The 277,237-nt window shown below is 59.4% G+C and overlaps 6 protein-coding genes across 26 annotated transcripts in view; 2 read left to right on the top strand and 4 right to left on the bottom strand.

Annotated features, from left to right (window-relative positions):
- Positions 1-10,762: 10,762 nt before the first annotated feature.
- On the bottom strand, positions 10,763-23,035 carry ZNF346 (zinc finger protein 346). 2 transcript variants are annotated; one of them, XM_073355155.1, is made up of 7 exons: positions 22,949-23,035; positions 22,370-22,473; positions 22,172-22,267; positions 20,794-20,938; positions 18,761-19,000; positions 15,845-15,938; positions 10,763-11,869 (listed from the first exon to the last, which is right to left on the bottom strand). In XM_073355155.1, exons 1-7 carry the CDS (start codon positions 23,007-23,009, stop codon positions 11,764-11,766), a joined length of 846 nt encoding a protein of 281 aa, XP_073211256.1. In that variant the 5' UTR covers positions 23,010-23,035; the 3' UTR covers positions 10,763-11,763. The 2 variants fall into 2 exon arrangements, with proteins under 2 accessions (XP_073211256.1, XP_073211258.1); XM_073355157.2 differs by lacking the exons at positions 10,763-11,869; positions 15,845-15,938 and adding an exon at positions 15,995-18,518.
- A 9,318-nt stretch (positions 23,036-32,353) lies between these two features.
- On the top strand, positions 32,354-128,580 carry LOC140915480 (hexokinase-2). Of its 14 annotated transcripts, XM_073355116.1 has the most exons (33): positions 32,354-32,526; positions 33,737-33,832; positions 46,052-46,203; positions 56,193-56,283; positions 61,219-61,343; positions 61,648-62,802; positions 62,877-62,912; positions 66,811-66,875; positions 69,816-69,907; positions 74,691-74,770; positions 77,652-77,820; positions 83,709-83,787; positions 85,059-85,179; positions 85,575-85,638; positions 86,709-86,751; positions 117,449-117,593; positions 117,686-117,848; positions 118,400-118,599; positions 118,800-118,919; positions 119,196-119,291; positions 119,965-120,064; positions 120,218-120,401; positions 121,158-121,313; positions 122,054-122,287; positions 122,703-123,007; positions 123,376-123,524; positions 123,795-123,914; positions 125,360-125,455; positions 125,914-126,013; positions 126,444-126,627; positions 127,040-127,195; positions 127,386-127,619; positions 127,743-128,580. In XM_073355116.1, the coding sequence occupies exons 3-33, from the start codon at positions 46,060-46,062 to the stop codon at positions 127,885-127,887; spliced, it is 5,151 nt and encodes a 1,716-aa protein (XP_073211217.1). In that variant the 5' UTR covers positions 32,354-32,526; positions 33,737-33,832; positions 46,052-46,059; the 3' UTR covers positions 127,888-128,580. The 14 variants fall into 14 exon arrangements, with proteins under 14 accessions (XP_073211217.1, XP_073211216.1, XP_073211221.1 ...); XM_073355115.1 differs by lacking the exon at positions 33,737-33,832; XM_073355120.1 differs by lacking the exon at positions 33,737-33,832 and having other exon boundaries at positions 118,400-118,548.
- Positions 128,581-128,970: 390 nt separating this feature from the next.
- UNC5A (unc-5 netrin receptor A) lies at positions 128,971-218,175 on the bottom strand. 5 transcript variants are annotated; one of them, XM_078853961.1, is made up of 15 exons: positions 202,164-202,257; positions 165,032-165,253; positions 152,913-153,056; positions 152,540-152,643; positions 150,780-150,960; positions 149,320-149,484; positions 141,977-142,165; positions 141,432-141,731; positions 141,148-141,235; positions 140,844-141,012; positions 139,949-140,182; positions 132,884-133,033; positions 132,396-132,560; positions 131,597-131,775; positions 128,971-129,815 (listed from the first exon to the last, which is right to left on the bottom strand). In XM_078853961.1, the coding sequence occupies exons 1-15, from the start codon at positions 202,231-202,233 to the stop codon at positions 129,650-129,652; spliced, it is 2,526 nt and encodes an 841-aa protein (XP_078710087.1). In that variant the 5' UTR covers positions 202,234-202,257; the 3' UTR covers positions 128,971-129,649. The 5 variants fall into 5 exon arrangements, with proteins under 5 accessions (XP_078710087.1, XP_073211234.2, XP_073211235.1 ...); XM_073355133.2 differs by lacking the exons at positions 128,971-129,815; positions 131,597-131,775; positions 132,396-132,560; positions 132,884-133,033; positions 202,164-202,257 and adding exons at positions 150,317-150,484; positions 218,103-218,175 and having other exon boundaries at positions 139,463-140,182; XM_073355134.2 differs by lacking the exons at positions 128,971-129,815; positions 131,597-131,775; positions 132,396-132,560; positions 132,884-133,033 and adding an exon at positions 150,317-150,484 and having other exon boundaries at positions 139,463-140,182.
- A 21,871-nt stretch (positions 218,176-240,046) lies between these two features.
- Positions 240,047-244,604, bottom strand: EIF4E1B (eukaryotic translation initiation factor 4E family member 1B). Of its 3 annotated transcripts, XM_073355154.2 has the most exons (7): positions 244,577-244,604; positions 243,580-243,686; positions 242,183-242,278; positions 241,624-241,687; positions 241,171-241,284; positions 240,569-240,708; positions 240,047-240,256 (listed from the first exon to the last, which is right to left on the bottom strand). In XM_073355154.2, the coding sequence occupies exons 1-7, from the start codon at positions 244,592-244,594 to the stop codon at positions 240,142-240,144; spliced, it is 654 nt and encodes a 217-aa protein (XP_073211255.1). In that variant the 5' UTR covers positions 244,595-244,604; the 3' UTR covers positions 240,047-240,141. The 3 variants fall into 3 exon arrangements, with proteins under 3 accessions (XP_073211255.1, XP_073211252.1, XP_073211253.1); XM_073355151.2 differs by lacking the exon at positions 244,577-244,604 and having other exon boundaries at positions 243,580-244,224; XM_073355152.2 differs by lacking the exons at positions 241,171-241,284; positions 244,577-244,604 and having other exon boundaries at positions 243,580-244,224.
- A 1,086-nt stretch (positions 244,605-245,690) lies between these two features.
- Positions 245,691-261,878, top strand: SNCB (synuclein beta). Its single transcript, XM_073355158.2, has 6 exons — positions 245,691-245,868; positions 246,281-246,411; positions 255,833-255,871; positions 256,284-256,402; positions 260,097-260,174; positions 261,227-261,878. The coding sequence occupies exons 2-6, from the start codon at positions 246,291-246,293 to the stop codon at positions 261,254-261,256; spliced, it is 387 nt and encodes a 128-aa protein (XP_073211259.1). The 5' UTR covers positions 245,691-245,868; positions 246,281-246,290; the 3' UTR covers positions 261,257-261,878.
- LOC140915484 (glutamate dehydrogenase, mitochondrial) overlaps positions 261,783-277,237 on the bottom strand; it is a 17,608-nt gene continuing 2,153 nt past the window's right edge. Inside the window, exons 3-12 of the mRNA XM_073355142.2 lie at positions 276,775-276,830; positions 276,163-276,226; positions 275,333-275,427; positions 274,863-275,042; positions 270,036-270,173; positions 269,637-269,774; positions 268,583-268,663; positions 266,915-267,130; positions 265,738-265,800; positions 261,783-264,725 (exon numbers count right to left, since the gene is read on the bottom strand). Coding sequence (XP_073211243.1) covers positions 264,609-264,725; positions 265,738-265,800; positions 266,915-267,130; positions 268,583-268,663; positions 269,637-269,774; positions 270,036-270,173; positions 274,863-275,042; positions 275,333-275,427; positions 276,163-276,226; positions 276,775-276,830 — 1,148 coding nt within the window. The 3' untranslated portion in view covers positions 261,783-264,608. The remainder of the gene's footprint in view (positions 264,726-265,737; positions 265,801-266,914; positions 267,131-268,582; positions 268,664-269,636; positions 269,775-270,035; positions 270,174-274,862; positions 275,043-275,332; positions 275,428-276,162; positions 276,227-276,774; positions 276,831-277,237) is intronic.

Genomic DNA, 277,237 nt, shown 5'->3' on the forward strand with positions numbered 1-277,237 from the left:
ACGCCCCACCTGGCATGGCTGCTCCTCAGCGACAGGCACGAGAGCCCCAGTCCCTCTGTCCCAGCAACTGGCCCTGGGCCTTGAGTGGGGCCTTCACCCCAGAGCCGCTGGCTGCGTGGGAGGGGCAGAGCCATGATCCATGCCTAGCCCTGCTGGGGGCCTGCCCTATGCCCTGGCCCACGAGCCAGCCAGACCAGGGAGCAGTTTGGGCCTGGGGGCCAGCCTGCTCTGCCAGGACGCATGCCCCACCTGTCAGCTTGGTCTAGCCTCGGACACCCTGGGGTGAGGGCTCGGGAGGGGTAGCCTTGGCCCCCCCTGGGCTGGGGGGCTGCCCTGGGGCAGGAACTAGGGCCAGGCCTACCACTAACAGCCATAATCACAAGCAGGCTCCATGCTCCCCCTCCCCCATCTGCATCTGATTTACACTCTGGGGATGGCAAAGCCACAAGGACTGGGAGCGTTTATGGAGCACGGGCCGTTGCAGTCCCCACCCCTCGCAGGCTGCCTGGAGCCGGAGAAACGGGCCCACGGCACAGCACCACTGCCTTGCAGGAGGCACAGCATGTGGGAGCTGGATGCCGAGACGGGCAGGCTCCAAAGAGCTGGGTGGGGGCACTTCCTCGTGGGATGTGGCTGCTCCGTGGCTCCGTGCCCTGGAAGCGGGAGACATCCCCGGGGGATCTGAGCTCCCCTCCTGGCCAGACCCCAGCACCTCCTGCAGGGCCAAGGGCAGGGAGATTCCCGGACTGGAGAGTCCAAGCCGCTGGACTGGGAGCTGGCTCTGGGCTGGGGGATTTACAGTGTTTGAAAGAGCAAGAGCCCCGCCTCCGCCTCCGTGGTCCCTGGCCCTGGCGTGGACTAAACAGACACTGGGTATGGAGCTCCCCCCAGCACAGTCCTGCCGGTGCCCCTCACTCCCGACCCGCAGCCCCTGCTAGCCCAGACCTGGGCCCCCCAGCCCTGCCGGTGCCCCTCACTCCCGACCCGCAGCCCCTGCTATCCCCGACCTGGGCCCCCCAGCCCTGCCGGTGCCCCTCACTCCCGACCCGCAGCCCCCGCTAGCTCAGACCTGGGCCCCCCAGCCCTGCCGGTGCCCCTCACTCCCGATTCACAGCCCCCGCTAGCCCAGACCTGGGCCCCCCAGCCCTGCCGGTGCCCCTCACTCCCGATTCACAGCCCCTGCTATCCCCGACCTGGGCCCCCCAGCCCTGCCGGTGCCCCTCACTCTCGACCCGCAGCCCCCGCTAGCTCAGACCTGGGCCCCCCAGCCCTGCCGGTGCCCCTCACTCCCGATTCACAGCCCCCGCTAGCCCAGACCTGGGCCCCCCAGCCCTGCCGGTGCCCCTCACTCCCGATTCACAGCCCCCGCTAGCCCAGACCTGGGCCCCCCAGCCCTGCCGGTGCCCCTCACTCCCGATTCACAGCCCCCGCTAGCCCAGCCCTGGGCCCCCCAGCCCTGCCGGTGCCCCTCACTCCTGACCCGCAGCCCCTGCTAGCCCAGACCTGGGCCCCCCAGCCCTGCCGGTGCCCCTCACTCCCGACCCGCAGCCCCCGCTATCCCCGACCTGGGCCCCCCAGCCCTGCCGGTGCCCCTCACTCCCGACCCGCAGCCCCCGCTAGCTCAGACCTGGGCCCCCCAGCCCTGCCGGTGCCCCTCACTCCCGATTCACAGCCCCCGCTAGCCCAGACCTGGGCCCCCCAGCCCTGCCGGTGCCCCCACCCCCGATTCACAGCCCCCGCTAGCCCAGCCCTGGGCCCCCCAGCCCTGCCGGTGCCCCTCACTCCCGACCCGCAGCCCCCGCTAGCCCAGACCTGGGCCCCCCAGCCCTGCCGGTGCCCCTCACTCCCGATTCACAGCCCCCGCTAGCCCAGACCTGGGCCCCCCAGCCCTGCCGGTGCCCCTCACTCCCGATTCACAGCCCCCGCTAGCCCAGCCCTGGGCCCCCCAGCCCTGCCGGTGCCCCTCACTCCCGATTCACAGCCCCCGCTAGCCCAGCCCTGGGCCCCCCAGCCCTGCCGGTGCCCCTCACTCCCGATTCACAGCCCCCGCTAGCCCAGCCCTGGGCCCCCCAGCCCTGCCGGTGCCCCTCACTCCCGATTCACAGCCCCCGCTAGCCCAGACCTGGGCCCCCCAGCCCTGCCGGTGCCCCTCACTCCCGACCCACAGCCCCTGCTAGCCCAGACCTGGGCCCCTCCACAGCTCTGCTGGTGCCCCTCACTCCCAACCCTCAGCCCCCTGGTATCCCAGGCCTGGGCTCCCCCTACATCCAAAGAGAAATGGCACCAACACAGGCTCCCCCCACCTGATTTCAGGATTGCTCTGATCCCTGAGGGGGGAGCAGCATTTTGGGGGGAAGGGCACCCCACAATCCCTCATTTCATCTTCGATACAGAGGCACTCAGCAAAACCTACACTTCACACCCCACGCCAGGGACCTCCTGGGGCAGCAGCACAAGGGATGGCTCCAGCTGAGTCACAGCCTGAGCACAGCTGCCCTGGGCCCCAGCTCAGACCCCCCCCCAGTCCCCAGCCCAACCCTGCCCAGACAGACAAGCTCTCCCGGAGTCGCCGGGGGATGCTCGGGAACTGCTCCCCATGAAGCCAGGCAGGACTCTGGGGCAGTCTCCTCTCTGGGCGCAGCCTGTCTGCAGGACACGCAGCTCACCCGGCTTCCACCTTCCCGGGCCTGACCTCGGAGCATTCAGCCTCCTCTGCCCCTCCCTGCGCTTCCCACAGCAAGTCCGCTCAAGTGGGGTCCTGGGGGAGCCAGAGGGTCCTGCCCCCCAACTCCGCAGTCAGACATGACTCTCAGCCAGCCAGTAAAACAGAAGGTTTATTAGATGACAGGAACATGGTCTAACACAGAGCTTGTAGGTGCAGAGAACAGGACCCCTCAGCTGGGTCCATTTGGGGGGGGGGGGGCGTGAGCCAGACAACCACGTCTGCCCTTCACTCCTCGTCCCCAGCCAGCCCCAAACTGAAACTCCCTCCAGCCCCTCCTCCTCTGGGCTTTGTCCCTTTCCTGGGCCAGGAGGTCACCGGATTCCTTTGTTCTCCAGGCCTTTAGCTCTCACCTTGCAGGGGGGAAGGGCCCAGGCCATCAGTGGCCAGGAAACAGGGTGTCGGCCATTCTCTGTGTCCAGACCCCTGCACACACCTGCCCTCTAGGACTCTGCAATGATCATACACCCTTACCCCACCCCCTAGAGACTTACAAACTGCCTAGGGGAAACTGAGGCACCCCCACACGATTCAGAGGAAACATAAAGAACAGTCCCACTTTGTCACATAAGCCCACGACCAATGGAGAAGCAGGCTGAGGTGAAAACAGAGAGGGTGGCAGGGGGCTAATGCTGGGGGCCTGAGCCCCCCCCCAGCCCCTCAACACCCCATAGCCCAGCCAGGATCAGCCAGCCCCAGCTGGCCGAGCCCTCACCAGGGGCAGCTCCAGCCTGCAACACCCCTTCTAGCAGGGATTAGCTCAGGAACCCGGGGCTCAGCAGGAGGAGGGGGACGGCGTATCTGTGTCCCTGCCCCCCCAGCACAAAAAAGGCCCCCACCTGTGAAGACTGGGGCAGCCCCCTCCCATAAGCTGCGACTGGCAGGCTGAATCCCAAATGGGGCCAATGCCCCAGGCTCATGCATGGTGCCTGGTCGTGGCAGTCGCCCCCCCCAGAGAGGGGCCCGAGGTCCTGCTCGCCCATGGGAGCTGAGTTCAGATGGGTCACAGCCCGCCCCCCGGACTGCCCATGCTCCCACCCCAAGGGCTAATGCAGCTGGGTTCCTCCAGTCCCAGCCACGGCTGGCAGGGTGGCCCTGGCAGACACCAGGCAGCTTGGGGATGCTCTGTGGGGAGCTGGGGGTGCCTGTCTCTGCCTGGGCCACAGCAGCTCCAGGCCACCCGGGCCAGAGCCTCAAGGGGGGGCTGCTGTGTTTGCCCCAGGGCTGAACCCCAGAGGACTAAGTTCTCTGCCCTGGTGTGCCCTCTGCCGCCCAGCCTTGCCCCCAGGAACGGGTTTTTCTGCCTGCTGTGCTGGGGGGAGATTCAAGCCAACAAGGATCTACTGCCCCGGGGACAGTTCTACCCTGCCCCAGCCCTGTTCCTGCTCCTGGGGGAAGCGCCCTGCCCGGCTCAGCCCCAGCCAGCCTGGCAGCACCGGGGCCCTGCATAGACACCTGGGCTGGGATTTCAGGAATGGAACTGAACAAAGCCTGGTGCCCCCACGGAGCCTTGCTCCTGGCCCGGGGGAACAGAGGCAGGGCTGGGGTACAGCCAGGAGAGCGAGCCTCTGGCCTGGGAGCGCCCATGGAGCGGTGATGGACTGGGCAGAGCCCACTCGCCCTCTGGATAGGGAGCTGGAGAAAGGCAGGCAGCTCAAACGGGCTGGGAGCCAGGCTGGGGGGGTGGCAGGTGCCTTTACTGGGGAGGGCCCCTGTGCAGAGGAGGCGTGAGGCGCTTGGGGGACAGGGATTTGATGGACTCGGGCCACCGTCCTGTGGACAGAGGAGGTAGAGCCCTGTCCTGATTGCGCCCCGTGAGCACCCAGCGCCAGGGTCCAAGCCAGGCGCTGCCCCCCGAGCGCAGGCAGAGCGTGGGCAGCAGTGTGCGCTCCTGGCCCGCAGCCCCTGTCCTTTGCTTGTCCCTCCAGCTAGTGGCCTGGCAGATCCCAGGGCCAGGATTGCACAGAGAATAGCAGACGCACAGTGGCTGTGGCCTAGTCCAGATTAGCCCCATGGCTTGTGAGCACACACAGCTGCGGGCAGCAGGCCCCACGGGGCAGCACTGCTCTCTGCCGAACACGTCACAGTCACACGCACAGCACCGACTCGAGCACTCAGCGGGAGACTTGAACATCCAGGAGACACACCATCACGCTGCTAGGCCGGGGCCCCGGCAGATCCACCCCCTCTTCCCTGGTTGCACTGGCCCCCACGCAGAGCAGAGGCAAATGTCGCTGCCTGGCTTTGGCAGGGGAAGATAGCAAGTCCAGTTAGCCCGCTATGCCATGGTTGCGAAGCCCCCCCACTCACGACTCGACCCAAAGCCCCAGCTGGCCAAGGGCCCTACAACTGGCTTGGGGAAGTTCCCAAGAGACAGGGCAGGGCAGGGCATTCCCAAGAGCAGGCCTTGGGCTCCAGGACTGATGCTGAGGAAACGAGTCAAAATGTGGACAGTTGCAGAGCATGATGCTGGCAGACCAGCTGCCAGCTCATGCCAAGGTCCCCGCGTCTCCCCTGAACACAAGCGGAGCAACCTGGCTCACCTGGCTGGTAGGACACAGCAGGGCAGGTTGAGTGTTTCAGCTCAGGTATGTGTGTGTTGCAGCCTGCGTTAATCTCACTTGTAACAGCTGCAGCTCATGGGCCAAGAGGATATTGGAGCGTTGGCGCAATGAAAATCACCAGACAGGAGAGGCCCTAACTGGTGGGAAGGGCTGGTTCCCCACAGGTGCCCAGTCCACCCCACAAGGAAGGCCCAGCAACACCCAAGAGACAAGAATGGAACAAGAGAGAACAAGACTTGGTTGTTTTCTCCCCCCCTCCCCGCCCTGAGTCTTGCAAGTGAATTCCTCCCATCAGCTGGGCTTGTAGCTCAAAGCAGGAGGGGGAAGTGCCTGAGGAAATGGGTCTCATTGCAACTTGGACTCTGGGGGCAAGGAGTACAAAGCCTTGACCAGAAAACCCTGGTGCGGACCCTGGGTCAGCCCGAAAGGACAGAGAGCTTGCTTGTGACAGGAGCTACTCCCTTCTGAAGCTTCACCTGGGAACTAACTGGTGAGAGTTGCCCTGCTTCAATCTTGTAAATAACTTGTTTCTTTTCCCTATAGAATAAATTAAATAATTACAGTCTTGGCTACAAACCTTGCCCTTGATACGAGATCTAGGGGGCAACGGCCCTGGGGTAAGCGACTGGCCCTCAGGGAGCGGGAGCAACCTGAACATTGTCTGACTCCAGAACAGAGCCAGGCTGGGGTAATGCTGGAGAAGTTTACGCTGCAGGGTTGGTTCCAGAGACTTCAGCAGAGAACTCTCAGCCCCTTTCGGGTTTATGCCCTGCCTCTGAGCAGTGCCCCGAGAGCTTCTCCTCAGGCACGCTTTCTGCTCCCTGCAGGCCCTTAGCTGGCTTAGTGACAGCAGATTGCTCCCTGGCCAGCACAGGCTGCTGGCTTTGGGGACAGCTGCTCTGCTTTCAGCTAGAGCCCTGCAGAGCAAGTGCAGGGACCTCAGCTGGCTGCAGCAAGAAAGGCTGATGGAAACCCAGCTGGCAGCAGCCCCCTGCAAGCCTTGGCTCTGAGGTCAGGCCGTTAATAAGCTCATCACAGGGGTGATGGTATGCCAGCCTCCTGCCCAGGATGGAGAGCAGTGTTTCCCCATGGAGCAGGCTTTCCTCCTCACAGGCAGCGTGGGGAGCCCCAGGGTGCCTGGCCCAGCAGCAGTGAAGTACGCGGTGGAAACGCTGGTACGCCCACCCTGCAGCTCTAGGAGAGAAAACACGCTAGCTAAAGGACACCCATTCCCAGTTCTGCACTGGGCCAGGAGGCAGCCTACCTGCGGCTGGCTCTAGGCAGCTGCCAGCGATAACCATCCACTGGGGAAGTTCTCGGATACTGAGCAGGGAAGCCCCACATGTTCCCTCATGCTGCCCAAGCTCCTGCCCCAGCAGCGATTTGCACAGACAGGTCAGCCTTGTATGGACTCTGCATCAGCACAATACACACCCATGAAGGCCCTGGCACAGGGCAGGGCCTAGCCACTGCTGCAGCTCTTAGCCATGAGCAGCTGGCCCATGCCCATCTAGGCTCCAACAGGTGATGTGGGGCACATGGGAGACTTCCCTCCCATGCTCCAGGCCAAGTGCAGTGGTCGGCTGGAGGCAGGGCAGCAGCAGGGCCCTGCTGCCCCACCTCAGGTACTAGGGTTACCAGCCATAAGAATGCCCCTGGCCCTAGGGGTGAAGGGGGCTGCCAGCTGGGGCAGACACTCCCTGCTCAGTAGTGTTCAGCTGCCCCTGCTGAAGGTGATTGTGTTCTGGAACGTACAGGAGCAAGACACCAGCTGCCCCTTCAGTGCAGCACAACACCTGGCTTTGTCATGGCCTCTGCACACCCGAATACCTGGGCTGTGCTGATCCCCAGCTGGAAGAGCTGCAGAACCAGGTCAGCACTAGGCCTGGGCTGAGGGAAAACACCAGCTCTCCTGCAGCCAGACATTCACAGGCAAGTGCCGTGGAGCAGCATGGTGATGCTGACTTGGGTCTGGAGGCTGCTGTTCCTCGAAATGGCCAGACTTCACATGGGATTTTGATGCTGACCTGGAGCCTGACTGCAGCAAACAGCAGCAGCACAAGGGCTAAAGCAATTCAGCCTTGTCCCCTTTCTCCTCCACCTGCCAGGGTAGCGCAACACACCAGTGAAGGCACCTGGGGGGAATGACTAGGGGGCCCAGTCTTTCCTTGGCTTCCAGGCGTCCCACATGATGGCGGCTGGTGATGGGACCAGGCCTGCTTTGAACAATGAACAGCTAGACAGTGCTGGGTTTGAGTCATGTTGAGCAAGGGCCTCACTCTGTGCCATGTACTCCGCAAGAGTTGAGACATGGACTCTGCTGTGCCAGCCTCATCGAACCGGTGTCCTCACAGCTTCCCAATGCACCTCTGGGACTGTTCGGCACGCTGGTTAAGACGTGCCGTTACTGCATGGTGATAGCTACTAAGGCAGGTTTCACCCTATAGACTTATACAGTGCTTGGGGATCCAGCTGGGGGAAGGGTGCTTGGGACCCTGCTAACCTGCTCTCCCTTTCACCAGGGGCCCTAGCTCAGACCCCCACTGTTTAAATAGGAGAGAGGAGGGCAGCTTTCCCATGGGAGGGGTCCAATGCCAACAGGAGGTAGATGTCAGGGGCTTGGCTTAGACTTGCGGGCACCCCTGCTGGTCTGTAGCATTCTGGAGTTGCATGGCTCCCTTTGCATGAGTCAGACCCTGAGCTGTAACAAGGATGCTGAGAAGATCCCGAGTTCCCCATACGTTGAGTGTCTGTACCATAGCAGGGCAAATGGCAGGCCAAGTCTACAGCATAGGCAGAGCAGTCACATTCCAATCCTGCAATAGGGAATACAGCAGCCAAGCTGGTCATTTCCACAGGGCAGAGGCCTTCCCACCCCTCAGAGCAGCTCCAGATGCCTGCAACCATGTCCATATCAGAACAAGCAACCTCTGACTTAGGGGATATCCCTGTGCTGTGTCTGCACTCACTACGCCTCAAGCCCTCCAGCATTCTCACCCCTCAGGTGGCACACAAAGCAAGCTGGGAACCAACTCGCTCTAGCCAGACTCCCAGGCAGCAGGTCCGGGCTGGGGAGACAATGGAACTGTGTTGTCACTGACAAGGAGAATCCTGCTTTACACTCTCAGACAAGGCACTGGCTGGGCAGGGTTTTCAAATGGGCATGAAGCAAATGGAAACACATGGAAGTTACAGCTCAGCCCTCTCCGCAGCTGAGCCAGTGTGAAGATCAAGTTTCAGAGTAGCAGCCTTGTTAGTCTGTATTCAAAAAAAGAAAAAAGGAGTACTTGTGGCACCTTAGAGACTAACCAATTTATTTGAGCATGAGCTTTCGTGAGCTACATCTGAATGCATCCGATGTAGCTCACAAAAGCTCATGCTCAAATAAATTGGTTAGTCTCCAAGGTGCCACAAGTACTCCTTTTCTTTTTGTGAAGATCAAGTTATCATAGTATTCTGTCCTTCGAGCTGTGAAACACTTTCTTTTCAAGACATAGCCTCTTAGCCACCACAAATAAAATGCAATTCGGAGCAGGATAATGCAGATTCTACTCTCAGAGCAAAGCAAGGAAGCCACCGCATTCCCCCTCTGCTCTCTCATACTGCACATGCCCATTGTGTGCCATGCTGTCGAGGTTAGAACATACACCTTGCATACAGGACAAGGCCTCAGCACAGTGCCAAGCCCTGAAGAATCGAGGCCAATTAAAGGAAGGCTTTACGCACCCAGAGGTTGGCATATCAGGAAACCTGTCGGCCCCATCAGTCATGGATAAACTAGCTGCCTTACACTGCAGAGCATATGCTGAGTGAATCTCTCAGCATTGCAGCAGCTCAGAGGAATGCCTCCTCAACACAGGGCCAATCTGTCATTTGATCAGCTGGTAAGCTCTACACCTGGACATACGGTGCAGAGCCCTGGGCATAACCAGGGAGGAATGAGGAGAAAGACTGGACTAGGCTAAGTCTGTTCCCTTGATGCATGAGAACATTGTCCCGCTGTGAGTGGGACGTATGCCTGCTGAACACCAGCAGAGCTGTGCTGTCTGTCCCACCACACCCCAGCTCAGGCCTGCGAGGAATAGGATATATTCTCTTACAACTGCCCAGGCCAACCCAGCTGGGAAACATGTTTGGCACAAGTTTTGGAACAGTGAAAGGGGAAGAAGCGTCCAGATTTGGACTCTCCCGTACTGACCCAGTGGTTGCCCTCGCTGGAAACCAGCTACCGGTCACCATCTCACAGCAGCAGCATGAGAAAACCCATCACTGATTGGGTTTCAGCCCCAATATGCCCTGGGCTGCCGCACCCCAGGCCGGCAGGCTGACAAAGATGCACTTTGGTCCACCAGTGCCGCTCACCCCACCCTGCTTTTCTGCCATGAGCATGAACAGGAACGGCAACAGCCAATACACACGCACAGTAACCCTCTATTCAGAGACCTTATCCTAGGGGAACAGCAGGTACACGGACACTGGGTAGCAGAGGAGGCAGCCTGGGCAGTGGAGCAGACCTGCGCACTGCTCCTGTGATGCTGGAAGTGGAGAGCTCCTGGTGTTAACACACAGCGCCTGCCACCAGGGACTCTGGAGACCGGCACACTGAGACTAGAGCTAGCTAGAAAGCAGCACAGTATGGGAGTGTGCAGAATGCACACGGTGTTCCCTTCAGTTTGTTAGAATTTACTGCTCATTAGTCAGTCTGATGTTGGGAAGGGCTCTTCAGCAGGGCAGAGTCAGCCTGTGGGTCTTGCCGTATGGCAAGACTGGAAAGCACTAGGCAGACCAGCAGCAGCCTCTTCTAGTGTGGTAATGCAGGACAGTCTGCAGAGGAGAGCTGCAGCCTGGACTGTGGAGGGGAAGGAGTTCACTCCATAGAGATGTTAGCTCAGAGATTAGCGTCCAACTTGGTCCCCTTGCTTTGTGTGTTCACTTCCCCCGTGCCTGTCATCTTGGTTACGCCTTGGAGCCCAGGCCAGCTCCCAGTCTTACTCCAACGTTAGCTGCTTCACACAGAGCTCAAGGAGAAAGTCAATGGCCTTGATTCGGAATCCCAGCCACAAAGCGGTAATGCCCAACCACCACTCTCCCCAGCCTTGGCAGACATGCAGCATCCACAGCTGTAACACTCCCTCCTATTGGCCCCAGGAGATCACTGTCCACATGTGTCGCAGAGTGGGCACGTCTCCCCCTTTCGAGGGATGGATGTCACTCCTGGGGGATAAAAGCAGCACAACAGACCTGCACAAGGTGTGGGAAACCCCAGGACCCAAGACAAGCCTCATGAGGGACGAGATAGGGAGGACAGCCAAATGGGGGCTTGCCAAGGCCTGGTACAGGGAAGGGGTGTCAGCCTGTCAGAAAGAACCCATGGACAGGCCAGCTGGAAGAGTGCAGCTCTGTGCAGAAGCTTAGTAGAGACTAAAAGGAAAATACCTTAACTGAAGGGAAAAAAAAATACCACACAAATGTGATCTGAGATTCAAAGCCATCTTAGCCCTTCCTTCGGGGGTCTCCTCTAACGAGTCTGGGAGCATTCTCCCAAGGAGCTCAGCCTTGCTAGCACCACATCAAGATTTGCTAACATCTTTAGGTTTTGCATGAAGGACACCTGATTCAACCATTTCCTCTAACAGACTGACACGAATGTTTGACATAAAAAGAAACCTTTGCAAGGAGGGTTTGAAAGTTTCCTTCCTTTCAAGTGAAAAGCGCCATAAGTGGAGGCCTATGGGGTCCTGAGAGTTCTCTGGAGACCCAGCAGCTTGTATTCTCTACTTCTGAGGGCCCTGTCTGCTCCCTGTTTTAGCAGCAGGTTTTGTATGCCATACACAGTAACTATGTAAAGAGACCACCCTAACAGATGCTCCAGAACCAACACGTGCAGAGCTACAGAAAAGCCCTAATGGCAGTCAGTGGACCAAGAAACTTTGTGCACAAACCCAACTGGGGGAGGGGGCAGGAAGAAACACAGCGCTAGGATTTCCCAGTCTAAGCCTGGGCAAGGCTAATTTGTTGGTGTAGCGAAGCGTCCAATCCACACCTCACCTCCTAGCCATTGCCCTATGAGAGCCAGGAGCCTTCCTTCGGTGACAGATACCCCTGGCACAGGGTGTTGGCTCATCAGATGCAGGAATTCCAGGCTGTTTGTTCTAGGTGAGGGAGGAGGTGGCCTTGAGACAGACCGTTTGCAGCGGCTGGACCCTGCCTGTACCAGACACATCCTCACCCCACCAGCCACACAGGAAGAAACTGCACAATGAGAACCGTTCTTGGGGAGCGAGGTCCTGCTGGCTAATGTCTGCTTCTGCTGGATCCTTCATCAAAGAGAGACATCCAGCCCTAGGGCTGATCTACAGGCGCACCTAGGAGGGAACGGCTTTGCTTATCCAGAGGGATAATGAAGCCACTGTGGGCTGGCAAAGAATGCTTGTTCTTGGGCCTCTGACAGCTCCAAGAAAAGGGCTGCAGATTGCTCTAGAAGTCCTGGCTGAAGTAACTGTAGCCCCCAGGGGCAGTTGACTCTTCCCGAACATACTGCTGCCTTGGGAACCGTCCTACGCTGGGCACTGCTCCTGGCATCCTGCACAGTGAATGGAGGGGGGAGGGGAAGAAAGGGAGAGTAGACATAGTCAGAACCACTCTGGAGTCTGTCAGTTATCATTGCAAAAACAAACACTGCTATCATCAGCAACAACCCTATTGCAGCTGGGCAGCACACTTACATCAAGGCAACGTGCTTTCAAGTGACCTATTTACAGAACTAAGCACAAAAGTCAGCACCCAGTGCTTGACAGCGCCACTCTAATGTCTGTCAAGTGTTTCCATTATAAACCAAGTTTCCTCAATTTCTTCTCAGTAAGGTTGTAGAATCCACCTTGGAGCTGGCAGCCAGCAAACAAGGGCTTAGACCAATCGCAGCTTAGAACAAACCAATTACAATGGTGCCAAAGACTGGCAACCCCGGAATTTGTGCTCCTGGGAGCTAAAAGCAGCTTCCTGCTGAAACTCCACTGTTGAGGGTTTTTTCTGTAATGGGGAGAATTATTGCTCTGCCTCACTAGAGGGAGATCGGAGTTTTTCTGGCCACGTTTCGTGACATTGTTCTTTGGACTAGCATTGAAGGACCCTGTGTGGTAGACAAGCGTCTTTGTGGGTGTTCTCAGCTACAGAAAGGTAGATGTGTGCAGTGTAAGGAGCTGGGGTAGGGTCCCACTTGTGTTTTCTGCGAAGAGCATAGCGGATTTGAAGGCTCTACAGAATGGCTAACAACACTTAAGAGGTCACTAAAAATGCCAGCAGGCGTTAGTCCTATTTCAGCACTAGAGGCTGAGGAGCTCATTCACTGTGCACATGCCACGCCTCTGCCTGGAGGTGCAATGCCCCAGTGCAAGAAGCCAGCTCACCAGGTACATATGGAACACAAGCACTAGTGAATGATGCGTGCGAGTCCACAAGCACCTACAATTGGAGGGGGACACTAACAGCCTCCTGCCACCCCGAAGTGTCCTGAGCTTGTACAAATGCAAACAAGGTCAGAACAAAGGCCAAAGTTCTGGGCAGGCGGAGCCCTCAGCACCTTGCGCTGCAAAGGCTAGGCACCTCCCCAGCGCAGTGTCCTGGCTTGGGACACTGTCAAACCCTTCTGACAGGGGAGTTTGCCTGTGCCGGAATAGTCCCACCGTTACAAAACCCAAGGAGGGGCTGCTATTCCCCATGGTACAGAAGGGTAGCGAAGCACCTTCCTTCTGCCTGTCCCCATTCCCAGATTTTTCTGAGCATCTCTGGAACATGTGGCTGGAAAGTAGGTTTTCACCACGGAGATTTCCTACTACTGAGCTCCCCTCCCTTTCTAAGGAACACTTCACCCTACCAGTTTGGCTTCGTTACGAGAACCCTCTAATTTAAAGCTCAGAATCAGGGCTCCCAACTGGAAGAGTCTAGTACAAATGTTTGTGGTATAATGGATCAGATCTTTGCCTAGCAGCCTACGCTTCTGGAACTAGTTCTCAGGCCAGTAATACACCAAGTAGAGCAGGTAATTTGGTGTGCATGGTTCTTAGGGGCACAGTGTCTCAGGTTACAGTACACTTAGGCCATGCCTACACTACCTGCCGGATCGGTGGGTAGTGATCGATTTATTGCGTCTAGTGTAGACGCGACAAATCAATCCCCAATCACTCTGCCGTCGACTCCGGAACTCCACCATGGAGAGAGGCGGAAGCGGAGTTGATGGAGTGGTGGCCGTCGATCCCACGCCGCAAGGACGCAAAGTAAGTGATTCTAAGTCAATCTAAGATACACAACTTCAGCTACGAGAATAGCGTAGCTGAAGTCGACGTATCTGAGCTTGATCCCCCCCAAGTGTAGACCAGGCCTGAGTGATACTGTCTATGATTGAGTGCGCCAACTTCAGACAGGGCAGCAGAAAATGCTGGAGCTGCAAACAGCTCTCCGGCTAGGCTATTTTCAGATCAAAAGCTTTATTGCTCCAGAAATGTTGCTTGGCAGAAGGAAGGCTAGACAACTTGACCTGAGATGTCCATGCATATGGGACATATGCCTGATGTTATATGGCTTATTTACTGCTTAGCAGCTGGTTGGTGTTTTTGGTTCACAACTAGCAAACAGCTCTTATATGTAGGGCCCTACTAAATTCATGGTCCATTTTGGTCAATTTCATGGTCATAGGATTTTAAATATAGTAAATATCATGATTTCAGCTATTTAAATCTGAAATTTCACGGTGTTGTAACTGTAGGGGTCCTGACCGAAAAAGGAGTTGTGGGGGGGATGTCGCAAGGTTACTGGGGGGGCGGGGGAAGAGGGTGGCCACTCTGCTACCTTTACGTTTGTGCTGCTGCTGGCACTGCCTTCAGAGCTGGGCAGCTAGAGAGCGGCAGCTGCTGGCTGGGAGCCCAGCTCTGAAGGCAGAGCCCCGCCAGCTGCAGCGGAGAAATAAGGGTGGCATGGTATGGGATTGCCACCCTTACTTCTGCACTGCTGTCTGCAGAGCTGGGCCCTCAGTCATCAGCTGCCACTCTCTGGGCACCCAGCTCTGAAGGCAGGAGCGCAGAATGGTGGTGTTGCCTGATATGGTGTTGCCACCCGTACTTCTGTGCTGCTGTTGGCAGGGTGCTGCCTTCAGAGCTGGGCGCCTGGGTTCCGACCACCCAGCTCTGAAGGCAGCGCAGAAGTTAGGGTGGCAATACCATGATCCCTCCTAAAATAACCTTGCGACCCCCCTGCCACTCACTTTTGAGTCAGGAGTCCCAAGTGGAGAAACGCTGGTCTCCCCTGTCATATCGGTATACGCACAGGATAAAACACACACGAGACCAGGTTTCACGGTCTATGATGCATTTTTCATGGCCAGGAATTTGGTAGGGCCCTAATAATATGCTAGTGTGGCACCATGGATCGGCCTGTAGAGGGAGCTGTCTAAGCAAAACTGACCAGAGTGTAAACTGCAGTGTAGTCATAGCTGTGTCAGTCCTGGATGAGAGACAAGGTGGGTAAGGTAATCTTTTATTAGATTAATTTCTGCTGGAGAGGGAGAGAGAGAGAGAGAGACAGACAGAGGGCTTGGCTACACTTACATTACATATTTCAGAGTAACAGCCGTGTTAGTCTGTATTCGCAAAAAGAAAAGGAGGACTTGTGGCACTTTGTGGCACTTGTGTTCACCTGTAGCTCACGAAAGCTCATGCTCAAATAAATTGGTTAGTCTCTAAGGTGCCACAAGTCCTCCTTTTCTTTTTACATTACATAGCGCTCTAACTTGCTGGCTCTGGGGGGGGTGAACCCCCCGCCCAAGCGCAGCGAGTCAGAGTGCTTTAAAATGCTAGTGCGAGCCACACTCCCAGCTAATCCCCCCTCCCATGGAGGTGGATACCAGGAGCGCTGGGAGAGCTCTCTCCCATCTCATGCGTGACCACACGCACACTTCAGTGCTTTGAAATTTCCAGTGTAGCCATGCCCAGAGAGACAGCCACAAGCCTTCAACCCACACCACTTTCCCTTGAATGGCCCCTTACAATAGGTGCTAACTACTGATGCTAAACAATCTGTTCCACCTTGCATTTAGCTGTGACCCTGGGAGTACCTTTTCCAGACCGGAAGAGCAGCTCTGGGTGGCTCAAAAACCTCTCTCACCAACAGAAATTAGTCCCATAAAAGAAGAAAAGGAGTACTTGTGGCACCTTAGAGACTAACCAATTTGCATCCGATGAAGTGAGCTGTAGCTCACGAAAGCTCATGCTCAAATAAATTGGTTAGTCTCTAAGGTGCCACAAGTACTCCTTTTCTTTTTGCGAATACAGACTAACGCAGCTGTTACTCTGAAACCTCCCATAAAAGAGATTACCTCCCTCACCACGTCTCTGTGTAAGCAGACACTAGTGGATCTCGGTCATAAAAGGAGGTGCACAAATTTTCGAAGTGCATCATTTTGATTGAGAGTCATACTGAAATAGTGCCCCCAATTCAATGGCATGAAACGGAACGATACACTTTAACTACTGCCATTGTAAATGCATTTAAACCAAAGGTCACTTACTGATTCTTGTGTTTGAAGCCGCTGATGTGAGCTTGGTACTGCTCTATGGAATTCAGTACTACATTACAAGTGTTGCAGGGGTACCCCTTCCCAGCTGAAACAGACATCAATGTTAACAAACAGCTATCCAATCACTTGGTGCCTGAGGTAGAAATAAGCAAGATAAATCAATCAACTGGACACACCAGTGAAACAGTTGCTAAACAGAAATAAATGGCATGTAAAATCCAGCATTTTGACTGGCTGAGGAGATAGCAAGCTCTCTATCTGCCCCCACCAATGGATTCTTAACAGAGGCCACAGCCACTTGGGGAACAGTGTGCCAAGCCAAAAACAACGTCTCCAATCAGAGTGCAGGTTTCTTCATTACAAAATGCACTGTAATGTTTCTGAGGTAGTTCACGCTCTTTCAGTGGCCTGGGGTAGGGTTTGAGAGTTTTCAGTCCAGACACAGCAATGCCTCTGCATCTCCACTTCCCTCTTGATCTGTGCATCTCAGTTTCAGACAGCGAACTTTCAAAGAGGGAATTTTTCAACTTGAAGTACAAGGGAAACAGCACCCCACAAGATTATATACACAACATCAAATTTTAAGATACAGCATGAGATTCTGTATGCCATCCCTCAGTCACACATTAAGCTCTGTCCTGATACACAAAACTGCAGAACTCTTTCCTGTTGGTTGCTGTCTCCGATATATCAGTGCTCTTGGGTACGATGTCAAACTCCAGCTGGAGTGAGATTTCTGGAACTTCTACTGGAGGTCAGAGATGCTGAGCACAAGGAAGTGGGATCAGGAGTGGAAAACATGCCACAGCGTAGGAGGCTAGTTCAGGGGACAACTACACAGAATTTTTTCTAAGATGAGAATTGCTGTGTACATTCCCAGCTCAGACCCTCAGGCTGCAAGCTCCTTGGGGCAGGGGCTCCGTCTGTTTGCTAACGTGCCATACACAAAAAAATACTAAAAACAGGCATCTTAAGAAACAACTAAGAGGCCAAGAACACACACTTCAGACAACATAACTTAGGGGGAAAAAACAGCAGTACAACAACTAACAGCGCGAAGGGCAATGCAGCAAACGCTCCTTACAATGCTGATGTATTGTCAAGATTTTGGACTGTTAGGCCATTTAACTTTGAGAACAGTGATCTAGAGTCAGATTTTAAGAGCCAGAAGGGACTTATGACCACCTAGTCTGCATTGCTGCATAACCCAGGCCAGAAAATTTAAGTCCACCATACTTCCTTATGGGAAGACACTCAAGTTAAAGCGATTTAAACTGCATCTCTGCCACCCTATGCTGGTTGTGTTTAAAAGGAGCTTTTTAAATTGTGAGGTACCTAAAGTTACTTATATAAAAGAGAAGAATTTAGATGCGACTGCGGGCTAATCAAGATAGGCACAGCCCCAAGATAGGCAGTCCAGGGAGATAACCGGAAGGACCATGCTAGAGAAGATGCCAGAGCCTCCAGGAAAGCACAGATTTGACTTGGACCCCAGGTTTCATGCAGGGGAGTGTGGGTGTATGACATCTGAAAGAGCTAGATAGCAACTGTACAAAGATCTGACAGCTGAAGGAGTTGGACAAAAATAGACAAGTAGTTCAGACCAATGCTCTTTGTGCTGCATATCAGAGTGGCTCCTGATTGCAGTCCAGACTCTGAAATCTTGTTTGTGATAGGTTAAATGTAACACGAGATGTGACAGGCATTCAGGTGCCTCAAACATCCCATGGAAGAGTACAGTTACTCTAGCAACAGTACAGTCTGTCTACTACAAAGATCCCAGGGGTCACAGCATCCACCTGCACCTGACAGGGTCAGAATTTAAATGACTTAGTGTTATCTTTATTTGAGTCACAACAGAAGACTGACACTAAACCAGGGCTCTACTGATTAGGGAAGGAGCAGATTTTTAGACCATCAGATCACTCCATTGCCTGACCATTTCTAGTCTAAAGCTGGATATTATGTGCCGTTGGCATCTTCAGTTTTACTGCTCAAGGGGCAGGGAAGACTGCTTAGTATCGATACCCATTACTTGTTAGTGCCATCAGCGCCTGAAAGGCGACATGCAAAGGGTTAAAATCTGGGCTTGTGCCCTTTTACGTCTCTTTAGACTAGCGAAACAGGGCCCGAAAGGGAGGTCTATTGAAAAGGATTTCCTTCTGGCTGTTATTTTTTATTTTCAAAATATCAGGAATGTGAAGTCTGGTTTCTCTGGTGCGAGGAGGTGCAGTGGGAGGTACAGAGGAGTTTATTGTGAGCTTTTAAAAACCTTCACTGCATCTTAACAGAGACTCTATACACAACACTGTTTATAAACAGCAGTTACCAAAAGAGAACATAATTTTAAACAGTCCACAAATCCCTCTCAATAGCTCAGCTTTCCCTCCAGTATGTGCTGGGATACAGCAAGCACACAACCTCATCAGATAGGACTGGAAAGACTGTCAAAACAGGCAGAACCCCTTGCAGTCCCTATGTATACATCATAGAGCAGTAAGATTGGTGCAAGCTCAGCATTTTCTCCCATGGCAGGGCACCCTGAAAGGTACCTTTGGCGCACTGATTGCCACCTCTGTAGCTCCAGTTTGGGAGCAATCCACTTGCTAGAAATTCAACTTGCTCCTAAGATCCCTCGGAATCTTTATGTCTTGAAACTTTACATCTAGACAGACAATATAATTACCAACAGCTAAGGTAATACCCCAAGCAATAACAGGGGTTTATAATGGAAACACTAACCAATCCTACCTTAAAAAACAAAAATTGTGCAATTTGTTGTAAGTCTCATTCTGTTCCCTTCAAAAGGGTATCAATCCCAAAGCTTTCACACCCCCCACTGCCGCCGTGAGACCCTCCCACCCCATCCGTCAGCTACTTTGGTAAGCTTGGCTGCCCAGGACTCACCCATGGAGGAGGAAGCAGGCGTGTCAGAGGTACGACCATAGTGTGCCATCAGCTTGAGTTTGGTCTCTTGCTTTCTGTGTTTCTTCCCTACATAATGCTGTTTTGCCATGAGCGGATTGTTGAAAGTGGCATGGCACAGGCTGCAGAACTTGTCAGGGTCAGAAGTGTTCTGGTTCTCCTCGTTGGAAGATACAGCAGAGGGAGGGAGGTCAGCCGGGGATTTCTGTGGAGGCATCGTTACTGTAAAACGAAACAGAACGCCAATTACCAATATTTAGAGATGTACAAACTAAGCAGCCAGAGTCAGTCTTTGGAATTTTCAGTTTGTTTCTACAGAGAAGGGCTTTTGACACAAGATTTGTTGGAGGCTTTTCATTTGGATCTGTACACATCTTTTCCTTTCATATCCCATAAACAAACATCAAATGGTAAGACAAGTCAGAGTTTCCAAGTTAAATCAGAACTGCAGATCCTCCTTGGCCATATCTTAGAGCACAGCAGGCCAACAGTGACATATTTAAAGAAACTGGAAACAAATCACCTCCCACCCACAAGGATGTCGCTCACTTCCAGCAAATGGAAAAAGGGAAAGAAAAGATAAAGAACAGAGCAAAACCCTCCCATAATGTTATCACGGAGCGTGGGGGAGTCTGGGGCCTGCACCCCTCTTACTGGGATTCACGGTGACTCTCAGCCAGCCAGTAAAACAGAAGGTTTATTGGACAATAGGAACACAGTCTAAAACAGAGCTTGTGGGTACAACCAGGACCCCTCAGTCAAGTCCTTCTGGGGGGCAAGGAGCTTAGATCCCAGCCCTTGGGTTCCCTGCATCCACCACCCAGCACCAAACTGAAACCGAAACCCCCCTAGCAGGCTCTCTCCTGCAGCCTTTGTCCAGTTTCCTGGGCAGAGGTGTTACCTCCCCCTCCCGGCTCAGGTTACAGGCTCTCAGGTCTCCCATCCCCAGTGACAGGTTTCAGAGTAACAGCCCTGTTAGTCTGTATTCGCAAAAAGGAGTACTTGTGGCACCTTAGAGACTAACCAATTTATTTGAGCATGAGCTTTCGTGAGCTACAGCTCAAGTGATCACTTTAGATAAGCTATTACCAGCAGGAGAGTGGGGTGGGAGGAGGTATTTTTTTCATGCTTTGTGTGTATATAATAAGAGCTTCTACACTTTCCACAGTATGCATCCGATGAAGCAAGCTGTAGCTCACGAAAGCTTATGCTCAAATAAATTGGTTAGTCTCTAAGGTGCCACAAGTACTCCTTTTCTTCATCCCCAGTGAAACTCCCCTGCCACATTCCAAGGACAAACACTCCCCCCGCCCTGCTGCGTCACAACTGTACTTTCAGAGTAATTTTCTTTCAATGGTATGATATTTAAATTGTGTGTGGAGGACCTGATCCTGCACCATTAGTCAATAGTAGCCTTGCCACCAACTTCATTGGAACAGGACTGAGCCTGATTAAGTTAATTGACAAATGCACACAGTTCCATTGCTGTATGATGAAAACACTTGCAATATACTCTTATGCCACAGTGATAGGCACCTTCAAAATATATGAGCACGCTCCCGCAGTGAGCAAGTGACCTGGTCTCCTCATGAGCACCTCTTTTTATAAAGTCTCCTTATCTGACCCAACGCAGAGGCTCCAAAGGATAAGAATGCCAGAAGGGATGCAGAAGTCTACTCTCTCTGCATGCACTGTACATGGAGAACTAGGCACTCCAGTCACTCCAAATTATAATTACTTTTCTTAAAGCAAGCTTCAGGGCAATGCAAGTCTACAAAACAGACTACCAAAAGGGGAAACAGAGTTGTTGGCATGTGTTTCACCAGGCTGCCACATGCTTCTGATTTCTAACAGCACTCATCTCACTGGGAAAGCATTAGCACCCTTATGCCAGAGCTGTAGCAAGGTACTCAGCCACACTAATCTAGAAATCATGATGTGACATGAGTGGGAAGATTACCTACTTGTGCTGCTCCCTCACAGGGCACCCGTACAAGTACTGCAGACGGCCATACCTTCCATTTTGGGGGACTGCTGCTTCAGCTTCAGGTTCTTGGCATGAGTCTTGCCTAAGTAGTGAGACATGGCCACAACGGGAGAGGAAAAGGTCATGTTACAGATGGGGCAGCATTTGTTCCGGTCTTCTCCACTGCTGCTCTCCTGTTCACAAGAAGGAACATTGATGTTTGAGAATCTGAAGCAACCAGACGTATTCAGCTGTCAAGGCCGAGGAATTTGGTACAGCTTCATTCCTTCCTTTGAAGAACCGTGTTCTCATTTCTGACTAGTCTCACTTTCATTAGGTAGTGGCACACTTTGGCAGGCTATTATGACCCAGAGGAGTTGAGGACAAAGTAGGTGGCTGAACTGGTGTAGGTTCCCAGCCTATTCACTACAAGATATGGACCACGCAATACAAAGCATTGCAGCCAACTCTGTCAGCTATAATTCAAAGCTACCTGACTAGGTTAACAGTGTCTATTTTATTCTGAACCTACCACCACACACACAGATCCTCCTTTTATACCATCCCTGAACTGTGTATTCCTTGTGGGCATATGCAAGAGGCTGGACTGGAGAAGATTTGGAATTAAAGCTGAAGTAGTGATAAAACTTGCATCTGTTACTCAAACTGCATAATCATCCTGCAGGCAGATGGCTGGAAATGCCTTAAAGGCACCACAACCACCAGCAATGGGAACTTTGAGTAACAAGAGATCATCCAAAAAAGTAAACTCCAGCAATATAATTAATTCCACAGGACATGCTCACTGACAGTAAGTTACCATAGCAATTACATTTGTGACTGCTCTTAATCACCTTTCACCCTCACCTGTCCTTCCAAATGTTGCTTCATAGCAGTACTTCTATCGGGGTGGGGTGGGGTGACACATTTATTTAGATTGCAGGTGTTGCCACACACTGGCTAAGAGGTGTGCTCACTGCAGCAATGTGTAGCAACTCAAGGGCTCAGCTGTCCTCACTAACGGCTGGTCTACACTACTGCGCGGGGTTGATCTAAGATACGGAACGTCAGCTATGTGACTAGCGTAGGTGAAGTCGACGTACTCAGACCTGATGCTCTCCCATCAACTCCGCTTGCGCTCCTCTGTCTGGTGGAGTACTGGAGTCGAGGGGAGAGCGCTCAGTGGTCGATTTATTGAGTGGAGACTAGACATGATAAATCGATCCCCAATGGATTGATCGCTGCTCACCGACCAAGCAGGTAGTGTAGACAAGCCCTAAGTTACCCAATTTCAACAATCCTCTCTCTGATGTATTATTCCATATTCCACTGCACCGGCTAAGTCCCTGTCAACGAAGCACTCCTCAGTGCTTACAGGATGCTAGTCCTCTTCTAGAGCTCTGAGGCCCTGTAGTTTTCTACATCACCTGCTTGGTCTCCAGCTTTATCTTCTTCCCCTGACTGAACTCCTCCTCGCCGTGAATCGACATGTACCGCCGCACTTTGTTTGCGTGCTTTTTGCTCTAGCAGGGAGTGAGGAAGAAAATCGGGTTAATGGTCAACAACTATTCTATTCAATTACATCCAAAATAAGAAACCCAGCAACATCTTGCTGCCTGCAGTACCTGGTAATGAGCAAGCTTCTGGGACTCTGAGATGAGCACTGCGCTGCACACTTTACACTGAGCGTCTGTGAAAATGTGGCCGTTCTCTCGGATCATACGATCAACTGTGAAGAACAAGACGCGGAGACGTGTTGCAGTTTACTCTCAAACAAGGTAGCGCCTAGTAAGAGACTCTGGACCCTGAAAGAACACTGGGCCACGGCTACCGTCTTCCAAGAGCTCTCACGTGAATGTAGTTAGGGGGCCTCGTGTCTTGGATTTTAAATCTTTAGGAGTAAGTAATAAGTCTCAGCACACCCGAACCCGCATCTCCCGTGCTGCGGAAGCGGAGTAACCCCCCCGGGGCCAGGCGGGGCCCGGGCGCTCACGAATCGAGGAGGAAAGGCCGCCCCGAACGCCCTGCCCGCTCCCGGGACGAGCGGAGGCCCCCGGCCCGTCCACACGGGCCACGCTCGGGCCGCGGGCGGGCGGGCGGGCGCTGGTCCGGGGACAGCCCCTCGGCGGGCGCGGGGGGGGCCCCGCTGCTGCCCCCCCCGGCTCTGGGAGAGGCCTGGGAGCTCCCGCGGGGCCCGGACCCACCTGCCTCCTTCCCCACCGGCAAGGCCGCGGCGTCCCCGTTGCTACCCGCCCCGTCCGCCATCTTCTACTGGCGCCCCGGCCGGCCCCGCCCCCAGCACGGAGCTATCGCGAGAGCTCCTTCCTCGCGGGGCGGGGGCCGCTGTTGCCGCGAGCTCCGCTCGGCTCTCCGGCGCCGGCGCAGGGCACGTGACACAGGAGGCAGGCCGGGGCCTCCATGTTGGTTGCGGGCAGAGGCGGCCCGGGCGGGGTTCCCATGGCGACGGGGCGGCCTGTCCGAGGGCCCAGCTCGAGCCGGCGAAGGGCGGCGGCGTCCGCTGGCCCCAGCAGGGAGCCGAGGCTCAGCCCGGCCGCCAGGCCCCGGCCCACGGTACCCAGGCCCGTGTGCCCAACCCATCCCGCAGGCCTGGGCCTGGGCCTGGCCCGCCGGCACCCCGGAGCTGGGCTCCGCTTGGCTGGAACCGCGCGGGGCGGGAATCCCACCGCCCAGGGCTAATGACCCCCCACCCCCAGGGCTGGCATCCTCCAGCGTTCGCAGGCCGCCCGTCGGCCCCCAAATCACCCCCCGGGCTTCAAAACGGAATGTGAGGGCCCGGATGCATTGCAGGGGGGCCTTTGTGTGGGTCCTGAACCTCTGGGCCGCATCCACTTCTCTCTGCAAGCAGGAGGGACCGAAGATTACCTGGATAGAGCTGGGAGTCACTGGCAGCCTGCCTCCAGGAGCTGGAGCTTTGAGACAGATGTCAAATATCACAGGACTTGTGATAAAACTCTGAAAGTTGGCAACCCTGAAATTCCCCAGCACAAGGGGTAATGTCAAATAAAACTCACACAGAATCCTCAAGAGAGAATCGGTCACCCAGCGGGAAAGGCTATAACATAAAGAAAGAGAAGGCAAGAGAAAGGCTATGATACAAACTTCCATAAACTAAAGAAAAAGTTACTTATACCACAGCAACCTAGGGGAGATGAGGCTTGTGTAGATCGTGCAGCCCTTTATATGACTGTCCCTCTTTTTCTAATCTGCTTTGATCAACAGTGGAAAAGTTAACTGTTGAAATTTAGAGCATCATTAGGCTTCAGAGTTAACACTAGATTGGGATTAGGAGTTGTAATTCACACCTCAGAGCTATTACTTCAGGCTGGCTGTAGCCTCAGGCAGACCTTACTGCATTAGTTTTTGTTTGGGTCACATTTTCAAAATTGAAAAGGAGTACTTGTGGCACCTTAGAGACAAACCAATTCATTTGAGCATAAGCTTTCGTGAGCTACAGCTCACTTCATCGGATGCATACTGTGAAAACTGCAGAAGACATTATATACAGAGAGACCATGAAACAATACCTCCTCCCATCCCACTCTCCTGCTGGTAATAGCTTATCTAAAGTGAAAAGAAAAGGAGGACTTGTGGCACCTTAGAGACTAACCAATTTATTAGAGCATAAGCTAAAAAACACACACACAAACTCACTCTCCTGCAGGTTTTTGGGAAAAAAGGGGGGGGGGGTGAGAAAACCTGGATTTGTGCTGGAAATGGCCCACCTTGATTATCATACACATTGTAAAGAGAGTGGTCACTTTGGATGGGCTATTACCAGCAGGAGAGTGAGTTTGTGTGGGGGAGGGCGGAGGGTGAGAGGGCCTGGATTTGTGCTGGAAATGGCCCACCTTGATTATCATACACATTGTAAAGAGAGGTTTCAGAGTAACAGCCGTGTTAGTCTGTATTCGCAAAAAGAAAAGGAGTACTTGTGGCACCTTAGAGACTAACCAATTTATTAGAGCATAAGCTTTCGTGAGCTACAGCTCACTTCCTCAAATGCAAGCTTATGCTCTAATAAATTGGTTAGTCTCTAAGGTGCCACAAGTACTCCTTTTCTTATTGTAAAGAGAGTGGTCACTTTGGATGGGCTATTACCAGCAGGAGAGTGAGTTTGTGTGGGGGAGGGCGGAGGGTGAGAGGGCCTGGATTTGTGCTGAAAATGGCCCAACTTGATTATCATACACATTGTAAGGAGAGTTATCACTTTAGATAAGCTATTACCAGCAGGAGAGTGGGGTGGGAGGAGGTATTGTTTCATGGTCTCTGTGTATATAATGTCTTCTGCAGTTTCCACAGTATGCATCCAATTAAGTGAGCTGTAGCTCACGAAAGCTTATGCTCAAATAAATTGGTTAGTCTCTAAGGTGCCACAAGTACTCCTTTTCTTTTTGCGAATACAAGACTAACACGGCTGTTACTCTGAAACCTGTCATTTTGAAAATTAGCTTTACTACTAGACAGTCTACTGCCTTTTTTTTAAATTAAAATTTGGATTGTGGTCTGCAGGAATCATCCAACAGGAGAAAGTGATGATCTCCCATACGCCAGCCCACAGTAGACTCCAGTTCCTTCTGCTGTACCAGGAATTAATTTAAATCCACAAAAAGAAAGAACATTCAGCAATCCAAGATGGTAAAATCTGGACAGAACTCTTCCAAGACCCATACAAAGGACCTCATCCAGAAAAATTCACTCTGACAAAAACATTTGTATGACCAAAATCTACGAAGGAGGAGATGCCATTAAAATCTGTCAGACCCCACAGACTCTCCCACTACAATATAAACACAAAACTCTAGAGGAAGAAATCTTGAGGCCTGGATAATATTTCATGTATGTTTGGTTGTTTTGCAAAGCTTTAGTTTTAAACTCTTGTGCCTAGTGGAACATAAGGGAACCTATTTCTCTCACTGTTGTCTGTCCAGAGCAAGATGTTTGACTCCATCGTAAGTTGTCTCCATGATGGTTGCATCTGTTGATTGTACTGAGATAGGTTAGTCTTTGTCCTCCACGTGTTCTCCCTGCAAGTGATATCCAATCTCACATGTACCTTGTGCTTCTGTGCAGTTTGAACATTCACAATGCCACAACAGTTCAAGAATTGTAATATCGTTTGTTTAGATACTAGAATAACCTTTTTAGAATCCCTTCTCTTGTACACCTCCTCAGCATCTCTTGCTTTATTTTCCATCTAGTGCAGTGGTTCCCAAACTGGGGTTCGAGAACCCCTGGGGGTTCACAAAATGTTACAGGGGGTTCTCGGGAAAAAAATCCCTAATGGAGGACAGAGCTCTCCATAGGGACCCTGGGCAGCATGGGGCCCGGAGCCTGGGGGACTTCCAAGAGCTAAGCAGATCAAAGCAAGCATATCTATCACGCTGAGGAGATTTAAACTTCAAGACTCCTTATATGAAATAGACAGGGAGGTGGATATTTTTTGCTGTTTTTAAAATTAAATAGGCAGCTAGTATTGTTTTTAAATTATTATGAAGAACAAGTTTAAGCTTTGTTGTAACGTGCGCTGTTTGCCTGGACTGCTCAAGACCTGAATGCTTGTGTAGGAGGAACTCGAGTTGGCTTCTTAAATACCTTCCTGCTGTTTCACATCTGATACTCCCTGATGAAACATAGAAGCCAGAGGCGCCAATACCAGGGGGCAACGAGGGTCACGTGTTGCCCCCCGTGTTGGCATGCCCCACCGTGGGTCACTCCCCTTTTTTTAAGGCAGCCCCGATGCCCCCCCCCCACTTTTCTGGAGGTGCCCACCCCAGCCCCCAGGGTGCGCAGGGGCTTTGCCCCCACACCCTTTTTTTCTACTGGTGCCACTGATAGGAGCCTTGTCTTATAACAGGCTTAATCAAAAGTGAGATCTTGGAAGAATGTTGCTGTTTTCGTAATGTAATAAAAATACTGTAATGATAAATAATAATTAATAAATAGTGTGTAATAAGCATCTCATAAAAACAAATTTTATTTTTCCAAGATCACTGCTTTTATAATTTATGCTGAGGTAAGGGAGAAAATCCCTGGAAATATTCATTTTTAGGAAGGGGTTCACAAGACTTCACATTTGAGTGAAAGGGGTTCGTGGCTTGTTAAAGTTTGGGAACCACTGATCTAGTGCCACAGGAGAACAGAAACAGAAGGAAAACAGCCTCAAAGGTTGCAGGATCTTAACGATATGCCACTCTTCAATGCCCCAGAGAACTTCAGCTTTGAGAAACCTTCACAGTGGACAGCCTGGAAGCAGGATTTTGCAAGATTTCAACTGGCAAACAAGCTTTACAAAGACACCTGAGATATACAGGTATCATCCTTAATTTATGCTATGGGGAAGCAGGCAGAGGATATCTTTAAATTCTTTGACTTTTCTGAAGACAGTCACAAAGAGGACTATGAAAGGGCTCTGGCTATGTTTGATGCCTACTTTATACCCCAGAGAAATGTGGTTTATGAAAGGAGCATGTTTTCAGCAGAGAATCCAAGAATGAGGGGAAAATGTTGAATGTTTTATAAGAGCTTTGCTTACATTGGCTGAAAACTACGATTTTGGAAATTGTGAAACACAAAAATCTTTCACAGCAGCTACAGTTGAAGACAACCTTAAGTCTAGCAACACCGATAAAGACAGCTTCAGCTGTGCTATTGTCATGCTTTAATGCAGACACTACCTATGCCATTGAGAGGGGTACTCCCATCAGTGTAGGTAATCCGTCTCCCTGAGAGGCAGTAACTAGTAACTGTCTGTGACCATTTCCACAGTATGTGTCCGATTAAGTGAGCTGTAGCTCACGAAAGCTTATGCTCAAATAAATTGGTTAGTCACTAAGGTGCCACAAGTCCTCCTTTTCTTTTTGTCTGTGACCATGTGACTCAGCAGGGAGAGGGGAGTGTTGACCTGGGAATGTGCACTGGGGATGGGAGACCTGAGAGCCTGTCACCTGAGCCGGGAGGGGGAGGTAACACCTCTGCCCAGGAATGTGAACAGAGGCTACAGGAGAGAGACTGCTGGGGGGGTTTATTTTCAGTTTGGGGCTGGGTGGAGGAACGCAGGGAACCCCAGGGCTGGGGTCTAAGCTCCCTGCTCCCCCAGAAGGACTTGACTGAGGGGTCCTGGGTGTACCCACAAGCTCTGTTTTGAACTGTGTTCCTGTTGTCCAATAAACCTTCTGTTTTACTGGCTGGCTGAGAGTCTCAGTGAATCCCAGGAAGAGGGGTGCAGGGCCTGGACTCCCCCACACTCTGTGACACTGTCTACAGTCGGGGTTAGGTCAGCTTAACTACAATGCTCAGGCTGTGGACTTTTCACAACCCTAAGTGACGTAACTAAGCCCACCTAATTTTTTAGTGTAGACTAGGCCTAGCTTAGAAGCTGTTATTAGAGGCAGCATGAGTGCTAAAAGTCATTGTCATAAAACCCCTGAGGCAAGGTGTAACATTATGGACATGAACTGGGACGATATAGATCATTGGTGCAACCAAGGTCCTGTAGTGGCACTAAATCTTGTATAAAGGGGGTCAAATAAGGTGTCTAAGACAAGGTGATGGTTGGCTGGTTATGATGATGCTGTCTGTGTGCATGTATCATTTTTGTATTTAAAGTTATAAGTGTTGGCTCTATTCTGTCTGTTTTCAAACTTGTGCTATGCTTCTGGGTGACACCCCAGACAATTTGGCGTCAGCACTGCCTAGCCTGCTTGATGGCCCATTAAGGACCATCAGCTATACAACTGACCCACTGAGAGAAGGCAGACACACCTTGCAACTCAGCAAGGTATGCAAGGACATGCCTATGGACAGAACTCTAAGGTTCTTTTATGCCATGTGCTGGAATGCTTGTTCTTTGGAACAAAGAAAGAAAGACCACACGGCAAGAGACTATAAAAGGCTGCTGCGGCTTCTCCATCTTGTCTTCAATCCTGCTTCTTGCCTCTGGAGGGACTTTGCTACAATCTGAAGCTCTGAACAAAGGTCTGAGTGACCCATCCCAGCTGTGGATGTTCTCCAGAGACTTGATTTGAACCTGCAGTTTATTCCATCTCTGATACAAGCCTGAACCAAGAACTTTGCCATCCCTGTATGTAATTGATTCCATGTAACCAATTCTAGCTCTCATCTGTCTCTTTTTCCTTTTATAAATGAACCTTTAGATTTTAGATTCTAAAGGATTGGCAACAGCGTGATTGGTAGGTAAGATCTAACTTGTACATTGACCTGGGTCTGGGGCTTGGTCCTTTGGGATCTAGAGAACCTTTTTTCTTTTACTGGGGTATTAGTTTTCATAACCAGTCATCCCCATTCGTCCCCATAATGAGTGGCACTGGTGGTAATAATGGGAAACTGGAGTGTCTAAGGGAATTGCTTGTGTGACTTGTGGTTAGCCAGTGGGGGGAGACCGAAGTCCTCTCTGTCTCTCTGGTTGGGTTTGCCTTGGTATGGAAAGGAACCCCAGCCTTGGGCTATAACTGCCCTGCTTGAAGCAATTCGTCCTGAATTGGCACTCTACGTTGGGTCCCACAAAGCCAGCCTCCTTACAGCAGCATTAACAGAACACCGAACAGAAAACAAAAAGTAGAATGTCATTTTAAATTGCTCAGACTTTCATACATGGAAGTCATACAGTTTTGCTAATCATTGTCCTATACCTAGCTGGGTACTTTGGGAAGTGCTTGGTTCTGATTATCCTGATAGTTTATTGATTGCTGGGTAAATGTTTTATTTGCCCTCAAAAGTCTTTTTTTTTTAAATGGGTAAGTAAAAATCTAACCCCATTGTGCCACTTTGGCACAGGAAAAAAGTGAGAAAGCACATAGATCTTCCTAGCTGATTCCCTTACTGTCATTTATAAGGCTTTACATCACTCTGGCAATGTGGAGGCCTTAAAACTTTTATAGGTTTTTATGCTCCTGGGGGAATTAATTGACTGAGAATGGGAACAGTTAACTAACAATAGAATAATTAACAATGTTACTATGCAGACAGGTTGCTACATTTCTGCCTCAGAGAATGAGATCAATTAACCATCAACAGCAACATTAACAAAATGTGTCTGGTTTTTTTTACAAATGCTATTTTCTTTAACTTAAAAACAAACAATTTTCAGTCACATGATACCAATATTTAATTAACTCTTTTTTCAGTTTTCAAGAAGTTACAGTTTACTAGGCAGGAAGTCTGCTACACTTCTGCCTCAGGGACAGAGCCTTCCTCCTGCATAACAAAAAGACCTACCCTCCTCCACTCCCCTGCAACCGCAGTATCAAGAGAGAGGGACAGAGGCTGTGTCTACATTGCCACTTTCAGCACTAAAACTGTAGTTGTTCCGGGGTGTGAAAAAACACCACCCAAGCGACAAAAGTTTGAGCGTTAAAAAGCACCAGTATAGCGCGCTCCCAGTAAATCCCTTTACCTGTAAAAGGTAAAGAAGCTCAGATAACCTGGTTGGCACCTGACCAAAAGGACCAATAAGGGGAGAAGATACTTTCAAATCTGTGGGGGGGGGAAGGTTTTTGCTTTGTCTCTTTGTGTGTGTTCTCTCTGAGACAAAGAGGAGGAGGGATAGCTCAGTGGTTTGAGCATTAGCCTGCTAAACCCAGGGTTGGTAAGTTCAGTCCTTGAGGGGGCCATTGGAGATTGGTCCTGCTTTGAGCAGGGGGTTGGACCAGATGACCTCCTGAGGTCCCTTCCAACCCTGATATTCTGTGAACAAATAAAGCTACCACCTCTTGTTTGGGGTGGGTTTTTTTATTGCCAGGAGAGCTCTCCCCATGCGATAACGTGTGTCTACACTGCCCACCTCACAGGGCTGCTGCGGCCGTGCTGTAACGTGGGCAGTGTAGACATACCTGGAGTCTCTCTCGCTTGTTGGTCAGCCGCGACCCCCTGACGGCGATCAACATCTCCCCCACAAGCATGCACGCTGAGCCCCTCTCCCCCGGCAGTGATTTGCGTCTCTGAAGCTGCTCCAAGCACACTGGAACAGACACACTGCCTGGGCTGCCGGAGAAGAGACGCGTGGCCCCCTGCAGATTTCTTTTGCGTTTTTCTGTGTGGGGGGCACAGAAATATTTGGTCCATATGACTTCTGTGCCTCCGCATGGGCGCAGAATTCTGTCAGGAGGAAAACAGGCATACATGGTGAGGCATACAAACAGCCAGACGGAGACAGTTAGTTCATATGCTACCCTTTGGTGAACTTTTATGTAGATATCTGACCCAGTGGATCCCTGTAAACCCCCAGGCACCCCTCTGTGCCCCCTGCCAATGGGCACTAAGGGATCTCTGTGTCACACAACTCATTAACAACACTACCTGACAATGTAATTCAACTTACTGTACTAGACGGGAGTAGTCTGGGGCCAACCATAATGGCAGGTTATACCAACTGGGGTAAAACCCACCAGAAATTCAGAACCTGGCATTCTGCAAATGAGTCCTGTTTATATGCAGGAACTTACCCAGCAATGCCTGCAAAACAGAACTTGGGCAGTTTTCTCTGTTAATTATTGTACAACAAAAAGCCACTCACTTTCTAGAATCATCTCAATTAAAGCAACACACTCTATCTGTTATAAAGCACTAGCTGCACTCCCAGCCCTCAGTAATATGGACTGCAAGAGCCAGACAAACTAGTTTACTCAGAACCAAATTGATCTCTCTTTGTATGGACGCATTAAGAGACTGGGGGTGTTCCGTGTGCAGTTCTCATCACTCCATCTCAAAAAAGATATATTGGCATTGGAGAAAGTACAGAGAAGGGCAACAAAAATGAGCAGGAGTCTGGAATAGCATCCATACAAGGAAAGTTTGAAAACACTGGGACTGTTCAATATGTAAAAAAAGAGATGACTAAGGGGGGATATGATGACAGAGGTCTACAATATCATGGCTGGTGTGGAGAAAGTGACTAGGGAAGTGTTATTTACCTCTTCACATAACAGGAGAACCAGGGATCATCCTAGGATATTAAGAGGCAGCAGGTTTAAAACAAACCTAAGGAAGCATTGCTTCACCCAACACACAGTGAACCTGTGGAACTCCTTGCCACAGGATGCTGTGACAGCCAAAAGTATAACTGGGTTCAAAAAAGAACCAGACAAGTTCCTGGAGGACAGGTCCACCAATGGTGCTCGCCCCGATGGTCAGGGAGGCCCCCTGCTCTGGGTGTCCCGAGCCTCGGGCGGCCAGAAGCTGGGACTGGACGACCAGGGATGGATCACGCCATAAATCGCCCTGTCCTGCTCATCCCCTCACCCGCACCTGGCAGCGGCCCCGGGCTAGACGGGCCCTGGGCCTGACCCACGGTGCCCCTCGTAGGGCTTGCCCCGGGCCGCAGCGCTGCCAAGGTGTCCCCATAGCCACGGTGGGTCCGGACAGTGGGCGCGGCCATCTCCCAGGACCCTGTCTGGGGGCGAGGGGCGGTGCTGGGAAACCAACCCACCAACCGGGGAGGAGGGAAAGGGCCAACTCCTGGCAAACGGCTCCTCTCTGCCCGGAGGCAAGATGGCGGCACAGGCCTCACCCGGGGTCACATGGGAAAGGGCCACCGCGTGATCCCAACGGGAGGACGCCACCGCCATGTTGAAGGAGGGCAGAGGGCAGTGAGGCCGCCGCCGCCAGCTTGAGTGTGGGCAGCGGGCCCGCTGATCGCGGCGGGCGAGTCGCTTCGGGCCGCGGGAGGGAGAGGAGACGCCGCCCTCGCGCTGCCAAGCGGGCCGGGAGTGGGAGGGGCTCCGGCCTGCGGGAGCCACTGGGCCCGGTGAGTAACGTGCCCCCGCCCCGCTGGGTGCCCCTCCCCGCCTGACCCCCCCCGCCCCGCTGGGTGCCCCTGCCCCTCCCCCTCCCCGCCTGACCTCCCCCCCGCCCCTGGGTGCCCCTCCTCGCCTGACCCCTCCCCCTCCCGGTCTGGCCCCCGCCCGCCCCGCTGGGTGCCCCTGCCCCTCCCCCTCCCCGCCTGACCCCCCCCGCCCCTGGGTGCCCCTCCTCGCCTGACCCCTCCCCCTCCCGGTCTGGCCCCCGCCCGCCCCGCTGGGTGCCCCTGCCCCTCCCCCTACCCGCCTGACCCCCCCCCCCGCCCCGCTGGGTGCCCCTGCCCCTCCCCCTCCCCGCCTGGCCTCCCCCCCGCCCCTGGGTGCCCCTCCTCGCCTGACCCCTCCCCCTCCCGGTCTGGCCCCCGCCCGCCCTGCTGGGTGCCCCTGCCCCTCCCCGCCTGACCCCCCCACTCCGCTGGGTGCCCCTGCCCCTCCCCCTCCCCGCCTGACCTCCCCCCCGCCCCTGGGTGCCTCTCCTCGCCTGACCCCTCCCCCTCCCGGTCTGGCCCCCGCCCGCCCTGCTGGGTGCCCCTGCCCCTCCCCGCCTGACCCCCCCACTCCGCTGGGTGCCCCTGCCCCTTCCCCTCCCCGCCTGACCCCCCCCCCGCTCCTGGGTGCCCCTCCTCGCCTGACCCCTCCCCCTCCCGGCCTGACCACCCCCGCCCCTCTGGGTGCCCCTGATCCCCCCCACTCCGCTGAGTGCCCCTCCCCTCCGCTCCCCGCCTGACCCCCCCACACTCTGCTGGGTGCCTCTCCCCTCCCCCTCCAGGCCTGACTGCCCCCACCCCGCTGGGTGCCCCTCCCCGCCTGACCCCCCCATACTCTGCTGGGTGCCCCTGCCCCTCCAAGCCTGACCGCCCCTCCCCGCTGGGTGCCACTGCCCTTCCCCCTCCCCGCCTGACCGCCCCTGCCCCGCTGGGTGCCCCTCCCCCTCCTAGCCTGCGTGCCCCCCCAGCCTGCCCCGGAGGGTGCCCCAAACCACTCCCCCCACGTTACCAGGGGGAGGAAGGGTCATAGTAAGAGACTGTAAGACCCTGTTCGGGGATGGAGCTCTTCGGGGTTAGCTGGGTCTCCGGGCCAGCCTTGTCCGATACCCCTAGCCCAGCCCTCTGGGAACCTGGTTGGTTTTATGTGAACACTTAGGCCCCTGTCCTGCAGGAGAGCCTGGGCCAGCGAGTCTCTACCAGAGCACAGGGTCCTCCCCACAGAGAGCTCCTGGCAGGATCAGGGCCTTAAAGAAGTGCTGTCTAGTGGGTAAGTGTATGGGGGTGGGGGGGATGTGAGAAAACCTGGATTTGTGCAGGAAATGGCCCAACTTGATTGTCATGCACATTGTGTAAAGAGTTGTCACTTTGGATGGGCTATCACCAGCAGGAGAGTGAATTTGTGTGGGGGGGTGGAGGGTGAGAAAACCTGGATTTGTGCTGGAAATGGCCCACCTGATGATCACTTTAGATAAGGTATTACCAGCAGGACAGTGGGGTGGGAGGAGGTATTGTTTCATATTCTCTGTGTATATATAAAGCCTGCTGCAGTTTCCACGATATGCATCTGAGGAAGTGAGCTGTAGCTCACGAAAGCTCATGCTCAAATAAATTGGTTAGTCTCTAAGGTGCCACAAGTACTCCTTTTCTTTTTGCGAATACAGACTAACACGGCTGTTACTCTGAAACCTAGTGGGTAAGTGACAGGCCTGGGACTCCGGGCTCCTGGGTTCTAGTCCTGCCTCTGTGACTGACCTGCTGCGGGCGATGCTGGCCTTCTTGGCCCCATCTCCCGAGATGCCGTGGGCAGCTCCCACTGGCTTCAGTGGAACCGCTGTGTGCTCAGCACTGCAGGAAATCAGGCCTCTCTCTGGGACTCATCAAGCGGTGGAATTAAATAATGGCTGCAAAGAGCCCCAAGACCTCTAGGCAGAAGAGGCTAGAGAAGGGCTTCATGTGGAATTAGCCCGTGTGGTGGTTAGTCCATGGTGCTGATTGTGAGCAACGTATATCATTCCTGAAGGAAGGGAGCGTTTATAAAGCAGCAGCCCGTGTCTCAGACCTCTCAGAAACTTATCTGTGGATGGGAGTCATCCATTTTTGGCCTCATTTTTCAAGCATTTTTAAGCTGTCACAACTTGGCAGGTCTGTAGCTGCAGTATCAAGATTTAGAATTATCCTGTCATTAATTGTTTTCTGATTCATCAAAATGATAGATGGGGAGAGAGAGAGTGACAAATAGTCACCAGTTGAGGATCTTCAAGGGTTCCCCTAAAAATGTTATGGATGGAAAGAAGCATGTGTGAGTTATCTCATTACTGGGTCACCTTTGCTGTTGGAACATTTAGAAGAAGATGTTCTTAGCATCCAAAGATAAACAAGTGGGTGACTGGAAAGCTAGATGCGAGCCACTTTGCACAAGTCCTAGTAAGTAATTCATTCAAGCAAATAGCAGTACCTCAGTTACCAGCAGTTGTCCCCTCTGAGAGATCACTGATACACGCTTCCTTTTTTGCCTTGTTCACTTAGTGTGTTTTGTACAGACGCTCTCTCTGCCCCCTCAGCCCCTTTATTTTCAGCCCTGTGGTGGGAGTTGTGTGGGTAAAGCTCTGTGCATCTATTTTGGCGAATGTCAGGGATAAGTAAATTGTCGGACCGCCAGCTGATGCTTCTAAGTGATCCCTTATCTAATGTGGTGCAGCATGCAGAAGGTGCCTTACACAATCGGAAGGGAGTTAGGGACCAGTGTGGACGTTTGCCTTGTTTCCCTGGTAAATCTAGGTTTACAATCAGATTCCCCAAATACACAGTTGAAAGGATTCAGACAACAGTGACCAAAGGTCTGTTTGGTGCTGCTTCTGTCCATCATCCCAAAGGGCTTGCTCTGTGCATATCTTTCCTCTGATAAGGCTCCTCCCCCACTATAATGGAATCTCAGAAGTTCTGTATGAGGGTAGTTGCCTGCATTCACGAGGTGTGTGTCTGGTGCAGGGGAGGGAACAGGAGAGCAGAAAGAAGGGAAAGGATAAGAAGGAATCTCCAGCCATGCCCACATGTAGCTCAGATGGAGCAGGACAGCTTTGTCTTTCAAGAGCTAACACCCTTCCACATGCTGCAGGATCTTGTTGGGAGCCCTGTTTTATTTCTCAGTAGCAGACAAACAGGAATTTATTGATTGTGCCTTGACAGTTGCAGTCACTTTTAAAATCAATGCATAGAATCAATACGGCACTTTTCATCTTCGAAGGGCCTCCCAAACCTTATTCCTAGATTGGAAGGCCAGGAGGGACCATTGCGATCATTTCATAGAACTGTAGAATCGAAGGACTGGAAGGGACCTCAAGAGGCCATCGGGTCCAGTCCCCTGTACTCATGGCAGGACCAAGTATTGTCTACCAGTGTTTCTCAAATGCAGCCACTAGGCCATTTTCTTGCAGCCACAGCCTCCTGGGCGGGGGGCGCAAAGCAGTGTCCCCTCTCCCAGGGCCGCCAGCAGCGGTTGGACCCTGCCCCCCTCCAGAGACACAAACACTGGCGGTGCAGACAGCTGGTGGATTCCCCACTTTCCCAGGGGCAGGGGAGACAGGCTTTAGCTACAGGGCTTCGGGCTCCATCCACACAGTGGCAGGCTCTGGTTCCAGGCTCCAGCCTCAGGCTCGCCACCCCTGCCATTTTCCCTGTGTCCCGCTGCCTCCCTGCCCACCTCCCCATCCAGGGCTTAATTTGTCCCAGTGCTTGCAAGGGCTGAGTAAATCTGCTGTGAAAAGTGATATTAGCAAACATACAGATATCACTTTTCACAGCAGAAGACTTACCAGCTAGCAAGTTTTAGAAGGAAAAAAGTGCAACCAGAAAAGCAAAAGAAACAACAAAAAGACAAGAACATGCAAAGCGCCTTATTTCTGTTTCTGTTCTGTTTTGGTTCAGTAAAGAATAGAGTCAACTGTAAATTATTTTTACTACTGAGTCTAAAAAAACCCTACATAAATAAATTACAGTGGTTTGGACATGTTTTTGTGCATATTTATTTGTTTTTCTTAAAGTTAATCAAGTATTTTAGGAAAAATTGTCAGCACGGCCATCAGCAACAGTTGGTGGCCACAGTCTGAGGCCACCAAAAATTTTGTTGTAAGAACCCCTAGTCTAGAGCAGTGGTTTTCAAACTTTTTTCTGGGGACCCAGTTGGAGAAAATTGTTGATGCCCGCAACCCAACCGTGGGGTTGGGGGTTCAGGAAAGGGTTCCGGGTTGGCGGGGGCCCAGGGCTGGGGCAGGGGATTGTGGTGTGGGGTTGGGGCGCGGGCATACCTCCCGTGGCTCCTGGTCAGTGGCACAGCTGAGATGCAGAGACAGGCTTCCCACCTGTCCTGGCACCATGGACCATGCTGCGCCCCAGAAGCATCCAGCAGCAGGTCCGGCTCCCAGGCGGAGGCGCGCAATTGGCTCCACATGGCTCTTGCCCGCAGGCACCGCCCCCCCCAGTTCCCATTGGCTGGTTCCCAGCCAATGGGAGTGTGGAGCCGGTGCTCGGGGTGGGGGCAGCGTGCAGAGCCCCGTGGCTCCTCTGCCTAGAAGCTGGCCCAGTCGGTGGTGCTGACCAGAGCTGCTAGGGTCCCTGGGAGCTGAGCAAGGCAACCCAATGCCTTTCATGCCGCGACCCAGTACTGGGTCATGATCCGAACTTTGAAAAACACTGGTCTAGACCATCCCTGACAGGTGTTTGTCTGAACTGCTCTCAAAAATCTCCAAAGATGGAGATTCCACAACCTCCCTAGGCAATTTATTCCAGTGCGTAACCACCCTGACAGTTAGGAAGTTTTTCCTAATATCCAATCTAAACTGCCCTTGCTGCAATTGAAGCCCATTGCTGCTTGTCCTGTCCTCAGAGGTTAACAAAAACAATTTTTCTCCCTCCTCCTTGTAACAACTTTTTATGCACTTGAAAACTGTTAACACTCATGTTCCCCCCTCAGTCTTCTCTTCTTTAGTGTGACCTCCTCCTGTATAATAGAGGCTCTAGAACTGCCCCAAATAATTCTAGAGCAAATCTTGTGGGAAAACATCCAATCTTGATTTAAAAATTGTTAGTGATGAAGAATCCACCATGACCCTGTGTAAACTGTTCCAATGGTTAATTACCCTCCCTGTTAAAAACGTACACTTTATTTCTAATATGAATTTATGTAGTTTCCCCCTCCAGCCATTGGGTCACGTTATAGCTTTCAGTGCCAATTTGAAGAGCCCATTGTCAAATACTGTAGGGCAGGTTTTCTAACCCTTTAATCACGCTCATGGCACTTCTCTAAACCTTCTGCAATGTGTCAGCATCCTTCTTGAACTCTAGGCACCAGAACTGGGCACTGGACTGCAGCAGCTGTATGTAGCACCAGTGCCAGATACAGAGGGAAAATCACCCTCTGCTCCTGCTCGAGATCCCCTGTTGGTGCATCCAAGGGTCGCATTAGCCTTTTCAGCCACAGGGTTGCACAGGTACCGCACGGTCAGCTGATTACACACCACAGTCCCCCAATCTGTTTCAGAGTCACTGCTTCCCAGGGTGGAGCCCTCCGTCATGTCACAATGGCTGATGTTCTTTGGTCCTAGATGTACACGTTTACATTTAGCATTATTAAAACATATTTTTTGCTTGTACCCAGCTTACCCAGGGATCCAGAGCACTCTGTACCAGTGACCTGTCTTCTTAATTATTTCCCACTCCCTCAATTTGTGTGTCATGTGCAAACTTTATCAGAAATGATTTTATGTTTTCTTGCGGGTCCTTGATAAAAATGTTAAATTGGAACAGGTCCCTGCAAGACCCCATTAGAAACACACTGCTTGCTAATGTTTCCCAATTTCTAGTTACATTCTGAGACCCCTCAGTTAGCCAGCTTTCAATCCATGTACTGTGGGCCATGTTGATTTATATTGTTCCAATTTTTTAATCAAAATGTCACGTGGTACCAAGTCAAATGCCATTCAGAAGTCTGAGTCTATTACATCAACAATGTTAACTTTATCATCCAAACTTGCAATCTCATAAAAAAATATATCTAGTTAGTTAGACAGGATCTCTTTTCCATAAACCCATGTTGATTGACATTAATTATACTACCCTCCTTTAATTCTTTACTAATCGAGTGCCATATCAGCTGCTCCATTATCTTGCCCCAGATCAATCTCAGACTGACAAGCCGGGTCCTCCCATTTACCCTTTTTAAATATTGGTACAACATTAGCTTCCAGGCTTCTGGAATTGCCCCAGTATTCCAAGACTTATTGAAAATCAACATTAATGGTCCACCAGCTCCTCAGCCAGCACTTTTGGAACTCTTGGGTGCAAGTTATCTGGACCTGCTGTTTTTAAAATGTCTGATTTTTATAGTTCCTGTTTAACATCCTCCCGAGATACTATTGGAATGGACAGTATTTCATCATCCTCATACGGTATTACCACATCATCTGTCTTGTCCCCAAACACAGAACAGAAACGTTTATTGAATGCTCTGCCTTTTCTGCATTATTATTGATAATTCCACTTTTTCCATCTAGTCATGGACCAACATCCCTGTTAGAATTGTTTTTCTTCCTAATATACTTTAAAACTCCTCCTTATTGCCCTTCATTATCAATTGACCCACACAACAAGGATGGTCATCCCAGATTTACAGATGAGGGTAAGCGAGGGAAATCTACTAAGTGACTTGCACAAGGCTGCAGAAGGAGGGGATGGGAAGTTGTTTATTCCTGCCTCCCAGTCTTCTGTCACTGTATCTAAGGCCATGTCTACGCTACAAAGTTTGGTCGATGCAAATTACGTCAGTATCCAGTTGGCGACTTTTGTACATTGCTGGCGTGTGCGCCTGCATCGTTGCTTGCTTCGGCGTGGTGCACGCACACTGCGAGTGGTTGCGTCAGTGTAAACTGCAGTGCACTCTGGGTAGGTATCCCAGCGTGGCGCGTGCCACTGTCTGACCCAGTGCCTTGTGGGACATGTCTGAGTGCTTTGTGGGATACTAACGATTTTCCCAAGGATTTCTGAGAACTGAGAGTCAAGTTCCCACCATGCAACTTTCTCTATTCCATGGTGCTTGCTCCATCCGATAATTTTCACGCCATTTTTAAAATCTCCCCCAGTCCCACTCGTCAGTTTTCAGCGTGCACCGTATTTGCAGAAGCATGCAGCCTGCAGAGCTCAGGGTCATTCTAATGACTATTGCTGATATAGGGTGCAAGATTCTCCTGTATTTGCAGAAGTCAGTAGTACGACTATAATTGACCATGCAGTGAGGAAGCTGCAGAGGTATTCCCGTGTAATAACTGTGTGCCGATGGACACAACAAACAGAAATTCCAAGTTGTTTCTGACATTCATGGAGCAGCTCCACCCAGTGCATGTTGGCTTCTGGGCCGGAGAAACAAGCACTGATTGGTGGGATTGCATTGAAATGCAGGTTTGGGATGACAAATAGAGCTTGCAGAACATTTGGATGCGAATGGCCACATTCCTGGATCTGTGTGCCGAGCTCGCCTCAGATCTCCAGTGCAGGGAGGTCAAAATCAGCTGCAATGACTGTGGTGAAGCGAATGGCTATCATGCTCTGGAAGCTTGCAACGCTGGATTGCTATTCGTCAGTGGCCAATCAGTTTAAAGTTAGAAAATCTACAGTGGGGTCCATTTTTTTCCAAGCATACAAGGCCAGTAAGTATATCCTGCGACACAGGACTGTTAGTCTTGGTAATATGCAGGAAGTAGTGCATAGATTTGCAGCCATAGCGTTCCTGAACTACAGTGAGGTGATAGATGGCACGCACATCCTATTCTGGGACTGTCCCACCTTGCCACTAGGTGCATAAACAGAAAGAGATACTTTCCATGGTTATACAAGCATTTGTGGATCACTGGTGGTGCATCACTGATATCAGTGTGGGCTGGTCAGGGAAGCATCTTTAAGAACACAGGACTTTTCAAAAAGCTGCAAGCAGGGACATTTTTCCTTGACTGACACATTACCATTGACAATGTGAAATGCCAGTTGTGATTCTGGGGAACCTAGCCTGCTCCTGGCTCATGAAGACATACACTGGCCACCTCAACATCGCCAAAGAAAGATTCAGCTATCAGCAAATAGCAAAATGACTGTTTAATGTGCTTTTGGTAGATTGAAGAGTCGCTGGCATTCTTTACTCACTAGACTGGATTTCAAGGAGGCAAACATCTCCATTGTTATACTGCACGTTCTGTACTGCATAATATCTACGGGGCAAGGGGGACAGGCTACTGCCAGGGCGGAGAGGTGAGGTGGACCATCTGTCTGCTGAATTTGAACAACCAGACACAAGGGCTGTTAGAAGAGCCAACTGTGGACCTATATAGCTGAAGGAGGCTTTAAAAGACCATTTTTATAGTCAGCCCACAGTAGTGTTGTGAGATGCTTTTATGAAATAGTGTGTCTCGTGTGTATGAATTAAGAATTCTTTAATGCAGCTATAATGTTGGTGTAAACTGATAAATATACTCTGTCTCCAAAAATAAAACGTCATCGTGAGCAAAGAAGCAGGAAACAAAATTAAAGTGCAAACACACAAGGTAAAACATTTTAGCACCACTAACTTGGTGAGCCATACTTTAAAATCCCACCTCAGAACGCAAGCAAACAGTGATAGTTTACGTTCAGGTATGTAAATCTTTTGTGGTGTAGTGCATTGTGGCTGATGTGTGGTTTTGACAGGGCCGTGGATGTGTCACTGGTTCTCCGTGCTGTCTGGAATGGAGTGATAGGTTTGCGGGTGCACACCAAGTTGCCTCCCTACACCTACAGAGGAGAGTCGGAAGCACTGGAGCTCTCTAAGCCCTGGAAAGGCTGCTGAGTCCAGTGTCTTTGGGCATGTAGGTCAGAAATACTCTGCAACGTCAGAGTTTGTTGCTTGAGCAAACCCATGATGTCCTGGTGCATTTCCTGATGCACTTCTCAGTCCCTTTCCCTCTCCTGCAGCAACCACTGTCTCCATTCTCAGTCCTTCTCTATGGTCATGGTCATATGGCCCTTCCAAGGCCAGCGTTCACAGCAAGTCTAGGGGGAAGCACCAGTTGTTGGCCTCCATCGCCTTCTGGTATGCCTAGCAAAGTTCCTTTGCTTTGCCATGGCACTGCTGCTCATCTCTGTCAGGCCCCATAGATGTCTATATTTCTGTGGCAGAGCATCTTTCCCTACAGGCCAAGAAGACCTAAGACTTCTAGCCTGCTCAAGACAGGAGTAGGTCTAGTACAGAGGTGGGCAAACTATGGCCCACGGGCCACATGTGGCCCGTGGGACTGTCCTGCCCAGCCCCTGAGCTCCTGGCCCAGGAGGCTCGCCCCTGGCCCCTCCCCTGCTGTTCTCCCCCTCCCCTGCAGCCTCAGCTCACTGCATCACGGGCGCGATGCTCTGGGCAGGGGGCTGTGAGCTCCTGGGCAGCCCAGCTGCAGAGCCCGGCCTGGCCCGGTGCTTGGTGCTGTGCGGTGCGTGGCTGGCTCCAGCCGGGAGGCGCGGGTGTAGCGCTGCCAGCCATGGGTGCTCCAGGCAGCGCGGTAAGGGGGCAGGAAGCAGGGGGGTTGAATAGAGGGCAGGAGAGTTCCAGGGGGTGGTCAGGGGGTGGGGGTGTGGATAGGGGGCGGGTCAGTTAGAGGGCAGGGCACAGGGGGGTTGAATGGGGGCAGGAGTCCTGAGGGGCAGTCAGGAAGGGGGGGGGGTTGGATGGGGCAGCGGGAGGCAGTCAGGGGCAGGAATTCTGTGGACAGTCAGGGGACAGGGAGAATGGGTGGTTGGATGGGGCAGGGGTCCTGGGGGAGGGGGGGCAGTCAGGAATGAGAGGAGGGGTTGGATGGGGCGGCAGGGGGCAGTCAGGGGCGGGGAGTCAGGGGATAGTCAGGGAGCGGGGGGGTTGGATGGGGCAGGAGTCCTGGGGGGCCATCAGGGGACAGGGAACGGGAGGGGGCGTTGGATGGGGTAGGAGTCCCGGGGGGGGCCATCAGAGGGCGAGAAGCAGGGGGGGTTGGATAGGGGCCGGGGGCTGGACCACAACTGGCTGTTTGGGGAGGCACAGCCTCCCCTAACAGGCCCTCCATACAATTTTGGAAACCCGATATGGCCCTCAGGCCAAAAAGTTTGCCCGCCCCTGGTCTAGTACTTGTCTTTATGCGTGGAGCCGGCATGGTTGGCTCCACACAACAAAGGGGAGGTGGTAGCTGTGCTCGTCAAGGTGGGCAACCAGGAGACTGCATTTAAAAAGCATGCGGAGGTTTGTAAGGGAGAAGGTGAGCTTCCAGTCTCTGTGACGCCTGAGCAGTGGAATTCAAAACCATGATGAGAATGGCCACTGTTGTGGGGACAGGGGCACTGTGGGACAGCTGCTGGAGGACTGTTACGGTTGACACAACTCATGCAGTGTCTGTACTCACACATTGTCGACCTAAATAGGTCAGTTGTGGCTCTGCATTGCTCAGAAATGTGGTGTTATTGTGTCGCGGTAACAGGGTGCTTATGTCGGCAGGAGATAAATTTTGGTATAGACACATGCACAACAAGGTTGACACAATTTGACTTGGGTCAACGTAACTTTGTAGCAGAGACCAGGCCTGCATGCAGCTGGAGCAATGTGCTACACTCTTGTTCTTCAGCCAGCACGAGTTCTGAGCATGTTCCTGTCCTTCACGTCTGTTGAAGCCACTGCATGCTTGGACTCCTCTGGTGTTTGAGAGGGAATGCGCTGTTCTGTACTGGGTAATGGGGGAAACAGCCAAGGGTCACTGTCGTATATTTTCTTGTGTTTCCATATTAGGCCGAAGCCAGTAGATTCAAGAGATTTCAACCATTTTAATGGAGGAAGTATGGACCGGTGGATAAGGCCCTGGGCTAGGAGTCAAGGAACCTGGGGGCTCTATCCCAGCTCAACTGCTTTCTGGCAGGGTGACTGTGGGCGCACAGTGTGACCCGTGTGTGCGTCCGTGGCCCCATCTAGGAAAAGGAGTTGAGCCTATTTTCATAGACTCACAGGGACTGGAAGGGACTTCGAGGGGTCACCTAGTCCAGCCCCCTGCACTGCTGGCCATTCCTAACAGTGTGTCCAACCTGGTCGTAAACATCCCCAGTGATGGAGATTCCACCATCTCCCTGGGCAATTTATTCCAGTGTTTAACCACCCTGACAGGAAGCTTTTCCCAATGTCCAGTCTAAACCTCCTTTGCTGCAATTGAAGCCCGTAGCGTCTTGTCCTGTCCTCAGAGGTTAAGGAGAACAATTCTTCTCCCTCCTCCTTGTAACAACCTTTTACATGCTTGAAAACTGTTATCACACCCCCTCTCAGTCTTCTCTTCTCCAGAGAAAACAAACGCAGTTTTTTCAATCTTCCCTCATAGGTCATGTTTTCTAGACCTTTCATCATTTTTGTTGCTCTTCTCTGGACGTTCTCCAATTTGTCCACATCTTTCCTGAAATGTGGCACCTGGAACTTGACACAATAGTCCAGCTGAGGCCTAATCAGTGTTGAGTAGAGCAAAAGAATTACTTCTCCTGTCTTGCTTACAACACTCCTGCTAATACATCCCAGAATGAAATTTGCTTTTTTTTGCAACAGTATTACATTGTTGACTCATATTAAGGTTGTGATCTACTATGACCCCCAGATCCCTTTCTGCAGTACTCCTTCCTAGGCAGTCATTTCCCATTCTCAAAAAGAAAAGGAGTACTTGTGGCACCTTAGAGACTAACAAATTTATTTGAGCATAAGCTTTCGTGAGCTACAGCTCACTTCATCAGATGCAATTTCCCATTCTGTATGTGTGCAACTGATTGTTCCTTCCTAAATGAAGTACTTTGCATTTGTCCTTATTTAATTTCATCCTATTTACTTCAGACCTTTTCTCCAGTCTGTCCAGATCATTTTGAATTTTAATCCTAACTTCCAAAGCACTTGCAACCCCTCCCAGCTTGGTATGGTCCACAAACTTTATAAGTGTACTCTCTGTACCATTACCTAACTCACTGATGAAGATATTGAACAGAACCGGACCCAGAACTGATCCCTGAATGGGAGGAGGGCTCCAGGGCCACACAGGGATGGGGCAGATGTGCCTGACTGAATGGGAGGGGCTAGGGATCAACCAGGGTGTGTAAGGGGGAGTCCCCAACTCCCTAACAATTACTCTTTCCCCCTTCCCCCCAAAGAAACCATTCCATACTTCTCCCATCCACACCCAGTAGCCTTCCAGGTTTGCTCCCAGGCTCCTTCCTTCTCCCTCGGCTCCTCTGTTACCCCTGACTCCCCCAAGCCTCTGCACTGCTTCTGACGGGTGCGGGGAATATGTTTCTGTATTGTAGTTTAAATGAATTAGTCAAAGTTATTGTATTAATATGTCTAGGAAGAAACCTATCCATCCAAAAAAAAAATTCCTGAATCTTTTTTTTGTCTGTATTGTTACAGACATACTTACTGACAGGTATTTTGAAATAACTTACCAAAATAATTGAAACTGGTGTGATTATTTTGTCTTATTTTGACAAATAAAATATACAGAATTTTGCAGAATTTTAAAATATTGTGCGCAGAATTTTTAATTTGTTGGCACCGAATTTTAAACTTTTTGGTGCAGAATTCCCCCAGGAATAACACATGCACCTGCCCTCTCTGGTGTTGCACATAACCCTCACAAGGTTGCAGTGATAATGCTCTGCTCTCCCAACATCTCGAGTGCCCTTGCTTGTACTAAAGGCTTGAGATGACCCTTTAGGGAGAGTATTTCAGCAGAGGACAGCTTGAATTCGCAGTTCATTGGGAAGGCAGGTCATGTGATGTGCACTGTACACGACTTCTTGCTTTCGATCTCTTTTCCACTCTTCTACCTTGCAGAGCTTGTGCAGATTTTCTTGGCGCTACTGTTCTGTGACCAGAACTATATTATTGGAAAACTATGGCTTTTGCCCCACATCTAATTGAATATGAAAGCTGACAACTGGTTTTGCTGCTGTGGTTTCCTATTCTGGAGTGCCAAGGCCACCAGGTTGTCAGCATGATACACCGCAACATCTTGGTTTGTTCTGCAGCAGTGGTAGTGAAGGGTGGTGCTAATAGGGGACGGCAAGGGTCCTTGATGGAGGGCTGGTGATTTCCTGCTGTAAAATTAATAATTGGACACATTTGCAGATGAGCGTTAACAAGAGGAGTTGGGTGGGAATTTACTCATTGCATTGGAGAACAAGAATGGAGGGCAGTTCTTGTGGGTGCTGCTGCTCCTCCGAAGCCCCTTCTGAGCAAATCCGCTGTGAAGTATTCATGACTTGATGAGTGGGGACTTATGCATGTGGCTCCCAACAGCACTAAATCCACCCTGCTTTGCAATAAGATCTAATTCCTGGAGTATTTTGCTTAAAATAGTAAAACTGGATGGCTGTTAAGGGAAAACTGAACCAGATGGAAGCAAATGGCTGCTTTTAACCTCTTTATTTTTTTCAGAGTGCAGGATGCCGAGGAAGAAGAAGCATGCAGAAAGCCCTGACTTTCAGGGCCCAGACGGGGAGGAGGAAGAGCCGAGGGGCCTGGTCGACGCCAAGAAGAAGCGTAGTTTTGTGGATGCCTTTATTGTTATATCTGACAGCGATGGAGAGGTCAGTGGTTAAAAAAAACGGAACCCAAAATCCTGACTGGGTCATGTTTACCTACCAGTGCGTTCCTGCCAAGAGACTGTCCTGAGTGGTACCTACTATGCATCTTGGGGCAGCCTGCTGCACTTTGCCATTAGTGTTTTGCTCTGTTTCTTTTTAAGGTGTATTTCAGATTAATCATGTCCCATTTGGCTAGGAAATGAGCCGTCTGATTGGCTGGTGCTGAGTCCTGTCTCTGAGATTTGATAACCAAAACCTGTCCAAACACAATCTGAAATCTAATTTAAATCATGTTTCCTCAATCGCCTTGCAAATCTTTATCAAACTTTTTATTTTATTGCTGTTTAACTAAATCACAGAAACGTGGTTATGTTACATGCAAGTAACTGTTCAAAGTATAGCTAGTGTCAGATCATGAGACTGAATTATGGAGGTTTGAGTGTAATCCACTCTCATCCTTAACCACTAAGCCGTCAGAGGTAACTGCATTGCTTATGGTAGTCTGGAGGTGACTGATAGTGTCATTGGTTCAGGGGAGCTCCAGAGCCTGGAGGCCTGAACTCACAACACGGAAGGTATGTGAGACAGGACCGGATTTGAAACAATATTTTCATTTGTAATTGTTAAGTCTTGGCTTTGCTTTGCTCTGTCAGTGATTTGGGAGCCTAAGACGCTTTTAGAATAATACAATTTTAACAAGCATTTCTGTTCACTTGCAAGCTATGGGTCTTAAATCAAGTGCCCTTAGTGCCCACACCTAGAGCATCAGTCTTGACAATAAGGCAATTAACATATGAGGAGTGGAAAAGCACTAGCAGGAAGCAGGAAAAACAAGCTGCAGGGCACATGCTATTGGCTGTTATTTTTGCACATTATCTGAGCTCTTCCCCATTGGGAAATTCCGTTAACTAGACAGATCTAGATTGTCTGGCAGTAATAGGTCACTGGGGCTAAACCCTCAAGCTCTGCAATAAGCTAAGTTAACTTCAGATGTCTGCTGTATCACTGGCCTTTACTGTGAAACTGATAAGGAAAGAAGAAACCAACAGCTGTAAGAGATGTTGATGTACATGAAAGATCAGGACCTCTCATTGTCCACAATTATTCCTCTTAACATGCATGTGATTTGTCTCCTCATTTTCAATCATCTTTTAAAACATGACTAGGAAAAGATTAGTCTCCCTGACTATACTGTATGATCAAGTCTATAAGCAAAAAAGGGAAATCATGCCTCACCAGTCTATTAGAATTCTTTGAGAGGGGGTCAACATACATGTGGACAAAGGGGATCCAGTGGATATATTGTACTTGGACATTCAGAAAGCTTTGACAAGGTCTCTCACCAAAGACTCTTAAGCATAGTAGTCATGGGATAAGGAGGAAGGTTCTCTCATAGATCAGTAACTGGTTGAAAGGCAGAAAACAAAGGATAGGAATAAATGGTCAGTTTTCACAGTGGAGGGAGGTAAATAGGGGGGTGCCCCAAGGGTCTCTACTGGGACTAGTGCTGTTCAAAATATTCATAAATGATCTGGAAAAATGGGTAAACAGTGAGGTGGCGAAATTTGCAGATGATACAAAGTTATTCAAGATAGTGAAGTCCAAAACTAACTGTGAAGAGTTACGAAGGAATTTCACAAAATTGGGTGACTGGACAAGAAAATGGCAGATGAAATTCAATGTTGATAAGTGCAAAGAAATGCACATTGAAAAATACAATCCCAACTATACCTATTGTGACAAAGTTCCTGCTCTACCTTGGTGGGTCTTGCGCTTATTGGCGGATTTGCTCGCCTTGGAGCTTCACGGCAGCCCTTAGCTTGGCCGTTTTTCTGAGCCCACAGTCCAGGTCAACTCCTCCTGTGTCTGACCAGGAGTTGGGAGGATTTGGGGGGAACCCAGGCCCGCCCTCTACTCCGGATTCCAGCCCAGGGCCCTGTGGAATGCAGCTGTCTAGAGTGCCTCCTGGAACAGCTGGGCGACAGCTACAACTCCCTGGGCTACTTCCCCATGGCCTCCTCCCAACACCTTCTTTATCCTCTCCACAGGACCTTCCGCCTGGTGTCTGATAATGCTTGTACTCCTCAGTCCTCCAACAGTTCGCGTTCTCACTCTCAGCTCCTAGTGCCTCTTGCTCCCAGCTCCTCACACTCACACCACAAACTGAAGTGAGCTCCTTTTTAAAACCCAGGTGCCCTGATTAGCCTGCCTTAATTGATTCTAGCAGCTTCTTGATTGGCTGCAGGTATTCTAATCAGCCTGTCTTAATTGTCTCCAGAAGGTTCCTGATTGTTCTGAAACCTTCCCTGTTACCTTACCCAGGGAAATGGGACCTACTTAACCTGGGGCTAATATATCTGCCTTCTACCACTCTCCTGTAGCCATCTGGCCCAACCCTGTCACAGTATGTAGTCCTTGCATGTTGTATATAGTTAGTAAACATAGTTATTTGGAAAAAACAAAAACAAAAAAAACCTTCCCTGTTACCTTACCCAGGGAAAAGGGACCTACTTAGCCTGGGGCTAATATATCTATCTTCTATTACTCTCCTGTAGCCATCTGGCCCGACCCTGTCACACTATAAAATGATGAGGTCTAAATGATCAGTTAGCACACAAGAAAGAGACCTTGGAGTCATTGTGGATGGTTCTCTGAAAACATCCACTCAATGTGCAGCGAACAGCATGTTCGGAACCATAAGGAAAGGGATAGATAATAAGACAGAAAATATCTTGAGGCCACTATATAAATCCACAGTATGCCCACGTCTTCTATATAGAATGTAGTTCTTGTTGCCCTATCTCAAAAAAGATACATTAGAATTGGAAAAAGTACAGAGAAGGGCAACAGAAATGATGAGGGGTGTGGAATAGCTTCCGTGTGAGGAGAGCTTAAAGTGACTGGGACTGTGCAGTTTAGAGAAGAGACAAGGGGGAGATGATCGAGGTCTAGAAAATCGTGACTGATGCGGAGAAAGAGACTTGGGACGTGTTATTTACCGCTTCCCATAGCACAAGAGCTGGGGTCATCGGATGAAATTAATAAGCAGCAGGTTTAAAACAAACACAAGGAAGGACTTCTTTATGGAACGCACAGTCAGCCTGTGGAACTGGTCAGGAAATGTTGTGAAGGCGAAAAGTATAACTAGGTTCAAAAAAGAACTAGATCAGTTCCTGGAGGATAGGTCCATCAATGGCTATTAGCCAAGATGGGCAGATTCACAAACTCTTGCTCTGGGTGTCCCTAAACCTCTGACTGTCAGAAGCTGGGACTGGACGACAGGGGACGGACCACTTGATAATTGTCCTGTTCTGTTCATCTCCTCTGGGACACCTGGCACTGGCCACTGTTGGAAGACAGAATACTGGGCTAGATGGGCCATTGGGATGACCCAATATGATCATTCTTATGTTTTTAATAAATTCTGATGGCATAACTGGCCATATGACAGAAAGGGATGCCCAGAGAAGCCATTAATGAGCCAGTTAGGTTCTGTTTAAGTGACAGCACCTCACAGTCAGCTGGATAAGTGGGTTTATTCAGTCTGGTCTGTTTCTACCTCTCAATCCTTGGCTTCCAGATCTGGAGTCATAGCAGTGCCCTCCAGTTTTGTCTCCTGGGAAGGATCTCTGCTTCCTATGGGTTCTGAATAATAAATGCCCGGCTTCTGTAACTTACCCTCAGCCTTGCAATGTACATCAAGTTGAATTTTAGTCCTGAGCCCTGTAACTGTTGATTTTGCTCCAGCAAGACCTTGTTACCTGTCTATAAAAGGTGTGTAATACTCCAGATAAATAGCTATTTTAAAGAACAATAAATTCTCAGTTCATCTTGCAGTTGTTAGGACATGGTTCAGGATTCAAAGACAACAAGGAGAGTCTTGGACAGCATAGTGTCAGTGGCCTTTTTCCTTGGCAATCTCCTGGAAGATATCTGTAGTCCCCAAGTCTCCTCCTAGACCAGCAGATCTTGTAGCAGAAGCACCTGGAAAGCCTCTGGCTTCTTACTGTTGATGATCTCTGGTGAACTGACTCTCAGGAATTTCTCAGTCATGCTATATTGCCAAGCTCATCACTGCTATTTTGCCAAGTTTCCTCTATTTGCTCAGGGCTTTTCAGTGGCATTTGAAAAGTCTTATCTGCAGGAACTTTTCTGGATAGTGGGTTGTGTAATCCACACTGACTGCCTGTGTCTTATCCTGGAGCCAAGGAGCTCTGGTCCTCCTTCTTGGAAAGAGTCAAGCAAATTTGAAACTCTTTTCCCAACTCTGGAAACAGGGGGAGATGACCATACAGCATTCCCTGCACAAACAGGAAATGCTGTGGGAAGTCTGTGTCACCACATACAAAATGGTTCTGATCCTTTCTGGTTGGTGAAAGTCTCTGGGAAACACCAGGCCATCTGTCGACAGAGATTGTTGGTGCTTCCTTGAAGGACAATCTTCTGTCTATCCTCAGATCTGCACTATTTCAGCCGGCGCGTGAGAAACCAGCTGACACTAGCATCCTCGCCAGTTACTGCTCTGTCTCCTGAGAAAAAACATGCTGTACAATTTGGCTTGATGCTGATAGACCCTTGTCAGCTGGAGGTGAAATCTCGCTGTAATATGGCCGCGTTGCCAGCCAAGCCGATGAGCTATGGGCAGAGCCCAGGTAGCTATGCTAATACTGGTAACAGATCAGCAGCCTTATAAAGTGATTGTAAAGTGCTGCTGGTTTGCCAGTGAGACCTTTCAAGGGGAGGATGGAGTCACTTGAAAGTGGTTTCACTCAGTCATCCTGGATAGAGCCCACAGGGCCCTAGTGGGTAGCTGCTTCTATTCACAGAGCTTGTGTGAAGTCCCACAGAGACTCAACATCTACACCAAGCCCCTGGGAGAGGTTGCAAGATGCAATGGGTTGCAATGCCATCTCTGTTCTGATGGTACCCAGCTCCACATCTCCTCATCTGCCACAAACACCACTGTTACCCCAGTGTCCCTCATTTGAAGGTACCTGGCACCTGGATAAATAGAAGCAGGTTTATTTTCAATCCATTGACCAAGATGATCTTGGTAGAAGGAGAGGGAAGGGTTTGAGGGACTGGCAGGAACAATAAGCTCAACCTCTAATAAATACCTGGCTTCTGTAACTTACCCTCTGGTAGTCAAGGTAGCATGTAGTTCATCTTGGGTTAGGGAGTGGTCTTGTGGCTTTCTTCTTGGATGCAGGCCTAGCCATGGTGAGAGATGGCTTTTTGACACTTCCACAGTGGGCTACTACAGGGCCCTCTACCTGGGGCTAACTGTGAAGGCCACGCAGTAGCTTCAGGTAGTTCATCACGTAGTGGCCAACATTCTGGGTCAGACAGAGCCATGAGAGCACATTTCCATAGTGTTCCATGGTCTGCTGGCCCCCTGTCCACTTCCAGATCCATTCCAAAGTCCTGGTCCATCTCTCCAATGGGCAAGGCCTTGCCATTTCTAAGATTGGCTGTGCCAACAGCGAAGTTGAGGCCTGAGGTCCACAGGTGAAACGTGAGGAGGAGAAGGACATTCTCAGGGAGGACCCTTGGCTCCGGAACTTGCTATCACTGGCAATAAAAGCGAGCCTAGATCTGGTGCCAGGGACAGCCCCTTCTCTTTGCACAGGGCTCTCTCTCACCTATTGGAAGCTGCAAGTCTGGCACGAGCCCAGTTGCATCTTGTTGTTGAAGTCTCTGCTTTCAGCAGGTTTATGCTGGTGAACTGAAAGTGGGAGCAGAGCGGCAATGGCATGTGAACTGAAGTCTGAGACTAACAGAGCAGAGTGTGACTTTGATTTCAACAGCAGCCTTGGCTAGTGGCAGGAGTGGCACTTCCAACATCAAATTGACTTTTAACCGTTAAATTACGCAGGGCTCCTGTGATTTTGGCTCTGCCCTCTTGTTGCATGCTTGGTAGCACAGTTGTGCTGTGCTGTTGGCCTGCCCTTTCCCTTTGGTGATCTCTTCTGGCTTCCAGTGGCCATTTCTTTTCATGAAGATGCTTGAAGCAAGCTCCCTGTCAGGCGTGAGGGCACTCGCTGTGTCCAGGGGAGGAGGAGGGGGAGTCAAACAAGCAGACTCTTTAGAGGCAGGTGGAGTTGCACCTGCCTGCATTATGGCTGGATTTGCTCCTCTGAGTCTGTGCAAAGTGAGTTTGAGAAAGGTCGTTTATTTTTCTATTGCCTGTTTGAGCCTATCATGAAAAACAGATGTTAAACACGCAGAGAGCTTTGGAAGCCAACTGGTTTCTCACTTTTTGGACAATGCTTATAGTGAAATTGCTCATGAGGGTGAACCATAAATTAAAGAGCAGATTCCTACAAACGGGTGCTGGAACAATTTGTATCGGGGGGGGGGCTGAGAGTCATGGAAGTAAACTGTGAACCCTGCATATGATGCAAAGCACTTCAAGCCAGCACCTCTGGTTCCAGTACCGACGCCTACAAGGCGGAGGAAGTTTGGATTCCTTCAGGTTGTTGCATTTGAAAGCTGTAGCCTGGAGAAGAGGCTTTACCCCAGGCTGTCACTGAGAGCAGAAGTGTGCACTGGGCGCATCGCACCCGCCGTAGCTATTCGTTTCTCCTTGTACACTGCCTATGAGAGATGACCTTGTAACAAAAAGCGCGGGCTGCAGCTGGGAGATATTTAATTGATTAAGGGTTTTTTGGACTTGTGATCTTATTAAAGAAGCATGTGGTTGAGTGGCCCCTTGAGTTTGTACCACCCTTGTCGGCAGATGAGCATGAGAAGGATGTGGATAAATTGGAGAGAGTCCAGCGAAGGGCAACAAAAATGATTAGGGGACTGGAACACATGAGTTATGAGGAGAGGCTGAGGGAGCTGGGATTGTTTAGCCTGCAGAAGAGAAGAATGAGGGGGGATTTGATAGCTGCTTTCAACTACCTGAATGGGGGTTCCAAAGAGGATGGCTCTAGACTGTTCTCAATGGTAGCAGATGACAGAACGAGGAGTAATGGTCTCAAGCTGCAGTGGGGGAGGTTTAGATTGGATATTAGGAAAAACTTTTTCACTAAGAGGGTGATGAAACACTGGAATGCGTTACCTAGGGAGGTGGTAGAATCTCCTTCCTTAGAGGTTTTTAAGGTCAGGCTTGACAAAGCCCTGGCTGGGATGATTTAACTGGGAATTGGTCCTGCTTTGAGCAGGGGGTTGGACTAGATGACCTTCTGGGGTCCCTTCCAACCCTGATATTCTATGATTCTATGATTCATTGTTAAAAGGTTGAGCCAGCCTAGAGCGGGCCCCTCTGTCCACTGCAGGGATCTCAAAGCTGTCATTGCCTACATGCAGAGTGCTTCTGGGCAAAGGGTTTCTCTCTCCCTGGAGGTGCAGCCTCCCACCCGCAGAAGTAAAGCCTAATTAAATGGTGCGTGCCGGTTCTTTGGTTCAGTCAATAAGGAAGATTTAAGACTTTCTGGAGCGGAGATGCTCTGTGTGTGTTTGGGCCCATCAGGCTTAGCTGGATTCACTCCAGCAATTCTTTGGTGGAACATTGTGAAGCAAATTAAACATTTCTCTGCATATAATTTTAGTCCTGAAATTGTTAAATGTCTAGACCTTGTGTACCCACAAATGGTAACACAGAGGGGCCTACTGCACTAGGTGACTGAGCATATGAGACTAGAGACACCTCAAAGGATTCTGATGTCCCGGCATGTTGAGCTGGATCCCTTTCCAGTCATTTTGGGTCCATTTCCCTGTAGCAGGTTTTATAAGTGTTTGTTCCATGCAAGGGAACAAACAGCGTCAGCAAAGGGAAGTCTGGTACGTTCCTAAATCACATCAGGGATCTGGGATGAGCACTGAAGACAGGAGTATTGCGAGTGGTCTTGGAGATCATTTTGGCAATTGCAAGAAGGAAGGAGAAGACTGATGCAGCCCAGTGCATCGAGAGGTGGGCTGAGGATTTACAGAGCCTGCCTGGATTAGACAGGAGGGGGATAGACCCTCTGAGGTCTGGAACTGGCAGACCTTTAAACTAGGGATGGAGGGGGAAACGAGAGCTTTCACGTCACTCCATCAAGGTGTGTGCTTCTCACATACAAAGGAAAGGCCAGATTGCCACATGGCTTTATGGACTTCACTCCCAGCTCCTAAGCACAAGGGCCTGTCCGAACGTTAGCACAGGGCTACTCTTCCCAGGTGATTGCAGAGGCGCATGTCACCTCAATGGTGGGGTATGGCAAACAGCATAGGGCGAGTCGGTGTGGGTAGAGCCAGGGGGAAGGAAATAGAGAATCAGTGAAGGGGCCTAAGGAGGTTGAGGGGAGGGTGACATGGGCAGGGGACTGGGAGTGGAATATTAGTTGAACTGCTGAACCTTGGGTAGGCTGAGGAGTGGGTAGATGGGGAGCTGGACAGGGGAAAGTTACTGTAATCCCAGCTAGAGCAAATCACGGTATGAAACAAAGTTTTCGCTTTGGGGGCAGAGCAAAAGGGGCAGATCTTAGAAATGATACTGAGAGCAAAGTCAGAGCCTGGGTGTGATTGGAGAAGGGAAAGGAATAGTCAGAACTAACCCTCTGGTGGGAGCAGGAGTATGGAGATATTGCATGCTTGCTCGTTTTGATCCAGTTCTGCAATCCGTGGAGGAAGGGACTGCATAGGCATAATGTATTAGGGTTCCAAGAAACCACTTAATACCGTGTCTTGCAAAATCTTACTTGGCTAAATAATTCAGCTTGCTTTGGGTCGGGACATTCCTGGACTGAAAACCTGCTACAAGGGTATCAGCAAAGGGTAATGATAAATAGCCATGACTCTAATTCTGGGGAGGTGTGGAGCAGAGGCCACAGAGGCTGGTGTTAGGATGCTTGAAAAATCCACTGATGATACTAAATTGGGAGGAGGTCCTGACACACATCAGTACAGAGACACAATCCAGAGGGACCTTGCAGGATAAGAACTATGGGCAGGAAACATGTAGATTCAGTTTGGAAGGATGTAGCGTATCTATCCAGGGTAAAATAACCTGAAGTGTGCACACCATATGGGAAGGAGCAGTCTGGGACAGGAACAGCGGCACGAGATGGAGGGTGAGAGCAGACAGCAAATTCCGAATGTGGCTGACACTAAATGCCTTCTGGGGGCTGCAAAGTAAGAGGCCTAGTGTCAGGGAGCAGGGAGATGTTAGTGCCTCTCCAGACAACATTGGGATCTCTCCCTGGAGAACTGTGTTCATTGCTGGGCCCTGCTTTACTAAATGATGCAGACTGGAAGGAATTCAGTGGCAAGCAATGTAAATAACCAGGGATCTTCAGCAACTGACTGATTTATGTGGAAACGTGTGTGGCTTGACTAAGGCCTAATAGGGCAATGTATGTACGCACACGTGTCGTTTTAACGTGTGAATAGTCCCATTGAGTCAATGAGCTTGAAGTGACACAGGTGCTTATGCAGTTTGCTGAATAGAGGCCTGTTGCAGGAAGCCACAAAACTACAAGTGTTTGAAGGTTTGACAATCGAAAAGGAATGGCTGACTGGAACATGTGGAGGTCTAAAGTACGAGGATGGAATTAGGGGCCAAGTAGGCTGGCTGTGCTGACTGGGAGGGGTATGAGGCTGAAAGGTTGAAAGCCCTGCCTCTTGGGGGACTTAGAACTGTCCAGGACGGAACGCTAGAAGCTGTGCTGAAGGGAACAGTCCTCACTTGCCAGGGTGCTGGATGTTAGGAATTTGCTTATGAATATCAAGATTTTACCAAGGCCAGACAGGTACAACAGGTGCACTGCATTGCAGTGGCTGGCATGAAGTCGATTGTCTCTGTCTGCTCCTGTTTGCATGTCAGTCCGTATCTTTGGTTGCTCTTGTAATGGTTACAGAACGTTCTTCAATTAACGTTTGCAATTCAAGTGTCACACAAATGGAGGATGGTTCCTTAGAGCCAGTGTTTTGTCTGCGTGCCTTGGGGAAGGGGGAGAGGGCACCTCTACTTGCGTCGTTTATGTGCTTTGTTTTTTTCTTTGCAGCAGGAGTCAAAGGAGGAGAATGGATTACAGAAGAAAAGAACCAAGCAGCAGCTGGACAGAGTGAAGTTTGCTGCTAAAAGAAAAATTGCACGTAGGTCTCACATGAGCTGGGTAGAGGGCAACTGAACCGTGGTCAGTATTTTTTGGGGGTGGGGGTGGTGAGTTAAAGGATGTGTGGGATTTCAGGCTGACTCCCTGCACAATGATGAATGTCACCCTTCCTGAATAGACTGTCACTTGTGCATTCCCCAGGATGAGAGTGACGCACTAGTGCACTTCCTAGGTGTGTGCCCGAGCAAGCGCATATCGCATCCAATATCTAGGTTAGGTGTGGAGCTGACATGGAAATAAATGTGTCCAGCAGCGCAGGGGTCAGGCTACGTCCCCACTAGAGCCGCTGGTTGGGATTATGTCTTTGCAGCCTTGGGGCTCCGGAAGGCAGCCCTCCAAACAGTGTATCCAGTTCAAAACAACACAAGGAGTGAAATGCAGCAGGTGCAGTGTGGGTGCATCTCTGACACGGCTGGGAGCGCTGCTTTCAGTGAACTGTGCTCTCTGTTTGCATGGTGCCATCGTCTGTCACTGCCTGGCGCTTTGCAGGGGTAGACGCCCTGGCACTTGCCCCAGGGCAGAAAACAAAGGAGATAACAGAATAGGGCGGTGGGGGGAGGGGAGAGGGAGGAGATTTTTTGAAACGGCCGGCGTAGGAATTGCATTAAAATGTGGCTGACTCATAGACTGTGTCCCTCGTGCCTGTGGCTCAGGAAGCTGTGCTCCGCGTGTAACAAGAAGGACTGACCCTTCTGGCTCTCCAGCTACTCTATAATGGGTCGGGACCTCTGCAGTTTTGCTGGATTTCTGTACACCGAGAATCTGGGCCAAATGGGGCAAATTCTGCTCCTTTGTCTGTGGAGGCAGAGGGTCAAGCCCTCTGTGTGAAGTAGCTGGAATGGGGAACCTGCACAAAGGGGGGAGTGCTAACCCGCACTGTGAGTTCAGCTCCCTGGGGCCTTTGTGCCTTGCTGTCCCGCTGGATTTGGAGCTAGGAGTGGGGCAGGCTGAGCTGCCATTTGACATATCCATTGGCCATTCCTTAGCATAGGGGTGGCCCAGCTGGCACAGAGGTGTCTCCAGTCCCGAGTCTTGACTGGGATGACTCCTCTGCCACTCCACAGCTGGTGTGTGTGCAGGGGGATAGGTGTCCTGTCCATTCAGCTCCCCGCACACAGCCAGCTGCTCAGACAGAGGCCTGCTGCAGGACTTGGGCCATCACGCCTTGTGTGAGCAGTTCCGTCCTGACCTCGGGGGAGGAAGGTTTCCATGTGATTTGGATGCAGGTCTTGTATTCTCTAGGGGAAAGGGGTCAGCTAACAATAATTAATTAGGCACTTTCACTTTCAGGGCTGCTTTTTTATTTATTATAAACTAGAATTAGGTTTTTGGTGTTTATTTTTAGGCAAATTAAGCTTTGAAGTAACAATCTTTTTTCTCTGTGTATTTAAACTTGTTCCTTGAATTGGTTCCGTAAAGGCACTCTGTTTACGGGCAGCGTGGGAGCTTCCTCCCCAATCCATTCCCCGTGCTGGGAAGTCTCCACTCTCTCCAGGCTCTGGTTTATAAAACGTAGCCTGCCGTTTTTGCTTTGTTGCCATGTTCCTCATTTTAGCCTAAGCCATAAATATAGTAGATCTGTGATGTTTGATTCAGAGAGGATAAATGGGAAGAGCAAACCCCACAGAAATTGCCCTCTGTCTTTTCTGGCTGAAGTTGGTGCTTTAAAGCCATTGGAACATCTTTATTGTAATTGCACTCTGGATATGTAGAAATCATGCAATCCTGCATTTCCATTTGTAAGTGTTAGAACTAGAATTAGTGGGGTTGGCATCTAATTTGCTTTGGAAATGTTAAAAGGAAACATAACTTGCGTAGTAAATTGCCATATTAGCATTTTAAAAGACTCTGAAATGTTTTAATTTGTTTAGGGCTGTGATGTCTTAAAAACTGTCTGTCTGTCTCTCTGTCTCTCTCTCTCCCCTGCCACCATGTTTCTTGGTGAGGCTTGGTCCTAGTGGGTATGGGCTATTGGATTTCATGCCTTGTCATGATGAACATCTTCAGTGTCTCTTGGAGTGTGGTATGTAGGAAGCTCAGCTTTGGAATAATGGAGCTACTACTCCTTAAAAAATACAAAGCAGAGGCATTCTTGTGGGAAGATTCAGGGTGGGCGTGGGCATAGGCTCACATGTGCCCCTTACTTGCTGGATGGTGGTTTATTTCTCTGAGACCCTGAGAATCTGCTGTCTCATTTGGGACACCCTTGAGATGCATCTTGCCTCCTAAAGCACGGCATCTATTTTCGTGCCTCAGAGTTCTGAAATAGTCTGTTTGCACACATCAGTAGGAGGCTAACACAATACTTAGAATTTCTAATCACCATAAATTATGGCCAGTATAATCAACATCAAGCGCACACACTTTGTGAGTGTCTGCCTGCAGTGCTCTGATACGATCAGATGTACTATTCTGGGTCTTGCAGACTAGTCAGTGTACAGACAGCTCAGCTGAAACAGATCAGCCCCTTTGGATTTTATGTGATCTGAGCAGCTCCATCCACTCTCCCAGCAGTTGCGTATTTCCTGGTGGATCTAGGCCTGGGACTGCCCCACTCCTCAGAGCACCTACACATCTGGGAGGGAAACAAACACATTTCCCTTTTTTCTTGTTGGCTTGCCAGAGGCAGCACTCATCTACTTGTGTGAAACTGGCAACAAAGGTACGAGAGGAATTTACTGAGAAATTGGTTCATTCACTGAACTGTCTGTATGTCGATAGTCACGTTCTGCAAATACTTGTGCACCTGGGTAACTTTAAGCACATGGGGAGCCTCAGTGACTGCAGTGGGGGTTATTTATATGCATAAATGTACTTGCATGTGTAAATGTTTGCAGAGGTGGGTCATAGTCTTGTCTGTCTTACAGGGCTTGGGGTTTGAACAGGAAAGGTGCTGACTGAGTGCAGAGTATTGGTGTGTTTGGTGACAGGACCCTTCTCTGATATATGGAGAATTGTCCAGTGTTTACACCGACGAGAAAATTCTCTTTTCATGGTTCCTTCTAGCTGGAAAATTACAGCATAACTTTGTCCAAGGACAAAGATTCCCCTGGGTCCTGAGGACACTGCAGTCTGCCTTCACTTCACCCTGTTGCGCTTTCTTTTTTCTTGATTAATTTGTAAAGAAAAATACAGAAACAAAGCAGTACACTGCACTGAGATGGCACACAAGTGAATGCAGCAGTTGTAGTCAGAATAGTTGAAAGAATGGTCCATCCTCACTTCAGTGGAGTAAATCACTTTATGTCAGCACAGAATGGGAGAACGTCACCAAAATGTGAGGTCCTGTGGCTGGCTGAATGCAGTTGTGCTGTAACGTGGTGTCATTACGAAAGCCAACACATTCCTCCGTTTTTTCTCAACTGAAACAGTGCTGCTGGATCCCACTTGCAGCTGGGGGGAAGCGGATGGTTTTGAAAGCAGAGGCCAGGAATCCCTGGGTGTGGCTTTACTGGGGGACATTTCTCCTGTAAAGTGGGCTGTGTTTGAGATGATATAGTTGTGGCTGAGGGGGCCCTTCTGTTCAAAACCCCAATGTTTAGTTGCTTCTCAGCTTTCCGAAAGTGCCCTTTTGGGCTAAGAGGGCTCAGGCTTTGTTTTACCCGCAGGGGCATGTGTGCACACGCCTGAGGGGTTGAAGGACATCTGCCGGTTGTGTTTGCGTTCTGAATGTGACAATGTGTTTTTCAGCTCCTAAAAGAGCTGCTGAGTGGCTTTTCCACATTCTCCATTCTGCAGGTGTGGTGTATTTTAAGCATAGTGAAGTGTAGGGTCAAAATCTGAATGAATAGGTCTTTTCCCAAGTACCTGCTTTGGCTGAAAAAGGCAGCCTTGCTTCTCGGTCGCGGTGACTGAAGAATCCTTTTGGAAAGAAATGTGCAGCTGAACCAGCAGTTCTGAATGTGTCAGACCTGGCACAGTGATCCCTCAAAGCAGTGATGGGAGTGGGGCAAGGGGTCATTTGCACATGGCAGATCTTTCTGGACACTGTCCAGCAGATACAGCTTTCACCTGCTTCATGGGGTGAGCCCGGCTCAGCACCTTTGCCCTGATCTTCAGTAGGGCCTCCCAGGATATCACGCCACAGGGCAATGTGACGTGCTATGTGGCCAGTAATAAAGTATAATACAAAGGAACTGCTTCTCTGCCATGCCGCTCTGCCAGTGAGACTGAACCTTATAAATACATTCATTCGTGTAGAGCTCTGTGATCAAAGTCGCGCTTCCCCCTGTGTCCTTAGGTGCACGTACAGTCCGCAGCAATGCCAAATGCTACCTCAGTTGCACGCTGAGGTGATGAAAAGTCCTTCTGTAGTGAATACACCAAAGGAGTCAGAGCTAAGATTGCTATGGAAACCTTAACTGAATTTCCAGACTTCGGGTCAGTGATTCAGCATTGCACAAGTGTATTCTTTTGCATTTAGTACTATCTGTGCCCGTATCAAAAGAACCTCTTAAGGAAAGCTGAGATTTAACAGCTTTGGTCTGGTGTAAGTTTTTGTCCTAGGAATGTGAGAGTCCCTGGATACCTTCCTCCAGGTGCCACATACGTGCTGGGTGTTCACATGGGCTGGTCTATGTCGGGACATCCAGGAATGTTAATCTGAATTAATTAAAGTGTATATTTGAAGTGGATTAGTTAAATCACATTAAATCCTTGTTTGAACCTCCCGTCTCACAATTGAAGTGGGTTAATTCAGATTAGTTTGTTTAACTTCTGAAGTGAATTAAGATACTGAATTAAGGCCACTTTAATTCTGAATTAACAGCATCCACACAGTGGTTAATGTGGGTTAACTAATCCACTTCAAATTTGCTCCTTTAGTTAATTTGGATCAATGTTCCTGAATGTCCTCATATTCACAGGCCTGTAGCTTTATACCACCAGGTGGTGTTATCCTGTCTCCTTTCTGTAGAAATGACTGAAGATGAGCAGTTTGAATTGGCTCTGAAAATGAGTGAGCAGGAAGCCAGACAAGTGAACTGCCGGGAAGAGGAAGAAGAGGAGCTTGTGAGGAAGGCCATCGCCGAGAGCCTTAATGTAGGTGTGCCTTTGTGCAGAGGCTTACAGAAATATTGCTTCACATATTCCCTTAGTTCTCCATGCAGAAAAGGAGTCTTTACGGGGGCTATTTCGTGTGGACTGACGGGAGGACTGTAGCGGTATGGGTGACTTGTCAGGCACGTGGGGACTAACCTCGGTTGTTCCTTGTGTTGTTGTGCAGTACTTGCGTGTGTCCTGCGCTCTGGGTGACGGCAGAGCACGCATGGCCAAGCATATCCTTGGCGTTTGTTTTTTGTACCAAAGAATTTATCTCTTGGAAAGCAAATCTTTTGTTTTTCAGAGCTACCAGCCTTTAGATTCCCCTGCTGAGACCTCTGCACCACCTCCTGCACAGACAACGTGCGTGCGAGCGCAGAGCCACCCGACTGAGCGAGGAAAGGCTGAGATCCATGGAGCTGTGCCACCTGGCCCCGACTCCCCACGGTCGGACTGCAGCTCCCACTCCCAGAGCACAAAAGCTGATGGGAATGGACAGGCAGATGTTGCCAAGAGCCCCCTCGTAGTGCTGACGAGGTTAAGCCAGGAAATAGTTGAAAGCTCACTACTATCCAGCATAATCGTACCTCCAGGGAAGAGCCAGCCTTTAACAAAGTCAAATGAAAAGCCTTCCTCACCAGCAAGAAACAATTCCAGGGACACGTTACCCAGCCCTTCTGGGGAGAAGCTGATCTCCCTGAGTCCCACCTTTGCCCGGTTTACTCCGGGCACTTGGCAGCTGACGCCTCGGAGATTGTTTTCAGGCTCGTGCAGCACTTCAAAAGCAATGGGAGGGGAACAAGACAAGCAGCCTCCTGCTGGTACTGGAAGTTCTGCAGGGGAGCCTACTGCTGGCAGCTCAGCAGTGCTCCGGAAGAGCCGGGCCCTGGAGCTGGGCAGCATTCCAAGGAAGAACTGTGGAGCAGGAGGCCCCGAGTGTGCACCACAACGTGGGCACAGCGGGCAAGGCTCTGTTTGTGCTGAGCACGTGGAACGTACGGCGGGACCCGACAAGGCACCTGAGCTTTGTACACTGAGCATGGCCGATGAAAAGTGCAAGCAGGAAGATGCTAGAGACACAGTGCACTATTATTGGGGTATTCCATTCTGCCCCAAAGGGGTGGACCCAAACCAGTATACCCAAGTCATCTTGTGCCAGCTGGAGGTGTATCAGAAGAGCCTGAAGCAGGCTCAGAGGCAGCTTTTGCAGAAGAAGGAGTTTGGTGATCCAGTTGTGCCCTGCTCTTCTCCCCTGAGCCAGAATGAGCATGGGAAAGGGGAGCGAATAAACAGGGAAAATGGTGTTCCTGACGACACAGAAGATGGCAGGAAGGAGCCAGAGAGTACTGCCTGGCTTCTCTCCACAAAGAACAGGGAGCCCGAGCAGAATCCAGGGCAGAACTTGGAAGAGGAAAAGAACTCTATGTCCGAGGATGAACCAACCACCAGCTATTGCCAGGTAACGGAGTCGGCTTGTACGTATTGTACGTATTCTACAAGCAGTGGGTGCTAATGCTCTTGACTTCTGCCTAGGGGCCAACCTGTGCAACACACCAGCTGCCAGCAAAGGTCAGTGCCTTTTGTTTCTATGTTTGTGCCCCTGTGGCTCCCTTCCCCAATCACCCAGCTCAGCCTCAGGAGAGGAGAGGGCCCCTTTGCTGCTGCAGGCAGCTCCCAGGCTATGCCGAGCACCACAGGGTACTCCCACATGTACAGCCCCATGCCTGGCAGAGCTCGAGAACAGCACCCGCTCTTTCAAGAGCTTCCTCCCTCGGGACACAGAGCTGCTGAGAGAGCAGAGCCTTAGAGGCTGGCAAAGCGCATGTGAGCGGGGCCCAGTGACCTGTGGCACCAAAGCTTAATAGCTGCACAAGCTTTCCCGGCAGAAGCCTGCCCTTCTCCTCTCGCAGTGACAGGCCGGTTTGTGGGTGGGGCGCTTATACAGTTGTACTTAACTTTTTCTCTTGCGTCCTTTCTGCTGCAGACCAGAGTGAGCTGCTCCATAGTTATGTGCGCTTGTGGCACCTTAGAGACTAACCCATTTATCTGAGCAGAAGCTTTCGTGAGCTACAGCTCACTGCATCGGATGCCTTCACTGCATGCAACGGATGAAGTGAGCTGTAGCTCACGAAAGCTTCTGCTCAAATAAATGGGTTAGTCTCTAAGTGCCACAAGTCCTCCTCGTTCTTTTTGCGGATACAGACTAACACGGCTGCTACCCTGAAACCTGTAGTTAGGTGTGTGAGTGCGGGTTGCCCAAGGGGTTTCTGTGGTAGCAGGTGCTGTCCTGGATGGGGGAGTTTGCAGCGTTAGCCTGCCTGGCCTGAGTTGTTCTGCCTGATGCACACTAGGGGTCAGTGTTTGTCTCTGTTCAGGGCTCTGTTGGCCGTGCTGAAGACAGCTTTCCGTCACTGCTACGTTTAAACAGATTGCACGTCAGATGGAGTATTTATTAGTGCTGTATGTTAGGGTTGTGTCAGCCTTTTCCAACCCTCATTTTTCATAATGACGTACTCCCAGATCGTTGTACAATTGTAGCTTCTCTGTGACGGAAGCCTCCACTCTGTTGTTCCTATTTCCAAGTGTATTTGTTCATTGACCCCAGTTGATAGAAAGATGCTTACCTTGTTCTGTGATATTTATATTCTGTCTGGTAACGCTGGACGCTCTCAGGGAAAGCGTCACGTCTGCATTTTGTAGAAAGTAGAAGTGCCGTGCAGTCCGTGCTCAGCCTTTCTTTCTTTCTTTCTTGGGCTTGGATTTGGAGGCTACATTTAAACAAGCCTTAAAGGTAACCTGCACAGGGGAGACATTGGCCTTGTGCCCTTTTTTGGCTTCTTTATGTTGGATACAACAGACCCAAGAGATTTGTGTCACAAGCATTTTTTTCTCCTCATCTTTTCCATTAGAAATTCAGGTCTTGTTTAACTTGGAAGGCTCTGTGGTGACTGGAGAACTAATGAAATTATGGGATCAAAAGACACTGGAAACTGCAGCAGTTGAGAGAGGAAGCAGGGACTTTTAATCCGATTGTTTAAAACTTTGGGGGAGGGTTGTAACGATGCTGGTTCTGGTGGGACCCAACTGAGAGTGCCAATTCAGGACAGAACAAATGGCTTCAAGCAGGGCAGTTACAGCCCAAGGCTGGGGTTCCTTTGCACACCAAGGCAAACCCAACCAGACAGACAGAGAAGACTTTGGTTTTACCCCACTGGCTAACCATGAGTCACACAGCAATTCCCTTAGACACTCCAGTTTCCCAGGATCACCACCAGTGCCACTCGTTATGGAGGGGAAATGGTTATGAAAACCAAAACCGCAGTAAAAGAACAAAGGTTCCCTCAATCCCAAAGGACCAAGCCCCAGACCCAGGTCAATGTACAAATCAGATCTTACCCACCAATCACGCTGTTGCCAATCCTTTAGAATCTAAAATCTAAAGGTTTATTCGTAAAAGGAAAAAGATAGAGATGAGAGCAAGAATTGGTTAAATGGAATCAATGACATACAGGGATGGCAAAGTTCTTAGTTCAGGCTTGTAGCAGTGATAGAATAAACTGCAGGTTCAAATCCAGTCTCTGGAGAACATCCCCAGCTGGGATGGGTCATTCGGTCCTTTGTTTAGAGCTTCTGTTTGTAGCCAAGTCCCTCCAGAGGCAAGAAGCAGGACTGAAGACAAGATGGAGAAGCCGCAGCAGCTTTGTATAGTCTCTTGCCATGTGGTCTGTCTTTCTTTATTCCAAAGACAAGAATTCTATCACTTGGCCTGGAAAAACCTCAGAGTCCTGTCCATAGGCAGGTCCCTGCATACTTGCTGAGTCCCAAGGCGTGTCTGCCTTCTCTCAGTGGGTCAGTTGTGTAGCTGATGGTCCTTAATGGGCCGTCCAGCAGGCTAGGCAGTGCTGACACTAACTTGTCTGGGGTGTCACCCAGAAGCAGAGCGTAAGTTTAAAATACAGACAGGATAGAGCCAATACTTATAACTTCAAATACAAAAATGATACATGCACACAGACAGCATCATCATAACCAGCCAACCATAACCGTGTCTTAGACACCTTGTTTGACCCCCTTTATACAAGATTTGGTGCCACTGCAGGACCTTGGTTGCACCAATGATCTATATGGCCTCAGCTTATGTCAGTAACATCACAGGGGTTGTTAATACATATTTAACCCTAGTGCCTAATGAACTCTTGGAAGACAAGATGTCTTAGAGATGCAAGCCAGGAGCTCACAGTGCATGTCTTCTGAACCACCAAGGGCCTCCTGCAAAGCCAGGGAAGAGCAGATTTGACCTTGCTGATATTTCTAAGGGGGCAAAGCCTGAAAACTTTTCTATGAAACCCAGAGCACAAAACCCTGCAGGTCTTTATCTGCCACAAAGACGCCAAAAGAAAAAAAAAGCACGTGCAGTTCATTTTACACTGTGCTTTCTGGTCCCCTTTCCCTATGCTAACCGAAGAGTCGATCTCCCCTCCCATTCACCTCCTGTTGCGTAGCAGCACCTCGAGCCACTGTCGGTGATCTGCTGCCAGGTTCAGTAGATTTACGGCTCACCTGAGCCTTCTCTACACCAGTTTTCCTGTCAAATTTCCCACTGCTGCTGCCACAGATTTTACTTCACTGCCGGTGATGGTGATGGGAACCCCAGGCCAGTGGAGTTCTTAACCTGGTTAGAGTCGGCTGCCGGTGCCTTCCCACGGTAGTAACCGGGGTGGAGCTGACAGCAGTGGTGGGAAATTCTAGGCCAAAACTCCTGGTGTCATCACAGCCCGGAGGGGCGGTGTGTATGTGACAGATGTCCCGATATTAGGGGCTTTGTCTTATATAGGTAACAATCCCTCCCTCCCCCGGAAAAAAAAGTGGCCTGATTTTTCACACTTGCTGTGTGGTCACCCCACCTGGAGGTTCTCCACCCCCAGGTCAGGCTGCTCATTGTGGTCGGTTTGTGTCATGGGGGGAGCTGCTGGGTCGTCCCACCACACCCACTTAGAGTGTAACTGCTTTTCTGCCAGTTCCTCCGTGATCAACCCCTCTCCCCGGTGCTGTGCCAATGAACAGAGTGAGAGTAACAGTGTATGGTAGCCCTTCTGTACACTGCCCTGTGACCCAAACCAGGTGAGAGACCTCCCATGTCGGTTCATTTCATTACAGTTCCCTTGATTGTCCACTAATTGCCAGTGAGCCCCGTTACATTTGACTAATCAGTGTTGTCATAAAAACTCACCATTTTCAGGCTCTTGTGAACAAATTTCAGAGTGAATTGAATAGATTCCATCCTATTTTTCAAAGTCTTTCACACAGGCAGGCAGATTTCTGGTCTCTGAAAGGTTTACACAGAGAGCTCCCTCTGTAAGTGAACGGTGGGAAGGTAGCTTGAAAAATCTCAGCCACGTCTGGAGAATGAGGAACTGGCTGCTGCTGGCCTGTGTTTTATTTGGGATCCACATTATTTCCTTTCCAGGCCTCCCAGGCGCTATTTGCAGAGGACATGCCTGAAGATGGGGAACCAATGCAGATTACACAGAGGTGAGGAGGAGGGGTCATTTCAGAGCACTGGTTCCTGGACACACAGCCCTCCCCCCGGCCTGGCGTCCCGGGCAGGAGAGTGCTCTGGGCGTGCTGCAGCTAGCTACATGGCTGCTGTGAGGTGTCGCTGTGGTGTTCAGCTCAGGGACAATGGGGGGAGGAGAACGCTCACCCCGACATGTGCGAGGGGCACTGCACTGCAGCTGAGAGGACATGATCCGTGCCTTGCGGAGCAGCAGTCTGATCTGACAGATGTAACCGCAATAGGATGGGGCTGGGGCGGGAAGGGTAAGACCTGGCGGTAGGATCGCATGGTCTCTCCAGGAAGGCAAGTTTTCAGCAGGTCTGTTGAAAGGAGAGGCCTTTGAAGAGGCAAGAACAGGGGGAAAGCAAAGAAAATGTGTCATGCCAGAGACAGTGCCCCTGTGTGCCCCAGACGGAAACAGCCAGTCTGGTCCTCAGCCGGTGGCAGGAATGGGCCATGGCAGCACGATTCTCCTCTGATTTTACCTCTGCCCCTTTGTCTGGTAAAACCAGGTTCTGAATGGGACCCTAGGAGAGTTGGCTTCTGGCTGCCATCTCTCACTGCAGGGCTAGGAGACATTGACTGGGGTGGTTTGCAATTGTTCTTGCAGACTAGATAAGCTCTGAGTGGCAGGCATATGGGGAGCACTTGGGGAGCAATTTACTAGGGAGGTTTCAATATTTGCAGGTGTTGCAAGCCCAGCTGTGGGAAACTGCTTGATTCTCATGGTACTTTAAACTACTTTTATAGTTCAAAATGCTTTTGGCATAAAGCTGCTGCCTTTTCCCTGCCTGCTCTCCACTCTCTTCTCCCCCTCGCTGATATGGCAGTATTCGGGCTGAACACCTGAGATTAGGGACAGGGCTTGAAATGCCAGCTGATTGCTTACCTCAGGCCAGTGGGAAGCTCGCCCTGCGGAGCAAGGGGACCTATGCTGCCTGGCTTCGGCAGAACTTTAGCAGTCTTTAAAAAACTCAGAAAGTGTCTAGCCCTGTGGCAGTGAAGAAACTCTTCAGGTGTGAACTGATGCAATGCTGGCCTCTGTTGCCAGGCTCAGCTTTCCCAGGCAGCAGAGACCGTGAAATAAACCAGACTCTGGTAAGTTTCATGGCTGCTGAAATGTGCAGGGGAGTATGCCCTGTTAGGCTACTACCAGTCCTGTCAGTTTCGATCTGTTGCTGCTTGATGCTGACAATGGTCCCCTGAAAGAGGCTGAGCCTTCTCTCCCTTCGGAGCAGCAGGAGGCCCTGTGGTTGGGACATGAAGGAAGAGGCAGCTCCTATCCCCCAGTTGTGAAGGGGGACAGGAGGGTGTAATGTTTCAGGTACCCAGTAGCCAGAGCCTGTTTCAGAAGGTGGGGCTCCCTAGCAGGGTCCAGGGCAGCACCCTGGTAAGAGCAGCTGGGCTGGATGCTGGCTTCCCAACATCAGGGGTTCCAGAGGGCTCGTGCGTCACCCTTTGTGTCCAGGTAGCAGGTTTAATCCTCTGTTCAATCTGACCCAGGGGCAGCTGACGTGCCAAAATGTGGCCCTGTGAGTGCTACAGTGCAGCCAATGGCTGCCCTCTTTGGGATCAAGCTTCACCATTGCCTGCTGTGACTTCTCATTTCAGCAGACAGCCCCGGTGTGTGCGGATAACGGTGGCAGCCGTCTTCTTAGTTGTGTGCACATCAAGCGAGCTCTCTGGCTGCTGGCAATGTGCCAGCGCAGCCCTCCATTGGACAATGTCTGGGCATGCTGGTCAGCCAGCTGCTGGGGCAGCTACAGGAGAAACCCTGCTCAGATGTGGGGCGCTCGTAGAAGCAGCAGTAGCAGAAGTCACACAGCAGTTTGTGCCCCCATGCTTGGTGCAGAGTGCAGCAGATCAGAATGTGAAGAAATGGTTCTGTGCTTTGGTACTGAGGGACAGGTGATGTAGCCAGCACCGTGGTTTGACTGTAAATTGATTAGCCCATTTTATAACTGTCACAGTAAGTTGTTTTGTGAGAGTCTTTTGGAAGTGACCCCAGTGTTACACACACAGTAAAACGTGCTCAGCTTGGACTCATACACACGCTTTGAGATGGGTTCTTTAGAAAGAGAAGTCACTTGCGGTTTCCTCTCAGAATTAGATTATTTGTCATAAATAGATGGTGTCTGTTTCCTCCTCTCTAGCTAGGCGTGTGGTTAAATGAAATAAATCTTGGATCTGCTGGGGTAGGGATTCATGCTTTTAAAGTGTGTTCTTGCATACTCGCTCAGATTAATCAGAAAGCCACACCGAGGGCTGAGGTGATCAGCATGAGGAACACACTTACTCAGCAACAGCTTCTTGTTTCATAAAGAGATTGCACTCCAGTGAGAAAATGGAGGAACTGGAAGGTCAAACAGAGGAGCCAGACATGGTTAAACACTACACAAAAGTGCCACTAAGCTAGCGTTGGCAGGACTTTGCTGTAGGGAAGCTTTGAGTAGTATCACATTCCCGCTGGGTTAGAAAGCCGCATACAGGGATAGAAAGAAGAATTTGCGGTAAGGATGAGGAGAAAGAGGAGTACAGTGTCCAACAAACCTCCTCCTCTTTTGTCTCCAACGAGTTCCTTGATATAGGTAAGGAAACACTGCTACCCACAGAACTCCTAGAACTGAGAACAGAAAGGATCAAAGGCATCTTTTAGTTCTGAGCCGATATTTTTACTCCTCTTGCATGACACAATGACCTTCCAGATCTTTTTATCATGGGCTTCTAGGAGCGGGAAGTTCCTTTCAGCTATGTGGCGTTGCATGGCATTTTAAACCTGTATGTTTGTTAGTTCTCCGGGTCCTTTCTGGCGGTCAGACAGTAATTAGCTGAAGATCCTTGAGTGTGTGTCTGACCCAGCGGCATGCTGTCACACTGATTGATTTGATGTGACGTGTATGTGTTTGCTTTGATAGCATTTCTGCCTTGACCCCATTTGGCAGTAAGAGGAGCCCAGAGGTGGCTGTGGAGAGCCCTGCTACTGAAGAAGAGATCCCTGTTTGCCCTGGTAAGAGCCGTATTGAAATGTGCTGAACTGGGCTCTGGAAAGGACACGCCATCCGTGCTCTAAATCCCGCCCCGCCCCCCCCGCCCTCCCCTCCAAAAAAAGGGAGTCCAGCATTTTTCTCTCTGGTTTTATTCCTTGAGAGGCCCAAGAGTTCTCCTCCCGCTGTGTCTTCACAGCGCTGAAATTCATGTGGCTGGTTGGTTTCCTTCCTTGGTTGTGCAAACTGTGTTTGCCTCTTGATTTAAAGCAGAGAAACTTTCCAATCTATAAAAAGAAAAGGAGTACTTGTGGCACCTTAGAGACTAACCAATTTGTTTGAGCATAAGCTTTCGTGAGCTACAGCTCACTTCATTGGATGCATCCGATGAAGTGAGCTGTAGCTCACGAAAGCTTATGCTCAAATTTGTTAGTCTCTAAGGTGCCACAAGTACTCCTTTTCTTTTTGCGAATACAGACTAACACAGCTGTAACTCTGAAACCTTTCCAATCTATCTGTCTGAACCCTAGGGTGAACTAGCTGAAGCAATCTCAGAACTGCTAACGAATATCTTTAACAGCTCATGGAGGAGGGGTGAGGTCCCAGAGGACCAGAGAAGGTCAGACGGGGGAAGGGGAACAAAGGGGACCCAGGGAATTACAGACCAGTCAGCCCAACTTCAATACCTGGAAAGATACTGGAACAAACTATGACACAATCCATTTGTGAGCACCTAGAGGATAACGGGTTATAAGGAACAGCCAGTGTGGATTTGTCAAGAACAAAATCATGCCAAACCAATCTAATTTCCTCCTTTGACAGGGTAATTGGCCTAGCAGATATGGGGAAGCAATAGATGGGATATATCTTGATTTTTAGTAAGGCTTTTGAACACAGTCCCACGTGATATTCTCATAAGAAAACTGGGGAAATGTGGGCTAGATGAAATTGCTGTAAGATGCGTGCAAAACTGGTTGAAAGACTGTACGCAGAGTAGTTATTAATGGTTTCCTGTCAAACTGGGAGGTGCATCTAGTGGGAATCCTAGGATTATAACAGGGTTTTAAAAGAGAACTGGATAAATTCATGGAGGTTAAGTCCATTAATGGCTATGAGCCAGGATGGGTAAGGAATGGTGTCCCTAGCCTCTGTTTTTCAGGGGGTGGAGATGGATGGCAGGAGAGAGAGGCCTGTCCTGGGTCCTGTACTATTCAGTATTTTCATTAATTACTTGGACAGTGGAGTGGAGATTATGTTTGTAAACTTTGCAGCTGACACCAAGCTGGGAGGGGTTATGAGCACTTTGGAGGACAGGATTAGAATTCAAAACAACTTTGACAAATTGGAAAATTGGTCTGAAATCAACAAGATGAAAATTCAGTAAAGACAAGTGCAGAGTACTTGGCTTAGGATGGAAAAATCAAATGCCAAGCTACACAGTACAGAATAAGTGGGCAGGTGGCAGTACTGGTGAAGAGGATCTGGGGTACAGTTGGTCACAAACTGAGTGAGAATCAGCAATGTGATTGTGACAAAGTAGGAGATGTGTTTTTTAATGTTTTGCATGAATACTGTGTGTGCCTCAGTTTCCCCTGTGTATTAAACAAATACCTAGGTGGTGGGACAAGGGTGTGTGATTTTTACTGAGACTCGAATGGGCAGGTGGGGCTGCCCTCTCCCTAGGAGCCCACCAGCTGCAACAAGTTGGAACCAGGCAAGAGGTGGCAACGAGGTGACCCTTTTGCCCAGAAACAAGACAAAGGATGGAGGAGGGGCAGTGGGTGTGTCTGAGGCTGGGCCCCTGGAAGCAAGACAGTCTCCTGGTTTGGGACTCGGGGAGGGCCAGGACCCCAAGGTCTGGATTCCTCCCCCAGATGGACTTTGCTGAAAGTTGCTGATTTCTGTGCTAACAAGCTCTGTTTTACGCTGTGTTCCTGTTGACTAATAAATCTTCTGTGTCACACACTGGCTGAGACTCGCTGCTAACTATGGAGTGGGGGCAGGGCCGCTTTGGAGCAGTGTGAGGCTCCCCCAGGGGTCCCGTCCAGGGGGATTCGCTGCAGGGAGCTCACGGGGTAAACAGGGGGCTGGATGCTCCAAGGTCAGACCCAGGAAGCACTGAAGCTGAGCAGGCTCCTTGCCCTTGTGAGAGTGGCCCTGCGGGGCAGAGACTGTGCTAGAGGAGAGATGCCAACTTTCTAATCACACAAAACCGAACACCCCTGCCCTGCCCCATCTCTGAGGCCCCACCCCCACTCACTCCATCCCCCCTCCCTCTGTCACTGGCTCTCCCCCACTCTCTCTCACTTGCTCATTTTCACCGGACTGGGGCAGGGTTTTGGGTTGCAGGAGGGGGTGAGGGCTTCAGGGTGGGGCCAGAAATGAGGCTTTCAGGGTGTGGGAAGGGGCTCCAGGCCGGGACAGGGGGTTGGGGTGCAGGAGGGAGTAAGGGCTCTGGCTGGGGGTGCAGGTTCTGGGGTGGGGCCAGAAATGAGGGTTTCAGGGTACGGGAGGGGGCTCTGGGCTGGGACAGGGGGTTAGGGTGCAGGGGGGTTGGGTGGGGCTAGGGATGAGGGCTTGGGGTGCAGAAGGGGGCTCCAGGCTGGGGGGTGGAGCCGAGGGGTTCAGAGTGTGGGAGGGGCTCCGGGCTGAGGCAGGGGGTTGGGGTGCAGGAGGGGTGTGGGCTCCAGTAGGGAGTTTGGGTGTGGGAGGGAGCTCAGGGCTGGAGCAGGGGTGCGGGAGAGGATGTGGGCTCTAGAGTGGGACCAGGGATGAGGAGTTTGGGGTTCAAGAGGGGGCTTGGGCCTGGGGCAAGGAGTTGGGGTACAGTAGGGGGTGTGGGCTCCGAGAGGGAGTTTTGGTGTGGGAGGGGGCTCCAGGCTGGGGCAGGGGATTGGGGTGCGGGAGGGGGTGCGGACTCTGCCTGGGGATGCAGGCTCTGGGATGGGACCAGGGATGAGGGGCTTAGGGTTCAGGAGGGGGCTCAGGCAGGGGGTTGGCATGCAGGAGGGGGCATGGGCTCCAGGTGGTGCTTACCTCAGGGGGCTTCTTGGAGGCGGCGACATGTCTCTCCAGCTCTTAGGCGGGGGCACAGCCTGGCGGCTCTCCACAGTGCGCCCTCACTGCCTCCACCTGCAGGTGCCACCCCCGCAGCTCCCATTGGCTGCAGTTCCTTGTCAGTGGAAGCTGCGGAGCTGGTGCTTGGAGCTCCTGGGCCGTCCCTCCACCTAGGAGCCGAGGGACATGTCTCTGCTTCCGGGGAGCCACGCAGAGCCAGGTAGGGAGCCAACCAGACTTTTACCGGCCCAGTCACCGGTGCGAACCAGAGCTGCCAGGGTCCCTTTTCAACAGGGCGTCAGGTCGAAAACTGGACATCTGGCGACCCTATGCTAGAGTCTTGCCTGACGTCACTCAGAGCAGTTCCAGAGCACCGAGCGTGTGACTCCATGACAGTGACTGCGGTTGTGAAACACACGAATATCATTCTGAGGTGTGGTATGTCAGACATGAGAGGTAACCGTCCCCCTCCACTCAGCACTGGGGATGCCCCAGCTGAGGTGCTGGATCCACCCTTCACGAAAGATGTGGATCAACTGGAGAGAGTCCAGTGGAGAGCAACAAAAGCGATAAAAAGTTTTAAAACCCTGGCCTATGAGGAAAGGTTAAAAAAAGTGGCCAAGTTTAGTCCTGGAAAATAAGAGGGGACCTGATAAGTCTTCAAATAGATTAAGGGCTCGTATAAAGGGCACTGGTGAGTTGTTCTCCATGTCACTGAAGGCAGGACAAGAAGCAATGGGCTTCGTCTGCAGCCAGGGAAATTGAGGTTAGATATTAGGAAAATCTTTCTAACTCTCAGGGTGGTTCAGCTCTGGAACAGGCTCCCACGGGGGGCTGTGGAATCTCCGTCCTTGGAGGTTTTTCAGAACCAGTTGGGCAAATCCCTGTCAGGGCTGGTCTAGGGTTACTTGGTCCTGCCTCAGTGCAGAGGGCGGGTTAGGTGACGTCTGGAGCTCCCTCCCAGCCCTGCATCTCTATGGCTATGTCTGCACTACCGTGGTAAGTCGACCTACACTACGCAGCTCCAGTTCGTCAATAACGTAGCTGGAGTCGACGCGCCTTAGGTCGAGTTACTGCGGGGTCGACTTACCTTACTCTTCTCGTCGGGGGTAGAGTACAGAGGTCGACTGGAGAGCGATTTGCTGTCGATATGGCGGATCTTCACTAGACCCGCTAAATCGACCGCCAGTGGATCGAGGTAAAAGGAATTTTCATCTCACATTTCATTAGCAAACTTGATTGGAACCGAATCGTTTGCTTTCTCCAGGACTGTCTCTCCTCGTTGGTCCTGCCACTGATGTCCTGATTCTGGCTTTTCACTCTGAAATCTGTGGTAGGAGCAGTTCTCATTCCCTGGGGAGGTCGAGAGGTTCCTTGCAGCTGGCTGGATGTGACTTTTGATGATATTGAAACCATGGGATGGCAGATGAGACTGAGGAGAGGAGGGAATTCTGGGACTCTCTCTGCTGGGTTGGAGAACTCCATTCTCGCACTGCACAGTTCACCAGCAGACGCCCTGCACGTGCTCTGTGCGTCCCGTGAAGCTGTAAAGCTGCGGCAGCTTCGGCCTTCCACCCTGTGCTTTGACTTGTAACCTCTCATCCAGCTGTGGTGTTACACATCTGCCAGCATCTGTGAGACATGGTTGGAAACGGTGAAAACCCTGTCAAGAGAATGGGCTAAGCTCCCAGAGATAGCAAAGGCTCTAGGGGCTGCAGCCTGCGCTGACATGGCAGACTTCTGTTTCAGAGACCCAGCCAAATCCATCGGAAGCCATTGAGCCGGAGAGAGAAGAGCTCCATTCAGCCAGCAAAGACGCACCTATGCAGGTAAGAGAGTCCCCGAAGGGGAAAAGCCAGAGACGTGTCCCCGCTCCAGACCACGTTTACGCTAGTGGGAGCTATAGCAATGCAGCTCCGGGGCCGTGGCTAGGCCGCTGTAAGCCCCTAGCGCACATGCAGACGGCAGAGACAGAGGGTTTTCTCCACCTCCGTGAGCAACACTAGCTAAGTCCATGGAAGCTTTCTTCCATCCACCGAGCTGTGTCTAGACCAAAGGTTAGGTCGGCATAGTTACAACACTCGGGGGGTGGGGTGGGGTGGCACTTTTCACCCCCTTGAGCGCTGTCCTATGTTGACTTCAGTTTAAGTGTAGACCAGGCTCCAGGCCTCTATCAAACTGGAAATCCTCATGCTCCACCAGGAAACTCTAGTGGGTTCCCCAAGAGCAGAGGAGGGTGTACATCTCTGACACTAGGGCCCTAACACCCCGCCCTGATTCCCCAATCCCAGCCACTGGTCCCATGCCTTTGGAGCACCAGGATCAGTTGAAGTGGTTGCTGCTAATCCCCATTGTTGGGCTGCAGGATGTCAACCAGCTGTTGGGCAGAGCCAATTGCTAGCCCTGAGGGAAGAGGCCAAGGGGTATCAGTGCTGCAGGAAAAGTCCTGCTGGCTATCTGTGACTCCCTGCTATGACCGAACTTGCACTTTGGTAATCTCAGGGGTGCTGTGCATGGGACACCAGAGCTCATGGAGCCTTTGGCAGAGTCAGGGGATCATGGCGAGGACGCTGGGCTCGTCCCTTACAACGTTTAGATGGTGCCCAGGGAGTCTCCTGCTTCTGTGTCGACAGCTAGTGGCTCAGATGTCAGTGACAGAGCACCGAGTGCTAGAGCGGGGTCCTCCCTGGGCATGGGCACTGCTCTGCCGTAGGCCCACGCCAGGGGAGGCTTTGAGCTTTCCGCCTTCTAGGCCAGAGGCAGAAATGCCTGTCGCTTGGCTCAGGGGTTAGCATATGAGCTGTGGAACAGCCAGACCCTACTCCCAGCTGGTGTCCTGGCCTGGGCCTGCCCTGGAACTTGAGACCTCCATGTGGGGCTGCTTGGCGCTGGGCGCTCTCCTACCCGAGAGCAGGCCAGGCCTGGCTCAGCCGGCGTGCAGTTACGGGTTCCAAAAGCCATTCTCGTAAGGTGCGGCACAAGCTGTTTCGGGAGCCGGCTGACAGGTTTTGTTCTACGCTGTTGTATTTACATTTAAAATGAGTTATTTACAGCGAGAGTGTAAGTGGTGTGTTTGGACACCTGGTATTTGCAAAAGATGTGATCTTTACGATTGCTTTTCAAGTGGAAATGAGAAGGAGCAGTGCCTGCTGCTGTCTCCTCACATCTGCATGTGTTGTCTGATTAGGGTAACACCGATCTGATCGGAGTGTTCATATTTGGCATGTCTGATTTTGTATTGGCATGTCCTCATGACACACTAAAGTGTAACGGAGCTTAACAGGATGCAGGGAGCCAGAGAATGGAAAATGGCGTGGAAGTGGTGGTGCAGTAACTGTGAAGTTGCTGAACTTCCCACAGTAGAACTGAGACACGCTCACTCCAGCTCTCCCGCTTGGGAGTCAGGTTCCTTGGAAAGATGCTTTGTGTGGAGTTTGCCTGCGAGGGTTGACTGCCCTAGCGTTCTCTGCTGAGAGCCTGTCAGCCAGCAATCCCAGGGTGTTTCCTGAGGTGCCTTGTGAGATACAGCCCAGTCCTGCAGACTTGCACGCACACGGCGGCTCCGCTGATGTGGGTGGGCTCATGCAGTAAGCACAGGAAGGGAGTCCAGGATGGGGCTCGCTCCTGGCAGTGCAGATTCTTACTCAGCGACAGACTGAGTCATAAGACAGAACGAGCAGCAGGGGTTGAGCAGCCAGCCTGACCCTAATTACGGTTTTCCTGGAATTGTGCCCTTAGAAGGAAGTAACATCGGTTCCTCAGCTGACTGTGTGGGTCACTGGCTGGCCTGCTAGAGCCACTTCTGTTCCTGCAAGTTCCTTCTAGCTAGTTAATATTTACACACACTGGTCCTGGCTGGGGAAAACAGGTTCTGTCCTTTTCTCAAAGGTTCAGGAGGCCGCCTGTGGGTAGAGCTTTCGTAGGCAGCACGGGCGCCTCTGCCAAGCTCTGCTCGGTTACGGCTCGGTGTGCATTCCCGACAGTTGCTAGCACTGAGCTGAGAGGCTGGGGCTAGGTGAGGCCAGACGCGCAGACGGCCTGATGGTTTTAGATCACACAGTACCAGAGAAAAGCCACAATTGGTAACTTCTAGTAACAGATTGTCAATCATATCGCCTTTATCTTTCCCCCTTTGCCTCTGTCCCTGCCCCCCATGACCCGGACTGGAGGAACCTGGCCATTGCTCTGAGCTCACCCACTAAGAGGGTGGGAGCCCCCCTTCATCAGGGTCCCAGACGTGCGGCTTGTGCTGTGCTGGGCCATGGCTGGGGACTGATGAGTCCACGTTTCGTGGTGAACTCTTGCTTTGCTACATGAGTGTTTCATGCATCTCGCTGGGTTTGCTTCCGGCACTCTCGGGGTCTCTGGCAGGGAGGCTTTACATGTTACCCAGCGATGCGTGGCAGCAGCACCGGTGATCCTTGCCCTAAATGGACTGGCCGGCGATCCGGGGACGCCTCGTGGTGACTCGGCAGGACGTGCTGCCTTTGGAACAAGTGTTTGATAGCTGTGCTGTGGTGTTGGCTCAGGCAGGGCGCTAGTCAGTGCAGTTACTAGATCTGACTTGGTGGGGGTCGTGAGATGAATATGCCCGAGAAATGCAGTGGCTGTGGGAGGGTAAGTAGCGGCAAGACAGCAAGGCGCTTTCGGGTAGGCGTGAAGAATGGAACAGCAAGAGCTGTTTGGCTGATTTCTTGTCCCCTTCCTCAGGCTGCTGGAGATGAAGAAGCTGGGAACACGGCATCTGAATGCAGCCCGTCCGCTGATGACAGTGTGTCATGCCCGCTGTGTGATCGAGGCTTTCCAGCCACTGAGATTGAGCTGCACGCCATGTACTGTAACGGCATCGTGGCGCAGGATGCAAATGAAGATGTTCCAGGTCTGCTAAGCACTTGGTCTCATACCTTGGTCCTGTGAGTGTGTGCGAGTTCCCTTTCCTGCCCCCGCAGCCATGTGTGCTGAGAGTCTCAGCAAGCCTCAGACTCTTGGGTACAGGGAGTGTAGCAAACAAACGCTTCTCCAACTCTCTTGCTGAGGCCCACTGAGAGGTGTGTGAGAGAGGCCTCCTCCCCTCTGCCTGGTCCCGCCTGCCCCGGAGGGCACTCTGAACCCTGGTGGCTTTGCAGCACTCATTGCACTGCCAAGTCTTAGAATTTCCTTGTAATCAGTATGTTACTTAGCAGTCCACTGTGAACATGGCTCCAGAGGCCAGCCCTGGCTGTCTCCTGCAATCCCACAGTGCAGGACCCCTCTAGGACGATACCATGCACCTCAGCTAGGAAAATCCCAGGCCCACGGAGCAGGGAGAAGGAGGGAGCCAGGATTGTGTGTGTGCGGCACAGCACGGAGCACACAGCCTGCACTGAGCACATGACAAGTCCAACACGAAGTGAGCTGCTGAGCCAAGTGCTGTGCAGAAAGGATTGACTCAGCGAGAGGGACTATTCATAGATCCCAAGGCCAGGCAAGACCATTGTCATCATCGAGTCTGACCTCCTGCGTAACACAGGCTAGAGACCTGCCCAACAATAATCCCTAGGGCAGAGCTGTTAGACAAACAGCCCGTCTGGAGTTAAGAATTGCCAGGGATGGAGAATCCACCACCACCCTGGTAAGTTGTTCCAGTGGTTAGTTTCCCTCACTATCAAATTTTTTTGTCTTATTTCCAGTCTGAATTCATCTGGCTTCAGCTTCCAGCCACTGGGTCGGGTCAGACCTTTCTCTGTGGGATGGAAGGGCCCATTAGAAGTTTTTAAGGTCAGGCTTGACAAAGCCCTGGCTGGGATGATTTAATTGGGGATCGGTCCTGCTTTGAGCAGGGGGTGGGACTAGATGACCTCCTGGGGTCCCTTCCAACCCTGATATTCTATGATTCTATGATTATTAAGTATTTGTTCCCCATGTAGCTATGGATAGACTGGGATCAACTCACCCCGCAACTTTCTCTCTAAGTTAAATAGATGGAGCTCCTCAAGGTTGTCACTATCAGGCAGGTTTTCTAATCCTTCTGTCATTTTTGTGGCTCTTCTCTGACCTCTCCCCACTTTGCCAATATCCTTCTTGAACTGTGGGCACCAGAACTGGGCACTGGATTCCAGAAGCGGGTGCGTCAGTGCTGAATGCAGAGGGAAAATCACCTCTCTGTGCCTACTTGCGATCCCAACATCGCATTAGGTCTTTTGGCTACCGTGTCACACTGGGAGCTCATGCCCGTCTGATTAGCCACCATGACTTCCAATTCTTTGCCAGAGTCGCTGCTTCCCAGTGTAGACATTCGGGCTCAGGCTAGAGCCCAGGCTCTGAGACCCTGAACATCTGTCCGTCCATTTTTAGCCCTGCAGCCCAAGCCCTGTGAGCTCCAGTCAGCTGACTTGGGCCAGCTGTGGCCGGGACGCAGGGCTTTTACTCCAGTGTAGACTCACCCTTAGTGTAAGCCTAACCCGCCGTCCATCTCCACACAAGTCGCACTAGCCCAGGGTTCAGACCCAGGGTCCCAGAAACCCATGGGTGTGGAGGGTCCAAGCCTGAATCAAGCTGGGACCTGCGTTCAAGCCCTATTGCTTTGCGGTGGAGATGCAGCCACACTGGCCTTGTGCCCTGTGAGTTGGCCAAAAGTATCCTACAATCCCACAGGCTAACTTCTTTTGTCTTGTGGACAGTCAGGCTAGGTGGACTGTCACGTTCTCCCACACTGCACCTCAAACTAAGGGCTAGAGTGGCCACATTTTGGAAGGGCGCAAGGAAGTCTGGTGGTTGGACTTGGGCTCACATCATGCAATGTAGATGCTGGAGTCCCAGGTTGGGACCCAGGGTTCAACAATTCCTGACCTGAGGTTACAAATGAGTGTAGATGCTCAAGCCCTCGGTTAACAAACCCAGCATCTGCTAACTCAGGTTCTACAAACCCTGGGCTTACACTGCAGTGTAGACAGCCCGTTAGAGCTTGTCTACATGGGGCAGTTGACTGAAACAGTTCCCTGTGTGGACTCTGTTCCAGACGAAAGGAGACTGTATTCCAGAATGCCGACTCTGCTCCCAAAGTCCTGCTTCTGCTTTCCTGGGGGCTTGTTTCTGAGTAAATTCAGTAGGGCTTGAAGAGTTTGTTCTAAGCCCTAGACATTGTGCCAGGATGGGGAGAGGTGGGCTCCTCGCTGCTGATGTGATGAACGTTCCTGACCCCCGTGGGGTGGCTGCTCATCCCTAGTGAATGTCTGTGCCCTCCACCCCCAGGCACAAGCTCTAAAGGGCCCGTGAGTCTGGAATGAGAACTGAAGGACTCGAAAGCAGTTCCCATGTTCTGCCTTGGGTCTCTGCCCTCTGCTGTGCTTTGCTGCTCTTACCACAAACACCCAGCTCAGTATTCAGGAAGAAAGCCTTGTATTTTACCAAATACCCTGGCTGTTGACTAACCGCCCATTCCATTCTGTCCACACTGTCCCAGCCTTCCTGTTCCACAGTGAGTGACAGGAAACGCCATTCCCCCTCCCTCACTTCACGTGCAACTGACACCCTGCCATCAGTTTCCAGAGCACCCGCCGGAGCGCTGATGCTGCGCAAAGCTCCCAACGCCAAGAGAAGTGGCACTGATGCAGCAAAAAGAGGAACACAACTGGGGCAGGGAAGAGCTTCATCACTTCCCAGAGGGGCCAACGTGCTAGAGAATCTTTCCATTAATAGGATCTGCACAAAACCAGCCTGCTAGTAATGGGACTAGACAGCTCGGAGTGGGGAGACGCAGCCTGAACAGACACGTGCGAAAGGCAGGCAGCGTCGTAATGCACGGATGGCACTTTGCACCTGCCGAGTGTCCGGCATACGGTTATTGAGCCTCTCTACGCTATGGTGAGATAGACCCTCAGGCAAACATGCAAGGGACCTGCCCCAAGCCACTCAGCAAGTCCTGGCTCCCATTCCCGTGCACTGACTGCAAGACCTGCCTTGGCTGGTGGGCCAACAGCCATGCCAGTGGGGATGGGGACAAAGGACAAATGTGGAATCGTTTCCCAGGGGAGCACTGGAGCCTCGTGCAGGCAGGAGGTACCCGTACCCGGCTGTCCTGACACGGAGCTGATAGAGACAAGTCCATTCTCAGACGTGCTCTGCATTGCAGAACATTTCGGATTTCACAAGAGAGTGGCATGGCCTGGGAGAGATTACGAGGCTCCTAGTGTGCTGGGGCAGGGCTCCGTCTTTGGGGTGAGCCCAGTTCCCCAGAGGTGCTCTCTTTCTTGAGGGTCTCTTCTGAAAGGCCTCTCTAGGGATCGAGATGGAGGGGGTGAGCAATGGCGCTCTTGTTCAGCGTTTGAAACCGTAGCTAGCAAGCGGGCTCGTGTGCGTGTGATGGAGTCGATCAGCAATGCTGGCCATGTTTCTCCATTACTCCTGCTGCTCTCGGCAGCACAGCTGGGTCTTCCCGTGTGAGCCCAAAGATTTCTAACAGGCCTGTCGCGCCAGATGGGCTCTCTGCTTTTGGAAAAAATAGAACTGATTAACACCTGAGCAAGTGCACACGGCGTCCTGAGACGGCGTTAAAGGAATATTAACAGCACCACCCCCATGGAGAGAGCGGCTCTCGCCATGCTGCAAACACCCCTGAGTCAGGAGGTCTCTGGGAGGCCTCAGGAATCGGTGCCAGGACACGGCTAGGCCACTGGTTCACACCCAGTCCAGGCTAAGGGTGAACAAAGGAGTCCCTGCTGGGGGCTGCTCGTGGGCTGTTGCCCAGTGGTTCATTTCTCCACCACTCCCAGGAGGCTGCCGGGCTGCATGTTGTGTGATGCGAAAGGCAGTGGCTAGCTCTAGTCACTGACTGGCCTCCTGGGCCAGCCACCAATTCTGCGGGTTCTCTCCATTCTGCACAAGCACGGAGCTCTGTGATAACAGACATTAGCAAACAGTAACAGGTGGACGGTACCTGTATCCTGGAGTCAGGCCTTTCTCCTCAGGAGCCTCGCTAATCCCAGAAGCTCCGATGCCAGGCTGTTAAACAGCTCTCATGCACTTTGTCCTGTAGCCAGGTTGCCCGGGTGTACTTACAGCAACATCTGTTTGTGAGCTGGAAACTCAAACATCCCTACCGGAGCCAGATGAGATATCGAAACACTCCCTGAGGAGCTTAGCGGGTGGCATGTCAGCAGGAATCTGCTGAGAGCAATTCAACCAATAGAGACAAACCTGTCGAAATTCTTCCTACAGATGCCTGGAGAGCAGGTCTGCGGCGCTGCTTGTTGGCTCCACTCATCAGAACGCTAGTCTGGAATGACTGCAGCAGCTACTGGCAATCTGGTGGGGGAAGCCCTTTCCTTTGCCAGCGCCTACAGAGTGCTTTCCCCTGAGATCTCACAGCATATGACAGTGGGGGTCGGTACCCCTCCCACATTTCACACATGGGGAAACCGAGGCACAGAGCGAGGCAGTGACTTGAGATTTACTGTGTGTGTCAGGGAGTCTGACCCAGCCATCCCAGCTCTTACCCAGGGGAGGGAACTGGAACTTTCTTGGAAGCGAGTCACAGCCCTGGTGGGAGGGGCTCACCGGACCCACCCTCTGACCAGTCAGCTCTTCTGTCTACCCGGTCCTTGATGTGGGTAAACAGGGGAGCAGTGCAGCAGCTGGCTTTATCAGGTCGTAGGCCGTTGTTCCATTTCACCGGAACTTCAGTTAAACCACAAACTTGACCCGAAGCCCCTTCCCAGGGGGCTGGTGGAAGCCTCCTGACAGGGCCACTGGTTGGCTTCAGGAAGGGTAGCAAACTCCCAGTTAACTCCTATCCAGCTTCTCATCCACTGTAATCCCCATGTCCTTTTCTGCAGAACTGCCGCTTAGCCAGTCGGTCCCCAGCCTGTAGCGGTGCATGGGATTCTTCCGTCCTAAGTGCAGGACTCTGCACTTGTCCTTGTTGAACCTCATTAGATTACTTTTGGCCCAATCCTCCAATTTGTCTAGGTCACTCTGGACCCTATCCCTACCCTCCAGCATATCTACCTTTCCCCCCAGTTTAGTGTCATCTGCAAACTTGCTGAGGGTGCAATCCATCCCATCATCCAGATCTTTAATGTCGTTCATACTTGGCCATTCGCCTAACCATTCTGAAATATTGGGTACAGTCCCAGCCATCTTCCGTCACCATGCCCAAATCCTGTTCATACTTCTGAGCACAGGCTCACCATGAGGGCAGCCACAAACCACAAGCTCCATGTTTGCTCAAAAAGCAGTAAAGAGGCCCACTTACTTCCATGCCACTTAGCCCTGCTGCTCCCACTTCTCCAGGTGGCCCACGAGAACCCTGAATTCATTGGGGGAGAAAAACACAACTGACATTAGCTTCAGGTGAATCAGAGGAAAGATAGTCTGATGGAGCTAAGCTGTTCTCAGTGGTGGAAGATGGCAGAACAAGGAGCAATGGTCTCAAGTTGCAGTGGGGGAGGTCTAGGTTGGATATTAGGAAACACTATTTTACTAGGAGGGTGGTGAAGCCCTGGAATGGGTTACCTAGGGAGGTGGTGGAATCTCCATCCTTAAAGGTTTTTAAGGCCCGACTTGACCCTGGCAGGACCAGTCTGAGTTGTCCAGTTGCCGATTTTGCAGAAGGGAAGACTCTGCCCATTGGCATCCCAGTGCCCCTTTTGTCTTTCCCATTCCGCTGCTGCCGGGCGGCACCGGAGTTTGAAACACGTCCCACCCCAGGTGCTTTCCAAGCCCTCGAATGCTGTCAGGGAGGGAGAAGCCACCCAGCAACTGGGTAACTCTTTCTGTTTGTGTCTTAAGCGCTCACTCAGCGACAGAGAGAAACAAGAAGTAGAGCTGGCAGAGGCAGAGATGTCCCGACCCCCATAGACTTTGACAAGTAAGTTGGTATGCTGACTTCTTAGAGCTTGTTTCTGTGCAGCCCGTCCCCCAGCCCATGTCTCTATTCCTGCCTGTTTCCTTGCAGCAACTTCCCCATAATCTGTGTTCTTCCCTTGGGGCTCATCACTGTGGTATCTAAGCCCCTTGATGGTATCTGGGTGTCCTCAGACAAGCACAAAAGAAATCTGTTTCTTTTCATACTCTCAATTCCATTCAGTTGATTTCAGCCAGCTCGCTGTGCCGTTTGGAAGCGTGGAGGGGTATCAGGTGGGCCAGTGCAGGCAGTGTGCTGAGTGCAGGAGCCCCGTGGAAGGGAGAGGGTAGATGGGAAGGCTGACAGGATGGCACCTGGACTGATGAGCTTAATTCACTTAGACTTCCAGAGTTGCAGTGGTTTTGCTGAATCTCTCCCTGTGCAGCTCCACTTCCTCCCTCCCACACAGAGACTCCGAAGAGAGGGTCTGACAGTGCCGTCCCTGCCGGGGAAGCCATTCCGCCGTTACAAACAGTGGATGGCAACATCACGAATGGAATTAGGCTAATTACAGAGAGGACAGCTTCTGTTTAGACACATCATCTGGTAATCAGCACTGCCTGGAAAGAAAGCATCAGAGAAGAACCCACTGCGTAGAGTGTGCTGGGGGCTCTCCTTGCACATACTGGAGAGCGTGGGGCCCCTCACTTCCCTCGGGTAACCGAGACACCTCTGCTGAACAGCGATTGCTGTTTCCACTGCTCTGTCCCCAGTTATCGCCGGCCAGCCCAGATGGGCACGGCCGCTGACTGGCACAGGCCTCCAGAGTACTACCTGTGCTCAGTCCTGCGGACTGTGAAGTAGGGAGAGGGAAGAGAGACTTGGGCTGCTAATCGGACAAGATCAGCCAGCCCGAGGAACATGGCTCTCTGCTTTAACACGCTGGGTTTGCTTCTCCAGCAACATGTAACTCCCTTGTGCATGCCCTGAACTCTTCATTTCTACAGTTTGACAGGGTGTTTTATGGCTGAGCCATCAGCTGAGCTGATTTCATTACCATCCCACTGCTGCAGCCGCAGGGGACAGAGAAACAGACAGGGGAAACGGCTGATCACTCTGTTGTTTTGACTGGCATCGGGCTGGCTTTATGGGCGATCCCACTGAGCCAATGCTGCTCCACAGACGTGCCTCATCAGTGGAATGGCCTGGAGAAGTAAAACGCCACGGTGGGCGTAAGTGACAGCCCAGCTGCAGAGTGAATCGTAATGCACTGCTCTGCTTCCCTTGCCCGGCAGGTGTGAGAAGTGCTACCTTTGTAAGGCCCGGGTGCCGCTGGCAGAGTATCCAAGGCATGTGGACAGCTGCCTGCAGACTGCGAGGGACGCTCAGGGAAACCGGAGGCTGCGCAGTGCCAAGGTGAGGGTGGAGTCCAGCCTCATTCCAAGGCCCGGGGGGATTTGTTCTGCATCGGCTTTGCTGCTTGGCCTCCAGCGTGAGCGAGCATGTGATTGGCTGGGTGGATCTGGCTCTGCCCATGGCGGGGTCACCTATTGCCTTGTTACAAGAGCATCAGCGCACTCCAAGTGTGGGGGGAGGGCTGGGCCCGTCCTGCTGCACCCCAATCAGGCCAGTTCCTGGGTGACCACAGGTGGAATTGCTGGGAGGGAGGCACAGGCAGGGGGACAGGACTGTGAAAGGGAGCCCAGGCCATCTGCCACGGTCCCTGGGAGAGGCTGGGCAGGGCAGGCTGGGAACGGAGGGGGGCCCTCCCTGGCAGCCCCATGATGGCTCTGTGTTCTTCTTTGTCACAGGACGTTGGGCGGAGTGAAGGCAGACTCCTCAGCATGCTGGAGATGTCCGAGTGCAAGTCTGCAGGTGGGGCCATCACATCTCCAAAGCACACGCACCCTCACCCCCACTCACACTGTGGGGCCCGGGCTGTTCGACACAGCGTTGCTAGCCACGGGGGAGTAACCCGGCGCTGCCCCAGTATCAGCTGGCTCTGATCCCCCCCAAGGGGAGCTGGCTGTTGGCAAGCCATGGGGGAAAGGCCTGGGCCTGTATCTCTCCCCATATGCTCTGGGAACCCCACTGATCTCAGGGCAAGTGCTCCTGCAGGGGGCTCCCCTCTGCTAGGCAGTTGCTGACCCCTACAGCCCATCACCTCTCTTAGCACGGACAGAGCCTGGGGCCACGGACCAGAGCAGGCGGGGCAGAGGGACCCCAACCCAAGTGCTTACTGGAGCTCTGAGCCCATTGGTAACAAGGGGTCTCGGCCCCTCAGCCTGACCCAGTGGGCAGTGGCTGATTTCACCTGCTGCGCAGGCTCCCAGGGACCCGTGTGCAGGCTCTGTTGGAGCTGGCTGTGCCCTGCAGTACGCCCATGCCCCATGTCACCCGAAACGTGCTCCTGGCCTGGAGTGGAAGAGAGCTGGCAGCTGGAGGTGGGGGCAGGCTGTCTAGCCAGCCTAGGGTCTGTGGGGTGCAGTGGCCAGGCTCATCCCTAAGCAGATGGAGCGCTTGGGGTGGGAAAAGCCTCCCCAGCCCTGCTGCTGATGTGAAGCGGGGGCTCCATGCTCCTGGCTTGTCCCCATGTTGGGCTCTGGGGCCGATCCCCAGAACAGACGTGGCCCAGTCCCTAGGCATGCTAGTGAGCATTGTGCTCCGAGAGTCAGCCCCGCTGCAACCCGGCATCGCTGCTCAGTGCGGGGGACGGCGCAACCAGGCGTCTGGAAGTGAGATTCATTAGGGCTGTGTGTCTCCCAAGCATGCCCTGGGATGCAGCCTGCCTGCAGCCCGGGCTGCTCCTGCTAGCGAAGTGCAGTCGGCTGGTGTCACGGTCCCCTGCCCCACATGCAGGCATGTTGCCGCGGTCAGCAGTGCTGCTGGCCCCCAGAGACAGAGCTGCTGCGTCTATGTGAGGCTCTGCTGTGTTCTCATTGCAGATGCTGATGCTGGGGCCATGCTGGCAGCAGGAGGAGACCCGAGGTCAGCCGGGGCTTTGTGAACTGCAGGTTTTCTTCTCCCTGCTCTGCCCCGCCCTGGCAGCGTGGTGTCGCTGGCCGTTCTGGGCAGCGGTGCCCGGCACTGGCTGTGACTGTGTGCTGTTAATGCAGAGCCCACGGAATGAGCAGGGCAGAGAGAGCAGAGCTGGGGCCCTGAGCCCCCTTCTCGCGGCTCCTCTTGGTGCCCTGCTTCCACCAGCCCCTCAGCCACTGGGACAGGCCACTTTGCCTCTGGCTCAGCCTCAGTGCCAGCTTCCCACTTCATTCCCCAGACCTTGTCCCTTCCTTCCTGGATGCCAGGCTGCTGTGGGAGCCGGGGTCTTTGCTTCTCTCCCTTGAGAGCTCCTTGCCCAGGCTTGTCATCTCCTGCTGTCAGCAGTTTAGCCAGGGCTCCTGGGGAGTCATGCTCAGGGCTCCTTGCAGCTGGCCAGGCTCGGTGCTGGCCGAGGACAAGCTGGCTGGAGCCTGTGGCCAGCTGACCTGTTTGGAGGCTTTGCTGCAGAGCAGCTGCTCCCTGGCCCCTTTGAGGGCAGGGCGGCCCAGCTGGCAGAGTGGGGCTGGGGATGGGGTGTAGCAGGCAGGAGTCTGGGCAGGCAAATCCTGCAAGGAAGAGGGGTCGTTCTCCACTTGGGGAAGGGCAGGTGGAGGCTGGTTCAGGGATAGGGGAGCTTGGTTTGGGGATATCCTGGGCTGCTAGACTAGAGGACTGCCCAGCCCACTTCTGGGGCTCATCCCGGGCCCTTCAGCGAGCACCCAGGCCAACTGTGCAGGGGCGCATCGGGCAGCTCCTCCTTTCCAGCTGCTGACAGGAGCAACACCAGCCAGTGTTCGGGCCTGGAAAGGAGGCGGGCAGAGCAGCTTGCGGCGTGAATGGGAGGCTTGGCGGCCGGGCCTAGATGCAGCTCAGTGGTGGTGGCTTCTTGCCTGGTTTGGCATTTATCTCTTCATTCCCTCCTCATCTCCATCAGGCACACCCCGTCGGGGGCTGAGGAGGAAGCTGGGTGCAGCCTGGCCCGGGAGAGCCCCCTTCCACACCTGGCTTTCAGTGACTTGCCCATTCCACCCTATGTGTCCGCTCCCGAAGCCGCAGGCTACGCGGGGGGCTTCCAGCAGCAGGTGGCCTGCAGCCAGCAGCAGAACAAGGGCAGCCGGAGGAGGAGGAGGAAATTCTGAGGCTTGAGCCATGGAGAAGGGACCTCGGGAGACCCACAGCGAAGGGGCAGCAGGGCCGTAGCCTCTGCTGGCCTTGTGCAGTGAGAGCCCCGGGCAGAGCCCCTGCCTGCGGCCAGGCAGTGTGACGTGCTTGTGGGCCAGACTGGGAGCCGTGGGGCGGAGACTTGCTGTGGGGCGCTCTCCAGCCAGACACTGACACACATTTATGGGTGTGTTTATGGAATGGCAGCGACCCGGAGGAGCATTCGGTGTCTTTCTTTGGGGCCAGGGCAGGGAAGAGCAGCGTGGGATGCCCCAGTGACTAGAAATCTTGGTGCCCAGCGCTGGCCTGGGGCCACCCCAAAGGCTCTTGTACACAGCAGCCCTGCAGGACACAGTGCTGTCCCTACCCTGGCCGAGCGTGGGGCTGGGCTGTGCACGGGGCCAGCAGAGGATCCCAGCCATGGCTTTGGGTTCTCCTGAAAGCAGGAGGGTTTCCAGAGGCGGGGGTGGGGGTGCCGGGGCGCTGGCATTAGCTGTGCACCCAGTTGCTTGTTACATGAGGCTCTGGTGCCCTTTGATCCTCTCCTGCTCCAAAGCCCAGCGTGCTTCCTGGAGGCCCTGCAGGCTCCGTGGGGACTGCGGGGAGCTGGGAGAGCCCCTCCAAGCCCAGGAAATGCCAGAGCTTCAGAAATGCAGGGTGTGTGATGTGGCTGGCCCAGCCCTCCCGAGTCCCATGGCATCTGCTCAGGCATCCTGTACGGAGGCAGTAAGCCAGGGAGCTGGGTGCTGGTTGGGACAGGCATGGTCCCAGGAGTGGCTGCTGTCTGGGAATCAGGTGTGTGCTGAGAACTCTGCTGGTTTACAGACACTGACTGGCATGGCAGCCGATGGGCACAGACTGGCACAGCAGCCAGCAGGCACACCTCTGCTCCCCGCCCTACATTCAGCGGAGACTGCCAAGCTCAGAGGTGTGGGCTGGGCCAATGAACTGCTGCCCCAGCCCCTGGGGCTCCTCGCCCCGAGGCCCAGCTGTGCTCAGGAAGTGACCCGGAGGAAGGTGTGGCCCATGCTGGCCTTACCAAGGGCTAAAGGGAATGAACTGCTGGGCAGAGGGCAGGAGCCGCCCGGCTGCATGACCAGTGGGCAAGGGAGAGGGAGCGATTCGGGGCCCTCTGTAGGGGAGAATCCAACTGAAGTGAGCTGGGTTTGTCCTGCCCCAAAAGCTGGAGCTGGGGTTTGCCCTGAATGGCTGGCCCGAGGGATGCTGCCCATTCCCCAGGGTGTGTGCTCTTCCCGAGGTGCCTGAGCTTTCTGCTGTACCCCAGGCCAGCTGCCCTGCCCTCCTTGCAGAGCCAATGCAGGCAGCCAGCCCAGCCCAGCCCTGCCCATCACCTGGCTGGCCAGGTTGAGCATGTGGCTTTGGGCCCAGTGCTGGGGAGCAGCTGGTCCCCTGGTGCCCTTGACAGATGCCACCTTCTGACTCTGCTGTTGGTTTCCCCCACAACTCCCCTCTGCCATGCCCACATCTCCACCCCCAGCCTCTCCCCAGACTGTGGGGAAGCCACTGCCATGTCTTGCCTGCCCTCTGAGTGGCACAAGGCCCATGCCCCAGGGGAGGCACCATCAGGCTGGGCAGGGAGCTCGAGCTCCAGGCTCCATTGCAATGTGTGGAAGGGGGCTGGCTGGGGGGAATGGGACTGACTGGAAGGCAGGGCCCCTGGGCCATGCACCCACCCCATCCCGGCAGCCCCTCAAGGCCGGGGAGCAAAAGCCAGACTGCCGTGACAGCCACTGGGAAACGTGGCTGGGAGCCTGGGCAAAGCTGGTGCTTTCTCTCCCCTGTTCAATTGCTTGCAGCAAGCACAGAGGGGGGCGGGCTGGGGGAAGTCCCAATCCCCCTCCGCCCCCCCCCCCCCCCGGCAGGCACTCTGCGCAGTGGCAGCAAGGCTGGGGCGTGGAGCAGAACGTGGTCCCTGTGAGGCTGTTGTCAGCTCTTGGCCGTGCTGGCTTCTGCCCCAGGACGGCTGCTGCCCCTCACCCGGGCTTTCAGGTTTCTGGCAAGAGCCCCAGCTGCTGGCACGGGTGGCCCCAGGCAGTGTACGCATGGTAGCCAGGGCCCAGCTTTGGCCTGGGGCCATGCCAGAGCCCCCCCAAGCCCGGGCCAGAGCTCTTCCTCAGGGTTCTCCACCCGCGGCAGCCCAGCCCCCCACTGTTGCTGGCTGAGGCCCCTGAGTTGCTGGAGCAGGGGTGGGGGTTCTGTGTCCCTGCCCCGTGCCCCCTGGTTCCGTCAGCTCCAGCAGAAATTCTGGGAAGGGGGTGACACCACATCTAGTCCCTGGGCCCCGGCTAATGGGGACCCTGGCAGTGGCTCTGGAGTCCTGGACCCGGGAGCACGCTGCGGGAGGATGGAGCATGTGCGACCTGGAGGCAGCCAGTGTCCCTGCCCCTGGCACCAATCCCATGGATCTGGTGTCCCAGTCCTAGCACATGGTCTCTCCCTGCCCCCCCAGGCAGTGTCGGGGGCCGGTGGCGCCGCTCCCCGGTGCCTGGGCAATGGAAAAGGGCAGATTATAGCGTGTTAAGCCCGGGGTGGGTCACCCCCCACACCAGCTGCTGCAGTTGGCTCTGGAGTAGGGGCAGCCTCGGGCTGGCTCTCCGCGTCTCAGCTGGCCAAGGAGGGGAGCTCAGCCTCCTGGTCTCGTCCATCCTCTGCTGTGACCAGAAGCCGATTAGGGGTTTGTGGGGCCCTAGGCAGAGCAAGTGGGGGTCCCACCCCACCCCTTCCACTTATGGTTCTCCCTGTCCTCCTCCTGCCCCCCATCCCAGCCCTCCTGCCAGGGGGCTGGGCCGGGGCGTGGGGGCACCCAATTGTCTGGGGCCCCTGGGCATGGGCCCTGATGGCCCAGTGGCTAATCCGTCACTGGCTGCGATGGCTGCCAAGGGCCAGGGATACACCCCCTTCCCTGACTCACCCCACACACCCCCAGGGGGCAGGCCCACAGATTCCGCTTGGCAGGCTCTGGCTTCGTGTGCCAGCTCCCCCCAGCGGCAAGTGCTGGCAGAGCCAGGGCAGGCCCACATGGCTGGGTAGTGCCCCCAGCTCATTAATCCCACCGGGCCTGGGCCACTGCCCAGCCAATCCCTGGCCAGGCCAGGAACCAGAGCCATGCCCAGGGCCTGGAGGGGCTCGGCGTCTGAAAGGCCAGCACGGGCCTTTCCCCCGGGCTGTCACCTCCTGGAGCCGGCTCTTGGGGATGCTGTGGGTCCCAGCTGGGGCCAGCTCTGCTTCAGCCTCAGCAGCGACCATCCCCAGCCCTGCTCCCACTGCCGGGGGAGGCAGCTGGTTCCCAGGGTTTGTTCCCAGCGGCAGTCTGGCTTCCCTCCCTGCTCGGCTGGCCTGGGGCAGACCTGAGCCAATGTCTCCCAGTGGGACAATCCCCTTCCGCTCTGTGGGGCACAGCCAGTGACCCCTTGTCTGTGGAGTGACTGCAGGGCCCCAGCCCAGCGGGGGCCAGGCTCAGCCCTTGCAGTGGGGGGGTGCAGCTATGTGAGGTCCTGTGACACAGCAGGGAGTGGGGCAGATTGACCTGGGGATGTTGCAGGGGAGTTTCATTGGGGAGGGGAGCCTTCCGTTGGGGGAAGACACCTGAGCCAGGAGGGGGGTTGGGGCCAGGTGACACCTGCCCAGGAAACTGGACAAAGGCAGGAGGAGAAGCTGGGGGGAGGCTGGGGGAGATGACTGGAGGGGTTTCCAGTTTTGGGGAGTTGGCTGGGGAAGAGGAGGGAGTCCCAAGGCTGGGGTCTAATCTCCCTGCCCCCCAGAAGGGCCTGACTAAGGGATCCTGTTTATGCCTGCAAGCTCTGGGTTGGATTGTGTTCCTGTCGTCTCTAATAAACCTTCTGTTCTCCTGGCTGGCTGAGAGTCACGGTGAATCGCAGGAAGTGGGGGTGCAGGGCCCTGACTCCCCCTCACACCATGACAACTGGTGGTAGCGGTGGGATCTACGGCACTGCCTGCAGTAAGTGACTGGGGAGCAGTAAACGAAGGGGGATTGACAGGGACCAGGCATGCTGAAGCTTCAGAGGGAAGCGGTTTCGGGGGGTGGAGGAGCTATGGTTAACCCCAGGGAGTGGTGACCTGGAGAAGGGCTGGCACACTGGGGGGTCCTGGAAGCCGTGGGGAGCTGAGAGCACCCAGGCCTGCGAGTGGCCAGCAGGGAGATGTACGCTAAGTGCCTTATGAGCCACCTGGTGGAGGGGGCTGCGCACTGGGAGGCTCACCAAAGAGCAGCTGGTTGCCCAGCTGGAGGAGGAGGATCACTCGGATGACCCGATCCCTGTCTCTGAGGGAAGCCGCCCAGCAGAGGCAGCGTGGGCCCCACTGCCTGACCTGGCTGGGAGGGGTCAGACGGCTGCCGAGGGCATCCCGAGACCCCTCCTAACTATGCCTGGGGAGGAGCCCACTGAATACCGAGGGTACCCTGATCCTGGCAGCCAGCCAGGGATCCTCCCAGCAGAGCTCCCCATCCTTGGAGCAGAGGGGGCTGGAATGGGAGAGGGAGATAAAACTGAGAGAGCTAGAGGATCACGAAAGCAGCAACAGCATGAGCTGGAGCTGGCCAGGCTGAGGAGCAGCGAGCCTCCGGCTGCAGTGAGTGAGGGGGGACCAAGACTGCACCGAGCTTTGATAAGTGCGTCCTGGCCCAGCGTAAGGAGGGGGAGGACACAGATCAGTGCTTCTCAAGCTATCTGTTGTGGGGGCTGGCATTTTTCCCCAATGTGCGCACAGACTGGCAGCCGATGGCTCGCAGACCGGCACCGGTCCGCAGACCACCACTTTGAGTAGTGCTGACATAGATGACTTCCTGACGGCCTTTGAGAACGCCTGCAAGCCGCACAGGTTGCCCCTGCTGACAGGCTCTGGTTTCTCACCCCCCTACTGCACCCCAAGCAATGTCGATGTACAGCCAAATGGAAGGGGCAGAGAAAAGGGACTATGAACTATTCAAAAAGACCCTGCTACACGAGTTTGGGCTGACTCCCGAGATGTACCGGGAAAGGTTCCAGAGTCAGTATAAAACACCTGAGGTCACGTATCTGCAACTGGCCACCCGCATGGAGGGATATGCCCTCAAGTGAGCAGATGGGGCCCAGACGAAGGAGGACCTGCTTGACCTAATCATACTGGAGCAACTGTATGAACAGTGCCCATCCGACCTGAGGCTGTGGTTGGTGGACAAAAAGCTCAAGAACCCCCAGCACACAGGGCAGCTGGCCGACGAGTTTGTGAACAGCCGGTCAAGGGGTGGAAGGGAGGCGTCCCAAAGGAACAGGCCCCCCACAATGCAGAGAGAGAGTCACCATGGGGCCTCCCAAAGGGGGAATATGGAGAACCCCCTCCCAAGGGGAACATCTGGCATCAGGACCAACCGATCCGCTCGAGGGGACCAAAGTGACCTGAGCTGCTATCACTGTGGCCAGAGAGACCACGTACGGACCCAGTGCCCCAGGCTCAGGGACAGACTGAGCAGACTGAACCTGCACAGGGTTAACTGGGTAGGGACCAGTCCAGATGAGGGGCAGGCTTCCCAGACAAGGGGGGCTGGCAGCTTATCCCCTGCTCAGGAGGGAGGAGCGCCCCAGACCAGCTCCTCTGGAGGGCTGGATGCTCCAGACTCAGGGTGCTCGGTTTACAGGGTGGGCATGGGGCTGTTCCTCCGGAGAGAGTGCCTTGTTCCCCTGGAGGTGGATGGGAGGAAGGTCCAGGGACACTGGGACACGGGCACTGAGGTGACACTGGCCCGGCCTGAGGTGGTGGCCCAGATCGGGTGGTGCCCGACACCTACCTGACCCTGATGGCAGAACCCGTGGTGAGGGTACATCTGAAATGGGGGGGCCAAGGAGGGCCCCAAGGACATGGGGGTGCACCACCATTTGTCCACTGAGTTGTTGATGGGGAGTGACCCTGGAGAACTGGCCAAGCAACCTCCAGGGTGCCCTGGTTGTGACCCGTAGCCAGAGCTGCCAAGGGGTACTGCGCCCTGACCTCGGGAAGGATACCTTACCAGAGGTGCAGGACCCCACCTCAGTGGGGAGGGAGCGCCCAGGGACAAGGCTCAGAGAGGCTGCGGCCTCAGACCCGGCCAGCGAGAAGGAGCAGGCCCCCATCCCTTCCCCAGCTGCTGAGTTCCAGAAATCATAGAATATCAGGGTTGGAAGGGACCTAAGGAGATAATCTAGTCCAACCCCTTGCTCAAAGCAGGACCAAACCCCAATTTTTGCCCCAGATCCCTAAATGGCCCCCTCAAGGATTGAACTCACAACCCTGCATTTAGCAGGCCAATGCTCAAACCACTGAGCTATCCCTCCCCCCGATCCCTCCTTGCGGAAGCTCAGGGACCTGGCCGACCTCAGTGTGGGACGGACCATGAGGAGAGGCTGCCAGGAGAGGTTCCTGTGGGAGAAGGGGTTCCTGTACCGAGAATGGGCTCCCACAAGGGAAGTAGAGTCCTGTGGGATCAGGAGGCAGCTGGGGGTCCCCCAGAAGTATCGCTGCAAGCTCCTGTCCCTGGCCCATGACATCCCCCTCGCAGGGCACCAGGGAATCCGGCGCACCCGGCAGAGGTTGCTACAGAACTTTTACTGGCCCGGGGTCTTTACCAAGGTCCGGCAGTATTGCCGATCCTGTGACCCCTGTCAGAGGGTGGGGAAGGTCCGGGACAAGGGGAAAGCGGCTTTGAGACCTTTGCCCATCATAGAGGAGCCTTTCCAGAAGGTGGCCCTGGACATCGTGGGGCCTCTCAGCAGGACGACCCGGTCGGGGAAGAAATACATTCTGGGGGTGGTAGATTTCACCACCCGCTACCCCGAGGCAGTGCCCTTAGCTTCCATTGAAGCCGACACCGTGGCCGACGCGCTCCTGACCATTTTCAGCCGAGTGGGGTTCCCCAAGGAAGTCTTGACAGACCAAGGCTCCAACTTCATGTCGGCCCTGCTCCGGTGCTTGTGGGAGAAATGTGGGGTCCGGCACGACTGGGCCTCAGCTTATCACCCCCAGGCCAATGGGCTGGTGGAGAGGTTCAATGGGACGCTAAAGATGATGCTGAAAACCTTTATGGACCAGCACCCGCAGGATTGGGACAAGTACTTGCCTCACCTGCTGTTCGCGTACAGGGAGGTGCCCCAGGAGTCTACCGGATTTTCACCTTTCGAACTGTTATATGGAAGGAGGATAAGGGGCCCCCTGGACCTGATGAGAGACAAATAGGAGGGGAAGGCCACTCCCGATGGGGAGTCAATGGTGGAGTATGTTCTCATAGACTTTAAGGTCAGAAAGGACCATTATGGTCATCTAGTCTGACCTCCTGCACAATGCAGGCCACAGAATCTCACCCACCCACTCCTGCGAAAAACCTCTCACCTATGTCTGAGCTATTGAAGTCCACAAATCATGGTTTAAAGACTTCAAGGTGCAGAGACTCCTCCAGCAAGTGACCCATGCCCCACGCGGCAGGGAAAGGCGAAAAACCCCGAGGGCCTCTGCCAATCTTCCCTGGAGATAAATTCCTTCCCGACCCCAAATATGGTGATCAGCTGAACCCTGAGCATGTGGGCAAGACTCAATAGCCAGACACCCAGGAAAGAATTCTCTGTAGTAACTCAGATCCCACCCCATCTAACATCCCATCACAGGCCATTGGGCCTATTTACCACTAATAGTCCAAGATCAATTAATTGCCAAAATCATGTTATCCCATCATACCATCTCCTCCATGAATTTATCAAGCGTAATCTTGAAGCCAGATAGGTCTTTTGCCCCCACTGCTTCCCTTGGAAGGCTGCTCCAGAACTTCACTCCTCTGAGGGTTAGAAACCTTCGTCTAATTTCAAGTCTAAACTTCCCGATGGCCAATTTATATCCATTTGTTCTTGTGTCCACATTGGTATTGAGCTTAAATAATTCTTCTCCCTCTGTGGTATTTATCCCTCTGATATATTTATAGAGAGCAATTCTATCTCCCCGCAGCCTTCTTTTGGTTAGGCTAAACAAGCCAAGCTCCTTGAGTCTCCTTTCATGAGACAGGTTTTCCATTCCTCGGATCATCCTAGTAGCCCTTCTCTGTACCTGTTCTAGTTTGAATTCATTCTTCTTAAACATGGGAGACCAGAACTGCACACAGTGTTCCAGGTGAGGTCTCACCAGTGCCTTGTATAACGGCACTAACACCTCCTTATCTCTACCGGAAATACCTCGCCTGATGCATCCCAAGACCGCATTAACTTTTTTCACGGCCATTTCACATTGACGGCTCATAGTCATCCCATGATCAACCAATACTCCAAGGTCCTTCTCCTCCTCCATTACTTCTAATTGATGCGTCCCCTGCTTATAGCTAAAATTCTTGTTATTAATCCCTAAATGCATAACCTTACACTTCTCACTGTTAAATTTCATCCTATTGCTATTACTCCAGTTTACAAGGTCATCCAGATCTTCCTGTATGATATCCCGGTCCTTCTCTAAATTGGCAATACCTCCCAGCTTTGTATCATCCGCAAACTCCCACTTTTTGTGCCGAGGTCAATAATAAAAAGATTAAATAAGATTGGTCCCAAAACTGATCCCTGGGGAACTCCACTGGTAACCTCCCTCCAGCCTGACAGTTCACCTTTCAGTGTGACCCACTGTAGTCTCCCCTTTAACCAGTTCCTTATCCACCTTTCAATTTTCATATTGAGCCCCATCTTTTCCAATTTAGCTAATTCCCCATGTGGCACCGTATCAAATGCCTTACTGAAATCGAGGTAAATTAGATCCACTGTGTTTCCTTTGTCTAAAAAATCTGTTACTTTCTTGAAGAAGGAGATCAAGTTGGTTTGGCATGATCTACCTTTTGTAAAACCATGTTGTATTTTGTGCCATTTACCATTGACCTCAATGTCCTTAACTACTTTCTCCTTCAAAATTTTTTCCAAGACCTTGCATACTACAGATGTTGAACTAACAGGCCTGTAGTTACCTGGATCACTTTTTTCCCCTTAGAATCATAGAATCATAGAATATCAGGGTTGGAAGGGACCTCAGTAGGTCATCTAGTCCAACCCCCTGCTCAAAAGCAGGACCCATCCCCAACTAAATCATCCCAGCCAGGGCTTTGTCAAGCCTGACCTTAAAAACTTCTAAGGAAGGAGATTCCACCACCTCCCTAGGCAACGCATTCCAGTGTTTCACCACCCTCCTAGTGAAAAAGTTTTTCCTAATATCCAACCTAAACCTCCCCCACTGCAACTTGAGACCATTACTCCTTGTCCTGTCCTCTTCCACCACTGAGAATAGTCTAGAACCATCCTCTCTGGAACCACCCCTCAGGTAGTTGAAAGCAGCTATCAAATCCCCCCTCATTCTTCTCTTCCGCAGACTAAACAATCCCAGTTCCCTCAGCCTCTCCTCATAAGTCATGTGTTCCAGACCCCTAATCATTTTTGTTGCCCTCCGCTGGACTCTTTCCAATTTATCCACATCCTTCTTGTAGTGTGGGGCCCAAAACTGGACACAGTACTCCAGATGAGGCCTCACCAATGTCGAATAGAGGGGAACGATCACGTCCCTTGATCTGCTGGCAATGCCCCTACTTATACATCCCAAAATGCCATTGGCCTTCTTGGCAACAAGGGCACACTGCTGGCTCATATCCAGCTTCTCGTCCACTGTCACCCCTAGGTCCTTTTCTGCAGAACTGCTGCCTAGCCATTCGGTCCCTAGTTTTTGCTGTGCATTGGGTTCTTCCGTCCTAAGTGCAGGACCCTGCACTTATCCTTATTGAACCTCATCAGATTTCTTTTGGCCCAATCCTCCAATTTGTCTAGGTCCCTCTGTATCCTATCCCTGCCCTCCAGCATATCTACCACTCCTCCCAGTTTAGTATCATCCGCAAATTTGCTGAGAGTGCAATCCACACCATCCTCCAGATCATTTATGAAGATATTAAACAAAACCGGCCCCAGGACCGACCCCTGGGGCACTCCACTTGACACCGGCTGCCAACTAGACATGGAGCCATTGATCACTACCCGTTGAGCCCGACAATCTAGCCAACTTTCTACCCACCTTATAGTGCATGCATCCAGCCCATACTTCTTTAACTTGCTGACAAGAATACTGTGGGAGACCGTGTCAAAAGCTTTGCTAAAGTCAAGATACAATACATCCACTGCTTTCCCTTCATCCACAGAACCAGTAATCTCATCATAGAAGGCGATTAGATTAGTCAGGCATGACCTTCCCTTGGTGAATCCATGCTGACTCTTCCTGATCACTTTCCTCTCATGTAAGTGCTTCAGGATTGATTCTTTGAGGACCTGCTCCATGATTTTTCCGGGGACTGAGGTGAGCTGACTGGCCTGCAGTTCCCAGGATCCTCCTTCTTCCCTTTTTTAAAGATTGGCACTACATTAGCCTTTTTCCAGTCATCTGGGACTTCCCCCGTTCGCCACGAGTTTTCAAAGATAATGGCCAATGGCTCTGCAATCACAGCCGCCAGTTCCTTCAGCACTCTCGGATGCAACGCATCCGGCCCCATGGACCTGTGCACGTCCAGCTTTTCTAAATAGTCCCTAACCACCTTTCTTAAAAATAGGAACTATGTCAGCAATTCTCCAATCATACGGTACAACCCCTAAGTTTACAGATTCATTAAAAATTCTTGCTCATGGGCTTGCAATTTCATGTGCCAATTCCTTTAATATTCTTGGATGAAGATGATCTGGGCCCCCTGATTTAGTCCCATTAAGCTGTTCGAGTTTGGCTTCCACCTCAGATATGGTAATATCTACCTCCAGATCCTCATTCCCATTTGTCATGCTACCATTATCCCTAAGATCCTCATTAGCCTCATTAAAGACTGAGGCAAAGTATTTGTTTAGATATTGGGCCATGCCTAGATTATCCTTGACCTCCACTCCATCCTCAGTGTTTAGCGGTCCCACTTCTTCTTTCCTTTTTTTCTTATTTATATGGCTATAGAAGCTTTTACTATTGGTTTTAATTCCCTTTGCAAGGTCCAACTCTACATGACTTTTAGCCTGTCTCACTTTATCCCTACATGTTCTGACCTCCATAAGGCAGCTTTCCTTGCTGATCCCTCCCATCTTCCACTCCCTGTATGCTTTCTGCTTTTTCTTAATCACCTCTCTGAGATGCTTGCTCCTCCAGCTTGGTCTACAACTCCTGCCTATGAATTTTTCCCCTTTCTTGGGATGCAGGCTTCTGATAGCTTCTGCAGCTTTGATTTAAAGTAATCCCAGGCCTCCTCTACCTTTAGATCCATAAATTCTTCAGTCCAATCCACTTCCCTAACTAATGTCCTTAATTTTTGAAAGTCAGCCTTTTTGAAATCAAAAACCCTAGTCCCAGATTTATTTTTGTTTATCCTTCTGTTCAGTTTGAACTAAATTAGCTCATGATCGCTCAAACCAAGGTTGTCCCCTACAGCCATTTCTTTTAGGAGGTCCTCACTACTCACCAAAACCAAATCTAAAATGTCATCCCCTCTAGTCAGTTCAGTAACTACTTGATGAAGGAATCCATCAGCTATCGCATCCAGGAACATCTGAGCCCTATTGTTATTCCTAGCACTCGTCCTCCAGTCTATATCTGGGAAGTTAAAGTCTCCCATGATCACGCAGTTTCCATTAGTATTTACTTTATTAAAAACATTGAAGAGGGCTCGATCCATATCCACATCGGACCCCGGCGGTCTCTAGCTCACCCCAAGCACTATCCCAGGGCAGGCTCGAGTCGTTTTCTTCCCCAATGTGATTTTTGCCCAGACAGACTCTGTCTGATCCATTCCATCGCTTCTTATTTCTTTACAGTCGACCTCCTCCTTGATAGACAATGCAACTCCACCACCTTTGCCTTTATTTCTGTCTTTCCTAAACAGCACGTCCCCCTCAATACCCGTACGCCAGTCGTGACGACTGTTCCACCCTGTTCCTGGTCTCCCTAGAATACCCGGGTTCACGTCCTGCACCGGTAGCTCTGGTTCCTCCATTTTCTCACCCAGGCTCCTCGCACTGGTGTAGAAACAGCTTCATTTTTGCTGTTTGGCCTCGCTCGCGTTCTGTACCTGATTCGGCACGGCCATTCTCCAGCCCGTATCACCTATTTGACTGGTACCCTCACTGCCCTTCCTCCTTATGGCCATTCTCCTACCTACGGCTGTCTCCTTTCTTATTTCGTTTTCTTTCCTCTCAATGTTAAAATCTAACAAGGAGATTACCTGGACATCTCCCAGCCATCTCCCCCAGGTTCCTAGTTTAAAGCTCTTTTAATCAGTTGTGCCAGCCTCCATCCTAGAAGTCTATTTCCCTCCTCACTCAGGTGAAGTCCGTCCGGAGAGAACTGTCCTCTGTCCATGAAGGCCTCCCAGTGGCCATACATCCCAAAGCCCTCCTTATAGCACCACTGCTTGAGCCATCCGTTGAGCATCATAATCTTGTCACACCTTTGTTGCCCTCCTCTAGGAACAGGCAAAATCCATTGAAGGTCACCTGAGCCTCGACTTCCTTAAGCATCTTCCCCAGCCTGGCATAGTCGCCCTTGATACGTTCCAGTGAGAATCTAGCCGTATCATTTGTTCCCACATGAAGGATAATCAATGGATTCTTTCCTGCTCCCCTTAGGATCTTATTCAGCCTCAGGTCCACATCCTGCATCTTAGCACCCGGCATACAGCACACCGTTCTGTTCTCTGGATGTTACAGGCCTGTCTATTCTTCTCAGTGAGGAGTCCCCGGATCACATAGCCCTGCCTTTCCCTGGTGATGATGCTATTCTCCAGTCTATCCCCTGTTCCCTCTGGCTGCAAGTCCTCTCGATTCCTATTATCTCTTGTAATCCTCTTCAACCCATCCTGTATCCTCCTGGGGCTCATATTTGGTGTTGTCTCCATTGACTCTTCCCCTTTTCCTATAGGACTAGCCACTCTTCTCTTCTTCCTTGCCCTTCTCACCTTCAGTGTCCACCTGCCGTACCCCTTCTTCATTTTCCAACTCTGCAAACCTGTTCTTGAGCTCTGTTTCTCCTTCACTAGCCTGTCTTTTCCTCTGCCTGGTGTGACGTAGCAGGGAGTGGGGAGTGTTGACCTGGGAATGTGGCAGGGGAGTTTCACTGGGGAGGGGAGACCTGAGAGCCTGTCACCTGAGCCAGGAGGGGGAGGGGGAGGTAACACCTCTGCCTGGGAAACTGGACAAAGGCTGCAGGAGGGGGCCTGCTGGGGGGGGTTTGGTTTCAGTTTGGTGCTGGGTGGAGGAACGCAGGGAACCTCAAGGCTGGGGTCTAAGCTCCCTGCTCCCCCAGAAGGACTTGACTGAGGAGTTCTGGTTGTACCCACAAGCTCTGTTTTAGACTGTGTTCCTATTGTCCAATAAACCTTCTGTTTTACTGACTGGCTGAGAGTCACTGTGAATCCCAGGAAGAGGGGTGCAGGCCCCAGACTCCCCCGCACTCTGTGACAACTGGTGGTAGCAGTGGGATCTACTGCACCCTGTAGACGGTGCTTCTAGCAGTAAGTGATTGGGGAGCAGTAAAACAAAGGGGGATTGACAGGGACCAGGCGTGCTGAAGATTCAGAGAGAGACGGTTTCGGGGGGCGGTTAACCCCTGGGAGTGTATGACCAGAGAGAAGGACGTTTGCAGTAACAGGGTCCCCCGGGGGATTGCAGCGAGCGGTCCCAGGGGTGGAGGAGTCTGCAGCTCAACCCTGGCAAAGAGGTGGCGACCTCGGGAAGGGCTGGCACACTAGGGGTTTTTCCTGGAAACCGTGGGAAGCTGCCCGGCCTGCGAGTGGCCAGCATGGAGATGTACGCTAAACGCCTGAAGAGCGACCTGGTGGAGCTGTGCAGGCAGAGGGGGCTGCGCATCGGGAGGTCCACCAAGGAACAGCTGATTGCCCACTTGGAGGAGAGGGATCGCTTGGATGACCCGATCCCTGTCCCTGAGGGAAGCCGCCCGGCAGACGCAGCATGGGCCCTGGGGCCTGACCGGGCTGGGAGGGGTCAGACTGCTGCCGAGGACATCCCAAGACCCTTCCTACCTGTGCCTGAGGAAGGGGTAGGGGGAAGCCCAGCGAATACTGAGGACACCCTGACCCCGGCAGCCAGCAGGGGATCCTCCCGGCGGAGCTCCCCATCCTTGGAGCGGAGGCAGCTGGAATGGGAGAGGGAGATGAAATGAGGGAGCTGGAGGATCACAAAAAGCAATGTCAGCATGAGGAGAAGCAACATAAGCATGAGCTGGAGGAGAAGGAGAAACAGAGGCAGCATGAACTGGAGCTGGCCAGGCTGAGGAGCAGTGGGGCCCCAGCTGCGGGGAGTGAGGGGGGACCCAAGGCTGCAAGGAGCTTTGATAAGTGCTTCCTGGCCCAGCGGAAGGAGGGGGAGGACATAGATAGCTTCCTGACGGCCTTTGAGAATGCCTGCGAGCTGCACAGGGTTGACCCTGCAGACAGGCTCCAGTTCCTCACCCCCTTACTGGACCCCAAAGCCGTGGAGGTGTACAGCCGAATGACAGGGCCGGAGGCAGGGGACTATGAACTGTTCAAACAGGCCCTGCTCCGTGAGTTTGGGCTGACCCCCGAGATGTACCGGAGAAGGTTCCGGAGTCAGCGTAAAACGCCTGAGGTCACCTACCTACAACTGGCCAACCGGATGCAGGGGTATGCCCGCAAGTGGACAGCTGGGGCCCGAGCTAAAGAGGACCTGCTTGACCTAATCGTACTGGAGCAACTGTATGATCAGTGCCCTTCCGACCGGAGGCTGTGGCTGGTGGACAAAAAGCTCGAGAACCCCCAGCACGCAGGGCAGATGGCCGACGAGTTTGTGAACAGTCGGTCAGGGGGTAGCCGGGAGGAGTCCCAAAAGAACAGGCCCCCCCCCGATGCAGAGAGAGAGTCACCATGGGACCTCCCAGCGGGGAAATAGGGAGAACCCCCTCCCAAGGGGAACGCCTGGCGTCGGGCCCCTCCGACCCGCTCGAGGGGACCAACGTGACCTGAGCTGCTATCACTGTGGCCAGAGAGGCCACGTACGGTCCCAGTGCCCCAGGCTCAGGGACAGACTGAGCAGACTGAACCTGCACAGGGTTAACTGGGTAGGGACCCATCCAGATGAGGGGCAGGCTTCCCAGACAAGGGGGGCTGGCAGCTTATCCCCTGCTCAGGAGGGAGGAGTACCCCCGGCCAGCCCCGCCAGAGGGCTGGAGGCTCTGGACTCAGGGTGCTCAGTTTACAGGGTGGGCGCGGGGCTGTCCCTCCGGAGAGAGTGCCTTGTTCCCCTGGAGGTGGATGGGAGGAAGGTCAATGGATACTGGGATACGGGCGCGGAGGTGACGCTGGCCTGGCCGGAGGTGGTGGCCCCAGATCGGGTGGTGCCCAACACCTATCTGACCCTGACAGGGGTGGGCGGGACCCCATTTAAGGTGCCCGTGGCAAGGGTACACCGGAAATGGGGGGCCAAGGAGGGCTCCAAAGATGTGGGGGTACACCACCATTTGCCCACTGAGGTTTTGATGGGGGGAGACCTAGAGGACTGGCCAAGCAAGCCCCAGACCGCCCTGGTTGTGACGCGTAGCCAGAGCCGGCGAGGGGCACTGCACCCTGACCTTGGGGAGGATACCACACCGGAGGCGCAGGACCCTACCCTGGTGGGGAGGGAGCGCCGAGGGGCACGGCTCAGAGAGGCTGAGGCCTCAGCCCTGGTCACTGAGGGGGAACGGGGCCCCGTCCCTGCCCCAGCCGCTGAGTTCCAGGCCGAGTTGAGGAAAGATCCCTCCTTGCGGAAGCTCAGGGACCTGGCCGACCTCAGGGTGGTACGGACCATGAGGAGAGGCTGCCAGGAGAGGTTCCTGTGGGAGAAGGGGTTCCTGTACTGAGAATGGGCTCCCACAAGGGAAGTAGAGTCCTGTGGGATCAGGAGGCAGCTGGGGGTCCCCCAGAAGTATCGCCGCAGGCTCCTGTACCTGGCCCATGACATCCCCCTCGCAGGGCACCAGGGAATCCGGTGCACCCGGCAGAGGTTGCTACAGAACTTTTACTGGCCCGGGGTCTTTACCAAGGTCCGGCAGTATTGCCGATCCTGTGACCCCTGTCAGAGGGTGGGGAAGGCCCGGGACAAGGGGAAAGCGGCTTTGAGACCTTTGCCCATCATAGAGGAGCCTTTCCAGAAGGTGGCCATGGACATCGTGGGGCCTCTCAGCAGGACGACCCGGTCGGGGAAGAAATACATTCTGGTGGTGGTAGATTTTGCCACCCGCTACCCCGAGGCAGTGCCCTTAGCTTCCATTGAAGCAGACACCGTGGCCGATGCGCTCCTGACCATTTTCAGCCGAGTGGGGTTCCCCAAGGAAGTCTTGACAGACCAAGGATCCAACTTCATGTCGGCCCTGCTCCGGTGCTTGTGGGAGAAATGTGGGGTCCGGCACGACTGGGCCTCAGCTTATCACCCCCAGTCCAACGGGCTGGTGCAGAGGTTTAACGGGACGCTAAAGATGATGCTGAGAACCTTTATGGACCAGCACCCGCAGGACTGGGACAAGTACTTACCGCACCTGCTGTTCGCGTACAGGGAGGTGCCCCAGGAGTCGACCGGATTTTCGCCTTTCGAACTGTTATATGGCAGGAGGGTGAGGGGCCCCCTGGACCTGATGAGAGACGAGTGGGAGGGGAAGGCCACTCCCGATGGAGAGTCAGTGGTGGAGTATGTCCTGATCTTCCGAGAGAGACTTGCTGAGCAGGGAGATGACCCTTTAGTAGATCTAGTCCCTGGGACCAGAGCTGGTTCCCCGCTGGAAACAATTCCCCTCTCGGATCAGCTAACCCCTGCCCAGCAAGCTGAGGTCAGGGGGGTGCTGCATCCGTACCGACAGCTGTTTTCCAACCAGCCTGGACGCACTAATCTGACTGTCCACCGGGTGCAGACAGGGTCGCTCCCGCCGATAAGATGCTCCCCCTTCCGAGTCACAGGGAAAACTGCTCAGGACCTGGAAAGAGAGGTCCGGGACATGCTGGCTTTGGGGGTGATCCAGCCATCTGCCAGCCCTTGGGCCTCGCCGGTGGTGCTGGTCCCCAAAAAGGACGGGTCGGTCCGGTTCTGTGTGGACTATCGGAAGCTCAATGCCATCACTGAATCTGATGCCTACCCCATGCCCAGGCCGGATGAGCTCCTAGACAAGCTGGGAGGAGCTCGGTACCTTACCACCATGGACCTTACAAAGGGCTACTGGCAAGTGCCGCTGGATGCAGATGCCCGACTGAAATCGGCCTTTATCACCCCTCTGGGGCTCTATGAGCTCCTGACCCTGCCTTTCGGCCTCAAGGGAGCGCCGGCCACCTTCCAGCGCCTGGTGGACCAGCTCCTGAGGGGGATGGAGAGTTTTGCCGTGGCGTATATTGATGACATCTGTGCATGTGCGGGGCTGGGCATGGCTGTCTCTCGTGGATTCAGTGAGCCAAGGGGTGATGCCCCTACCCCAGGAAGCGAAGTGTGTGGCTGGGAGGGCGAGACCCGCGCTGTCCACGGGGGCTGCGTGGAGCAGCAGGCAGACGAAAGGGTGGAGTACGTGCAGGAAGGGAGTACATGTGGTAAAACTTTATAGCTTGTCACAGGCTACTTTCACTTTTGATATTAGGCAACAGCTGGGAGAGAGAGTGGAGCGAGCACACGCAGCAGTGCCAGGAGCGCCCGCAGCCCCGAGCGCCCACCCCAGCCCCGGTGAGTCCAGGCTGGGCACCAAGCAAGGTGCCAGCACGTTATGGCAGGGCTGGTGATTGTCACCTGGGCAGGCTGCAGCCGTAGGGGGAGTGGGGAGGGAGATGCTGGGCTCTGGCGTCGGCTTGGTCGGGGGGCCGCTTTCACGTCTGACCTTAATGGTCCCAGCTGCTGCTCTGGCCTGTGGGGAGGTGCCGGCTCAGACACGAATTCATGAGGGCACCCTCCCACAGGCCCCACGAGGGCACCCTCCCACAGGGCCCACGAGGACACCCTCCCACAGGCCTCACGAGGACACCCTCCCACAGGGCCCACGAGGACACCCTCCCACAGGGCCCACGAGGACACCCTCCCACAGGCCCCACGAGGGCACCCTCCCCCAGGCCCCACGAGGGCACCCTCCCACAGGCCCGGTGTGAGGAGCTGTCGGGCCGTGTTGCAGGCCGGTGAGCAGGGGTGCAAGTGCCAGGTTCCTCAGGGCGGGGCCGGGATGCTCCGAGCCTGTAGAGCCGGATCAGCACCCACCGATTTACCCGGCAGCTCCTCACAAAGGGGTGATCTGGGGCAGCCCCGCTGGCTCCCCGAGCCCCTGGGCAGGGCTTTGCCGGGCTGGCACTGAGCCCTGGTACGTGACTACGCTCAGGTCCCAAAGCCCAGGCCCTGGGTTCAAACCCTGCTCCCCCTGCCGAGCCGCCCGCTGCTACCAACTGCAAGTTGGGAGGGGGAGGGCTCATTAATGAGCCTGCCTAATTAATGACACAAATAATCGCTGAGCTAATTAAAACATTGGGCTCAAATCTACAAGTGCTAATTGGAAGTGAAGGTAAATGCAAATTGGCCTGGAAATAGTCTGTCCCGGCTCGGCAGGGGGCAGCCCCACACTCCGCCTCCTCCCCCGCAGTCTGAGCTGGCCCCGTGTGCCAGACGCCCCGCCAAGGAGCCATGGTTCTGCCGCCCTCTCCTCTGCCGGGGCACTGGGAGAGCAGCGCCAGGACCGGGTGCTCGGGCTGCCTGCGGGCGCCTGGCCCCCTCAGTGACCACGGCCCTCTCGCCCCGTGGCCCCCAGCCACTGCTTCGGGACAGGCCTGGCTCCACGGCTGCAGCGCCCGAGGAGTGGCTGGGGCTGGTGTCCCGGAGTCCCTGGGCGATGCTCTGGAACTGCTCCCCACGAAGCCAGGCAGGACTCTGGGGCAGTCTCCTTTCTGGGAGCAGCCTGTCTGCAGGACACACAGCTCACCCGGCTTCCACCTTCCTGGGTCTGACGTCGGAGCATTCAGCCTCCTCTGCCCCTCCATGCACTTCCCACAGCGAGTCTGCCCAGGTGGGGTCCTGGGGGAACCAGAGGGTCCTGCCCCCCAACTCCGCAGTCAGACGTGACGCTCAGCCAGCCAGTAAAACAGAAGGTTTATTAGATGACAGGGACATGGTCTAACACAGAGCTTGTAGGTGCAGAGAACAGGACCCCTCAGCCGGGTCCATTTTGGGGGGCAGTGAGCCAGACAACCCCGTCTGCCCTTCACTCCATGTCCCAGCCAAGCCCCAAACTGAAACTCCCTCCAGCCCCTCCTCCTCTGGGCTTTGTCCCTTTCCTGGGCCAGGAGGTCACCGGATTCCTTTGTTCTCCAACCCTTCAGCTTTCACCTTGCAGGGGGGAAGGGCCCAGGCCACCAGTGGCCAGGAAACAGGGTGTCGGCCATTCTCTGTGTCCAGACCCCTGCACACACCTGCCCTCTAGGGCTCTGCAACGATCATACACCCTTATCCCACCCCCTAGAGACTTAAGAACTGCCTAGGGGAAACTGAGGCACCCCCACAATATTCAGAGGAAACATTAAGAACAGTCCCACTTCGTCACAGAGCCTCAGCCTGCAAACTGGCTCCCAGGCTGCCCCCACTTGCTCTGCCTGGCCACACAGTCCTGCAGCCCCCTGGGCCATGGCAGTGTGAGGGCTGGTGCTGGTGTGGCCTCGGCCCTGGGCCGCATGGCAGAACCAGGAGGGGAGGGCTCTGGCAACCCCAGTCAGGGCATGTCTCTCCCTGGTGCCCTGCGCTGGGGTGGGACTGGAGCCTGCTGTCAGAGCTGGCGAGAGACCCAGGGCCAGGTAGGCACATGCCCACCTGGGCTTTGCCCCTCCTGCCTGCTGGTGCACGTGGGGCTCTGGCTGGGGCTGGGCCCCCTGCAGGGACCCTGGGGAGGGGGGATGGCAGCTGCTTTCAGGGGCCGGGGAGGGGGTGCAAGGCAGACAGTGGCCAGGCGAGGACTGACCCCTGGCTGCCCCCAGGTTAGGGCTGAAATCAGGCCTGGGCGAGGGTGGGGGGAAGGGGCACGGCGAGGTGGGGAGGGGCAGGGCGAGGCAACGGGCTGTTACACAAGAACACAGTGACAAGCAGTTTCCTGTTCCCTGCCAGCTCGTCCTGTTCCCAGAAAGGGCTGGGCCTGACCCTTCCTGGGCCGCGTGGGTAGGGGAGGAAGCTGTGGGGTGAGCCTAGTGCCATCCCCACAGCCAAGCCCTGGAGTGCAGCTGCTGCGCCGTGGCAGGGGAGCTGGTTGTGACGATGTGACTCAGCAGGGAGGGGGGAGTGTTGACCTGGGGACAGGTTTCAGAGTAACAGCCGTGTTAGTCTGTATTCGCAAAAAGAAAAGGAGGACTTGTGGCACCTTAGAGACTAACCAATTTATTAGAGCATAAGCTTTCGTGAGCTACAGCTCACTTGGGAATGTGCCCTGGGGATGGGAGACCTGAGAGCCTGTCACCTGAGCCAGGAGGGGGAGGGGGAGGTGACACCTCTGCCCAGGAATGTGGACGGAGGCTACAGGAGGGAGCCTGCTGGGGGGGTTTAGTTCAGTTTGGGGCTGGGGAGAGGAACACAGGGAACCCCAGGGCTGGGGTCTAAGCTCCCTGCTCCCCCAGAAGGACGTGATTGAGGGGTCCTGGTTGTACCCACAAGCTCTGTTTTTGGACTGTGTTCCTGTTGTCCAATAAACCTTCTGTTTTACTGGCTGGCTGAGAGTCTCAGTGGATCCCAGGAAGAGGGGTGCAGGGCCTGGACTCCCCCACACTCCGTGACAACTGGTGGCAGCGGTGGGATGTACTGCACCCCGTGAACGGCGCTTCCTGCAGTAAGTGACTGGGGAACAGTAAAAGGAAGGGGAATTGACGGGGACCAGGCGTGCTGAAGATTCAGAGAGAGACGGTTTCGGGGGGCGGTTAACCCCTGGGAATGTGTGACCAGAGAGAAAGACTTTTGCAGTAACAGGGTCCCCCGGGGGATTGCAGCGAGCGGTCCCAGGGGCGGAGGAGTCTGCAGCTCGACCCTGCCAAAGAGGTGGTGACCTCGAGAAGGACGGGCACACGAGGGGCTTTTCCTGGAAACCGTGAGAAGCTGCCCGGCCTGCGAGTGGCCAGCAGGGAGATGTACGCTAAACGCCTGAAGAGCGACCTGGTGGAGCTGTGCAGGCAGAGGGGGCTGCGCATCGGGAGGTCCACCAAGGAACAGCTGATTACCCAGCTGGAGGAGAGGGATCGCTTGGATGACCCGATCCCTGTCACTGAGGGAAGCCGCCCGGCAGACGCAGCATGGGCCCTGGGGCCTGACCGGGCTGGGAGGGGTCAGACTGCTGCCGAGGACATCCCAAGACCCTTCCTACCTATGCCTGGGGAAGGGGTTGGGGGAAGCCCAGTGAATACCGAGGGCACCCTGACCCCGGCACCCAGCAGGGGATCCTCCCGGCGGAGCTCCCCATCCCTGGAGCAGAGGCGGCTGGAATGGGAGAGGGAGATGAAAATGAGGGAGCTGGAGGATCATGAAAAACAACATCAACATGAGGAGAAACAATGTCAACATGAGCAGGAGGAAAAGGAGAGGGAGCGTCAGGAGAAGGAGAAACAAAGACAGCATGAACTGGAGCTGGCCAGGCTGAGGAGCAGTGGGGCCCCAGCTGCGGGGAGTGAGGGGGGACCCAAGGCTGCAAGGAACTTTGATAAGTGCTTCCTGGCCCAGCGTAAGGAGGGGGAGGACACAGATAGCTTCCTGACGGCCTTTGAGAATGCCTGTGAGCTGCACAGGGTTGACCCTGCAGACAGGCTCCAGTTCCTCACCCCCTTACTGGACCCCAAAGCCGTGGAGGTGTACAGCCGGATGACAGGGCCGGAGGCAGGGGACTATGAACTGTTCAAACAGGCCCTGCTCCGTGAGTTTGGGCTGACCCCCGAGATGTACCGGAGAAGGTTCCGGAGTCAGCGTAAAACGCCTGAGGTCACCTACCTACAACGGGTCAACCGGATGCAGGGGTATGCCCGCAAGTGGACAGCTGGGGCCCGAGCTAAAGAGGACCTGCTTGACCTAATCGTACTGGAGCAACTGTATGATCAGTGCCTTTCCGACCTGAGGCTGTGGCTGGTGGACAAAAAGCTCGAGAACCCCCAGCACACAGGGCAGCTGGCCGACGAGTTTGTGAACAGTCGGTCAGGGGGTAGCCGGGGGGAGCCCCAAAAGAACAGGCCCCCCCCGAGGCAGAGAGAGAGTCACCGGGGGCCTCCCAGGGGGGAAATAGGGAGAACCCCCTCCCAAGGGGAACGCCTGGTGTCGGGCCCCTCCGACCCGCTCGAGGGGACCAACGTGACCTGAGCTGCTATCACTGTGGCCAGAGAGGCCACGTACGGACCCAGTGCCCCGGGCTCAGGGACAGACTGAGCAGACCCAACCTACCCAGGGTTAACTGGGTAGGGACCCATCCAGATGAGGGGCAGGCTTCCCAGACAAGGGGGGCTGGCAGCTTATCCCTTGCTCAGGAGGGAGGAGTACCCCCGGCCAGCCCCGCCAGAGGGCTGGAGGCTCTGGACTCAGGGTGCTCAGTTTACAGGGTGGGCGCGGGGCTGTCCCTCCGGAGAGAGTGCCTTGTTCCCCTGGAGGTGGATGGGAGGAAGGTCAATGGATACTGGGATACGGGCGCGGAGGTGACGCTGGCCTGGCCGGAGGTGGTGGCCCCAGATCGGGTGGTGCCCAACACCTACCTGACCCTGACAGGGGTGGGCGGGACCCCATTTAAGGTGCCCGTGGCAAGGGTACACCGGAAATGGGGGGCCAAGGAGGGCCCCAAGGATGTGGGGGTACACCACCATTTGCCCACTGAGGTTTTGATGGGGGGAGACCTAGAGGACTGGCCAAGCAAGCCCCAGACCGCCCTGGTTGTGACGCGTAGCCAGAGCCGGCGAGGGGCACTGCACCCTGACCTTGGGGAGGGTACCACACCGGAGGCGCAGGACCCTACCCTGGTGGGGGGGAGCGCCGAGGGGCACGGCTCAGAGAGGCTGAGGCCTCAGCCCTGGTCACTGAGGGGGAACGGGGCCCCGTCCCTGCCCCAGCCGCTGAGTTCCAGGCCGAGTTGAGGAAAGATCCCTCCTTGCGGAAGCTCAGGGACCTGGCCGACCTCAGTGTGGTACGGACCATGAGGAGAGGTTGCCAGGAGAGGTTCCTGTGGGAGAAGGGGTTCCTGTACCGAGAATGGGCTCCCACAAGGGAAGTAGAGTCCTGTGGGATCAGGAGGCAGCTGGTGGTCCCCCAGAAGTATCGCTGCAGGCTCCTGTACCTGGCCCATGACATCCCCCTCGCAGGGCACCAGGGAATCCGGTGCACCCGGCAGAGGTTGCTACAGAACTTTTACTGGCCCGGGGTCTTTACCAAGGTCCGGCAGTATTGCCGATCCTGTGACCCCTGTCAGAGGGTGGGGAAGGCCCGGGACAAGGGGAAAGCGGCTTTGAGACCTTTGCCCATCATAGAGGAGCCTTTCCAGAAGGTGGCCATGGACATCGTGGGGCCTCTCAGCAGGACGACCCGGTCGGGGAAGAAATACATTCTGGTGGTGGTAGATTTTGCCACCCGCTACCCCGAGGCAGTGCCCTTAGCTTCCATTGAAGCAGACACCGTGGCCGATGCGCTCCTGACCATTTTCAGCCGAGTGGGGTTCCCCAAGGAAGTCTTGACAGACCAAGGCTCCAACTTCATGTCGGCCCTGCTCCGGTGCTTGTGGGAGAAATGTGGGGTCCGGCATGACTGGGCCTCAGCTTATCACCCCCAGTCCAATGGGCTGGTGGAGAGGTTTAACGGGACGCTAAAGATGATGCTGAAAACCTTTATGGACCAGCACCCGCAGGATTGGGACAAGTACTTACCGCACCTGCTGTTCGCGTACAGGGAGGTGCCCCAGGAGTCGACCGGATTTTCGCCTTTCTAACTGTTATATGGCAGGAGGGTGAGGGGCCCCCTGGACCTGATGAGAGACGAGTGGGAGGGGAAGGCCACTCCCGATGGAGAGACAGTGGTGGAGTATGTCCTGATCTTCCGAGAGAGACTGGCTGAACTCATGGGCCTGGCCAGGGAGAATCTGGCCAGAGCCCAGAGGAAGCAGAAGGTCTGGTATGACCGCACGGCACGGGCCCGTGCCTACGCCACCGGGGATCAGGTGATGGTTCTCATCCCAGTGAGAAAGAACAAACTACAGGCCGCCTGGGAGGGCCCTTTCAAGGTCGTCAAGCAGCTCAATGAGGTAAACTATGTGGTGGAGCTGTCGAACCGGGCGCACCACCGCCGGGTGTACCATGTGAATATGATGAAGCCATATTATGCCAGGGGGAATGTGGTGTTGGCCGTGTGTGGACAGTGGGAAGAGCAGGGAAATGACCCTTTAGTAGATCTATTCCCTGGGACCAGAGCTGGTTTCCCCCTGGAAACAATTCCCCTCTCTGATCAGCTAACCCCTGCCCAGCAAGCTGAGGTCAGGGGGGTGCTGCATCCGTACCGACAGCTGTTTTCCAACCAGCCTGGACGCACTAATCTGACTGTCCACCGGGTGCAGACAGGGTCGCACCCACGGATAAGATGCTCCCCCTTCCGAGTCACAGGGAAAACTGCTCAGGACCTGGAAAGAGAGGTCCGGGACATGCTGGCTTTGGGGGTGATACAGCCATCGGCCAGCCCTTGGGCCTCGCCGGTGGTGCTGGTCCCCAAAAAGGACGGGTCGGTCCGGTTCTGTGTGGACTATCAGAAGCTCAATGCCATCACTGAATCTGATGCCTACCCCATGCCCAGGCTGGACGAGCTCCTAGACAAGCTGGGAGGAGCTCGATACCTTATCACCATGGACCTTACAAAGGGCTACTGGCAAGTGCCGCTGAATGCAGATGCCCGACTGAAATCGGCCTTTATCACCCCTCTGGGGCTCTATGAGTTCCTGACCCTGCCTTTCGGCCTCAAGGGAGCGCCGGCCACCTTCCAGCGCCTGGTGGACCAGCTACTGAGGGGGATGGAGAGTTTTGCCGTGGCGTATATGGATGACATCTGTGTCTTTAGCCAGACCTGGGAGGACCACGTGTCCCAGGTTAGACAAGTGCTGGACCGACTCCAGGGGGCTGGGCTGACTGTAAAAGCGGAGAAGTGCAAGGTGGGGATGGCGGAAGTATCTTACCTGGGCCATCGGGTGGGGAGCGGCCGCCTAAAGCCGGAACCAGCCAAGGTGGAGGCGATCAGAGACTGGCCCGCTCCCCACACCAAAAAGCAGGTCCAAGCCTTTATTGGGATGGCAGGATACTACCGAAGATTTGTGCCCCACTTTAGCGCCATAGCCACCCCCATCACTGAGCTATGCAAGAAGGGGAAGCCAGACAAGGTGGTCTGGACCGAGCAGTGCCAGGTGGCTTTCCGGGCGCTGAAGGAGGCTCTGGTCAGTGGCCCAGTTCTGGCAAACCCAGACTTTGACAAGCCCTTTGTGGTGTTCACCGACGCCTCAGACACGGGACTGGGGGCGGTGTTAATGCAGGAGGATGAAAAGGGGGAGAGACACCCCATCGTGTACCTGAGCAAGAAGTTGCTACCCCGGGAGCAACACTACGCGGCCATCGAGAAGGAGTGCCTGGCCATGGTGTGGGCCCTCAAGAAACTAGAGCCCTATCTCTTCGGGCGACACTTCACCGTCTACACCGACCACTCTCCCCTGACCTGGCTGCGCCAGATGAAAGGAGCCAACGCCAAGCTCCTGAGATGGAGCCTGCTCCTGCAGGATTACGACATGGACGTGGTCCACGTGAAGGGAAGTGCCAACCTGATAGCGGATGCGCTGTCCCGGAGAGGGGGCCCCGAACTTCCCCAGGTCACTGGTCAGTGTGACCCCGCTCAGTTCAGTCTCGAAGGGGGGAGAGATGTGACGATGTGACTCAGCAGGGAGGGGGGAGTGTTGACCTGGGAATGTGCCCTGGGGATGGGAGACCTGAGAGCCTGTCACCTGAGCCAGGAGGGGGAGGGGGAGGTGACACCTCTGCCCAGGAATGTGAACAGGGGCTGCAGAAGGGAACCTGCTGGGGGGGTTTAGTTTCAGTTTGGGGCTGGGGAGAGGAACGCAGGGAACCCCAGGGCTGGGGTCTAAGCTCCCTGCCCCCCAGAAGGACTTGACTGAGGGATCCTGGTTGTACCCACAAGCTCTGTTTTGGACTGTGTTCCTGTTGTCCAATAAACCTTCTGTTTTACTGGCTGGCTGAGAGTCTCAGTGGATCCCAGGAAGAGGGGTGCAGGGCCTGGACTCCCCCACACTCCGTGACACTGGTCTCCTAGCGTTGGGCACTGCCAGCGGCCGGCAGCTTGCGCTGTTCACACATCAGCAGGGCCAGGTCCATGCTGGGCACCAGTGGGTGGCCTGGGGGTGGCGCTGGCCGGGGGTGCTGTGTGCCCCCAGGCTGTGAGTGGGTCTATCGCTTGGTGCAGGTGGTGCAGCGTCATCAAGCCTTAGCTCCCCAAAGCCGCAGCCCCGGGCTGGGTTATCGCTTGGGGGCAGCCAGGAGGTGACAGCACCAGGCAGGGTTCAGGGGTTTGCCTCGGCTCGCCAGGCTCACCTCTGGGCTCCTGCCACTGGGGCGGATTGTCACCAGCTCCGGGTTGAGTTCCCGCGGCCCGGAGGGCAGTGCCTGGGGTGAGTTGTCCTATAGGACCCAAATTCCCCCGGCCCATGTCCTGTGGCCTTCCTCAGTGGTACTGGGGGGGTTGCCGAGGCAAAGCTCCGGCTGGTGTGCCCGTCAAGCGGCCATTCTGGGTCAGGCACCTGCTTTCCTCAGGTGGCTGTTGGTGCCCAGGTGGGCACACAGTGCCACGGGGGCTGCGTTTCTGTGGGTGGCTCTGGGACAGCCAGGCAGCATGTGCCTGTCTCATGGCCTCCCAGGCCCCAGGCTCTCGGCTCCGTACGGCCCGTTGGGAGGAACCCCCTTCAGAGTGACAGCCCTTCTCGGGGGTCCGCTCTCTCTCGGGGGTTAACCTGTAGGCCCCTCCGGCTCCCAGCACTGCACCCCTCTGAGCCTGCAGCATGCCTGGGCTCTGACATGGGCCCCCTCAGGGAGTCCACTCGCTCTGGGGCCCCGGGGCCTCCACCCCCAGAGGGAATAATGCCTACGCCAATCTCCAGCCTGCAGTGACTCTCAGCCAGCATCAAACAGGAGGTTTTTGAACATCTGAACCCAGCCCAGGCCGCTCTGAGGGCCCTGGGGCCTGGCCAGTCTCCGCACCATCCACCTGGGCATGTGCTGGGCTGGGCGTGTGCCAGGCTTTATGCTCTCGGGTTAATCAGTGCTCAGGGATCTGTCGCCCTCTGCACTCACAGGGGTGAAGCTGAGGATTCGCACCCTGCCGGGGCTGAGGCACTGGGGTGAGGTGTGGGGGCTCATGCTGGGGCCGCTCCACATGAATTATTGCAGCTGCTGAGCTCTGGGGGTGCTGGCAGGGGCTGGCAGCTGGGGAGCCCCCGTGGCCCCCTGATTGCGGAGGGGCTCTGGGCTCTAGGGCAGGGCACTTAGAATCATAGAATCATAGAATATCAGGGTTGGAAGGGACCCCAGAAGGTCATCTAGTCCAACCCCCTGCTTGAAGCAGGACCAGTTCCCAGTTAAATCATAGAATCATAGAATATCAGGGTTGGAAGGGACCCCAGAAGGTCATCTAGTCCAACCCCCTGCTCAAAGCAGGACCAATTCCCAGTTAAATCATCCCAGCCAGGGCTTTGTCAAGCCTGACCTTAAAAACCTCTAAGGAAGGAGATTCTACCACCTCCCTAGGTAACGCATTCCAGTGTTTCATCACCCTCTTAGTGAAAAAGTTTTTCCTAATATCCAATCTAAACCTCCCCCACTGCAACTTGAGACCATTACTCCTCGTTCTGTCATCTGCTACCATTGAGAACAGTCTAGAGCCATCCTCTTTGGAACCCCCTTTCAGGTAGTTGAAAGCAGCTATCAAATCCCCCCTCATTCTTCTCTTCTGCAGGCTAAACAATCCCAGCTCCCTCAGCCTCTCCTCATAACTCATGTGTTCCAGTCCCCTAATCATTTTTGTTGCCCTTCGCTGGACTCTCTCCAATTTATCCACATCCTTCTTGTAGTGTGGGGCCCAAAACTGGACACAGTACTCCAGATGAGGCCGCACCAATGTCGAATAGAGGGGAACGATCACGTCCCTCGATCTGCTCGCTATGCCCCTACTTATACATCCCAAAATGCCATTGGCCTTCTTGGCAACAAGGGCACACTGCTGACTCATATCCAGCTTCTCGTCCACTGTCACCCCTAGGTCCTTTTCTGCAGAACTGCTGCCTAGCCATTCGGCCCCTAGTCTGTAGCTGTGCATTGGGTTCTTCCGTCCTAAGTGCAGGACCCTGCACTTATCCTTATTGAACCTCATCAGATTCCTTTTGGCCCAATCTTCCAATTGGTCTAGGTCCTTCTGTATCCTATCCCTCCCCTCCAGCGTATCTACCACTCCTCCCAGTTTAGTATCATCCGCAAATTTGCTGAGAGTGCAATCCACACCATCCTCCAGATCATTTATGAAGATATTGAATAAAACCGGCCCCAGGACCGACCCTTGGGGCACTCCACTTGATACCGGCTGCCAACTAGACATGGAGCCATTGATCACTACCCATTGAGCCCGACAATTTAGCCAGCTTTCTACCCACCTTATAGTGCATTCATCCAGCCCATACTTCCTTAACTTGCTGACAAGAATACTATGGGAGACCGTGTCAAAAGCTTTGCTAAAGTCAAGAAACAATACATCCACTGCTTTCCCTTCATCCACAGAACCAGTAATCTCATCATAAAAGGCGATTAGATTAGTCAGGCATGACCTTCCCTTGGTGAATCCATGCTGGCTGTTCCTGATCACTTTCCTCTCATGCAAGTGCTTCAGGATTGATTCTTTGAGGACCTGCTCCATGATTTTTCCAGGGACTGGAATTTTCCAGGGACTGAGGTGAGGCTGACTGGCCTGTAGTTCCCAGGATCTTCCTTCTTCCCTTTTTTAAAGATTGGCACTACATTAGCCTTTTTCCAGTCATCCGGGACTTCCCCGGTTCGCCACGAGTTTTCAAAGATAATGGCCAGTGGCTCTGCAATCACAGCCGCCAATTCCTTCAGCACTCTCGGATGCAACTCGTCCGGCCCCATGGACTTGTGCACGTCCAGCTTTTCTAAATAGTCCCTAACCGCCTCTATCTCCACAGAGGGCTGGCCATCTCTTCCGCATTTTGTGATGCCCAGCGCAGCAGTCTGGGAGCTGACCTTGTTAGTGAAAACAGAGGCAAAAAAAGCATTGAGTACTTGCAGGGGCCTGATCTTCCCAGAGCATGCCGGGTGCCTGGCCTGCAGGGTGGGGGCTGGGGGCCATAGGCTGGCTCTGCAGCTGCCCCTTGGCACAGGGAGCTCACCCTGCTCTCTGCCCCTCAGGCCCCAGATGAGTTCCGGCCAGGAGAAGCCCTTGGTGGGGAAGCCCCCCGGGAACCAGCTGAGCCCCACGTGCCCTGGCCATGGGCTGGCTGGTGTCAGCGAGAGCAGCAGCCCCCAGGCCCAGAGCTGGCACCTCACCACAAAGGTAAACCCCCACTCGCTGCCCCCCACTCGCTGCCCTGCTGCCCGCGGGCTCTGGTGGGGGCGCTCCCTGACCAGCCCTGCCTCCCCTCCCAGATGCAGAGCTCCCTGCAGCCCCTGTGCCTGTCCCTGGAGAAGCTCCATCGGGTCAAGGACAGCATGCTGGAGGCCATGGACCGGGGGCTGAGCCGCCGGACACACGCCCAAGCCACAGTGCGCATGCTGCCCACCTTCATCCGCTCCACCCCAGACGGCACCGGTAAGGGACCGGCTGTGGGGGCCCTCCTGGTACCAGCCCCAGGCTCCCCGTCCAGGGCCAGTGCTCTGGGGTGCTCCAGAGCTTGGGTGTCAGCACCTGCCCCCCCATTCCAGCTGGGCTGTGGCTGGGGGAGGGGAGCCATGCTGGGCCCCACACTAAGAACAGGGGCTTAGTGCTGCAGCCCAGAGGCAGGGCCCATCCCATCGTGCGCAGCTGCTGGGGGCCTGCACTCCTGCCCGCTTGCATGCCCATGGGCACCTTTGTCCCCGTTGCTGAGCACGCCGCCCCTGGCATCAGGCCTGCCCTGGGGACCTGCAAGCCCAGCGCTGCAGCCTGGTCAGTGAGCTGCGCCCAAGAGACCCCGGCGGCACAAGCCGGTGATTGGAGCCCATCAGGGATGGTAGCGCTGAGCGACTGGGTCCCTGGATCTGCCGGGCTGAGCAGCTCCTGCAGAAGCCAGGCAGGGCGCAGAGCACCAGCGACCTGGGGGTGCCCCCTGTATGCCGGGCTGGGGCGCCCGGGCCCTGACACCACGTCTGCTTGTCGGGCAGAGAGAGGCGAATTCCTGGTGCTGGAGCTGGGAGACATCGATTTGCGGGTGCTGCTGGTGGAGCTGTCGGGGGACACGCGCCAGACGGTGACGGTGAAGGACCGGCGCTTTCCTGTGTCAGACGCAATCGCCCAGGGCCCTGGCGAGAAGGTGCGGGGGCAGGGCCCCCTCACGCCTCCTGGACACGGGGTGACCCACCTGGCAAGTGGGGGAGCAGGAGGTGGGACTGCGGCTGGCTCCATGCCAGCCAGGTCTCCGGGCCCCACCCAGAGGGTGGGCCAGGACTGGGCAGCCTGGGGCTGGTGGGAGCTGGGAGCAGAGCCGGGAGCCGGCAGAGGGGCAGGCCTGGCCACGGGCGCGGGGCGGCCTCTGCTCTGCTAATTCCCAGCCTTGCTCCCCAGCTCTTTGCCTTCATGGCGACATGCCTGTGTGAGTTCCTGGACGGGCTCCGCTTGCCCCAGAGGGCCTTCCAGCTGGGCTTCTCCTTCCCCTTCTCCTGCAGGCAGACGCGGCTGGACCAGGTGAGCCCATCGCTCCGGGCCTGCGGCGAGCGCGGTGGGGGGTTGGCCGGGAGCGCTGGGGGCTCCCAGCAGGGGGCGCTGAAGGGGGGGTGTCTGGGAGCGTCGGTTGGTGGGTCCCAGCAGGGGGCGCTGAAGGGAGAGTTGGCTGGGGGCTCCCAGCAGGGGGCGCTGAAGGGGGGGTTGGCCAGGAGCGTCGGCTGGGGGCTCCCAGCAGGGGGCGCTGCGGGGCGTGGGGCAGGGCTGCCTGACCGCAGTGCCTGGGCTCTTTCCCTGCAGAGCTACCTGTTCTCCTGGGCCAAACGCTTCAAGTGCCCTGGTGTGGAGGGGAGAGACGTGGTGGAGTTACTGCAAAATGCCATCAACAAGCAAGATGTAAGGGGGAGTCCCAGGGCGAGGGGGAGTACAGGGTGGGGACCCCCTGGGTGGGGTGGGGCAGTGTGGGGTGGGGCCTCCTGGGTGGGGCGCCCCCTGGGTGGGGCAGTGTGGGGTGGGGCAGGGTGGAGGTCTCATGAGCGGGGCAATGTGGGGCGGGGTGGGGACCCCCTGGGTGGGGCGGGGCCCCCTGGGTGGGGCAGTGTGGGGTGGGGCAGGGTGGAGGTCCCATGAGCGGGGCAGTGTGGGGCGGGGTGGGGGCCCCCTGGGTGGGGTGGGGCAGGGTGGAGGTCCCATGAGCGGGGCAATGTGGGGACCCCCTGGGTGGGGTGGGGCAGTGTGGGGTGGGGGGCTCCCTGGGTGGGGGTGAGGCAGTGTGGGGCAGGGTGGGGGTCCCCTGAGTGGGGCAGTGTGGGGTGGGGCAGGGTGGAGGTCCCATGAGTGGGGCAGTGTGGGGCGGGGTGGGGGTCCCCTGAGTGGGGCAGTGTGGGGCAGGGCCCCCTGGGTGGGGCAGTGTGGGGTGGGGCAGGGTGGAGGTCCCATGAGCGGGGCAATGTGGGGCGGGGTGGGGGCCCCCTGGGTGGGGGCCCCCTGGGTGGGGCAGGGTGGGGCGGGGGCTCCGTGGACGATTACAGGGGGGCTGCTGATCGTGCCCCCTCTCTCTGCCGGCCAGCGCTACTGCATCAAGGTCATCGCTGTGGTGAACGACACCACTGGTACCATGATGGGCTGCGAGGCCAGTGCAGAGCCGTGCGAGGTCGGCCTGATTGTCGGTGAGTGGCCCCGTCCCGGTCGGGACGCCCCGGGAGCCTGGCGGGGCCTGGCGGAGCCAGACGGGGCCAGACGGGGCCGGGGCTGGCTCCGGCATTGCCTGGCACAGGCTGGCCGTGCACCCCAGCCCCTCACTGCTCCCCTGTACCCGGCAGACGCTGGCACCAACAGCTGCTTCATGGAGGAGGCGCGGTGCGTGGAGGTGGTGGAGGAGAACCTGGGCCGGATGGGCGTGGTCACCGAGTGGGGCTCCTTCGGGGACGACGGCACCTTGAACGACATGCTGAGCCCCTACGACCGGCTGGTGGACGAGACCTCCCTGAACCCAGGGAAGCAGAGGTGGGGTCAGGGGCCGGGGGCATCCCTGGCAGGGGAAGGGCACAGAGCATTGGCTTCCTCTGGTTCCCCATCGGTGGCATCTGCTCCCCAGTGCCTGAGCCAGGCTGCCCATGCCCCGGGCTCTCCGGGTGTGCCGGGCCCAGCCCTACGGCCGCCCATGCCCCGGGCTCTCCGGGCCTGCCGGGCCCAGCCCCACGGCCGCCCATGCCCCGGGCTCTCCGGGCCTGCCGGGCCCAGCCCTACGGCCGCCCATGCCCCGGGCTCTCCGGGCCTGCCGGGCCCAGCCCCACGGCCGCCCATGCCCCGGGCTCTCCGGGCCTGCCGGGCCCAGCCCCACGGCCGCCCATGCCCCGGGCTCTCCGGGCCTGCCGGGCCCAGCCCCACGGCCGCCCATGCCCCGGGCTCTCCGGGCCTGCCGGGCCCAGCCCCATGGCCGCCCATGCCCCGGGCTCTCCGGGCCTGCCGGGCCGAGCCCCACGGCCGCCCATGCCCCGGGCTCTCCGGGCCTGCCGGGCCCAGCCCCACGGCCGCCCATGCCCCGGGCTCTCCGGGCCTGCCGGGCCCAGCCCCACGGCCGCCCATGCCCCGGGCTCTCCGGGCCTGCCGGGCCCAGCCCCATGGCCGCCCATGCCCCGGGCTGTGCTGTGCTGGGTTGTGGCCATGCCCAGGGAGCAGTGGCCCTGTGGCCATGCTGAGTGGCTGGCGCATGGCCCTGCCTGCCCAGCGCGCTGCTCACGCCCCTTCGCCCCCGCTCAGGTTCGAGAAGATGATCAGTGGCTTGTACTTGGGCGAGATCGTCCGGCACATTCTGGCCGAGCTGGCCACTCAGGGCGGGCTCTTCAGCGGGCGCACGACCCCTGCCCTCCTGACCAAGGGGTCGGTCCAGATCCAGGACATCCTGGAGATCACAGAGTAAGTGGGTCCCCGAGGCGTGGGATACACCAGCAGCACCCCCTGCTGGCCAGACCTGGCCTGCCCTGTGCACAGAGCCTGGCAGCCAATAACTGCTGAGACCTGCAACCTCATTCCACTTGTGACCGAGTGACACATGAGCCCACCTGTGCAAGTGGAGAGCAAGTGCCCCCGTCCCCACACCCCAATGTCAGGGCTCTGCCCCTGCGCCCTCCCTGCACCCTAGGGGTGCTAGGCACACAGCCAGATGGAAGTCTCTGTGACCGCTGTGCCCTCCCCTGCCGCAGGGGCACCAGGCCTGGAGGCTGATGGCAGGGCTCTGCCCCGTGCCCTCCCCGTGCCCCAAGGGCCCCAGGCCTGGAGGCTGATGGCAGGGCTCTGCCCCGTGCCCTCCCCTGCCCCAGGGGCCCCAGGCCTGGAGGCTGATGGCAGGGCTCTGCCCCGTGCCCTCCCCTGCCCCAGGGGCCCCAGGCCTGGAGGCTGATGGCAGAGCTCTGCCCCGTGCCCTCCCCTGCCCCAGGGGCCCCAGGCCTGGAGGCTGATGGCAGGGCTCTGCCCCGTGCCCTCCCCTGCCCCAGGGGCACCAGGCCTGGAGGCTGATGGCAGAGCTCTGCCCCGTGCCCTCCCCGTGCCCCAAGGGCCCCAGGCCTGGAGGCTGATGGCAGAGCTCTGCCCCGTGCCCCAGGGGCACCAGGCCTGGAGGCTGATGGCAGGGCTCTGCCCCGTGCTCTCCTTCGCAGCGAGCAGGTGGGAGTGGCCAGGGCGCAGTGTGTCCTGTGGCGTCTGGGACTGGAGGCGAGCGACCAGGACTGCTTCAGCATGCAGCAGGTGTGCAGCGCCGTCTACATTCGTGCCGCCAGCCTGTGTGCCGCCGGCCTGGCCGCCATCCTCAGCCACATGCGCAGGAACCGGGAGCTGACCCGCCTGAAGACCAGCGTGGCCGTGGATGGAGCCATGTTCCGGGACCACGCCAAGTAAGGGCCCCAGGGAACACGGAGCCTGCTCCCAGCCGTGCCGGCCGCTCCTCCGAGGGGCGGAGCTGTGGGGTCTCGGGTAGTGGGGCTGGTGCCGTGCCCTGGGCTCCGTGGCCCCAGCTGGGCCCCATGGCGACAGGAGGGAGCTGTGGGCCCAGCACCCTGGTGGGGGCTACGCTCCAGCTGGCTGGAGGCCTGGCTCCCCGACTCTCCCCCGCTGCTGCCCCCTGCTCTAGGCCTGGCCCCTCGCCTGGCCTGGCCCCTTAGCCCCTCCAGACACTCCTGCGAGGCTGGGCCTGGCTCCTCGCCCCTCTCCCTGCCCCTCGGCCGCCGGTGCTCAGGGCGAGCCCTGTGGGCAGCTGGCTGCTCAGCCAGTCCTGCCAGCCCTGTGCCAGGCTCTCCCTCGGCTCCCCAGGTTTGGCCAGACCCTGCAGCAGCTGGTGAAGAAGCTGGCCCCCGAGTGCGACATCACCTTGGTGCAGGCGGAGGATGGCAGCGGCAAGGGGACTGCCATGGTGACCGCAGTGGCATCTAGGCTGGCAGCCCAGCGCTTCCAGGTGAACCAAACCCTGGCGCTGCTGAAGCTCTCGCCCGATGCCCTGGGCGAGGTGCAGGCCTTGCTGAGACGGGAGATGGAGCTGGGGCTGAAGAAGGAGACGCAGACCACGTCCTCCGTCCGCATGCTGCCCACCTACATCTGTGCCACGCCCGACGGCTCGGGTGAGGGGCCGGCGGGCTGGGGATCTGCGGGGGGCACTGGCAGGGGGAGGTTGCGGGGGGCGTTCCTGCCTTGGTGTGGCTGGGGCCTGGACTGGCAGCCCAAGGGTGGGCACAGCCTGGGCAGCCGCAGCACCAGCTCCCCCCAGTGCTTCATCCCAGCCTGGGGTCCCTGCGGGCAGATGGGGGCACCTGGGCCTGGCCAGTCTGTGGCCTCCGCGGGGCGAAGGGTGGGGGCCTGCAGGGCTAGGCACGGGGCCGGGGGTGCGCCGGGCCGGCAGGCTCTGGGTGCCGGGAGCAGGGAGCTGGTGCCGTGGCCCAGCCCAGCGCCTGCCTGGCTCTGACCCCCCCCCCCCCCGTGCCCGTTGCAGAGAGAGGCGACTTCTTGGCTCTGGACCTGGGCGGGACCAACTTCCGGGTGCTGCTGGTGCAGGTGGGCGCCCGGGAGCAGGGCGGCGTGCGGATCGTCAGCGAGCTGTACTCCATCCCGCCCCAGGTGGCCCAGGGCCCGGGCAGCCAGGTACTGCGGGTACACGGGTCCTGGGGTGCGGGCGCCAGCTGGGGGGCTTCCTTCCCGCTCTGGGGGGGCTGGAAATGCTGCCCCTGCTGCTGGGTGGGCTGGGGCTGCCTGGGGTGAGCGCCACCCTGCTCCCAGAGAAATGAGTCTCCCCCTCTCACTTCCCAGCCCCTAGGCAGGGCCTGAGCCCCCAGCGTCCAGTGCCCCCAGGTGGGTGCCAGTGTCCTGGGCAGGCTGCCCCCCACTGACCCCGCCCCCGCCAAATCTCTGCAGCTCTTTGACCACATCGTGGAGTGCATCGCGGACTTCCAGACCAAGCAGGGCATGATGGGCCAGACGCTGCCGCTCGGCTTCACCTTCTCCTTCCCCTGCCAGCAGACCAGCCTGGACCAGGTGAGGGGCCGGGGCATCCGGCGCTGCACTGGCTGAGGGGACGTTGCACAGACACCCTGCCGGGGGCAGTTCAGCCGCTGCCCCGAGCTTCCCCCTTGTGGGGCTAGGCAGGGGAAACGTTCGGGCCGCAGCCCCAGGAGGAGGCCGGGACGTGCCGGGGGGGAGGCTGGGTGGGGCCTGTGGCCCCAGGAGGAGGCCGGGATGTGCCGGGGGGGGAGGCTGGGTGGGGGCTGTGGCCCCAGGAGGAGGCCGGGACGTGCCAGGGGGTGGCTGGGGGGGCTGTGGCCCCAGGAGGAGGCCGGGACGTGCCCGGGGGGAAGGCTGGGTGGGGGCTGTGGCCCCAGGAGGAGGCCGGGACGTGCCGGGGGGTGGCTGCGGGGGCTGTGGCCCCAGGAGGAGGCCGGGACGTGCCGGGGGGTGGCTGCGGGGGCTGTGGCCCCAGGAGGAGGCCGGGATGTGCCGGGGGGCGAGGCTGGGTGGGGCTGTGGCCCCAGGAGGAGGCCGGGACGTGCCAGGGGGTGGCTGGGGGGGCTGTGGCCCCAGGAGGAGGCCGGGACGTGCCAGGGGGTGGCTGGGGGGGCTGTGGCCCCAGGAGGAGGCCGGGACGTGTCAGGGGGTGGCTGGGGGGGGCTGTGGCCCCAGGAGGAGGCCGGAACGTGCCGGGGGGGGAGGCTGGGGGGGGCTGTGGCCCCAGGAGGAGGCCGGGACGTGCCGGGGGGAAGGCTGGGGGGGGCTGTGGCCCCAGGAGGAGGCCGGGACGTGCCAGGGGGTGGCTGGGGGGGCTGTGGCCCCAGGAGGAGGCCGGGACGTGTCAGGGGGTGGCTGGGGGGGGGCTGTGGCCCCAGGAGGAGGCCGGAACGTGCCGGGGGGGGAGGCTGGGGGGGGCTGTGGCCCCAGGAGGAGGCTGGGACGTGCCCGGGGGGAAGGCTGGGTGGGGGCTGTGGCCCCAGGAGGAGGCCGTGACGTGCCGGGGGGTGGCTGCGGGGGCTGTGGCCCCAGGAGGAGGCCGGGATGTGCCGGGTGGGGGAGGCTGGGTGGGGGCTGTGGCCCCAGGAGGAGGCCGGGACGTGCCAGGGGGTGGCTGGGGGGGCTGTGGCCCCAGGAGGAGGCCGGGACGTGCCAGGGGGTGGCTGGGGGGGCTGTGGCCCCAGGAGGAGGCCGGGACGTGTCAGGGGGGGGCTGGGGGGGGGCTGTGGCCCCAGGAGGAGGCCGGAACGTGCCGGGGGGGGAGGCTGGGGGGGGGGCTGTGGCCCCAGGAGGAGGCCGGGACGTGCCCGGGGGAAGCTGCGGGGGCTGCGGCCAGGGAAGGCAGCGTTTCTGTCCCTGCCTGTCTTCCCAGCGCCGCTGCTGGGGGGTGCCCGGCAGACAGGTGGGACTAGCCAGGTTGCTTCTAAGTGGAGTGTTCTGTCGCTTGTTAACTCTGACCACTAATGACTGGTCCCCAGGGCATCCTGCTGAGCTGGACCAAAGGATTCAACGCCTCGGGCTGTGTGGGGCAGGACGTGGTGAAGCTGCTCCGGGAGGCGGTGAAGCGCAAAAATGTATGGCACGGGGGCCTGGGCAGGGGGCCCGTGAGCCGGGCGGGGCGGGGCGTTGTACTGGGCAGGTGGGCAGGGTGGGTGGAAGCCTCGTAGCGCCCGGCCGGGCGTCGGGCCAGGCAGGGCGTTAGGTTCCCGGGTGGGGGGGTCAATGGGGGCGTTGTGCGAGGCCGGGCATCGCGCCAGGAGCATCGGGCAGGGGGTTAGGTTGCCGGCGGGGCTCAGGGCTGTGTGATGCTCTGTCTCAGCCTGACGGTGCCTGGCGATGGCCTCGCACAGGACGCTGGCGTGACGGGGGCAGGGCCGGAGCCCTGTGGCCCTCGCCCCAGTCAGCAGGTGGGGAGCAGGTGGGGAGCAGAGGGAGGGGCCGTTTCCCAGGAGACGGGGAGGGCAGCGTGCCCGTGCCGTTGCCCTGGTGATGGGGAATTGTGTTACCGAGTAACGGGTCTCATTCTTCCTAGCATTTTGCGCTGGACGTGGTTGCCATAGTGAACGACACCGTGGGAACCATGATGTCGTGCGGCTACGACGACCCCAGCTGTGAGGTCGGCCTCATTGTGGGTAAGGGGCAGCCCCCCCCAGTGCCCAGCGGGCAGTCACACCCCCCCCAGTGCCCAGCGGGCAGGCGCACCCCCCCCAGTGCCCAGCGGGCAGGCGCACCCCCCCATGCCCAGCGGGCAGGCGCACCCCCCCCAGTGCCCAGCGGGCAGTCACACCCCCCCAGTGCCCAGCGAGCAGTCACCCCCCCCAGTGCCCAGCGGGCAGTTACACCCCCCCAGTGCCCAGCAGCCGGGGTGTGTGTGTGTTCAGAAGCTAGGACAGTGTTCAGCCCGCCCCACACCTGCCCCCCCAGCAGTGCTGGCCCCTTGGCATTGCCCCACTCCAGGGGCTAGTGCAGCAGGGGAGGGGTCTCAGCCCTGGGGTGGGGCTGCCCCAGCCGCATCAGCATGGCCAGGAAGGGGCCTGAGCTGATGCCCCGCCCCCCCCCCAGGCACGGGCACCAATGCCTGCTACATGGAGGAGCTGCGGAACGTGGGCACCCTGGCGGGGGGGGAAGGGCGGATGTGCGTCAACATGGAGTGGGGGGCGTTCGGCGACAACGGCTGCCTGGACGCGTTCTTCACCCCCTTCGACAGACAGGTGGACGAGGCCTCGCTGAACCCCGGCAGGCAGAGGTGGGCAGGGCCGGGGCCACACCAGGGCTGGGCTGGGTGGCAGGGGTGGGGCACTGGGGGCAGAGGGACAAAGCAGGGGCTGCGCTGGGGCCATACTGGGGTGGGGGGAACAATGGCCATGCCACGCCGGGCAGGGGCCCATGCCAGGCCTGGGCAGAGGCCGCACCGGGGCAGGCCTGGGCAGGGAGCTGGACTGGGGTGGGGAAGGGGCTGGCTGGGGCCATCGTGGGGCAGGGCAGAGCTGGCCAGGGGGTATACCAGGGCAGGCCTGGGGTGGGGGCTGTACCAGGGCAGGGCTGGCCAGGGGCTGTACCGGGGCAGGCCTGGGGAGGGGGCTGGGCAGGGGGCTGTACCAGGGCAGGGCTGGTCGGGGCCCCTGCAGCTGTGCTGACGGCCTCTCCTTCTGGGGCAGGTTCGAGAAGCTCATCAGTGGCATGTATCTGGGCGAGATCGTCCGGTACATCCTGCTGGAGCTCACGGCCAAGGGGCTCCTGTTCCGGGGCCGCCCGTCCCCCAAGCTTCAGACCCGGGACATCTTCCAGACCAAGTTCCTGTCGTCCATCGAGAGGTGAGCGCGGGGCGGGCGCAGGGGGGGGAGCGGGGCAGGCGCTGTGGGTGCTGATGGCTCCTGGGACGCCGACTGCCAGGCAGGGCAAAGGGCTCCAGCCCTAGCTGCGGAGGTGTTCCTGGGATGGCAGCATGGGGGGTGGGGGCGAGGGCCCGAGGCCGCGCTGACCGTGCCCCTGGTGTCCCCGCAGCGACGGCCTGGCCCTGCGGCAGGTGTGCGCCATCCTGGAGCAGCTGGGGCTGCACGTCACCTGCGAGGACAGCGTGCTGGTACGGGAGGTGTGCCAGGTGGTGGCCCGACGCGCGGCCCAGCTCTGCGGGGCAGGCGTGGCTGCTGTGGCGGAGAAGATCCGGGAGAACCGGGGCCTGGAACAGCTTTCGGTGACGGTGGGCGTGGACGGGACACTCTACAAGCTGCACCCACAGTGAGTGGGGGCGGGAGGGGCAGCTGGGCCTTGCTGGCACACGGGGGATCACAGAGGGTAGGGCGGGCAGTGAAGGGGGGCGGGTTGCAGGGCTTATGGCCTCACTCCCCCCTCTCTCTGCAGCTTCGCACAGGAGGTGCAGGGGACTGTGCAGCGCCTCGCCCCACGCTGCAGCATCACCTTCCTGCAGTCAGAAGACGGCTCGGGGAAAGGGGCCGCGCTCATCGCAGCTGTTGCCTGTCGTGTCGCCCACCACCAACGGGCCTGAGCCTGCCCGGTGTAGGGAGGAGCTCGGGGTCTCTGCAGGCCATTTGCACACACACCCTCCTCCACCCCCCGCCGAGGCTGCTGGGTGGGCAGGGACCGGAACCCCCCCCCCCATGGGGCAGTATCCTGTGACGAAGTGGGACTGTTCTTAATGTTTCCTCTGAATAGTGTGGGGGTGCCTCAGTTTCCCCTATACAGTTCTTGAGTGTCTGGGTGGTGGGGTAAGGGTGTATGATCACTGCAGAGCCCTAGAGAGCAGGTGTGTGCAGGGGTCTGGACACAGAGAATGGCCGACACCCTGTTTCCTGGCCACTAATGGCCTGGGCCCTTCCCCACTGCAAGGTGAGAGCTAAAGGGCTGGAGAACAAAGGAATCCAGTGACCTCCTGGCCCGGGAAAGGGACAAAGCCCAGAGGAGGGGGGGCTGGAGGGAGTTTCAGTTTGGGGCTGGCTGGGGACGAGGAGTGAAGTGCAGACGGGGTGTCTGGCTCACTGCCCCCCAAAATGGACCCGGCTGAGGGGTCCTGTTCTCTGCACCTACAAGCTATTACCAGCAGGACAGTGGGGTGGGAGGAGGTATTGTTTCATATTCTCTGTGCGTATATAAAGTCTGCTACAGTTTCCTCGGTATGCATCCGATGAAGTGAGCTGTAGCTCACGAAAGCTCATGCTCAAATAAATTGGTTAGTCTCTAAGGTGCCACAAGTCCTCCTTTTCTTTTTACAAGCTCTGTGTTAGACGATGTTCATGTCGTCTAATAAACCTTCTGTGTTACTGGCTGGCTGAGAGTCCCGTCTGACTGCGGAGTTGGGGGGCAGGACCCTCTGGCTTCCCCAGGACCCCGCCTGGGTGGACTCGCTGTGGGAAGTGCACGGAGGGGCAGAGGAGGCTGAATGCTCCGAGGTCAGACCCGGGAAGGTGGAAGCCGGGTGAGCTGTGTGTCCTGAAGACAGGCTGCTCCCAGAAAGGCAACTGCCCCAGAGTCCTGCCTGGCTTCATGGGGAGCAGATCCAGAGCATCGCCCGGGGACTCCGGGACACACCCCTCCCCGTCCCCTGTGCCTGGCGGCCGGCGCGAGCCCCAGCTAGCAATATAGATCCGATTTATTTACATGGTGCCCGCTAGCCCCCCGCCACGCGGTGCCCGCTATGTACATAAGGCCAAGTGTAAATACGCGAATGCACTTGAATACAGAATTAAAAACCGATCTTTACACAACATGGGACGGGGCCTGGCACCGCCTGGCCCCACACGGTTACAGCACGCACGACGCACAATGCCCGCTGCACACACAGCACCCGGATGGGCTGGGCTGGAGCCACGCTGCCCATCCCAGCACCCGCCAGAGCCTCCCACCCGCAGCCCCTGCCATGGCCTGTTCTTTGGCTCCAAGACGCCCCCCCTGGGGACTGGCTCTGGTGTCGGGCAGCCCCTTGGCATGCGGGGGGCGGAGGGGGCGGCAGGGGAGTCCTCAAGGGGCCCTGGGGCAGCAAGGGGCACAGCCCCCCACACTCAGTCAGTGCCAGCACTGGGGAGCTGGTGCCCACCCAGAGGTGGGGGCTGCAGCTGAGGGGCAGCCAGCTCCCTGCCCCCTGCACGGGCAGCAGGGGCACCAGAGACCCGGGCGGAGCAGCAGGGGCAGGAGCCCAGCACAGGCCCCCGGGGGTCGGAGCTGGCACCTCTGGGGCAGCAACACCCACACTGCTGCCCCGTGGCCTGTGCTCCCCGCTCCGCAGGGCCCCAGCCCCACCCCGCCCTGGCCCCTCAGCACTCGGCCTCCGAGACGGCGAAGAGGGCACTGTCCTGTTTGCCCACCTCAGCCACGGCTGCGGCCAGCTGTGCCAGGTTCCCGCTGGGGAAGTGCCGCGCCTCCCACAGGTTCAGGATCATGGCGGTCGGGCTGGCCTTCGAGGCAAAGAAGCTGAGATGGCTGCAGAGGAGAGGGGAGGGGGCGTTAGCCGGGCGCTCCATCCCCGCCCCCGCCCAGGGCACCCTCTGCTCTCACGGGCTGGTCGGCCGGGGGGGTTGGGTCCACAGGCCCAGGTGGGGCCCACTTCACCGAGTGGGGTATGCTGCCTGGGTCTCCTCCCAGGTGGGCCACTGCCCGCCCGCCCGTTCCAGGAGCCCTACCAGCTTCAGGGGGTGCAGAAAGTGGCCAAGCAGCCCTGCTCCCCGCCACCGCTCCCTGTGCTCTGCGCTGGCTCCTGGGGGCCGCGGCGGCTGGGTGAGAGGTCTGGCGCTGGGATCACTCCCTGCCCCCAGTGCTCTGCCCCCGGGATTGCTCCCTGCCTCCAGTGCCCTGCCTCCGGGATTGCTCCCTGCCTCCAGTGCCCTGCCCCCAGGATTGCTCCCTGCACCTGGTGCCCTGGCTGGAGGACGCTCCCTGCCCCTGGTGCCCTTACACCGGGATCACTCCCTGTCCCCAGTGCCCTGGCGGGGGGATGCTCCCTGCCCCCAGGATCACTCCCTGCTCCCAGTGCCCTATGTGACAAAGTGGGACTGTTCTTAATGTTTCCTCTGAATAGTGTGGGGGTGCCTCAGTTTCCCCTATGCAGTTCTTAAGTCTCTAGGGGGTGGGATGAGGGTGTATGATCGTTGCAGAGCCCTAGGGGGCAGGTGTGTGCAGGAGTCTGGACACAGAGAATGGCCGATACCCTGTTTCCTGGCCACTGATGGCCTGGGCCCTTCCCCCCTGCAAGGTGAGAGCTAAAGGGCTGGAGAACAAAGGAATCCGGTGACCTCCTGGCCCGGGAAAGGGACAAAGCCCAGAGGAGGGGGGGCTGGAGGGAGTTTCAGTTTGGGGCTGGCTGGGGACGAGGAGTGAAGGGCAGACGGGGTTGTCTGGCTCACTGCCCCCCAAAATGGACCCGGCTGAGGGGTCCTGTTCTCTGCACCTACAAGCTCTGTGTTAGACCATGTTCCTGTCGTCTAATAAACCTTCTGTTTTACTGGCTGGCTGAGAGTCACGTCTGACTGCGGAGTTGGGGGGCAGGACCCTCTGGCTCCCCCAGGACCCCATCTGGGCAGACTGGCTGTGGGAAGCATACGGAGGGGCAGAGGAGGCTGAATGCTCCGAGGTCAGACCCAGGAAGGTGGAAGCTGTGTGAGCTGTGTGTCCTGAAGACAGGCTGCCCCCTGGGATCACCCCCTGCCTCCCAGTGCCCTGGCAGGCGGGATGCTCTCTGCCCCCAATGCCCTGCCCCTGGGATCGCTCCCTGCCCTCAGTGCCCTGTCCCTGGGATCGCTCCCTGTGTCCTGCCCTGGGATCGCACCCTGCCCCCAGTGTCCTGGCGGGGGGATGCTCCCTGCCCTCAGTCCCCTGCCCCTGGGATCACTCCCTGCCCCCAGTGCCCTGTCCCTGGGATCACTCCCTGCCCCCAGTGCCCTGCTCCCAGGATTGCTCCCTGCCCCCGGTGCCCTGCCTACGGGATCGCACCCTGCCCCCAGTGTCCTGGCGGGGGGATGCTCCCTGCCCTCAGTCCCCTGCCCCTGGGATCGCTCCCTGCCCTCAGTCCCCTGCCCCTGGGATCACTCCCTGCCCCCAGTGCCCTGCCCCTGGGATCACTCCCTGCCCCCAGTGCCCTGCTCCCAGGATTGCTCCCTGCCCCCGGTGCCCTGCCCACGGGATCGCTCCCTGCCCCCAGTGTCCTGCCCCTGGGATCGCTCCCTGCCCCTGGTGCCCTGGCGGGGAGACGCTGTCTGCCCCTGTACCTGTCCAGGTGGAGTTTCTGGGCCAGCGTTCTCCAGTCAGCCCCACGGGCGCAGGGCGTGTCCAGGCTGCTGATGATCTTCTGGCGGATGAGGAAGGGGATCTTGAAGGCACTGGGGCCCACCAGGGCTGGGCAGCCGGCCTCGCTGTCGGGCACCAGCCAGTCCGAGAAGCTCGTGTCCTAGGTGTCCAGCAGGGAGAGGGGTGAGCAGGGAGGGGACCCACAGCCCCGAGCGGCAGGGCCCCAGGCCTGGAGGTGAGGCTGGGCGGCAGCACCCCCTGTAGATCTCACCTCTGCTGCCAGCTCCTGCGGGGGGGCTGGCACCCGCCTGCATCGTGGCAGCCTGGCCCTTGGGGCGCTGCTGCCCTCTCTCATCCGCTGTGCCCCGTGACCGGCGAGGGGCCATCCAGTGCCATGGCGATGGTCCGGGATCCCTGCTTCCCTGGCACTGGGGCCTGGCGCGTGCCCGCAGGCAGCCCCCCACCCCCGCACTGGCTACGGGGCAGCCCCCCCGCCCCCACACTGGGGCCTGGCACAAGCCCGCAGGCAGCCCCCTGCCCCCACACTGGCTCTGGGGCCTGGCACATGCCCGCAGGCAGCCCCCCGCCCCCACACTGGGGCCTGGAGCACGCCCTCTGGCAGTCCCCTGCCCCCACACTGGCTCTGGGGCCTGGCACATGCCCGCAGGCAGCCCTCCGCCCCCACACTGGGGCCTGGCACATGCCCGCAGGCAGCCCTCCGCCCCCACACTGGGGCCTGGAGCACGCCCACAGGCAGCCCCCCAATCCTGGCCCGCTCACCTTGGCGATATTGAGGTTGATGCTGAAGCTCTGCCCGTCGCCCTCCACCTGCCAGACCCAGACCTTGCAGGCCAGCTGGCAGGTGCTGGGGCTGAGACGCTCCAGCGTGAAGGTGCAGTGCAGGAAGGGCTGCAGCCCGCTCCACAGGTGGTAGAAGGGGATCTCCTGCGGCAGAGGGAAGCCGAGGGTCACTCCCGCCTGCCCTGGGTCTGCTACAGGGCTCTCGGGCTTCAGGGGAGGGGCAGGAATCCCCCCAGCCTCCCCAGGAAGCACCAGAGACCGGCCCCCACCCTGGCCGAGAGCAGGAGCTCGGGGCAGGATGGGGGGCAGGGAAGAGCAGGGCGTCCCTGCCAGCCCCTGGGGCTCCGTGCCTGCTTGGCCATGGCGCTGCTGCAGGACTCGCCTGTCCTGGCGTGGGCAGAGCTGGGCCTTGCCCTGGAGGCTGGCGGGGGCAGAGTGGGTGCCGTAGGCACAGCTGGCTCGCCCACCTGGTAGCTGGCGAGGAGTTTGCTCTTCCACAGCGAGCTGGGCATGTCGTGGATGGAGAGGCGCAGGTTGTGGTAACTGTCCTTGAAGTGCAGGACACGGGGGGCTCCGATCAGCTGCCCCCCCAGCTGCTTCTCCAGCTGCATCACCTCCTGTTGGGAGACGGACGCTCAGCCAGGGAGCGAGCCCCAGCCTGGGCCAGCCCCCAGCCCCAGCCGGGCAGCCAGCCCGGGCCAGCCCCTAGCCCCAGCCAGGCAGCCAGCCCGGGCCAGTGCCCTCTCAGCATAGGTCCTGGATCCGGCTGTGCCCAGCAGCTAGTGGGGGGAACAGAGTACCCCTCACCCCTCAGGTGCCTCCTGGCTGACCACCCCCCCCCCGCCCTAGGGTCCACAGCCTGTCCCCGGGCAGCCCTGGCCCAGTGACAGGGGTGGGCTGAGCAATGCAGCTCTGGGGGCCTCATGGCATGGGGGGAGCCCGTTGCCTTTCTCTGCAGGGCTCAACTCAACCCATCTAGGGCCCAGCCCTGCCAGGTCAGGGGGCAGCTGGGCACTGACCAGCACGGCCCTGCTGCCATAACGGTGCCAGGAGGGAGGGGAGATTGGCAGAACTGCAGGGTCTCAATGCGTGGATGAGAAGATGGGGTAGATTTATATACACAGAGAACATGAAATGATGGGTGTTACCATACACACTGTAAGGAGAGTGATCAGGTAAGGTGAGCTATTACCAGCAGGAGGGGGGGGGGAGGACCTTTTGTAGTGATAGGTTCCCCCCTCACACCCCACCCCGCTTACCTGATCACTCTCCTTACAGTGTGTATGGTAACACCCATTGTTTCATGTTCTCTATGTATATAAATCTCCTCACTGTATTTTCCACTGAATGCATCCGATGAAGTGAGCTGTAGCTCACAAAAGTTTATGCTCAAAGAAATCAGTTAGTCTCTAAGGTGCCACAAGTCCTCCTTTTCTTTTTGCAATTCTTACATTATGTAACAAAATTCTCTAACCAATTATATCCCACCACCTAAATTAATTTACACCTAGAAAAATTAATTACATAGCAGACAGAAACAATTAAAGAACCAGACAGAGATCATACAGACAAACAATAGGGAAGTGGGGACCATAAAAACAAAACAATAAAGAAATGAGGATTTCACAATCCCAACTATTGAGAAGTGATTTCTTGCCAGGCAGGTGCCATCAAACTAAGTTTTCTTTAATCATCTTAAGATCTGTTTCTTTATCTGGTGATGGGGGTACTATTAGGCCAGGATCTCCCTTTTAACAGCCTGATATGACATTGCTTTAATGTAATTTAGATAGAAAGTGAGGATGTGACTCCTGCTTCTTAGCTAATGGCTGCCGCTTGGCTGCTCTTTTAATCTGGCTGCAAACGAAGGCCTTAAGCCAGGCGTTCTCAAATTGGGGGTCGGGACCCCTCAGGGGGCTGTGAGGTTATTACATGGGGGGTCACAAGTTATCAGCCTGCACAAACCCTGCTTTTCATCCAGCAGTTATAATGGTGTCAAATATATAAAGAAGTGTTTTTAATTTATAAGGGGGGGTCTTGTCACGGAGTCCCCGGGCGATGCTCTGGAACTGCTACCTAGTAAAGGGGAGAGGATAGACGTTGATAAAGTGCAGGTAGGAACTGAGGAGAAACAGTCAAATGAAAGAGTCCCATTCAGTTACCTCACATGAAGCAGACAACTCAATACTGACAACTATAGACATGCTAGAAATGAGGTAAATACTAAGATGCGTGAACTCGAGTGCTTGGTATTAAATGAGGACATTGACATAGTCGGCATCACAGAAACTTGGTGGAATGCCGATAATCAGTGGGGCACGGTAATACCAGGGTACGAACTATATAGGAATGACAGAGTAGATCGCACTGGTGGGGGAAGCGGCTCTGTCTGTGAAAGAAAGCGTGGAGTCAAATATAGAACAACTCTTAAATGAATCAAACTGTCCCATAGAATCTCTCTGGATAGAAATTCCAGGCTTGACTGACGAGTATAGCAGCAAGGATATACTACTGACCAGGGTGGTGACGATGATTGTGAAATGCGCCGGGAGAGTAGAGAGACGATAAAAACAGAAAACAGAATAATAACGGGGGATTTAAACTGTCCCCACATTGACTGCGTCCATGTCCCCTCAGGACGGGATGCAGAGATCACATTTTCACACACGATCCATGACTGGAACCCACCAGAGGGGAGGCAATTCTTGATTTAGTCCTAAGTGGAGCACGGGATCTGGTCCAAGAGGTGACTAGAGCTGGACCGCTCGGTGATAGCGACCATAATGTAACTACATTTAACATCTGGGGGGGAGGGAGGGGACACCAAAGGAACCCACCGCAGCAGCATTTAACTTCACAAGGGGGAACGTCACAAGAATGCGGCGGCCAGGGAAACGGAAATTGAAAGGAGCCCAAGAGTGAAATGCCTCAAGCTGCACGCAGGAACCCGTAACAGAGGCTCAAACTACCTGCACACCCTAAATAAAAAACCAGTAAGAAGTCCAAAAAAATGTCAGCGTGGCAAACAGCAGAGTCTCAGAGGTTGTTAGAAGCAAAGAGGCACCCTTTAAAAATTGGAAGTCAACTTCTGCTGAGGAAAATAGCAAGGAGCATAAACTCTGGCGAGTCAGGTGTAAAAGGACTCGCTGGATGCCAGGGTACGAATCACTCGCCCTTGCCCTTGCCCTGTTCTGTTCACTCCCTCTGAAGCACCTGGCAGTAGCAGCTGGCAGCAGACAGGACATGGGGCTGGACGGGCCATTGGGCTGACCCCGTGTGGCCGTTCTCACGTAGATGGGAAGGGAACTGGCTGGGGGGCTAGGAACATGACTAAGGGCCAGAACCCTGCCAGGACTGGAGTAGCAGGGAGCTCCCCCCATGACAGCACTCCCACCCTGCTCCCTACAGCACCCCCTGGTGGGAGAGGCTGGGGCTGGAGTGGCCGGGAGTGCCCCCAGTGCCAGAGCTCCCCCCGCTCTCCATGTGCCCCCCGGATCTGGCACAGACCTCTCTCAGCTGGGCTGGGGGCACCGGCTCCTCTTTGGCAAAAGTGAGTCGGGGACAGGGCTGGGGGCAGGGCTGGGGTCAGAGCAGGGGTCAGGGCAGGGCTGACAGGCAGGGCTGGGGTCAGGCCGGGGGTCAGGCTGTGGGGCAGGGAAGGGTGGGGGTCAGGCTGGGGGGCAGCGCAGGAGGCAGGGCAGTGGGCCAGGCTATGGGGCAGGCCGTGGGGCAGACTGGGGGCGGTACCTGCAGCACGTCGGGGGTGTCGCGCAGGCAGTACATGCGGACGCTGTGCTCCAGGGAGCTGCAGGAGGCCGGGCGGGGGGCAGGCCGGGGGCAGGCTATGGGGCAGGCCGTGGGGCAGGCCGTGGGGCAGGCGGGGGGCGGTACCTGCAGCACGTCGGGGGTGTCGCGCAGGCAGTACACGCGGACGCTGTACTCCAGGGAGCTGCAGGAGGCCGGGCGGGGGGCAGGCCGGGGGCAGGCTATGGGGCAGGCTGTGGGGCAGGCCGTGGGGCAGGCCGTGGGGCAGGCGGGGGGCAGTACCTGCAGCACGTCGGGGGTGTCGCACAGGCAGTACACGCGGACGCTGTACTCCAGGGAGCTGCAGGAGGCCGGGCAGGGGGCAGGCTATGGGGCAGGCTGTGGGGCTGGCCGTGGGGCAGGCCGTGGGGAGGCGGGGGGCGGTACCTGCAGCACGTCGGGGGTGTCGCGCAGGCAGTACACGCGGACGCTGTACTCCAGGGAGCTGCAGGAGGCCGGGCGGGGGGCAGGCCGGGGGCAGGCTGTGGGGCAGGCCGTGGGGCAGGCCGTGGGGCAGGCGGGGGGCGGTACCTGCAGCACGTCGGGGGTGTCGCGCAGGCAGTACACGCAGACGCTGTACTCCAGGGAGCTGCAAGAGGCCGGGCGGGGGGCAGGCCGGGGGCAGGCCGTGGGGCTGGCCGTGGGGCAGGCCGTGGGGCAGGCGGGGGGCGGTACCTGCAGCACGTCGGGGGTGTCGCGCAGGCAGTACACGCGGACGCTGTACTCCAGGGAGCTGCAGGAGGCCGGGCGGGGGGCAGGCCGGGGGCAGGCTGTGGGGCAGGCTGTGGGGCAGGCTGTGGGGCAGGCGGGGGGCGGTACCTGCAGCACGTCGGGGGTGTCGCGCAGGCAGTACACGCGGACGCTGTGCTCCAGGGAGCTGCAGGAGGCCGGGCGGGGGGCAGGCCGGGGGGCAGGCCGTGGGGCAGGCGGGGGGCGGTACCTGCAGCACGTCGGGGGTGTCGCGCAGGCAGTACACGCGGACTCTGTGCTCCAGGGAGATGCAGGAGGCCGGGCGGGGGGCAGGCCAGGGGCAGGCCGTGGGGCTGGCCGTGGGGCAGGCCGTGGGGCGGTACCTGCAGCACATCGGGGGTATCGTGCAGGCAGTACACGCGGACGCTGTGCTCCAGGGAGCTGTAGGAGGCCGGGCGGGGGGCAGGCTATGGGGCAGGCTATGGGGCAGGCCGTGGGGCAGGCCGTGGGGCAGGCGGGGGGCGGTACCTGCAGCACGTCGGGGGTGTCGCGCAGGCAGTACACGCGGACGCTGTGCTCCAGGGAGCTGCAGGAGGCCGGGCGGGGGGCAGGCTATGGGGCAGGCCGTGGGGCAGGCCGTGGGGCAGGCGGGGGGCGGTACCTGCAGCACGTCGGGGGTGTCGCGCAGGCAGTACACGCGGACGCTGTACTCCAGGGAGCTGCAGGAGGCCGGGCGGGGGGCAGGCTGTGGGGCAGGCTGTGGGGCAGGCTATGGGGCAGGCCGTGGGGCAGGCGGGGGGCGGTACCTGCAGCACGTCGGGGGTGTCGCGCAGGCAGTACACGCGGACGCTGTACTCCAGGGAGCTGCAGGAGGCCGGGCGGGGGGCAGGCCGGGGGCAGGCTGTGGGGCAGGCCGTGGGCAGGCCGTGGGGCTGGCCGTGGGGCAGGCCGTGGGGCAGGCCGGGGGCGGTACCTGCAGCACGTCGGGGGTGTCGCGCAGGCAGTACACGCGGACGCTGTGCTCCAGGGAGCTGCAGGAGGCCGGGCGGGGGGCAGGCCGGGGGCAGGCTATGGGGCAGGCCGTGGGGCAGGCCGTGGGGCAGGCGGGGGGCGGTACCTGCAGCACGTCGGGGGTGTCGCGCAGGCAGTACACGCGGACGCTGTACTCCAGGGAGCTGCAGGAGGCCGGGCGGGGGGCAGGCCGGGGGCAGGCTATGGGGCAGGCTGTGGGGCAGGCCGTGGGGCAGGCCGTGGGGCAGGCGGGGGGCGGTACCTGCAGCACGTCGGGGGTGTCGCGCAGGCAGTACACGCGGACGCTGTACTCCAGGGAGCTGCAGGAGGCCGGGCGGGGGGCAGGCTATGGGGCAGGCTGTGGGGCTGGCCGTGGGGCAGGCCGTGGGGCAGGCGGGGGGGCGGTACCTGCAGCACGTCGGGGGTGTCGCGCAGGCAGTACACGCGGACGCTGTACTCCAGGGAGCTGCAGGAGGCCGGGCGGGGGGCAGGCCGGGGGCAGGCTGTGGGGCAGGCCGTGGGGCAGGCCGTGGGGCAGGCGGGGGGCGGTACCTGCAGCACGTCGGGGGTGTCGCGCAGGCAGTACACGCAGACGCTGTACTCCAGGGAGCTGCAAGAGGCCTGGCGGGGGGCAGGCCGGGGGCAGGCCGTGGGGCTGGCCGTGGGGCAGGCCGTGGGGCAGGCCGTGGGGCGGTACCTGCAGCACGTCGGGGGTGTCACGCAGGCAGTACACGCGGATGCTGTACTCCAGGGAGCTGCAGGAGGCCGGGCGGGGGGCAGGCCGGGGGCAGGCTGTGGGGCAGGCTGTGGGGCAGGCCGTGGGGCAGGCGGGGGGCGGTACCTGCAGCACGTCGGGGGTGTCGCGCAGGCAGTACACGCGGATGCTGTGCTCCAGGGAGCTGCAGGAGGCCGGGCGGGGGGCAGGCCGGGGGCAGGCCGGGGGCAGGCCGTGGGGCAGGCCGTGGGGCAGGCGGGGGGCGGTACCTGCAGCACGTCGGGGGTGTCGCGCAGGCAGTACACGCGGACGCTGTACTCCAGGGAGCTGCAGGAGGCCGGGCGGGGGGCAGGCCGGGGGCAGGCTGTGGGGCAGGCCGTGGGCAGGCCGTGGGGCTGGCCGTGGGGCAGGCCGTGGGGCAGGCCGGGGGCGGTACCTGCAGCACGTCGGGGGTGTCGCGCAGGCAGTACACGCGGACGCTGTGCTCCAGGGAGCTGCAGGAGGCCGGGCGGGGGGCAGGCCGGGGGCAGGCTATGGGGCAGGCCGTGGGGCAGGCCATGGGGCAGGCGGGGGGCGGTACCTGCAGCACGTCGGGGGTGTCGCGCAGGCAGTACACGCGGACGCTGTACTCCAGGGAGCTGCAGGAGGCCGGGCGGGGGGCAGGCCGGGGGCAGGCCGGGGGCAGGCTATGGGGCAGGCTGTGGGGCAGGCCGTGGGGCAGGCGGGGGGCGGTACCTGCAGCACGTCGGGGGTGTCGCGCAGGCAGTACACGCGGACGCTGTACTCCAGGGAGCTGCAGGAGGCCGGGTGGGGGGCAGGCCGGGGGCAGGCCGGGGGCAGGCTATGGGGCAGGCCGTGGGGCAGGCCGGGGGCGGTACCTGCAGCACGTCGGGGGTGTCGCGCAGGCAGTACACGCGGACGCTGTACTCCAGGGAGCTGCAAGAGGCCAGGCGGGGGGCAGGCTATGGGGCAGGCTGTGGGGCAGGCCGTGGGGCAGGCCGTGGGGCAGGCGGGGGGCAGTACCTGCAGCACATCGGGGGTATCGTGCAGGCAGTACACGCGGACGCTGTACTCCAGGGAGCTGCAAGAGCCCGGGCGGGGGGCAGGCCGGGGGCAGGCTGTGGGGCAGGCCGTGGGGCAGGCCGTGGGGCAGGCGGGGGGCGGTACCTGCAGCACGTCGGGGGTGTCGCGCAGGCAGTACACGCGGACGCTGTGCTCCAGGGAGCTGCAAGAGGCCGGGCGGGGGGCAGGCCGGGGGCAGGCTGTGGGGCAGGCCGTGGGGCAGGCCGTGGGGCAGGCCGTGGGGCGGTACCTGCAGCACGTCGGGGGTGTCGCGCAGGCAGTACACGCGGACGCTGTACTCCAGGGAGCTGCAGGAGGCCGGCGCGAAGAGTAGGAGCTTGAGGCGCTTGGCGGCCGCCATGCTGAGCGACTCCCCGACCAGGGCGAAGCGCCCCAGCTGCTCCGTGAAGACGTAGGCGGCCTGGCCCTCCAGCTGGCAGAAGTAGAGCCCCGAGGCCGGCTGCTCCCCGACCTGCAGCACGTCCTGCGGCAGAGACCCACCGCTGGGCACGTGCCCGCCCGGCCCCTCAGCCCTGCTGGGGGGCTCCGAGCGGGGACCCTCCCGCTCCCCCTGCCTGGGGGGCTCTGACCAGGGACCTGCCCCTTCCCGGGGGGCTCCGAGAAGGTACCCTCCCCCTGCCTTGGGGGGCTCCGAGCAGGGACCCTCCCCCACCCCCTGCCCCAGGGGGCTCCGAGTGGGGACCCTCCCCCTGCCCTGGGGGGGCTCCGAGCGGGGACCCTCCCCCTGCCCCTGCCCAGGGGGCTCCGAGCGGGGACCCTCCCCCTGCCCCGGGGGGCTCCGAGGGGGGACCTGCCCCTGCCCTGGGGGGTCTCCAAGCAGGGACCTGCCCCGAGCTGGGCTCACCCACCCCCTGCCCTGGGGAGCTCCAAGTGGGGACCTGCCCCTGCCCTGGGGGGCTCCAAGCAGGGCTTGCCCTGGGGGGCTCAGTCAGGACCCTCCCCCAGCCGGGCTCACCTTTCCAGTGCCCTGGGAGGCTCTGAGCAGGGACCCCGGGCCTGGCTGGTTTCTTTCCCAGACTGTGTCGGGGGAGGGGAGGGCATGTTCACCCCTGTGAGTGCCTTCGGGGTCCCTTCGGCACCACCAATGTCAGCCCCCCCTTGTGGGCCCCGTCCTGGGCACTCACCTCCCAGGTGCCCTCACACGACTGCTTCTTCAGGCGGATGCTCCAGTCGGCGGCGTTGGCCTCCACGCAGTGCCCCAGGGCCAGGATGGCGGGGCGCGTGAGCAGCACCCCCGGGGGCCCGCAGCTGACGATGGGGCTCAGCAGGGTCTGGCAGCCGGCGAGGGGCAACCTCCACAGGGAGAGGAGAGAGGATGGGAGAGGGGTGAGACGGGGGCACTGCCAGGGCACGGGGCTGGCGCCAGCTGCAGGGAGCTCCATGCCCGTGGCGCAGGGGCTGGCAGAGCTGCAGGTTTAAAACGCCTACCTCGCGTCCTCCTGCTTGTGCAGCGTCAGGTAGACCTCGTAGATCTTCCCCCGCGGGATGGCGTCAGGCGGGATGAGCAGGCTGATCCCTGCAGCAGGGCAGATGGTGCGGGTCAGCGGGTGCTGCCCTGATCCCAGCACCACCCATGGGGCCCGCCAGTCTTTCTGGCTCCAGCCCTGCCCCGTGCCACCCATGGCTAGCCCCGACACCCCACAGCACCCACTGCCTGGTGGGCAGGGGGACGGACTCCCCAGGGTGCCGCCCCACCCCCGCGCCAGCCGCACCTGTGTTGGGGATCAGGAGCCGCCCCCCCAGGAAATTGAAGGTGCCGTAGGCCATGTTGGCAGCGCCCCGGGGCAGGGAGCGGAAGCAGCTCTGGGCGGCGAAGCGCGAGACGAAATCCACGCCCTCAGCGGCGGGCGAGCTGTGGTGCAGGGTGTGGCGTCCGGTGCCCAGGGGGCTCAGCAGGTGCCCGTTGCTGAGCTGGAACTTGCTGTGCCTGTCCTGGCGTGAGCACAGGGAGCCCTGGTAGGTCATGGTGGTGGTGCTGAGGTCGGGCTGGATGGTGAGCAGGTGGGATGTCCCTGTGAGCGGGCAGAGGGTGAGCAGGTCAGAGCTGCCCCCACATGGTCAGGGGGCTCCCGAGGGGCAGAGAGCCCCACCCCCAGGGCAGGGAGGTCCTGCCCCTTGCCCAGGCCAATGGGAAGGGTTCTGGGCCCGGCTCTGTGCCAGCAGGCTGGCAGGGACGAGCCCTCCGGGACCGTGCTGCCCATTCCCGTGGCAGCTGCACCCCGCCCAGCGCTGCCCACGCCCCCCATGCCGCACGCACCTGCCTTGGCTGGCTTGCTGCTGACGGGCTGGAAGCCGGCGGTGAGGATGGATGAGTCGGCCACGTCAGGGTCCAGGCCCCCCTTCTTGCGGCAGCAGACCAGGACCACCACGAGAAGCAGGAGCACCAGGCAGACGGCCACGGCCACGAGCCCCACGTACAGCGCCACGTCCTCGGGGCCAGAGGCAGCTGGGGGGAGAACTGCACTGAGCCAGGCTTTGCTCCGGCCGGAGCTGCGGGGGCCTGTACTGCAGCGCCCCCCACAGGAGGGGACAGGCAGGTGCCCAAGGAGGCTGGGGCTCGGCGTGAGGGTGTATCCTTGCGCAAGTGCCCGATCAAGGCTCAGGCCTTCTGTGGGGCTTGTGCCAGGGCCAGGCTCCCTACTGGGCCCCTGTGACTTTATGAGTGTAATATAATATCTCACTGAGAGGTGACAGGGCCAAAAAGAGTTAATTACCTCCCAGACTGCCCTGACCCAGGGCTGAGCTTTAAAGACTGATTAGGGAGAGATGGAAATGAACAGAGCTGTGAAATGCAGCCAGCATGGTGAGAGAGAGAAGGGGAGACGCTGGCTCAGGGCTTGTGATGTCAGCAAACGAGTCTTGTCTATGGCTGTGGCTTTGATTCGAAGATCAAAAGAAAAAAGGAGGAATATTAACATTTAGGAAGACACTGGAGGGCCATAGTATTATTGTAAATATGTCTCTTTGAAGGTTGTGGTAACTGGTGTCTGAACTGCTCAATGGATGAATGACCCTGTGCTAATTGCCAGGATGTTTGGGAGAAGGAAGCTTGAGCCGATTGTTTTCTCAGGCCAAAAGGCTGCTCAAAATGTATAAAAACCCTGGGACACGAACCTTCTTCATCTCCGATCGGCTTTGGGTTTCAAGAGGGGGAAACCTTAAGCCACAAGAATTGAGATCCCCAGTCACTGACTGAAGCCACCCTGAAGATCGACATTGGACTGTAACCTCTGGACTATTTCTAAAAGGACTTTTGGCAACTACAAGCTCATCTCTGCTCTGTATCTGGACCTCAAGAATTGAACTCAAGTCTGTCTGTATATTGCTCTTTCAACTAACTCTCTCTCTTTTCTTTTTTAATAAATGTTAGTTTAGTTAATAGGAATTGACTGTAAGCGTGTATTCGGGGTAAGATCGAAGTTATAGCTGGACCTGCGTGTGGGGCTGATCCTTTGGGGCTGGAAGAACCTTTTCTTTTATATGACGAGAAAAGATTTTCAGTGATCATCATCACATCTGACAGGTGTGTCTGGATGGAGGCCTGAGGCTGGGCACATTAAGGGAACTGCATTATTTGGACGTCTGAGTAACCAGGGAGTACTATAGAAGCTGTTTTGGGCTGGCTGGGTAAATCTAAGTGTTGGACTATCCACCAGCCTTTGGGGTTTGTCTGCCCCGTTCTGTTTGCAGTTCACCCTAACTGAGTGACCTCAGCTGGCTCCCACAGGCACCATTGTCACAGCCCCACCCCTGGGACCTGCGTTCGCAGAGCGGCTCTGTCCACATGGGAAGCGCAGCTGAGGCCGTGTGAGCATTGGCCTGACATAGAATCACAGGACTGGAATGGACCTCGCGAGGACATCTAGTCCAGACCCCTGCACTTTTGGCAGGACTCAGTATTATCTAGACCATCCCTGACAGGTGTTTGTCCAACCTGCTCTTAAACATCTCCAGTGATGGAGATTCCACCACCTCCCTGGGCAATTTATTCCAGTGCTTAACCACCCTCACAGGAAGCTTTTCCTAACGTCCAACCTAAACCACCCTTGCTGCAATTGAAGCCCATTGCTTCTTGTCCTGTCCTCAGAGGTTAAGGAGAACAATTCTTCTCCCTCTTCCTTGTAACAAACTTTTATGTACTTGAAAACTGTTACCATGTCCCCTCTCAGTCTTCTCTTCTCCAGAGAAAACAAACCCAGATTTTTTAATCTTCCCTCATAGGTCCTGTTTTCTGGACCTTTCATCATTTGTGTTGCTCTTCTCTGGACTTTCTCCAATTTCTCCACATCTTTCTTGAAATGTGGCGCCCAGACCTGGACACAATATTCCAGTGGAGGCCTAATCAGCACAGAGTAGAGCGAAAGAATTACTTCTCGAACTCAAATGTGAAATTGCAGAACTACTAACTGTAGTCTGTAACCTATCATTTAAATCCGCTTTTGTGCCAGATGACTGAAGGTTAGCTAATGTGATGCCAATTTTTAAAAAGGTATCCAGAGGTGACCCTGGCAATTACAGGCCAGTAAGCCTGACTTCAGTACTGGGCAAACTGGTTGAAACTATAGTAAAGAACAAAATTGTCAGACACAGAGATGAACATTGTCAGGCATGCAGATAAACATAACGTGTTGGGGAAGAGTCAACATGGTGTTTGTAAAGGGAAATCATGCCTCACCAATCTACTAGAACGCTTTGAGGGGGTCAACAAGCATGTGAACAAGGGTGATCCAGTGGACATAGTGTACTTAGATTTTCAGAAAGCCGTTGATAAGGTCCCTCACCAAAGTCTCTTAAGCAAAGTAAGCAGTCATGGAATAGGAGGGAAGGTCCTCTCATGGATTGGTAACTGGTTAAAAGACAGGAAACGAAGGGTAGGAATAAATGGTCAGTTTTGAGAATGGAGAGAGGTAAAGAGTGGTGTCCCCCATGGGTCTGTACTGGGCCCAGTCCGATTCAACATATTCATAAATGATCTGGAAAAAGGGGTAAACAGTGAGGTGGCAAAATTTGCAGATGATACAAAACTACTCAAGACAGTTAAGTCCTGGCAGACTGCGAAGACCTACAAAAGGATCTGTTAGAACTGGGTGACTGGGCTACAAAATGGCTGATGAAATTCAACGTTGATAAATGCAAAGTAATGCACATTGGAAAACATCATCCTAACTATACCTATAAAATGATGGGGTCTAAATTAGCTGTTACCACTCAAGAAAGAGAGCTTGGGAGTCATTGTGGAGAGTTCTCTGAAAACATCCACTCAGTGTGCACCGGCCATCAAAAAAACAACATTGGGAATCATTAAGAAAGAGAGAGATAATAAGACAGAAAATACCATGTTGCATCTACATAAATCCCTGGTACACCCACATCTTGAATACTGCGTGCAGATGTGGTCGCCCCATCTCAAAAAAGATCTATTGGAATTGGAAAAGGTTCAGAAAAGGGCAACAAAAATTATTAGGGGGATGGAGCGTCTGCCATATGAGGAGAGATTAATAAGACTGGGACTTTTCAGCTTGGAAAAAAGACAACTACGGGGGGATATGATAGAGGTCTATAAAATCAAGACTGGTGTGGAGACATAAATAAGGAAGTGTTATTTATTCCTTCTCATAACACAAGAACTAGGGGCCACCCAATGAAGGCAGCAGATTTAAAACAAACCAAAGGAAGTATTTCTTCACACAAAGCACAGTTAACCTGTGGAACTCTTTGCCAGAGGATGTTGTGAAGGCCAAGACGATAACAGGGTTCAAAAAAGAACTAGATAAATTCATGGAGGATAGGTCCATCAATGGCTACTAGCCAGGATGGGCAGGGAGGGTGTCCCTAGCCTCTGTTTGCCAGAAGCTGGGAATGGGTGACAGGGGATGGATCACTTGATGATTCCCTGTTCTGTTCATTCCCTCTGGGCACCTGGCATTGGCCACTGTTGGCAGACAGGATACTGGGCTAGATGGACTCTTGGTCTGACGCAGTATGTTCTTATGTTCTTATGTTCTCGTGTCTTGCTTACAACAGCATTACACTGTTGACTTATATTTAGCTTGTGGTCCACTATGACCCCCAGATCCCTTTCCGCAGGACTCCTTCCTAGGCAGTCATTTCCCATTGTGTGTGTGCAACGGATTGTTCCTTCCTAAGTAGAGTACTTTGCGTTTGTCCTTATTGAATTTCACCCTATTTACTTCAGACCATTTCTGCAGTTTGTCCAGATGATTTTGAATTTTAATCCTATCCTCCAAAGCACTTGCAACCCCTCCCAGCTTGGTATCGTCCGCAAACTTTAGAAGTGTTCTCTCTCTGCCATTATTGAAATCATTGATGAAGATATTGAACAGGCCCAGACCCAGAACTGATCCCTGCAGGACCCCACTCGTTACGCCCTTCCAGCATGACTGTGAACCACTGATAACTACTCGCCAGGAACGATTTTCCAACCACTTTTGCACCCACCTTGTAGTAGCTCCATCTAGGTTGTATTTCCCTAGTTTGTTTATGAGAAAGTCATGCAAGACTGCATCAAAGCCTTACTAAAGTCAAGATCGACCACGTCTACCGCTTCCCCCCATCCGCAAAACCTGTTACCCTGTCAAAGAAAGCTATTAGGTTGGTCTGACAGGATTTGTTCTTGACAAATCCACACTGACTGTTACTTATCACCTTAGTATCTTCTAGATGTTTGCAAACTGATTGCTTAATTATTTGCTCCATTATCTTTCGCCTTGTTCCCCTTTTTATAGATGGGCACTAGATTTGCCCTTTTCCAGTCTTCTAGAATCTCTCCTGTCTTCCATGACTTTTCAAAGAGAATTGCTAATGGCTCAGATATCTCCTCAGTCAGCTCCTTGAGTATTCTAGGATGTGTTTCATCAGACCCTGGTGACTGGAAAACATCTAACTCGTCTAAGTAATTTTAATTTGTTCTTTCCCTATTTTAGCCTCTTCTGATCCTACATCATTCACTATGTTAGATGTCCAATCACCACCAACCTTCTTGGAGAAAACCAAAGCAAAGAAGTCATTAAGCACATCTGCCATTTCCACATTTTCTGTTATCGTCTTTCCTGCCTCATTGAGTAAGGGGCCTGTCACGGAGTCCCCGGCCGATGCTCTAGAACTGCTCCCTACAAAGCCAGTCAGGACTCTGGGGAAGTCTCCTTTCTGTGAGCAGCCTGTGTGCAGGACACACAGCTCACCCGGCTTCCACCTTCCCGGGTCTGACCTCGGAGCATTCAGCTTCCTCTGCCCCTCCGTGCGCTTCCCCCAGCGAGTCCGCCCAGGCGGGGTCCTGGGGAAGCCAGAGGGTCCTGCCCCCCAACTCCACAGTCAGACATGACTCTCAGCCAGCCAGTAAAACAGAAGGTTTATCAGATGACAGGAACATGGTCTAACACAGAGCTTGTAGGTGCAGAGAACAGGACCCCTCAGCTGGGTCCATTTTGGGGGGCAGTGAGCCAGACAACCACGTCTGCCCTTCACTTCATGTCCTAGCCAGCCCCAAACTGAAACTCTCTCCAGCCCCTCTTCCTCTGGGTTTTGTCCCTTTCCCGGGCCAGGAGGTCACCGGATTCCTTTGTTCTCCAACCCTTTAGCTCTCACCTTGCAGGGGGGAAGGGCCCAGGCCACCAGTGGCCTTGAAACAGGGTGTCGGCCATTCTCTGTGTCCAGACCCCTGCACACACCTCCCCTGTAGGGCTCTGCAACGATCACACACCCTTACCCTACCACCTAGAAACTTAAGAACTGCATAGGTGAAACTGAGGCACCCCCATAGTATTCAGAGGAAACATTAAGAACAGTCCCGCTTTGTCACAGGGCCTACTCTGTCCTTGGTCTTCCTCTTGCTTCTAATGTATTTCTAGAATGTTTTCTTGTTTCCTTTTATGTGTCTAGCTAGTTTGATCTCATTTTGTGCCTTGGCTTTTCCAATTTTGTCCCTACATACTTCTGTTATTTATTTATACTCATCCTTTGTCATTTGACCAAGTTTTCACTTTTTGCAGGACTCTTTTTTGATTTTTAGATCATTGATGATCTCCTGGTTAAACCAGTCTGGTCTCTTGCCAGACTTCCCATCTTTCCTACGCAGCGGGATAGTTTGCTCTGCTGCCCTTAATAACGTCTCTTTGAAAAACTGCCAACTGTCTTCACTTGCTTTTCCCCTTAGACTTGCTTCCCATGGGGTGGGGACCAGGGGAGCGTGCCCCTGAGAGTGGGGTGTGCGTGCCCACGGGCCTGGTGATCGCACGCCAGGCTGCCAGTTCACGTGTATGTGTGCATTTGCAGCCCAACTCCTGGCACTCCCTAGTCCCCCACCCACCCACCAGCTGGTTCCGGGGGATGGGACGGCGCTGGGAGAATTTGTGATTTGATGTAAATGGCAAAGCTAACGAGCTGAGCACTGATGGGCCCTGCTGCTCCCTCTCAGGCCCCAGGCTACACCTGGCGGGGGGTCCCCTCTGTCAGACATGGGCCAGGGGTGCAGAGGATGCAGGGAATGGGGTGGGGTGGCCAAGGGGTCAGCTAGGGGCTCCTACTGGGCGCAGACGCTGGCAATCCTGCTAACTGATGAGCCAGGACTGACAGACCCAGCCCCACTCGCTGGCCTGGCAGCTGGCACATGCCACCCCCCAGGGCCATGGCACCAGGCAGCTGTGACTAAGGGGGAATTTTCTTAATGTTTTGCATGAACACGGTGTGTGCCTCAGTTTCCCCCACATGTTGCACAAGTATCTCGGTGCTGGGACAAGGGTGCATGACCCTTGCAGAAACCCCAGAGGGCAGGGGTCAGGCTGCCTGGGCCCAGACAATGGCCGATCCTCTGTATCCTGGCAACTGAGGGCTGGGGCCCATCCTCTGCAAGGAGCCTGCCAGAGGAGCTGGAGAACAAAGCGAGGGGTGGCGGCCAGGTGACCGGCTGGCCCCGGAACGAGCCAGAGGATGGGGGGGCGCCCGGGAGCGGCTTAGGCTGGGCTGCTGGAGGCTGCTCAGTCTCCTGGGCGGGACTTGGGGGGCGGGGGAGACTTTGCTGAATCTCCCTGTGCTCACATGGCCTGTCCTAGCCCTGCTGCAGGCGACTAGTAACCCGTCTGTGCCACACGCCGGCTGGGAGTCACAGCCGGCTGCAGAGCTGGGGGCAGGGCCCTTTGGGGGCGTGAGGCTCCCCCACGTGCCCATCAGGTGGCCCCCCGGTGGGGAGCTCTCGGTGGGAACAGGGGGCCGATTGCTCCGAGAGGCGCCCCAGTGAGCGGGTGCCCTGGGGGTGTTGGAACCTCATTCCCAGCGGCTCCAGGGCACGGAGCCTGAGCACTGTGGGGCAGCCCGGGCCGGCTCTGCCCAGCCACCCCCAGCTCCGGGAGCTGCAGCTTTTCCGTCCCCATGGCGGGTGGCTGAGCCCTGCTCAGCAGGGGCGGCCCCTGCCAGGAACCCTGCTCGCCACAGAGCACACCCCCCCCCCCGGGCTGTGTGTGTGCGGAGGGGGGTCCAGCCCTGGGGCTCTGTGCCGGGGGGGGGGGAGGGATTCAGCCCCTGGGGCTCTGTGACTGGGGGGGCCAGGGCGTGGGACAGGCAGGGCCCCAGGGAGGAGACACTCACGGTGGCTGCAGAGCTCGGTGGTGCAGTTGCGGGTCTCCAGCTCGGCTCCTTGGCACTCCTGGCCCCCGTTGCGAGGCGCCGGCTCCGAACACTCGCGGCTCCGCCAGTGCGTGCAGTCCAGAGCACACAGCGACCACCGGCTCCAGCCCGACCAGCCGCCGTCCACTGCACACAGCAGCCAGTGAGCGTGCGGGGACCTCGGCCAGACCTCTGCCCCACTGCCCCCCACCCACTGCCCTGCCCCACTGCCCCACCCCACTGCCCCCCACCTCCCCTCCCTACTGCCCCCCTGCCCATTGCACCCCATCCCTCTCCACCCCAGTGCCTCCATGCCCACTGCACTCCTTCTCCTCATGACCTCCCAATAACACCCCCTCTGTCCCATGCTCTCCCCCCATTCACGCTCCATCTGCACTTCTCCTATCTTTTAGTGAACCCCAACAACATCCCCATGGCCCCAGCCCTGCCCCATGTGCCAGCCTGAGTGGGCACCTCTCCTCTGCATGCACAGACCCGCTTCCTGTCCCCAGCATGGCGCAGAAAAGGCCCCACCGTGGGGCAGGCCAGGGGGCACCCATGTGGAAGGAGGCCCTGAGCTTGCGAGCGGGAATCCCACCCTCCATGGCTCTGCCCAGCGGGGCAAGCACCAGCCCTTGGCTCCTTGCCCGGGTTTCTAGCGGGGCCGGGACCACTGACAAGGGACGGAACACGGACACGTGGGGGTGGAGATGACACAGCCGGGAGGGGAGGGGCTGGGCACAGAGTGGGGGGGACTCACAAAGGAAAGGAAGCTGCTGCTCTCAGCCTGCCACCCTCCCTCCAGTCACCACACCCCGCAGCACGCCTGGGACAGCAGGGGCTGCGGGTCGGGACTGAGGGGCACCAGCAGAGCTGGCGGGGAGCTTGCCCCGTCCCCCATTCATTTCGGAGCATGGCTCTCCCTGGTGTGAGCTGCAGAGCCATGGGCGCGGGGGCATGGCGGTGGCCGAGGGGGTACCTGGGCACAGGGTGGTGCAGGCGTTTTTCTGCACGTTCTGGCCCTCACAGAACGTCCCCCCGTTGAGGGGCGCGGGGTTGGTGCAGCTCCGACTCCGCTTCTGCCAGCCCCGTCCACAGCCGGCGCTGCAGGCCGACCAACCTGCCCAAGTCGACCAGCCGCCGTTCACTGGGGTGGGAAAGGGACAGAGTCAGCGCGAGCCCCGGGTGCCCTGGGACGGCGGGCTGCGCTCCCGGCCGGGGCTGCCCTCACTGGGGAAGGCGGCGCCCGGGGGTGCCCTGTTCCAGGGAGATTCGCTGGCTCCAGGGGAAGCTTCGGGGCTGCAGGGAGGTGCCTGGCTGTGGGGAGATAGACAGGGAGACACGGGGGGGAGACACAGCTGGGGGGTCCTGCTTTGCTGGGGTTTCCCTGCGTCACAGCTGGCTGCAGCCCCCGCCCCACGCTGCCCCCCGCGGCTCCTCACCGTACACGGTGACGGGGGCAGAGGAGCTACGGCGACGGGCCACCATGTTCTTGGCCACGCAGGTGTAGTTGGCCGTGTCGGCCAGGCGCGCCCGCGGCACCACCAGGCTGTGCTCCGGCGTCACGTACACGCTGGCGTCCAGCGCCGGGTCCACCGGCTCCTCGTTGCGTAGCCACTCCACCTGCGGGCAGCGGGCGTCAGGCCGGGGCGGACACGGGGTGCTGGGGCCCACGGGGGAGGGGAGGACACGGGGGCACTGGGGCCCATGGGGGAGGGGAGGACACGGGGGCGCTGCAGCAGGGGGGAGGGGAGGACACGGGGCGCTGCGGCAGGGGGGAGGGGAGGACACGGGGGTCCTGCAGCAGGGGGGAGGGGAGGACACGGGGGCGCTGCAGCGGACGGGGGAGGGGAGGACACGGGGCTGCTGCAGCAGGGGGGAGGGGAGGACACGGGGGCGCTGCAGTAGAGGGGGAGGGGAGGACACGGGGGCGCTGCAGTAGAGGGGGAGGGGAGGACACGGGGGCGCTGCAGTAGAGGGGGAGGGGAGGACACGAGGGCGCTGCAGTAGAGGGGGAGGGGAGGACACGGGGGCGCTGCAGCAGGGGGGAGGGGAGGACACGGGGGCGCTGCAGCAGGGGGGAGGGGAGGACACGGGGGTGCTGCAGCAGATGGGGGAGGGGAGGACACAGGGGTCCTGCAGCAGGGGGGAGGGGAAGACACGGGGGCTGCTGCAGTAGAGGGGGAGGGAAGGACACGGGGGCTGCTGCAAGAGATGGGGGAGAGGAGGACACGGGGGCGCTGCAGCAGGGGGGAGGGGAGGACACGGGGTTCCTGCAGCAGGGGGGAGGGGAGGACACGGGGGCACTGCAGTAGAGGGGGAGGGGAGGACACGGGGGCGCTGCAGCAGGGGGGAGGGGAGGACACGGGGTCCTACAGCAGGGGGGAGGGGAGGATACGGGGGTGCTGCAGCAGGGGGGAGGGGAGGACACGGGGTGCTGCAGCAGACAGAGGAGGGGAGGACACAGGGGCGCTGCAGTAGAGGGGGAGGGGAGGACACGGGGCCACTGCAGTAGAGGGGGAGGGGAGGACATGGGGGCGCTGCAAGAGATGGGGGAGAGGAGGACACAGGGGCGCTGCAGCAGGGGGGAGGGGAGGACACGGGGTGCTGCAGCGGACAGAGGAGGGGAGGACACAGGGGCGCTGCAGTAGAGGGGGAGGGGAGGACACGGGGGCACTGCAGTAGAGGGGGAGGGGAGGACATGGGGGCGCTGCAAGAGATGAGGGAGAGGAGGACACGGGGGCGCTGCAGTAGAGGGGGAGGGGAGGACACGGGGGTGCTGCAGCAGACGGGGGAGGGGAGGACACGGGGGTCCTGCAGCAGGGGGGAGGGGAAGACACGGGGGCGTTGCAGTAGAGGGACTTCCCAGGCCAGTCCCCACCCTGTCCGCCCAGCCTGCATTCCCTCGGCCCAGCCCAGAGCGCTCCATGCAGACAGTTTCCAATGCCTGCTTGTGCCCGGCTTTCCCAGTGACCCAGGTCGCCCCAGGTCAGGACCTGGCTCCCCGCTGGTCCCCACTCCCACCACCTTTGTGTCACCTGCCAGCTGGATCCGGGAGGATTCAGTGTCCTTGCAGGTGACGTGGTTATGGAGCACGGGGCCCAGGACCCCGCTGGCGGCCCCGGCCGCGGCTTGTTCCCATTGAGTTTCAGAGTGAGGCCTGGCCCTTGCCAGCCATGGGAGGTGTGGACCCTGCACTCACCTCGGCCGGTGGGATCCCTTCCGGGGGCCGGCATGCCAGCACGATCTCCTGCTCGATGGAGACCTCCCTGCCCATCGGCTCCTCCTCAAAGTTCTTCCTCAGGTCTGGAGAACAGGGCGAGAGAGCCGAGGTGGCTGACATGAGACGCGCCCCCAGGCCAGGTGGCTCTGCCCACCGGCCGGGAACACCCGGACCCCCCGCTGCTGGCACAGAGCCCAGTAACCCTGTGCAGCCCGGGACGGCTGCCCGGGTGCGGGGATGCCAGACAGGTGCTGGCAGGGCTCCTCAGGAGGGCTCAGCCCGCTCGGGATCTGGAGCCAGGGAACGCCATGCCCCATGCCCAGGGGGAGGAGGGGCGGGCCGGGGCACTCACAGGCAATGCGCACGTAGGCCTTCTGGCTCTTGGTGGTCCCCGAGGAGCTCCAGGCAACGCACTGGCACCAGTATTCCTCCAGCCCAAAGATCTGCTCCACTTGCTGCCTGGAGATATCGATCCGGACGTCCAGGAGGGGCAGCCCTGGGTGCAGGCCGAGGAGAGAGCAGCGTGTCAGGGATCCGCCGCGGCAGGGCAGGAGGGTGACACGCTGGGGTGGCACTGCCCCTGCCCCCCAGACCTCACAGGGGCCAGCCCATTACCGAGCACATGCCCAGACGGGCCCCCTGAGGTCCCACGGCAGCTCGGCCCAGGGGCTCCCCCGGATCCACGGCGTTCATGGCGAGGTGGGTGCAGAGCTGTCATCCCATCTCCAAGCTGGGCCCCCGAGACCAGGGAGAACTGTCTGTCATGTTTTATGAATCCTGTGTGTGCCTCAGTTTCCCCTATATTGTGCATGGCTACGGGGTTGTGGGGAGGAGGGGGATAAGAGCTGGCTGGTGGGAGGAGCTAGGTTCTGGGCTGGCCAGGCTGGGCCGTGCTCTCACCTGCCTCTCTCTGGGCTCCCCTAAGGACTCCCTGTGCTGTGCCCGCTGCCTGCCCAACCGTAGCGCTGGGTGAGTGTCGCTGCAAACGCTGGGCGAGGGGCATTGCCCCCGCGGAGGGGACATGTCTCTCCCGGCAGCGTCTGGCTCAGCTGGACTCGCTGGGCAGAGCTCCCGGGGGGAGCCGGGGGGCTGGAGGCGGTGGAGTCTGAGGAGGCGGTGAGGCCGCGGGGCCCACCCTGGAGGAAGTGCCAGCAGGAGGCAGCGCGACACTTTGGTGCGGAAAGGCCGATTTCCCGGTTCCCAGGCCCAGCCCCGGTTGTGCAGGGGCTGATGGCACCTCAGATCGTGGGCACTGAAAGATGCCATGGCTGGGGCGGGGCTTTTTTCCTCAGGGGGTCTGGCTCCCTGGGAATCATCGAATATCAGGGTTGGAAGGGACCTCAGGAGGTCATCTAGTCCCACCCCCTGCTCAAAGCAGGACCCATCCCCAATTAAATCATCCCAGCCAGGGCTTTATCAAGCCTGACCTTAAAAACCTCTAAGGAAGGAGATTCCACCACCTCCCTAGGTAACGCATTCCAGTGTTTCACCACCCTCCTAGGGAAAAAGTTTTTCCTAATATCCAACCTAAACCTCCCCCACTGCAACTTGAGACCATTACTCCTCGTTCTGTCATCTGCTACCATTGAGAACAGTCTAGAGCCATCCTCTTTGGAACCCCCTTTCAGGTAGTTGAAAGCAGCTATCAAATCCCCCCTCATTCTTCTCTTCTGCAGACTAAACAATCCCAGTTCCCTCAGCCTCTCCTCATAACTCATGTGTTCCAGTCCCCTAATCATTTTTGTTGCCCTCCGCTGGACACTTTCCAATTTATCCACATCCTTCTTGAAGTGTGGGGCCCAAAACTGGACACAGTACTCCAGATGAGGCCTCACCAATGTTGAATAGAGGGGAACGATCACGTCCCTCGATCTGCTCGCTATGCCCCTACTTATACAGCCCAAAATGCCATTAGCCTTCTTGGCAACAAGGGCACACTGCTGACTCATATCCAGCTTCTCGTCCACTGTAACGCCCAGGTACTTTTCTGCAGAACTGCTGCCGAGCCATTCGGTCCCTAGTCTGTAGCTGTGCATTGGATTCTTCCGTCCTAAGTGCAGGACTCTGCACTTGTCCTTGTTGAACCTCATCAGGTTTCTTTTGGGCCGATATTGAACAAAACCGGCCCCAGAATGGACCCTTGGTGCACTCCGCTTGATACCGGCTGCCAACTAGACATGGAGCCATTGATCACTACCCGTTGAGCCCGACAATCTAGCCAACTTTCTACCCACCTTATAGTGCATTCATCCAGCCCATACTTCTTTAACTTGCTGACAAGAATACTGTGGGAGACCATGTCAAAAGCTTTGCTAAAGTCAAGAAACAATACATCCACTGCTTTCCCTTCATCCACAGAACCAGTTTTCTCGTCATAGAAGGCAATTAGATTAGTCAGTGTGATACAGCATGGCCAGAAGGCAGCAGGAGAGTGATCTAGGAGAGAGACGTAAATCCCAGGATGAGGAGAAGCCTCATTCCCTGTAGAGGGAAGAAAGATTTCTATAGATTAATTAAAAGCACCTGAAGCCAATTAGAGCACCTGAACCTAGTCACCTAATAAAATCCCCCTGCTTCAATCAGCCAGGGGAAGGAGCAGGAGCAGTTTGAGCAGAGGAGAGTTTGGAGAAGTGCTGTGGCTGGCTAGAAGACCAAGACCCTAGGTAAAGAGACACCTGGCTTGTGCAGAGAGAGGGGGCAGGAAGCCCCACAAGCTGAAGAGGGAAGTAGCCCAGGGGAAGGAAGCACTAGTTCAAGTGGTTCACCACTATCCTTAGGGCCCCTGGGCTGGGACTGGAGTAGAGGGCAGGTCCCTCCCTCCCCTTCTCTGGGTTACTAGTGGGACAGTAGATACCCTAATTCAGGGGCAGGAAACTGCACCCTGAACCCCCCCCCCCAAGAAGAGGAAGCGCGGGGACCCATCACAATTGTACTGGCAATTTGCCACATCAGGCATGACTTGCCCTTGGTGAATCCATGCTGACTGTTCCTGATCACTTTCCTCTCCTCTAAGTGCTTCAGAATTGATTCCTTGAGGACCTGCTCCATGATTTTTCCAGGGACTGAGGTGAGGCTGACTGGCCTGTAGTTCCCAGGATCCTCCTCCTTCCCTTTTTTAAAGATGGGCACTACATTAGCCTTTTTCCAGTCGTCCGGGACTTCCCCCGATCACCAAGAGTTTTCAAAGATAATGGCCAATGGCTCTGCAATCACATCCGCCAACTCCTTTAGCACTCTCGGATGCAGCGCATCCGGCCCCATGGACTTGTGCTCGTCCAGCTTTTCTAAATAGTCCCAAACCACTTCTTTCTCCACAGAGGGCTGGTCACCTCCTCCCCATGCTGTGCTGCCCAGTGCAGCAGTCTGGGAGCTGACCTTGTTCGTGAAGACAGAGGCAAAGAAAGCATTGAGTACATTAGCTTTTTCCACATCCTCTGTCACTAGGTTGCCTCCCTCACTCAGTAAGGGGCCCACACTTTCCTTGACTTTCTTCTTGTTGCTAACATACCCGAAGAAACCCTTCTTGTTACTCTTAACATCTCTTGCTAGCTGCAACTCCAGGTGTGATTTGGCCTTCCTGATTTCACTCCTGCATGCCCGAGCAATATTTTTATACTCTGGTCATTCGTCCAATCTTCCACTTCTTGTAAGCTTCCTTTTTGTGTTGAAGATCAGCAAGAATTTCACTGTTAAGCCAAGCTGGTCGCCTGCCATATTTACTGTTCTTTCTACACATCGGGATGGTTTGTTCCTGCAACCTCAATAAGGATTCTTTAAAATACAGCCAGCTCTCCTGGACTCCTTTCCCTCTCATGTTGTTCTCCCAGGAGATCCTGCCCATCCATTCCCTGAGGGAGTCAAAGTCTGCTTTTCTGAAGTCTAGGGTCCATATTCTGCGGCTCTCCTTTCTTCCTTGTGTCAGGATCCTGAACTCAACCATCTCATGGTCACTGCCTCCCAGGTTCCCATCCACTTTAGCTTCCCCTACAAATTCTTCCCAGTTTGTGAGCAGCAGGTCAAGAAGAGCTCTGCCCCTAGTTGGTTCCTCCAGCACTTGCGCCAGGAAATTGTCCCCTACACTTTCCAAAAACTTCCTGGATTGTCTGTGCACCGCTGTATTGCTCTCCCAGCAGATATCAGGGTGATTGAAGTCTCCCATGAGAACCAGGGCCTGCGATCTAGTCACTTCTGTAAGTTGCCAGAAGAAAGCCTCATCCCCCTAGTCCAGTGGTCTATAGCAGACTCCCACCACGACATCACCCTTGTTGCTCGCATTTCTAAACTTAATCCAGAGACTCTCAGGTTTTGCTGCAGTTTCATACTTGAGCTCTGAGCAGTCTTATTGCTCCCTTACATACAATGCAACTCCCCCACCTTTTCTGCCCTTCCTGCCCTTCCTGAACAGTTTATATCCATCCATGACAGTACTCCAGTCATGTGAGTTATCCCCCAAGTCTCTGTTATTCCAATCACATCATAATTCCTTGACTGTGCCAGGACTTCCAGTTCTCTCTGCTTGTTTCCCAGGCTTCTTGCCTTTGTGTATAGGCACTTGAGAGAACTCACTGATCTTCTGGCTTTCTCAGTATGAGGCAGGAGCCCTCCCCTCTTGCGTTCTCCTGCTCGTACTTCCTCCCGGTACCCCACTTCCCCACTTACCTCAGGGCTTTGGTCTCCTTCCCCCGGTGAACCTAGGGGTCCTCCAGAGGCTGTTCCAAAGCTGGGACGTAGCACCATCCAGTGGACCCCTGGCACCTCCCCCCAGCTCTGTCAGTGCCCCTCAGGTCCGACCTGCAGCCCCCGCTACCCCAGGCCTGGGCACAGCTGGCCAGCTATGTTGCTGCATCTCAGTGACTGAGGGGAGCTCAGACCTCTCCCCCTTGTTCCCCGGCTCCTCTCCCCCCGCGCAGAGTGCTGCATACACAACCCACTCCCCGGTGTCACGGAGTGTGGGGGAGTCCAGGCCCTGCACCCCTCTTCCTGGGATTCACTGAGACTCTCAGCCAGCCAGTAAAACAGAAGGTTTATTGGACAACAGGAACACAGTCCAAAACAGAGCTTGTGGGTACCCCCAGGACCCCTCAGTCAAGTCCTTCTGGGGGAGCAGGGAGCTTAGACCCCAGCCCTGGGGTTCCCTGTGTTCCTCCACCCAGCCCCAAACTGAAACTAAACCCCCCCAGCAGGCTCTCTCCTGCAGCCTGTCTTCACATTCCTGGGCAGAGGTGTCACCTCCCCCTCCCGGCTCAGGTGACAGGCTCTCAGGTCTCCCATCCCCAGGGCACATTCCCAGGTCAACACTCCCCCCTCCCTGCTGAGTCACATCGTCACATCTCTCCCCCCTTTGAGACTGAACTGAGCGGGGTCACGCTGACCAGTGACCTGGGGAAGTTCGGGGCCCCCTCTCCGGGACAGCGCATCCGCTATCAGGTTGGCCCTTCCCTTCACGTGGACCACGTCCATGTCGTAATCCTGCAGGAGCAGGCTCCATCTCAGGAGCTTGGCGTTGGCTCCTTTCATCTGGTGCAGCCAGGTCAGGGGAGAGTGGTCGGTGTAGACGGTGAAGTGTCGCCCGAAGAGATAGGGCTCTAGTTTCTGGAGGGCCCACACCATGGCCAGGCACTCCTTCTCGATGGCCGCGTAGTGTTGCTCCCGGGGTAGCAACTTCTTGCTCAGGTACACGATGGGGTGTCTCTCCCCCTTTTCATCCTCCTGCATTAACACCGCCCCCAGTCCTGTGTCGGAGGCGTCGGTGAACACCACAAAGGGCTTGTCAAAGTCTGGGTTTGCCAGAACTGGGCCACTGACCAGAGCCTCCTTCAGCGCCCGGAAAGCCTCCTGGCACTGCTCGGTCCAGACCACCTTGTCTGGCTTCCCCTTCTTGCATAGCTCAGTGATGGGGGTGGCTATGGCGCTAAAGTGGGGCACAAACCTTAGGTAGTATCCTGCCATCCCAATAAAGGCTTGGACCTGCTTTTTGGTGTGGGGAGCGGGCCAGTCTCTGATCACCTCCACCTTGGCTGGTTCCGGCTTTAGGCGGCCGCTCCCCACCCGATGGCCCAGGTAAGATACTTCCGCCATCCCCACCTTGCACTTCTCCGCTTTTACAGTCAGCCCAGCCCCCTGGAGTCGGTCCAGCACTTGTCTAACCCGGGACACATTGTCCCCCCAGGTCTGGCTAAAGACACAGATGTCATTAATATACGCCATGGCAAAACTCTCCATCCCCCTCAGTAGCTGGTCCACCAGGCGCTGGAAGGTGGCCGGCGCTCCCTTGAGGCCGAAAGGCAGGGTCAGGAACTCATAGAGCCCCAGAGGGGTGATAAAGGCCGATTTCAGTCGGGCATCTGCATCCAGCAGCACTTGCCAGTAGCCCTTTGTAAGGTCCCTGGTGATAAGGTATCGAGCTCCTCCCAGCTTGTCTAGGAGCTCGTCCGGCCTGGGCATGGGGTAGGCATCCGATACAGTGATGGCATTGAGCTTCCGATAGTCCACACAGAACCGGACCGACCTGTCCTTTTTGGGGACCAGCACCACCGGCGAGGCCCAAGGGCTGGCCGATGGCTGGATCACCCCCAAAGCCAGCATGTCCCGGACCTCTCTTTCCAGGTCCTGAGCAGTTTTCCCTGTGACTCGGAAGGGGGAGCATCTTATCGGCGGGTGTGACCCTGTCTGCACCCGGTGGACAGTCAGATTAGTGCGTCCAGGCTGGTTGGAAAACAGCTGTCGGTACGGATGCAGCACCTCCCTGACCTCAGCTTGCTGGGCAGGGGTTAGCTGATCCGAGAGGGGAATTGTTTCCAGGGGGGAACCAGCTCTGGTCCCAGGGAATAGATCTACTAAAGGGTCATCTCCCTGCTCTTCCCACTGTCCACACACGGCCAACACCACATTCCCCCTGGCATAATATGGCTTCATCATATTCACATGGTACACCCGGCGGTGGTGCGCCCGGTTCGACAGCTCCACCACATAGTTTACCTCATTGAGCTGCTTGACGACCTTGAAAGGGCCCTCCCAGGCGGCCTGTAGTTTGTTCTTTCTCACGGGGATGAGAACCATCACCTGATCCCCGGTGGCGTAGGCACGGGCCCGTGCCGTGCGGTCATACCAGACCTTCTGCTTCCTCTGGGCTCTGGCCAGATTCTCCCTGGCCAGGCCCATGAGTTCAGCCAGTCTCTCTCGGAAGATCAGGACATACTCCACCACTGACTCTCCATCGGGAGTGGCCTTCCCCTCCCACTCGTCTCTCATCAGGTCCAGGGGGCCCCTCACCCTCCTGCCATATAACAGTTCGAAAGGCGAAAATCCGGCAGACTCCTGGGGCACCTCCCTGTACGCGAACAGCAGGTGAGGTAAGTACTTGTCCCAGTCCTGCGGGTGCTGGTCCATAAAGGTTTTCAGCATCATCTTTAGCGTCCCGTTAAACCTCTCCACCAGCCCGTTGGACTGGGGGTGATAAGCTGAGGCCCAGTCGTGCCGGACCCCACATTTCTCCCACAAGCACCGGAGCAGGGCCGACATGAAGTTGGAGCCTTGGTCTGTCAAGACTTCCTTGGGGAACCCCACTCGGCTGAAAATGGTCAGGAGCGCATCGGCCACGGTGTCGGCTTCGATAGAAGCTAAGGGCACTGCCTCGGGGTAGCGGGTGGCAAAATCTACCACCACCAGAATGTATTTCTTCCCCGACCGGGTCGTCCTGCTGAGAGGCCCCACGATGTCCATGGCCACCTTCTGGAAAGGCTCCTCTATGATGGGCAAAGGTCTCAAAGCCGCTTTCCCCTTGTCCCGGGCCTTCCCCACCCTCTGACAGGGGTCACAGGATCGGCAATACTGCCGGACCTTGGTAAAGACCCCGGGCCAGTAAAAGTTCTGTAGCAACCTCTGCCGGGTGCGCCGGATTCCCTGGTGCCCTGCGAGGGGGATGTCATGGGCCAGGTACAGGAGCCTGCGGCGATACTTCTGGGGGACCCCCAGCTGCCTCCTGATCCCACAGGACTCTACTTCCCTTGTGGGAGCCCATTCTCGGTACAGGAACCCCTTCTCCCACAGGAACCTCTCCTGGCAGCCTCTCCTCATGGTCCGTACCACCCTGAGGTCGGCCAGGTCCCTGAGCTTCCGCAAGGAGGGATCTTTCCTCAACTCGGCCTGGAACTCAGCGGCTGGGGCAGGGACGGGGCCCGGTTCCCCCTCAGTGGCCAGGTCTGAGGCCTCCGCCTCTCTGAGCCGTGCCCCTCGGCGCTCCCTCCCCACTAGGGTAGGGTCCTGCGCCTCCGGTGTGGTACCCTCCCCAAGGTCAGGGTGCAGTGCCCCTCGCCGGCTCTGGCTATGGGTCACAACCAGGGCGGTCTGGGGCTTGCTTGGCCAGTCCTCTAGGTCTCCCCCCCATCAAAACTTCAGTGGGCAAATGGTGGTGTACCCCCACATCCTTGGGGCCCTCCTTGGCCCCCCATTTCAGGTGTACCCTTGCCACGAACACCTTAAATGGGGTCCCGCCCACCCCTGTCAGGGTCAGGTAGGTGTTAGGCACCACCCGATCTGGGGCCACCACCTCGGGCCGGGCCAGCATCACCTCCGCGCCCGTGTCCCAGTATCCATTGACCTTCCTCCCATCCATCTCCAGGGGAACAAGGCACTCTCTCCGGAGGGACAGCCCCGCGCCCACCCTGTAAACTGAGCACCCTGAGTCCAGAGCCTCCGGCCCTCTGGCGGAGCTGGCCTGGGGTACTCTTCCCTCCTGCGCAGGTGGTAAACTGGTAGCCCCCCTTTCCTGGGTCGTCTGCCCCTCGTCCAGCTTAGTCCCTACCCATTTAACCCTGGGTAGGTTGGGTCTGCTCAGTCTGTCCCTGAGCCCGGGGCACTGGGACCGTACGTGGCCTCTCTGGCCACAGTGATAGCAGCTCAGGTCACGTTGGTCCCCTCGAGCGGGTCGGAGGGGCCCGACGCCAGGCGTTCCCCTTGGGAGGGGGTTCTCCCTATTTCCCCGCTGGGAGGCCCCCTGGTGACTCTCTCTCTGCATCGGGGGGGCCTGTTCTTTTGGGGCTCCTCCTGGCTACCCCCTGACCGACTGTTCACAAACTCGTCGGCCAGCTGCCCTGCGTGCTGGGGGTTCTCGAGCTTTTTGTCCACCAGCCACAGCCTCCGGTCGGAAGGGCACTGATCATACAGTTGCTCCAGTACGATTAGGTCAAGCAGGTCCTCTAGCTTGGGCCCCCGCTGTCCACTTGCGGGCATACCCCTGCATCCGGTTGACCAGTCGTAGGTAGGTGACCTCAGGCGTCTTACGCTGACTCAGGAACCTTCTCCGGTACATCTCGGGGGGTCAGCCCAAGCTCACGGAGCAGGGCCTGTTTGAACAGTTCATAGTCCCCTGCCTCCGGCCCTGTCATCCGGCTGTACACCTCCACGGCTTTGGGGTCCAGTAAGGGGGTGAGGAACTGGAGCCTGTCCGCAGGGTCAACCCTGTGCAGCTCACAGGCATTCTCAAAGGCCGTCAGGAAGCTATCTGTGTCCTCCCCCTCCTTCCGCTGGGCCAGGAAGCACTTATCAAAGCTCCTTGCAGTCTTGGGTTCCCCTCCCTCACTGCAGCCGGGGCCCCACTGCTCCTCAGCCTGGCCAGCTCCAGTTCATGCTGTCTCTGCTTCTCTTCATGCTGCCTCTGTTTCTTCTTCTCCTCCTGCTCATGCTTATGTTGCTTCTCCTCATGCTGACGTTGTTTTTCATGATCCTCCAGCTCCCTCATGTTCATCTCCCTCTCCCATTCCAGCCGCCTCCGCTCCAGGGATGGGGAGCTCCGCCGGGAGGATCCCCTGCTGGCTGCCGGGGTCAGGGTGCCCTTGGTATTCGCTGGGCTTCCCCCAACCCCTCCCCCAGGCCTAGGTAGGAAGGATCTCAGGATGTCCTCGGCAGCAGTCTGACCCCTCCCAGCCCGGTCAGGCCCCAGGGCCCACGCTGCGTCTGCCGGGCGGCTTCCCTCAGGGACAGGGATCGGGTCATCCAAGCGATCCCTCTCCTCCAAGTGGGCAATCAGCTGTTCCTTGGTGGACCTCCCGATGCGCAGCCCCCTCTGCCTGCACAGCTCCACCAGGTCGCTCTTCAGGCGTTTAGCGTACATCTCCGTGCTGGCCCCTCGCAGGCCGGGCAGCTTTCCACGGTTTCCAGGAAAAGCCCCTCGTGTGCCAGCCCTTCTTGAGGTCACCACCTCTTTGCCAGGGTCGAGCTGCAGACTCCTCTACCCCTGGGACCACTCACTGCAATCCCCCGGGGGACCCTGTTACTGTAAAAGTCCTTCTCTCTGGTCACACACTCCCAGGGGTTAACCGCCCCCGGAACCGTCTCTCTCTGAATCTTCAGCACGCCTGGTCTCCGTCAATCCCCCTTCGTTTTACTGTTCCCCAGTCACTTACTGCAGGAAGCGCCGTTCACGGGGTGCAGTACATCCCACCGCTGCCACCAGTTGTCACGGAGTGTGGGGGAGTCCAGGCCCTGCACCCCTCTTCCTGGGATCCACTGAGACTCTCAGCCAGCCAGTAAAACAGAAGGTTTATTGGACAACAGGAACACAGTCCACAACAGAGCTTGTGGGTACAACCAGGACCCCTCAGTCAAGTCCTTCTGGGGGAGCAGGGAGCTTAGACCCCAGCCCTGGGGTTCCCTGTGTTCCTCCACCCAGCCCCAAATTGAAACTAAACCCCCCCAGCAGGCTCCCTCCTGCAGCCTCTGTTCACATTCCTGGGCAGAGGTGTCACCTCCCCCTCCCCCTCCCGGCTCAGGTGACAGGCTCTCAGGTCTCCCATCCCCAGGGCACATTCCCAGGTCAACGCTCCCCCCTCCCTGCTGCGTCAGATCCTCACACCCGGCTCCCTCTGACACAGGCTGGCTGTGGCACCAGCCCCCCCCCCCCCCCAGGACCCCTCCTGCCACACACAGGCCTCGCTGACAGCTGCTGTCCCCGCCAGGCTGCAGAGACACCTGCCCTCAGCCCGGGAGAGCCAGCAGCTGCAAGAGCAGATGCAGCCTCCAGCGGGGAGGAGGGACAAGCCCAGGAGGAGGGTGCAAGGACACTGGAGCAGGGCTTCCCCCAGCTGCTCTGTCCAGCCTGGCCTGGGCGCGGCCACCCAGGACACCCCCGAGCAGGGGGCTCCAGAACAAGCCATCCACACCCCGGAGTGGGCACAGTGTGGCCACCCCACGGACTTGGAAGAGGGAGCGGGAGGGGGCAGATGGGAGCCCCGCAGTTTGCAGGCCAGGGACCCCCTGCCGCTGCCTGTGTCCTGCCCCAGTGTGCCGTGCGTGGCACGGCTCTGCACAGAGCAGTCCTTCCACTCCAGGGCCCCCCGTGCTCCGCCCTAGGGCCAGCAGGGGGCAGCGCGGCACTTTGGTGCGGAAAGGCCGATTTCCTGGTTCCCAGGCCCAGCCCCGGTTGTGCAGGGGCTGATGGCACCTCGGATCGTGGGCACTGAGAGATGCCATGGCTGGGGCGGGGCCTTTTTCCCCGGGCAGCTCTGAGTGGGACCGGCCGGGCTGGCATGGCCCGGTTCACAGGGGAGAAGCACAGCGCTGCCATTTAAGGAGACCCTCTGACTCACTGCCCCGGGGGGCTGCCCCACTCCTGGGCACTTACGCATTCACAGTGCAGGCTTCATACCCCCCACAAACCAGCCCAGCCCTGCATGCCAGGACACGGCGCCCCCCAGGCTGTGCAGTGATGGGGCAGAGCCCACCCAGCTGTGCCGTCCTCCAGGCCTGGGCAGCGTCAGGCCAATGAGCCGACAGCAGGCTCTGAGCCAGGGTGTGATGCCCCGCAGTGCACCAAGGAGCTGGAGCATGGCCTGGCTGCCGGCAGGTTCCCTGTGCCACGGGACAGGCCTCGTTCTGCCAGCGAACGCAGGGTCCGGCCAGGTCGGGCCCAGAGCTGGAGCATGGGCTTGACCCGCTGCCTTCCCCATGTAGCCATGGGACGAGCCCAGACACCCACGCATGCCGCACTCCCAGCCCAGCCTCCTCACGACATGGCGCACACACACCCCGGCTCTGCTGCCCTGGGCCTCTCCAAGGCTCTGGGACAGCAACTCCTGGGACTCCTCTCCCCTTAGGGCTCCTCCTTCCAACCCCAGCTCAGCCACCCCCAATCTCCCTCGCCCGGCCCCCACTGCTCCTCCAGCCTGACCGAGGCAGGCATGTCCCGATGTTACAGCCTGGCCACCCTGCACTGGGGGCACGTGTCACGCAGGGACCAGCAAACTCATCTCACTTGTGTCAGATTCACCCCAGACCTGGGGGTGCCTGGAGCCAGTGTCAGATCAGCCCAGCCCTGGCCAGCTCACGAGGTCTCCGATCGGGCACAAGGGGTGCAGGGCACCAGCTCTCCCTGCTTCCGGCCCTGGGCATGGCCAGCTGAAGGGGTTTAGCTGCCCTTGCTGATCCAGCCCCGATGCCCAGGCCCCAGCCCAGCCTGGCTGGCGCTGCCCTTACCGGTGCCCTGATCCGTGCTGCGCTGCGTGACATGCTCGCCCTGGTGCACCCACTCCCCGTTGCACTTGAAGTAGATCTGGGTGGCGGGCGTCGCCCTGCAGGCCAGGCTCACGGGCTTGTTCTTTACAATGTAGACATCTTGGGGTTCCAGCAGGAAGCGGGGCAGCAGGTCCGAAGAGGCCCCCGGCATGGGGTTGGCCACTGTGGCGCTCTGCTGGGCACCTGGCAGGAGAGGAGAGAGGCTCAGAGCCCCCCAGGGACAGGGAGATGGTGCAGGGAGCCAGGCTGCACCCTAGAGTAGCCCCAAGGAGAGCATCTGGGGCAGCACCCAGCCTTTGGAGTCACCAAGTCCAGGGCCAGCAGGGACCCTGGGCTCACCCCATCTGACCGGAGAAGTCACAGGCCAGGGACAACCCAGAATCACTCCTAGAAAAACTCCTCAAATGATGGAGAATCCACCAGGACCTCAGGAAATCCCCTCCCTGTTAAAAATGGGCTGCTACTGCCAGTCTGAACTCATCTGCCTTCAGCTTCCGGCCCCTGGGCCTGCTCAGCCCTTTCCCTGTGGGATGAGGGGCCCATTAGTGAGTATTTGTTGCCCATGTAGGTCCTGACAGACTGAGACCAACTCACCCCACAACTTTCTCTTTGGTAAGCTAGATCGATGAATCCCCTGGAGTCTGTCGTGCTAAGGCGGGTTTCTAACCCCTTCATCATTCCTGGGGCTCGTCTCTGACCCCTCCCCACTTTGCCAACATCCTTCTTGAACTGCGGGCACCACAGTTCAGGTGATTCTCCACCATGGCCCCCGACCTTTTTCAGAGCCCCGCCCCCACCCCCCGGAACGTATGGCCGCCGTTCCTGGCCCCTGGTGTACACAGTTACGTTCAGCCGTGTGCCGTGCAGCGTTCACGAGTGGTCTGGGGGCTCTGTATCACTGACCTGGGCTCTTCACTACGTCCCATGCCCCAGGTTGGATGCCAACTGCCAGCTTTTTCAGGGGTGATTTTATGTCTTCTCCCAGGTCAGTGATGAAGACGTTCCATGGGCAGGGCCAAGAACTGACCCTGCAGGACCCCACTAGCACGCCCCTGCGCCGTGACAACCCCCGTTACAGTTACTTTTGGAGACCCAGTGCATGGCCAGGCTTTAAGCCACCTAATGTGGGCCACTTTCATTTTCTATCATTGTCGTTTTCTAATCAGGACGTCGTGTGGCACCAAGTCTCTGATGTCAACAGGACCCCCTCTGGGAACGGCCCCTGGAATCTCCTGAGCAAAGACACGAAGGGACTTTGGCAGGGTCTGGTTTCCATAACCACACGCTGATTTGCAATCATTACATTCCCTCGCTGGGGCTGGCCTCTCCGCCAGCCCCTCACGTGGAACGCCGTCTGCCCTGCCCAGAGACACATGCAGCTCTGCCGGTGCCAATCCAACCCAACCTGCTGCCCCAGCTCCGCGGTGCCCCTCAATCCCAACACGCAGCCCCCTGCTATCCCACACTGGTTGGGGACACGGCGTTTGCTTTAGCCCAGGATTTTCGCCTGGCAGAGCTCAGTGTGGACGCGAGGCTGCACGGTCTCGCTGTTTTACACCTGTCACCACTGCGGGCTCTGCCACCCTTCCTCAGCTTCGTCTGTGCAGCCCAGCTACGGCGAGGTTCCCAGGGCCGAGAGGCGCGGTGAAAGCGTGACCGCCCCCCCGGGACAGCAAAGCCGGCAGTTACCGAGCGCAGATGCGGGCAACGGGCAGAGAGCACAGTGCCAGGACAGGGGGGTTCACAGACTCCTCCAGGAGCAGGCTCCGGGCAGAGCCTGGAACAAGCCCCCCCAGGACTGGGTCACAGTCCTGAGTACCTGCCTCCTGCTGCCCCAGCCGGCGTGGGGGGGTCACCTGGCTCCATCAGCTGCCCCCACCCTGGCTAATTCATCAGCGCAAAGCCCAGCAGGGTGTGACAAAGTGGGACTGTTCTTGATGTTTCCTCCGAATCGTGTGGGGGTGCCTCAGTTTCCCCTATGCAGTTCTTAAGTATCTAGGGGGTGGGGTAAGGGTGTATGATCACTGCAGAGCCCTAGAGGGCAGGTGTGTGCAGGGGGCTGGACACAGAGAATGGCCAACACCCTGTTTCCTGGCCACTGGTGGCCTGGGCCCTTCCCCCCTGCAAGGTGAGAGCTAAAGGGCTGGAGAACAAAGGAATCCGGTGACCTCCTGGCCCGGGAAAGGGACAAAGCCCAGAGGAGGAGAGGCTGGAGGGATATTCAGTTTGGGGTTGGCTGGGACATGGAGTGAAGGGCAGACGGGGTTGTCTGGCTCACGCCCCCCCAAAATGGACCTGGCTGAGGGGTCCTGTTCTCTGCACCTACAAGCTCTGTGTTAGACCATGTTCCTGTCGTCTAATAAACCTTCTGTTTTACTGGCTGGCTGAGAGTCCCGTCTGACTGCAGAGTTGGGGGGCAGGACCCTCTGGCTTCCCCAGGAGCCCCGTCTGGGCGGACTCGCTGGGGGAAGCGCAGGGAGGGGCAGAGGATGCTGAATGCTCCAAGGTCAGACCCAGGAAGGTGGAAGCTGTGTGAGCTGTGTGTCCTGAAGACAGGCTGCTCACAGAAAGGAGACTTCCCCAGAGTCCTGCCTGGCTTCGTGGGGAGCCTGGGGACTCTGTGACACAGGGCACTCGCTGAACCCGGTTTCACCCCCAGGCTGCACTTAACGTCGTGTGAGCTGCAGGGGCCGCGACTCACTTCTCCAGCACCCACAGCGCTGGGCAGGCACCTGCTCATGCCACCACAGGGAGAGGTCAATGCCCATGCCTGGGCGGTGGAGCCGTGGGGGAGCCGGGCTGTGCTGAGCCTGGAGCAGCATCGGGGATCCCAACATGGGGGCTGCGTAGCTGGACCCCCCGGAGCCCACAGGGAGGAGCTGTTCCTTCACTGGGCAGCTCCTTCCCACCCCAGCAGGGAACTGGCCCCACCAGCCTAGGGAGGGGGCTCAGGAATGTCTGAGAGCCCCTGGGTGACAGGGCTGGAGTGGGGCATGGGATGCCCATCGCTAAGAGACCTGCACCTGGCCCCTCCCCTGACCCTCACGCAGCAAACATCTGTTCCTGGACACCCCCAGTCAGCCCATGCCTGCACCTGGACACTCCCCACCCCCCCGCACAGCACACTACCTCTCCCCCTTGGCCTGACCCCAGGGAACAGGAGTCTGGTGCTGCCCCAGCCAGGGGGGCATCCGTCTGTCTGTCCCCACAGCCCAGCCCAGCCCCCCCTGCACGCACCAGGCCACCCCGCGGGCTGCCCAAGCCAGGGTCCTTGGCTGCAAGGGAGTCCCGCGGCCCAGCCCAGCCCGGCGTTCTCAGCCCCAGCTGGCTGTCAGCGCCAGGCCCTAGCTCAGACTCCCTAAAAACAGCCCTGCTGCGGGCAGGCCTGCGGGGAGCCGGGTGCCGTGGGGACAGAGCCCTTCCCTCCGGTGCCGGAGAAAATGCCCCAGCCAGCATTGCCAGCGTGGGTGGTGCGGAGGGCACGGGGGAGCACAGTGCCCCACACAGCCACCAGCCTGGGGCCGGGCTCTGGGTTCCCGTCCGGGGGGTGCCTGGGCAGGGGGCAGGCTGGGCACGGAGCACGGGCAGGTGCCTATGGGGCAGAGCGCGCCGTCTGTCCCTAGTGAGGGGAAGCTGTTTGCCTCACCCTGAAAGCAATGCCTGGGCCGGGGGGTCCCTGGGGGGATGGGGGAGTCGGGCCGAGAGATGGAGCTGGGCTCTACCACGGGGCTAAGAATGGGTGACGGGGGGGGGGGGGGATCCAGTACCCAGGACCCCCCCATCTGGCTGCCTCCCCTCCAGTCAGCCCCCCGCCCCGGAAAGAGTTACTAAAACTGCCCTAAGCGGTTGATTAACAAATGATAAACTAGCGATTGTGGCTCCGAGCTGTAATTGCTGCTGCTAATTGGCTGGTTAGGATTTAATCAGCAATTACATGGAGTGCAGGGCAGTAATTAGATGCCTCCTTGCACAGGCCCTGGATCCAGCCCCTGTTCTCCTCAATCACGCACAGTCACTCAGAGGGGCCTGGGGCTGCACACACAGATGATGGGGGCCTAGAGTTGGGATACAGGAGGGTATACAGAGAGCCGGGGGGGGGGGGGGAGCACAGACAGGCTGGGGACAGGGTGGGGATGCACAAATGGGGGGTCAGGACAGGGGTGCACAGATGGGGTGGGGCATGGAAGGGGCACACAGACAGGTTGGGGGAAGGACGGGGGTGCACAGATGGGGTGGGGGCATGGAAGGGGCACACAGACAGGTTGGGGGAAGGACGGGGGTTCACAGATGGGGAGGGGGCATGGAAGGGGCACACAGACAGGTTGGGGGCAGGACAGGGGTGCACAGATGGGGAGGGGGCATGGAAGGGGCACACAGACAGGTTGGGGGCAGGACAGGGGTGCACAGATGGGGAGGGGGCATGGAAGGGGCACACAGACAGGTTGGGGGCAGGACAGGGGTGCACAGATGGGGTGGGGGCATGGAAGGGGCACACAGACAGGCAGAGAGCACAGTGCCAGGACAGGGGGGTTCACAGACTCCTCCAGGAGCAGGCTCCGGGCAGAGCCTGGAACAAGCCCCCCCAGGGCTGGGTCACAGTCCTGAGTAGCTGCCTCCTGCTGCCCCAGCCGGCGTGGGGGGTCACCTGGCTCCATCAGCTGCCCCCACCCTGGCTAATTCATCAGCGCAAAGCCCAGCAGGGTGTGACGAAGTGGGACTCTTCTTAATGTTTCCTCTGAATAATGTGGGGGTGCCTCAGTTTCCCCTAGGCAGATGGGGAGGGGGCATAGAGGGGGGCACACAGACAGGGGCAGGCCAGGGGTGCACAGATGGGGTGGGGGCATGGAAGGGGCACACAGACAGGTTGGAGGCAGGACGGGGGTGCACAGATGGGGAGGGGGCAAAGTGGGCATGCACATAGGGGGCAGGAAGGGGAGACTTCCCTGCAGTATATTTGTCTTTGCCCCTTTGCTGCGTTTGCCCCCAGCTCCCCATGGGGCGGCAGGCCATGGGGAGGGCTCTGAAGCAGCAAGGGGCCTGTCCCTGCCCCTCGGACACGTTGCTTGTGGGGCTGGTGGGCTGGGCTGGGCTGTGTGGGCGGCGCTGCCCCCTGCTGCCCCAGGCGCTGAATGGAAACGGGCAGCATGAGCCACGTGGCAGGGCCCAGCTACAGGGCGACGCCGAGCGGGGTGCATTGGCGGGCAAGGCCCGTTATCGATCCTGATGCTGCCCGAGCCCCCCAGCCTCAGAACAGTCTGTGCTGGCTGGGACGGGGGGGGGGGGGGGGGCGGACAGCACGGGCAGTGCCAGGGACAGCTGTGCATAGTGGGAACGCTCAACTCCCCCCCTGTGGCCCCTGGGCCAAGCCTGAATGTCACGGGGTCCCCGGGCGATGCTCTGGAACTGCTCCCCACGAAGCCAGGCAGGACTCTGGGGAGTCTCCTCTCGGGGGGCAGCCTGTCTGCAGGACACACAGCTCACCCGGCTTCCACCTCCCTGGGTCTGACCTCGGAGCATTCAGCCTCCTCTGCCCCTCCCTGCGCTTCCCACAGCGAGTCCACCCAGTTGGGGTCCTGGGGAAGCCAGAGGGTCCTGCCCCCCAACTCCGCAGTCAGACGGGACTCTCAGCCAGCCAGTAAAACAGAAGGTTTATTAGACGACAGGAACAAGGTCTAACACAGAGCTTGTAGGTGCAGAGAACAGGACCCCTCAGCTGGGTCCATTTTGGGGGGCAGTGAGCCAGACAACCCCGTCTGCCCTTCACTCCTCGTCCCCAGCCAGCCCCAAACTGAAACTCCCTCCAGCCCCTCCTCCTCTGGGCTTTGTCCCTTTCCTGGGCCAGGAGGTCACCGGATTCCTTTGTTCTCCAACCCTTTAGCTCTCACCTTGCAGGGGGGGAAGGGCCCAGGCCATCAGTGGCCAGGATACAGGGTGTCGGCCATTGTCTGTGTCCAGACCCCTGCACACACCTGCCCTCTAGGGCTCTGCAACAATCATACACCCTCATCCCACCCCCTAGAGACTTAAGAACTGCCTAGGGGATGGCATGCAGAACGCAATGCCATCCACAGCCTCAGAAACAACTCTGACATCATAATCAAAAAGGCTGACAAAGGAGGTGCTGTTGTCATCATGAATAGGTCGGAATATGAACAAGAGGCTGCTCGGCAGCTCTCCAACACGAGTTTCTACAAGCCATTACCCTCTGATCCCACTGAGAGTTACCAAAAGCAACTACAGCATTTGCTCAAGAAACTTCCTGAAAAAGCACAAGATCAAATCCGCACAGAGACACCCCTGGAGCCCCGACCTGGGATATTCTATCTACTACCCAAGATCCATAAACCTGGAAATCCTGGGCGCCCCCTGACAGCAGGATTGTCTGGCTATGTAGACTCCCTCCTCAGGCCCTACGCTACCAGCACTCCCAGCGACCTTCGAGACACCACTGACTTCCTGAGGAAACTTCAATCCATCGGTGATCTTCCTGATAACACCATCCTGGCCACTATGGACGTAGAAGCCCTCTACACCAACATTCCACACAAAGATGGACTACAAGCCGTCAAGAACACTATCCCCGATAATGTCACGGCTAACCTGGTGGCTGAACTTTGTGACTTTGTCCTTACCCATTAACTATTTTACATTTGGGGACAATGTATACCTTCAGATCAGCGGCACTGCTATGGGTACCCGCATGGCCCCACAGGATGCCAACATTTTTATGGCTGATTTAGAACAACGCTTCCTCAGCTCTTGTCCCCTAACGCCCCTACTCTACTTGCGCTATATTGATGACATCTTCATCATCTGGACCCATGGAAAAGAATTGAGGAATTCCACCATGATTTCAACAACTTCCATCCCACCATCAACCTCAGCCTGGTCCAGTCCACACAAGAGATCCACTTCCTGGACACTACAGTGCTAATAAACAATGGTCACATAAACACCACCCTATACCGGAAACCTACTGACCGCTATTCCTACCTACATGCCTCCAGCTTTCACCCTGACCACACCACACGATCCATCGTCTACAGCCAAGCTCTGTGATACAACCGCATTTGCTCCAACCCCTCAGACAGAGACAAACACCTGCAAGATCTCTGTCAAGCATTCTTACAACTACAATACCCACCTGCAGAAGTGAAGAAACAGATTGACAGAGCCAGAAGAGTTCCCAGAAGTTACCTACTACAGGACAGGCCTAACAAAGAAAATAACAGAACGCCACTAGCCATCACCTTCAGCCCCCAACTAAAACCCCTCCAACGCATTATTAAGGATCTACAACCTATCCTAAAGGATGACCCAACACTCTCACAAATCTTGGGAGACAGGCCAGTCTTTGCCTACAGACAGCCCCCCAACCTGAAGCAAATACTCACCAGTAACCACATACCACACAACAGAACCACTAACCCAGGAACCTATCCTTGCAACAAAGCCCGTTGCCAACTGTGCCCACATATCTATTCAGGGGACACCATCACAGGGCCTAATAACATCAGCCACACTATCAGAGGCTCGTTCACCTGCAGATCCACCAATGTGATATATGCCATCATGTGCCAGCAATGCCCCTCTGCCATGTACATTGGTCAAACTGGACAGTCTCTACGTAAAAGAATAAATGGACACAAATCAGATGTCAAGAATTATAACATTCATAAACCAGTCGGAGAACACTTCAATCTCTCTGGTCACACAATCACAGACATGAAGGTCGCTATCTTAAAACAAAAAAACTTCAAATCCAGACTCCAGCGAGAAACTGCTGAATTGGAATTCATTTGCAAATTGGATACTATTAATTTAGGCTTAAATAGAGACTGGGAGTGGCTAAGTCATTATGCAAGGTAGCCTATTTCCCCTTGTTTTTTCCTAACCCCCCCCAGACGTTCTGGTTAAACTTGGATTTAAACTTGGAGAGTGGTCAGTTTGGATGAGCTATTGCCAGCAGGAGAGTGAGTTTGTGTGTGTGTGTGTCCCCGGGAATAAAAAAGGGGGGGGGGGGGGAGAAAGCCTGGATTTGTGCTGGACATGGCCCACCTTGATTACCATGCACATTGTAGGGAGAGTGGTCACTTTGGATGAGCTATTACCAGCAGGAGAGTGAGTTTGTGTGTGTATGGGGGTGGGGGGGTGAGAAAGCCTGGATTTGTGCTGGAAATGGCCCACCTTGATTATCATGACAGGTTTCAGAGTAACAGCCGTGTTTGTCTGTATTCGCAAAAAGAAAAGGAGGACTTGTGGCACCTTAGAGACTAACCAATTTATTTGAGCATGAGCTTTCGTGAGCAACAGCTCACTTCATTGGATGCTCACGAAAGCTCATGCTCAAATAAATTGGTTAGTCTCTAAGGTGCCACAAGTCCTCCTTTTCTCCTTGATTATCATGCACATTGTAAAGAGAGTGGTCACTTTGGATGGGCTATTACCAGCAGGAGAGTGAGTTTGTGTGGGGGGGGGGGGTGGAGGGTGAGAAAACCTGGATTTATGCTGGAAATGGCCCAACTTGATGATCACTTTAGATAAGCTATTACCAGCAGGACAGTGGGGTGGGAGGAGGTATTGTTTCATGATCTCTGTGTGTCTATAATGTCTGCTGCGGTTTCCACGGTACGCATCTGATGAAGTGAGCTGTAGCTCACGAAAGCTTATGCTCAAATAAATTGGTTAGTCTCTAAGGTGCCACAAGTCCTCCTTTTCTTTTTGCCTAGGGGAAACTGAGGCACCCCCACACGATTCAGAGGAACCATTAAGAACAGTCGGTGAGGATGTGACGCAGCAGGGAGGGGGGAGTGTTGACCTGGGAATGTGCCCTGGGGATGGGAGACCTGAGAGCCTGTCACCTGAGCCAGGAGGGGGAGGAAGAGGTAACACCTCTGCCCAGGAATGTGAACAAAGGCTGCAGAAGGGAACCTGCTGGGGGGGGGGTTAGTTTCAGTTTGGGGCTGGGTGGAGGAACGCAGGGAACTCCAGGGCTGGGGTCAAAGCTCCCTGCCCCCCAGAAGGACTTGACTGAGGGGTCCTGGGGGTACCCACAAGCTCTGTTTTGGACTGTGTTCCTGTTGTCCAATAAACCTTCTGTTTTACTGGCTGGCTGAGAGGCTCAGTGAATCCCAGGAAGAGGGGTGCAGGGCCCGGACTCCCCCACACTCCGTGACACAGTCCCACTTCGTCACACATGCAACATAACAAGATGAATAAACCCCACTTCCTCACACTGAGCCAAGAGCAGCCCGGCCCAAGGGGTCGGCCCAGCGGGGGCAGAGGCAAGTCCAGATGCGCCCTGTGGCCCAAGGACCCTGCTCCAGTTTGGGCTGAGCCAGGCCCAGCAGGGGCAGCCGGGGACATCCCCAAGCCCCCCAGGAACACCCAGCCTGGTGGGGCGCCTGCTCTGGGATCTCTCGTCCCTCTGGAAAGGGCTCTGCCGAGGCAGCCCGGGTGGGGGGAGCCGGGCACCTGGCCCTGCAGGAGAGCTCTCCTCAGGCTGCTCCCCGACCGACCGGCCACGGGAGGCCTGCGCTGAGCCGGCTGCCCGCAGCCCTGCCCGCTCCGCCAGCCGGCCCCCCCGGGAGGGGACGCTGCTGGAGCAGAACCAGCAGCTCCCCGCTCCCAGCTGCGAGCCCCGGCCCTGCCACCCACGCATGTCTGCCACCAGGCGAGGCAAGTCACTGCAGCTAATTTCCACGGAGACATAAGCAGCAGCCCTAACGCGCGGTAATCCCCATCAGCACTCCACAGCCTCACCGGCAATTCATTCAATTAACCCCCCTGTTCTGGGGAGAAAGGCATTTCCTAGTCACAGATTTAACGACCCCCAGCTGCAGCCTGGGAAGCCGGGGACTCAGCCGCACGCACGCACACTGCGGTTTCACCCACATGTACACACACTGCTGGCTTACACGCACACACACGCACACACACGCACCCATGCACACTGTGATCTCACACGCACGCCCACTGTGATCTCTCTCACACACACACACACTCTACGATCTCACACGCACACACACACTGCAGTTTCACCCATACGTACACACACTGCTGTCTCACATGCACTGCAGTCTCACACATGCTGTGACGAAGTGGGACTGTTCTTGATGTTTCCTCCGAATCGTGTGGGGGTGCCTCAGTTTCCCCTATGCAGTTCTTAAGTATCTAGGGGGTGGGGTAAGGGTGTATGATCACTGCAGAGCCCTAGAGGGCAGGTGTGTGCAGGGGGCTGGACACAGAGAATGGCCGACACCCTGTTTCCTGGCCACTGGTGGCCTGGGCCCTTCCCCCCTGCAAGGTGAGAGCTGAAGGGCTGGAGAACAAAGGAATCCGGTGACCTCCTGGCCCAGGGAAAGGGACAAAGCCCAGAGGAGGAGGGGCTGGAGGGAGTTTCAGTTTGGGGCTGGCTGGGACATGGAGTGAAGGGCAGACGGGGTGTCTGGCTCCCTGCCCCCCAAAATGGACCCAGCTGAGGGGTCCTGTTCTCTGCACCTACAAGCTCTGTGTTAGACCATGTTCCTGTGGTCAAATAAACCTCTGTTTTACTGGCTGGCTGAGAGTCCCGTCTGACTGCGGAGTTGGGGGGCAGGACCCTCTGGCCCCCCCAGGACCCCGCCTGGGCGGACTCGCTGGGGGGAAGCGCACGGAGGGGCGGAGGAGGCTGAATGCTCCGAGGTCAGACCTGGGAAGGTGGAGCCGGGTGAGCTGTGTGTCCTGCAGACAGGCTGCCCCCGAGAGGAGACTTCCCCAGAGTCCTGCCTGGCTTCCTGCGGAGCAGCTCCCGAGCATCGCCCAGGGACTCCGGGACACATGCACACACACGGTGGTGTGGTCTCACACATGCACACTGCACGCAGGCCGCACTGCATGTCAAGTGACCAGAAAACACGCACCCTGCAGCCACCTGTTGCAAAGCACACACTACACATTAAACACGCGGGCACACCCATGCGCCCAGCACTGCCCAGCCAGAGCCCCAGACGTTCTCCTGCTCGGGCCAAGCAGCTGGCGAGTTACAGCCAGGTGCAAACCCAGTCACAAAGGTTTCAGTCAGCACAGCCGTAAAAGAACCTCAGCCCCGCCGGGCTGTGCCTGGCTCCCCAGGCTAACGGGCCAGTTGTTCTCCAGGGAGTGGGGCTTTGCTCACATGTGACATGAGTTTAGCAGTCTCTGCTCTAAGTCCCCACTGGACATCCAGCCACATCACTTAGACCAGTCCCCCAACGTAGCTCAGGAGAAACCCAGGCTGGGCTGGCAGCGGGGCTGAGGGGACCAGTGGAGCTGCCGGGGGGAGCCCAGGGCCCAAGCCAAGGAACTGCCCCAAATCCCTCCCAGAGCCAACCTGCCAGAAAACCTCCGGGTTGGATTTGCAGATTGCCAGCGACGGAGGCTCCCACGTGCCCGGTCAGTGGCTCTGGTGGTCATGGACCCAGTAACGTGGGTCTCTCACCGGCTGGTGCTGGGACCTTGGCCCTAGCTCAGCACGGGGGCTGGGCTTCCACAGCTACCTTCTCATGGCACGCAGCCGTCACGGGGTGGGCTCAGCTACCAGTGGCAGGGCAGCAGGATGGCAGTGCTGGGCACATGGACCCCACCCACACAGGGCTCAGCCAGCCACCCACAGCTCACAGGCACACACATTCCTGCGGGCAGTGCCAGTCAGGGGAGCCCCATGGCTCCCAGACCAGCTTGTTGGCATCTCCCAGGCTCTGTCCTTGCTGCTCCCTGGAGACATGGCTCCTGGCAGCAGCCCCAGGCAGGGGGGTGCAGGGGGGCACCTGGTTGCTGCCCAGGGGAACGGACTCAGGTGGGACACGCGCCCAGTGTGGGAGGCGCCAGTCTCAGGATGTGCAGCTGGCAGAGGACCCGGCCTCATCAGGCCAGAGCTGCCCCCCCAATGTGGGGTTCCAGGTTCGCGTGGGGCTGGCACTGGAGAGGGCTTTGCCCAGAAACAGATGAATGGCTGTGCCAGCGGCCCAGCACTCCCAAGAGACCCTCCAATAACAACCCTCCTCACGCTGCCCCGTTGGCCCCCCTTCGGCCCCAGTGCTTAGCCAAGAGTGGCAGCCTGGCGGGGCTGTTCCCGTTGGGACAAGTCAGTGCGAGGAGTCTGCCTGCTCCAGGGGATACTGTGTAGCCACGAGGAACAGGCATTCAGACCCCGTTCCCTGGGACCAAACAGCCGCCCCCTCGCTATCCCCACACCCGCCCCTCCGGCAGGCTCTGTGCCCAAAGAGCTGCTCACTCTCACCCCTGCTTAGCTCACCCCGCCCGGCTGCAGCCCAGTCCTGGCCCCTGCCCTGGCACCCAGGGAACCCCTCTGCCCGCAGGCTCCGCTCCCTCCCCCAGCTGTTCTCACTACATAAAGGAGCTTGATCACCCTTCCCTGAGCCTGCAGGAGGGGGCTGGGCTCCCACTGACTTAATGAGGCCTGGGATTGTCTCTGGAGCTGACACACCTGGTGGCAGAACAAGCCCAAATCCCAGGGGTGCTGCAAGATCCCTGCAACATCCTGCACCGCCCTCCAGCAGCACTCCGGGTCCCTCGCTCCAGTCCACAGACGGGGGCTGGGGGTGGGACCTCGTGTGGGACCATCTTCTGCGGGGGGAGAGCCAGGGCCACACGGCTCCCCGCAGGGCTGGGCCAGGTACTCCCAGCGGGCCAGCTAACGGCCAGGTGGGACAGATATTCCCGCCCCCCCGGGACCACCACAGCCACGACCACCCTACCAACAACCCTCTAGTCACCACAAGAAACCTCCAGCCGCGCCTGGCACGACGGGGCCCTGATTCGGGCGGAGAGCGGAGGCGGCTCTAACCCGGGCGGCTAGCGCCAAGCTCGAGGGCCCCGCGAGGGAAAGCCGCTGCCCCCTGCTGTGGGGTGACAGGGAGGGTGCCCCATGCTGGGCACTGCCCCACGTGGTCCCCGCTCGCCCTGGCGTTGGGCCCCAGCTCTGATTGGCTCTTCCTCCCAGCTCACCTGCCTCTGAGTCGCCATGGGAACAGGCTAGATGCTGTTGATGTCACCTTGGCGATAAATGTGAGCCGGGTTCCCTGCTGAGAGGAGGGGGTGGGTGGGGGTGGGGGTGTGTGTGTGTGTGTGTGTGGGGATGGAGAGGGCGGTGGGGCTGGCTCCAGAGCCTGGCGTGTGCGCTGCCCGCTGCTGATCTCTTCCATGCCAGGCTCAGGTAGGTGGAGCAGCCTGGCACTGGCAGCTAAATGGGTAACGGGGGGTGGGAGCCACTCTCAGCCCCTGCCAGGGCTAACGAGGGCAGCTCCAGCCTTAACGAAGTGAGGGGAAGAGAGTACCCCGCAGAGCCCAGCTCCCTGCCCACTGAGTGCTGGAGCCAGATGGGGCAGGAGGGACCAGTGCATGCCAGTCTATGAGGATCTGCCCTCCCCAGTGCAGCAAAAGACCCCCCACCATATCCCATTCCCAGCCCCCTCCTTAACCCTTGCAAACTTGCCCCAGTCACTCCCCCGGCCCTGCCCCCTTGCTGCCCCACAGGCTCCCCTCTGAACGGGCATCTCCATGCCCACCCGCATGGGGTGCCCGCCCCCATCCGGAGCTGCTGCTCCTTTGAAGATCTGCACTGAGCTGGCAATGCTGCCCACGAGCACAAGGCAGGGCCCATGGTGCTGGGCTGGACCCACTGGCTCCTTTTGCCAGGGGGAGGTGGCAAGACCTCCCCATTTCCCATTCATGCACTGCCCCCAGCATGCGGTGAGTGCCCAGCCACACACAGCACCAGCGGCCTCACCGGGCGGGGCGGGGGGGGTCCCCTGTGCTCCTCACTGCACAGAAACCTAATTATCCCTTGGCCCTGGGAACAGGCACCCGCCAGCCTAGACACAGCCCAGGAGCTGGGCCCAGGACCCTGCACCCTGGCCCAGCCCAGCCCAGCCCAGCCCCACTTCCCTCTCCCAGGGGCCAGGCAGCCTGAGGGCAGGAGGGGGATGGGACCCCAGACCCTGCTCCCCCTGCCCATGGCTGCTGCCCCCTCCCCTGCCTGGTCCCGCCAGCTGCTGCTCCACCCTCCTTTGTGCCTGCAGTGAGGGCTGGGCAGAGGCCCCACTGTGGGGCAGGGGCCTGGAGCTGCAGCCCCATGGGAGAGAGATTCAGCCCCCAGCAGGGCCTGAGGCCAGCAGGACAGGGCCAGCTCGTGCCCCAGCCTGCTCTGGCTCCAGCCACCCCCTCTCCAGTGCCGGGCTCTGGTGTCTACAGCTCGCTCCAGCCTGCGTCACCTCCTGGCTCACACGCTGGGGGATCCCAGCCCAGCCTGCCCCTGCCCCTCTGCCCGCAGCATGTGGCAGGGGCCGACCGGCCCCCGCCTGCCCATCGGTCAGTCCCTCGTGCTCCCAGCCAGGCTGCCTAGCGGCTAACGCCGGAGCACGTGGCTGCGTGTCCTCAGCCGGCCTTGGCCGCCTCCCTGGTGAGCAGCTGCCATGGAGCTGGCCCAGCGCTGCCTGCAACCCCCACGCCCTCCCCCGCAGGCCTCGGCCAGGGCCAGCATCGCTGCCGGCGCCCCACGGCCCTCCGCACAGACAGGCCCCAGAGCTCGGCTCCAGCATTTCCCTGTGTGGGGCTGGCCCCACACTGACCCTCCTGGCCCTGGGAATGGGGCCCGCGGGAGACGGGCTGGCAGCAAAGGGGGCGGGTGAAAGGCTGGTGCTGCAGGGGGTCAGCGTTATGCATGGCCAGGCTGCTCCGTGGGGCAGCGGGGCAGGCAGCACGGACGGCGGAGGAGGCCCTCTGCTGGCTGACATGGGAGCCATGACCGGTGCGCCCCCCCCGCCCCCCACCCCCAAGGGGGGGACAGCTACGCACAGCGCCAAGGGGATGCCTCGGGGGCAGGTCACTTCCAGGAGCCCACAAAGCTCCTGGTGCCAGAACTGCCCAGGGCACTGCTCCCACCTGCCCCCCGCCCGCCTGGCTTCCGCCTGGCCCCTGGGGGCTGGTGCCCGGGGCCAGGGCTGAGCTCTGGGTGGGAGGACTCAGCCCAGGATGGCAGCAAGGGCCGGGCACTGTCCATGGTGCTGAGGCTGGGGGGAAGGAGCCCTGGGAGCTGCCAGACCTGCCCCTGTCCAGCCAGCTGGAGGTGGGCACATGGCCAGAGCCAAGCGGGAGCTCGTTGGAGGCAGCCGTGCCAGGCGGCGAGAGCGTATCCTCTGCAGTCTGGCTGCTGGCACCACGTGGCCCCCTGAGCTCCCACCCGCCAGGGCTCCAGGGACAAGTGGGGCTGCCCCGGGCTCCGGCCTAGGCCGCTGGCTGAGCACCAGGGACGGGGCTCCCCGGCTCTGCAGCTCATCTCCAAAGCCCGGGGAGGAACAAGCCGCCAGGCACTGGGAGCTCCGGCGGGACGGGGTCCTCACGCACACACGCTCCCTGCAACAACCTCCCGGGGACAGGCAGACACCGGCGGGGCAGCGGGCAGAAGGGGCTGGGGGAACGGGCCCTGGGTGAGGCGCAGCGTGGGACCGGTGGGAGCTGCTCCTTGGCACCGCAGCACCACACTGGGGATCCAGGCCTGGGGGGGGAAGAAGGGCTGCCCCACCCCAGTAGATAACGTTGGATCACTAAGGGGAGGCGGTGGGCCCAGGGCTCCCCCTCTCAGAGAGAACCCTGGGGGCTGCAGGCAGGGCAGGGAGCGCAGCACCCCAGCCCAGCCTTCCCCAGGGTCCCCCAGCATCCCTACCCATGGCCAAGGGCATCACTGTGTGTGGGATGGGCCAGTCCCCCGCAGCTCAGTTGGGCTCTCGGGAGGGAGAGCAAAGAGACGGGGGTGGGCAGAAGGGTCAGGGAAGGACGTGGGTAGAGCAGACAGATGCACAGGTTGTCAGACAGACAGACAGACAGGGGATGGGCTATGTGGGGGGGCAGCCCCCACCCTGGCTCACGAGGCCACTTCCAGTAGAAAATAAACTAGCCCGGGGAGCAGGAGCAAGGGGGTGGGGGCAGACCAGGGGTCAGCGCCAGGAGCACAGCGGGCCCCTCGGGGGAGCCTAGATGGGGCGACCAGCTCTCCGGGGCAGGGCTGCACCATGCAAAGCAGGGGGTGGGCGGGTGTGTGCCTTACACAGAGTGTGTGTTTGTGTGTCCTTGTGCATACACACTTGTACAGACAGTGCGTGTGTGTGTCTGGGTGCAGGTCCGTCTGCACGCAGGCTTGTAGGTGTGTGTCCGGGTGCGTCTACGCTTATACAGACCGTCCGGGTGTGTGTCCAGGCGTGTGTGTCCGGGTGTGTGTCCAGGCGTGTGTGTCCGGGTGCGTCTATGCTTATACAGACCGTCCGGGCGTGTGTGTCCGGGCGTGTGTGTGTGCTTTTACAGACAGTCCGGGTGTGTGTCCAGGCGTGTGTGTCCAGGCCTGTGTGTCCGGGTGTGTGTCCAGGCGTGTGTGTGTGCTTTTACAGACAGTCCGGGTGTGTGTCCGGGCATGTGTGTCCGGGCGTGTGTGTGCTTTTACAGACAGTGTGTATGTGCATGCTAGTGCAGCGTGCGTGTTACACAGCGTGGGTGCCGGGTTGCACACGTGGCACAAGTGTTAGCCAGCCTGTGTGTGTGCCAGGTTGCACGTACAGCGCGTGTGCATTACACAGCATGGACGCAGGCTTGCACAGATGGTGTGTACGGGCACATTACACGAGGGCACGTGCGTGTTACACAGCGTGGGTGCCGGGCTGCACAGGTGGCGTGTGCACGTGAGTTACACACCGCGTGCGAGCGCGGACACCGGAGGGAACAGGCGCCGTCTCTCCGCGGCACTGACGCGGGCAGGGCCTGGGCCTGGAACCTCCCACGGTCCCTGCTCGGCAGCAGCTGTCGGCGGAGACGAGAGCCGGTTCCCTGTCCCCCGGGGCCCTGCAGGGCCCTGCGCTGGGGCGGCTCTCGGAGACGTGGCTTTTCTCGCTTTCTGCCAGACTGGCCGGGTCAGTCAGCTCAGCTCCGCGGGGCCCCAGTGACCCAGCCGACACCCGGCCCCACCAACCGCTGTGCCGGGCAGGGAGCCTGCAGATGCCATCGCGGGCCCAGCACAAGGGGCCTGGCTGCAACACGCCTGCCCCAGGCCTGGGCACGGGCTGGGCACCACTCAGCCAGACGCCGCACGAAATGGGAGTGAGGGGGCAGCTGGGGGGAGCAGCACCTCTGTCCTGGGGCATGGCCTGGGACTCCAGCCCCTGAGCTCTATCTCCCGTCTGCCCCCCCCAGCCTCACTCCCCAGCCACAGGGACAAGCCCAGGAGGGGTTCCCTGAGCTCCAGACCGGCTGGGGGCGGGATGCAGAGCTGGGAGCCCGAGGGCAATGGGGCCACTGGGAGGGACACGCAGCCACCTCCCCACAGACATGGCGGGGCCGTGCCAACCCTCCCACCCGGGCCACGCCACCCCTCCCCCCATATTCCCCAGGCACCCTTTCAAGTCGCAGCGGGTTTCCCAGCGGGTGAATGAAGTTGCCAGCTGGAGCCCCATAAATCCAGCAGCGCCCGCCTGGCACTCCGCCGCAAGGCACGACGGGTCCCACTTTACCAGCATGTGGCCCGTGCCCCGCCAGCAGGTAATCAAAGCCCTAATTGCAGCTGATGGCACCATCCTTACTCGGGGGGGGGGGCTGCCCCCTCATGCCCGGCCCCCAGGGAGAACACAGAGCAGCCAGCGCCAGCCACAGGCCTCCTGCCACCCCAGACGCCCCGGGGGTCTTTGTCTCCAGGTCCAGGAGCCTGGTGCCAGGACCGTGCCCCACACCTTGCCTCCTCCCAGCTGGGACCCGCCGGGCACAGACACTGTCCAGAGGGGTCCCAGCGCCCACCGCGGGCAGGGGATCCCCTCCCCCACAGCCAGCGCCCCCACCGTGCCCTGCTGGGAGCTCCCCCACAGCCAGCGCCTCTGCCCACCCCCAGTGCCCTGCTCCTCTCTGTCTGGCCAGGGGATCCACCCGCCAAGGCCAAGCCATTGGGTGGGCACATGCGGACCTCCCCTCTTCCCAACAAGCGGGTACCACGGAGCCCCCTCCCCCCCCACTCCACGTCTCCGCAGGGCCGTGCCCCGCCCGCCTGCCCTCCTAGTCCGGCCCGCTCGGGGTGCTGCGGCCTGGCACCGCCCAGCCCCCGCCCCGACGCCTCCTTCCCAGAGCCTCCCGCCCCGCAGCGCCTCCCTCTGGAGCCACACGCTCCTGCCGCCTCCCGGCACCTGCGCCACGATCGGGAGCCGCCTGGAGCCGGCCGGGCACAGGGCAGGCTGGGGGCGAGGGCCGGGCCGTGACCTCCTGCAGCGGGGCACTGCGCTGCCCCCCGTGTCCCCCCACGGACGCCCACAGCCGGATCAGAGGCACCCCTTGGAAACAACCACATGGGGCAGCCCCTTCCCCCCCCGGCATCCCAGGCAGCGTCTGCCAGGCCGCGACGGGACCCGCTCTCTGCTCCAGCTGCGGGCACTCGGCCCGCACGCAGCATGCCAGGGAGGCTGGCACCCAGCTTGCCACTCAGGTGTCACACGAGAGGGCAGGGACATGCCAGGCTGAGCTGCCCAGTGCCAATCCCACCCAGGCCGAGCTCCAAGACAGGCAGCTGCCAAGGGCGGCCTTTCGAGGGGGCTGTCAGGCCTTGGCGAGCCAGGGCTTGGCAGGCAGGCTGCTGGCAGGGCTGGGGGCCAGGCACCAGCCAAGGCCAGGGAGCTCCCCTGGCCTGCTGGCCCAGCTCCAACAGGGCTTGTGCCAGGGCAGCTTCCCGACTGCATTGTCCCCCGCCCCGGCTCTGCAAGCTGCTCGGCTGCGCTGCTCCGGGGCTGGCAGCAAACGGGGGCAGGGCACTGGCAGGAGCAGGACCCCCCCCCACAGGGCAGGAGGGCAGCGCTCCAGGGGGCTGCACATCACAGAGCAGGCGGCCCAGCGGGGATGTTACATTACCACAGTGCAGGCTCACAAGATCTCCCCTCCCAGAGCCACAACCAGAACCCAGGAGTCCTGACGCCCAGCCCCCTGCTCCCTCCCCTACATAAGCGCAGGAGAGGGCTATTCGGCAGCGGGCGCAGGCTAGATTCATGAGCCGTGGGGAGAGGCTGGGCTCTAGGGGCAGCGCCGGGCCAGGGAAACACGGGGGCCATACCAGACCCACGTAAGGATGGGCCCCTCTGGAGCACGGAGGCTGGGTTTGGTCTGGGGCAGGGAGCCCAGGGCCAGGCAGGAGTGTTGGCTACTCTCTCATGCCCCATGGCACCGTACCCTGGCACTGCCATGAACCCACAAACAATCCTGGGCATGTGGCAATGGGCAGGTACCCACCGCTCCTGCGCCCCCGCCACGTGCCAGCCAGCAGGACCCAGGCCAGGAGCAGGGCTGCTGCCCTGGGACGGCCAAGCCCACTGTGGGTTTGCTGGAGGAGCAGGGGAGTTGCCCAGGAGAGTGGCCCACTTGGCCCTTGATGTGACGCCAGGCCGATGCTGGGGTCCCCACCCCAGGGGCTCCCTGGTGAAGGCTGGCGGCAGGCGTCTCCTTGGCCGGACATCACTCCACCCATGAGCCCGCCGGCACCTGGCTGTGACGGGCACCACTCAGGGCTGCCAGTGCTGAGACGTGGGCATCTGAGCTCCCCACACAGCCCATGCACTACTGCCCACAGCACCCCCACAGCCAGCAACCCCCGCTCCCCATGAGCCAGCACCCCTGCCTGGCTCCCCACTGCACATCCCCAGCCAGTGCCCCGCTCCCCACAGCACCCCCACAGCCAGTGCCCCCTGCTCCCCACTGCACCGAGAGCCAGCAACCTCCGCTCCCCACTGCATCCCCAGAGCCAGCAACCCCCGCTCCCCATGAGCCAGCACCCCTGTCCTGCTCCCCACTGCACCCCCCCAGCCAGTGGCCCCCACTCCCCATGAGCCAGCACCCCTGCCCTGCCCCCCACAACCAGTGCCCCCCGCTCCCCACTGCACCCCCCCAGCCAGTGCCCCCCACTCCCCATTGCACCCCCCCCAGCCAGTGCCCTGCTCCCCATGAGCCAGCACCCCTGCCTGGCTCCCCACAGCACCCCCCCAGCCAGTGGCCCCCACTCCCCATGAGCCAGCACCCCTGCCCTGCCCCCCATAACCAGTGCCCCCCAGTCCCCACTGCACCCCCCCAGCCAGTGCCCCCCACTCCCCATTGCACCCCCCCCAGCCAGTGCCCTGCTCCCCATGAGCCAGCACCCCTGCCCGGCTCCCCACAGCACCCCCCCAGCCAGTGCCCCCCGCTCCCCACTGCACCCCCCCAGCCAGTGCCCCCTGCTACCCACAGCACCCCCACAGCCAGCGCCCCCTGTCACGGAGTCCCTGGGCGATGCTCTGGAGCTGCTCCCCAGGAAGCCAGTCAGGACTCTGGGGAAGTCTCCTCTCTGGGCGCAGCCTGTCTTCAGGACACACAGCTCACCCGGCTTCCACCTTCCTGGGTCTGACCTCGGAGCATTCAGCCTCCTCTGCCCCTCCCTGCGCTACCCCCAGCAAGTCTGCCCAGGAGGGGTCCTGGGGAAGCCAGAGGGTCCTCCCCCCAACTCCGCAGTCAGACGGGACTCTCAGCCAGCCAGTAAAACAGAAGGTTTATTAGACGACAGGAACATGGTCTAACACAGAGCTTGTAGGTGCAGAGAACAGGACCCCTCAGCTGGGTCCATTTTGGGGGGCAGTGAGCCAGACAACCCCGTCTGCCCTTCACTCCATGTCCCAGCCAGCCCCAAACTGAAACTCCCTCCAGCCCCTCCTCCTCTGGGCTTTGTCCCTTTCCTGGGCCAGGAGGTCACCTGATTCCTTTGTTCTCCAACCCCTTTAGCTCTCACCTTGCAGGGGGGAAGGGCCCAGGCCATCACTGGCCAGGAAACAGGGTGTCGGCCATTCTCTGTGTCCAGACCTCTGCACACACCTGCCCTCTAGGGCTCTGCAATGATCATACACCCTTATCCCACCACCTAGAGACTTAAGAACTGCATAGGGGAAACTGAGGCACCCCTACAGTATTCAGAGGAAACATTAAGAACAGTCCCACTTCATCACATCTCTCCCCCCTTCAAGATCGAACTGAGCAGGGTCACTTTAGCTGGTGACCTGGGGAAGTTTGAAGCCACCAGCGTTCCCATGGATGCCCCAGCATCTCTCCCATTCCTTGGTAGGAGTTACACCAGGCTCTTCCAGTGTCGGGGGTGGTCGATAGCACTCGCATGCCGCATGTGGGAAAGTTTATGCGGCCCCTGCCCTTTGGCCACCCCAAAACCCCCGGGGTCAAACTGGGATCGGGTCTTCTCCCAGCGCTCCAGTCTGGAGGGTTGCAGTTTGGGCTCTCTTGGTTAAGAGCCCCCATCTTGACCTGGGCCACATACTGTTCACTTACAGAACTAGCATGGAGACATCCCTTTCTCAACAACCTTGTCTCCCCAACAAGCTGGCCAAACACAGCCACTTGGTTATAGGACTGTTTAACTTTCTTAACAGCTCTCACTCCATCTGAGGCCTTCTCAAAGCTCTCCACACTGGATCCTTCAACAGGAAAGTCAGTGGATCCATTCACAACAGAAAATTTCTGGCTGTTAGGAACTGAAACTTTCTTGATTAAATCACTTTTACACCCTTCAGTTGCAGTAAACTGCTGGCAAAGACTCCATGAAGATTCCTTTCCCGAGGGCTTTTCTATGCAACAATTCACCCCTCACAGAATCACAGAATATCAGGGTTGGAAGGGACCCCAGAAGGTCATCTAGTCCAACCCCCTGCTCGAAGCAGGACCAATTCCCAGTTAAATCATCCCAGCCAGGGCTTTGTCAAGCCTGACCTTAAAAACCTCTAAGGAAGGAGATTCCACCACCTCCCTAGGTAACGCATTCCAGTGTTTCACCACCCACTTAGTGAAAAAGTTTTTCCTAATATCCAATCTAAACCTCCCCCACTGCAACTTGAGACCATTACTCCTCGTTCTGTCATCTGCTACCATTGAGAACAGTCTAGAGCCATCGTCTTTGGAACCCCCTTTCAGGTAGTTGAAAGCAGCTATCAAATCCCCCCTCATTCTTCTCTTCTGCAGACTAAACAATCCCAGCTCCCTCAGCCTCTCCTCATAAGTCATGTGTTCCAGTCCCCTAATCATTTTTGTTGCCCTTCGCTGGACTCTCTCCAGTTTATCCACATCTTTCTTGTAGTGTGAGGCCCAAAACTGGACACAGTACTCCAGATGAGGCCTCACCAATGTCGAATAGAGGGGAACGATCACATCCCTCGATCTGCTCGCTATGCCCCTACTTATACATCCCAAAATGCCATTGGCCTTCTTGGCAACAAGGGCACACTGCTGACTCATATCCAGCTTCTTGTCCACTGTCACCCCTAGGTCCTTTTCCGCAGAACTGCTGCCTAGCCATTCGGTCCCTAGTCTGTAGCGGTGCATTGGATTCTTCCATCCTAAGTGCAGGACCCTGCACTTATCCTTATTGAACGTCATCAGATTTCTTTTGGCCCAATCTTCCAATTTGTCTAGGTCCTTCTGTATCCTATCCCTCCCCTCCAGCGTATCTACCACTCCTCCCAGTTTAGTATCATCTGCAAATTTGCTGAGAGTGCAATCCACACCATCCTCCAGATCATTTATGAAGATATTGAACAAAACCGGCCCCAGGACCGACCCTTGGGGCACTCCACTTGACACCGGCTGCCAACTAGACATGGAGCCATTGATCACTACCCGTTGAGCCCGACAATCTAGCCAGCTTTCTACCCACCTTATAGTGCATTCATCCAGCCCATACTTCCTTAACTTGGTGACAAGAATACTGTGGGAGACCGTGTCAAAAGCTTTGCTAAAGTCAAGAAACAATACATCCACTGCTTTCCCTTCATCCACAGAACCAGTAATCTCATCATAAAAGGCGATTAGATTAGTCAGGCATGACCTTCCCTTGGTGAATCCATGCTGACTGTTCCTGATCACTTTCCTCTCACGTAAGTGCTTCAGGATTGATTCTTTGAGGACCTGCTCCATGATTTTTCCAGGGACTGAAGTGAGGCTTACTGGCCTGTAGTTCCCAGGATCCTCCTTCTTCCCTTTTTTAAAGATTGGCACTACATTAGCCTTTTTCCAGTCATCCGGGACTTCCCCCGTTCGCCACGAGTTTTCAAAGATAATGGCCAATGGCTCTGCAATCACAGCCGCCCATTCCTTTAGCACTCTCGGATGCAACTCGTCCGGCCCCATGGACTTGTGCACGTCCAGCTTTTCTAAATAGTCCCTAACCACCTCTATCTCCACAGAGGACTGGCCATCTACTCCCCATGTTGTGATGCCCACCGCAGCAGTCTGGAAATTCTGCTCTCACCCTCTTCACCTAGGGCTTGCTCTAGAGGAACACTTTGCTGAGCAACAACAGACCCTTTCTGGGTCTCCCTTACATCCAGAATCAGCTCTGGCCCATCCGGTGGATTCCTACACAATCCCCTTTCAGGCAAACTTACAGACTTCCTAGATAAAAGGTGAGAAGCATTCTCCTTCCCTTTGCCACACACAAGTGAAGTGAGCTGTAGCTCACGAAAGCTTATGCTCAAATAAATTGGTTAGTCTCTAAGGTGCCACAAGTCCTCCTTTTCCTTTTGCGGATACAGACTAACACGGCTGTTACTCTGACACAAGTTCAGGAATCTTTTCCGTCTTGCTGCAGGTTTCCACACCCTCCGTAGGTAACACAATCACATCACCTCCATGCTCTCCTTGTGCCCTGGCTAGGATCTCACCCTGGTTAGAGAGAGTTGCTACACCCTTTCCCTACAACACATGAGCAACAGGCAAAATACAAGCACCAGAATTGTCTGGGCTCTGGGATTTTACAGACACTAACTGGATGCGACCTAGTTACCGGGCCATTCCCCCGAGCAGACACAAACTTAGGGCCCTTCCCTTCCTGGGCTTTAGCTGAATCCAGAACCAACTCTGAGACAACTGCACGACCCTCAACCATCACAGGCTGAAAGGCCCCTTCTGTCTGCTCCACAGACAAAGAAGAGTCGGACACACTTTCTCCTTTCCCACACCCCAGCTTGGGACCTCTTTCCCCTTGTCCCAGCACACAAGGCTGGTCACAGACAACTGCTTGGAGATCAGGGTAGCTCCCTCCACAGGCAAGTCAATACCCCCGACAGACACAGGCACGTTTCCTTCCCTGTCACAATTCTCCACCCAGGTACCAGGTAAGGTCCAGGGACACTCATCTTCCACTCTCCTTGCCTTCCCACCCTGCTGACTAGACACAGCCATCAGCTCACAAGGCTGCCTAGGCTCATCCAGACTTTCCTTACCAAGCACCTTGCCACTCCCCACAGATCCCCTGCCCTGCCTGTGTCTCCCCCCACTCAGCTGGGGTCTCAGCTCCCACTGTGCTCAGCGCTGCCCTTGCTGTCCCAGTGGGGGTAGGCAGGGAGCTCGCTGCTTTCCTCACAGCATCAGAGTCAGCATGAGCCCCCCCTCCGATGTGCAAGGGGGGCGGGGAGCCCCAGGGGTCTGGTTCCAGGCAGGCTGGTAGCCTGAGCCTAGCAGCTCTCCCCCCTGCCAGCCAGGTCATCTGCATTTTCACTGACCATTTCCCTCTCCGCCGATTGGTTCCCTGGATTCAAATTCAAACCCTCGGCAGTTACAGGAGCAGGGCCTGGATCCTGTCCCAAAGAGACACAGTCACCCCACAACAGGGTCTTGCAGCTGGTATCCTGGAGAACCCCAACAGCCAGCCAGCCCGACCCCTCCTGGGTCTGCACAGGGATCTGGGCCATAGGCAGGGCGAGGGGCTTCATCCCTGGGACCCTCACCCAGCTCACCCAGCCCCTCAGCCTCTGAGGCTGCACCACCCAGGGCCTGACAACAGTTCTCTTTGTCCCAGGATCTTACCACCCCAGGAATGTCTCCCCATTGACCATCACCTTCCTCTCCCACTGGGGGTCTGAGGGGCCTGGGCCCAGGAGACTCCACCCAGACATAGAGGTTGGGGTCAGGAGTGGGAGCCTGTCCACCTCCCCACCCATCTGGCTGACGGAGTCTATGGACTTGGGACCCAGCAAGGGAGCTAGACACCGGGGCTCTTCCGCAGGGTCCCCCTGGTTCAAATCTCCAGCCTGCTCAAAGGCAGTGAGGTAGGCATCCACCCCCCCTCCCCTTAACCAGGGGCAGCAATTTAGTCTCGAGGTTCCCTGCGGAACTGGCCCCCTGGGGTCTATCCCCACTCACCCCGGGGAGGTCCCCTAGGCCTCTCCGCTTCCCCACCACCGCCAGTTCATGCTGCTGCTGCTTCTGCAGCTCTTTCTCGGGCTCTCGCTGTCTCCCACGGTCCTCTGGCTCTCTCGGACTCAGCTCCAATCCCGTCCATCTCCGATCCCCCAATGGGGAACCCGATCGTGAAGACCCCTGTCTGGTCGGGGACAGGAGTCTTGGGGATGCCTGGCTACCACTCCAGCTGCTCCCAGATCTTGCTATAGCCCCAGTTGGGGTCAGGAATCTGTTCCTTAGAGCAGTCATCCTCCTCCAGCTGCAGGATGAACTGTGCCTTGGTGAACTTTCCAACGCTCAACCCTCTCTTTCTGCACAGGGTTACAATGTCCTTCTTCAGGAGACGGTGACAGGCCGTCACTCCGCTCTTCCCAAGTTGTTGTGGACTCACAGGCCTGCGTGCTCTCAGCTCCCCACGGTTTCCAGGAAAAGCCCTTAGTGTGCCAGCCCTTCTCGAGGTCACCACCTCTTTGCCAGGGTCGAGCTGCAGACTCCTCCGCCCCTTGGACCGCTCGCTGCAATCCCCAGGGGAACCCTGTTACTGCAAAAGTTCTTCTCTCTGGTCACACACTCCCAGGGGTTAACTGCCCCCCAAAACTGCTCCTCTCTGAGCCTTCAGCACGTCTGATCCTCGTCAATCCCCCTTGGTTTACTGCTCCCCAGTCACTTACTGCAGGAAGTGCCATCCACGGGGTGCAGTACATCCCACCGCTGCCACCAGTTGTCATGGAGTCCCTGGGCGATGCTCTGGAACTGCTCCCCATGAAGCCAGTCAGAACTCTGGGGAAGTCTCCTTTCTGTGAGCAGCCTGTCTGCAGGACACACAGGGTGTCGGCCATTCTCTGTGTCCAGAACCCTGCACACACCTGCCCTCTAGGGCTCTGCAACGATCATACACCCTTACCCCACCCCCTAGATACTTAAGAACTGCATAGGGGAAACTGAGGCACCCCCACAATATTCAGAGGAAACATTAAGAACTGTCCCACTTCGTCACACCCTCCGCTCCCCACAGCGCCCCCAGAGCCAGCACCCCCCGCTCCCCACAGCACCCCCAGAGCCAGCACCCTCAGCTCCCCACAGTACCCCCAGAGCCAGCACCCCGCCCTGCTTCCCACAGCACCCCCAGAGCCAGCACCCCCAGCCGGTGTCCGGCTCCCCACAGCGCCCCTGCTGGGGCCGGCAGAAGTGGAGTCGTTGGGCGCCCCCTGCTGGGCGAGGCGGGAGGGGGCTGAGCAGCCAGCGCAGGAGCTGGGCGCTGATTCAGTCAGGGACTGTGATGAGTGAATTTCTCCCCGGTTGTTTTGCATCACAATGGAGCGGCTCTAATTAAGTATTTCAGCTGATAACGCCTCCCCATTACACCCAATTAGCATGTGCCGGCAGGGCTCTGTCTCCGCAGGGGGCTGGACCAGCACCCACTGTAGCGTGCTGGGTCGCCCAGGGAGCAGCGCCCGTGGGTCAGGCCAGTCCCGAGCCCCCAGCGCGTCTGGGCCCGGGTGCTCGCAGGGCCGGCTCCAGTGGGGCCCTGGGCCCCACAACCTGAAAACGGCGACAATGGGGGCGTTGAGGGGCAGAGCAGGACCCTCCTCAGGCACTGGCTTGCCAGGGGCACCGAGCTGGAGCCGGGGGCTCTGAGGGGAGAGCCGGGGGGGCTCCCCCTCTGGGCACCAGGCAGCTTTGGCTAACAGCTCCTAGCAAAGCCGTGAGCAATGCAGGGGGGGCTCCTGCATGCCCCCCGGCTGGGCAGCACCAGGCCAGAGTGTTGGCACAGCACGCTTTGAACCATGGTCACTGTGGGGCGGGAGACTCGCTGCCAGCCCCACTGTGACCCCCACAAGCCACCTCCACCCAGGCCTCGTTAATGGACTCGGGGTCATTAGCAGGAGGCTGCACCTGCTAATTGCCAACCACTGCCCAGTCTGATTACCATCACCGGCTTCCCTGCCAGCGAGTCCCCGCTCTGTGCCCCCCACCGGTCCCCACACGCCGACCAGCTGCACCCCCCTCAGAGCTCAGCCCCCCCGGCTCCCCCAGGTATCCCCCCCCAAAAGCTCCCCTGGGCCCAGCCACATGGGGCTCCCCTCATCTGCCTGGCGAGCAGCCAGCTAACCCCTCCCCCCATCAGGGAGCAGAGAGACGAATACTGACCGAAACCTCACACAGCCGGTGCCCCTCAGTCCCGATCCCAGCGCAGGGCACCCCCCTCGCACAGCCGGTGCCCCTCAGTCCCGATCCCAGCGCAGGGCACCCCCCTCGCACAGCCGGTGCCCCTCAGTCCCGATCCCAGCGCAGGGCACCCCCCTCGCACAGCCGGTGCCCCTCAGTCCCGACCCGCAGCCCCTGCGATCCCAGCGCAGGGCACCCCCCTCGCACAGCCGGTGCCCCTCAGTCCCGACCCGCAGCCCCTGCGATCCCAGCGCAGGGCACCCCCCTCGCACAGCCGGTGCCCCTCAGTCCCGACCCGCAGCCCCTGCGATCCCAGCGCAGGGCACCCCCCTCGCACAGCCGGTGACCCTCAGTCCCGACCCGCAGCCCCTGCGATCCAGGCCTGGCGCTCGGCTGTGGCTCTTTGGGAAGCCGAGCGAATTCTCTGGCTCCTGTAACTCACAGCGAAGATCATGCTCTTGTGTCGGCTTCACTCCTGCCAGGAGCCTCAAGGTCACCCTGAGCCCCGGGGCCTTTGGCTGTGGAGCGGGGAGGAGCCCTGGGGCAGGGGAGCCGGTGGGAGCTGCCGCAAGGAGACCCGTGGGGCAGGCAGGCAGCCCAGCTGGGGACCCCCTCAGGCCCTCTGTGCTGGGGCTGGCCAGGCTGGGGATGACTCCCTCATGCCACGGGGTGGGGGGGCTCCTGCCCCTGGGCCAGGCCCACCCCCTCCCAGCCTGCAGCCCTCAGCATCCAACTCTGCTGGGCACAGCCAGCCCCAGCCCTGGGCCTGGCAGACAGTGTCTGTGGCTCCTGCCCACTGTCCCCGGGCACTGCCTGCCCGCCCTCAGCCGCAGTGCCCAGCCGCAGCACCTGCCCTTGGGCCGCTCTCTGAAGCGCCCTGCCACGGGACACCCCTGGGCCCAGCTCGGAGGCTGCAGGGTGCTGGGGGACAGCAGCCCAGAGGGGGGGATGTTGCGCACTCCCAGCGCTGACCCGCAAGGGGTAGGCAGGAGCAGGGGGGCTGAGCGGCCCCGAGCCAGGAGACGTCTCTGGCCCCGGCTGCGCGTGGGGGCGGGGAGCTGTGCAGCCCCCAGGCCCCCCACTGGGAGCTGAGTGGCCCAGCACGCTCACGCCACGCTCCCCCACGCTGCACGGGCACCCGCGTAATGCACGGGGGCACATCACGCCTGTGGCCTAGCCAGGGCTGGGGCCCATCTCGGCTCTGGACAGAGCCTGCACGGCGGGGCCAGCCTGGAGCCCCTGGCCTGGCGCTGGGGCACTGCTGGGGGCAGGGTGCAGCCCGGGGCTTTCACCCCCCTGCCTCACCTCGGAGCGTCCCCTCGCGCCTACACCACAGAGCCCACCACTCTCCGGCTGCAGCCCGCCTGGGCCGCTCCCCCCTCACCCCGCCAGAGAAGGGCACCGGGGGAGCCTGCCACCACCCAGGCGGGGCGGGCGCCAGGCCCCCAAAGCCCTGGGGGGGATTTCCTGGAGTTCTACTTTAAAGGACAAAAGGAAGAAACAAAACTGCCCCCACCCTCACAGCTGCCCCTCCCCCGCACAGCTGCCCCAGCGGGGGCCCCAGATAAGCTGGGGGCCTGGCCGCGGACGGGGCCATGTGCCATTGTGCTGACCCGAGCTGGGCCATGCAGAGTGACAGCACCTGCACTGAGCCCCCCCTTCCCCTTTGCTGTTGACACCCAGAGGGGGCAGATGGGGCGGTGCAGGGGGCTGGCCCCTCCCAGCGTGCCTCGGGGCAGCAGGAGCTGCTCTCACAGGGAGCCATGGAGCCACCCGGGCAGCACCAGCGCCCTGCCACCAAAATGCAGCCACCTCGGGGTGGGGGGAGGCACCTGTTAACAGCATCCTCGGCAAGGGCCCAGCAGGGCTCAGGGAGAAGAGGGGAGGGGAGAGCGCAGGGCCCCTCCCCCCTCACTACCCACTCCCCTTCACCCGCATTCCTGCCCCACCGCCCCCTTGGCCACACCCCCGATCCCATGCCCCAGGGCTCTGACGGACCCGCAGAGAGCGGCAGGGACCCCAGCCAGCACCACGCCCGTCGGATGGCCCAATGCCTCAGCCCAGCAGGAGACACCAGCCCACGTCCGCCTCCCGCTGCGCCAGGCCCAGCCGCTGGCAGCCAGGGACCCAGGGGCGACTGAAGCTCAGACAGAGACAGGACTTAGCACCTCAAAGGCTCCCCGCTGGATCTGCAGCTCAGTGGGGAGCTCTCGCCTCCCAGCTGTGGGGCCCCCAGCGCCGAGCCCAGAGGCAGGCGGGTGGCTCCGCTCTGGGTGGCTGGGGGGGGGCAGGCACCGATCCCCATATGGGGCGAAGGGCCTGGCTGGACCCCAGTGGATGGGGGCTGAGTAAGGGGGCGACAGGAGGCGTCAGACAGACCGAGCAGCCAGGATCGGAACCAAGCCCGCTCCCCGGACAGCGGCACCAAGGAGCCACCGGACTGGGCACGGGGCAGAAGTGGCTGTGCCCAGAGCAGCCCTGGCCCTGGGAGCGGCTAAGGCAGTTACCAGAGCCCAGACCCCCCCTAAACCCCCGCAAGCACCTGTCAGGCTCCGGGAGGTTTGATTCAGAGCCAGCTCCACGTGGCACAGAGCCAGAACAAACAGCCCTTGGGCAGCCTGTGTCTACCGTGCACCGACAGACTGGCGCAGCACCTTCCCCCACCTGGCGAGAGCCACGCTGCCGGGCAGCAGCAATCACCTGCACAGGGCCGGCTCGGCCCCAAGGCCACCCCGCCCTGCTCTGCAAGTCGGCGTAAGACTAGCCCATGGGAGCCACCCGTGCCCTGGAGCCTGCCCCAGTGCCCTGGAGCCTGCCCCAGTGCCCTGGAGCCTGCCCAGCCTGCGCCCCGCAGAGCACCTGAACTGAGAGTCACTGAAAGATCTCCTGGGATCTGAGCCCCCCTGGCACCTCCAGGACAGCTCAGCTTCTGCAGGGCGGTGTCTGCCCCAGGACCACACCCGGGGGGGCCTGGAGACCCCCTGCAAGAGGCCACCTTTGCAAGGCACCGGCAGCCACTCAGGTGGCACCGGCAGCTGGAGGGGGGCACATCAGCGCTTGGCTCACATCCCAGCAGGGGAGCGTAATGCCCCGGGCGCTGGGACCCGAGTGCCTGGCAGGCCGGGCCTGTGGAGCCACAAGGGCCCAGGAAGCAGGATGGTCAGTGGGCAGCGCCCTGGCTCTGGAGTCCTGGACGGTGCAGACAGGCAGAGCGCTGGGGATGGGCAGGCGGAGGCCGGGGGCTGCTGCTTTTCCCCCATCCTAATCCCAGCCCTGGCCCCTTCCCCAGCAGCCAACTTGGAAGTGCCCACAGGCCCTCCCCAGACCCAGGAGCTGCCATGGGGAGCCAGACTCCACTCCCACCTCCAGGCCTGATCCCCAGCTCGCTGTGGGCTGCCCCCCTCCAAGCCTGTAACCAGTCACCGCCCGCCCCAGCCCTGCCCAGAGCCCCACAGCAGTGCAGAGATCAGCGCCTGCTCCGAGGGGCGAACATGCTCCGGGTGGCCCGACCGCCAGCAGCCGGGGCTGGGTGCCAGGGACGGATCACTCGCATTGGCCTGGTCTGCTCATTCCCTCGGAAGCACCTGGCACCGCCCGCTGTCGGCGGGCAGGCCTGAGCCAGGCTGGCCGTTCGGCTAAGCGTGCCCTGGGGCCGTGCCAGCTAGGCCAGCCTGCAGCCTCCTGTGGGTGCCATCAAGGAGCTTTGCCTGGAAGGGCTGCGAAGGGCTCTAGGAGCCAGGACTCCTGGGTTCTGTTCCCGTTTGTCACAGAGTGTGGGAGAGTCTGGGCCCTGCACCCCTCTTCCTGGGATTCCCCGGGACTCTCAGCCAGCCAGTAAAATGGAAGGTTTATTGGACGACAGGAACACAGTCCCAAACAGAGCTTGTGGGTACAATGAGGACCCCTCAGTCAAGTCCTTGTGGGGGGCAGGGAGCTTGGGGGTCCCTGCGTTTCACCAGCCAGCCCAAACTGAAAACAACCCCCTCCAGCCATCTCTCTCCCCCTCCCCTCAGCTCCTCCTCCAGCCTTTGTCCAGTTTCCTGGGCAAAGGTGTCACCTGGCCCCAACCCCCCTCCTGGCTCAGGTTACAGGCTCAGGTATAGTTCCTCAAGTAAAGTCACTTCCTGGTCTCCCATCGCCCATGCAGACAGTCCCAGTAAAACCAGACGACATTCCTAGGTCAATCCGCCCCACTCAGTCCCCACTCTGTCACACCATTGACTCACTGGGTGGCCTTGGCAAGGCTGGTCAGTGCCTCAGTTTCCCCCTGGCCGAGGGGCTGGGAGAACGGAGGGCCGTGTGCCAGGTGCCAGGCTCAGGTGCACCGTTTGCCAGGTGCCAGGGCCCTGCCTGAGGCCTGGATGACACTTAAGTTAGATCAATGCCGGTACAGCGCCCAGGGTGGGGAAAACTCAACCCGAGCACGCCCCGCGCCAAGCCCACCTGCAGTGCAGCCAAGCAGCAAGGGAATCCTTACACCCAGCTGCCGCTCTTGGGCTGGGCTTCTGGCTGCACCGGCTCCTCCATTGCTGCAGGCCGGTAGGCCAGGGGCTGCAGAGCCGGAGCACGGAGCGGAGCCGCGGCCTCCAGCTCAGCGCCAGGCAGGTGAACGGGTCAGTCGCACCCAGCAGAGTGAGCAGCCAGGGACCCGCTCACCACACAGACCTGGGCAGAACCAGAACAGGCCAAGCAAAGGCATCTGCAACCTCCATTCCCAGGGCCATCTCCGCCCTCCGAGGATGAGTGAGGGGATTTCGGAGGCCCCACGCTTGAGACTCCCCCACCGCTGGGTGCGAGCCCCAGCTCCCCGGCCCCCTGCCCAGCTCCAGATGCCAATGCCCCCAGGGTGCCCTGCTGCCATCACCCCACACTGGGCTCCAGGGTGCCCCAGCAATGCCCACCTGCACCTGGGGCTCCAGCATCCCCACTGGGGCCAGCTGCGGTAGAGAAACTGGGGGATCGCCCTGGCCATGGCTCCGGAGAGAAGGGAAAGGGCCCTGCTCCGCAGCACCCGCTCTAGGTGTCAGGGTTGCCATGGGCAGGCTCCCCCCCGGCGGTGGACCTGGGGAGGATGGGGCACCTGCAGGGTTCAGAAGGGCCCAGGGTCAGATCCCTTCCCCCCAGGCACAGGGCAGCAGCCACTTGGGGTCCTGGCGCAACCCTGTCCCCTCACCCAGCCTGGCTGCCAGTGGACAGGCAGAGGGAGAACGGCCCCTGCCTGCGGGACCTGCCCAAGGGGTGCGCCCACCCGGAGCTCGCAATGGGAAGGAAGGCGCAGCTGCCAGACACAGGCAGCTCAGACCTTTGTCTGCAGCTGTCAGGTGTGGGCTGCCAGGACCCAGCCCGGGGCCCCTTCTCTGCCCAGATCCTGCTGCCCACGCACACCGGGCTCTGCACTGCAAGGTGCGCCCCAGCAGCCGCCGGTGACACGGACCCCGGCCCAACGACCCCATGCGTGTGCATGTACGGGGGTGTGGACAGCCCAGGGCCGGGATAGCAGGGGCTGCGGGTCGGGAGTGAGGGGCACCAGCGGAGCAGTGGGGGGAGCCCAGGGCCGGGATAGCAGGGGCTGCGGGTCGGGAGTGAGGGGCAGCAGTGGGGGGAGCCCAGGGCCGGGATAGCAGGGGCTGCGGGTCGGGAGTGAGGGGCACCAGCGGAGCAGTGGGGGGAGCCCAGGGCCGGGATAGCAGGGGCTGCGGGTCGGGAGTGAGGGGCACCAGCGGAGCAGTGCGGGGAGCCCAGGGCCGGGATAGCAGGGGCTGCGGGTCGGGAGTGAGGGGCAGCAGTGGGGGGAGCCCAGGGCCGGGACAGCAGGGGCTGTGGATCGGGAGTGAGGGGCAGCAGTGGGGGGAGCCCAGGGCCGGGACAGCAGGGGCTGCGGATCGGGAGTGAGGGGCACCAGCGGAGCAGTGGGGGGAGCCCAGGGCCGGGATAGCAGGGGCTGCGGGTCGGGAGTGAGGGGCAGCAGTGGGGGGAGCCCAGGGCCAGGATAGCAGGGGCTGCGGGTCGGGAGTGAGGGGCACCAGCGGAGCAGTGGGGGGAGCCCAGAGCCGGGATAGCAGGGGCTGCGGGTCGGGAGTGAGGGGCACCAGCGGAGCAGTGGGGGGAGCCCAGGGCCGGGATAGCAGGGGCTGCGGGTCGGGAGTGAGGGGCACCAGTGGAGCAGTGGGGGGAGCCCAGGGCCGGGATAGCAGGGGCTGCGGGTCGGGAGTGAGGGGCAGCAGTGGGGGGAGCCCAGGGCCGGGATAGCAGGGGCTGCGGGTCGGGAGTGAGGGGCAGCAGTGGGGGGAGCCCAGGGCCGGGATAGCAGGGGCTGCGGGTCGGGAGTGAGGGGCACCAGCGGAGCAGTGGGGGGAGCCCAGGGCCGGGATAGCAGGGGCTGCGGGTCGGGAGTGAGGGGCACCAGCGGAGCAGTGGGGGGAGCCCAGGGCCGGGATAGCAGGGGCTGCGGGTCGGGAGTGAGGGGCACCAGCGGAGCAGTGGGGGGAGCCCAGGGCCGGGATAGCAGGGGCTGCGGGTCGGGAGTGAGGGGCAGCAGTGGGGGGAGCCCAGGGCCGGGATAGCAGGGGTCCAAGCCGTTCCAGGAGCCTGGGTGAGCCATGGCTGCTGAGGAACAGGAAGGCGGCTGGATGGGGCTCAGCTCCCTGGGTCCTGCCAGCGCAGGGCGCTGGAGGCTGCGAGCCGGGGGCCTTGTGCCATCGCTCTGGCTGGGCAGGGGACAGGCCCAGCGATGGGGCAGAGCAGGCGAGGGGCTGGGCCATGTGCCAGGGGAGCTGGGCCGGAGGGCTCTGCCGTGGGAATGTCACCGTTGGCTCAGAGGTGTGGGGCCCTGCATGGAGGTCTGGGGCTCCAGAGACGGGGGTTCTGCTGCGCCACAGGCCCCGTGACCTCCCAGGAGCTGAGCCTGCCCTACCCCACGGGGCTCGGGGGCCGAGGGACCCGCCGTGGGGGCCAGGGCAAAGCCTCCAAGTCAAACAGCATCAGTGCCCCTCCTCTGTGCCCAGCCAGAGCCAGTCTCAGGTGTGGGGCCAGGAGCCCCTGGGTTCAGCTACCCGCTGGCGCCCCCAGACGTGGGACCCCGCAGGACACCCCCCCAGCCAGGGCCCTGCACCCCCATGCCAGCAGCAGCGCCAGCCGGGATCCTAGCCCAGCCCCCGGGGGGCGACCCCGCAGACCCACTGCTCCACGGACCCAGTGCCAGCGGACTGGGGCCCTGGCAGGGCGCAGGCAGGCACATGGCACCGGGTTCTCAGGGAACGGGCTCCTGTTGCCCTGCGCCAGCCACGGGCAGAGCTGCAGGCTGCGGCGTCTAAGGACACGAACAGCTTGTGCCCGACCCAGAACCGGGCACCACAACTGACCAGAAACAGGGGAGCAACTGCCAACCCGCGCGGCCCCAGGGAGAGTCCAGAGCCCCTGGATGGCCGGCGACTGTGGGGGGCGCACAGGCGGAGCTGGCTGGGGGGGCTGCAGTGAGGGGAGGGGGTGCGCAGAGCTGACGGGGGGCTTCGCAGGGGGGGCGCACACAGCTGGCTGGGAGGGCGCGGGGGGGAGAAAGACTGGCGAGGGAGGGTGCAGAGTTGGCCGGGAGCTGCGCGGACGCGGGGGGGGGGGGCGCAGAGCGGGGCCGGAGCTGCGCGGCGCGGGGGGGGGGGCGCAGAGCGGGCCGGGGGCTGCGCGGCGCGGGGGGGGGGGGCGCAGAGCGGGCCGGGGGCTGCGCGGCGCGGGGGGGGGGGCGCAGAGCGGGCCGGGGGCTGCGCGGCGCGGGGGGGGGCGCAGAGCGGGCCGGGGGCTGCGCGGCGCGGGGGGGGGGCGCAGAGCGGGCGGGGGCTGCGCGGCGCGGGGGGGGGGGGGCGCAGGGCTGGCGGGGGCTGCGCGGCGCGGGGGGGGGGCGCAGGGCTGGCCGGGGGCTGCGCGGCGCGGGGGGGGGGGGCGCAGGGCTGGCCGGGGGCTGCGCGGCGCGGGGGGGGGGGGGCGCAGGGCTGGCCGGGGGCTGCGCGCGCGGGGGGGGGGGGGCGCAGGGCTGGCCGGGGGCTGCGCGGCGCGGGGGGGGGGGGCGCAGGGCTGGCCGGGGGCTGCGCGGCGCGGGGGGGGGGGGCGCAGGGCTGGCGGGGGCTGCGCGGCGCGGGGGGGGGGGCGCAGGGCTGGCCGGGGGGCTGCGCGCGCGGGGGGGGGGGGCGCAGGGCTGGCCGGGGGCTGCGCGGCGCGGGGGGGGGGGGCGCAGGGCTGGCCGGGGGCTGCGCGGCGCGGGGGGGGGGGGCGCAGGGCTGGCCGGGGGCTGCGCGGCGCGGGGGGGGGGGGCGCAGGGCTGGCCGGGGGGCTGCGCGGCGCGGGGGGGGGGGGCGCAGGGCTGGCCGGGGGCTGCGCGGCGCGGGGGGGGGGGGCGCAGGGCTGGCCGGGTGCTGCGCGGCGCGGGGGGGGGGGCGCAGGGCTGGCCGGGGGCTGCGCGGCGCGGGGGGGGGGCGCAGGGCTGGCCGGGGGCTGCGCGGCGCGGGGGGGGGGCGCAGGGCTGGCCGGGGGCTGCGCGGCGCGGGGGGGGGGGCGCAGGGCTGGCCGGGGGCTGCGCGGCGCGGGGGGGGGGCGCAGAGCTGGCCGGGGGCTGCGCGGCGCGGGGGGGGGGGGGCGCAGGGCTGGCCGGGGGCTGCGCGGCGCGGGGGGGGGGGGCGCAGGGCTGGCCGGGGGCTGCGCGGCGCGGGGGGGGGGGCGCAGGGCTGGCCGGGGGCTGCGCGGCGCGGGGGGGGGGGGGCGCAGGGCTGGCCGGGGGCTGCGCGGCGCGGGGGGGGGGGGCGCAGGGCTGGCCGGGGGCTGCGCGCGCGGGGGGGGGGGCGCAGGGCTGGCCGGGGGCTGCGCGGCGCGGGGGGGGGGCGCAGGGCTGGCCGGGGGCTGCGCGGCGCGGGGGGGGGGCGCAGGGCTGGCCGGGGGCTGCGCGGCGCGGGGGGGGGGGCGCAGGGCTGGCCGGGGGCTGCGCGGCGCGGGGGGGGGGGCGCAGGGCTGGCCGGGGGCTGCGCGGCGCGGGGGGCGCAGGGCTGGCCGGGGGCTGCGCGGCGCGGGGGGGCGCAGGGCTGGCCGGGGGCTGCGCGGTGGCGGGGGGGCGCAGGGCTGGCCGGGGGCTGCGCGGCGCGGGGGGGGGCGCAGAGCTGGCCGGGGGCTGCGCGGCGCGGGGGGGGGCGCAGGGCTGGCCGGGGGCTGCGCGGCGCGGGGGGGGGGGCGCAGGGCTGGCGGGGGCTGCGCGGCGCGGGGGGGCGCAGGGCTGGCCGGGGGCTGCGCGGTGGCGGGGGGGCGCAGGGCTGGCCGGGGCTGCGCGGTGGCGGGGGGGCGCAGGGCTGGCCGGGGGCTGCGCGGTGGCGGGGGGGGCGCAGGGCTGGCCGGGGGCTGCGCGGTGCGGGGGGGGCGCAGGGCTGGCCGGGGGCTGCGCGGTGCGGGGGGGGCGCAGGGCTGGCCGGGGGCTGCGCGGTGCGGGGGGGGCGCAGGGCTGGCCGGGGGCTGCGCGGTGCGGGGGGGGCGCAGGGCTGGCCGGGGGCTGCGCGATGGGGGGGGGCGCAGGGCTGGCCGGGGGCTGCGCGATGGGGGGGGGCGCAGGGCTGGCCGGGGGCTGCGCTCTCCGATGCGGGGGCTGCACAGGTGGGGTCCGTGCCCGGCCCCCCCGACCCCCCCCGGCCCCACTCACCGGCGGGCGGGCGGGCGGCGAGCAGGGATCCGGCCAGCAGGACCCGCCAGAGCGCAGCGGCCGCGGCCATCCCCGCCCCGCTCAGCGCCCCGCTCAGCGCCCCAGCCGGCGCGGGGCTCGCGGCGCGCGGCAGCCCATGGCCGGGCTCGCGGGGAGCGGGCGGCGGGTCCCGAGCCCGCAGCTGCCGGGGAGCGACTGGCCCAGCCCGGTGCCGGCGCTGCGGAGGGGGCGAGCCCGGCAGGGCTGCAAAACGCGGACTGGATCCGCCGCGGAGCGGAGCGCAGCGAGCAACAGCTGGTGCGGGGCGAGCCCCCCCCAGGCCGGGAAACCGGCCCGTCCCCCCGTACCGCCCAGATCGGGGAAACCGACCCCCGCGGTAGGCCCAAATCGGGGCAACCGGCCTAGACACCCCAGGACAGCCCAAATCGGGGAATCCGCCCCCCATATCGACAAGATCAGGGCAACCAGCCCATCTTCCCCCCCCCAGTACTGCCTGGATCGGGGCAAGCCCATCCCCCCGGTACCGCCCAGATCTGGACAACCGTCCCGACCCCACGTCCTGCTCGGTTCTGTCTGGATCAGGGCACTGGGCCCATCCACACTCATTCCCAGTACCAGGTACGAGCCATCTCCCGTTTCACAGACACCCCTTCCTGGCTGCCCAGGTGGGCTGTTAGGCCCATTGCACCCATTGTGAAGGTGGGGAAACTGAGGCAGTTAAGGGCAAGTGATCCCAGGGTCATAGAGCAAGTCAATGTCAGAGCAAGGTCTGAGCTCCAGCACCTGGCTCCCATCCTGGGCCAGGCCGTCGGACTCAGAGGGACAGCAGAGACCTGCAGTGGGGAGTCGCACTGGGATCGGCTCTGTGCCCCAGCCAGTCCAGGCAGGGAGGAAGCCTGGGGCCATGGAGCTGACTTCTCCGGCCTGGGAGCGATGAAGCTGGAGCTGCCCGCCCGGGCCCTCCCCTCGACCCCGGCCATCGGGTCTCGGTCCGGCTCCAGGGCTGGGCTTCTCTAGAGCAGAGGCTGCCAATCACCCATGCCAGGGAGCAGCCTGGGCACCCCAGACACATGCCGGGGGGTGGGGGGGAGCCTGATAATAAACGCACCGGGCGCCCATGTGCTGCTATCCATGGCTAACGACACAGGCAATGATGGGGTCCAACGGGGGGCGCTCACAGATGGGTGCAGAGACCCCCATGCCACCTGTAGAGCCCCCCCCCGAGGCTGCACACACACACAGACCCCCCCACCCAAGTACACCCTTCCCCTGGGCTGCAGGCCTTGGCTGGGGGCTCTTCTCTCCCTGGACTCTGGCCTTTGGGCTGCAGGTGCTGCTGCTCTGAGAGCCCCCAGGGACACCTCTTGGCCCCCAGCCAGGCCACACTGGGCAGTGATGGCTGAGTGCACAGCCCCCTGGGCCCAGCCGTGCGCAGCCCCGGCAGGGAAGGACCCTGCTGCAGCTCTCCCGTGGAGCAGGCCTGAGCCGGGCAGCTGGGCAGGGAACCGGCCTCCGGCGGGCGCCTCCCTCTGCCCTGCTGGAGCAGCGGTAAAGAGGAAATGCTGCGGCCGGCGTGTTGCACTTTAAATGTCATGGAAACTGGGCCATTGTGGGGAAGGGAACCGCACTCCCGCTCCCCGCGCTCCCCTCTCCTGCCCCCCGCAGGCTGCCCCTTCGCCCGGCTGCACGGCACGCCGTCGGGCAGCACCGATGCCAGGCCGAGTCGGGGTTTCCATAGAAACCCGCATTTCCTGGCCCGGTGTCCCAGAGCACGCTGACCTGCGCTGCCTTGCACGCGTCACTGATGGGGGGCAGCAGGGCCCCTCCCCGCATGGGAAGGGACGCACCAGAACTGGGACAGTGCAGGCCAAGGCAGGTGGGCACCATCTCAGCTCGCTGCTCCCTGGGGCGGGTGCTGAGCCCTGGGCTGGTCTCCCGGGGGCGGGTGCAGCCCCACGCATGGCTCCCCACGGCTGTGCCTTGCACAGGGCTAGCGCCGGCTGGGATGGGACCCCTGCGCCCTGGCATTGGCTTGCGGGGAGCCTCTGGCTGCCAGCTCCAGCCTGAGCTGCGAGATGGCTAATGGCTGGGGCAGGCGTTTGGGCAGCGCTGGGCTGGAGTACATTCTCTGCTGGGGTCCCAGGTCACGGGCCAACACCCCCCAGGCATCTGACACAGGAGAAGATTGGGGGCTGTTTCTTTCTAGGAGGTGGGGGCACTTCCCTGGACACCTGCCGGCCACGATGCTGCCAGCGTTGCAGCCAGGCTCCCCTCTCCACCCCTCACACTCAGCTCTGGGCATGGGCAGGCCCAGTGGGCGGCTCCGCCCCAGGGATGCCATCGCCCACGGGGAGGAGCGTCTCCCAACCCCAGGAGGGGTGGCGGGCAGGCAGGCAGGGAGCCCGAGCGCTGCACTGGCCCTGGGCAGCAGGAACAAGGGCGCCCCCCCCGCAGTCCAGCCGCAGCCACCGAGGGTGAAGCTGGGGCATGGCCTCTCCGCTCCCCACAACTGGGCGTGGCCCCTCCCTAGCCTCAGCCCCCTCCCGGCCCAGCACTTGGGCCCCTCTGGCAGGTCCCCAGAGTCCCCAGCAAGAGGAGAAGTGGGTGGCGCTCCGGAAGGCAAAGACCGTAAACAGCCAGAACCAGCAAACGGCCGGCAGGTGCTGTGCCCGCCCCTCACCCTGCACCCCAGCTCTGCCGGGGTAGGAGGGGGCACGTGGTGGGGGCACTGTGGGGGAGGGGAGGGGAGGGGAGGGGCACTGCAGGGTGGGAGAGGGAGCATGGGGGGTGGGTGAAGTGGGAGCAGGAAGGGGTACTGCGGGGTAGGAGGGGGACATGTGGGGGGCCACTGTGAGGGAGGGGAGGGGCACTGCGGGGTAGGAAAGGGGGCATGTGGGAGGGCACTGTGGGGGAGGGGCGGGGCTGTGGCGTGCGACCAGCGGAGCCTGCTGTGCGCTGGGCAGAGTTAATTTCATTAGTGGCGCCAGGGGATGAACAATTAACGAGCTGCTCTGCTGCCTTGAAGAGCTGAAGTGGGAGAAGTCAACTCTGCTCTCCTGGGCGAGGCCAGCTGCGGTGCTGCCTCCCTCCCTCTCCCCAGGCCCCCCGGCCTCCCGCCGGGGCAATGCAGCTGCCCCACTGAGCCCCCAGAGACAGGCCCTGTGCAGCCCCCTCCATGCACAGCTGGGCCCGGGCTCCGGCTGCGCCAGCCTTCGGCCGCTGGCCTGGCTCTGATCCTGGTGGCAGGCCCAGGAGCCGGAGCAGGCCCAGCCCGGGCAGCCTGGCCCACCACCCTCGGGGCCCCCTCCCAGACGGGGCCTGGGCCCAGGCTCCCAGCCAGGGCAGGGAGCGTGAGCGCGAGGCCTGCTCCCACCTCTGCTCCCAACACCTGTCAGGGAGACGCTGCCAGGGCTGGCAACATGGTGTCTGGTGGGGAGGCCACGGCATGGCCCAGCCCAGCTCCCAGGAGAGCGGGGAAAATCCCAGCTGCAGAGGGACCTCCCATGTTCCCCCCAGGGTACGTCTGCCCTGCAGCGGGGCCCGTGCTTCCCAGCGCCGGTGAGAGACACGCCGGCCCTGCTCCAGCCGCATCGCAGGGGCAGCGGGCGGGGGCCAGTATGTCCCCCTTGCCCTCTGGCCCTCGCTGGAGCCGCCGGGACGCTGCCTGCAGCAGAGCGAGGGCGGTGCCGGCTGCAGAGAGCCCGGGTCCTGGGGTGCTGTGGGAGCCGGGCAGGCTGTTTGTATCTGATTGGAATAAAATCGGGATCTGATTGAAAACCCATGGAACCAGCTGGCGTCTCGGCTGCCACGAGCCCTCGAAAGCAAATGAGGTGCCGGGCGGTGGTGGGGCTGGGCGCTGGATCCTGGACTGGAGCTGCGACCCCTGGGCAGCGCCCTCCCACTGCCCCACACCCCCAGGAACCCCGGGATCACAGCCACTCCTGCTGCAAAGCCCTGGCCCTGCACTGGAGGCCAGGGCATCGCTGAGAATGGGGGGCAGTTCAGTCTCCGGTCCCTGTGTGGGCAGCAGCGCCCAGTGCCACCAGGCTGGCACCCCCATATCCCCTGCGGGTTCCCAGCCTTACTTGTCAGCATTTTCACAAAAACAGGATGTTTTTGCTCCTCTCAGATCCATCTGCTCCTGCTGAAGTCACCAGCGCCGTGCATGAGCTCACCGGGGTTGCTGTGGAGACACCAGTGAGCTCACCGGTGAGGAGTCTGATGGAGGAGCCACCGAGAGCCTGTGTCCAGGGGCGCCAGGCCTGGGCGTCCACACAGCAAGGGGCAGGGGTGCCTGGCCCAGCCAGCCTGGCCCTGGCCCCCGGCTCACTCCCTCTGCGTCTAGCCTGGATAGAAAGGGCCAGCCAAGGGCTGGAGACCAGGCAGCAAACATGAGATGTCGCCCAACCCCAACGGACCCACCTTCCCTCAGAGGAAGTGACCCAGAGCCCCCCGCACCGTGGGGCTCTACCCTCCCCAGTCCCCCCTCCGGCAGAGTTCGCCTTTGCCCTGGCCCTGCAGTGCCCCCTCGCCAGCCCCCGGGGATGCGCAGGCATAGGAAAGCTGCACAGGGCCCTCAGGCCCAGGGGTGGCTGCCTGGTCCCTGTGGGCAGCGCGCCAGGTGTGCCCGGCTGGGATTCAGGAGCTGGGATGCCAGGGTGACAGGCCGCTGAGCCCCTCTGCCCCTTGGAGGGGCTCCTGGGGTGGGCAGGAGCTGAGGGACCTGGCTCTAGGAGAGCAGCCTTTGAGATGGAGCCACATCAAAGTGTTGTGGGAGGGGCTGGCAGGCATGGGCCCAGCTGTTCGGGGTTTCGGGGGCTAGCAGGTGTGGGCCCAGCTGTTCGGGGTTTGGGGGAGGGGGTTGGCAGGCATGGCCCCAGCTGTTTGGGGGGGCTGGCAGGTGTGGCCCCGGCTGTTCAGGGTTTGGGGGGGCTCGCGAGACTCGTCCCGGCTGCTCGGGGGAAGCTCAGCTCCCCAGCGCCCACGTGGCACAGACAGGAGGCTGCTCGAGCGTGCTCACGGCTGGCAGCAGGCGCCCGCTCGCCCGCACACACACTCAGGCTGCCAGTTTGGGTTGGCCGTATTCCTGGAGGTTCCATCACACAACGTGATCTTTGATTCCTGGAGAGGCCAGGACAGACCTGGCGGCGGGTGGCCTGGCAGGTCCGGGTGCAGGCAGGCGTAAGCACAGGGGCATGTGCACACACGAGTGTGAACATGTGGGCACGCCTGTGCGCACCCGCACACACGTACACGCACATGGCTAGGCCCCACAAGCAGCCCACATGGGTGCCGGGTTACACAGGTGCTCACACCCGAACCCGCACTCATCTGCAGGAGCATTTTGGGGGCCTTGCGCCCCAGTGAGCCTGCTCGGCTCCCGCTCTCTCAGGGCCCCTCCCCCAGGCTTGCTTCCCTCCTGCTTGGCTTTAGTGACAAAGGGGGCCCTGGCCCGGGGCCCCCTCCCTTCCTGCTCCCTGCCCACGGAGCTGCCCTAGTGAGAGAATGGGGGCGCCCGGGGGCGGGCGGGATGGTCCTGCTTCCCCAGACCGCTCACTCCCCATTGGGTCCTGGTGCCCGTACATCCCGTTCAGGGCCCCGCCCCTTGGGGGGCACGCCTGGCTCCTATGAGCAAAGCCAGGGGGTGGGGTGGGGTGAAGCCTCTTCGAATCCACATCCCATTTCCTCCCAGCCCAGAGAGAGCCCGGTGGGAGGTGGCCGCAACCCCCTGCCATGGCCCCAGCCCTGATGGAAAGAGCACATGGCCCTGCGCACACTCAGCCCTGCACACGCATGTGCCCTGGGAGCTGGCAGGGCCCTGCAAAGCAAGGCTGGTGCGAGGGGCCGGTGCTTTGCACACTCCATCTGCTCCCTGCGCTGTTGTTATTTTCTCTCCTCCAGGGACAGGTTCCAGCCCCAGCTTCTGCTGCTGCGATTCCAATACCAGCAAGAACCCACCCGCTGGCCTGGCACCGGGCGGGGGAGCTGGGATGCTGCTGGCCCCTGCAAAGCCCCCGCTCTGAGAGGCATACCAGCCACTGGGCTGGTACCAGGCACAGCGTCCCTAGGACCTTCCTGTCCCTCCGAGCCAGGCCACCGCCCTGCCCCTGCCCGCAGAGCCCACCGGGCGGCGAGGACCCTGCCCCCAGCGTGCCCCCGCTCCAGCCCCTCCTGCTGAGCCGAACCGCACAGCGAGGCCAGTCCGCCCTCGGTACCAGAACCACCGGGGGGCTGGCTGGCTCAGGGGGTGGGGAACGGGAACGGGCTTTTCCCTCCTAGGGTGCGCTGGCTCTGAACGGGCCCCAAGGCAGTTGCAGGCTGGCTCAGGGGGGCAGGGAAGGGGACATGGGGCCTTTCCTCTCTAGGGGGCTGGCTGACTCCCTGTGGTGCTCTCCCCTCCCCTCGGCGGCACTGCCCAGCCCCCACCAGGCGCTCAGGGATGCAGATGGAGCTGGCGCCTAGGGAGCGTTTGCTGTTTGCCAGGCAGCGTGGCGGCACCGGGCTGGGGCCCCTCGGGCGCGGGGAGGGGATGGAGAGCAGACGGGCCCCCGGCTCCCTGAGAACAGAGCACCACAGGGATGGGTGGTGCCCGGGTCTGGCTCAGCCTGGGCACAAGGGCTCCAAGTGCAGTTGCTGGGAGGGAGGGAAGGGGGAATCACCCCCCCTCAAGGCACGGGCCATTGGCAGGGCACCCTCTAGTCCAGGTGGGGCGGAGACAGCTGGAGTGGGGGCCCGTGCCCCGCAGTCTGGGCAGGTCCCTCTCCACCCCTGCCAAGCGCCAATGCCCACGTGGGCAGAAAGGGCCAAGCGGCCCCTCATGCACCATGGTCTACACGCCCCATGCCAGGTTCTGACCAGCACTATCCCACAGCCCCAAAAGAGCAGCTTCTGTACCCCACACAGTCCCCATGCCAGGCTCTGCCCAGTCCCACCCTGCAGCCCTAGGGAGCAGCTCCTGCCCCTCAAACCTCCGTGCCAGGCTTACTGGCTGCTCACCCTCACGGCCCCCAGCTTTTCCCCCAGCCCCAAGCTCCATGTCCCTGATGGGAGGGAGAGGGGAGCCGGGGGTGGTGGGCTGCCAGCCCCACAGGGCGGGGCGGGGCGGGAAGAGCTGCCAACCCCTGCACGCTGCAATGCCAGGCCTGGGCAGGGCCAGGGGCACATTCTGAAGGGTTGCATCCCCCCAGCCAGTGCAGCATCGTGCCCACCCTGCTCGCTGTGCCCTGCAGCCCCACGCTGGCAGGTGCCTTCACCGGGAAGTGGCCCATGGCGTGGCCGGCGCGCTGACGAGTTAATAGAGCCTAATTAATACAGATTGGGGAGATCACTTTCAATTTCGCTCCCTCTCCCTCTTGCTGTGGAGCCGCGGGGGAGGGGGAGCTGGCTCCACTCCTGCAGCAGCTGGCGCATGGCCCCGCGGGCACTGCCAGGCTCCCGCCAGCACTGGGCACACCCGGCTGGGGCCGCTCTGCCTGGGCTGGAGGCAAGGAACCGGAGAACAGCTCAGTGAGGCAGGGACCGCGGGGGCCGGGGGCTGAGCCGGGGGAGAAGGGCCTGGGTAGCATTCCCTCTGGGCAGGATGGTGCGGGGGCTCCTGCCCCTCAGAAGCACCAGCCATGGGCCCTCAATACCCACGAATGCCCCCCAGCCCAGGGCAGCCCCCAGGCCGGGCTTTGGCCCTCATGGCGCAGGGCTCAGTTCCTCCCCTGTAGGCCCTTGCCCGGCCGCCAGCCCTGCCCCTTTCCAGGTGCCCAGGCTGCTCCCTGGGCTTAACAGGCCGGCGCTGGCTCTTCGCCTGGGCACTTTGCCCCCTCTACTCCACCGGCCCAGGGGGCCCCTAGGTCTTGGGCTGAGCAAGACCGTGACACTAGCCATGAACTTGCCATGCAGCACCGTGGCTGAGCCCCCCTCTGACCCCAGCCCGCCCCCCGGCACTGCGCACCAGGGACAGAGGAAGAAGGGGCAGGCCTGGGCTGTCTCCGAACGGGGCCAGCAGAGGCAGGCCCAAGGCCTGGAGCAGCCATGCTGCCCTGTGGGGCTCCCCGCCCGAGGCAGCGCCCGGCTTAGAGCCCGGATTCGTCTGATCCTCTCGCTGTGTCAGCCTGGATGTTCTCACCACCCGGCACTGAGAGCTGCCTGATCCCTCCTGAGCCCCGCTAAGCACTGCGCGCTGCCAGCTGGTGTTAGCGTTTAGCTAGTGTATCCCGGCAGCACCAGACCCCAGCCAAGACCGGGGCCCCGTCGCGCCGGGCACCGCCCAGACCCCAGCCGAGACCAGGGCCCCGTCGCGCCGGGCGCCGCCCAGACCCCAGCCGAGACTGGGGCCCCGTCGCGCCGGGCGCCGCCCAGACCCCAGCCGAGATCGGGGCCCCGTCGCGCCAGGCGCCGCCCAGAACCCAATGCTGATTGGGGCCCCGTCGCGCCGGGCGCCGCCCAGACCCCAGCCGAGATCGGGGCCCCATCACGCCGGGCGCCGCCCAGACCCCAGCCGAGATCGGGGCCCCGTCACGCCGGGCGCCGCCCAGACCCCAGCCGAGACCGGGGCCCCGTCGCGCCGGGCGCCGCCCAGACCCCAGCCGAGACCGGGGCCCCGTCGCGCCGGGCGCCGCCCAGACCCCAGCCGAGATCGGGGCCCCGTCGCGCCGGGCGCCGCCCAGAACCCAATGCTGATTGGGGCCCCGTCGCGCCGGGCGCCGCCCAGACCCCAGCCGAGATCGGGGCCCCATCACGCCGGGCGCCGCCCAGACCCCAGCCGAGATCGGGGCCCCGTCACGCCGGGCGCCGCCCAGACCCCAGCCGAGACCGGGGCCCCGTCGCGCCGGGCGCCGCCCAGACCCCAGCCGAGACCGGGGCCCCGTCGCGCCGGGCGCCGCCCAGACCCCAGCCGAGATCGGGGCCCCGTCGCGCCGGGCGCCGCCCAGAACCCAATGCTGATTGGGGCCCCGTCGCGCCGGGCGCCGCCCAGACCCCAGCCGAGATCGGGGCCCCATCACGCCGGGCGCCGCCCAGACCCCAGCCGAGATTGGGGCCCCGTTGCGCCGGGCGCCGCCCAGAACCCAGTGCTGATTGGGGCCCTGTCATGCCAGGCACAGACCCCGATGCACCTGGGCATCTGATATCACCAGCCCGCAGTCCCGCCTCTCTCCTTTGTATTCTGTCCCAGGTAATCAAGCCACCTGGACTCCTCTCCTCTCAGCCTCTCCTCCATCTGGCTGGTCAGGTTACCGGGGTCCTCTCTCCACACCCATTGGCCTCCCACTGGCCAGACCCGGCTGGGACTCCTGAGCCCATTCTCCAGGCCAGTCCCTGGCCTTCTGTAACAACCACCTCCCTCTCCCACCACCTCGTTAAACCAGTAACACCCAGGGAAACTGAGTCCCACCCCTCGGTATGCAAACCAGTGAAAATAACAAGAAACCCCCCCACTTCGGCACAGCCTCCCTGGGCTGCAGCCCTCTGGCTGGGACGGTGGGATGCTGATGGGCTGCAGGCGGGTGGATCGCTGGGACCTGAACCAGGGGCACAGGCTCCCCCACACGACGTGGGGCTGCACACATAGGTCAGCCCCAGGACAGTGTTCCTGTGAGCAGCTGGGCCGGTGGGGGAGTGGCTCACTCTAGGGAGAGGCTGGAAGGGATTAAAAGTCAAAGGCCAGATTGCTTTGGCAAAGGAGGGCCTGATCCTGGGCAAGTATAATGCCTCCTGCCGATTCCCACCAGCCAGGGGCCTGGCCTCAGAGCCCCGTCCCCAGTAATGAGTGACCAGCCTTGCCCCACTGCAGGTGGCTCTGTCTGCACCAGGCGGGGGTGGGGGGGTGTTTCTGTGCAATATTGTTAACCTGTAAGGGCTAATGGCTGCCAACAAGCCAGTCACAGACCTGGCTAAAGCTGCTGAGCCCCCTTCAGTCAGGGTGAATGGAAGGAACAATTAAGCGCCTTTATGCTGCGAGAGCTAGAAATAGTGGGTCACCACCCAAGGCACTGGGCTGCATGGCAAGGTCTGCTCAAGGCTGGGATAGCAAAGCGGTGTAGGTCAGGACCTAGGACACCCGCTGAGCTGTGTGCAATGGGGAGCCAGGGCTTGGATCCCGGGGGCTGCACCATATTGGCCCCAGTCCACAAGCCCTCCAGAGAGGCCGCTGCAGGGCCACTGGCGTTTCACTCGTGCAGTTCTTTGTGCTGAAACGACAATGGACTAAATGGGAAAAGCGGGAACCACATGCGCAGTCCAGCGCACTGATCGAGGGGCTCAGCACTCTCCCAGGACCCTGGGCACAATCATCACCTGTGATTGATCACCCAGCTGGTCATCGGACAAGGGCGTTCATCATGTGACCGCCGTGCTGATGTCATGAGCGCGGCTGAGCGCGGCGGGCTGCCCCTGGATTATTGCTGGAGTAATTAAGATGGAATTAAAAGTTAATTCTTTTCTCCAGAGCGATTGCAGCACAGGGCTAAGCGGCATGTTGCAGCCTTTGTGTGAATTAAATTGGATTGGGACAGAGGGGGAGGTGGGAGGCTGTGAAGCGCCAGGCAGGAGGAATAAGCAGGGACTGAGATGTCTCTCTTTGACGGGGCCCATCCTTGTTCGACACGCGAGGGTCTCGGCCTGGCGCATTTGCAGCCCCCCTGCTCCAGGACTAGACCCTTCCGGAGGGAGCAGGAATCCAGCTCAGCTTCTTCCTCCCAGGGCCCGGGGGCCAGGGGGACCCGCTCAGAGCTCCTGGGCGGGCACGGAGGACATGTTCTCTCTGTGGCATTAGCAGCCCTTGGTGGGGCTCTGTCCAGCCACTGGGAGCTACCACAGCTGCCTTGGCACGGACTCTGAGCTGCCTCTGCCCACGCTGCAGGCCGGGAGGGGCTGGGGGCTGCCAGGAGCCCTGCTGCAGGCAGGTGGGAGGAGGGTGGGGCCTGGCTCGTCAGGGTGTGGCAGAGGAAGACCTGCGCCGATGGACAAATCTCACACAGATGCCTCGTCTCGCACAGATGCCTGGCTGAACCAGCCCAGCCCCTCGCCCCTCCAGCCTCTCCATGCCCCTGCAGCCCCTCGCCAGCTGCCTGGGCTCTCCCCAGCACCGTCAGCTGGCCGGGGGCCCTGGTGCAGCCTGTGCCCCGGAGGCAGGAGCCAGGGAGCAGCCGTACACTCCAGAGAGGGCCACCAGCTCCCGTGTCCCCTCTGCCTCAGCAGTTCAGACTGGGAGTCCCCCATGCCCAGCATCCTGTCCCCGGCAAGGGGCTGGCGGGTGCTTCAGGGGAGGTGAAAACCCCACCACACACCCTGGGCTGGCTGCTCAGACCTGGCCCATGCTGCACCTGGGGCTCCAGGAAGACAGGCTGGAATTTTGAATTTAATTCTCCTCTGTGCTGGGGAGAGGCTCCAATGGCCTGCACCCAGGGCAAGGTTTGCTGTGGTGATGGGGTGCAGGAGAGTCCCCGTGGCCCCTCCCCACAGACAGGCAGCAGCAGGGAGGGGCTCAGGTGGGAAGTTATCTGCTAGGTGCACTGGCGGCATGAGATTGGAAGCGTGGAAGGAAAGGAGAGAGCTGGGCATGGCTGGAGGGACGGCACAGGAGTCCGGGGACACATCCTTCTTTACCCCACTGCCCCACTGTACAAACAGCAGGGCCCCTGGGGGCTGGCCAGCTGAGCTGTAGAACCAGTGAAAGGCAATGCTTCAGACCCATGGAACTCCCTGCTGCAGGATTCCTGGGCATTGAGACAACCAAAACTAGGCTGCAAGAAAGTGCTGGATAATCCTGGGTCCCTCTTCATGCAGGGGTGAACCAAGCTCATGTATAAGGGAGCAGGGAGGAACACACATGCTCACCTCCGCCCCCCAGATCCAGCTGTGTCGCAGGGTCTTTGTCTGGCCTAGTAGAGGTGACTTAGAGGGCTGGAGTCTCCTCTGGCCATGGCCCTCCTCGCTGGGTATTGGAAAGGCCCTGGCTCTGCCCGGGGCTCTGGGGAATGCAGCTGAGGGAGGTGCACACGGCAGAGGAAGGTTGGGAAAGTGAGAAGTACAGAAATCGGGCTAATGCCACTAAGGGGATGAAATGAGCCATTGGCAGGAGTTGATTCAATCCTGTCAGGCTGGGGGAGGCGCTTGGCAGCCCTGCCCTCTGCACCCAGGGGCTCTGTGCCAGGCTGTTCTTGGGCCAGGAGCCAGGGGCCAGAGCCAGAGGCGGCCTGGTAGGAGCGGAGGCCCCGTGCGCTCCGGGGCGCTGGCTGGGGCTGGGGGGGACGCCAGCCCCAGAGTGAGCGCAGCAAACGGTGCGTTGGCGTCGTCTCTCGTTCATTCCTGCTGACACGTCCCAGCCATCTGGATGCTGCATGGCGAGGCTGTGTCCCAGAAAGCTTTGCAGCACAGACCTTGGTAGCCTGCCATCAGGTCGGCATCTCCCTGCCCCGCCGCACACGGTGAGCCCAGAGCCGGGCGGGCGCCAGGCATGCAGAGCAGGGCTCCCCCTCTGGCCTCTGGGGGGCAGGGGCGCAGGCTGGGTCCTCCTGCCACCATAGGTGGGGGTATGCCCAGGGGCTAAGCCCAGAGGGGCAGGACTCTCACTATTGGCTCCGGGGCTCCTGGGCACTGCCACCAGCCAGACAATGACCACAGGGTGCCCCCACTGACACCGACTGGCACATCCACACAGGCAGTGCCAGCCACTAGACTTGGGCCTGACGTAGAGGCCTTCGCCAGCCCACAGCATCAGGGCACTAGCAAGGCAGAGCAGGAGGAAGAGACGGTCAGCCCCAAACCCCCCAGCCCAGCTACGCCACGCTGGCCCCTTTGGACCTGGGGTGCATGGCCGGGGCTGGGCATGTGGCGGGGGCTGGACATGTGGTGAGACTGGTCTTGCAGGTGCTGGGGCGTGGCAGGGGCTGGGTGCTGGTCTTGCAGGTGCCAGGGTCATGGTGGGGGCCAGGGCCGGGCGCGTGGCAGGGACTGGGGGCGTGGCAGGGGCCGGGTGCTGGTCTTGCAGGTGCCAGGGTCATGGTGGGGGCCAGGGGCCAGGCGCGTGGCAGGGACTGGGGGCATGGCAGGAGCTGGGGGGGCAGGGGCATGGCAGGGGCTGGGCACGTGGCGGGGGCTGGGATTGCAGGGGCCAGGGGCGTGGCAGGGGCCAGGCACAGGGCGGGGGCCAGATGCATGGCAGAGGCCAGAAGCTGGTCTTCCAGGTGCCAGGGGCATGGCAGCGGTCGGACGTGCTGGCTGGGAGCACATGGCCGGAGCAGGAAGGGGCCCCAGCTGCGAGGTCTCTGAGGCTTTTCAAGCTTCTGCCTTGGATTTTCTCTCCGGCCAGCCAAGCAGAAATCTCATTACAGCTGAGCACAAAGGCCTGTCTCTGGAGCGCAGGGCTGGTACGGGGGAAGGAGAGGCTGGTGCAGGTGAAGAGCAGCGGGGGAGGAGTTCAGGGGCACCAAGCAGCCACCCAGCGTGCAAAGGCGCCAGGGATCAGGCTGTTCCATCCTGCCCGCTGTAGCCCCCCGACCCCAGTCCCAGCCTTACACCTGGCCGAAACCTGCCCACAGCCCGAATGCAGCGTGGTTCCTCTCCCGCTCCCTGGCAAATTCTTACGTGGAGATGGCAGCAGGTTTCGAGCTAGGTTCATGGCTGGAAGGTCAGCCACTGCCATCCAGTGGGTCTTTGGTCTTTGGATCATCTCAGACCTCATTAAATCCAAGGAGTGGGCTAAGCACCCTTCAAGCAGGCCAAATAGAAGGAGCTATTAAATGCCCCTTTCTGTCATGGTAACTGAAAATAACACAAGCCACCACCCAAGGCACTGGGCTGCCCTGCAACATCTGATCAGAGCTAAGCTGTGAGGTCTGAGGATTTCCTGAGAGTGGTGGAAAGACAGCGCCAAAGAGAGAAGCAGCCCTGAGAGGGAGCAGGGAGACAGAGCTCCCTGGAGCACCAGGCTGGCTGCAGGGGCAGGATGGAAACTGCCTGCTGGTGTTTGTTGCTATTGTGGTCAGGGACACATGGCTTTGGGTCCATTCCTTGTAAAGAAACAGGCTTGCACCCGGACAAACCTGGCTTGTAGCATCCGTTTCACCCCCTCACAGAAACAACCTGGGCTCACAGATACACAGGCTGGGTGCTACGCCTCTGGAGGACCTCTGCAGTGGGCCAGACCCCCGAGGGGGCTCAGGCTTCCTCCAGGGTGGGCCCCGCGGCCTCACCGCCTCCTCGGACTCCACCGCCTCCTCTGGGCTCCAGCCCCCGGCTCCCCCCGGGAGCTCTGCCCAGCGAGTCCAGCTGAGCCAGACGCCGCCGGGAGAGACGTGTCCCCTCCGCGCGGGCAATGCCCCTCGCCCAGCGTTTGCAGCGACACTCACCCAGCGCTGGGGTTGGGCAGGCAGCGGGCACAGCACAGGGAGTCCTTAGGGGAGCCCACAGAGGCAGGCAGCCCAAAGCCCAGCCAAGCTGTGGGAACCCCTTGTTCAAGCTCTGTCTGTCCCTCTGTTTGACCTCCTTGTTCAGACCCCAGGTACCTCCAGTAGCCCACTCTTATCGCCCATCTCACAGGCTGGGATCTGAGCCACCCTGCCAGGGAAACCACCGCACACTGCTGCACCCCCCACCCATGGAACCACGGCCCCCTCCAAGGGCAACCACTGCACACGCCCCCCCCTGCAACCGCCACACACAACCCGCTCGCTACTGTTCTAGTCAGCCACAGCCTGCCGTGGCCCGGTGGGTACAGACGTACGGGGGGCCTAGCCTGCAAGTGCTGCAGAATTCACACCCCATGCTCCTGCCACCCGGATTCCAGGCCCAGGGGTGTGGGGAGCCGGCTGGGCGTGCGCCCTGGGCCTGGCGCTCCCCTGACCCGGGGCGGGGGCGGCTGGGCGTGCGCCCTGGGCCTGGCGCTCCCCTGACCCGGGGCGGGGGCCGGCTGGGCGTGCGCCCTGGGCCTGGCGCTCCCCTGACCCGGGGCGGGGGCCGGCTGGGCGTGCGCCCTGGGCCTGGCGCTCCCCTGACCCGGGGCGGGGGCCGGCTGGGCGTGCGCCCTGGGCCTGGCGCTCCCCTGACCCGGGGCGGGGGCCGGCTGGGCGTGCGCCCTGGGCCTGGCGCTCCCCTGACCCGGGGCGGGGGCCGGCTGGGCGTGCGCCCTGGGTTCACGTCCCAATGCAGATGTTAGGTGGCAGCGAGCATCAGGCTCTACCAGTGGCTCCAGCCCCGAGCTGCCTCGTGGGGAAGCGCAATCAGCTCAGAACTGCCAGGGCTGGGATTTGCTGCTGGCTAATGACAGTCTAACAATGCTAAATGGGCAGGGTTGGCACCTCGAGAGGCGGCAGGATGCCAAGATGCTTTGGGCCCTCGGTCAGACACCAGACCCAGCTCGCAGCCCTGCCCGGGACCTGGCTCCGTCTGCAGGGACAGGCTCTGTGACTGCCAGGGACAGGCCCTCGGGCTGTGTGGGAGCCAGCAACAGGACAGTGCCCCCCCAGGCCCTGGCACGGTGACGGTGCAGCTCTGGACACAGCATACTCACCCAAGGGGGAACCTGTAATGAGGGGGGCTCCCCTCCTGCCCCCAGCCCCACCCGCGCACCTGCTCCCATCCTCCCCACAGCTCTGGGCAGCCCGCTCTGGCCCTCTGGCTCACTGCCAGCCCAGGGGGCCTCATGCTGCGCTCCTGCCTGGTCCGACCTGCAGCCCACATCCTGGGAGAGAGAGCTGAGCGCGAGTGCTCCTGGCACCCCTGCCCCTGGCAGTTCAGACTAGTCTACATCAAGGGGAGAAAGCAGGTTGATTCCTTTTAGCAGGTGAAATTAACCAGGGAGAAGAACAAGGGCAGGGGCCTGTCTGTGGTGTGGGGAAGGACAGGGAACCCCGGGACACCCCATAATGCAATGCTAAGCTGTGTCATCCTGCTCCACCACTAGGGGGCACTGTGAGAGAAATACCTTCTTTGAACCACCCTCAGCCATACCTGGGGGAGCATTGAAGGCCCTTGTGACGAACACAGCGGGTGACCAGGCCAGATCAGGACATGACATGGAGTCCAGAGTAAACTAAGAGCAGAGACAGAAAGAACAAAGCAAGAGCGGCTGCAGGGTCTCATCAATATCCCGTCATCAGTGCCCCAGAGAACTTCAGCACTGACCAACCCGCACAGGGTTTTGCAAGATTTCACATTGCAAACAAACTGCACAGAGACACCTGAGATATACAGGTATCATCCTTAATTTATGCTATGGGGAAGCAGGCAGAGGATATCTTTAAATTCTTTGACTTTTCTGAAGACAGTCACAAAGAGGACTATGAAAGGGCTCCTGCTATGTTTGATGCCTACTTTATACCCCAGAGAAATGTGGTTTATGAAAGAAGCATGTTTTCAGCAGAGAATCCAAGAACCAGGGAGAATGTTGAATGTTTTATAAGGGCTCTGTATGCACTGGCTGAAAACTATGAGTTTGGAGATGCAAAACACAAAAATAGACAGGTTGGTTGTTGGGTTAACAGATAAAAACCTTTCACAGCAGCTACAGTTGAAGAGAGATTTAACCCTAGCCCCAGCTATCCAGCTAGCAAAGCACCCAGCATTAGTCACACTCCAGAACAAAAGGCAGGAGCAACCTGAAAAACCTGAAACTAGCTTGAAGCTATAAACAGACACTTGAGAGTTAAATGACAGGTTTCAGAGTAGCAGCCGTGTTAGTCTGTATTCGCAAAAGGAAAAGGAGGACTTGGGGCACCTTAGAGACTAACCAATTTATTTGAGCATGAGCTTTCGTGAGCTACAGCTCACTTCATCGGATGCATCTGTGGCTCACGAAAGCTCATGCTCAAATAAATTGGTTAGTCTCTAAGGTGCCACAAGTCCTCCTGTTCTTTTTGAGAGTTAAAGTCATTGTCAGAAAACCCCTGAGGCAAGGAGGGAGAACTCCCAGGCTGAGAGTGACAAGTTCCAGCTGTGGAAAAAGTCATATCCCAAGAGATGATGCATGTCCAGCCAGAGACACACAGTGCAATAAATGCAAAATATGGACTTTTGCAGCTCTTTGCCACCCCAAAGCACTCAGAGGGTTGACTCCTATTACAGACAGTCAGGAGCCATTGTTTATGGAATTTATCACTTGTGATGACACAGACCTTGCCTGGACAGCGAAACTGAGGATTCATAAAACGAACAGGAGGACTTGTGGCACCTTAGAGACTAACACACGGATTAGAGCATAAGCTTTGGTGGGCTTCATCGGATGCGTGGAGTGCAACACACAGTAAGAAGAGAGAGACGCGTCCAGAGAAGGGGAAAGCTGCCAACTGCAAGGGGCCCGAGCAGGTTTCTCTGCCGCGGTGCTCTCCGGTGCTGCCACAGCCCATTACTGCAGCTGGGCTGGCACCTGCCCCTCTGACTGCCACACATCTCTGGCGGGCAGGGAAGGCCCAGGCTTGCGAGCAGGACCCCAGGCTCTCTGGCCAGCTCTGCTGCCATCTCACTGGATGCCCTGTGAGCCGGTGCCCTGCACTGGCTCTCTCTCCTCCCCAGAGACGGGGCGTGGGGCAGCCCCACGCCGGACAAGGGCCCTGCTGGGCTGAGTGGGGCTGGGCTGGGGGCTCACCTAGCACACGCCCAGCACAAGGGGGCAGCTGGGCCCCAGCGCTCGGGGCTGGGGGGCCAAGGTCGCCCCGTTCCAACTCCCCCCGGGGTCCAGTGCCCAGCCCCGGAGCGAGAGGCACAGGGGCTCCAGGGGAGACAGGCCCAGCGGGAATCACCCACCAGGGCAGCACCCAGAGCTGGGGACCCCTCGCCCCGGACGGCAGCAGGTTACAAGAGAGGAGCCCAGCAAGTGTCCATGCCCGCCCTGCCGTGCCGACACCCCAAGCAGGGCCCAGTGAGAGCTGCCCGATGGCTCTGGCAGGCAGGAACGCTGCCATTAATGGGCCCGAGGTTAGCTGCCTGCCTTGGGAGCGGCGCTGCGGTGCCGGCCAGTGGGGTTATGGCAACATCTCCTGAACCCCCGACCAGCCACCGCAAGACACTTTGCAGCCCGCAGCTGGACTCTGCCCCCACCTCGCTGGGCCTGTCCCTGGAGCGCCCGCTGGAGGGGGGCAGCTCGCTCAGTCCAGGGCCTCTCTCTCCGGGGGCTGCTTAGCCTAGAACGGCACCGGGTGGGGAGGGCCCCCGGGGTGGGGGGTGGCCAGGGCCTGTCCCTCCGGGGATGCAGCCAAGGGGGCTCCGTGCAGGAGGCTCCCCAGGCTCACAGGTGTTGGGGGAGCATGGGGCAGGGCGAGTCCTGGGGCTGGCGGCGCTGCCCTGTGCGGCCGTGAGCCCCATCCGGGCGAAGCGCAGCGAGTGGGAAGTGCCGCGTGGCCGCGCCGTTTGCAGGCGGCGAGCGGAGAGCGGCTGATGGCCCTCGCCCCTGCACCAAGGGGCATTTGAGCAGAGGAGAGGCAGCCGCGTGTTTACTCCTGAACAAAACAGACGCTGAGACGTGGCCCGGGCGCCGGGCACTGAAAAGAGCTGCGGAAACTCTCCCTGCGGAGGGGATTAGCTGCACCGCCGGCACAGGCCGGGCTGCTCCCTGCCCCCCACCCCATCCCACGGTGCTGCAGGAGACCCCACATCTGCCCCTGCACAGCACTGCGCCCACCCATGCCCCAGCTGTCAGTAAATACCGACCCGCCGCACGACGGCAAGGGAAAGTCGGTCCCGCAGTCAAGTGCTGGCAAGTTAGGGAACATCCCTTCTCCCTGCAGCCAGGGAGCGTGGGCAGAGCCGGGGGTCGCTCAGCAGCAGGCACAGAGCAGGAGTCCTGAGAAGAGCCCCGAAAAGGAAGGTCAAAGCACAGCCCAGCCTGGCCAGCCCAAAGCAACGCCCGAAGCCGAGCTGGCGAGAGCTCCATCCATTTGCAGGCCCTGCCCTTCGCCAGCCCCTGCGGAGAGCTCCCAGTTCCTGCACAAGCCAGTGCGGCCCCCCCACCCACCTCCCAGGCCTTTGCTCCCTCGCTGGGGGCCTCGATCCAGGGCCTTGTCTCTCTGGCCTCTGCTGATCTGGGTCAGTTTCAGCCAGTTCCTTAGTGAGCCTGTCCAACCCCAGACCGGGAGGGGACTTAACCCCCTTCCCTCATAGCAATGCAACATCACGGGGAAACTGAGGCACACATAGGGGCCCATAATAACAGTTCCCTTTGTCCAGCTACCCCCTCCCACTGGGCCAGCCCTGGCACTTCATGGCAACTTCTTGTTACTGAACCAGCTGCCTGCATTAACGCAGCAGGGCCATGTCCTCAGCACCATGGCCTGGGGACCTACAACCTGGGGCTGAGCAGCCCGAGACACAGCCCCAGAGGAAGCTGAGCTGCCCTGCTCCCTCCCCTGCTCCACGCACAGTGTTAACCATTCACTGATGGAGCCGGAGCCCCCAGCTCGGCACCCAGGGGCCTCCCCTTCCGTGCAGGCAGTGCTGCACATGCTATGGGGCGGGAGGGGCTGGGGGCTCGACAGCCTCCCCACAGAGACCCTGGGGGGCAGGGCAGGAGGGGATGCTAATGCTCTCTAGCCCCATGGAGGGGCTGCGGGTGCAGAATGAACCCATCCCGCCAGTGGGGATGGGGCAGGGCAGAGCACCAGGCTGGGAAGAAGAGCTCAGCGCAGGCCTGGCCGACCCCCTGACCTGGGCACTGGCTCGAGGGCACCTGCTGCCTGCCAGGAATCCCCAGGCAGGCAGAGATGGGCAGAGCGGGAGTGGCGAGTGGTGATCGGTCAGTGCTGCTGTCCAGGGCACATGGTGCCTCTGCCATGCCCCAGGGCTTGGGTGCCCAACTCTGCCTGGCCAGAAACTGACCAGCCCCTCCCTGCACCACCCGCGGCCAGCAGCAAGGCCGCCCCAGCTCCTGCGCCGCCTGGCACCTTCACCCGCCGAGCAGGGGAGCCAGGCCTGTGCAGTGGTGGGCACAGGATCCCTCCCCTGTGAGCGGAGCACTCGGTCCTCCAGGCAGCGCAGACCGAGGGGGGGCATGACTGACGCCGCGCTCTGCCTGCTGCTCCGGTAACGAGCCTGTGGGTTCCCGGGCCACTGAGAGACCAGGAGTCATCGGCTGAGTCACCTGAAAGTGTCACCCCAGCCCCCGGGGGGCCACTGCCTCCCGCCCCAGAGCCCCCCTGTATCCATTCACAGGCACCACGCTGCCGGAACAGCTCAGTGTCCGGTGACGCAGCCAAGCCCCCAGCAGGGAGCAAGCTGAGAACAGCCAACTCCTCTCACTTGTGACCCCGAAGGCCACGTCCGGCCTGGGTCCCCAGAGAGCAGCAGGGCAGAGCCAGCTTGGCTGAGACGCTCCCCATGCTTGCTCCTGCAGCGGGGCCGGAGACTGCCGGCCCCAGGAACGCTCCCTTAGTGCCCCATGCCTGGTCCCCGCAGGGCCGGAGCCTTCTCGCTGGGGCACAGTTCAGCCCTGCCCAAGTCCCTGGGCAGCCTGAACCCATCCCCACCCTCATGAGAAGCAGGCTGGGGGGGAGCAGCCATCACCCCATCCGTGCCCCACGCCGACACTCCACATACAGGGCTGAGAGTGGCCCGGCCCATTGCCCCATCCCCCCACCTGCAGGGCAGCCAGTGCCAGCCCCACGGCCCAGGGCTCTGTGCACCTGACCCCACTGGGGGGATGTGCACGGTGGCCCCCTGTAGCTGACGCTGAGGGCCAGGGGGTTTGGCTCCACATGGGGTGAGGGCGTCGCACACGGCCCAAGCCAGCAGCTCCTGCTTCGAGGCTCCATGCGGGGCCTGGGGGCCACGCCAAGGAGGAGATATTTTCCGTGTCTCACGGAGGTGGCTGAGATGCCCTGGGGGTGGCAGCAGGGGCGGGGGCAGGTGTTTGCACAGGTGCACGGCAGAAGGCGGCTGCAGCTGCGGGCAGGGGACAGCCAGAGACCACACCAGCAGGCAGAGGCCCTGCCCACCACAGCCCAGCATCCCAGCCACGCCTGGCACTGCAGGCTGGAGCCAATAATGGGGAGCTGCCAGCGGGGGGGTTAGAGGGGGCACAAAAACCACACATGGGGCTTCAGGGAACCAGAGCCCCTGCCCCAGGAGCCGGAGCTCGCTCTGAGAGCACACTGCGAGTCTAAGGCACACACAGCAGGGAGGGGGAGTGATGAAGTGGGGGAGTTTCTTGTTTTCCCTTGTTTCCTATGGGGGATTTTCTTGTTTTTCCTATGGTTTGCATGCAGAGGGGGTGGGACTCAGTTTCCCTGGGTGCTACGGGTTTAACAAGGTGAGGGGAGAGGGAGTTTGTTGGGACACAGGACCGAACTTGGGACCCCAACCACTGGCGTGGAGAATGGAGACCCCACCTGGTGACCTGGTGGCCCAGCTCAGGAGGCCCAGCCGGGTCTGGCCAGTGGGAGGACAATGGGCTGCCAAGAGAGGAGAGGAGGCCCAGGCAACCCTGTTTACAATCCTGTTTACCTGCAGAGAAGACAATGGGGGGAGGGGGGCTTGGGGCCGGTGATATCAGAGGCCCAGTTGGGAAGCAGGAGGGCTCTGGGCTGGAGGGAGGGGGCAGGCAGAGCCCCCCTGGGTGCAGGGGAGACTGGGATGTGCTGTGTTGAGGGAGGCAAGGCCTGAGGCCCTGAGAGTTTCCTGTGCTGGGTTCAACGCTCAATAAACCCTCCTGTTTTACGCTGGCTGAGAGTCGCTCCGGTCTAGAGATCAGGGTGGCATCATCCCCTTCGGGGGGTGGAGGCCCCAGGGGTCCAGAGCGAGTGGACTCCCTGAGGGATCACCTCCCGAGCCATCACATGAGCTCCCCTGCAAGTCCCGGCGCAGCGGCAGATAGAAGCTATGGGCTACACACCGGTTAGCAGCTCTTCCCTGCCCTGACAAGTTCCCCCGGGACCCTTCCCCACATACTTGGACTGTTTCAGCCACAAGTGACCCAACCCTGCAGCCAGGACAACTTCCAGTCGGGCCCTGCTGGGGCCACAGGTAGAACGAATACATGACATTGTTTTTAATTGTTCACTTTATTAATATAACTTCATAAGCAAAGTTTTATGAATGAAACAACATTCATTCATAAAACCGGTTGCCCCAAGAACTGGCTAATTGAGTTTCACTTTCAATCCAATTGCTGCTTAAATCACTGAAACTTGCACGGCCTCAACACTGTAACTTCTGCTCCCTGTCTGCCGTTCTTTACACCTGTCCATTTTAAAATGCTCACTCCATTTTGCTAAACCCGGCTGTAATCTGATGAGTGTAGTTTCGATGTGGGAATGAGGGATGGATGGATGATAGAATCAACCTCCAGCCCCAGCCTGTCCTGATGAAATAAAGTGTAAACACCCAAGGGCTGAAGATGCAGACAGCAGCCCTGACAAAGCAAGAGGAGCCCACCCTCAAAAGAAAAGGACAAAAGTACAATTGAAGAAACATCAGAGCCAGGTCCCAGGCGGAAAGTCACGTCTGCAGTTGAGGGAGGATCAGTCACACGGACCGAGAGGCAGCCTGACACAGCAAGACCTGGAGACTCTGGATTCAAACTGAAGCCTACGAAAAGGCTGGGGGAGATGGAAGATTTTGGAGAGTAACATTCTGCTGCCCACATGGAAGGGCCTCAATGCGCGCCCCACAGAGCCCCAGCCCTCCCTTGTGCCTGACTTTCCTGGCCAGTGAGCCGCCATGAGCTACGTTCAGGACTGGTAACTATACAGCAGCTGCAGAACATTGGGGGGGGGGGCGCAGGGGGGGGTACACACAGGTATTAGATATTAGTCATTGGTCATAAATCCAATTGTGGTATAATAAACGTGACGTCTTGTCTTGTCCCCTGAAACGATTCTGTGTGGTTTTGTCTGCATAACACACAGGGTCCGGTAACCAATCCCCCAGCTCCTGGCTCCCACACCCCCTTCACACCTACCCACAGATCTGTGGGGCACTGCCAGGGCTGGCACCAACCTTCCTCCTCTCCAGGCAGCCATCGTCCCCCAGCGGCTCTTGCCCAGCTCCCTTCCAGGCGGGCTGGCTGCTTCCCTGACTCTCCATGCCCCAGAGCAGCTCCAGCTGCCCCACTCAGCTCTTTCCTGGCCACAGCTGGGCGGGATTTCTCCCCAGGCATGGCCCACCCACCAGAGTCCACAGCAGTTAGCTGATTCCCAGGCCTGAGTTAACCCCTCACACCTTGGGGAGCTGGGGGCAGGGCGGGGCAGGGGGGCTGGGTCCCAGAACTCAGGGTCCCACTTCCCAGCAATTCAGGGGCGCTGGTGCTGCTGGGCTTGTTTGCAGACCTGCCCGCGCTGGGCAGAGGGAGTGGGACCAGATGACCCCCAAAGCCAGCCTCTCTCCTCAGGCCCTTGGAGCTCGCAGGCCGTGGGGCATGGCAGGGGGCGGAGGGACCTGCCAGGCAGATAGCGAGGAAAGGGGCGCCTCTACGAGCATGGGGCTGGTCTGGCAGCATCTCCTCGGCCTCTGGCACCCTGGGCTCTGCAGCAGCATGGGGGCGGGGATGCGGGTGGAGGCTTGGGGCAGGACTGTGTGCATGGAGGTGAGGGTGGGGGCCAAGCTGTGCGTGGGAAGGGGGGGTGTCTTTGCTTTAATTGGAAATGCAGAGAGCTCAGTAGGCCGGAGGTGTCTGTGCAGGGGGTCGGCTGTGAGGGGCAGTTTTGGGGGCACGGTGGGCCTGTGTGGTGAGCCGTTGGCATTTGAGGCAAGCCCAGTTAGAGCGTGGCTGGGGCGGGGGCTGGGTGCCATGCAGGGTGCCCTGGGCTAGTAGCCACGTGGCTAGTGAGCCAGGCTGGGAGCGGCTGGGCACAGGCAGCGGGGTGGGCACTGGGACTGATCACAGCTCCGGTCTTTGGGAGGGAGGGATTCAAATCGGGGGGAGGGGGAGGGCTTTTGGGAGCGGCCGGTTTATTTAGTCACCTGTTCACCAGGTGCCATAGCTGATACATTGATTGCTCTAGGCACAGCACCCAGCCATTTTCACTCCCAGCCCCGGGGGGGACCCCCCAACTCTTCCATTTCTAGGGCCCCAGGCCCATCCTGCCACGTGCTTTCTGCAGCCACCTCTGTGGGGGAGCAGAGCAGCCACATCCCAGCACAGCGGCCCTGCCCAGGCCCCAAGCCCCAGCTGAGCCCCCTGCAGGGCAGTTCCCCAGCCCGGGTGCCGAACTGAACGCCCGAGCCCTGCGGAACGGGCCGGAGTCCTGTCACCGAACACGCGGGCCCCTGGGTCTCTTCTCATCTCAAACACAGAGCCCCAGCGGCACAACAGCCTGGCGCCTCCCCGGGGTCTGCGCTGCACCCTGCCCCAGCAGCCCCCGCCCCCGCTGGTCCTGCGGGCACGGTGCTGCCCGTCGCCCGGCCCAGCCGAGCGAGGCAGCGTCTGGCTGGTGGCGCGTGCCGAGCATGGCAGCGTGGGGGGACCTGTCCTTTATTCTAAGCCTCAGCCCATCAATCACAGCGGCAGAGGGAGAACAAACAGCATGTGACGGCTGCGGGGGGCTGGCAGCCAGCCAGCTAGCGCCGGGGGGGGGGCAGCGAGGCTGGGGGAGGGGCTGGGGAGCTCTTGGCTGGGCTCCAGCCCTGCCAGCGTGGCGGCCAAGGTGACCCTGGCGGAGTGGACGGCTGCACAGTGGCGAGAGACAGATGGCAGTGCAGGCTGCAGCTGAGACAACGTGGCCAGGTGCCCCACGGGCAGGCGGGGGCCCCAGGGCTGGGCCTGGCGTTGCGGGCAGAGCTGGAATCAGGCCCTCACAGGGCTGGGCACGTTCCCCAGAGCCAGCCCAGCATGGGCTGCTGCAGAGCCGGAGAGGGCAGCGCGACCTGCCAGCCAGCAGCGCCCGTCCCTTCCGGAGCCTTCACCCACCTCGTCATGCCCAGCCCCAGTCCAGCAGCCTCCCCCGGAGCCCAGCCTGCCCCACGGGCAGCCCGACTCCCGCTCGGAAAAGGGGGATGGGGCACTGGGCAGGAGGGACTCAGCAAGGGGTAAGACAGTGAGTCGGTGGCAGTCACTAGTAGAACCCAGGCCCCTGGCCTCTGCCCGCCCGCTCACCCCATGCCCATCCCTGCCCATGTGCCAGGAGACTGGCTCCCGTCATCCCCAGGGTGCTTGGTCCCCATTGCTGAGCGTGCGAGGATGCATGTGAGCGTGCGAGGTGCCAGCTCCCCAGAGCGCTTGCTGCCAGGTGCTCTGGACTCATTTGTGCAGTTGGCACTGGGCCGTGCCCACCCTCCAGAGCCGGCAGCACGTGCTGCCTCGGCTCCCACTCCACACATGGTCCCGTCTGCTGCTCCCTCTTCAGCGTTCGTGCCGAGCTGCCGCCAGGGAAGGGCGCCAAGGCCAGGCCGGGGGCTGGGACATGGGGTTGCTGCCCACAACCAGAGGCGCCCAGGACTGACTGGGCCGTGTAGACAGGGCGAGGGTGGGCATGGTGCTTCACCCCACTGAGCTGCCAGCCCAGCCCAATACGCTCCCATTCAGAGGAGCTGGCAGCATCCCGGGGCGGCTGGTGCCTGGGTGGGACTGGCAGGGCCCGTCGGACACCCCAGGGCCGGCCAGGCCCCACTGGGGTCCAGCTGCCCAGACTGTGCCGGGGTGGCCCAGAGCAGGTCTCCAGGGAAGCCGGGCGTGCGGGCAAGCCTGGGTCATTGCCCAGCGTCTCCTCTCCCGCCCAGCTGGTTACGGCGGGCAGGGGAAACGGTTGCTCCGGGCTCCTGGGGGTCACTGGAGGCCCTAAGCAGTAGGGGGAGTCCCCTGCTCAGCCCACTGGCTCCCCTCCCAGGGCGGGTCAGCCCCTGGATCTCAGCCAGCAGCCACGTGGGCTGGAGCTGGCGGGTCCCACTGCACCTGGGGTGGGGGGGAAATCAAGCCCCCCATCTTCAGCCCAGCATTCTGGGACCCCCCTAGGCACTGGCCAGCCTCCAGGCCCTGGGGTGGGTCCTTGCCTGGGGGGTGCCGCAGGAGCCTGCTCTGCCTCCAGCTCCCTGCCCCCCCTCCCTGGGGGCAGCTGCCGGGGCACCCGGGGGGGCCGCGGGAGACCCTGGACCTGGGGCACGGCCCGGGGCGCACCAAGGCAGCCGGGCACGGACAAAAGCTGGTCAGGGGCGCCCTCGTGTGGTGAGAAGCCGTCACTGCAGCAGTGTGCATCGCCCCCCCCGCGCTGCCCCACGGGGTCAGAAGGGACCCTAGGGGTCAGCTGCCGACCCCTGCCACGCTGCAGGATTCGTACTTGACCCCGTCGCCCCTTGTCCTGCCCTCGGTGGCAAAAGGGAGCAACTTTCCCCATCTTTCCTACTGCAGCCTTTCCCGTGTCTGAAGCCTGCTATCCTATCCCCCCAGCTCCCCTTTTCCAAACTCAGGGACCCGGGCCCTGCCGCCTTTGCTCAGATGGCTGCATTCCAGCCCTTTGATCATCTCGGTCGCTCGCCTCGGGATCCTTTCCAGTTTCTCCACATCCTTTCTAGATAGTGGTGACCAAAACTGGACACAGGCCTCCGGCTGCGGCCTGACCAGCGCCAAGTAGAGTGCGGCTATCGCCTCCCGTGACTTGCATGGGGGCCTCTGTTAATGCAACCTACAACTGCATTTGACTTTTCCACAGGGCAGGATGCACCATCTGCTGGGAACCCTCCCTTTCCGCTGGCCCAGCTCGGCCCAGCCCTCCGCCCAGCCCAGCCTGCCCTGCCCCCAGCCTGGCCCAGCCCAGCGAGCCCTAGTGAGGAAGGAGGTGACAGCCAGCATGGGGTGGGGGGGCAGTTTATTGGGGCAGCAGCCGCCCTGGCTCAGGACATTCCTGACCGTCGCTCCCCAGTGTATTGCGAGAAGCCCGGTTAGCAGCAGAGCGCAGTGGGGATGGGCCCGGGCGACCCCGGGCAGCCACTCACTGTCTTACAGCCCAGCCATGGGGGCTGGACAGAGGCCTGGGTGGCCCCATCGCCAGGCACACAGCCTGGCCCCTGGGGCCCAGCCCAGCCCAGGGCGAGGGGGGCAGCACCCAGCAGGCTGCCTAGGCAAAGCAGAGACAATACCCAAGAAAAGAGCGACCCCCTAAGGCCCACCTGCACCCAGGGCTGTGTCCTGCCCCCAGCCATTCTCCTGCCAGCACTTGCCAGGCCCCAGGCTCTGCGTGGGTCACATGCCCCCACCCCACAGAGCAGCAGGCCCATGGCGGGGGCTGGAGGTCGGGGGGGGGTGCTGTGGCCACAGAGACTCTGAGACCCCCCAGCCCAAGAAAAAGGGAGCCTGACCTCCAAGTGAGGAAGGTTACTATGGTAACAGCTGTGGGGGAGCAGGGGGCACCCACTCTGCACGTCCCTTCGCCCCCCAAGCATGCCAAGCCCACGAGGCCCCGAACCAGCCCCATGGGGTAGGGGGAGGTGTTGCTCCTACTCAGCCCCATGGCACACTGCACTCTTGTCACACGGCGTGGTGCTGGCTAGCTTCTCCTGCCCCTCTGGCTGGGACCCCCAGACCCAGCCTGGGCAGCACCCAAGGGAGCCAGCTGCAGGGCTCGGGGCCTGCTGTGGACCTACCGTGACGCCTGGTGGCCGTGGCTGGAATCACAGCTGCCTCGGGGCCGAGCACCCACAGCCCTGCGCGGGGCACGGATGGGAGGGGGGTGGGGGGTGACGGAGCAGGCGGCATCACGGCCCTGACTGCCCCTTGGTACCAGTGTCACCAAATTCGCCTTCACGGCCTCGCCAGACAGGCCTGAAGAGCTGAGGGGGAGCGCAGAGGAGAGGTGCGGCCCCCCACCGAGCCCAGCCCCAGGCCTCCCGCAGACCACACAGCTGGGCTGAACCCAGGTGTCCGGGAGCCCCACTGCCTCCACAAGGGGAGCTCAGACACCAGGGAGCTCAGGGGTCCCAGCCCTGCCGGGGGTCTCTGCGCCCCAACGAGCCAGCTGGGGCAGAGCACGGGACCCGACATGGCCCCTCTTGGCCGGCGGGGGTGCCAGCTGGGGGCAGGGGCCTGGCACGGGGGGTCCCAGCCGGGTACCAGCTGGGCACAGGGGCCTGGCACGGGGGGTCTCAGCCGGGTGCCAGCTGGGCGCAGGGGCCTGGCATGGGGGGGTCCCAGCTGGGTGCCAGCTAGGCGTGGGGGTGCCGGCAGGCAGCACCTGGAGCAGCGCGGTGCCCACAAAGACCCCAGCCACCGCGATCAGATCGTCCCGCAGCCGCCCTCACACCGCCCTGCGCTGCCCCTGGTGTGGATGAAGCCTTGGTGCTCCGGCTCCTGTGCCATGGGGTGGGGGGGTCACAGCCGGGGCAGCCGCCTGGGCGAGTGAGGGGGGGCCAGAGGAAACAGCTTCCCCTGATACTGACCTGCCTCCCCAGCCCAGGGCCCCAGACACCCCTCCCCCCAGATGCCCAAACCCCCAGGCCCCCCAGCACCTACTCCCTGACGCCCCCAAGCACTGCTCAGCGCTCCCCAGTTTCAGCTGGACGCCGTAGCCGCACTGTGTGGGGGGGACGTCCTCCTGTGGGGAGCAGCCATGTGACAGGGTCAGAGCTCCCAGGCCTCGCCCAGCCATCCCCACAGCAGGGAACCTTTGGGGGGTGCACATTGCCCCCCAGCTTAGCTGTGCCCCACCCTCAGCCCCTGCTCTCTGGGGGCTGCGCACCTGGAGGTGACTGAGCCCCATGCATTGCAATGGCCACCCGGGGCAGGATGGTCATTCTGGTTTCTGGAGCCACCCCCTGAGGGGTCACAGCCCTCCCCACCCCTTACTGCAGGGTCCTGAAGGCAGCAGGAGAACGGCACCCCACAGTGCTCCCTGCTGGGGTTCGGGTCCATCCAGATGAAGTAGATATGGAGGTTCCAGTCGTTGGGTCCATGGGCCCCACAGCAAGACCACTAAGGGGGGGGAGGGGCCCCAGTTAAAGCAGGACAGGGAGCCCCACTGCCTGGCCCAGTGCATGCCCCCGCCCCCACTGCCCCGTGCAGCATACACACAGCCTGGATAGGGGAACCCGCCTGAGAAGGGCTGGGGAGGAGACCTGGGGGAGCTGCCCGCAACAGACCCTCTCCCCAGAGTCCCTCTGGCATGGGGCATGGGGCAATCCTGGAGCCATGTCTGGAAATGGCCCAGCAGGCTGCAGCCCATAGTCTCAGAGGACAGGCAGGGGCCTCACGAGGTCTCCAGTCCTGTCCCCTGCACTCCTGGCAGGACTCAGTATTATCTAGACCATCCCTGGCAGGCGTTTGTCCGACCTGCTCTTAAACATCCCCAGTGATGGAGATTCCACCACCTCCCTGGGCAATTTATTCCAGAGCTTAACCACTGTGATGCAGCAGGGAGTGGGGCAGATTGACCTGGGGATGTTGCAGGGGAGTTTCATTGGGGAGGGGAGACTTCCCTTGAGGGAAGACACCTGAGCCAGGAGGGGGGTTGGGGCCAGGTGACACCTGCCCAGGAAACTGGACAAAGGCAGGAGGAGAAGCTGGGGGGAGGCTGGGGGAGATGACTGGAGGGGTTTCCAGTTTTGGGGAGTTGGCTGGGGAAGAGGAGGGAGCCCCAAGGCTGGGGTCTAATCTCCCTGCCCCCCAGAAGGGCCTGACTAAGGGATCCTGTTTATGCCTGCAAGCTCTGGGTTGGATTGTGTTCCTGTCGTCTCTAATAAACCTTCTGTTCTCCTGGCTGGCTGAGAGTCACGGTGAATCGCAGGAAGTGGGGGTGCAGGGCCCTGACTCCCCCTCACACTGTGACAACCACCCTGATAGGAAGCTTTTCCTAATCTCCAACCTAAACCACCCTTGCTGCAATTGAAGCCCATTGCTTCTTGTCCTGTCCTCAGGGGTTAAGGAGAACAATTCTTCTCCCTCCTCCTTGTAACAAACTTTTATGTACTTGAAAACTGTTATCTCAGTCTTCTCTTCTCCAGACTAAACAAACCCAGTGTTTTCAATCTTCCCTCATAGGTCCTGTTTTCTAGATCTTTCCTCATTTGTGTTGCTCTTCTCTGGACTTTCTCCAATTTGTCCGCATCTTTTCTGAAATATGGCACCTGGAACTGGACACAATACTCCAGCTGAGGCCTAATCAGCACAGAGTAGAAGGGAAGAATTACTTCTCCCGTCTCACTTACAACACTCCTGCTAACACATCCCAGAATAATGTTTGCATTTTTTGCAACCATGTTACACTGTTGACTCATATTTAGCTTGTGATCTACTATGATCCCCAGATCCCTGTCCACAGGACTCCTTCCTCGGCAGTCATTTCCCATTGTGTGTGTGCAACAGATTGTTCCTTCCTCAGTGGAGTACTTTGCATTTGTCCTTATTGAATTTACTATTTACTTCAGACCATTTCTCCAGTTTGTCCAGATGATTTTGAATTTTAATCCTGTCCTCCAAAGCACTTGCAACCCCTCCCAGCTTGGTATCGTCCGCAAACTTTAGAAGTGTTCTCTCTCTGCCATTATCGAAATCGCTGATTGAACAGAACCGGACCCAGAACTGATCCCTGCGGGACCCCACTTGTTACGCCCTTCCAGCATGACTGTGAACCACGGATAACTACTCTCTGGGAATGGTTTTTCAACCACCTTATAGTAGCTCCATCTAGGTTGTATTTCCCTAGTTTGTTTATGAGAAGGTCATGCAAGACAGTATCAAAAGCCTTACTCAAGTCAAGATTGTCCCGGAGTCCCCGGCCGATGCCCTGGAACTGCTCCCCATGAAGCCAGGCAGGACTCTGGGGCAGTCTCCTCTCTGGGGGCAGCCTGTCTGCAGGACACACAGCTCCCCCGGCTTCCACCTTCCTGGGTCTGACCTCGGAGCATTCAGCCTCCTCTGCCCCTCCGTGCACTTCCCACAGCGAGTCCGCCCAGGTGGGGTCCTGGGGGAGCCAGAGGGTCCTGCCCCCCAACTCTGCAGTCAGACGGGACTCTCAGCCAGCCAGTAAAACAGAAGGTTTATTAGACAACAGGAACATGGTCTAACACAGAGCTTGTAGGTGCAGAGAACGGGACCCCTCAGCTGGGTCCATTCTGGGGGGCCGTGAGCCAGACAACCCCGTCTGCCCTTCACTCCATGTCCCCAGCCAGACCTAAACTGAAACTCTCTACATCCCATCCTCCTCTGGGCTTTGTCCCTTTCCCCGGGGCCAGGAGGTCACCGGATTCCTTTGTGCTCCAACCCTTTAGATCTCACCTTGCAGGGGTGAAGGGCCCAGGCCATCAGTGGCCAGGAAACAGGGTGTCAGCCATTGTCTGTGTCCAGACCCCTGCACCCACCTGCCCTCTAGGGCTCTGCAATGATCATACACCCTTATCCCACCTCCTAGAGACTTAAGAACTGCATAGGGGAAACTGAGGCACCCCTACACTATTCAGAGGAAACATTAAGAACAGTCCCGCTTCGTCACAAGGATCGACCACGTCTACCACTTCCCCCCATCCACAAGACCTGTTACCCTGTCAAAGAAAGCTATCAGGTTGGTTTGACATGATTTGTTCTTGACAAATCCAAGCTTACTGTTACTTATCACCTTAGTATCTTCTAGATTTTTGCAAACTGATTGCTTGATTATTTGCTCCATTATTTTTCTGGGCACAGAAGTTAAGCTGACTGGTCTGTAATTCCCCGGGTTGTCCTTATTTCCCTTTTTTCCCCGAGCATGTTTGCTCTCACCTCCTCTGAACACGGCACCCCAGCCCAAGGAATCGCAGCTGACTGCCAGCACCCAGGGAGGAGGGTGCAGAGGGCAGACCCCTGGCAGGCTGAGGACTGGCAATTGCCCCATTGCTCACACTGGGCAGGGTGCAGAAGGGCAGGTAGGTAATCACATCCCTCAGTCTGCTGGCAATGCCCCTACTTATACAGCCCAAAATGCCATTGGCCTTCTTGGCAACAAGGGCACACTGTTGATTCCTATCCAGCTTCTCGTCCACTGTCACCCCTAGGTCCTTTTCTGCCGAACTGCTGCCGAGCCATTCAGTCCCTAGTCTGTAGCAGTACATGAGATTCTTCCAGCCTAAGTGCAGGACTCTGCACTTGTCCTTGTTGAACCTCATCAGATTTCTTTTGGCCCAATCCTCCAATTTGTCTAGCTCACTCTGGACCCTGTCCCTACCCTCCAGCATATCCACCTCTCCCCGCAGTTTAGTGTCGTCATGAACTTGCTGATGGTGCAATCCACGCTGTCCTCCAGCTCATTGATGCAGATGTTGAACAAACCGCTGATCCCCATGAGAACGAGGCGGACCCGGAAAGTAGTGGCTCTTCCCCGCACGTGAGAAAGGAGCTGAGCCCCAGGGGCCCAGCAGGGAGAAGACGAGTTTCAGGGGGGTTGTTCCGCCCCCGGAGCCTAGACAGGCCCCGGGACGTGCTGGGACACCAGCCTAGGGAGCTGCACGGTCAGGTTTTGGGCATCGCACGAGCCCGTCAGCAGCATCTCGTGTGTAGGCAAAGCGGATTTCCTGGGCAGCGCCTGGCACAGTAGCCCCTGTATCCCAGCCTGCCCCTGGCGGGCAGCGCATCCATGGGCATGGGGCGAACGGCTGGGCCGAGGGGTCTCTCCCAGGAAGTTACTGAAACGCCCGACCCGCGGTGTCCCTTCAGCAGCATTGGCATGAGCCCCAGGTCCAGGCTGTCCCAGCCCTCCCTTCAACCCAGAGAGGGGATTCCAGGCCAGGCCCCTTCCAGCTCCGCGCCCAGGGAAGGGGTTCTGCTCAGTCTGCAGCTGGCCAGGTGCCCCCACAGGAGCTCCCCAGGGCAGGGCACGTGTCCCTAAGTGCATCCCTAGCATGTCCCCAGGGACAATACAGAGCTGAGTGGGGCCTTCCAGGACCAAAGCCAGGCAAAGTGCTGCCAGGCGGGTGCATTTCCTGGGCTGATCGGCAGAGGGTCAATCTTAACCCTGCCTGCAACGCAGAGGAAATTCCCTTCCAAGCAGCAAACGGCCTGACCTCCGCTCTCTGTGGCCTGGGGCCCCCTGCCCAGCACCCAGCAAGAGGGGTCACATGGCCCAGGTAAGTGCAGAGACCCAGCCCCAGGGGAGCCCAGCCCGCTGCCCCTCTGGAGGGGAGGGGAGGGGAGGGGAGGTAATGACTCCGAGATTAACCCCTGGTTGCAAAGTCCCAGGAACTCTGCCGCCTTCCTCACTGGAGTTTGGCTGCCTGCTACTTCCAGCCACGGGTTCCTGTCCCGCCATCCTCCACTCGCTCAGAGCCCCGAGGACCCGGCCGTGTCTCCCGGGGGTGCTCCCTGCCAGCCTGCGCTCTGTCGCTCACTCATCCACGGGTATTTTCCAGCCCTAATATTTTGTGGCTCCTCTCTGCTCCCTCTCCCATCTTTCAACAGCCTTTTTAGACCGTGGCCAGCAGAGCTGGAGGCAGGGCTGGCCTTACCACGAGGCAAACTAAGGCAGCCACCTGAGGTGCCCGGGGAGGGGGGGAGGGCACTAGGACCCAGAGTTTCAAAGTTTTGGCCCAAGCAAGGGGGCATCATTTGAGCTCCCCGCCTCAGGTGCCAAAATGAGGTGGGCTGGCCCTGGCTTGATGCAGTGTCCAGCATCCATCTCAGTCAGGCCACGGCCAGAGGGAGAATGGCTTCCCTACACTGTTACTCATCCAACGATCACACAGGATCCCCCAGGACCACATCACAGGACACAGGCCAGTGCCCTGTTCTCACAGGCAGCTAAGTCAGACATCGGTTACATCTACACGGTTACCTGGTGTGGCAAAGTGGGAATTTTTTATAATATGTTTATGAATCTGATATGTGCCTCAGTTTCCCCCACTACTGTGCATAGAATATCATAGCATATCAGGGTTGGAAGAGACCCCAGGAGGTTCTAGTCCAATCCCCTGCTCAAAGCAGGACCAACCCCCAATTAAATCATCCCAGCCAGGGCTCTGTCAAGCCTGACCTTAAAAACCTCTAAGGAAAGAGATTCCACCACCTCCCTAGGTAACGCATTCCAGTGTTTCACCACCCTCCTAGGGAAAAAGTTTTTCCTAATATCCAATCTAAACCTCCCCCACTGCAACTTGAGACCATTACTCCTCGTTCTGTCATCTGCTACCATTGAGAACAGTCTAGAGCCATCCTCTTTGGAACCCCCTTTCAGGTAGTTGAAAGCAGCTATCAAATCCCCCCTCATTCTTCTCTTCTGCAGGCTAAACAATCCCAGCTCCCTCAGCCTCTCCTCATAACTCATGTGTTCCAGACCCCTAATCATTTCCGTTGCCCTCTGCTGGACCTCTGCACGGCTGGGGGGGCTGGCGGGGGGGGGGGAAAGAGGATTAAGGCTGCTCTCAGGGCAGCCTGAGAGAGACACAGTGTGTTTGTGTCACCCCCTCGTTTGGGTGGAATGAAGGGTCATTAAGGAACTGGTTGAAATGGACCCAGGTCAACAAGGGGTCCAGAGAGACAACTGAATGGTGACCCCAGCTCGAGAACAAAGGGCTGAGAGGAGATGGGGGGCGAGGGGCAGCTCTGGAAGAAGCTTGGGGCTCTCAGCTGGGAACAGATGAGGGCAGGAAATCAGCGAGAGCCCAGAACTGGCTTGTTCCAGGTTGGCTGGTGAATTGCAGCTTGACCAGCTGGGCCCTGCTTGGACCTTCCTGGCTCTGGGCTAACCTCAGAGCTGGTGCTGCGGCCAGCTGCCTGGTCAGCCCTCTTCTGTGACAGCGCTGGGTGAGGGTCGCTGCGAAGACGGGGCCAGGGCATTAACCCGCGGAGGGGACACGGCTGCACCAGGGTCTGTCTCAGCTAGACCCACTGGGCAGAGCTCACGGGCGAAGCAGGAGGGCTCAGTCAAGGAGGCTGTGGGGCCTATCCCCAGGCAGGAGTGGGAGCCCAGGGGGTCTGGCTCACTGCAGGGGCTCGTCCAGGAGTATGTTCCCAAGTGGGGCCATTGCACCGCTCTGTGGATCCGTGACAACTCTACCAATCTCACTTTTCTGAGCACATGAGAGACCAGTCAGCCCCACTGCCATACAGGGTTAGAATCACAGAATCTCAGGGTTGGAAGGGACCTCAGGAGGTCATCTAGTCCAACCCCCTGCTCAAAGCAGGACCGATCCCCAACTAAATCATCCCAGCCAGGGCTTTGTCACCTGCTCAGAGCCTCAGTTTCCCCAGCCGCCCCAGGACAGGGGCTTGTGAGGGTTTGAGATGCAGGGGGCAGGGCAGGGCAGCACAGAAGGTGGGACAGAGGAATTGCCAGCCGGCTTCAGGCAGCGCTAGCCCCATCTCCCAGTGCAGCAGATGCTGCAGGGGAAAGTGGATGAAGCCTGTGAGGGGCACAGGGGGATAATCTGCCCCCCCACAGGAGGTCTCCCACCCCAGAGCCCCCCTTTCTAGACCAGCCCCAGCTGCTCTTCTCCTCCTCCCAGCTCGCCTAGAGTCCCTCCAGCCGGACCCACAGCCCCTTTTATCCCAGGCTCAAGCTTCCCCCATCTTTGCTGCTGCTCCTCACTCCTGACCCACAGTCCCTCGGCTATCTTCGCCGGAGGCCTCTCCATCTGCTGAGCAGTGCAGGGACCCTGCCTCTGCTGCCCCGTGGAGACGGGGAGCTCGTGTTGCTCTGTAGGGAGCCATCCCTCCCTGCAGCGGCTGCGAAGTGCTGAGGAAAATCCTCGGGGAAGGTCTTTGAAACACCGCTTACCGTGTTCTGCTGCCAGAGATGCCCAGGCCAGGCGGCACCAGCCAACCAGCTGCAGCCAAGGCCAGGAGCAAAGACTGAGCAGACGGGAGGCTAGGGCACTCATTTTCAATGAAGCCAGAAGCCGTGGGGGGGCCAGAAGCCTCAAGGCAGGGCCAGCGCTGACCCTGCTGCTGAGCCTGGCCCTGGCAGGAACAGCAGCTCGGGCCAGGCCTCTCGGACCCCCCCCCCCCGACAGGGAACGTGGAGATGGGACGGCTCCCCAGGCAGCTGGCTGGGCATTGACCCCCCCACGCCCTGTGCCGGGAGGGGCCCATCAAGGCCGGCAGCCGCAGGCTGGCTGAGCAGGGCCAGCACCACAGCCCCAAGAACCCGGAGCAGCATCTCACCTCCTCCGTCGGGACGCTGCTCCCCATGGGCCCACGCAGGGGGGCTGCGCTAGGCAGCCAGCGTGACGAAGCGGGACTGTTCTTAATGTTTCCTCTGAATAGTGTGGGGGTGCCTCAGTTTCCCCTAGGCAGTTCTTAAGTATCTAGGTGGTGGGATAAGGGTGTGTGATCGTTGCAGAGCCCTAGAGGGCAGGTGGGTGCAGGGGTCTGGACACAGACAATGGCCGACACCCTGTTTCAAGGCCACTGGTGGCCTGGGCCCTTCCCCCCTGCAAGGTGAGAGCTAAAGGAACAAAGGAATCCGGTGACCTCCTGGCCCCGGAAAGGGACAAAACCCAGAGGACGTGCGTGGGGGGGGAGTTTCAGTTTGGTGCTGGGTGGTGGAACGCAGGGAACCCCAGGGCTGGGGTCTAAGCTCCCTGCTCCCCCAGAAGGACTTGACTGAGGGGTCCTGGGGGTACCCACAAGCTCTGTGTTAGACCATGTTCCTGTCGTCTAATAAACCTTTGTTTTATCGGCTGGCTGAGAGTCACGTCTGACTGCGGAGTTGGGGGCAGGACCCTCTGGCTTCCCCAGGACCCCGCCTGGGTGGACTCGCTGTGGGAAGCGCACGGAGGGGCAGAGGAGGCTGAATGCTCCGAGGTCAGACCCAGGAAGGTGGAAGCCGGGTGAGCTGTGTGTCCTGCAGACAGGCTACTCCCAGGGAGGAGACTTCCCCAGAGTCCTGCCTGGCTTCGTGGGGAGCAGTTCCAGAGCATCGCCCAGGGACCCCCTGACAGCCAGTACTCCAGAGCCCGGGGCAGGGGTCCAAAGGGGGGCTCTCTCCTTTGCCCGCTGGGCCCCTCGAGTCACTGTACCCTCCCCCCACCGGTGCTCAGGCAGCCCCCATCTCAGCAGCCCAGCAGGACTCTGCTTTCCAGGAGGGCAGGACCAGGGGCCTGGAGGGATCCCCCCCATGCTGGCCCCACCTCGGCCCTGCCCCAGCAGGCCGATGCCCACCCAACCCCTGCCAGGCATCAAGGCCTCTCTCCAGGGCATGGTGGGGGGCAGCAGCTCTGCCTCTGGGCTCCTCCCCAGCAGCCCACCCAGCTGCCGGGTCAGCACTGCCCAGAGGCAGCAGAGGACAGGCTGCCAGGGCTCAGCTGGGCCCGTCCAGAGCCAAGCCAGGTGCCCCCAAAGCAGAGCCTGGAGTGGAGCTGGGTGCTCTGCGACCCCCCCGCAGCACCCAGGGAAGCCCAGCAGCAGGCACCCCACAGGAACCACCAGGGTGGGGCCGGGCACGGCATGGAGAAGGTGGCCCTGTTGCTCTGTCCCCTCCCATGGCCTGAAGGAGCAGGAGCCTGGCGGGACTGTCCCTGTCATGCAGCGTGGGGCCGCCCCTCCCTCCCACACACACACTCCTGCTGCAGCAGGAGCTGAGAGAGAGAGGAGAGCCCTGTGGGGCAGCTCCCCCTGCGCCAGGCTGCTCAGCAGCGGGTCGTGGGCACTGCTCTCCCCAGGGCCAGCACTGGTGCCCAGCCCCCTGGGCAGGGGACAGAAGTGGGCAGGGCTGCAGCAGGGGGTACTGGCTGGTAGCAGCAGGGGGGCTGGACCCTAGGCACCGCCGGGGGGCACATCCACTCTCCATGTCAGGTGGGCATAGCCTCCCCTCTAGGCACCTGCACCAGTGGGCACCTGCTCAGGTGTCTTCAGTGCTGGAGCTCACTTGCACCCTCCCCTCCGTGCTCCCAAAGCCTCCTCTGCTGGAGCTGGCCCAGGCCTGCCCTGGCCTGCACGGCTGGGTGCTGGCGGGTGGGGGCGCGAGGCCCAGCAGTGAGCCCCCCGACCCCGCAGGCAGACACAGAGTCAGTGGTTGGATGCAGCACTTGCATTGTGGGAATTTACATCTCGCTTCCCACCGCAGGCAAAGCCCTCCCCCATCCCGTGCCAGCCCAGCCCGCCAGGGGAAGGCCCCCGCCTCAACCTCCCCCCGGGTGGGGTGCGGCCGGCAGTCCCAGGAGCCCAGCCTGGCACTCACACCACAAACTTGTTCTTGGTGAGGGAGCCGCTCTTGGTGGCCGTGTCCGCGTGGGCCTGGTACCCGATCACCACCTTGTGGGACAGCCCCAGGCGCTCCTTGTACACCCGCCTGGGGAGAGAGCACGCTCTTGGGTTCCGGCCTGCCCACCCCCACGCCCCCTGGGAATCCCGGCTGCAGGGCCCCCCTCAGCCCCGGGAGCCGCAGGGCCGGGTCCCAGCGGTACTAACGCAGAACAGCACCCAGTGCCAGCAGGGAGCTCCCAGCGGCCTCCAGGCTGACCCCAGCTCGGCGCCAGGCCTGCAGAGTCCCATGCCCGGCCCGTGGTTCTGGGGGCCGTGGCCTGCCTAGCAAGGGGCATTTGGGGAGCACTGTGCCCAGCCCTCCCCTCCCCCCCCGACAGAGCCATCGGAGCCACCTTACCCAATGTGGGTGACCCCGTCCCGGTTCTCTGCCTCTCGGGTCCAGATTGCGATCTTGTCCCCCTTGGCCCGGATGTTGATGACGGCCCCACAGATGTCCTCGCTGTAGGGGCTGAACGTCTCGCCGATCAGGCACAGCAGCTGTGCACGGGGGGAGTCCCCTGGGTCACCATGGGTCTGCGGCACCTGCTCCCGGGGCGGGGGGGGGGAGGCCAGCACCCATCCCCCAGGCCGGGCAGCGCGACACCCTTGAGGAGCTGTTACTCTGCCCCATGGCAAGGAGGAAGCTGCTGGCTCAAACCGGCAGCCCCCTAGGCCCCCCATGGGAGAAGCCGGGTGCACTGGATCCGAGAGGCCCCTGAAGGGCTGAATGTGGGGAGCTGCCAAGGATTCCTGCCCCACCGGGGGAAGCTGTGGCTGGTATCCAACCCTCCACCCCCCGGTGCAGAGGGGTCCCCTCGCTGGGACTTGTCTGAGGGACAGCGGAGCCCTGGGGCCCAGCCCCAGGGTTAGGGCAGAGAGGGGGGCCTAGAACCCACCCAGCCCAGCTGCCGGATGGGGGCACAAGGGGTGGGAGGCTGCAGGGCTGCGACTCGCTCTCACCGTCTCCAGCCAGAAGCGGTCCAGCTCCGTGTGTCTCTGCTGCTTGGCCAGCGTGATAAGCCAGCGCCCACCCCGCTTGTTCCGGTTGTCTTCCCACATGGGCTCGATCCCGTCCTGGGCCAGGGAGGTGCCGAGTCAAGGGGCGCAGGCAGCTGCCAGCCTTCCCCAAAATCACCCCCAGCCTTCCTGACAGCCTCTCCCGCACCCTGAGCCCCTCCCCGCGGGGTCACGCTGCCCCCGCCCCAGAGGGGCCGAGACCAGCCCCTCAGCTTGCCTCACCCCCCACGGGCAGCCGGGCGAGATCCCTCGGACTGGGCAGGGCCAAGCGCCCGCCGGAGCCCTGGCGCACAGACAGACCCAGCGAGCTCCCACCCCCGGGGGCCAGCTGGCTCTTTGGCACCCCTGGGTGCCCCTGGCCGCGAGGATGGGCACTGCGGGAGGGCAGAGGCCTACCTTGAAGAGGGAGTAGTCGCAGCCTGACGTGAGCTTGCTGGCCAGCTGGATGTGGCTGTACAGCCTGCGGAGACGACGAGCCGGTGCGGAGACGACGAGCCGGTGCGGAGACGACGAGCCGGTGCGGAGACGACGAGCCGGTGCGGAGACGACGAGCCGGTTAGTGGCTGGACAGAAGAACCTGGTGCAGCAGCCCCCCAAAGCCCCTAGGACCCCCGCCCCGCACACCACCACCTGGGGCCCAGAGGGGTGAACACCCTCCCCCCGTGGGTCAGAGACACTGAACCCCAACCCCCTCTGCTGAGCCCCGGGCACAGACGGGAGCGAAGTTCCCATGCAGACACCAGGGGAGAGGCCAGGGCTGGGGGCATGAGCCCGTCAGTGCCAGCCCCGACCCCTGCTCCAGCTGCCTCATTCCCATGCCTGCAGTCTGACCCTCCTGCCCATGAGGGCCTCACACAGGGGGCGGTCGCCCCGCTCAGACAGGGGAGCCCCCAAGATCCCTCTGCAGAAGTTGAAGCAACCCCGCCCCAGCAGCAGGGACCCGAGGGGGACTCACGCCCAGAAATCCTCCGCGGTGCTGAACTTGGTGACCAGACGCAGGTTCGCCTGCCACGTCTTGCTCTTGTCATTCTTGAAAAACCAGAGAGCCCACCTGGAGGGAGGGGCAGGGCCGGTTACAGCCACACGCAGCAGAGAGCGGACATCGGTCGGACACCCCCGTGCTGGCCAGCCCGCCCCGCCACACACCCCTGTGCCCACCCGGCCCCCCACGCGGCCAGCCTGCCACGCACCCCTGTGCCCACCCGGCCCCCCACGCTGGTCAGCCCGCCCCCGCCACGCACCCCTGTGCCCACCCGGCCCCCCACGCTGGTCAGCCCGCCCCCGCCACGCACCCCTGTGCCCACCCGGCCCCCCACGCTGGTCAGCCCGCCCCCGCCACGCACCCCTGTGCCCACCCGGCCCCCCACGCTGGTCAGCCCGCCCCCGCCACGCACCCCTGTGCCCACCCGGCCCCCCACGCTGGTCAGCCCGCCCCCGCCACGCACCCCTGTGCCCACCCGGCCCCCCACGCTGGTCAGCCCGCCCCCGCCACGCACCCCTGTGCCCCCCCGGCCCCCCCCACAGCCACCCCTGCCACACTAACTCTGGCCACCCAGCCAGGCAGCCCTCTGCCACCCCCCTCACTCTACCAGCCCCCCCCAAGCCAATATAACCAAACCCAAGTCGCCCCCCTTCACTGACAGGTCTGTCCCCGGCCCCACTCCCACCACAAGGGCCCAGCTTGGCTGGCTGCTCTGACTGATCACCAGGGGTGGGGTCGGGGAGGAATTTCCCCAGGTCAGACTGGCAGTGACACACCCCCCCCCGGGCTCCTCCCTCTGCAGTGCTGGGTGCGGGTCACTCACCAGGATTATCTGGGGGGGGGTCGTCTCCCACTTAACCCTCTCCCTGCCATTGCAGGGCTCAGTCCCTGGTGCCCTGCCCCTCGTCCGTCCCTGTCCCGCCTGCTGCGGTCTGGGAGATTGGCCTCCTGTCGGTTGTTGGGGGCAGGGGGGTGCTGGGGGCCAGTGACACAGGGGTCAGATGGGATGATCAGACTCCATGACCCCTCTGAAGTCCAGGACCCCACATGGCCTTTCCTCTAAGCTGGGGGTGTCTGAGAGGGGCTTCCACCTGGCAATCAGAGCCACCTCTACCCCCCACTCTGCGGCTACGGGCAAGCACCAGAGGCTCACAGCCCCTCCGTGGGGCAGGGCACCCCTGGGGCCCCTCACCAGCCTAGCCCCAGCATGGGCGTTTCACCACAGCACCCAGGGGAGCAGCAGCACAGAGCAGCTGGAGGAGGGAGCCATGTGGGGTGGGGGACAGCAGGCAGGAATTCAGGGGAGTGCCAGGGACTGGGGAGCCCCCCCGCACAAGGTGCAGCCCCCCCCCACCCAGGCCAGCCGATACCTGTTCTGCAGGGGGTGCTTGTCCCAGATTTCAGCAGCGAGCGCCTCCCTCTGGGCCTTTCGCCGTCTCTGATCCTCTCGCCGATGCAGCGCGCCCCCCTGCACAGACTGGCGTAAGGCACAGGGCTGGGCACACGGGCATGGCAGACTCTGGAGGGCAGGGATGGCTTCGCGGGGACCCCAGAGGGTGGGCGAGTGGAGCCCCGTGAGTAACCAAGCCAGCCGCACCCCAGGTCCAGCCCCACAAGCGCTGGGTGCCCCATGCCCAGAGACTAACCACATGGTTGCCAGGGCCCCAGGTGCCCTGAGACAGGGACTCCCTGGCGTCCCCAGGGCAGGAGCCAGGCTCCAGGCCTCCAGCACCCAGAGCGGTTCTGCAGCCTCCCAGGGCACGGCAGCACGGCAGGGCAAAGGGCCTGGCACATGAGCAGAGGTCGCTGCTTGCTGTCCTCTCCACAGCCTCAGCCCCACAGCTAGCGCAGCACCTCCCTCCACTGCACTGCCCCCCAGCACTGCCGCTGCAGGGCTGGGACATGCCCCCAGGCAGAGCCTGCCCAGGGCTGGTGTGTCAAGCCAGTCCCCCCTCTCCTCCAGCCACACCGGTGCCATCACCCTGCCCGCAGCCATCTGAGGCGTGCACGTGCCAAGACCCTTTAACCCAGGGCCTGGCACAGCCCTGGGCAGAGCACATGGCAGGGAGCAGCCTGCCCAGGCCCCCAGGGAGCTGGCAGAGTCACGCCTCCCAGCACCAGGGCAGGAACATGTGGGCTAGTGTCAGGGGAACACCAGCCCACCCCAGATCCAGGCCCCCTCCAGCCAGGCCTCTCCCTGCCACCCCCACAACAGGGCACATTAAACAGGCTGCTAGGGGTCTCCCTGGAACATTGCAGGGCCAGGGCTCTGGCTCCACACAAGTGCCATGGGGGGCTGGCACCTCAGGCTGGAGGGGGAGCTCCAGGCGGGGCTCAGAGCAGCCAGGCAGCCATGGTGCAACTCACCATCTCAGCTGCAGCCATCTTCCCAGAGTAGGACCCACCCCCTGCAAAGCTCCTTTTATCTGGAACCCAGACTCTTAAAGGCCCAGCTGCCTGGGGGGCAGGGGCAGCCAGCCCTCCCCGCGGTCTCACCCCTGCCCGGCCCGCTTTCTCAGCTGGCAGGGACTTTGTGCCCCCTGGGAGCGTCACAGGGAGATGAAGCAAAATCTGCTGGCAGAGGGGGGAAATCCCAAGGCCAGGGCCACAGGGCAGGAGGTGTCGTGAGGGCTGGGGCAGCCCAGATGCTGTGGCGATGGGTGCTCTGCCAATGGCAGAGAGAGAGAGAGAGATCTTGTCTTCCCCCCAGCTGGGGGCTGCCAGTGCATCCTGTCCTGCAAGGGAGCCTTCCCCACCCTACGCCGGGCCAAGGAGACGGTCTCCAGGTTTGGCCCCCTGGGATTATTGTAATCACAGCCGTGGGAGGTCTGGGCTGTCAGAGGCTCCCAGGGCCCTGGCTGCAGTTCATGGCCACCCACGAGGAGGTAGCGGGGTCTCTCCTACCCCCAGGGCTGTGCAGTGTGGGACCCTGGGTCTGATTTCCCAAGCATCGCTCCAGCCCCAAGCAGGGGGGGCAGGGATCCTGGCTGCTTTGGATCATTGGATAAAGGGCCTGGGTTGAGCAGAAGGACAAGCTGCCCCGGCCCAGGTGCCACCTGCATCTGGGGGTGCGGGCACCAGGGGCCACTTGCTCCCCCGAGCTGCCCTGTCTGAGTCACACCCGGGGAACGCGGGGGGCTGCACAAGGGCCAAGCCTGTGGGTTATCCCTGCCTCTGCTGCAGCCCCCTTTCCCTGCGCTCCCTGCACACCCCAGCCCTGCCCCCCTGCGCTCCCTGCACCCCCGCAGCGCAGCCCCCCTGCACTCCCTGCACCTCCGCAGCGCAGGCCCCCTGCGCTCCCTGCCCCCCTGCGCTCCCTGCACCCCCGCAGCGCAGCCCCCCTGCGCTCCCTGCACCCCCCCAGCCCTGCCCCCCTGCGCTCCCTGCACCCCCCCAGCCCTGCCCCACTGCGCTCCCTGCACCCCCGCAGCGCAGCCGTTCCACCTCCCCCCAACCACATGGTGTGTGTGGAGTGGGGGAGCCCCTCCCCCCGGCGCTGTGGGAGCCCCCGCCCCCGCCAGAGCCAGGCCGGGGACCGGCCTGCGGGTCCCCGTTCATCCGGGCAGCGAGGAGGGGCGGCGCGGCGCAGCGCAATATTCAGCAGGGCGAAGCGCTCCATGGCAGAGCCGCGCTGAGCCCAGCGCCATCGCCGATTGCAGGTGAGCCCGGCGGGCCGCTCATCGCGGGGGGCAGGGACCCCCCTGGCCCCGGCCGGCACCTGCCCCCGTCCCCCGGGAGCCGCCTGGCTTGTGCCCCTGCTGCGGAGCTGCCCCCCCCTCCCCGCGGTTCTTTGCATCCTTCCTGCGTTTCAAGGACACGGAGCCGGGCGGGGGGCGGCGGGCCATGGAGCGGGGAGCCGAGATCTGGGGCGCTCCGCTCGGAACCGGGCCGGGGGGGGTCGGCCCGCCCCCCCCCAGCGGCCCCAGGCGGGGTGCGCCCGGGAGGAGCCGCTCCCTGCGCCGCGGGGTGGGGGTACAGCTGTGCCCGGGGTGCCATGGCACGGGGGGGTTGTGGGCACCGCGGGCAGCGGTCCGGCTCCCGGAGCCATCTTGCGGGTCTCTCTCCGTGCAGAGCCGCCGCCATGGACGCGTTCATGAAGGGCTTGTCCAAGGCCAAGGAGGGGGTGGTGGCTGCGGCGGAGAAGACCAAGCAGGGGGTGGCGGAGGCTGCGGAGAAGACCAAGGAGGGGGTGCTGTACATGGGTAAGGCTGCGGGGGGCGCTGTGTGCGGGTAAGGGTGGGGGGCTGTACATGGGTAAGGCTGCGGGGGGCGCTGTGCGCGGCGCTGTACATGGGTAAGGCTGCGGGGGGGCTGTGTGCGGGTAAGGGTGGGGGGGGCTGTACATGGGTAAGGGTGGGGGGGCTGTGTGCGGGTAAGGGTGGGGGGCTGTACATGGGTAAGGCTGCGGGGGGCGCTGTGCGCGGGTAAGGGTGTGGGGGGCGCTGTGTGCGGGTAAGGGTGGGGGGGCGCTGTACATGGGTAAGGCTGTGGGGGGCGCTGTGCGCGGGTAAGGGTGGGGGGGCTGTGTGCGGGTAAGGCTGCAGGGGCTTGGCAGAGCCAGGGCTGGGCACCACCCCAGCTGTGGGTGCGCAGAGCCCAGTGGAGGGGTGCAGGCTGGCAGCAGCCTGGGGCAATGGATGGGGCAGGTAGGTGAGGCTCTGCCCACAGCTCAGGGGCAGGCCCAGTGCCTGCATCCAGCCCTGGGGGTGCCGGGGGCTCCCCGCCCTGCCAGCCGCTGGGAGCAGCAGGCCAGGCGGAGCCCAGGCACTGGAGCTGGGCGGGGGAGGTTCAGCCCTTGGGCAAAGAACAGGATGCCAGAGCCAGGGGGCCCCAGGCCCGGGAACGTCGCCCACAGCTGCCCCCATCTCCAAGGGCGACCCATGGAGCCTGCCGGTCCCCCAGTGAAATGCCAGGCCCAGGTCTCGGCCACGTGTGTGCCTGGAGCTCCCCCCACTGAGACAGGGGCAGCTGCCAGGTGCTCTGGGCAGCTCAGCGGTTTATGGGCCTGGGGCCCTGGGGGGCACTGGCAGGGGGGCTTGCTGGCGCCCAGGCCGTAGGCAGGAGGTGCGCTCTGTCTTGGCTGGCTGGTGCCCGCATCCCCCCTGCAAAGCTCAGGCCGCTCAGACTGGCACAGAGCCAAGAGCCCCCTGTGCCCAGGGCCCCACAGAGCTCCTCAGTACCCGCATTCGCTGCCCTGGCCTGTCCCCGCCGGCCGGGAAGCAGCAGCTCCCCATGTGCTGAGGATCGGGCCATGACGGGGTGCCTGGGGCCTGCTGCTCCTTGCCTGCCCCAGCTCCGGACCTGGCCCCGTTGCTGTGGATTGGCCGGCCCAGGCTGTACGGGGGAAGCTCTCCGTTAGGGCCCGGGGGCTCGTGGTGACGCCGCTCGGCCGTGGGGGGATGAGGGCCAGGAAAGCTGCTTGGTGGACACGCGGACTGAACGGCCGAGGGGCAGGGGACTCCAACTCCCATGCCCTAGATCCTCCCGCGGTTAGTGAACGACCCTGTGGGGGGCGCTGGGGGGTGCTCCCAGCTACTGCGGTCTGAGCCTCTCCCTGCAGGGGGCGCTGTGGGGAGCGGGGCAGCCGTGCTGGGTGCGGCTCCAGTCCTGGCCTGGCCCAGAGGGAGGCGCTGCTGTTAAGTGCTCGAGTCAGGGTGAGCCAGGCTGGGGGAATGAGGAGCTAAGGGCTCAGCCCCCCACGCTCTGTGCAGAGCGGGGCATTGCTCTGATGGGGAGCCGGCAGCCAAAGCCTCCTGGGCTGGGGAGCATGAAGTCCCTGGCAGGGCTGCTTTCCAGTCACTCCCAGACCAGCCCCCTCCCCGCCGCAGGGGTGTCCTGCTCTGGTACTGCTCCCCCCACCCCACCCCCCGCCCCAGGGGTGGGCTCAGATCCTGGCAGCTCAGTCTAATTCCCAAGTCAGCCCCCTGCCCGGGCTCTGCTCATGGGGATTCATGCCCAGCAGGCCAAGGGGCTGTCAGGGGGGCTGAGGGCTGAGTGCGCACCCAGGGGGCTCAGCTTGTGAAAGCCTGCCCCACCACAGCTTGGCACCTCTTGCCCCTCAAGCTGGGCAGAGACCCTGCAGGCGCATGGCGCAGGGCCCAGAGGAGGCCACTTTGGGGAGGGACTTGATTTAGTCCTGACGAGCTGGAGGGGAGAGGAACAAACAGCTGCCCCACAGCCCACGCCAGGGAGACCGAGATCCCTCTGCCCACATCTCCCAGCGGGAGTGCCCCTACGTGGGGTAGGAGAGCTGGCTGGATGAGGTGCTCCCAGCTGCTCCCAGCAGGGGGTGCTGTAGGGAGCGGGGAGGAGCGCTGGGTGAGGGAGGGGGCGCAGGGCTGGTGTAGCAGGGGCTGCAGGTCGGGACTGAGGGGCACCGGCAGGGCTGGGGGAGCAGAAAGGAAGGGAGATGTTAGCCTGTGGCCTCTCCCACCTCCACAGGTCCCAGCCACAGCTCTGGGGCAGGGCAGGAAATGGGGCACATGGGGCAGCCATCGCGGGCAATCCCTGCTTCCCGCGAATCCCGTACGCCCAGCCAGGGGCTGCACCAGTCCCACGTGACCTGCGTGGCCAATCACGGCAGCTTGGGTCTCCTGTCCAGTGCACTCCTGGAGGATTCAGGAGTGGGGCGAGGAGCAGTTCCTCTGGGCTGGCCCCAGCAGGGGGCAGCCTGGAGCTCAGCCCCTCAGGGCACCCATGGGGCAAGCACTGGGAGCCCCAGACCCTCCATCCCTGCACCACGGCCCCATGCCACTCCCCTTGGCAACTGCAGGGGTCCATCTCTCTCCCCACCATCGGCACCCCAGCAGCTGAGGAGTATCTGCTTGGGCCCTTCTGTCCCCGTGGGGCAGGTTGGCAGGGTCCCCCAGAGCCATGGGCCTTGGAATTGCGCTGCACAGGGCAGTTCCCCTTTCACAGCTATGGCCTTAGGCTCTTGGCAGCCTCAGGCATTCAGCTCTTCTGTCTCTTACCCCAGCATTTGTTGTCTCTGGCTCAAGGATCCTGCTGGACATTGGCACTGAGGTTCTGGTCTCTCAGTCCGTGGGGCTCTGCCCTGCAGATGCTAACGAGCTCTGGGGGTATAAACGCTTTGCTCTTCACACTGATGTTTCTGCTACCCCATGTGACCTGGCAAAGCCAGGGCTTGCCCCCCTCTATCACAGACATGCCCCGTGAATCCATTATTAACCCTGGCGGGCGAGCTGGGATTCCCAGCGGGTGAGGACGGGTGCCCCTCGATGCCCGTGGGATTGCTCCCAGTTCAGTCACGTCAGGACAGCCTGAGTCCGGTGTCAGACATTGTAAGTGACTCTCTGCTGCGTTAGAACTGCCCCCACCCAGCCTTGGACCCAGGGCAGCGGGGACCCTGCGTTCCCTCGCGTCCTCTTCCCACAGATGCCACGTAGGGCAGCCTCTGCCAGGCCAGCACCGCACCTCCTGGGTGCGGCGCTGGCCCCTCCTTGTGCTGTGGGACTGTCCTCGCGCTGGGCATGAGCAGAATCCCACTGCAGGCACCAGCAGGCATCCCTGAAGCGTCCAGCTGGGCAGAGTCTGGTCTCCTCAGGCTCGGGAGGGTGGCGCTGTCTGAGTCTTGTTCAGGCTCCTCCCCTGGCCCCAGGCTCCAAGTCAGTTTTACGGCAAACCTGCCCCTGCAGCTCCAGCTTCACCACAGCGGGCGCCTGGGAAGCCCGTCTGCTCCGTACGGGGCCTGTCTCACGCCGTGGCTGGATGCTCCCAGGGTCGTGCCCTGGAGCCCCGGCTGAGCATCGCAGCCTGGTCCCTGGGCTCTGCCTTCCAGCACATGGGGGGCCGGGCCTGCCTGGGCTGATCTCTGCTCAGAAACTGCCCCCAGCCCAGCCCAGGGGCCGCTGTCCTGCGGTGGTGCTTTGGGGTCCGCCAGCACTGGCTTTGCAATGCCCCCGCCCGCCCCCCGCCCATAGCAGCACCACGGCGCCCCCCTCCCACAGCTCCCCTTCCCCACGATGTCCCCCCTTCCCCACAGTGCCCCCTCCCATGGCGCCCCTTCCCCATGGCACCCCCTTCCCCACAGCACCCCCCTCCCACAGCTCCCCTTCCCCACAACACCCCCTCCCAGCCACTCAGACTGCTGGCCAGTGCCCCAACCTGGGAGTTCCTAGGCTCCTGGGGTGCAGATGGATCTAGCACCCACCTGAGCTGCCCCCCGGGTCCTGGCTGCCTAGCTCCTAGCTCAGGGCTGGTGTCCTGGCGTCCCCGGGCGATGCTCTGGAACTGCTCCCCATGAAGCCAGGCAGGACCCTGGGGAAGTCTCCTCTCTGTGAGCAGCCTGTCTGCAGGACACACAGCTCACCCGGCTTCCACCTTCCTGGGTCTGACCCTGGAGCATTCAGCCTCCTCTGCCCCCCCCACCCACCCCGTGTGCTTCCCACAGCGAGTCCGCCCAGGCGGGGTCCTGGGGAAGCCAGAGGGTCCTGCCCCCCAACTCCGCAGTCAGATGTGACTCTCAGCCAGCCAGTAAAACAGAAGGTTTATTAGATAACAGGGCCATGATCTAACACAGAGCTTGTAGGTACAGGAAACAGGACCCCTCAGTCAGGTCCACCTTGTGGGGCAGGAAGGCTAGAGCCCCATCTGGGCCTCCCTCCATTTCCCCAGCCAGCTCCAAACTGAAACTCTCCAGCCCTTCCTCTGGCCTTTGTCTCTTTCCTGGGCCAGGAGGCCACCTGATCTCTTTGTTCTCCAACCCCTTCAGTTGGCATCTTTGCAGAGGAGGGGCCCAGGCCATCAGTTGCCAGGAGACAGGGTGTTGACCATTCTCTGTGCCGACATCATCACACTGGCCCTCTAGGGCTCTGCGACGATCACACCCCCTGATCCCCCCACCTAGATACTTAAGAACTGCATAGGGGAAACTGAGGCACTCACAGTATCCAGAAAGAACATTAAGAGCATTCCTACTTTGTCACATCTCTCCCCCTTTCGAGACCAAACTGAACAGGGTCACTTTAGCCGGTGACCTGGGGAAGTTTGAAGCCACCAACATTTCCATGGATGCCGCAGCATCTGTCCCGTTCCTTGGTGGGAGTTACACCGTCCCTTAGGTCGGCTGTGCTCAATGGCACTCGCAGGCCTCATGTGGGAATGTTTATGCTGCCAGTGCCCATTTGCCACCCCACAACCCCCAAACTGGGAACAGGTCTTCTCCCAGTGCTCCAGACTGGAGGACTGTGATTCGGGCTCTTTTGGTTAGGAGCCCCCATCTTGACCTTGGCCACCCTCTGGCCATGTGTCTCTGTCCCCCGCCGCTCGGCATCAGCCCCTTTCATTGGATGCAGCCACGTCGGGGCAGAGGGGTCAGTAGACACTGCAAAGCACCGCCCCATAGATCCGGCTGCAGCTTCTTTAGGGCCTGCCCCACAGGTGAGCATTTCTTCTCTATGGCCACGTAATTCCACTCCTGGGGCAGCAGCTTCTTGCTCAGGTACCCGATGGGGTGTCTCCCCTCCCTTAGCATCGACTTGCATCAGCACCGCACCCAGCCCTGCGTCTGAGGCGTCGGTGAACACTGAAAAGGGCTTGGCACTGTCCAGGTTTACCAGATTTACCGAGCCCTGGATTAGGGCCTCCTTCAGCACACAGAGAGCCCCCTGGCACGGCTCAGTCCAGACCACCTTGTCTGGCTTCCCCTTCTTACATAGCTCAGTGATGGGGGTAGCTGGGGAGCTCAAGTGGGGTACAACCCTCTGGTCGTACCCCACCATCCCGGTAAAGGCCTAGCCCTGTTTCTTGATCTGGGGAACGGACCAATCTCTGATTGTCTCCACCTTACACTTTCCAGCTTTTACCATCAGTTCTGCCTCCTTGGGGCAGCCCAAGCACCCTCTTCACCTGGGACACGTGTTCCTCCCAGATCTGGCTAAAGACACAGATGTCATCAATGGACGCCAGGGCCAGGTTCTCCCACCCTCTCAGTGACCGATCCACCCGGCGCTGGAGGGTGGCCGACGCCCCCTCGAGGTCAAAAGGCAGGACCAGGAACTTGCCAGTCACCTTTGGGGAGATCCATAGTAGGGAGGTAATGAGCCCCCCCCAGCTTGTCTAGAATCTCCCCAGGCCTAGGCCTGGGATAGGCATCGGACACGGTGATGGCATTAAGCTTCTGATAGTCCCCACAGAATCAGATCGACCCGTCTTTCTTGGGGACCAGCCCCATGGCTGAGGCCCATGGGCTGCTGAACAGATGGATCACCCCTAAAGCCAGCATGTCCTTGACCTCTCTCTCCAGGCTCTGAGCTGTTTTCCCAGTGACTCTGAACGGGGGACACCTGATGGGAGAATTGGCTCCCACCTCAGGGAAGAGATCCACCAGGGGGTCTTCCCCGTTCTCCTTCCGACTGTCCCTTACCAGATCCAGGGTCCCCTCGCTCTCCTCCCACACAGCAGCTCGAAAGGGAAGAACCCGGTGGATTCCTGGGGCACTTCCCCGTACCGCAGGTGGGGCAGGTGCTTGTCCCCGTCCTGCGGATGCTGATTCATAAAAGCCCTCAGCATCATCCCCAGGGCCCCATAGACTCTCTCCACCAGCCCGCGGGATGGAGGGTCACCTGCAGAGGCCCAGGTGGGCCAGACCCCCCATTTCTCCCACCAGCCCTGGAGCCGGGTGACAGGACATTGGACCCCTGGTCTGTAAGGACCCCGCTGGGGACTCCCCCTCTGCTGAAGATGGTCAGCAGCGCGTCTGCCTGGTGTCTGCCTCGGTGGAGGGCAGAGCCCCCGCCCCTGGGTAGCGGGTGGTGAAATCCATCACCACCAGAACGTATTTCTTCCCTGCCTGGGTTGCCTTGCTGAGGGGCCCCACTCTGTCCATGGCCACCTTCTGGAAAGGTGCCCCTGTGATGGGCAGGGGTCTCAAGGGGGCTTCACCCTTATCCCGGCCTTCCCCCCACCCCGGCCAGGGTCGTAGGACCTGCCGTGCTGCCGGGCTGTGTCCCAGACTCCGGGCCAGTCACGGCTTCCTGGGGCCTGGATCCCCTGGTGTCCCGAGAGAGGGACATCGTGGGCCAGGTACAAGAGCCTGCGGTGATACTTCTGGGGCACCCCCAGTGGCCTCCTGATCCCCCACGGTTCTACTTCCCCTGGGGGAGCCCCTTCCCGGTACAGGAACCCCTTCTCCCACGGCAATCTGTCCCTGCAGCCTTCCCCACGGGGGTTTGCAGCCTGTGGCCAGCAAGTCCCCTCAGCCCCTCCAAGGAGGGATCCTCCCGCAGCTCGGTCTGGAATTCAGCTGCTGGGGGAGGGAGCGGGACCTGCTCCCTCTCGCGGGCTGGGCCTGGGGTCACAGCCCCGCTGAGCCCTGTCCCTGGTTGCTCCCTCCCTGCCGTGGGATCACTTCCCAGCAGCGCTTCTGGACCAGGCAAACCTGGTTGGTAGCCAACCTGCCCTGCCTGTGGGTCCCCCCCCTCAGCTGGGGTCTTACCTCCCCCCTGGCTCAGCGCTGCCCTTGCTGTCCCAGTGGGGTAGGCAGCGAGCTCTCTGCTCTCCTTACAGCTTCAGAGCCAGCGGGAGCCCCCTCTCCAGTGTGCAAGGGGGTAGGGAGCATCTCTCTGTCCCACCCAGCCCCAGGGGTCTGGTTCCAGGCAGGCAGGTAGCCTGAGCCTAGCAGCTACTCCCTGCTGCCAGCCAGGTCATCTGCATTTTCACTGACCGTTTCCCTCTCCCCCAATTGGTTCCCTGGATTCAAATTCAAACCCTCGGCAGTTACAGGAGCAGGGCCTGGATCCTGTCCCAAAGAGACACAGTCACCCCACAACAGGGTCTCGCAGCTGGTATCCTGGAGAACCCCAACAGCCAGCCCGACCCCTCCTGGGTCTGCACAGGGATCTGGGCCATAGGCAGGGCGAGGGGCTTCATCCCTGGGACCCTCACCCAGCTCACACAGCCCCTCAGCCTCTGAGGCTGCACCACCCAGGGCCTGACAACAGTTCTCTCCGTCCCAGGATCTCGCCACCCCAGGAATGTCTCCCCATTGACCATCACCTTCCTCTCCCACTGGGGGTCCGAGGGGCCTGACCCCAGGAGACTCCACCCAGACATAGAGGTTGGGGTCAGGAGTGGGAGCCTGTCCACCTCCCCACCCATCTGGCTGATGGAGTCTATGGACTTGGGACCCAGCAAGGGAGCTAGACACCGGGGCTTTTCCGCAGGGTCCCCCTGGTTCAAATCGCCAGCCTGCTCAAAGGCAGTGAGGTGGCATCCACACACCCCCCCTTAACCAGGGGCAGCAATTTAGTCTTGAGGTTCCCTGCGGAACTGGCCCCCCGGGGTCTATCCCCACTCACCCCGGGGAGGTCCCCTAGGCCTCTCCGCTTCCCCACTGCCAGTTCATGCTGCTGCTGCTTCTGCAGCTCTTTCTCGGGCTCTCGCTGTCTCTCACCGTCCTCTGGCTCTCGCACTCAGCTGTTTTGCACGCTCCGTGCACAGGGCGCGCGGGGGAACACCTCGCCCGCACAGCGTCGCACACTCTGTGCACAGGGCGCACGGCTTCCCCGAAAACACGGGCACTAACGGCCCTGTGGGGTCCCTGGGGGCCAGCGGGGCTCAGCCAGGGACCCTGCCCTGGCAGATGTCCACAGGCTGGGTAGCTTCTCCCTCATGGAGTCGCTCAGCCCTGGCTGCCTTCTGTGGCCTTGGCCGGCCAGTCAGTTCCTTTCCCCCACGCATCTGTCCTGCCCCCCTTCCCCCCAATATCCGTCCATTGCTCCAGAACCCCCCGGCCCTCAGCCCAGAGTGGGAAGGGCTCCCCGGATCCCCTCCCTCAGCACTCCCCTGCTAGCCACTGGGGTCACCCCTACAGAGGGACAGGCCTGATACGGCAATTCTCCTAGCAACAGACCCCCAAACCATCGTCCCCCCTGGGCTGGCCTGCGCAGGAAGCTGGGTGAGCAGTATCCAGAGGCCAGGGCACCCCCTGCACCCCCACGGCTCCCCCTTGCAGCAGCAGCCTCCACCCCAGAGCAGGGTGGGGGTGAGTCCTGGCCAGACCCCAGCTGCCTCCCTGGCAATGTCAGCCCTTTTCAGTGCATGCCCCCCGCCGCAGGGTGCGGACATCATGTGTGCAGGGCACCCCTGGGACAGCCAGGAACCCCCAACCTGCCCCCGCCCTGGCGCCTCCCCATGGGGTATCCCCAGGGAGATGCCAGCATCTCGGCGGAGAGACCAGGGCCTCTGGGGTGAGGGGTGGTGTGTGTGTCGGGGGGCGGCAGTACAAGGGCTGGTTGCCCCAGCTGCAGCCAGCCCCCCCAGCCCACCACAGAGGGGGTGCTGGCGTGAGCCAGCCTGGCACGCCCAGCGTGGACCAGCGAGGGACTGGGCCAGGCGGCTGCACCTTGCGCTCTCCCACTGTCCCAGGTGGGGCCAGGCTGCCGTGCCGTGGGGCTGAAGGAGCCGTGGGCTGGTTGCAGGGGGTGCGGGCTCGGGGCGAAGGGCATCAGCAGGGCTGTGCGGGGGACCCCTATGCTGTGCACTTGCAGCCAGGGCTTTGCCCCACATGCCCGTACGGACACCACGGTCCCTCCGCGGGCAGCCCCAGACGGCCCCGCCTGGCACCGGCCCCTCTAACCCCCTCCTCTCTCTCGCTCTCTCTAGGAAGCAAAACCCAGGGCGTGGTGCAAGGCGTCAGCTCAGGTACCAGCTGCTCGAGTCCCCCAGCCCAGTGCCACGCGTGGGCGGCTGCACTAACGAGCTCAGGCTTATCGGCGGCTGTGATGTCACCGGCCCAAAGCCCCTTATGTAACGGGGGCCAGAACACGGGCTTGGGAGCTGCTGGGCCAGGGCTTGAAACCCAGCTGGGAGGAACGGTCTCAGGCCGCCTCATGGCCCCAGCCTGGTGGGGGGGCGGGATGAGTCTGCCCCCCAGGCACACACAGGGGTGGAGGGGAGGTGCCTGACCCCCTCAAGCTCGCTGGGGCTAGGAGTGCGAGCACAGGCCCGGGAGCCAGGCCCCCCAAGTACTAGCCCCAGCCGGGCCCTGCCTGGCAGCCGAGGGGCGCCACCCCCAGGCTGGGCCCTGTAACGCGGCTCTGCCTGCCTCTTCCAGTGGCTGAAAAGACCAAGGAGCAGGCATCCCAGCTGGGAGGAGCCGTCATCTCGGGGGCCGGGAACATCGCGGCTGCCACCGGCCTGGTCAAGAAGGAGGAGTTCCCCACTGACCTGAAGGTGAGTGTCCCCTGCAGCGAGCCGGGGGCTGCCGCCTCTGCAGGGGGACCAGTGGGGTTCTGCACCCACGTCCACAGGGTGGCTGTCAGGCCCTGCCCACTGCACCTGCCTCAGTTTCCCCTGTCTTCTGCCCATGAAAAGGAACATCATCTCAGGGGTGTTACACACACACACACCCCGGGCACCGCTGCCGTAATTCCCCAGAAGCCGGTTTCCCATTCCCCTCTGCCTCCCCACCCCTGCTCAGGGGATCCACCCTCTCACTCCAGCTCCCCGACCAAACAGGAGCCTCCCCTTCTCCAGGGAGACCTGCCCCAGCCTCCCGCTTCTCAGGGGCTCCCAGCTCTGGCCAGTTCTCACCAGCTTCCCCCGAGCTCCTCGCTGCCTCCTTCCCGCTAGGCCCAGATGCCCTCTCTGGAGCCCAGTGGGGGGCAGCTGACCTGGCACAGGTCAAGGGCCAGCTTGCCCTGTGGCAGGGAGTTCCCCAGGTGCAGCAGGGCCCAGTCTGTGCCAGGGGGGCAAGCCTCTGGAAGGTGGAAAGTCCAACTGCCAATCGGGTTGAGCCCCTGTGAGCCCCAGCCAGGCTGCCCAGCTGCCTGCAGACAATGAGCCCCTCAGTGCAGCTGGTTTGGCTTCCCCTGCAGCTGAACCCAGCCGGGGCGGGGTGAGCGAGGCCTGGCCGGCTGGGAAGTAGCAAGAGAAGCAGGCGGCCCTTCGCTGAGTGGGTGACTCCCCTGTCGCGGCTGGGTGGGAGGCCAGGATGGCACCACCGCTGTCTGGCAGGGAATTGCTGAGTGGGTGCGTGGGTGGTGCCCAGCCGGTGGAGAAGGGATGCGCTGGGATGCGTGCACAGGGGGGTGCATGGATGTATGTGGGCATGTGTGTACGTGGACATGTGTGTTTGGAAGGGTGTGTACATGCAGGGACATGTATGGACGTGTGCGTGCATGTAAAGGCCGTGTGTGGGTGTGTGCACTGTCACGGGGTCCCCGGGCGATGCTCGGGAACTGCTCCCCAGGAAGCCAGGCAGGACTCTGGGGAAGTCTCCTCTCGGGGAGCAGCCTGTCTGCAGGACACACAGCTCCCCCGGCTTCCACCTTCCTGGGTCTGACCTCGGAGCATTCAGCCTCCTCTGCCCCTCCGTGCGCTTCCCCCAGCGAGTCCGCCCAGGCGGGGTCCTGGGGAAGCCAGAGGGTCCTGCCCCCCAACTCTGCAGTCAGACGTGACTCTCAGCCAGCCAGTAACACAGAAGGTTTATCAGACGACAGGAACATGGTCTAACACAGAGCTTGTAGGTGCAGAGAACAGGACCCCTCAGCTGGGTCCATTTGGGGGGCAGTGAGCCAGACAACCCCGTCTGCCCTTCACTCCTCGTCCCCAGCCAGCCCCAAACTGAAACTCCCTCCAGCCCCTCCTCCTCTGGGCTTTGTTCCTTTCCCTGGGCCAGGAGGTCACCGGATTCCTTTGTTCTCCAGCCCTTTAGCTCTCACCTTGCAGGGGGGAAGGCCCAGGCCATCAGTTGCCAGGAAACAGGGTGTCGGCCATTGTCTGTGTCCAGACCCCTGCCCACACCTGCCCTCTAGGGCTCTGCAATGATCATACACCCTTACCCCACCCCCTAGATACTTAAGAACTGCCTAGGGGAAACTGAGGCACCCCCACACTATTCAGAGGAAACATTAAGAACAGTCCCACTTTGTCACATGCATGTGCAGGGACGTGTATGGATGTGTGCGTGTGAAGGCCGTGCGTGGGTGTGTGCTCGTGCATGGACGTGTGCGTGTAAAGGCCGTGCGTGGGTGTGTGCTCGTGCAGGGACGTGTGCGTGTAAAGGCCGTGCGTGGGTGTGTGCTCGTGCAGGGACGTGTGCGTGTAAAGGCCGTGCGTGGGTGTGTGCTCGTGCAGGGACGTGTGCGTGTGAAGGCCGTGCGTGGGTGTGTGTTCGTGCAGGGACGTGTACGTGTAAAGGCCGTGCGTGGGTGTGTGCTCGTGCAGGGACGGGCACTGCCGTGGCTGCTCTCACTGGAGCCGTGAGGTGCCCGACAGCTGCAGCCTCCGCAAGCCGAGTTGCCACAATGAGCTGTTCGCTTCCAGCTTATCCGAAAATAGCAACAGCGGAAACAAGGAGGCCAGGGCAGCGGGCAGCTCCGCAGGCAGGGCAGGGGAGGACGTGGCTGAGCCGCTCCTGGGGGCAGGGCAGCGAGCCCCAGCACAGGGCCCCTGGGGCCCGAGGGGGCAGGCAGGGGGCTCTGCACAGGCCCAGCCGCCGGGTGGAGCTGGACCCCTTGTGGGTCAGCAGGACCAGGCTGTGAGGGGTGCTGCCCCCTGGCCGAGGAGCCCAAACCCGTCACACAGGCCAGCATGGGGCAGCCAGCCAGGGCTGGAGCCCAGGGGCCCAGAGGGCATGGCCCATCCTGGCTCCCCCCCCACAACCCATGTCAGCACCAGGAGCCTGGTGCCCAGCACTGCCCCCAGCCCCTCTGCCCCCCATTCCTTGCAGCACCGCGGGCAGGGCCCAGCCGCCCCCTCAACCAGCCAAGCTCCGGGCTGCGGAACCCGGAGACCGGTGGGGCCGGGCCGGTGCCTTCGCTCAGTTGCACGGGGCTGGGCATGGGGGGCTGGCAGGGGCAGGGCTGGCCCATGGGCTCCCTGCTGGGCCAGTGGTGTGCCTTATTACCCACAATGCCCTGGGGCCCACATACAGCACAAAGGAGAGCAACAAATGGCCTAAACTGCACCCCCCATAGGTGTTCCTGCCCCCCCCCACTGACTCCTGGCCCCAGATCCCTGGTGCCACCCCACCCCCACACCTCTGCCCCCCATCCCCCAGAGCCCTGGTGCCCCCACCCCTGCCCCCAAAAGCCCTGCTTCCCCCACCCCCACCCCTGGCCCCCAGAGCCCTGGGGCCCCCAAGAGCCCTGCTGCTCCCCCACCCCTCTGCCTCCCAGAACCCTAGTGCTGCCACCCCCCCTCCTCTGCCCCCCCACCCCTGGCCCCCAGAGCCCTGCTGCCCCCCACCCCTCTGCCCTGGGCCCTGGAGGAGGGGCAGGTCCCCACACTTGCTGGGGCTTTGGGGCCCATCCACCCTCTGGAATCGAACTGGAAGCCCAGGCCTGAGCAGAGGGGGTTGGGCACCTCCACAAAAGGGAGCGGCTGCGCCCTGGGAGGGGCAGCACGTACCTGGCACCGGGCGTCCCCAAGCCGGGAGCTCTAGGGAGGGAGCACACGGGCATGTGGCCTGCCGCCTGCAAGCTCCAGGGGGGGCCAAGCCTGCAGCCCCCCAGCCAGATAGAGACTGAGCAGCACCAAGATGCACCTGCTGCCCCCGGAAATCCATTAGTAACCATGCGTCAGTCAGAGCCCAGTCAGGAGTGAGGGAGCCCTGGGGTGGGATAGCCGGGGCTGCGGGTCGGCAGTGAGGGGCACCGGCAGGGCTAGCAGGGGGCTGCAGGTTGGGAGTGAGGGGCGCTGGCAGGGGGCTGTGGGTCGGGAGTGGGGGGCTGCGGGTCGGGAGTGAGGGGCACTGGTGGGGCTGACGGGGGCTGCGGGTCGGGAGTGAGGGGCACTGGCGGGGCTGACAGGGGGCTGCGGGTCGGGAGTGAGGGGCACTGGCCAAAGCCCAGTAACACACGTCTCTGGGCCCAGCGGTGGGGCACCCCAGGAGCTGCCCCTGACACCCCCCTCTCCCCTGCAGCCTGAGGAGGTCGGGCAGGAGGCCGTGGAGGAGCCGCTGATAGAGCCCGAGGGTGAGAACTACGAGGAGCCGCCCCAGGTACGTGGGCAGGGGCACGGGGGAGAGACACTGCAGAGCAGGAGCCCAGATGCCGGGGGGATGGGCTCGCCTGGCCCATGGCACCAGCCACAAAGCGCTGACCCTCTCCCTCCCACATTGGTGCCCGCACCCTGGACTCCACAGCAGCTTCAGCCCTTCGGCCTGGGCGGCGTGTGGCCCTGGGTACACAGACCCCTCCCCTGACACGTTTTGGTGGGTCTCCCCTCCGCAGGCCCAGCCCTGACCCAGGGGCCAGGCCAGGGGGTCAGAACCTTGGGGCACTGGGCGCAGCCACGGGCCTGCCCTGGACTCTCTCCCACGCGGCCCATCGGAGCAGGGACGGGAGCCCAGCCCCAAGCCCCCAGCCCCTCGCCGCGTTGGGAGCTCCTGGGCAGGGCAGGCTGTGGGGGCCAGGACCCAGTGGGGCTGCAGTTCTTTGTGGCGGGAGCTAGTATAGATAGGCCCCGTTCCGCAGCCCCTCTGCACCGCGGGACTGTCCCACCCAGGGAGCTGGGTGACACCCAGGCTGAGCGTCGTGGGACCCCCCCAGCCCCAGCGACACCAGCTCACACCACACCCTGCCCTGTTGGAGGGGGAAGGTGCCAGCCTGGTCACAGCCCCAGCTCGGAGCAGGCTGTGCTGGGACAGATGTCACCCGTGTGCCCTCAGGCCGCTCGAGGGGGCATTGCCCCGCTGGCCTGAGGAAAAGCCCCATGGCAGGCACTGCCCAGCCTGGCCGGTGCTGGTCTGATGTCTTCACAGCAGCCCCCAGCAGGGCCCACTCCGGGGCCAGGGCGTGGTCAGAGCACGCGGCGCCCGGCGGGCCTCGGCTCCGGGGGCCGACAGGGCACCAGTCGGGGCTGCTGACCTGCTCAGTGGTGGCTGCTGAGGTGCCAGGGCAGCTGGTCCCCCGCCTGCGCTGGGGGCAAGGGCCCTGGGGCGGCCCCTGGCCAGGCCCAAGCTTGCAGAGCTGCTGCCCGCGTGAGGCCGAGCTGGGTGCCTTGGCACGGCCCAGTCACCGGCTCACGCCAGGCACGGTCTCTTCTCTGCAGGACTATCAGGAGTATGAGCCGGAGGCGTAATGGCCGCGCCCACCCCGCCGCCTCCACAATAATGACAGTACCCCCTCGTGCCCCCCGGCAGGTGCCGGCACAGGGGGCGATGGTGAGGACCCTCCACCCCGTTAAGTCACAAGTTCTTCCTGCAGCCCCGCTCCCAGGGGCCCCGCCGGAGGCCGTGTTGCTGTATCGTGTCCTGTAGTGCTCAGAGGACTCGTCGGCCAACCGCCCGGAGCCGTTTGGGTGGCCGAGGCCCGGCTTGTCGCCCTGCGTCCCTCCCAGCGCCATAAGCCCGGCCGGCCCCGTGTCCGTCCCCCGCATGCTTAGTGCAGCCGAGCGGCCTGGCCGCCGGGACCCTGGTGCGGCGCGCGCCCCCAGGGCTGCTGTACATTCGTTTGCACACGCCTCACGCCGAGTCTGTTCCTGTCTTTGTGGAACTTTTTTTGATATTCGGCTGGATCGTTTATGCCCTTGTGCCCCCCCCCGCTGTCGTGTCGGTGTTCACCAAACAACGTCCCAAGGGCCCCCCCCGATGCTGTGTTGTGATGTGGCATGGATCCCCCCCCCCCGTCCTGTGTGTGCAATTCGGGGCAGCTGCCAGTGACACAGCTGCCCCGTCCGTGAATAAAGCCAGCTCTCGTCTGTAGCTGCTGGTGCGGGTCTGCTGTTCCTGGGGCAGGGTCATGGTGTGTAACCCACAGGGCTGGGCATGGGGTCACACCCCACAAGGGGGTGCCAGGCACTTGCCTCCAGCCAGGGGCTTCTGAGCTAAGCCCCTGCCCGAGGCCAGCGGGCAAATCACCATGCTGAGCCCAGCTCCTAGGGGACACGCTCACCTGGGCCTCTTCCCTGAGGGGCAGGGGGAGTGTGGTTCAGAGGCCCCAGAGCCAGTCCCAGCCTCTACCTCATGCTGCAGAGTGTCTTTGTCCCCCAGCAGCCCCCAGGGGCATGCAGTCAGCACCCTGCAGGGTCCCCTCAGCTCACCCACAGGGATCTCCCCTCCCAGGCACCTTGCTCCAGCTCTCAGAAGAGCCCATGGCTGGTGCATGGGGACGGGCTGGACCTGGCTCAACATGAGGCCCCATGGGCAGCTGCTCTATGGGGAAGGGCCTGGCCAGGTGCACACTGTGGGGGGCTGGCTCTGGGCCCCTCACCACGTGGCCCAGCTCTCACAGATCCGGGGACAGGCTGCCTGGGACCCCAGCCCCAAGGGCTGTAAGTGCATGGAGCCCCACAGTGCATAGCCCCAGGAAGCAGGTGGCCTGACTCGCCTACATAATGTGGGGGGAGAAGCAGGCATGAGGCTATGCAGTGACATGCTGAGCATCCGGCAGCAACCCAGGCCAAGAACCCAGGAGTCCTGGTGCCCCTAGGCCCTGCCGCTGCCCCGTGGCTGGGTTACATGCTCCTGAAGGGCTCAGGGAGAGGGGGCCGTGGATAGACACAAGGGCAATGGGGTCTGGCCAGAAGAATGCTGCGAGGCTGTCAGGGGGTTTTCAGGGCTGGTGCGGGCTGCCCAGGACCCCACCTGCCAGGCCATGACGCAGGCACCGGAGAGGGGGGGACATGCTGATGCAGGAGGTGGGGGTTCAGCAAGCTGCAGAGGTCGGCACCCCACTGCCATCTGGGCAGGTGCCCAGACAAGGGGGCCAGGTGCCAAGAGTACGTCTCCACAGGCTGTGTGTGAGGGGGGACCCCCCTTAACCCTGCGTGGTCTGGGCCCCAAGGAACACGCCGTAACACACCAGGCACAAGGAGCAGAGGTGGGGCCCTTCTCTCACTCCTGGGCAGCCTTTATGGTCCACACCTAGGAACAGGATAGTGCCTTCACACCCACAATCCAAGCTGGGGCCTTCGCAAGAGGCACACGTGGCCCTCGCACAGCTCAGAGCTCCTGCCTGCGGGGGTCGCTGCTCTGGGCCCTCGTCATCCCCAACTCAGCAAACGCCAGCCAGCCCCGAGGGCAGGGCGCAGCCCCGAGAAAGGGTGAGGCTGTGAAAACGGGGAACCCAGGGCAACCCGCCTAGGTGGGGACAATGAGCCCGCACTCGCACTTCAATGGAGGCCACCGCTCTTGGGTCCCCCACCCAAGTTACATCCCCCAAGCCAGGCCTGCTGGTCACCTTCCCCAGCACAGAAGGGAAGGGGCACCAGCCCACAGCCCCACCTCACAACTGGTTTGCTGCTGCCTTGCAATCCCCTCTGCAGCATTTCTGCCAGCCTGCAGAGCTCCCCGCAGCGCCCTGGGCCCCAGCTCCCGCCACAGAGCAAGAACGGGCTCCCTCTGCCCTGGAACGCAGACAGGGCCCCGGGGGAAAGCCCTGCCAGCAGCCAAGGGTGGACACAGGCAGCAGCCAGACTCTGCACGTTGGTTCCATGTGCAGGAGCCACCCGGAGCCCTTACCAGATCCCTGCAGCCCCCCAGCCAACACACCCACTCAGCAGTCATGGGGCCAGGCAGTTCTGGCACCCAGGGGTTACCAAAATCAGATGGACCCTTTTCCCACCCAAGGGGCACCTGCTCTCAGGGGGACAAGACTAGAGAAGGCGCGGTCCAGGGGAAAAGATGGAAATGTCCCAGAAAAACACAGGGGTTTTTCTAAGGCCCAGTCTGGAAAAATTGGAAATTTGGGGAAAAAGTGAAAAGAAACTTGTGTGAAAAGTTCTCTCTCCAGAAGAGCAGTGAAAGAGGGAGGAAAGACAGCAAACCCTGAGCTATGCCAGCACTTCCAAGAGTACTTTAACTGCTGAAGTTACACTGGGCCATACGGTGGCTGGGTCTGTCTAGAATCACAACACTCGGGCACATACGGCGGACAACGCACTGTTAAGGAGTCCAGGGTTGGCACTATAAAGCGTGGCTCTAAACTCAGAGTTACTGCTGGTCCTTAACCTTGTGCTCTGGTAGCTCTGCATGTTAGGGGGATACTCATTCTCTAGAGCCAGGACCTCCTCCTATGGCTGCAGGATGACAGGGGGTCCGGTCTATCTACATACTGGTGCTGAGCCCATGGGCTGGAACCTTCCTCTTCGTTTACATCAGTATTGAGGTTTTCTATTTTCAACATCTGGTTTTTTTCATATTTGCCATCGGGCAAAACAAACCCGCCTAAGTGCTCCCAGTAAATGGTTTATGGAGAGACAATGCATGGTGGCACTCGCAGAACTAGGCGACCCCAACGCAGCCTCGGCAGCGGCTCCCTCGGCAACGCAGGAGGGCTGAGGTTGGAGCCACAGGGACAAACATGCCCTGACCCCCGCCACCAGCACTTCTCCTTCTCTCCCCCCGCCCCCCCGAGAGTCTCTTTCCGGGAGCTTTTCGGCAGCTGTGCCCTTAGCCTGGGGAGGGAGAGCCAAGGCCAGGGGACAGCTCACGTCAGTATGCGAACCCAGCTTCATTGTACACCCTGAACACCTTCTCGATGGCGCACAGGTAGGCAGCGGTTCTCTGGTCCAAGCCCAGGTTGTACCTCGTGGCCATGTTCATGATTTGCTAGAAAACAAACAATACGCAGAGGCACAAGGGCTGAGCTGGACACCAGGTGGCTGAGAACCGGGAGGGCTGGCGCGGTGAAATCCAGCAGCTGCCAGCAAGCCTGGGCCCAGGACCATCCCTTCTGCAGCTCCAGCAGTGAGCCGGGGCAGGTCAGACCCAGGGTTTCAGTGGCAGTGGAGAGGCCGTGCCTGGGAAAATGGGGTTTTCCGGGCTGGCCAAGCAGGGCTCTCCCAGTCGCAGGAGAAGCCTGCACTCAGCAGTTCGGACGGAACGATCCTAGCGCTGCTAATGCACCTGGTAACTGGGACCCAGGGCCTGTGTATGGGCCACGTCCTTGGCAGGTTATACAAGGCACCCCCCACGGCAGCGCATCTCCAGCGGGAACCTCCCCTCGGCCTTCAGTCTGGGCGGCACCCAGTTCTACCCACAGACGTTCTGTCGGCTTCCAGCCCTCGACAACGGCAGTGGCAGGCCGTCAGGCACTTCAGGGTGAGGCTGCATCTTGCTCAGCCAGCTGCTCCCCATCCAGGCACAGCAGCGAGAACACGCGTGGGTGAGGCCTGGGAGGGGCTGGACACCAGCGGGGCCTCACTCAGCACCCAGGGGCTTGCCGGAGCCCCAGGCCGCTCCCAGGCCCCAAGACTGTGGTTAGAGCAGCCCTGAGATCACAACTGGTCAGAGGCACTTGCGCTGCCAGCTGGGAGCTCCCAGGCCTCACGCCCTGCACCGATAACAGTGCAGAGGCATGGCCAAGGGAAGCTCTTTACTCGGCTACAACCCGGGGGGGGGGGGGCCACAAGAAAGGGAACGGAATAAACTGCTGCCCTGGCACTGATCCCCGGGGCCCCGGCTCGGAGCAGCTCCTGGGCGCGCCGAGGTGTGCAGGCCCCGTATGAATACTAGACGGAACCCGCACAACGAGAGGGCTAGGACTCGGACCCCAGGGCAGTCAGGAAGAGGGACCTGTTCCCCCCAGGTGTCACCATAGCTGATGCTCAGAGGCACATACCTGGGCCGAGCGGTCCATAGTGTAGGCCAGACCCGAGTGCACGATATCCTTCTCGGAGGCCCCCTGCAAGGGGAAAACAAATGAATCCCTGGACAGAGATGAGCTGAGCATCACCCCCCTTGCATAGCTGGACACAGCCTTCTCAGCTCTCCTCCTCGGGGCGAGAGGCAGCCCGCTCCACGGAAGGGCTACCAGCGCAGGCTGGGTGGCCATGAGGTGAACCCTGTGGGCCGGGTCGTCCTGGGCAGGCTGCTGCGGCGCTTCTCCGGGGACACTCCCTGGCTCAGTGGGTTGCGCCCAATTTACACCAGCATGAACCTGGTTGGCCCAGGTCTCAGATCACTGTAACTTGTGCTCCATCCCTCGCTAACCCCAGCCTGAACCTGAACCAAGCCCAGACCCTGGGAGTTCTGCAGGGCTCTCGTTGCTCTAACACCGACTCGTCCCCATCCACTTGAGCACCAGCCCCCCCTTTCCAAGGACTGGTCCCTACGGCCTCGGCGTCAGCCTCGTACTAGTACAGAGCCCAGCTCCAAGCCCGCACCACTGGGTTTCCAACACACCCCTGGCTACAGGAGTTCCAGGTAGCCAAAGCGGGGGCTGCCTACAGCCCAGGGGGCCAGCATCTCCCTTGCGACAGCCCCATCTTTGCCATGAAGCTCAGCCGGCTGGGGCCTGCAGGCTGCGCTTCCCGGCCTGAGCCCTGCCTTTTATCCCTCACCCTTCTGGCCATTTGTCCTTAAAGGGTTCAGGGAGTCAGGACAGTCTAGTCCCAGGGCCGATTCATCCTTTCCTTGGGGCCCTTCCACACCAGTGACACTGGGGCAAAGGGGCTGCAGAGCTGGCATAAGGTCCTCCCGGGAACCCCAAGCCTACTCTGTGCCTCCCGCACAGCAGCCCCAGGCGCTGCAGTGTTCTGTGGGGAGTTGGGGTCAGGGCTGCAGCCAGGGAATTCTGCACCCTTGCGAAGACCCACGGGCCCTTGCAGCAGGGGCACACCTTGGGCAGCCCTCAGAGCTGTCCTGGCCTGTCCCATGTCAGCACCCACTGCACCCCAATAAGGGAGGTCTCTGTCCCTGCACCAGCACCAGCCTGGATCTGGCCCACAGCTCTGGAGTGAGGCTGCCCTTTTGCCAGCACCAGAGCAGCATGCAGAGCAGACAAAGCCTCGACTTACTGCCACCCTGGCCTGGAACTCCGGAGAGGGGATGATGGGGATCTCGCCGCTGCCCTTCCCAAGGGTCCGCTCCAGGCTCTGCTGGACAGACATCAGCAGGTGGTAGTTGGAGTCCCACTCGTACTTGAAGGTCAGGCGGCCATAGCTCACGTGGTTCAGGTTCTTCAGCCACTCGAAGAAGGAAACCGTCACGCCGCCCGCGTTCACATACAGGTCCTGCGAGGGGAGAGGCCGTGATGGAATAGACCCTCCCGTGGCTGCGGGGAGGCCCCTCAACACACAGAGCAGAGTCCCGATACATCCGCTCCAGAGCCATCCTAGGGCAGCGGCTGCAGGCAGGTCCCTCCCTCCTCCTGCCACCCGTCTCATGGGAGAGGAACTGGAGTCGCATGGGGAACCGCGTGCAGGCAGCACCTCGCTTTAGGTCCCCTTCCGACTGCTGACCCGGCTCCTGCCAGAATCGCTGCACCTGCACCAGGGGCTGCTTCCAGCAGCAGGTAGGAGGGGGCGGTGACGCTGCAAGGCAGGCCCAGGGAGGAGGAGAGATCCAGAGCATCTGGTTTGTTCACACAGAGCTGGGCAGAGCCGGGCAGCCTGGGCACATTCCTGGCCCGCTTTTGTTCTGCTCCCTACGCGCCCCCACACGGACTCAGCCCCTGGGGACTCCCAGACCACTGCCACCGAAGGGTCGCCACCACGCTGGCTGCACGGGTGTTCTGAAGCTGATGAAGTGCAGACTCCTGTCAGCTTGTCCCCAGGCAGCCAGCCCCCAGAGCAGAAACAAGCCCTGGACGAGGGCCCCCCTGTTCTCATAGAGCCACAACCATGGGAGAGACCCTGCAGTCCCCCCATGTGTGCCGAGTGCAGGGAACAAAGCTGGATTTCATGGCCCAAACTTGAGGGAGCAGGTCACACTGCCCTGGGCAAACCTGGGGCAAACTCAGTGAGCCCTGAAATGGACTTGAGATCAGCCTGGGAAACGGGGCACAATGCAAAGCAGAAAACCTGGCCCCTCCCTGGCATGCAGCTGGGTACAAGGGAGAGCTACTGCCACTCACAACCAGGTGCTCGTGTGGGCAGCACCATCATCGATACTGAGGAACCTCGCAGCAACCAGCGGAGCTGCTGCGGATTTACACCAGTGGAAGTCAGAACCAAGTTTGACCCTGTGGGCTCAGCCCTGCCTCCATTACCGGGCAGTTCCCCTGGCCCCCGTGGCACAGAGAGCGGAGCTGGGCGCTGCGAGGGAATCCGGGGAGTAGCACGACGGGGCGGCGTAACTGAGCAAGGCTCTCGCTCCTAGGCCAGAGCGAGCCCTGACAGAAGCCCGAAACAACGTCACGGCGCAGGCCACTCTTCCGCATGCGCAGCACCTGCCGAATCAGCATATGCTGCCCACCCTCCCACCAAGTCCCGCTTGTGCGCCATGGCTGGATTTGGCCCTACAGCATCATGTCCATCTGACAGCTCTCAGCAACTGCCCTGGCCCTGGCCAAGCCAAGCTGGGAAAGAACCTTCACGGGAGGGGAAGTCTGCTCAACCATGCCTTGCTAGAGCATCAGGGCTGAGCAGGAACCACCATGGGGCCAGGGAGAGCAAAGGAAAGTTCTCCCGCCTGTTTACCCCGCGCCCTGGGCTGACTCGCAGGACCACAGTCCCCGGCCGTACCGGGATGACGAGGATATTTCTCTGCAAGAAGATCTCATGGGCCGCTGGTGTCGTGGGGCCGTTGGCAGCTTCGGCGATAATCTGTGAAGCACAAACGAAGGCACGAGGCAGCCAGTGCCCAGAGGAGGTGGACACAGGGCTGCGGTCACGATGGGAGACTCGCCGCAGCCTTGTTCCCTACTCTCAACAAGGGTTATTTCCAGCAGCCCTTTCCCAGGGTGCTGAGTACCAGTGGGCAGCTGCTCAGCCTGCGCCAGCTGAAGGCCAGATTGGTAACTCACCAGAACCCAGGGCTGCCCAGAGTTTGTGTAAAGTACAGACGACGGCAGAGTTCGGGCCTGGAGCGACTGCAAGTTCCAGCATGTCCTGCTCCACCGTGAGCCACATGGCGGAGATCATGCCTGCTGGGACCTGTCGTCTCCATGGGCTGCACCTGGCCAGCAGGCCCATGCTCTGGCTACCCCGAGGTACTGCATTTGTTTGTTGCCTAGTGGAGAGTGACAAGATCCCCATGTGCAGGGGATACCGATCTCCTTCCTCCTCTGAAATGTCTCTCCCCACCAGTGGTTTCCTGACCCTTTTCTTGCCCTCTGGCATGGCCCAAATGGCTGCACTGGGGCTGAGGGTTAGCTTGCTGAGAGGCGCACAAGAGGCTGCTCTAGCAATTCCCCGCTCCCTCCCCGCACAGTGAGACGTGAGGTGTTGACTCACCACACACGCTTGATACCACTCAGGTTTCCATAAGGAACGCTGACCGTGGCAACTGGTGCCTGGACACCGTAAGAGCGACTCATCACCTCTGCCTCATGCTCCAGCACCATGGGGATGCTTATCTGTCTTCAAATGAACCCGTCTATCTATATTCCCTCTGAACAATTGCAGAGGGGAAGGGCCGGCTCAGAGCACAAGGAGCTGCACGCTGTATGTTGACAGTCAGTCTACACTGGGTCATTTATATACAGAGAGCCAAATTCTGCTCCCCGGTACCTGGGACAGCTCCCGTTGCTTCAGGCGCTCTTGGATGGGGAAGGGGAGCATTCTTTGTACTGCGTACCTTGGCTTGGACCCGATGCGCGTTATCTTTCGTGAGCTGCTTCTCGATAGCAGCTGGGATGAGGATGTCACAAGGTACTTCGAGGACGCTGCCATCATAAGGCTCTGCTTTGGGAAAGCCAACTATGGTGCCATGTTCCTGGAATGACAAGGCCAATTCAGCAGTGCCCAGCCAGCTGCTTTGCAGAGCCCCTTCTGTAAGTGGCCCACAGCTGCACCACAGCACCCGTCCATGGCTGGCTTCTGCTGGCGTTTGTAGACACCTGAGCCATAATCTACAGGAGAAGAGAAGAGCGGAGCTGTCCACTCCCCACATTTCTTCTGCATCTGGAGCTGGGCTGGACACTCACACACCACCCCCCATTAAGACCACATTTTTGTGGGTCTGGATTGAACCTACCTTCTTATAGTCTTCTAGTTCCTTGGGATGGATCCCGCTGGAATTGTAAATAGCGCCATCCACCTCCCCGACACACACACAGCATGCTCCGTAGCGGTGCAGGTACCTCATGGTGTGCAGGCCCGTGTTGCCAAAGCCCTACAAGAAGAGAGGTCAGAGAGCCGCTAAGTGGGGGAATCCAAACACACATGAAAAAACGAACCAGGAGTTCCACACTGGGGCCCTTTAAGGTGTTTGGGGCTGGGCACTACTGGCTTTGAAAATGCCTAAAAGCCATCTCATAGTATCCAGGGGCAAGGCACTCAGGAACGTGTGGGCTAAGAGCCAGTAATGAGATTCAGTCTTTGGAGGGCTGCTGGCTACTCAGCAAGTTCTGGCACTGTAAGTGGCCCGCTGTGGACAAAAGGACCGGTCACGCAGCAGCCTCGGCATTCACAATCACTTCCACAGTGTGCAGTCATGACAGGTTAACTGCTTCTGAGCAGGAAGCTATAGTGTTCTGTTTTACGAGAAAATGGACCCAGAAAAAAAACCAAGACCAGCTCCTGCAATGGGCTTTCCCCCTGGATGGTCAAGGCAGGCTAGACATTAGCTGAATGTTAGACAGACCTTTTATCCTCCTATGCTGGTTCAACTAACTTCCAAGAAACCAGAAGGAGGAAGAATTATTGCAGGTAAGGGAGAACTCATAATAGTGGGGTTCTTGGCTATTAGCAAGGATGCACAAAGATGCTGTCTCCAGCTCTGTTTGCCAGAAGCTGGGAATGGGTGACAGGAGATGGATCACTTGATGATTCCCTGTTCTGTTCATTCCCTCTAGGGCACCTGAAATAGTCACTGACAGCAGACAGGATACTGGGCTAGATGGACCTTTGGTCTGACCCAGTGTGGCCGTTCTTATGTTCTTCCCCTTAAGGCAGGTGTCTTTGCCCCACCTGGATCCTAGCTCAGCTGCTGGCCAGGGTCAGATTCTTAAAGCAAAGCTGAAAACCAATTTCTTATTTAGCAAAAACAACTTCCACAGAAAAACTATAAAGATGAAGCAGCCAAGGGCCTCTCCTCTCTGCTTCATTAGCCCAGTAAGTTAATTAGAAAGTGTTCACAATCCCTTTGGAGATTGCTCAGAATAGTTAATTCAATAGAGGTGACTCCTGGAGCCATCACTTCCTTGTACCATCTCAGCTTGGCTGGCAGAGTTCTGTGGCCTGAGGCACGGACTCTCACAGGTCACGGCATATTTCTCTTGGAATGAAGAAGCAGCTGGGAGGCAACGAGCTTCACGTCCCACAGAAAGGGAGCTCCATTCGTAATGGGTAATCAGAAAAGAAAAACCAATGCCCAGCAGCAGCCCTTTCCCAGTCAAGCATCACTCCCATACAGGTGGTCACCCTGCACGAAGCCCTTCATTTCAGATGCTGAAGAAACAGGTGTGTGCTTGTCACACAGCTAGACAGACCCGAGCCCTGAATGTAAATGGACACAGTGCACCACTCACAACGGTCAGCTGAATGTGAAAGAGACCAGGCTTAGAATGCCTGGACAACATGTGCCAACCAGGCTAATGATCAACCATGTCTTTTCAGATTCATCACCCACCAAATTCCAGCCCAGAAACAGCAGGGCGCTAAGTACAATGCAGGTGAGCCACACCTTCCTCAGTTGTTGATTAAAACATGACAAATGTATTCCAACCAGTCTTCAGCAGCTCCACCAGAACAATCCCTGCTAGGCAGTGTAGATGCTAGATCTGGCAGGACATACCATGCCAGTTTTACTGCTGCACAGAGGCTACAGTGCGTTTGCATTTGTGGGTATTAGTAAAATAGCAACTTGCCTAAAATGGACCATGTAAAGCAGGGGGAGTGCCGGTAAGTGAAGGGACTGTTTTACAAACACGCAGAAGACCTCTCCAATTCAATATTGGATATGGGAACAGGAATTTTAGCACGTTATGTTTTCAGGACCCCAGCCTTCCTGCACAGTCTGAGAGCAATGGGCATCAGTGACCGGAGGGTCAATCCCCAGCCTTGCTACGCAGCTTGTGTGGGATATTGCTGGCAGGCTCTCCTAGGTACCACAATGTGGGGAGCAGAGAAAGGCCGGGAAGTCTGATAACATTGTTTCCACTGGTCCATACATTTGGGTGTACAGGGCACGGCAGGCTCCGACAGACACACGGACTATGCTCACACTAGAAACGCTCCAGGGGCACCTGCATTCTCAAAGGAAACCTGCACAACGCTTTCCAAAGACGAGCCTCGGAACTTCAGTTCGTAGCTCTGCTAGACACAAACTCATGGACCGAACACACATAGCATTTATGGCTTATTACAACCATCTGTAACCCACTCACCCCCCACCCCTTCTTTCTCCGCTATGCCTGGAGAGATGTTAACAGGCCACTTCAACTTAAACGGTCCCTTGAAATGTGTGTTACCTACCTATGCAAAGCAAATTTGTTCCACCTTGTCTTTAGCTGTGATGCTCAGAGCACCTTTCCCAGACCTGCAGAAGGGCTCTGTGTAGCTTGAAAGCTTGTCTCTTTCCCCAACAGAACTTGGTCCAATAAAAGACATCACCTTCCCCACTTGTCTCTTATACCTGAATATGGCCAGACACAAGGAGAGCCTTTTAACAACTTGGTGCCTGTGTAAATAGGTTCAGAAGGAACACAACCATGGGACACAAATATCACAGGACCAGAGTGAACTTCCTACACCAGAGTCCAGAGATGCTATTTTCCTGAGCTTTGGCTAGGGAGACTCGGCTCCCAGGCCACAGGCTTCTTCATCATCCTGGAAAGGTTTTTGTCAGAGAACTGGGTGACGAGGGACTGTGAGCGTGAGTAATGTTGCCAGAGGCAGTCAGCACATTAGCACTAGACGCTCCAGGCCACTTTGATGAACCCAAAGCTCAGGAGCTGTAAGTGCTCCATTGCCATCTGGCAGGATAAATGCTATGACATCCAGCAAGACAGAAAGCCGGGCTGATTCTGCAGGCAACGTTTGGAAAAAATGAACCACTGAGCTGGATCAGCAGAGTCGGAGTGTAGCAGCATTTGCCAAAGAGTGAGTCGGCAGCACCATGAGAAGAGGGCAGAGTTATCTGAGACACACAAGAGGGAAGCATTTCACTATGGTTACGAGGCAGGCCCTCCACTGGGATCTGCGGGGCAGAGACAGGAGGGAAGGTGGAGAGAGATGCAGAGCAGCCAGAGAAGGCAAGCTTCCAGGTTGACTGCACACAGACACATCTGGCTAAATCAGGCTTCCCTCACTTCTCACCCAGCACAAAGACACTTAAGGACACCAGTCCTACAGCGGCCCATGTTAGGCAGTGGGGCTTTGGAGACAGACCCACCAGGGTGGAGGCACAGAGTTACATAACATGTTTGTGCATAACACCTTTGATTTTCCAAGGTTCTCAGCACCCAAAGTGCCCACTGACTTCAACTGCACTTGTGGGTACTTTCCCCTCTGAGAAGCGGACCCTGGCTTACATGCAAAGCCCTGTGAACTCCTGGGTTCCATGGAATTCTCCCCAGGCCACAGAATCATGCTCCAGAATCTCAGCTTCTTTAAAAAAAAAGAAAAGACGTTTCTAGCTCTTGTGGTTGCAGAGATAGCCTTGAAAACATGAGCCGAGTGCAAACCATGCAGTCCGAGTTCCTACAGTCTGCAACCACTGCCTGCCTGAGTCTGCAGAGAGCCTGAAACAACAGCTCTAAGAAGTGCTAACCACCCCATTAATTTGGAACTGGGACCTGTGGACTCCATAGTTCCATAATATGGAAGATTCCCAAGATGCAAAATTCACCATTTTGCTCTGGCTGGGCACCTGGTATTTTGTTCACCATCTCCCTGCCCTGCTGGGACCTGCTGTAGCTGTATCTTTCACTGCAGATTTCCTCAAGAGGGGATGCAGGATTACATCATGTGCTCTCTGCACTATTCCACAAATCCAAGCACGGGGGTCAGGAGGCTAGAGCTAGCATCCAGCCTGCTGCCAGGGAGCTGACCCGCTGAAGCTAGCTACAAGTCCCACTGCTTCCCTAGTTCCTACAGACAGAAGGAGATTCTCTGCTGCATTTTACATCCATGAGCCATCACTGCATGTTTAAGAGAGCTGGGGCGCGTGGGCATGAGAGGTGCTGCATGGTGGTAGAACATATTAAAATAAAACAGAAAGCCATTTGAGATTTACTGAAGAGCATTACAGAAAATGCCAGGGATTAATTATGTATTAATTATTACTAATAAGTTAACACTGGTGTATTGCTTTTCACAAAATGCAGGGGTTCCTGCAGCAGACTCTGGTTCCGAACATGGGGTCTTGCTTATTTCTGCATGTACCCGACGTGTGACCCTGGGCGTGGCAGAGCTGCAGGCACTGAACATCTGGCCTTAGCGTGTAATCAACATGCAACCAGCTACTGCGACATATTTTGTTTCCAAGGTATTAGATGCGTAGCAAGCTGCACTGGGATGTTCCACGGCACGGGTGGAGGGAGAGGCTAACACAGGACGCTGCACCAACCCACAGCACAATTCACAGAGCCGCAGGGTGTCAGCTGTTGAGGCCAACTGTCTTCCCATCTGGAGACGGTTTGTGTTCTCAACGGCAGACAAGAGGGTTGGGAGATAAATGTCAGGCAGCACTGCTGTAGCTGAGCCTGAAAGCCAAAGGCTCATTCATCGACATCCATCTGTCTGCGTGGAAGGAGGATGCACAGCAGCTGATTTCCGCTGGGAATGGAGTGATGGCGACAATGAAGACCACAAGAAAACAAGCCTCGTTTACAATGTTATGGCTCTGCCCAGTGCTTACCTGCAACACAAAGGTCTTGCCAGGGAAACCGGGGCTTAGGCCAATGAGGTTCATATAGAGAGCATTGTTGATGTAGTTCTCAACCCCGCGCAACAGACCACGGCCTGTGGCAGGGACTCTCCCATGGATTCCTCCCTGACTAATAGGCTTCCCTGTCACACAGGCATGGGCATTGATATCCTACAATTCCAAACAGAAGAACAAAGGTCAAGACCTCGTCTCACTCGACTGGTCCAGAGAAAACAAGGCCCATTAGAGTTCAGACTTTCCTTGACCCACGGGTGCCCAGCCCAGTCAAAGATAAAGCAACTTTACTGTCAACCCTATTTTAGCACTAAACCCAGCTAGTCTGCACCATCCCAATACACCGAGCCCAACCTCAGCGGGAGGTCACCCGACAAGCCATGGGAATGTACCACCTCCCTGACAGCAGCAGTATCTCAGCTGGCTATATGACAAGCCAACATTACCTTGTACCCGAGAGTGTGGGAGTAGGTGTCAGCAATCCAGGACATCTCCCTTTCCCCTGTATTTATGTCAGGAGCAGCAACATCAGTTCCAGGCCCTGCCAGGAATAACAGATCTGTCAATTCTGGTTCCTTCTCAGTTCGGTCTCTTGGTTCAAACAAATCACAGTACCTGCACTTCTGAAGGGCCCTGGGATTATAAGGCCAGCCCAACACAACCCACTGTTGCCTTTAGATACAGCTAATGATCTTCCATCTGCAACGTGGCATTTCCTATCCACTCCGGTCACAGCCTTACACAGCTTCACTGCCCCTGGGCTTTGACAGGACTCTTCCCAACCCTCACACACCCATGGTGACTCCAAGAGTCTTTGCTGTGTGACGACTCTCCCTTGATCCATGTCACATGCTGAGGGAGAAGGAACTACAAAGCTTCAGATTCCATATACACACCCCTGGCTGTCTAGGCCAGAGGAATCTCGATGGAATGCAAAGGTCACAATCAGTGGTCTGGTATCGTGTTATTTGTATTACCATAGCGCCTAGGAGCCCAGCCAGGGACCAGGACCCCCAGTGCGAGGTGCTTTACAAACACAGAACAAAAAGACGGGCCTTATCCCAGACGTTCTGCAGTCTAAGTGTAAGCCAGGTGAAAACAAGTGGATCCAGACAGACAAGGGAACAATAAGACAATATCGGTCAACGTGACCAGCAGTGGCCCCAGCACACCTGTTGCCTAGCCACTTGGTTCTCTGCTGGTTCCTTTGCCTACCTGCAAAGCAGTCATTTTTCATACAGCCCTGGAGGAAAATGTGGGAAGGAGCCACCCTCACCTATAAATCCCTTCTTGGCCATTTCAATCGTAAACTGCCTTGTTATTTTCTCCAGCTCACCTTCCTGTGCAAGAACATCAAAATTCAGCCATTACTGACGGCCCCAAAAGCAAAGCAAACACCTGAGGGATGGCACCCAGCAGGTGCCATATGCCTTGACAGAGGCAATGTGTTCTGATGTCCACAAAGCTTCAAGCATGGCTGAGGCGCTGCAGGAGTTCATGCAACTGGCGCCGTACAGAACTGGGGCGCCGTTAAACTGAAGTGAGCAATTACTGCATGCTTGGTCCCCTCTGCTCACAGCTCAAGGAACGCCCAGCCCTCCAGCCCAACTCAAACTCACACAACTTGCCCCAACACACCTGCTGGTACAGCCCCAGCCGCGTGTCTCCTGTCACCTGCCTGGCTGAATATACTGAATCATAAATCAAAGCTCATCAGCTCTTTCTCCCCCAGAGCTGCTTTTCACAGCCACTGGAGAGAGCTGCTCACCACCAATACCTCTTTCTTGCTTGTCAGAGTGCATCACTAGGACATGGACACTGAGGAATGGCTGCAGGAATCCTGTGCAAATGGAGCATGAACAATAAAAAGGAAACAAGGCCAACTTACTGAATACTTCTTTGGATCAATCTTCACGCCAGCCATGGCACCACCAAAGGGAACATCTGAAAGACATCAGGCAGCCAGATCAGTGACAGGCATACAGATGTCCTGCCCTAACTCACTGTTTTGTTATGAAGAGGGGCTGTGCGAGTGACTACACCAATTCTTAAAGTCTGCTGGGGCATCGATCCAGAAGGGGAGCTAACAACGCAAAGGAAGTACGGTTGGTAACTAGAGTACAGGACCAGACCCCCCTCCCACACTAACCTGTCACTGCCTCCATAACATCTGTAAGGCCCAGGTCCTAAACAAAGAATGGCTAGTGAACCTGTACCTGTCACAAACATCACCAGCAAGAACTGAATCCATGACAACCAGGAGATACAAGATGTATTTCATGAGTGAAACCGCTGTGACAGGACCTCCGGGATACAACCTGGAACTGTGGAACTGCTGTGCCCCCCCTTCA

The sequence above is a fragment of the Lepidochelys kempii genome, chromosome 8 (genome assembly GCF_965140285.1).
Source record: "Lepidochelys kempii isolate rLepKem1 chromosome 8, rLepKem1.hap1, whole genome shotgun sequence".
NCBI lineage: Eukaryota > Metazoa > Chordata > Testudines > Cheloniidae > Lepidochelys > Lepidochelys kempii.

Bases quoted from the DNA above. Each gene is read 5' to 3' on its own strand.
- ZNF346 (XM_073355155.1), bottom strand. From the start codon at position 23,009: ATGGCGGACGGGGCGGGTAGCAACGGGGACGCCGCGGCCTTGCCGGTG. The intron at 22,268-22,369 runs GTACTGCAGGCA...ACTCCCTGCTAG, and splicing joins AGAAGCTTGCTCATTACCAG to AGCAAAAAGCACGCAAACAA. The intron at 11,870-15,844 runs GTAAGTGACCTT...TTCACTGTGCAG, and splicing joins GGCTTCAAACACAAGAATCA to GATGCCAGGAGCAGTGCCCA.
- UNC5A (XM_078853961.1), bottom strand. From the start codon at position 202,233: ATGGCCGCGGCCGCTGCGCTCTGGCGGGTCCTGCTGGCCGGATCCCTG. The intron at 149,485-150,779 runs GTGAGGAGCCGC...TGCTGTGTGCAG, and splicing joins TGCCCCCGTCACCGTGTACG to TGGACGGCGGCTGGTCGGGC. The intron at 141,236-141,431 runs GTGCGGCTGGCG...GCCCTGCTGCAG, and splicing joins GCTCCTGATCCCCAACACAG to GGATCAGCCTGCTCATCCCG.
- EIF4E1B (XM_073355151.2), bottom strand. From the start codon at position 244,205: ATGGCTGCGGGCAGGGTGATGGCACCGGTGTGGCTGGAGGAGAGGGGG. The intron at 242,279-243,579 runs GTATCGGCTGGC...CCCTCCCTCCAG, and splicing joins AAGCACCCCCTGCAGAACAG to GTGGGCTCTCTGGTTTTTCA. The intron at 240,709-241,170 runs GTGAGAGCGAGT...CCCCGTGCACAG, and splicing joins ACCGCTTCTGGCTGGAGACG to CTGCTGTGCCTGATCGGCGA.
- SNCB (XM_073355158.2), top strand. From the start codon at position 246,291: ATGGACGCGTTCATGAAGGGCTTGTCCAAGGCCAAGGAGGGGGTGGTG. The intron at 246,412-255,832 runs GTAAGGCTGCGG...CGCTCTCTCTAG, and splicing joins GGAGGGGGTGCTGTACATGG to GAAGCAAAACCCAGGGCGTG. The intron at 255,872-256,283 runs GTACCAGCTGCT...TGCCTCTTCCAG, and splicing joins GGTGCAAGGCGTCAGCTCAG to TGGCTGAAAAGACCAAGGAG.
- LOC140915480 (XM_073355116.1), top strand. From the start codon at position 46,060: ATGCCGAGGAAGAAGAAGCATGCAGAAAGCCCTGACTTTCAGGGCCCA. The intron at 123,008-123,375 runs GTGAGGGGCCGG...TGCCCGTTGCAG, and splicing joins TGCCACGCCCGACGGCTCGG to AGAGAGGCGACTTCTTGGCT. The intron at 123,915-125,359 runs GTGAGGGGCCGG...ACTGGTCCCCAG, and splicing joins AGCAGACCAGCCTGGACCAG to GGCATCCTGCTGAGCTGGAC.